Source organism: Vanessa cardui, chromosome 21 (assembly GCF_905220365.1).
Source record: "Vanessa cardui chromosome 21, ilVanCard2.1, whole genome shotgun sequence".
Lineage (NCBI taxonomy): Eukaryota > Metazoa > Arthropoda > Insecta > Lepidoptera > Nymphalidae > Vanessa > Vanessa cardui.
Window position 1 is genome coordinate 10,702,816 of NC_061143.1, and position 224,013 is coordinate 10,926,828.

Genomic DNA, 224,013 nt, shown 5'->3' on the forward strand with positions numbered 1-224,013 from the left:
AAGATAATTTAATTTTCCATGGAAATAAAGTTTAATTCGAAATGAGTATTTTTTTTTAATAACTTTTTAATTAACATATATAATTTAGTATTTGGCGAGAGCTCCCGGGCGATAAAGTTGTGTAACGCGACTTTTTGTTTCTTAAAATACGTAATAGTTTTTTGGACTATTAAAAGTAATTTCATATTGACATTTTGATTTTTATAGATTCGTGTAAACAGAAAGAATGGGATAAATGTTTGGAATGTCGCTTGCCTGTAAATTATGAATATTGAATCAGCATTCAATTAGAAAAATTAAGATAAATTTTTTCGATGTGATTCGAATATATTTTTGATTTTTTTACGTTGACCTTTGCTACCATAACAACAACAACAGTCTGTTAATGTCCCACTGCTGGGCTAAAACCTCCTCTTCCTTTGAAGAGAAGATTTGAGACATATTCCACCATGCTGTTCCAATGCTGCTTGGTGGAATACACATGTGGCATAATTTCTATTAAACTTGACACATGCAGGTTTCCTCACGATGTTTTCCTTCACCGCCAAGGTTACGATATGAATTATAAACACAAATTAAGCATATGAATATTCAGTGGTGCTTGCCTGGGTTTGAACCCGAAATCATCGGTTAAGATACACGCGTTCTAACCACAGGGCCATCTCGTCTCTTAACATTTTCTAAGCTGTAGTTAATGGAATTACTGTTTCATTTTTCAAATCAGTTTCACTTTTTCACGCTATGCCTAACAGCGTATTGAAAAATAAAAACAAATAAATTCAAATTTAAAACCATATTGGTAATTATATTGAAAAACAAATAGCAACATATTTATAAAATTAATTTTAAAACTCTACTTAAATAATTATGTCGTTAATCCATTATTGTATCACAATTAAGATTACTAATATTTTATTTTATTCTAAGACTGCTTTCATTCTATCGTCTCACTATTACTACGAAATGGCTATTGTCAATTATGTATCTAAATACAATCCGACAAATTTAAATAGTGTTATATTAATATGCTATTCTCTAGAACTACACGGACAATGAATATGTTTTGATAATACGCTAAAAGAATAACACACTATACTAGATAATATAATAGAAAAAATCTTGATCGTGAAGTTATCGGCTTGGAGTAAACTATCATACACGATATTGCTCCGTATATAGCAGTAATTTTTAACAAGAGTTTGGACAGGGTTCATTTCCTGACTTGTTAAAATGTAATAAAGTCTTACCACTTTTTAAGAATGGAAATAGGAGCGATCCCAGTAATTACAGGCCTATTTCAATACTCCCATCTTTAAGTAAAATTTTCGAAAAAAATATTTTAAATCAACTTCTTATGCATTTTGGTACAAATAAAATTTTTCATAGTGAGCAATTTGGTTTTACAAGAGGTCGATCAACAACTGATTCGGGAATTGCGCTTCTTAAGCATATTTACGATGCTTGGGAGAAATCACAGAATGCTATTGGAGTATTCTGTGATTTGTCTAAAGCATTTGATTGTGTAGAACACGAGACGCTTCTTTATAAGCTCAAATATTACGGCGTTAAAGGTAGGGCTCTTGATCTCATTGCTTCATACTTAAGTCAAAGAATCCAGCAAGTTTTCATTAATGGAATAAAGTCTACTGGATCTACGCTAAAAATGGGTGTTCCACAAGGTTCAATTTTGGGTCCCTTTCTATTCCTAGTATATATATTTATACCTTTACTTACCTTCCTTTCTTGGTTAAAGGTATTTGTGATATAGTATTGTTTGCTGACGATACTTCACTGATTTTTAAGGTTGATAGGAAAAAAACTGACTATGACGATGTAAACGGTGCCTTATCACAGATACAAGATTGGTTTAATGTAAATAATTTGGTTTTGAATACTCAAAAAACAAAATGTGTAGTTTTTACCCTACCCAATGTTAGGAAGCAAAATTATAATATATCTTTAAGCGGTAGCCCGCTAGATGTAGCCGATACTACCGTGTTCTTGGGAATAGAATTGGATTCCAGACTTCAGTGGAGTCCCCATTTGTCGTCCCTAACAGGGAGACTCAGCTCCGCAGCAAACGCGGTTAGAAAAGTTAGACAACTAACTGATATTGATACCGCTCGTTTAGTTTATTTTGGTTATTTTCACAGTATTATGTCATATGGCATATTACTTTGGGGTAACGCTGCAGACATTGAATCTGTCTTTATTTTTTAAAAGAGAGCAATTCGGTTAATTTACAATCTTGGAGCTAGAGACTCTCTTCGGGATGTTTTTAACAGAGTAGGAATACTCACTGTTGCGTCGCAATATATTTACAACAATATCATGTATATTCACAGTAACATTGATAACTTTGATAAAATCAGTGATAATCATTGTATATGCACTAGAAGTAAGGATAAGCTTATAACGCCAAGTTTCCGACTCCGCAAAGTCAATAAATCTTTCTTGGGGCAAGGTATCCATTTCTATAATAAAATTCCACAGATATTTTTAACTTTGCCGTCTCGTAAATTCAAATCGTTTATAAAAAATACATTGGTGAAAAAGGCGTATTATTCGATACAAGATTTTGTAGATGATAAAAAAGCGTGGAATTAATACCTGTTGACTTCCAGGCAGGATATATTAATTTAATAATTGTATTAACTTAAAAATTAACTAACATGACTGAATTTTTTTAAATGTTGAAAAAGAGTAACTACTGAGTTTCTTGCCGGTTCTTCTCGGTAGAATCTACTTTCCAAACCGGTGGTAGCTTCACTTAATTGTTAAATGACGATTCAAAAGTGCTTGTAAAAGCCCACTTGAATAAAGTATACTTTGATTTTGATTTTGATTTATCAAGATTATAGTCGCACTAGCTAGCGCCATCGGTTTCGCTCTTATTTGTGTTACAACATTAAAACAAGAACATGTAAATTTCCCACTGCTGGGCTAAGGCCTCTCTGCCTTTGAGGACAATGTTCGTAGCATATTCCACCACGCTGCTCCAATACGGGATACACATGTGACAGAATTTCGTTGAAATTAGACACGTACAGGTTTCCTCACGATGTTTTCAATTCCGAGCACGAGATGAATTATAAACACAAGTTAAGCACACGAAAAATCAGTGGTGTTTGCTTTTGAACCCGCAATCATCGGTTAAGATGCACGCGTCCTAACCACTGGGCTCTTCAGCTCTTCATCTCAGCTCAGTCTCAATCTTGTTTGTGTCAGGCTATGTATTTCGTACTCCCAACAAAGAGTTTGGAAAATTGTGTGGCGATAAACTTATGTTAATTACAACAATAGTAGTTAGTCCTGTTACCCGTCCATTATCTGAAATAAAATGGTAATTATAAATGGTACTGATCAATTCTAAGAACTTATCAACATTTCAGTTCTACGTATCCCTTGTAGAAAATCCAGTAATAAAAGGTTTTTATACTAGTAGACAGTCGTACACCAATATTCCAAAATATTATATAATCAAAGAGTACACCGGAAGTATAAGAACTTACGTGAAATAATTGATATTTTATCCGTATTTTAGCGAAATTCAAAGCGCCATGTTTTCGCAAATCCGTAATAAATATCATACGATATTCATTAAAGCTCCCGACCAATAACATATTTTTTGCTTTTAGCCTCTAGTGTTTGGAATAGATATAGAGAGCAAGTTACGTTATTCTCTTGTTCAGATCTATAATCAATCAATAAATTAATTAATCAAAATATACTATATTTAAGTAGGTTTTAACAAGCACTTTTGAATCGTCATTGAACAAACTAACATTATTAACGAAGCTACTACCGGTTCGGAATTCTAAAGAAGAACTACCGAAGAGAAGAACCGGTAAGAAACTCAGTAGTTATTCTTTTTTAATATCTGTATCAAGCATGTGACCTTATTACGACGACGACCTCCGTGATCGAGTATTTTGTACACCGGTTTGCATGAGTATGCCACTCCCAAAATCCCGGGTTCGATTACCGAGCGAGTCGATGTAGAATAAGTTCATTAATTTTATATGTTGTCTTGCGTCTGGGTGTTCGTGGTGCCGTCGTTCCTTCTCTTTTCCATAACACAAGTGCTTTAGCTACTTACATTGGGATCAGAGTAATGACTAATACATCATCATCATCATCATCATCAACAGCCTTTTTTCGTCCACTGCTAGACGCCACTCCAATAGCACGCCGCTGTGATCGATCTTCGGCTACTCGCATCCAGCTCCTACACCGTGCCCGAGAACCACTGGATAAGTAAGCTGAAGTGGCAGTGGGCTGGCCATATTTGTTGCAGAACCGATAACCGTTGGGGGAAACGTGTTCTAGAGTGGAGACTGCCTCTCGGCAAACGTAGTGTAGAACGTCAGTCGTTGTCCCATATTAATTTATTTATTTATTAAAGCTCCGCAGAAAAAGACCGAGTGTCGACGCTTAGCAACCTTCTCCCTCGCTGTAAGCGTCACGTAGTATTAGTAACAGTAGGAAGATTCTCTTTTTACCCTGGGAATCCCCGTAGCTTAGAAGCCAGTAAAAGAGGGCTGACGCGAGAGAAAGCCGTTGTTTTTAATGTGTATTCCAGTGTGGTAGGCATCTGGCATTTTAGGCACAGGCATGTCCTTCAACTCCCACGGTATTTCGGGGAAATGCGTAAGGGCGTTTTACAGTACGTGCAGATGGTGCCTACTTGTGAATTGAAAAGCGCTCAGCCTTGTCTTTATAAACAACTAACAATAAAAAGATGAATGAAAAAAAAAATTAAAACTTTATATACGATCCTTACACACACATACAAATTCCTATTCGTAACATAATACTATTGTTATGACTTATTACTCATAGTTTACATAAGTTCTAACAATGGAGTTTAAATATAAAATTAAACTCAATTTATATAAATGCAGGAAGTATGACTTGAACAGGCTATTGGCCTTCTGATCTTCGCAAGGAAAAGTGTTGAAAATGAATGGATTTGTGATAGTTTGGTTACTTGCATCTCTACATAGCTTGGTAAGTTTTTACTTATTTATTTAAATACTTTATTGATCACCACAAAGTTTATGGTACAAAGGGATTTAATATTATGGTATTTTACGTAGTATTAAGAATAGTACCGTTTGTAAGGACGTCAGACTAGCCTCCACTCACACATATTCTACTGGTTAAAAACAATACTCAATAATAATGTGTTTTGGTTTTAAGGGTGAGTTAGTTAGTTACAGACACAAGATATGTAACATCTTATTTCCCTAATTTGGTTGTATGTGTGGTAAGGAATAGTAAATATACCTTAAGTCAATATCTGTCAATAGCGATAACCTACCTTTAAGACTATTTAACAGTCTACTGCCGTATTTTAAAATGCACTCCAAATCTACCATAAAACATTCAACATATTTAAAAACTACACTACGTTTGCCGAGACGCGGTCTCCACTCTAGAACTCGTTTCCCCCAACGGTTATCGTTTCTGGCCAGCCCACTGCCACTTCAGCTTACTAATCCGGTGGGCTATGTCGATGACTTTGGTTCTCTGGCGGATCGCCTCATTTCTTATGCGATCCCGCAGAGAAACGCCGAGCATAACCCTTTCCATAGCACGCTGAGCGACTTTAAACTGGTAGACCAGCCTTGCCGTGAGTGTCCACGTTTCGGCTCCGTATATCATGACGGGTAGGACGCACTGGTTGAAGACTTGGCACTGTGGGATCGACGATGTAAAGATTCGACGTAATTTTCCAAACGCTGCCCAACCTAGCTGAATTCTTCTATTCACCTCGTCCTCAAGGTTAGACAATGACGCTGTAAGAAATATTAACTATTCCTTACATCGTCAATGTGACACCAACCTTGGGAACTAAGATGTTATGACCTTTGTGCCTGTAGTTACATTGGCTCACTCACCCTTCAAACCGGAACACAACAATATTGAGTACTGTTATTTGGCGGTAGAATAACTGATGAGTGGGTGGTACCTACCCAGACGGGCTTGCACAAAGCCCTACCACCAAGTTATGTTTTTTTCGCTCGTTCGTTTTCCATTTTTAATAGTAAGTTGCACATGTTGGAATAATACAATCAATACTTTATCTCTCCTAAACTGGTTCACAATTAAAACTGATACAAGATTGATTATTTTTCTCGATCCTTCCAATTCGACGATTAAAGTAGGAATGACCATTTCTAGGCATACTCCTAGTATTTAATGTTTACACGCCCCTCCTCCGACTGTAACAACATCCGGTTTTGGTTTATATAAAAAAACAATTTAGTATAGTCAAAACCGGATGTTGACAATCAACGTAAATTGTAACAACTATTTATATCGAATTATTTATGTTGATAATACTTTAATACATTAAAACAATAAAATATGATCATATTAAAATAAATATGCTAACACACGTGCCTAAATTTATATAGGGATTGTTTCTTTTTACATAAGGTACGTGGAGAAGATGAGACCACCCCAACCATCGCTAATGTTACCGTTGAACCATCTGAATTGTATCTGGAGCATTGTATCAATGAAAGTAAAGCGAACCGACTTGCTGTTATCAAGCTGAAATCTGGAGACAGGAGTGTGAGTCCATCTAGATGATAAAATAGCGTGGAATTAATACCTGTTGACTTCCAGGCAGGATATATTAATTTAAATAATTGTATTAACTAACATGACTGTATTTTTTTTAATGTTGAAAAAGAGTAACTATTGAGTTTCTTGCCGGTTCTTCTCGGTGGAATCTACTTTCCGAACCGGTGGTAGCTTTACTTAATTGTTATATGACGATTCAAAAGTGCTTGAAAAAGCCCACTTGAATAAAGTATATTTTGATTGATTGATTGATTGATATATAATATTATAATCAAATAAGTGCAGAACCTTATATGTACACATACTATGCGATTTAATAACAGCTCTCCTATGTTATGCACTATAAGCAGTTATTATTTGTATTCCGATGTTGTTGTCGCTTATTATATTTCAGTTACTTTCACATTATAATGTCATACGGTATTGTGCTGTGGGGCAACGCAGCAGCTATCCATACTTTTTTTTTGTGCTGCAGAAGAGGGCTATTCGCGCAATCTATAACCTAGGAGCATAGAATCGTTAAGGAATAAATTTAAAGAAATCAAGATATTGATTGTTGCTTCTCAATATATATTCTGCAATGTTAAGTATGTACGAAAAAATATTAATGATTTTATGAGAAAATGTGATACTCATAGCATTTGGTTCAAGGAACAAACACAAACTTGTTACTCCTTTGTGGAGCAATGTATACGGTTTTACAACAGGACCCCAGAAAGCGTTCAAAATGCCTCTGTTGCCAAATTAAAAAAAAATATATTAAGGAACGTTTGTGTGCAAAAGGTTATTATACAATTAATGAGTTTATGATCGATAGCACACCTTGGGAATGAAACGATCGCCTCCCGGCTATTTCATTTCATATTAAATTGTTTATATAATAATACATGAGACAAAAAAAACCCGCTGAGTTCCTTTCGCCGGTTCTTCTCAGGTCAGGTTATTTTCTTTTCCGAATAGGTGGTACTGTTTCAATTGACCATCAATAAGGAAGTGTAATACTTCTATACTGAATTAAGTTATTTGAGTTTGAGTTGAGTTTGTTAACATATATTTATTGATAACTAGCGATGTGCCCCGGTTTCGCTCGGGTGCAAAACTGATACTAAATGTACTACATGATTTATTTATTCATGACCTCTAAAATTACCAATTTCCTTAATTATATTGTTCAGTTATTATATACAAAAACCTTCCTCTCGAACCACCCTATCTATTAAAAAATACCGCATCAAAATCTGTTGCGAAGTTTTAAAGTTTAAAGTATACATACGGATAAAGAGACAGAGAAAGCGAATTTGTTTCATGCTATGTAGTGATTCAACAATGACACGACTAATTATGTTCAATTTAGTTTGGTTTTCAAAATTCGAATGGCAATTTCATGGACATTCAAAACGTGGAATCCACCAATCATATCACGTCATTTCAAGCTCAACGTTGTTTATTGGTCTCTATTACCTTGAAGTTGGAATAGTCTAACGACATAAAAAAAACTTTTATTGACATACACTTTATGTATTTAACCAACATAAAAAAAATAATTAAAAAAAATAGTAATAACCGAATTGGATATGATTTTCTTTTTGAAAGGACCCCCCCATTAGTTCCATTTAAATTTGACGACAAAATAAGGGTAAGAGAAAAAAAATATGAAGATATAAAATTTATTTATTTATAGAATTATTTAAAGCCATATTATGTTATAATTTTAGTTTTATTGCGTACTATTTGTGTGGGTACCCAATCGGTGCAGATATGGCCAGTTTCTTAACTGGAACATGTGCACAAGTGCTTTAGGTAAGTGCATAGGTACTAAAATTTAATTGGTTTTTATGTGCAATCTATTTACAGAATGCAAATGATGCGTTGAAGAAGTGGGCGCTTTGTTACCTCGCGAAGCAGGGCGTGATGTCATCAGCCGGTGTTCTAAGCCAGGACGTCGTTTTAAAGAATATTCCGAGCAAAGGTTCGTAATTGTTATTACTTTTTTTTTTTTAATTTATTTATTAGGAAAACATACAGCATATCGAATAGTACAACTAATATACTAATTATATTTTAACACTTATGCCAGTTAAGTTTCCACTACTGTTTTAACAGGGAAGTAGACTAAACGTAATTTAACGTAAATATGGTTATGGTTAATTACTAATAAGTATTTTTTACAAGATTATAAAATTTACTTAAACTATTTTGAAACAGATCAATGTGGTTGTAGTTTCTATTACGACTATTACAAGATCTTAGAATAAAAGAATTTTTTAAATAATTAGTTTTACAAAAATGTATTAAAAAAGTATCCTGAGAGCGAGCGTTAAAACGAGGACATTTAAATAAAATCTTATTGAGCAGATATGGAGAATCAATTAAATTATTTAATATTTTGTAAAGAAACATTTGGTCTCTTCGTTCTCTACGTTCTTCAAGTGGCATAACAACAGAGTCAGGAAAAGTAAATTTGTATCGCAACCTCCTGATAAATTACGACAGTAATCTTAATTTTGTGAAATAGGTATATAAATGGACCTGGTGGTAAGTGGTCACCACCGGCCATGGATAATGGCAAGATAAGAATCATTAACCATTTCTTAGATAACCAATGCCCCACTCACTTTGGGAACTAAGATGTTATGTCATCATATAGTATTATATTAATTGTGTTAACATTGTTTTTTTTTTAATTTTCAGATAAAGACAAAGTTGAAAAGATCATTGATAAGTGTCTGTACAAGACGGCACACGATCCTGTTGAAACCGCCTGGCACTATATAAATTGCTTCCATAGAAGAGGATCGAAGTACGCCAAAAAAGCGAATCGGCTGTAATGCTTAGATCATACATATACTTAAATAGATAATAATTTATTGGTAGTGATAACTACGTTTGGTAATCACCCAATGTCAAAAAAATTACTAATTGCTTTATTTTTTTTTTTTGCGATATGTAAACTTTGAAAGACCATCAATATAAATAATAATCAAAGGTATAATCATATACATCCCTAAAGTTCATCACCTTTTATATTTTGTTAAATTAATAAAATAGTAAATCATTTAGAATGACACGATAAGGCTAGAAACAAATATAAAAAAGACTGGTATTATTTATAATTATATCTTTTATTATTTTGAATTATTTAACATTATTTATTTATGAGTTTTACTACTGCCACCTTGTGGCCATCAAGGGAACTATGTTAAACTTCGACCTTCTAAGATGGCTTACTCGTTGTTCTTTAATATTTAAATAGATGGCAGCAGTAGCTATTACATGTAAAATTTATTTATTTTACTGAAAGAACAAAATAATTACTCTGTTATTGTATTTTATTCAGTTTTAATAAATAATGTAATATAAAATCATTCAAAAGAAGTTTTATTGTTAAAGTGATACTTGGGATTTAAATGGTGCTGATATTAGTTATATAATGTTTGTTTTTTTTTTATTTCAAAGTGCAAACGATATATTTGTTGTACTCGAGAAGTAACGGCCATTTTGTAAATTAATTGCTACTGACACTAACTTAACGACACTCATTAATTACTTTAATCGTTTCTTATATAATACATAAGACATATGTTTTGATGACAGAAAAGTATCTGTTTTATTACTTTATCAGAGATTACAAAATAATGTATAATTTATGGTCCGAAGAAAAGTCAGAAAAGTACGTAGTCAAATATTTATACATAATAGGTATCATAAATAGGAAAGTACCTAACTTCGTCTCTCTGTTAAGATATATCTAACGGTTATGAAATTTGTTTTGTTGTTTCAAAATGCTCGAATCACAAGGCTTTTTTTTATACGTAATTCCTAAACCGCGAACAAAGCTGTGGACGACAGTTAGTAGGTAACTAGTTGGCGTTAACATTCAAATATAGCGTTTTTCTTGCCTAATAAAACTTTTGCCCATATTTCGCTCCTGTTTCCTGACCGATTTAATGAGAATATACAAATAGCTTACGGCACATTAAAAGTTATTATACGAGTATGTAATAGTATTAAGTACATTCTGTTTATATCTATATCATAATCAAAATAGACTCCATTCAAGTATGCTTTTACAAGCAATTTTGAATCGTCATTTAACAATTATATTAAGTAAAGTTACCGGTTTGGAATGTATATTCTACCGAGAAGATATATATACATACGTCCTTCCTGGAAGTCAACGAGTATTATATAATTATTAGTCACTGATTTGACTTCAAATTATACCACAAATGGCAAGTGGAGCATTCGGAACATGATAGTGAAGCAACTAAAGCGAATACAAAATTAAAATTGAATGCATATTGCCGGTAGTGCAAAACGCCTTGTCTTTTTGTGAGTACGTGAAGTGTTGACACTTTAATTATTAATTATTGATGTATTAACAAATTGTTAATTACTACACACTACCGTTCGTTCCTTAGCGTACTTTTTGTTTTATAAATTGTGGATTACAATTTTTTGTTAGTATATTTTACTTGTACACACACTCGCACACAAAATTAATCTTCTAAGAACCGACTGTTAGGACAAAATTATTCATAAAAAGAAATTAAAATAAAAACTTTATCACAAGTATCTTATAATATCTATGAGTATTATTACTACATCGTATAAAACAAAGTCGCTTCCTGCTGTCTGTCTGTCCCTGCGTATGCTCAGATCTTTAAAATTGCGTAACAGATTTTGATGCGGTTTTTTTTAATAGATAGAGTGATTCGAATAGACGGTTTATATGTATAATGTATTACATAAAACTTGATAATTTTATATGTTTCTAATGTAAATCGTAAATAAACACATTTTTGTGCTTTCATTATAAACACAGGCTAAGCCCTACACGATAGATAAAAATAATGTACTACAGCATTTTACACTTTAAAACATACAAGTATGTGATGTTTATGTACATGTACCAGTTAGGAATAATCCACAATACCTAACCAATTTTTTTGCCAAGCCAAAACCAAGTTATGGCTTATTTACGGAGCGATTTTAACCAATACAGGATTAATCCTTATCCAATGAAGCACCATAATAGATTATTTAGTATTTTAGTATAGATCAATATGGATCATTACAGAGAATATTTTCGAAGAAATTAAAGATCCCACCAAAAACATTAAATGTAAAAAAATGCCAAGTCTCTCGATGCGGTCTTTCCATCGTAAAAAGTTTTGAGATCTCACATAAGCCAAGTCCTATTCAAATTATTATGTAGTTATAAATCAACATTTAGTAATTGTACCAATAGTTTTATTTATATAATAACTATAGTGAATTGGCAAAGATCTAAAATGCATCGATTTAGCGGTTTGTATCGTCAAATGACAAAAAAGCTGTGAACGTTGTATGTAAAGACATAATACTGTATAGTAGTAAGTAGTATATTTAATCCATAATATAATCATTGCATCCGTGGGAAGATTATATATATTAGATTATTATATAATAATGTTATATTGCCTCTGGAAAGATACATTAATTGCCAAATCAATGCTTGCGTGTCTAGGCCAATCTAGTCAAAATTCTCAGGGTTATTTAAATTGCTAATAACCTAATGGTCGATAGGTTACCGTGAAATAGTTTTGATTTCGATTTATAATAGCAAAATTTAAATGCGTTGAGAGTAGAGCTGAGATGACCCAGTAGTTAGAACGCGTGCATCTTAATCGATTTCGGGTTCAAACCCAGGCAAACACTACTATATATATGTATGTGCTTAATTTGTGTTTATAATTCATCTCGTGCTCGGCGGTGAAGGAAAACATCGTGAGGAAACCTACATGTGCGTAATTTAATCGAAATACTGCCATATGTGCATTCCACCAACCCGCATTGGAACAGCGTGGTGGAATATGTTGCAAACCCTCTCCTTAATGAAAGAGGAGGTCTTAGCCCAGCAGTGGGTAATTTAGAGGCTGTTACTTTACTACTTGACTTTACTTAAATGCGTTTTAAACGTATTATTTCCTTGTCTGGCAATAAATAATATATATTAAAATGTATATCTTTTGAGTGGACCTCCTTGTTTACATGATTCTTTATTTATCTTTATTCTATTCTATTCTCTCACGTTTCTTCTTTGTGATAGTGCGTTTAACTGTTGACGTATTAACAAAAAGGCTTCGTTTCAATAAAGTAACCCGGTGAGTTTCTTTGACTGTTTTTTCTCAAGTCAAGGAATATTTCTTACCCGAACCAATGGTAGCGTTTATTTGAAAATCAATAGATTATTATTAATAGTATTAGTATTAGTATTATTAATATTTAATACCCTTATTTGAGAAAAATAACATTTAGAAAACAAACACTGAAAAAATAATTTGATTTAATTTTGTATTCGCTTTTGTTGCTACGATTTGATGTTTCGGACGCTCTATCGAAATATATTTATAATAAACAGTTATAGCCATCATGTGTAAAACAATACAATACGCTTAATACCATTGAAACAAATGAAAGAGGCATATTATCAGTAACTTTAATTTTATCATAGATTAATATATAATTACAGACAATGGTAGGTAATATGATGCATTTAACTCAGAAATGTTGCATTAAAATGTTATTATTACCCTTTATCTCGTTTTTACGATGTCATATAACTTGTTCTTAATATTAATCGCCATTAATTCAAACGACGGCCGCTTAGCGAAGCGATAAAGTTTCAGAACGACTTTAAGATTAACTGTTCGCGATTTTATACCTGACAATTATGTAACTGGTGACTGCTGAGGGTTGTGGTTAAAATAAATTGTTATTTCTCATGGTAAGTGCTTCATTAATCACAAAGGTAACGAACTAGACGGACAGTTTAGTGGAATTTGTAAAGCGATATCTATATTTATGAGGCTAACTTATTTCTCAATATAACAGATAGCCTATTTATTGAGGAGAGTTAGGCTATTATATAACATTACACTATTTTAGACCGATTTGGGTAAATCTTTATATTAGATAGCCCAATTGTAGAAAAATCTTAGACTATAATAACAATATGACGCGCTGAAATGATCTCAAGATTTATCAATCCATTTTGTTGGGTGTTGTTTTTTTTATAAATAGCCCTTACATTGAGAAATATAATACATCGGCTTAATGCTTTATGAAATTTGTTATAGCATTAACATTGGTTGATATACGCATCTCTTTTACATTCATTTCATTTATTATATATATACCCCGGCGGTAAGATAAATGGTAGTTTTGATGGCTGACAATCAATAGAAATCTAAGTACCTTCATACAATAACCTCTTACAGCCCCAATGCGTCACCAACATTGGGAACTAAGATTTTATAACACTTGACCTGTAGTTACACTTGATAAGAACAAAACTGAGTAATCTTGTTAAAACTTGTGTAAGATATCTGATGTGTGGGTGGTACGTACCCTGACAGGCACAAGGCAACCAGTATATAAAGTCTTATTTAATGGTTTCATTTAATTATGAATTCTTGAAATATTCATCATTTTCGATGTTATACATCTGCCGGGTTACCCGTGACGGCTTTTTGTATTTGTTTTGGTTATTCGGTTGTTATTACATGTTTATTAACTAATTATATTTTATAATGATAATTGCTGATATATTCGGATTTTATTTACTATTTTAGTTTACGTATTATTCACATACTTCATTACATCTCTATACATACTTAATTTAAACAAGAAAAGGAAACATATTAGTTAGATATATCGGCTGTTTCAAATAAATGTCAATTGATGAAAATTTATATCAGGTACATACATATGTATATGTCTGACTACATATTTGTCCGATGTTCGTGGTCATTGTGGTCAAAGGCCTTCTAAATATAGAGAATTGACAATAATTTAATGAACTAATTTCAAATTAATTTAATTGTCACCATTAGCTATAATATAATGGCTATTAAACGTTCGTAAGAATATTATGAAATCTTATTTTAAAATTAAAATTAAAAAAAAATAGAAATATGGAATACTTGGACTTGGTGGTAGGGCTATGTGCAAGCCCGTCTGGGTAGGTACCACCCACTCAACAGTTATTCTACCGCCAAATAACAGTACTCAGTATTGTTGTGTTCCGGTTTGAAGGGTGAGTAACTACAGGCACAAGGGACATTACATCTTAGTTCCCAAGGTTGGCGGTACATTGACGATGTAAGGAATAGTTAATATGTCTTACAGCGTCATTCGACCAATTCAATCTGGTGGCCCATATGCTCGCCCGCCAACCTATATCATAAAGAACACTAACTAACAGAAAATTTAACATTTTAAGTAACCTACCTACCACATAGTGATAATTTTGGTTACGGCAGCAATACACAAACTAGAATAATTGCTTGTGAAACATTATAGAGGAAGTGTGTGTAAAAACTCAAACACACTCGATAATTCTTCAATAATCCGACAGGAGGCTTGAAACGTGAACTTTACGTGATTTACGGTTCATTAATTTTATCTTACATAGGCACTTATAGTTATATATTAACTTATTAACATAATTGAATATACATATAGGAATGTATAGGTATACCTATACTAAATATTAATAAAGTAATATTTTCCTTCCATCTCTAAAATTGTTTTTTTTTTTTTTTTAAAAAAAAGCAACGCAAAGTTTATTTAATTATATTAAATTAGGGTCAACATCGGTTGGTGAATCATAATTATCTAAGGACCATAATAGTGAACCCAAAAAGGCAGGTAGTTAATGCCTACAAAATTTATAGTAAATATAATCACAGCCCCACATAAGCGAAGCTATATTAGGTATATGTAACTATATAGGAGTAAAGCATACAATTACAAGAGTTTCATGACCTAGTATTAGCTTCAAAGAAATCTGGCACATAACATATCGAGTGAAAAAGGCCAATAGCCAACAAAATGTTACACAATTAAAGTCTTACACTGGCTTACTTACCTACCCTTGAATCAGAAACAGGACAATACAAAGTGGGTAGGTGGTACATACCAGACGGGTTGGCACAAAGATCTACCACCCAATAAAAATATTATGATATGTATATTTTTATGCATTTATTTGAAATAGTTTATGTGCTAAAATTGTGTACACAGTACAAAAATAAATCTTTGGGTTATTGGAAAATCTAACGTGATACTCAAATAAATTATACCCATAAACGTCATGATTAGGCATGTAATGGAATCCAATAACAACAACAACAACAGCCTGTAAATTCCCACTGTTGGGCTAAAGGTCTCCTCTCCCTTTGAGGAGAAGGTTGGGAACATATTCCACCACGCTGTTCTAATGCGGGTTGGTGGAATGCACATGTGGCAGAATTTCTATGAAATTTGTCACATGCAGGTTTCTTCACGAAGTTTTCCTTCACCGGTGAGCACGAGATGAATTATAAAGACAAATTAAGCACATGAAACAGCGGTGCTTGACTGGGTTTGAACCCGCACGTTCTAACCACTGGGCCATCTCGACTCTCTATATATAATGGAATAAATATATAAAAAAGAAATTAAGGATATAGTCACACTACCACCTAGACCAATTACCTTCAAACCTACCTAGTAATTTTATACCGATCATAATACCTAAGTATATGTTATATCAATCTAAATCACAACGAATCCCAACAAAGTAATTCCATACAGATATCAGTGTTAACGTTAAAATGGCATAATTATGAGATAACGCGGTAATATCACATAACAATATGGCGCATGTTCTGATGGTTTTATAGATAGCGTAATAACATCGACCTACATACAACACAGGGTTTTTCAATATGTAACAATAAAATGTATCTAGTAGACACCTATAGTACGACACAACTTAGATATAGCATCAGCACAATATGTAAAACCGATCACATCCGAATTAAGTACGCTATCCCAAATTAGCAATATTTATTTCTTATGTGAATATCTTTACACATACGTAATAACTTGTAATATCATATGACCTAATATATTCATAAATTTAACACGTCAACGACGCGATAATCTATTGCGACGAATAGCATCGAATGGCGTGATATATGATATAATGGGAGCTATTTCTATTGGTTGTATAAATCGGCAGGAATCGGTTTTATTGAGTTTGCCGATGCTACATCTAAGTTGTGTCGGATTATACTTATGTAGGTGTCATTATTGAAACTGGGTAGGTACCTATCATTGATCAGATGATGGTATGATTTTAAGCAAATAGTTCGTCTGATGGTAAGGGCTTCACAATAATTCGGTTTATCAATATTTGTTAATAAAACAAATAATTCTTTTAGATCTTATTTAACTTACAACAGTTGTTGTAATAATTATTGTTGTCGTATCTTTAATATTCATTGGGAATTTGAGCGAAATCGTGTTTGATATTTTCAGACCTTTTTTTTATTCACCTGTAATTGTTTTCGATTGAGTGATCAATGAAATGTAGTGTTTTTTTTATGGTATAGGTTGGCGGACGAGCAAATGGGCCACCTGATGGTAAGTCGTCACCATCACCCATAGACAATGATGCTGTAAGAAATATTAACCATTCCTTACATCGCCAATGCGCAACCAACTGTATGAACTAAGGTGTTATGTAGATACCACGTGTCTGTTACACTGGCTCAGTCTCCCTTCAAACCGGAACATAAAGATACTAAGTACCTATTGCTTAATTTTATCTCTTAACTTAATTCTTTAAAGTTCTAAAAAATATAAACTTACATTATCTTTAACTTTGAAGTTAGGAAAATGTTCAAAAACATTAACGAATTAGTAAAGAAGTAATGTTGTCTTAAATTTTCGCGATGATTACACCTTTAAATAAAACTATTTATAACGGATGAATCGCGTATATTAATTATTTTTAAACATCTAACAGACTAGTCTGCCCGTGACCACGAACACTGCAAAGTGCTCGAAACGTCGGGATGTTTAAAAATAATTAATATACGCGATTCATCCGTTATAAATAGTAAAGAAGTAGGTTTTAGATAGGTACCTATATCACGCCCTCTCACCTACCTATACAGGAACTATTCCTATTAGGTACCTACCTATAGTTATAAAAGAGGTCTCAAAATAAAGCTCCTTTAAACAAAAAGTGGCCTTCAAGTGAAGCTAAATCGTAACACATCGAAACCAATGATAATTACTAAAGTTTATTATAATGAAAGAAAATCAATAAATTTAAACATTTATTTAGGTAATATTATTTATAAAATAAGTATATTTTTCTTATTATTAATAAATGATAAATATATTTATATGATCACGGCATATCACGGCATACGAGACGGTTTTATATAATTTTTAATATTGAATTGTGAAAATTAAAATTATCAATTATACAAATTTTATGCCACGAATTTTACATTTAAGGTTGAACAGTTCAATATAAAAAATAATCAAATTAAATGTATAACTAAGTAGAGTACCTACTATTTAATTTTAATATGTCCAAAATTAGTCTAGGTAGGTGTCGACTACCGTTTTACAACATTTTTATCGGAATCTTTTACTTACAATTTTTGAAAATACAATTAGGTATCTACTGTTCTTACATAGTAGCTACGTATCTTCTTAAATTTTTCAATCTATAAAGAAAAACGTAATAGGTATAAAAGAGCTTTATAGATAATTATCTATAGATCTACCAAATACAAATTTTTGTTAGTACCTATATATTTCCTTTTAGTTAATGATTGCATTTCAATTAATTTTCAAAAAACGAACCGCAATCCGCCATTACAGTTTCCAATTTGGCCGTTCTTTTCGATAGCATCAAAACGTTTGAACCATTTTCAAACTTCGAATTCCAATTCCCTACACGCCACGCCCACATCGCCCCCGGATTGGCTACCGGTCACTACACGCTAAGCAATCTACGTAACATATCTATCTTTTTCACACCTACCCATTTTACACACTGCCTATATCTATCTCGCTTCCACGCATAGATTGCTACTATACAGATTACAGAAAGTTATTACTAACGCGGTTTTTCTACGTATTTTCGTTCATAATTTTTTTGAACTTCACTACGAATGTATACTTTGTAAATCATACTTTAATTTAAGTAGGTAGAGTCGTAATTTCTTTGAAGAGATATGTTAGTTACGTCGTTTCGTCTTGCGATTGATTGTATAATTTTAACACAGGGTTTTTTCGTCAAATGCCATAATCGTCATAGTAAGCTGTTAAAATGGCGTCGCGTTTTTAAACTTTTTAAATTTTCAACGTTTTGCCGTCGCCCGGTGTCGGTAATTAGAGTCTTATCAAGATTTTAGATAAAACCATTTTGAATTGTTTATTGGTAAGTGTCCTTCCGGCCCCATTCGTATTCATTTTTCATGACAAATATGCTAAGTGCTTATTTTTTTTACTAAAACCTTGAAATGACCAAGAGCTTTAAAATAATGAAATCTAGTAGGGAGAGCTTGTGAGACTATTTATATTATACCTACATATTTCTTAATTAAAAAATATGACCAGGAAATTAAACTTTGTAGTTCATTATGCTTTTAATTCTAGTTAATTTATGAGCTGGTTATCTGACTTAAGACCTTTTTACAGATTCATTAAAGAAATCAAAAAGGGGTGACTTTAAAAATAATCACGTGTTACAATCTTGGTCCAAATTTATGCCAGTTCATCTGAGTAGATACCTATCTATATACTCATAAAGGTAAAATCAACACTTACGATATACTTAGTTAGATTTCGTTATGTTCCGGTTTGGGTGGTGAGTGAGCCAGTGTAAGTACAGACGAAAGGCGATAATAATATTTCTTAGAGCCTCATCTACGGGCGCTGTTGATCTATCAAATCAGATTCGTCTGCTTATCTATACAAAATGGTGCATACCTACTTATACGAAATTTCAAACATCCAAAAACGTATTATTGTAAGTTACTTCATCAAGATCAAATTCGAAACTGGTTGAAATATCCGAAAGTGAAACGCGCAAGCAGATTTCAAGGCATATCGATCCTTGCATCTTTTAATTATGGTAATAATTGCAGTCAATATCGCTTGCTACGGACGGATCCCTTTAAACCTTGATAAATTTATATATTTTAATGTTTATAATAGAAGACGAAACGAGCGATTTCATTACCAATGTTAATACTAGTAATCGCCGGCGGCTTCATTCGCGTTTTACGGTATTTGTTGTCATGTGTCAAGCAAAAAAAAAAGTAGCCTATTTCCTTTCTCGGAATTCAAACTTGCTTCATACCAAAGTTCATCGAATTCGATTCAGCGTTTTGGTTGTGAAAGAGCGACAGACAGAGATACTTTCACATTTATAATATTAATATAGATTTTAAGAGGTATTAACACCGGATCGTTTTAACACAAATTGCCTATATGATAGAACACGCTTAAAAGGAAATCGCAGGTCTAATCCAAGCATTACTTTTCGAGTTCCTACTTAGTAGTTAAGTTTTTGTAATTGACCTGTTCGACGGTAAAATAATGGTCAGAAATCCTGCCACATGTGTATCCACCAACACGATGTACACGAAACCTTTTCCTTATTTATATTATGTGTCACTTAAATAAAACAAAATGAATTCAGTAAAAATCTTGACTAATAAATATGGCGAGTGTCCGCGCTACCGTTTGATCGTTATGCACGCGTTTAACTGCGCAAACCGGTTCGACATTTGGACAATTACGCGCGAATTACACGTGCAAATAACTGAACACAAAGTTTTACTCGTTTAGTCTACATTTGTTATGTTTTGTTTGTGTAGATAATATCTCGAAGAATTCAAAATCAAAATCAAAGTATACTTTATTCGAGTGGGCTTTTACTAGCACTTTTGAATCGTCATTTAACAATTAAGTGAAGCTACCACCGGTTCGGAAATTAGGTTCTACCGAGAAGAACCGGCAAGAAACTCAGTGGTTACTCTTTTTCAACATTTAAAGAAATACAGTCATTTTAGTTAATACAATTATTTAAGTTAATATATCCTGCCTGGAAGTCGACAGGTATTAACTCCACGCTTTTTTATCATCTACAAAATCTTGTATCGAATAATAAATTCTCTTAGATGTTCAATTCTTGTAATTGGTGTAATTTAACTAATCTACATAGGATAAGACAAGGTCGCTTCCCGCCGTCCGTACGATTATATCTTTTAAACTACGCAACGGATTTTAATGCGGTTCTTACCAATACACAGTGATTCAAGAATATACCTACCGACTTTGTGTGCATTATACCTACATCTGTAAATGATGTATTATACCTACATATATGTGTATTAAAGTAAATTAAAACCGTGAATTTTCATTTCCTTTGTTCTTCAATTTAAAGGTTATAATTAGATCCTTAGGCAAGTATTACTCGTTTTAATTCGGAATGGATAGTATTATAACAAAATAAGCCATTTGTTCCTATGTGGTCTTATCTGTAACAATCACTACTTAGGTAAAGTTTGTTTTTACCCAAATATATTGTGTTATATAAATGAATATTCTGTGGCGCTTGGCTGGATTGGAACCCACACGATTATTATTAAATCATTGTTAGCTACCTAGAATAACTTTTGTTACCTAGAATAACGTTTTTATTCACAACTGTTTTGAACGTAAGGCTACCACGGGTTAGGAAAGTAGATTCTACCGTGGTCCGTGAAGAAACCGCAAGAAGATCAGTAGTTATCTACGTACCTACTCTTTTTTAATATTTGAAGTAGGTACAACACTTGTGTTCCGATTTGAAGGGTGAGTAAGCCAGTTGGTGGCGCAATTGCAGTGTCAGGAATGGTGAAATTACACCGACAATGTCTACTACGGTGGTTATCACTTACCATCAGGTTGCCCAAAAAATGACTTATGTTATCAACAGCTAATTTTGGTCACGTGATACATTGCGTACAAGAACAATATTAATTTTTTTTTATGTTATAGGTTGGCGTGGTCGAGCATATGGGCCACCTTATGGTAAGTGGTCACCATCAACCATATACAATGACGCTGTAAGAAATAAATAATAATATAAGGAACAGTTATATTCCTTACATCGTCAATGTGCCACCAACCTTGCGAACTAAGATGTTATGTCCCTTATGCCTGTAGTTACACTGGCTCACTCAACTTTCAAACCGGAACACAACAATACTGAGTACTGTTATTTGGCGGTAGAATAACTGATGAGTGGGTGGTACCTACCCAGACGGGCTTGAACAAAGCCCTACCACCCAGTAAATGAAAAAGAACCGCCTAATTCCATCTTTGGTGGCAAAACGTTACCTCGTCACTTCGACCATTAATTTTTTGAACAAATATCTTCAGTTGAAAATATATATAAGAATAATTAATGATCGAATATAGCTAAACACTAGTTCGTCATATAAACGCGTCGTTAATAAGTCGTGTAATTCGAAGTTATTACTTATAAACCATTCATGATGAATTCGCACAAAAAAATATAGCGTTTCTAAGAAAAGTGTATTGTCAAGTAATCGAACTGAAGACCTTTATAAGGTATTAATATTCGCACGCCACCTAACGTGTGAATTTAAAATTTCAACGCGTCTTGGGTTCATAATTGGCAGGATGGCTATTTCTATATATATAAAAACATTACAATAACCAACGATAAATAATAGCTATGAAGTATCATTATCATTACATAGTATAAAACAGAGTCGCTTACCGCAGGCAGTCTCTATGTATGCTTAGATCTTTAAAATTATGCAATGGATTTTGAGCTGAGATGGCCCAGTGGTTAGAACGCGTGCATCTTAACCGATGATTGCGGGTTCAAACCCAGGCAAGCACCGCTATATATATGTGCTTAATTTGTGTTTATAATTCATCTCGTGCTCGGCGGTGAAGGAAAACATCGTGAGGAAACCTGCATTTGTCTTTTCATTTCTGCCACATGTGCATTCCATCAACCCGCATTGGAACAGCGTGGTGGAATTTGTTCCAAATCCTCTCCTTAATGGAAGAGGAGGCCTTATCTCAGCAGTGGGAAATTTACAGGCTGTTACTTTTACTTTTTACTAATGGATTTTGAAGTGATCTTTTTTAATTAGTAGATATATATTGATTCAAGAGGAAGGTTTACATGTATATGGTCACTTGGTGGTAGGGCTTTGTGCAAGCCCTTCTGGGTAGGTACCGCCAAATAACAGTATTCAGTATTGTTGTGTTTCGGTTTGAAGGATGAGTGACCCAGTGTAACTACAGGCACAAGGGACATAACATCTAACGTTCCCAAGGTTGGTAGCACATTGACGATGTAAGGAATAGTTAATATTTCTTACAGCGTCATTGTCTATAGGTGATGGTGACCACTTACCATCAGGTGGCCCATGTGCTCGTCCGCTTACGTACCTATACCATAAAAAAATGCGGTAGCGGATCGTTAGTATAATATATTAAGAAATGAGGATACGTTAATATGTAATAGGTACCTAACTTAAAACAGTAATAATTGCCATCAAACTAATATTAAGGATCCGCTTAAACCATTTAGATGAAATTTGAAATCGAGTACATAGTTTGAGTCTCGAGGACAGGGGTGTTTTAAGTGGAAGCTTCCCTAAGTTAGAGGGGTTTGTGTATAATAAATTTGCCACAAAAGACTTGCCGAGTTTCTTTTCCGAAATCAGGATATTTTCTTTCTCTCGAATAGGTGGTAGTTATTTATTTTAATATGAATAAATAAACGTAATACTTCCACTTAGAACAAATTTGATATTGATTTTAAGCTTATATTATGTTTGTGATTTTTTTTTAAGTCAATCAGGTTAATTAAATGTAAATTATACGCTTGTAAAGCCGCGGGTTCAGCTGGTATGGAAAACTGTTGATGTTACATTGCGTTTCGGAGGTTTAACTACCTAAAACATACATATTAGTACATGCAAACAGGGCCGTATTTAGGGGAGGGCAACCGGGGCAACTGCCCTGGGGCCTTTACACATTAGTGGGGGCCACAGTTTTCAGCAAGTTAACAAATACCGAGATATAGTCAAATTATAATAATGTTATTATTTAATATTTTAAAAGTTACCAATACAAGTTAATAAATCATAGCTTACTGCTTGAAATAAAAAAGTAATTAATTCATGATAATATAATTATTAGGTTGTTCACGCTTTTGTTTGTCTAGGGCCCCCACTGCTTTGTGGCCCGGGGGCCTCCAGACCTGTAAATCCGGCTCTGCATGCAAATCTCATTTTCATCCACTTTTAATACCCTAGTGAATAGTTAACAAGGCTGATGGTATGGTAAGGTGATGGAATAGTTAATGAGGCTGAGTTCATAGCTTTAAACTGCGGTTTAATATTTAAGCTACCATTCTGAATGGAGTCTTTAAAGAACTGTCAAGAAACTTAATTAATAAGCATTTCAAATATATTCGTTGAAGTTCATTATATAAACAGATAACTATATGTAATGGTACTTATGAATGTTTATTACATAAATTCTTATTAATAAATGCGAATGTAATGGTTTTTTTCATAATTTCATTCAACGACACGATAACGGAACTTCGTATTTTTTTGTATATTATTTATGAACCTTTAAATGATGTGGGACGCTTCTATCCCAGAGAACGAGGCCTTGGTAGCGACTGTGGTAGCTTCACTTAATTGTAAAATGACGATTCAAAAGCGCTTGTAAAAGCCTACTTGAATAAAGTTTATGTCGATTTGATTTGAATTATAATCATTATTTCATCTGCCATATTTAGTCTTGTGATATAGCGACTGTTTAAATCGGGGGAGACTCTACTAAAAATTGTCACTATTGATATCGAATTGAAAGGAAATTGTCATTATTGTCATTATTGAGTCGAGATGGCCCAGTGGTTAGAACGCGTGCATCTTAACCGATGATTGCGGGTTCAAGCCCAGGCAAGCACCACTGAATTTGATGTGCTTAATTTGTGTTTATAATTCATTTCGTGCTCGGCAGTGAAGGAAAACATCGTCAGGAAACCTGCATGTCTCTAATTTCATAGAAATTCTGCCACATGTGCATTCCAGCAACCCGCATTGGAACAGCGTGGTGGAATATTTTCCAAAACCTTCTCCTCAAAGGGAGAGGAGGCCTTTAGCCCAGCAGTGGGAATTTACAGGTTGTTGTTGTTGTTGTTGTCATTATCACAGTATTGAGAATATATCGTCATCCTCCTAAGTTAGTAGGATTCGTCTCCCGTACGATTCAATTGTGATCTAATCTGAACCAATCTGGTATGTATTCTATTTTTGTCTTCCCTTTCTTTAACTTTCGTTCTGTCTTTTTCTATTATGTAATACATTTGAACTTTTTTATAACTGTTTTAATTTACACGAGATTAATCGTCGTTCAATGATTTTCAAATTGTGTTATTTGATCATTATGAGTATTATTACACATATACAACGAAGGAATCAAATCAAAATACACTATATTTAATTAAGCTCTTGGGGTCATATTTAAATCATTTTACATGCTATGAATACTACTACTTGTACCGAATGTAGATTCTTACTAGAAGAACTGGCAAGAAACTGGTAGGGACTCGTTTTCAATCATTTAATTATTATGTCATCGTATGTAAAATATATCCTAATATAGACACAACATTTCCTATTCTATGTGATCTGAATTATATACCATAAATAAGATTAAAAACTTCATATGAAGGGCTAGTAACAGAGCCTGGAATAATAAAGTCATTATATTAAAACGAACCTACAATGTTGCGTATGTGTCACTAAACGCAAATATATCTATACCTACAGTAATTTTAGATAAGTGAGGGTAACTCTATCTGCATGGAACCAAATTTGATGAAATTTGCTATGAAGCAAGATTGAATCACAAAGAAGAATAACTAATAATTTTGTGCCTAATACCTAAAGAACGTACATTAAAAGGCGAGTAAAGCCGTGCACAACGACTAGTTTATAATCATTTTCAAATTCAAAGTTTAAAAAACTTCATACTTATACCATACCTAGGTAATGTTTTAAAAAAAAAACCTGACGTAAGCTTAAAAAAATTGAAAGCACTTTTTTTTAAAATTAATTTTAAAATAGAGTTTAAAAAAGGAAAAAGGTGTAAATATGTAAGTAGTATTGTTTGTTAATGAAGTCTTAGAACAAAAAATACAAATAATACTCAAACAAAAATATAAACAACGGGCGTACCTACTTATGACTAATAAGCAATTTCGTCCAGATAACCCAATCTGAGAGAGATTATTTTTTTAAACCCCTGCGTTGACACACCTGGGTTCATATACTTAATATTATACAGATAATAAAATGTTAATTTATATTTACTGAAATAATTATAATTTGCGTTATTAATGATACGATTTCGAAACGCAATACATTCAGGAGCAAATAACAACAAGAAACAAATGAATAGACATGACAAGAATAACATAAAAAAATAACCATTTGTCTGTCAGTATTATCCAGCGTATGAATTCTTAATAAACCATAGCATTTACTTATAAGGTAATGAGAATGTAAGTCTTTAATTATGGAATAGTAAAACTCGACGAGCGGTTTTTTATCGGTTGATTAAAATAGCCTTTGTTATTAAAATTAATATTAATAATTGATCTTGGTGTTTTTTGTTTTTTGTTTTTTGTAGAGTGTGATATGTGTCATAAGAGCTAAGAGCTGATATGGCCCAGTGGTTAGAACGCGTGCATCTTAACCGATGATTTCGGGTTCAAACCCAGGCAAGCATCACTATATATATGTGCTTAATTTGTGTTTATAATTCGTTTCGTGCTCGGCGGTGAAGGAAAACATCGTGAGGAAACCTGCATGTGTCTAACTTCATCGAAATTATGCCATATGTGCATTCCACCAACCCGCATTGGAACAGCGTGGTGGAACATGTTCCAAACCCACTCCTTAATGGAATACTCTTCCATTATTCAGCCTTATCTCAGCAGTTACTTTACTTTATTTTTATGTGTCATAATGGTTCTCCTGCATATTGGTCGCAATGAGTTTTTACACGTTTGAGATTTTCTCAAAAACACCCTCATTTTTATGATATGGGTTGGGATGAGCAGGTGAGCTGGTAAGTGGTCACCACCGCCAATAGATATAGCTGTAAAAAAGTATTAACAACTTGCCACCCGTCCCGGCTTCGCACAAGTGCCACTCTGAGTAAATATACTACAGAATGTGTTTTTTCATCATTGTATCTTTTCTATATTGTCTTTTTTTTAAATATTTTTTTTAAAACCGCATCAAAATCCGAGTAATGTTAAAGATATAAGCACAGATAGGGTGAGATAGCAATAAGACTTTATTTTTTAATATGTAATCATGATTAATTACTACGCCAATGTGCGGTCAACCTTGGGAATTAAGATGTCATGTCCCTTGTGTGTAGTTATACTGGCTCATTCACCTTTCAAATCGGTACACAACAAAATACTAATTAGGTACCTACTGCTTTTTGGCGGTGGAATATCTGATGTGTTGATTATACCTTACCTAGCGGGCTCGCACATAGCCCAATCACTAACAACGATGATATGTATCATACCACTCACAATACACTGAAACATTTTTGCAATTATTTTTTTGTTTAGCAATTTTATGACTCGCAGATTTTATGTGATCGTTATTGAAGAAACTCCATTGAACAGATACGACACAAGTAAAGAAAAAATCATTTTTATACATTTTCTCAGTTACATACATTTGCGTATAAACATTAATGTTATTTATACTTAATACTTCAAGAGATTATATCCAGCAAACCATAAAAGACAAAAACATATTGTCATACATAAATAGAACACGTACAATCATACAAAATCTAGACATTATATATCTCCTTTTTTTCTAATATACTTTGCCTGAAACTTGCGTCAAAGTTTTTTTTTTTATTTAGAAAATAAATACTAAGATACATCCTCATCATACATACGTATGTATATCTATGTATGTAGCTCATATAAATTAGTGACTATTGTAATCACTTTTATTTTCTTGTTATGTTTAAATGCATACTATGAATGATATCCATAAATATATTATACAATTTGGATATAGCTGTTTTTTTGTATTTGCTTTTTTTGAATTGCATATATTATATTATATGTATGTAATACTATAATAATACTATGTAAATCTATGGTTTGTTTATCTTTATTCTATTTCCGACGGGAACAAATGATAAATTAATCCACAGTGTTGATTCATTGTGGCTTATATATATTTTTTATGGTATAGGTTGGCGGACGAGCATATGGGCCACCTGATGGTGAGTGGTCACCATTACCCATAGACAATGACGCTGTAAGAAATATTAACTATTCCTTACATTGTCAATGTGCCACAAGCCTTGGGAACTAAGATGTTATGTCCCTTGTGTTGTCTGTAGTTACACTGGCTCTCTCATAGAGTTGGTTTTCTCTTGTTTCAATGTTGAGACCATTTCCTAAAATTAAAGAAATATAAAAAGCTATGGAGGTTTAGAGTTTCCTCCATCGCGTATCTCCAATACGTGTGGTACAATAATTACCGTCATGCAGATTTCATGATGATGTCTCCAATGATAACTAATTATACACATGGTAGTGCTTACCCAGATCTTGGCCTTGATATAAATATATATTTACATGAACTAGCTGTTATAATTATTGTTATAGCTGTTATTAAATTTACCGGTCTTATATATTGGCCAACGATAGCAAATCAAACACATAGTAATGCTCACCCAGATCTTGGTTTAGATTACATCAGAGAATTAATTTCACGACCGATGTCATTCTTTATTCCTTACCTAACATTTATTTAAATTAAGATTAAAGATCTTCTGGATTTGATTTAGTTGTTTACTGAATTCATATCGATTCATTGTCTATGGGTGATGGTCACCACTTACCATATATACATATATTATACCATAAAAAAAAACTCTGTCAGTTAATCTATATCTACATTATGAATATATAAAATAAGCCAATGAAAACACAGACAGGCAATATGTCAAATCATTTTGATATATTCAAATCAGAAGAAACATAAAGAATATTTATAGTTAGTTCTCATATAAATTAACATATACCTTGTTATCGCTTAGGAATATTTGTTGTACAGACACCATAACAGTTTCCTTATATGTACATATGGTCACCGTGAGGCGCTACAAGTGAACAGTAGGCATTGTGATATAAGAACGGCAAATTACCGGATGGCATGTGTTATTAGCATTAGTATAGTTATGCTTGCTGCCTTAAATGGTCGTTTGCTTAGAAATCGGGTTAAGTAACAACGTTTAATATGTACATTGGTTCCGTTTAATATTATTTTTTTAACCTTTAAAACAGTACACAAGAATGTATAGTAATACTTCCCGGTGGTACGGGCTTACACAAAGTCTTACCACCAGATATGTTCCATATTTGATGAAGCTTGATGCTATATTAGCTAGCTTGCTTAGTTACAGATGATATGGACACATAATTATGTGTTATTTTGTCTTCAAATTAAAAAGCGTTATATTCCGTTCTTGGGAAATGACGTAGTCATTGGTTCTGCGTCTGAACTTTCATCTCTTGTAGGGTTGTCAGGTAATTTATTTATTTATTTATTTATTGCTTTAATATAGATAGCTGTCATGTATATTATATGAAAACACTGAACATTACCTATAAAATTTTCGCACGTTTTTCAATCTACCCACTGAACCCTAAAACGTCACAATCGATGCATCGAAGCTGATTTTCTCTTCATTACACATAAATAGCCACAGCACGAGCTCCAATACTCGGAACGTATATAATTAGTTTGCATATGCCGTAATTATGGATGATTAATTATAAATTAATGTTTAATGTCGGCTAAGCGTATCCACGTTATTTATAACATCGTATATCGCTCTGTGAAAACTTGAGGCATCTCCAAGTATTATGTCGTCAAGTCGAATAGTCAGAAACGTTATATGGATAAGATACATCTATTATGTATCACTACAAATTAATTCGTCTAAAGTAAAGTAAAGTCTAACAGCCTGTAAATTTCCCACTGCTAGGATAAGACCTATTCTTCTATTAAGGAGAGGGTTTGGAACATATTCCACCACGCTGTTCCAATGCGGGTTGGTGGAATGTACATATGGCAGAATTTCGAAGAAATTAGACACATGCAGGTTTCCTCACGATATTTTCCTTCACCGCCGAGCACGAGATGAATTATAAACACAAATTAGGCGCATATATAATCACCGGTTAGAACGCGTTCTAACCTTATTTTGAAATCCTGAAACAAAATCTAGGGAAATCTTCCAAGTTAGTATAAAAGGAGAGGTAGAAATATACCACTATGATCATCAAATAAGTTCACCCAAACATCAATACACGCTATATCTTCGTTTTGGTTCGAAGGTCAAGTAAGCCAATACAACACAAGGGAGGTTTACAGATATATCTTAGTTCCCAAGGTTGATGTCAGGTATGGTTATTTGTTTTTGATTGGCAGTATCTATGGACGGTGGTGACCACTATATAAAGAGCATATGCTGGTGTAGATACGCGTGTGAGAAGTTCTTTTTCTTTAGAGTAATCCATAATAGTTTTTTATTGCTATTATTAAAACATTATTAAATATTGAAACTTGTGTATTGTCGAAATATACCTCTTACATATAACCTAACTGGCGAAAGAAAGTCAGCGAAAATAAACTACTTCTGGATACTTCTACTTCACTCATATACATTTGAAGGGTGAGTGAGCCAGTGTAACTACAGGCGCAAGGGATAGAACATCTTAGTTCCCAAGGTTGGTGGCACATTGTCGATTTAAGGAATAGTAAATATTTATAATATTTCTTACAGCGTCATTGTCTATGGGTGATGGTGACCACTTAACATCAGGTGACCCATTTGCTCTAACCTATACAATAATTAAAAAATCAGAGCGTCTCCTGTTTGACGAAACGATTTTAATAACTCCATCGAAATAACACACTAAACTCATACATAGGAAATTTATACTTTAAACTATTAGACGTGACTTAAATCACACACACATACAACATATATGTGAGCGTGTAGCTGTGTGTGTAACATGTATTAATAAGATAATTAGCCGGTATATCTTTGTGTATTTGACATCACACTCACCGACCTGACCTACCAGTTAGTAAAGCACATTGAATACATCTGTAAACTAGTGATGTGACTCGGTTTCTTATGTCACGTCGTTTGAAAGGACTCTACATAACTGCCTGGTTCGAATTTCTTGAGGTCAACCCATAGGACATATACAAAAATATTAAGAATTAAACCTTAGCACATTCGTTTTTTTTTTAATTCTTTATATTAAACTGGAGTAAGATAATAATCATCCTGCATTTTAAAATAAGCCCTATTACGGCGTTTGTCTAAATCACGATATCTTAATATAGGGTGGGTACACATAGATTAATTATCAATCCTATTATTGTTCAGTAAAATTACTTTTTATAACTATTCCTTGCTCTGAACTTTAAGGCTACAACTATCCCATCTCTTAAGATACTTAACGTATCATTGTAAGGATAAATAGTATCATTGCAAAACTTGTATACACGTTCTTACAAGCTATTAAGGTATGTAGGTGTTAAAAAATACGGTTTCTTTTAATATAGTTTAAGGCTTATAATACATCCCAACAAGATGGTATATTGGTTAGATTTTTTAGTAATATGTAAGTGGTCGCCACCGCCCATAGATCACGGTAATCCGCTATAAAAGTTGGGAGCTAAAGTGGTATGAGACATGTGTCTGTAGCCGAGTTGTTAAAACGCATCTATCTTAACAGATGACTGCGTCATTAAACATAATTTTAATTTGTAAATAATTTTAATTTTAATCTCGTGCTCGACTGAAGGCAAATATCGTGAAGGAATTTGCATGTGTAAATCTCCAAAGGGGAAGAAGCTTTGGCCAAGTAGTGGGATATACAACAACAACAACAACAGCCTGTAAATTCCCACTGCTGGGTTAAAGGCCTCCTCTCCTTTTAAGGAGAAGGTTTGGAACATATTCCACCACGCTGTTCCAATGCTGGTTAGTAGAATACGCATGTGGCAGAATTTCTATGAAATTTGTCACATCCAGGTTTCCTCTCGATGTTTTCCTTTACCGCTGTGCACGAAATGAATTGTAAAGACAAATTAAGCACATGAATCAGCGGTGCTTGCCTGGGTTTGAACCCGCAATCATCGGTTAAGATGCACGCGTTCTAACCACTGGGCCATCTCTGCTCTATATACAAACCCTTTTTTATACAATTTAACATTATTATATATTATAATGTAAGGAAATGAACTTATTGCGAAATACTGCGTTCGAAATAGAATAGGTCAAGTTATATTGGCTACGCTGTTGAACACTAAATAGTCGAAACGAATCGTTCAGGCGGTCTCTTTGATCGCGGTGGATCAAGAGCACGGGTTCTAATTGTTTGTTGCTGGGTTCAGTTTATTAACGATTGGTTCCGTATTTTTGAATAAATATATGAAATTTTAGTTGAACATTAATTAATATATGTATATAATACTCTTTATTGCACTGAGAAATTATACATGGTAATTTTACACATGAAATTATTCAAGCCACAGCTGTAAGAGATAGTGTTATATAGCAGGTATAATTTTAATATAATATGTATTACGCTTACATAAATATCTATAATATAATTAATACATATATACTAAATTATTATACTTATACTACATCTAAATACACAATATGAGTACTACTATAAGCGTATAAAATGTTTTTTATTTTTCGTAAATTATGCTAGTGGATGACCTAAGTCAATTGATAATAGTGGTCATCATCGACCATATTTCTGGCCATTCCTTACAACACCTTTGCATCACCAATCGTCCAAGTTTGGTAGTTCATAGGCATATAACTTAGATCACGTCTATTGCCTGTAGCTAAATATGACAATAATAATTGACAATAAATTAAAAACAAACCAAAGAGGTTTTATAAATGACACATTATATGACAATTTTAAATTGCCGTGTCGTAAATTCAAATCGTTTGTAAAAAATACATTGGTAGAAAAGCATATTATTCGATACAAGATTTTATAGTTGACAAAAAAGCGAGGAGTCAATACCTGTTGACTTCCAAGTGGGATATATTAATTTAAATAATTGTATATAACTAACATGACTTTATATTTTTTAAATGCTAAAAAAGAGTAACTACTGAGTTTCTTGTCGGTTTTTCTAGGTAGAATCTACTTTCCGAACTGGTGGTAGCTTCACTTAATTTTAAAATTACGATTCAAAGGTTCTTGTAAAAGTCTACTTGAATAAAGTTTATTTTGATTTTGATTTTTTTTTATATGTGCGTTAGGGTCAAAATCAAAAGTCCTATTCAATGTACAGTCAGAGTAAGAAAATCTTTGTCAGTTTTCAAATTCATTCCTTTGTCAAGTCGTAAACTCTTAGTACCTTTTGAAACATAAACAGTTAACAGACAGCTGCATACAAAATGAAAATTACAGTACTCTTTGATAGACGTGCTTATAATAACATTGCGACTCTATATATCATTGTCAATCGGTAAAACAGATTATCGCTCATGCTGAGCACACGAAAATAGATCTTAAGGACGAACCTTTTCTTATCCTGACCGTACATAAGTTTCTGTCAAAAAAATGTAACACACCTCCGGCTTAACTGAGAAGACCCGGCGATAAAACTCAGAGCGTTTTTTTGAATTGTTATTCACAGTGTGATTAATATTATTATTTTAAAAGCCTGGATATGAATATTAATTTTTATTTATGCTGTAAACATATGAGAACAATATAGGTATAACAATATAGAGTAATTACGATATCGTAAAGGGTTTCTAAGTATGACTCTAGAACTCCCCTAGATATGCCCTTCGAAACACCATATTACTGAGTTGAGAAAAATATCAACCATTATTTTGATACAAAAATTAAATTACAAATAAACGTTAAACGTAAAAGTTTTTAAAAATAGACATCATTAATGTGTACCACTATGTATGTATCTAAGAAAATGTGTCCTAAGAATTTATAGATAAAACAGTATACATACAATATAAATCATATATTTTGAAGGTACAGGTTATGTAAACAACCCATAAAGAATAATAGCTCTCACATTTTGTATTGTTCAAAAATATTAAGTATATGAAATTAATAGTAATATATTATTATTTTTAATAGTAATTTATCAAATTACTTTTGTGTTCCATTTGCTGTTAAAACGCTTGGCCCTTGGAGTGGTGCAAAAAGCTTCATCAAAAGTATAACGCCTCGCCTCCACTGGTGACAGGGCTGGTTCGTTTTTTGCCCAGAGGATCGGATTTGCGATTCAACGATAAATGCTGCTAGCATTCTTGCCACCATTCCACGCGGTTAAGATTTATACAGTAACTAGTTTGTAGTTCAGTTCATATTTGTATATATTTAAGCATTTAATGTTAGTAATACTTAATTACCTAATAGTATATGAAATGTAATAATGATTCTATTAAAGACTACTTAAAGACTTGGATGAGTAAACGTCCTAAGTAATTAAATGATTTAAGCTACATTAATAAAATATATTAAGGACAAATATATACTTCATATTATAGAAATAGTCTAACTACTTAATAGTGAAAAAATATATTAACATAAAAAATATCCAAATGGGACCACACATGAACTAAAATAACCTTAATTTGAAACTCAGGTCATATAAAAAATCATCAAACTAATAACCTCCTTTTCTTATTGAAGTCGGTTACAAATAAATAGCCCTACAGCTTCTAAGATATAAATTGAGGCAGTCATTTATGCAATGTATTGTTAGCGTGTACGATATTGATATGAAGTTCTTTATCTTGTGACGCGTTATCGGAAAATGATATGTTTTTGTCTGATGCCTACACGATGAAGTTGCTTGCTAAACCGACAATTATCTGTCAAGTCGTTCGTAACAACTTCACACCTTACCTTGTTTTAAAATATATTCTTGTAAACAAATTTAAAGTTTGTAAGTGATTATTATAGAAGAAGTGAAGGAAGAAATTATATTTATCACAATAATAACAATATTATTATTATTTTATTGTAATATAATTTGTATCCAATTAAACTTTTAATTGCACTAAAATTTTTAACAAAGTACCACACTTGTAGTCGGGGCAAGATAAGGTTCGTCACCTTAAGATCTATTTTCGTGTGCTCAGTATGAGCGATAATCTGCTTTACCGATCGAGAATTACATATTGCGTCGCAATGATGCGATGTTAAGATTCAAAAGGTACTAAGGGTTTAAGACTTCATGAAGGAATGAGTTTGAACATTGACGAAGGTTTTCTTACTCTCACTGTACAACGACTGGCAAGTTGTCTTAATAAGAAGTGGTCACTGTCCATAGACATTACAATTATCCCAATTTTGTTGTCTTAAATTTTCGCGATTATTACACATTTAAATATTTCATCGATTTCAATTGAGAAATCGTTGGCGGTAGTTGTTAATAATATTTCCTTTGTTCTTCAAATAGACAAATGTCATCTTAGTCTACCCGTGACCACGAACACTGCGAAGTGCTCGAAAGGTCAGGATGTTTAAAAATAATTAATATACGCGATTCATCCGTTATAATTAGTTTTATTTAAATATCCCAATTTTATTATTTTATGTCTTCTTCTATACGTCTCTGTCTGACGTCATTCACAAGTAACATAAGCATGTTACATGGATTGTGTGAAAGACGATATGGCTGGAGCTTTCCAGCCATATCGTTTCACAGAATCCATCCATCGTTTCTTTGGTCATCCCCTTCCTCTATATCCATCCACATCCATGCTCAAGACTCTGTAGAAAAAATTGACAATACCCAAAATTATCAAATCGCCATCAATCTTGGAAACTAAAATATTAGAGAAAAGAATTTTTTTTTTGTATAAAAATATTTTTATTAACATAAGAATTAAAAACATTAAATGCTTAATTTTATACAAATATTAATTAAAACTAGTTACTGTACAAATCTTGACCGCGTGGAATGGTGGCAAGAATGCTAGCAGCATTTCCCCGTTGAATCGCAATTCCGATACTCTGAGCCAAATATGAACAAGCCCTCCTGTCACCAGTGGAGGCAGGTGTTATACGTAATGTTGTCTTAAATTTTCGCGATTATTACACATTTAAATAAAACTAATTATAACGGATGAATCGCGTATATTAATTATTTTTAAACATCCCGACGTTTCGAGCACTTTGCATTGTTCGTGGTCACGGGTAGACTAAGATGACATTTGTCTATTTGAAGAACAAAGGAAATATTATTAACAACTACCGCCAACGATTTCTCAATTGATGTTTTGAGTAACGTTCCGGTTGCACGCAGAAGGCACTAACTGTATCTTTAGGTCTTGCAGTCTGTTGGATTTGGGATTTTAAATTTTTAATAAGTGGATCCCAGGTGTTAGAAAGTCTCCAACCATCTTCTCTATTGAAGTTCGGATGTTTTTGAATTTCAATAGCCTCGCGTATCATTCTAGGAATGAATCTGTGTTCTCTAGCGAGGATCTGTGGTTTATCAAATCGGATAAAATGGTTAGGTTTATCCAGAGCATGTTCACAGACTGCAGACTTTGAAGAACGCCTATTTTTGACATCTCCTATATGTTCCTTGACCCTGGTACCGATGCTTCTCTTTGTTTGGCCTATGTAAGATAAACCACACTCACATTCGAGTTTATATACTCCTGCAGTTTGTAAAGGGATATTACTCTTGATAGGTCTCAAGAACTGGCTCACTTTCTTATGAGGCTTGTAAACGGTTTTAATCGAAGCTCGCTTCAATATGTTGCCAATCCTGTCTGTAACTCCTTTCACATACGGTAGAAATGCAGGTTGTCGCTCAACTGTGGGTGGCTTGGTACGGCTTCTGCGATGCTGGCGAGGCACGGGCAGCTTGTTCTGGTGGAGTGCAAGCTTGACCTGACGTAGCTCGTCCTCTAGGTGTTCAGCATCGCAGAGATGGTGGGCTCTCTGAAACAAAGATTTGCCAACGGTAGCTAACTGACTAGGGTGGTGGTGCGAGTCACCATTGAGGTATTTGTTGGTGTGTGTGGGTTTCCTATAAACTGTGTGACTTAATGTATTATCAGGATTCTTGATAATAAGGATATCAAGGAAAGCTAAAGAATTATTTGCCTCTAATTCCATAGTAAATTGAATGTTTTTATTTATAGAATTAAGATGTACTAAAAATGCAGATGTCAGATCACTAGGTAAAATTGTGAAAGTGTCATCTACGTACCGTTTATAAAACCTAGGTGTTATTGGTCCGGAGCGAAGAGCCCTCTCCTCCAGGTCTTCCATGAATAAATCGGCGACCACGGGGGATACTGGAGAACCCATGGCTACCCCGTCAACTTGTACATAGAATTCATCACATAGACAAATGTCATCTTAGTCTACCCGTGACCACGAACACTGCAAAGTGCTCGAAACGTCGGGATGTTTAAAAATAATTAATATACGCGATTCATCCGTTATAATTAGTTTTATTTAAAGGTGTTATACGTTTGATGAAACTTTTGCAACACTACTCCAAGGGCCGAGCGTTTCGACAGCAAATGAGACAAAAAAGTAATTAATGAATTAACATTGATTTTTCTAAATCGTAAATATGATGAGTTGACATTTAATTCTCGTGTTTGAATACCATTTCTTACATTTTCAGTCAAAATAACGATTAGCTTCGTGTAACGAGATACTGTTCAATATATTATGACGCAACATTATTGTACTTTTTATTGTAACGCCCCGAAGGTCTAGCGCCGATATTATAAATATATCAAATGCCTTTAGTAAATAATCTTCTATGAATACGATATTACTTTTAAGTGTAAGACATTATAATGTTAAAAAAATACATGGCAATAGGGTTATGTGCATGCCTGTTGGGGTAGGTACCATTCCCTAATCAGATATTGTACCGCCAAACAACAATTCCCCCACATACTCTGTTCTTTGCTTTTTCCTCTTATCATTGAGGAAAAGAGAGGAAAAAGCCAAATAAACAACATTTGACAAATGTAAGCGATATCATTGGTCGAGAGTTTGATTAATAATTTATGATATTCATTATGGATTTGCAAAAACTTGCGTTTTGAAATTAGATGAAACTATTATTGGAATTTAGGAAGCGACGTTAAAGTGAAATAAGTAGTTAAGTGCGATAGTGTGGTATTTACATAAAGATATTTTAATCAGAAACTCTTAGTAGTGCACAATATACCTAAATAATTAGCACTTCAATTGGAATAGACTATAGTTGAAATAAAACTAGTTTTAACGTCTACCACAGTCTACCAGGGACCACGAACGCTGTAAAGTGCTCGAAACGTCGGGATGATAAAAATAATTAATATACGTGATTTAAATCCGTTAAAACTAGTTTTATTTCAATGTGTAATAATCGCGAAAATCTAGACTATAGTTGTGTTCCAGTTTGTAGTGACATAAGGGCAGTTACAAGCATAAGAGACAGAACATCATTCTCCCAAGGCTGACCGCACTGTCTATCTAAGGAATAATAATGACCATGCGCGTGGTGACCACTAATCATCAGGTTGCTCATTTGTAGATTGAGGCGTATATTATAAAAAAAAATTATATAGTATTCAAAGATAAATACATTGGATATACATACAGTTATTTGACTAAAACTATACCAGCCTTGAATGTAAGATAACAACAACTTTTTAATGCCGGTAATGCTTGATGGAACTTTCATTTCTAACAAGTGGCAGCTTCACTTTATATAGTTTAGCAAAAGTATGTTATGATTTTGTTCCTCAAATGAATAAGTATTTCTGATTTTCTGATCAAAATGTGAATCAGCCCTATCACAGGTGCAGGCAACATAAACACTTTTTTTTAAAAAACTTATCGACTTTATTGTAGTTGTTACAAACTTCGTATTTTATGCCAGAAGGCATTTTCTAATGGTTAACCTTAAGGCTAATTAGAAATAAATAAAGATTCAATTGAAATAAATTCCATAGACAAAACTAATATAAATGCCATACGAAATATGCAATGTTCACGCAGACATTATACGGACAGTCAGAGTAAGAAAACCTTCGTTAGTTTTCGAATTCATTCCTTTATCAAGTCTTAAACTCTTAGTACCTTTTGAGACTAAAGCTCTAAACTGACAACTGCATATAAAATTAAACCTACATACTATGATAACTAGGTTCAAAATAGTGCTACATCTTTGGACTACGTCTAGTTTTATGTACATGAAATCTTTTTACTGGCGTAATTAGACATTCCATATTTAAATTAGACATGATATCTTCTACTGAATTGTTAAAATATGTCTGTCAGTGTCACACATGGTCGATTGGTAAAGCAGATTATCGTTCACACTAACCACAGGAAAATAGATCTTAAGGTGACGAACCTTTTCTTACTCCGAATATACATATATAAGTGAGACAAAGCGTTTCTGATGTCTATATGACTGCGTCTTACTTCAAGACGATCTGAACAGATTAAGTAAATATTATAGTGATAATCGAATAACAGTAAACATCAATAAGTGTGTTCAAATTTCTTTCTCACGTAAAAATATCACTATTAGTAATACATATAATTTTGAAAATGTCCCAATCAAGCGAGTAAATTCTGTTACTGATCTAGGTATCACATTGGATTGTAAAATGACTTTTAGAGAACATTTCGAGCTTATTAGAAATAAAGGTTACAAGGCTTTAGGATTTGTACTACGAGTCGCGAAAGACTTCAATAATATAAATACCATAAAATTACTATACTTCTGTTACGTTCGAAGTATTTTGGAATATTGTTGCCCAGTATGGAACCCTCAATACTTTACATATGTTCACATGTTGGAGAAGATACAACAGAAATTTGTTCACTATCTAAATTTCCGCACTAGACAATTTACTCATACAGATTACCTTAACTCATGTGCTCGCCATAATCTCTTAACACTAGAAAATCGTCGCATTCTTGCCGATATAATGCTATTATATGACATTTGCACCAATTCTCTTAATTGTCCAAATTTAACAACAGAAATACTGCAGTTATATGTTCCTAACAAACGTACCAGGCATACAAATTTGTTTCATGTTCCTATCTCTCACTCGAATTATAGTAAGAACTCAGTAGCATCTCGATTGCCTCGGCAATACAACAAACGTTTTGAAAATATTGATCCTTTTTTCATCTCCAGACGATCCTTTAGAAAGACTGTGATACAGGAGCTTAGTACTTAAACACAACACACACACACACACATACACACAAACACACACACACACACACACACATACACACACACACACACACACGCACACACACATACACACATACTTTTATAGCAACCATGGGCTTTTTCAGCACTACGATTATTCTTTGAAATTTATTATAATATCTTATACTTATGTTCAAAATTTTGTTTAATAACGAATAAGTTTGTAAATGTACAATTCATATCAGTCTTGCTTCGTCAAAAATGTTCTGTATACCTACTGTATTTTTGCTGTGTATTTTTTCTTTTCTTCAGGAACTTACTTACTGTCCTTAGTTTACCATAACTGATAAGCATAAAAAATGTAAATCCGAAATTGGCTTCTGTTTGGACAATGTATTTTTCTTTTATTAATTACTTTTGTATAAGCTGTGGATTTTGTTACAAATAAATAAATAAATAAATAAATAAATAATAAGCTTAGTCCAAACTCTTATACCAATTTTATTAATAACAGTTTATTTTTTAAATGTTATGCTTACATAGGAGTTGAGTCTTAGAAATCTCATTTAAAAATCCAGATTTAGATAAAATGTTTTTTTTTTAGTAAAATATTTTGGCGAACGTGCAAATGAGACATCTGACTAAATATTCATATTTAATTTGTGAATGCTTATGCAGTTATACGACGGGAATGTCTCTTCTAGTGAAATCTATTAACTAAGGTTTCACCTTTACTAATATTTCGTTATGATTTAGCAGAAAGGTAGGAAACACTATAACAAAAAATTGTATTAGACAATACTAGATTATTATAAATGATTTAAAAGCATGGAGCTAATAGTAATTGATTTTCAGTCAGGATATATAGTATAACTATATACGTTTATTAACTGTCTTTGTATTTTAAATGTTGGTAAATGCTATTGAATTCCATGCCAGTTCTTCTCGGTGGAATCTACTTTCCAAATAGGTAGTTTCACTTAATATAGTATTGTAAAATGACGATTAAAAGTGCTTATTAAATCCTGCTTGAATAAAGTATGTTTTGATTTAGATTTTTTTGTATATTAAGTCAGTTACTACATAGTCTGTAACTGGTTTCTTCTCGCGAACCATTCAAACCGCAGAAAATTACTATTATTATTAAACATCTTGCGATCGTTTTTATCGCTTATCGCTTTTCCTCTATTAGTTATTTAAATAATATTTCGTTAAAACGATACACATAACTAATTGTTTATTGTGACTGGTTATCTTAAATAACTATCAATACACTTTATGATGTACGAAGTACATACACACAAACATATTTCCATTTAACAGTAAACAATTTATTATTGTAATAAAATTAAAAGTACATCAGTATAACTATCAGTAGGAGAAATAAATTTAATTTTAATAACAATTAATAAATGCTACCATTTCACGTGACCTTATAAAAGTTGAATTAGGTCGTAAACAGGAGGTTTGTGTGAAGTTAACTTTATAACGATACATTAATATATTGGAAGTAAATTACGCACATTGTACGTGTAACGAATAATCGTAAAATAAATCGATCGAATATCGATGTTCGAATGCACTCGGTAGTTCGTATTCGTTTTGTTTATTGTTATTATAAATATTAATACGATTTTCTGTAACAGAAACACGCGCCGTGTCATCTGGCTGTTGTGTGTCACGCTGTTTTATATATTGACTCGCTACCGGTCTCGTTTTTATGCGGGTTAATTAGGGTTGTGCTCCGAAACATACCTTCGGAATTATTATAAGTATTATGTATTTCTGAACGATTTCAGTGAACGATAAAGCCAAGATAACCCAGTTGTTAGGACGCGTGCATCTTAATCGATGTTTGCGGGTTCAAGCCCAGGCAATCACCACTGAATTGGATGTGCTTAATTTGTGTGTGTAATTCATTTCATGCTCGGCAGTAAAGGAAAACATCATGATATGTTTTGCATGTGTCTTATTTCATTGAAATTCTGCCACATGTGTATTCCACCGGCCCGCATTGGATGACTCCAAAGTGAATAACGTAGTGTGAAAATAAATAGCAGATTAATTATATATATGATTAAACATAAATGTTGAAAAAGTGTAATAACTGAGTTTCTTGACGGCTCTCCTTTGCGGTATCCATTCCGATTCGATAGCTTTGCCTTCAATAGAGTTCTGTAGAATATAACGATTCAAAGGTTTTTACAAGTGTAAAAGCCTATTAAAGTTATTAATTTCGGGACATTTACTTGAATCGTCTGTCGAAATCTTTGAATCGTCATTTAACAATTAAGTGAAGCTACCACCGGTTCGGAAAGCAGATTCAACCGAGAAGAACCGGCAAGAAACTCAGTAGTTACTCTTTTTCAAAATTTAATAAATGCTAATAATAATTTTATATGTATGTATGTAGTATGTAATATTCCTGCCTGGAAGTACTTTCATATGTCCCCTAAAATGTCTAACAAGATTTCTATAAGCCAATTATTTCTGGTATCTTCTAACCACTGAGCCACATCGATGCAAGTTAATATAATATTAAGTATGCGTCGGAATTGAATTCTATTACAGCAACTATTAATTATGTAACGGAAGTCAATAAAGATATATAAAAATATTTTATGTATTCGTTAATTAAAATAGAAATAGTAGCTCCTACTAAAGTCACGATAATAATTTACTTATTTACACTGCATTGTAAAACATGTTTAGAAATTATGTGATGTAATAAGTGTTAAATAAAAAAACATGGGCATGAAAGCGATTTTATTGCTTCTAGGCTTGTTACAAGCTACCGACAATATACTACTTTTCTAATATTAAGATGTTAGTACATATATATTAAATAAGTAAAGAAAAGTAAAGTAACAGCCTGTAAATTTCCCACTGCTGGGCTAAGGCCTCCTCATCCATTAAGGAGTGGGTTTGGAACATATGCCACCACGCTGTTCCAATGCGGGTTGGATAACCTCATCCGAAGAGACTCGTGTGATTCCGTCTATTGCGGGTGCTTGTAGAATTTGGCGGTCGAGCAAATTGACCATCTGATAGAAAGTGGTCACCACCGCCCACACACAATGTTGCTATAAGAAATATTAATCATTTCTTACAACGTCAAAGCGTCACCGATCTTGGGAACTAAGACGTAATGTTCTATGCAGTTACACTATCTTACTCACTCGTCAAACCGGAACAAAACAGTACTGACTCAGTACTCATAACAGTATCCTCAGAGGACTGCTGTTTGGCGGTAGAATGTCTTTATGAGTGTTAGTACCTACTTTGACGGGTTCGCAAAAAGCCCTACCATTAAGTTAATTGCAATATTATTCATAACTTGTTATACGAGTGTATGAACATTATTGGCTATGATTCTAATAATCGATAAAAAATAAACAACGTTACAGAAACTAAAGTGATGGGTACAAACTGCGGACATTAAAATTTACTTAGGTTTTTCCTTCAGGATATCCTTGGAACGCAGAAAAGACGTCAGTTTGGTAAGTGTCAATAGTGCAATGGTTGACGAGCTGATTAGCGATGTTAAAAGTCTCAGGTTCGGTCATGACCACGTGGGATGCTGTCATCCTCACTCCTAATAGCAGCTTAATTGTTAATGATTAAGAATAACAGTAATTCCTTATAATAGAGCATTGATTGAAAGCCGTGGGCCTTCCCCTGTACTATATCTGTTTTTTTTTTTATTATTATTCTTTATTGCACAAATACAAAATGTACAAAGGGCGGACTTAACGCTATAACAGCATTTTCTGCCAGCCAACCCAGAATAGTGTAGGAGAGTAGGTATTCAGTAAGGTGTGCACAGAAGTTAAAGAAAAATTTAAAAATCTTGTACCATTTAGTCCCACCGGATTATGTGACTGTGAGTTAGAGTTTGGGTGAGTGGGTACAAGTACCCTGTGAAGTTTAACAAGCAACGTTTCTCTTGAAAATGGTCTTCTTTGTCAAACTCGTTTAGGAGGTGTGTTGTAGAAGGTTCTATTAAGAGAAGTGGGGTACCTATGTAGTTTTTATCTGTAGTATTCGGTATTCGGTTATTCAGTCACCAGCTTCTTATTCAGTTTTTGACAATATTTACAAAAAAGAGTAACTACTGAGTTTCTTGCCGGTTCTTCTCGATAGAATCTACTTTCCGAAACGGTGGTAGCTTCACTTAATTGTAAAATGGCGATTGAAAAGTGCTTGAAAAAGCTTCTTGAATAAAGTTTATTTTGATTTTGATTTTACTGGAATATACAACCTTAATTCCATAGCATTTTCTTCGCAAAGGATGTAGAAAGTACCATGAGCGTTTCAAATTGTATTATAATTATAAGTATACAATTTAGCAATGACAACATAACAAACTATACACAGACTCAGATAGAGACTTACTTTCCCATACTATTTAATTAGTACAGATAACATTGTAAAGACGTAATTTTTATAACTTCATCATCATCATCATCATCAGCCCGTACCGTCCACTGCTGGACATAGGCCTCTCCAAGTGCACGCCACTGTGGTCTTTCTCTTTCTTTTTTATACCTTAATTTCGTAGTTTCTTATTGCGTATGTTTAATAACGAAATGATTTTGTATCAGGTGCAAAACGGTCGCCATTACGGTCGCGTGCGCGTGCAAGTTCCCTTCGCGGAATCCTCCGATTAAGATTGATATCGAACAACTGCTGTTATTATACGTGCTGCTATTAATATTGTATAATTCCTTAATATTGATAATTTCATACGAGTACAAGCATTCGAATCTAATTTGATTTTATTATACATTGTAGCTAGCTAGCTTCTTGTCTTGAAATGTTTTTATTCCAATTAGGTTCGCAGTCGAGTTTTTCCGAAGTATTTAATAATCTAAGCATAGTGAGATGGGTAGATGGGTAGATAAATAAAAAAAAAAGTTGGAAAAGACTGAATAACGTATGTACGGATAAGGAAAACTTGGAAACTGTTAATGTTGTCTTAGATTTTCGCGATTATTACACGTTGAAATAAAACTAGTTTTAACGGATTTAAATTACGTATATTAATTATTTTTATCATTCCGACGTTTCGAGTACTTTACAGCGTTCGTGGTCACGGGTAGACTGAGGTGACATTTGTCTATTTGAAGTACAAAAGAAATATTGGCGGTATAATTAAATCGTTGGCGTACGTTGTAAATAATATTACGCGATTTAAATCCGTTAAAACTAGTTTTATTTCAATTGGAAACTGTTATACAAGGAGAAGATACTCAAGAAGAAAGAAGAACGCCTATGTTTATTTTTTAATTTCTGAGTGCATGGAGGAAATGAGAATACTTTATTATTATTACTTTTATTTAATGACCATCGTCTTATTTCATCCAGCTCACTCAAAAGATTTCCTTTATTGCTGAGAATCCTATGAAAATGTAAGCGTTAGTTTTCGAGTTTCTTGTCTTAAAACAGACTGATGCGAAGAAATAAATTATTTTGTAATCCTTTATATACCGCATGAATATTTTCTTAATTCACAGCAGAAACTGTAAGTCTGATTTCACAGTGTTAATTATTTTACCAATTCACGTTATTTGTTCAGTTAAGATTAGTCTATATTGGCATACTGAGTAGTTTTACTTACAAACGTTTGCCTTGCAAAGACTTAAGATTAGTGAGTACATGAGGTATATTAAAATAAGGGGGGGGGGGGATACAAATGCAAGACATTACCTAGTGACGTTTTGGTTATATATCATATCTTGCAATTCTTTATTAAAATTTTTGTAAATGGCCTACTTTTGGAAGGTTTCGGCGGGCGTTTTTTGGGGATTTGGGGACGATTTTGGGGCGCCGATCCCAGGCCTGGTAAGAAATGTGTTTACCATTTAGGTCCACTTTCAGTGCATTTTTTGTGTTATGCGATAAAGTATTTTGTTAAAGTTGCCTGGTTAATTATTTTTGGGTTATGACAGTTAAAAAGAAAAACAATTGCATTTTTAAAATTATCTAAAAATGTTTTTTTGGTTATCTAATCAAATAATCTATTAAAAACGAAACATAAAACGTTGAATAATTAAATGTTTAATAAATAAAAAAAAAACAGAACCATTCCATTTCCATTAAACAATGATCATAAAATTTTAGTTATCGCATTTACATTTTTTACTTACGCAATTAACATTATATATAAATAGTGAGAAAACGATTTATAGCGTTTTAACATTAATTTTATATTTATAAAAGGCATAAATATAAAAATACGTTAGTCAAGATAATATATAAAATGTTGAACTTTCTGATTGTAAAATACAATTATTGAAATTAAATTAATGCATACTGAATTACACCGTCACAAGCTAAAGAATGAAGGCTTGTTGTCGCAAACATTTCTCGTTCGGGTAGAGTTAGAAGAACATGTACTGATTTATTAATCATATAATCATGTGTTTAAATACTTTATTGCAAACTTTTGTAAATTTAAGAGCTATATTTACGAACAAAATATGTTGTAGGGTTCGCAAAACAATGTTGTTGTTATTTTATGTTATATTGAGTGTTTTTAAATGATATAACTACACTGAAATACTACACACTCTGTTTGATTGAATTTCAAGTTTTTTTCAATAATATATCTTTAATTTTATCAACCTACTTCTAAAAGTAGGAGGTTATCAAATCATTTGTATTTTTTTTGGTGATAGTATATCTGATCGCATTATAATCAAGTTTATATTACTATACATGCACACATTTAATTTTACTATTTTATTTTCTTTATTCGAAATAAACATTAAAATAATTATTTTTTTAAACAAATGTTATACTTACATAAAGTATTTAACGAAGTCCTATGTAGATCCAATAAAAAAAAAACGATTATCACGTATTTAGAAAAACTATTTTTCTATCCGTACATTGAAATCGGTTACGAAACAATTTCTCGAGTTTTCAATGTTTTAACACTAATTTGCTTGCAAAATATCATTGATTAACCCTTAATTTTACCATTCGCTTCCGTATCACTCACCTTGCAAGGGCCATTTATGTAAACATAAGGCATGCAATTAGAGGACATTTTTCTTTTTAGCAATCGGACCATGATTAACTACTTATAATTCTAATATCGTATAATTTAACTTAATCGTACACCTTTATTCGTAAAAACGTTACTAAAACCAGTTCCGGTAATTGTCGAGTACAATCTTTGCATTCGATTTGAAAATGGAATTCTAAATGGAACATGTTCGTTTTTTTTTAATCGATTTGGCAAAGGTATTGTATTTATCAGCCAATAATTATTTCTTGCCAAATTTAACTTTTGGTATGAATATATAAATCAACAATGTTGCGCATATTGTTTATTGACCTTTCTATTGCTAGGTTGACTGTGACTTGGAGTCAGGTGGCTCTCGGTCTAATTTACATCTGACTGACTTGTATTTCATTAAAACACTTAAAAAAGATAAAAACTGTGTTTTAAAACAATATCATAAAAGCATTTTGTAATTTACACACATTTCTAGTGTATTTTTAATTTTGTATATTTATTTATGTTAATAAATAACTTTTACGTACAAATAGAAAGTTACTAATTGACACTGACGTATGTTTACACGGAAATCGAATACAGATAAAAAATTAAAAAAAAAGTTAGTCCTTACTAATGTTGAGAGCTTTATAATGGTTTGTTAGCCTTTCAGGGTATACCTCGGGCACAATTTGATAAATAAATTGATGTCTATACATTATTTATATTCTGTGTGTAGAAAACGAAATTATGTGCAAAAATAAACTGTACGTTCGAACATGGATTTTATTTTCAAGGTAGGTTAATAATTATTTTATTTAAATTATTATACTAAACTAGGGTTTCAAACTTAAATAAAATATGAGCTAAGATAAATTTTAAAATGATATAATTATGTTTAAAAATTAACATTTCGGGTAAATGACTCATTGCGACGCTTAATACAAAATATGATTCAAAATGAAGGGTTATATATACAAACCGATTTAATTTTAATATAATCAATAAAGTAAATTTTATATAACTTGATATTTTTGGCTATTCGCACGGGTGTAATGCTGATACTAAATATTTTATTACAGAATTTGGTTATTTACAGCATCACATTAGAAACTTCTAAAATTATTCCTCCAGGTATTATATACAAAAACCTGTCTCTGTGATTCACACACTATCTATTAAAAAAACCGCATCAAAATCCGTTGCGTAATTTTAAAGACCTAAGCATACATAGGGATAGACAGCGGTAAGCGACTTTATTTTATACTTTGTAATAATAATAAAGTACATAAATACATTTAAATATGTTTCAAAAATGTATTAAACAATTTAATTATTAAAAATGCTACTGCTAATGTTTTCAAAATTAATAATATTTATGTGTATATATGAATTAAAAAGGTTAACATTACAAATTCCATAAATATACATTATTAAACTACTTAAAATTATTTCAATAATTGAAATGAATTTAAATAAGCATGTCAATTGTGACAAATCGTAAATTTGTTCTAACCACAGGTTCTAACACATTCATAATCTTTATAAGGAGTATATATATCTTTTAAACATTTTCCATAAAACCTATTTTAACAGCGCCAGGTGCTGCGGTATCGATACAGATAAAAAAAAGTTGCAGACGGAGGCAGAATGCGCGCGCATTTTGTATTGAAGTGTCAAAATGACGGCGAGCGCAGATGCGGCGGCTCGTGCGATGAGGCGCGTTCGGAATTTAAAAACCGTTTTTGTATTAAGCGTAAGACGTTTAATAAAATATATTTATATTTTTTTATTTTTTTAATTAATTTGATGGATTACGAACTGTATTTATTTAGACGCTAATGGGTAATAATTTTTATTTTAACCTGGTAACTAGTCTTAAATAAATGTTAATAACATAGGTATTATACGCTTCGGAGAATGTGTTTTTGATATTTTTTACGTATAAACCACGTGATAATAATTAAAGAATCTATAAATTGCTTAGATACCTACGATAAATTTTTAGACCCCCCATCCTGGGCATTATTTAATGTTTAGTATATTTTAAGTTCCATAATAGGCTTTAGATTTCATTGTGATAGGTTTACGGCTTTGCTTTTGTCTATGATGGCAGTAAGCAATGGAATATTCTGGAACAAATTATATTACCAAGTGTATATATAGCATGTAATATTATTACCAATATAGTATTAACTTCATCATAGTGTGCGTTTAAATATTGTATTAGAATTTTAAACAAATTTCTCCAAAGCTTTGTCTTAATATCAGTGCGATAAAATATATTATATATAATTTATATTATCTGCATATTAAATAGAATGGGATTAAGACTCGATGGCCCACTGATTGAGGAGTCATTTATAATTAATACCTAGGAGAATAACTCACTAAAGGATTCGCTACGTGAAAGAGTAATTAGGTCATGTAAATGTATAACCAATGCGACTTCAAATAGCGTTGAAATAACACATCGTAAGGGAATCTGCGTGCATTTAATTTTGGATGTATACAATAAGGTTATACATACCGAAAAATCTTGTTTTTATCTACCTAGGAAGGTTCAAAGTCTTGGCTTATCTCTTGTATAAAATATAGGTAAATATATAAATATATTATAAATATATAAATATATTATAAATTTTAACCTTTATCATGAATTACTCTCTTTATTTATGAAAACTGTAGCAAAATCGGTTGCGTAGTATAAAAGACCTAAGCGTCAAGCGGCGATTAGCAACTTTTTTCTTTTGTACTATGTAGAGACTCGATAAAAGGTACCTGTGACATAATATTTTAGGTTCAATGGTTGCTGAATATGTTCCAAACCTTCTCCTCAAAGGGAGAGGAGGCCTTTAGCCCAGCAGTGGGAATTTACAGTCTGTTGTTGTTGTTGTTGGTTGCTGGAGTATTGAAGATGTACAGATAGTAAATATTTCTTATATTGGATACTTCGGTGTGTGGTGTTGATGTATCAGCCATTCGCCTAAAGATTAAAAAAAAACCACAGTTTTATTATGATGACATCGTACGTCACTAAGCTTAAATACAGGTGAAATTTTATGTTTTGACTTTCAACATAATATGTATATTTTATAACCATAATAAAATCTTATTAACTTTATTCACATAAGAATCATTAACATAAAGCCCTTAACTTAACAAATAGGAAATAAAAATAGTGCATAAATTATGACCGCGTGGAATGGTGGCAAGGATGCTTGCAGCATTTCCCCGTTGATACGCAAATCCTATCCTCTGGGCGAAAAAATTACCAGCACTTTATGACTGGCAGAACCAGTAAGGCAAGATGCTATACATTTATTTATTTTTTTAATATGAGACAACATCACATACATTAATCTGATCCCAATGTAAGTAGCTAAAGCACTTGTGTTATGGAAAATCAGAAGTAATGACGGTACCACAAATACCCAGGCCCAAGACAACATAGAAAACTAATGGTAATCTAAATCGACTCGGCCGGGAATCGAACCCGGGACCTCGGAGTGGCGTAACCATGAAACCAGTTTACACCCACTCGACGGAAGCACTGATATAGTAGCCTAAGGTTTCACGTCTCATTTCAAATATCTTAGACTATGTGATAATGTATGCATATAAGTATGTCATATATTTGAGTAACCAACAACTTATAACATTTGTACATGTGACCGTAAAATTGTAATTACCGAAAGATTTTAACCTATTTCGCGAGTCTAAAGATTGTGCACGTTTAATCAACTCAAAATAAAACATATACAATCTCGGTAGTTCATAATATTACGGTTGTGTTAGGTTTTTTTTATGGTATAGGTTGGCGGACGAGCATATGGGCCACCTGATGGTAAGTGGTCACCATCACCCACAGATAATGACGCTGTAAGAATATTAACTATTCCTTACATCGTCAATGCGCCACCAACCTTGAGAACTAAACTATGTCCCTTGTGCCTGTAGTTACACTGGCTCACCCTTCAAACCGGAACTCAACAATACTGCGTACTGTTGTTTAGCGGTAGAATATCTGATGAGTGGGTGGTACTTACCCAGGCGGGCTTGCGCAAAGCCCTACCACAAAGAAAGAGAAGAGGGGTTAGAGTTTTCACAATTTCACAGTGATATATGTATATGTCGAAGCATTCAAAAGTTTAATTAGGAAGACGGCCGAAAAGTATTTTTTCAGGGAATTTTGAATATTATACACGTGATAGATAAATAATAGACTTATATTTCGAATATTATTATATCTGATAACGAGTTGATGCCTAAGTCCTCGTTATATATATCTATGCCAGGTTTAAACTTGTAAAATCGAAATCTAAATCATAAGCTAATTATAGAAAAATACCGCAAGCGATAAGCATTTAAATAAATTAAACAACAAAATATAGGAATAGTTAGACGACCTCCGTAGTCGAGTAGTGTGTACACCGGTATTCATGGGTACGACACTCCGAGGTCCCGGGTTCGATTCCCGACTGAGTCGATGCAGAAAATTCATTAGTTTTCTATGTTGTCTTGGGTTTGGGTATTTGTGGTATCTTCGTTAGTTCTGATTTTCCATAGCACAAGTGATTGAGCTACTCACATTAGGATCACAATAATGTATGTGATGTTGTACAATATTTATTTATTGTAGTTGAAATGAAGTAACAGCAAAAATATAACATCATTTGAAATAACATAATACATATAATAAATAACGTTCTAACGATACGAATCGATGCGTTAACAAAAGCAAATGCTCCTTACACGATCGTCAGTAATTTAAATGCACTTAACATTTATATGTTTATATATTAATGCGTTCATTTGCGTGACGGTGGTTCACTTTTAATCATACAATTTATTATCGAAAAGTTAATTATGATATAAATAAATGTCAAAGATTATTGGAGGATTTGTAAGCGTCATATTTTCTACATTTAAATAAATACAAGCTCGTAATATCTATATTAATATGTTATTACAATTAATATTTGTAATGATGCGTTATTATAATTGGTAATAAATAAAAATGGATTGTATGATTATAACAACATTTAATATTATTAACCAATATGCTAGTGGGTCTACCGTGAATATTCGCGTTAATTAAAAATATTTTTAGGAATTTCCAAAATTATGACAGATTTTGTTTTTTTTTTTTTAAATTTTACTGTAATCTACAAGTCTGTGCATCAAAGTGATGAAACCTCTTTTAAATGAGTAATACAGCCAATGCACAGCTCTCTAACCGGCCAGTATTTTCGCTCCTAAATCTTTGTTTCATCTCAACAATTTAGTAAATTGCCATTAAGCCTTTATTATTCTCCACATCTTTGAGTGGAGCTCTTCACAGTGAGATCAGAACTGATCTTCTATGTGCAGCTATCGTCATATAAACAATGTAACAAAAATCGATTTACGCTATTAATATATGTATAACATGGCGGTACGTGTATTGAAAATCACTCTGAAACAATTTTAAATATGACATAGGTTAATCACGTCCCATTGTTCGTTAGCTTATTATCGCGAATATATATTATATTCTTTATACATATATTACGGATTGTTAACTTGACGACCTCCATGGTCAAGTGGTGTGTACACCCGTTTTCATGGGTACGCCACTCTGAGGTCCCGGATTCGATTCCCGGCCGAGTCGATGTAGATTACCATTAGTTTTCTATGTTGTCTTGGGTCTGGGTGTTTGTGGTCCGTCGTTACTTCTGATTTCCATAACACAAGTGCTTCAGCTACTTACATTGGGATCAGAGTAATGTATGTGATGTTGTCTCATATTTATTTATTTATATTTATTTAATAAAGATGTTGAACAAAGATTAATATAAAATAAAATTAATTAAATTAAAATAAAATCGTCATTCAATTCATCTTCTTAATTTTAACACAAATTAGCCTGATAATTAACAAATATATACACATATGTGCATTGTTTACATTATTTTGATAGCGTAGATTTTACTAGATCCTTATTACTATTATAAATGAGATGGTTAATTTGTTTATTTTTTACTTAGGACAAAGAGTACTCAATACTTGTCCCCTAATCGCAGGCCAAACCGGATGCTAACTAATGCAAGTCATATATTTTCATGTTTGCTGTTCAACTACTAAGTTTTAAGAGGTGATCTAGACAGGCGTCATTTTAATTTTTTGAAACTTAGTGTCACGCTGGAAACATACCGGGATAAATGTCTTTTAATTTACACGGTAACTTCGTTCTTAAGTTGTCTGTTAACATGGGGCTTTGAATAAACAATTTGTCGCAATAAATATAGCGCAGGCATTATAAACGACCTTGCGTTCTAAGCCCTTGCTTGCAAAGATAAATGTCAATTGTATACCCTATAGGGCAACACTGTCGATTCGAACATAAATATATTGATAGTTGGGATACCTATTATAGGGCAAACGCAGCACTAGGTCGAGAACATATTAAAATAAGAGGGTAATAATTAAAGGTAATATATTAAAACTAAATTTGAGGAAACTTTTTGAACAATGGGATATGTTTAAACCACCCATCATATTGTAATCTGTCTTTAAACTTAACATTAAAGTAATTCAAAATAATCTTTGTAAATATATCAACTAAATATACCGAACGTGAATTTTACTATCTATACTAACATTGGAAATGCGAAACTAAGTCTCTGAGAAAGTGTATCTATCCGTTGCTCTTTCACGATCTAACTACGGAACCAAATTTGATGGAATTTGGTACGAAGCAAGTATGAACTCCAAGACTTCTACTTTTTATGACCATCCCTAAAACCAGCGAGCACCAATATGTTATATATAAACAGACTAAAAAAATACTACCATTTAATTTAACAATGACATGACATTAGTTCGTATAACATTGATAACTTTAGGTACTTTTCAATTTCGTATGGTTATCTAAATCGACAATCAAATAGTTTTCACACATGTAAAAAAAGTATCGTCACAGTGTAGTGTGCAGCTGAATAAATATACTCGAGTTAAAGAAAAAAATTGAACGAATTATAATACGCTACATTAGTAAAGCTCATGACAACGTGGACAAACGAGGATATCCGTTGATGTCTGAGCAGGATATAAATTTTATTTAAATGAAATGAGAAAATAATATTTATTCAAAATGGTGGAATAGAGTAACTACTGAATTTCTCGATGGTTCTTCCTCGTAGAATATACTTTCCGAATCAGTGGTAGTTTTTATTCAAAAGTACATACGCCTACTTGAATAATGAATATTTTGATTTAGATTCCAAATCCAGACAGTACTTTTCATGTGCAACATATTGCGTTTATAAATGATGTATGATTCATCTGGACCAAGTAAAATATCGTAAGGAAACCTGCACGTATGAGATGAATGAAAAAAACACTTATGAATGCATTCACGTTAAATTATCAGTGTTCAAATATTCGAATTTGTGTTTTTGCTGTCTCTACACTTACGCACACTATGACAAATTGTAATCATACGTTACACATACTAATGCACGCTGATATTTTAGCGTAGAGGGGCGCGCCTTCGTTAATGAGTACATCTAAAAGTTCTTTGTGTTTCAACATACAAGGTAGGGTAAGGTTGCTCATTAACAGAACAAAACTTTAAATAGAAATAATGTTAATTAAAAAAAAAGAATAATGATTAACATAAGCTCGTTATCAAATTAAAATTGTTATTTTAACCTTTAATTTATATAAATGTAATATTTTTCAATGAAATAAATAAGATAAGATGAATTATCTTTTAAATAAGACACATGTTAACTAAGAGTGTTATTTAAGTATTTATAGTACAGCAACGGCAACGTTCGTTTGGTATCCATTAAAACGAATTTATACGTCACAAGGCTTCACCATAAGCGATGCAATCGCTCCATCGACACATGAGCAAGCGAACATATTAAAAGTAACTGTTCTCTATAAATAATCATAAAACCATAAGAGCATGCAAACGGGTCGTGTATGAAAATTACATTTGTAATTAGTTTGTATAATTTTGTTATTTTTTTTTTCTTTGTCTGTCATTCGGACGTATTTGTGTGTTTGTGTGTACGGTTAATAGTCTCTTAATTGATTTATTGATCCATCAATGTCAGTTTGTTTTTTGTTTTCAAACCTTGGGGCTGTTTTGGAGGTATTTTTTTTAATGCATAAATGAAAGTTTTAATTAAAGTGTAGTTGTAACTGGACGTGTGTGGTATCGCAATATTTTATAATGAATATGTTTTATTTAAATTTTAAATATTGCTTTTAGTATTACATATTATTGAAGGCTATTTGTTATTTATTTATATAAGTACAGAGCTTAATGAGTGGTATTGTTTATTTAAATATTTTATGTTAATAATTATATTATATGCTATCTTTTTGTTGTTATAACCTGACCACCCCCGACCTAACTTGCGGGTGATTCTTATTTCTATATTAAAAGTGAAGCTTGTAAACATCCCACTGCTGGGCTAAGGCCTCCTCCCTATAAGAAGTTTTAGAGCTTATAACACGCTGCATCAGAGTATTGGTGGAGACACATGTTTCAATATTTCATAGATATTATACATGCATTTCCTCTCCATGATTTCCTACACCGCTTTAGTTAGAATTTGTTTCCTAAGCAGGAAACAAATTCTAAACATGAAAGGCAAGAAAATTCAATGACTAACTCAGCACCTTTTATGATAAGTTTTATTGTATGTATGTTGTTATCCTATTTAAAATATAAATAAGATTTAAATTGTTAGGTGCTATATATATATATTTAGGTGCTCTACTTTAACCCTTCAGGTGCCTGGTGGGTCTGACAGACCCGTCACTTCAAAAAATCAAAGATAACTTTTAAATTTTTGGAGCAAACCCGCTGCACTCCTGAATAGCTTCGCGATACATACTAACGGCTATTGTGACTACTCTCCCGCTGTCCGCAACGTACACCCATCCGAAAAACATGCATTTTGTGTGATCTTGGGCCTCAGGGACCCGACCAGGCACGCGGCGTAACTTTTAATCTTGAAGCTATTATTTTTGTTTTGTCTCTTTAATTTATATTGGGTGGTAAATTATTTATGGAAAAAATATTGATACAGTTATAATGGCTGGGCGATTAATACATATTGAAATTCGCCAAGCTTTATAGAGAAATTTTGAACAAAATGAAGATGACTCAGACACATGATTCTGATGATGACAAGGAAGACGTAAAAGTCTATAACGAACCAAATAACAGTGATATCACATATGCAACTAAATAAAAGTGATTTATATGTCCCAGCCATTAAGTAATTTTGATCACAGATCAATATATAAAAGCTTTGATTATTATTTCTGGATTCCCAACACTACTAGCATAAACGCAAAAGTTATTCATATGTTAAACAATTCGAATTCTAGAAGGAACTTTATAAAAAAATGGGCGCACTGCTCTACATCAGACTGAACGACGTAAAAGTTGTAATATGCAAAATCTTATCTTGCTTTACGTAAGAGAATCAACTCTCATTTAGGGGAATCCTCAGAGCCACCACCCAAAAGACATAATGCTGGTATAAAAGGCGTTGTTTTGTATGTCCTAGCCAAAAAGATCGCAAGTCTAAATACATCTGTGTGTCTTGCACAAGTCATATTTGCTTGGACACGCAATTTCTGTTTGCGAATTGTCACATAAATACTGATTAGTTACAAGCAATACCTTTGTTACTTTTAGATCAAAATATAAAAGTTTATAAGTTATAGCGATATAGCGATATAGTGTTGACATTTACATAATACGTTAAGAAGCTTCTATAAAATTTAGGATAAAACATAACATAACACGTATATGTCAACAATAAATGAAACCTATGATTGTTGCTTATCCAGAATTTATATAATTATTTAGTGCTCATAATTCATCTCCAAAATCAGTATCACTTCTTCACTTTGACCACCTTTCCCTGGCCATCACTATTTTTAAACATTACTGACATCACCAATACCCTACCTTGGGAACTAAGGTGTTTTGTCTTTCACGCCTACAGTAAACACGCTCATTTACCTTTAAAACCGGAAAAAAGTGGTTCATTGAATGGAAATGATCTTATTTAATTTATTGGTCTAATATATTATGATGAATGGTATATAGTACCTAACAAGACCACCAAATCTCCAGCACGGTGGAATAACCTCATTTTTTAGTGGGATCTCTTGGTGTTTTCACACAACTTAAACTTTTACTTGGCGGTAAGGCTTTATGCAAGCCCGTCTGGGTATGTACCACCCACTCATCAGTTATTCTACCGCCAAATAACAATAGTCAGTATTGTTGTGTTATGCTTTGAAGGGTGAGTGAGCCAGTGTAACTATAGGCTAAAGGGACATAACATCTTAGTTCACAAGGTTGGAGGCAAATTGACGATGTAAGGAATAGTTAATATTTCTTACAGCTTCATTGTCTATGGGTGATGGTGACCACTTACAATCAAGTGGCTCATATGCTCGTCTGCCAAACTATACTACATAAAAAAACACTCAAAGATTATAATTAATTCATTACCGTTTAATTTATTACGATGCAAATACTTTCAAGCCGCGCCGTTTGTTTTTATTTAAATTATCCCACGAGAAACTCTATTCGAACTCAATTATTCATAGTTTATTTATAATCAAGTATTTCTTCACGTTTTTCTTTTAATTTCATATTTACAGTTCGTTAGTTATGGTTTGAAAAATAACAAATAATACACATTACTGGTATTTGAAACGCATTATTTACAATAATAGCATACAAATAAAAATAAAACATATATATAATCGTAATTAATTAAGTTTTTTATCATAATTACGATCAGATAAGTATATAATTTTTTTAATTGCTATTACATTTGCGTTTAGTCGTTAAATATTTTATGCTTTTATAACTAATATGCTCATAGAAATAATTTTATATGCATATTACAGGCCGCCCGGTTAGTTTCAGACAAGTTGAGTGTCACTTACATATGATTGGACGGTCAGCAAAACAATTAGCACGAGAATGTTACGATAGTTATTAATATTCATTAATGATTATTCAATTAAAATAGTTTGAATTTACATTGAAATTTATCAAGTTTAATTCCTCAAAACGAAACTATGGATTATATATAGGTATAGGTGTTATGATTGAGACTTGTACCGTTTGCAATGGATGATATGACGTCATCCGCATGTAATTACCGGCAGCGGTTAGCAGCGCCATCGATGTTATTTATTCTGCATTGTATTAATTTATGGTAAGTATATTTTTACCGAAATGAGTACAAATGTAACATGTACATATTGTAAACGATTATCCTTTTTAGTTTAGTTGTATTTGTTACCTTAATTTAGAAATGTGTTGTTATATATTGTATTGTATTGCTAGAAATTCTGTATTCACATGTTCTTTTAAATATAATTTTATTACTTATTTTGTTTTCTGACATACATAACAAGAAATACTTAATATTAAATTACTTAAAGCATTTACTCATGGCGGTAAGAACACGGTGGGAAAGAAAATCTCAGTTCAGATATTTGAAAACACTTCATTAACACTAATAAAAGCTCTTTCATAGAGAAGAGGTGGTAGTTTATGCAAGCCCTACCTACCAAGCCATGGTACTTACCGAGACCGGTAGGTACCATTCACTCATCAGATATTCTACATGTGAAATAGCAGTACTCAGTATTTGTTGTGTTCCGGTTTGAAAGGTGATCGAAGTATTACAGGCACAATGGAAATAATTTCCAAGATTGGTGGCGCAATAGATATGTAATGGAATGGCATATCCCGTCTTACAGCACAATTGTCTATGGGCAGTGGTGACCACTTACCATCAGGTGGCCCATCGATGACATAAAAAAGGAATCGAAGTCTGCAAAGAGTCTTGCATATCAGCACCACTATAGAGTTTGGTTTGATAGACTAGCTAGGCTAGGAGTGGGGGTGACAATAGCCAAGTGGTCAGAATCGAACCTGCGACTTTTTACATCACTACGGCAATAAACGATAACGTATATTATTTATTAATATATAATTAGCTTCGCTTAATGGTTCCACCAGTTTTTAATTGAAACCATTAACTTGACAAGCGTCAATTTAATGTTTTTGTATTACGTGCACTATTTACATAAAAATATGTGAAATTAATATATAATCTATGATATACTTTATTCAAACGAATATTTGTAGTGTTAATTCATACGGAACCTATCAAGGAAAATCGACTAGGAACTCAGATCTTACCAATTTTCATCATACATATCCTGCATTATAACGTACTCATGTGAGAATCGAGATGGCCCAGTATTTAGAACGCGTCTTGAGCACCACTGAATATTCATGTGCTTAATTTGTGTTTATAATTCATCTCGTGCTCGGCGGTGAAAGAAAACATCATGGGGAAACCTGTATATGTCTATGTGGAACAGCGTACTGGAATATGTTCCAAACCTTCTCATCAAAGGGAGAGGAGGCCTCTCAGCAGTGGTAAATTAACAGACTGTTGTTGTATATAGTCTTTATTGGGAGCATTGGTGAGACGTTAGCCACGTTATTTTAACGGTTTCTTGTCAATATCAATGGGAGATGAATTACAATCACGTAGTATTAAGACTACCTCCATATTCTGGCGCTCATATTATTTAGAGATCAAAGACCGAATCCCGGTATGAGGCTAGCCAACACTTAAAGACCAATGAAATAATATATTAAGATACGTCATAATTGTTTGTACCCTGACTGTTTCATACATTTTAAATAATTAATAATTCATACAGTAATTTTTGTGATTTTCCACCATGCCAAATATGAAGTACAATTGTGAATGTGATGTGCTAACAGCACAAACCTCGGAACTGCTAGCGACTCGCACCAGCTTCGCACGGATACAATACTTATACTAAGTACTAACTACTAATATTGCGTAATTTTATACGGGCAGACACCAGTAGGCGTGATTGTTTTATAGTATGTAATGATAATTATATGTGGTCAATACTGTAATGAATTACTTCTCGGTCGCCCGTTAAACTTCCAGATTATTCATAATATTTTTAGGTCTTTAAAATCCTATGACGGGTTTTATTTTGATTTCATTTCATTATAATCTGATAAAAGCTTTTTTAAATGAAATTTTAATTGTCAAAAACCAGTACCTTTTCCTCTCTCTGATGTTAATTCTTTATTAAATAGAATAAATACTCTTTAATTTTCTGCAAATCTATGACATGAGCTTTTTTTTAAAATGAGATAATAATCGCTCATTTTCGGGACAAAACTAGGCTTACGCTATTACAATATATAAAATTAAACTGGGTTTGAATAACAACAACAACAACAGCCTGTAAATTCCCACGGCTGGGCTAAAGGCCTCCTCTCCCTTTGAGAAGAATGTTTGGAATATATTCCACCACGCTGTTCCAATGCGAGTTGGTGGAATACACATGTGGCAGAATTTTATACTACAACTCTATTTGTATCTTCCTCGTTATCTGGAAAACGTTGTGATATTCCATTTTGATCCAAAATCTTTATTCAAAATAGAAGTGATTACACTTTCTTATTGATAGTCAAAAATTTACCACTGCTTCGGAATTTAACAACTCAGACCTGAGAAGAACCGGCGAAAGAAACACAGCGCGATAATTTTCTTTTTTCATTATTATTGTAGTCATTATCGCGTATCCTTTTTCACGGTCTTTTCTTTGATGAGTTTCGATTATTTTAAAGCTTAAAATAGATAAATAAAAAATATATGATTTTAATATACATCTTTATATTTACTTACCTTCCTATGCATTCGCTTTACGTTATTACATTAATTGTATATTATAACTATCTGTCCAGCCCCAATTCGATAAAATATAGATTATATCTGGAAAAATTAATTGACCAATAAAAAGATTAAGAGCTCATGAATAAAAAATAAAATTTGTAATAAAAAATAAAATTTAAAAATAAATGTTTCTTTTATACTTTTATTCTTTTATATATGGCCTCATATCACTGCGCCAACAACCAACCTAACCTTGGGAACGAAGGTGTTATGTCCCTTACTTCTGCAGCAAGTGTAATATATGTTAAACATACCCAGTTGATCTTAAAATCTTGACTTAGCAGTAGTACCTTCTACCGGGTTCAACAATCATGTAGATTCACCCATACTGAAAAAAAACAATATTTCATCAAAATCGATCAAGCCTCTACAACAGCTAATCAAACATTTAAAGACTTTTTATCTATTTTCCATTATCTTTCTTGGTGGTAGGGCTTTGTGCAAGCCCGTCTGGGCTACCACCACTCATCAGATATTCTACCGCCAAACAACAGTAGTTGGTATTCATGTTCCGGTTTGAAGGGTGTGTGAGCCAGTGTTACTACAGGCACAAGGGATATAACATCTAAGTTCCCAAGGTTGGTGGCACATTGGCGATGAAAGGATTGGTTCACGTTTCTTAGAGCGCCATTATATATGGGCGTTGGTGACCACTATAAATCAGGTGGCCCATATGCTTTTCCGCCAATCATAAAAAAAATTTTAACGGCTTTACAGGTCAAGGTTGTTGCGTTTAAGCTTTTAAAATAGTCGCAATTAATATATTTCGTAATCAAGCACTATCAATGTCGGCGTTCGTTCAATGAAATTTAAATCATCCTTAAATTAAACACACTATAAGGTTATAGTTCAAAGCCCTTGCGAATTGACGGGAAGTAATTATTTACCAATGGTTAACATTATATTTTAAATGTTGCTATATTAATAATTCTACTTTAACGACGCATGGTGTTTATATAAACTATATAATATATATAAAACGGTAGTATATAATTATACTGCCTATTACTATTAATGGATGTTGTATTTATCTTAGACGTTTTTTTATTTAACTTATTAATTGTTGTTACTTATTTTTTTTTTAATTACCTCGTTTGTCAAATTCTTAATTGATAGGACCGGAATCTATGTTCGAAAATAGTTCAGTAAGTTTGCGTTTTTCTATAATAGTGGATAGTTTTACTATCCTTTGTATTAGAAAGCTAGTTTATTTATAGTACCTTCATATGTGTTCGCGAACAAGTAAAGCTATTACTCATGTGTCTGATTCTGAGTGTATCGGATTCTTGTCCTATTAGACTATGTAAATGAGATGGATGACCTCGTACTACTGTATGCACTAGCGAGGAGTGTGGTGACTACGCCCCCTAAGGGGAGCTCTACCGAGCTACGACTGAAGAGGGTTACGGCTCATGACGGTTTGCGGATGTGTTATATTGATACGTCCCTATAACCTTTCCGAACCTTGCCGAAGACGATCATTACACTTGTTATAGTGGGAAGGAATCCCAAACAACACGGTACCTTGCATCAGATCGTTGAGTACGGATTATAAACAAGATTTAAGCATTTCAAAAAAGTTGAGGTTTGTGGGTTCAATCCCACGTACATGTAGTACGTAGGTTATAGTACGTAGGATTGAACCCAAAACCTTCGATTAAGATTCACGTATAACAAACCATTACCCGGCCCTATCGATGGATGGGAACAGGGTTATATGGGACTCTGAACCACTAAAAGCACTGTAAAGAGAAGAAAAGAAAGAGGTGGAGGTATTATAAACTTTCTATAGTCCTGGAACTACTCGTAAATAGATTGTAGACGGACAAAGTTAGGAAAGGGAAGTTAAACTATACAAAACATTTAAAAATGCTAGAATGATGAATTAATTTAATGTAGATAAATTCCTCTTGAAACTTTGCATATTGTGTGCAATAAAGTGTATAAATAAAAAATAAAATAAGGTCTTATCGAGCACATTGCAATTACGAAATGCTTTAACGATAAATTTTGTCTTTCGATACCTAAATATAAGGCAAATACCAATTGCGATTAATGTACATGAAATAAAAATAACGTGTAGTGACATACATACACCCTTTTTTATTGGACTCATTTCCATCTCTAGAAATACTTACTTTAAATTTATTTTTATGTGTTATATTATCTAATATGTATATCTATGTATATCTTATCTTAATGGTTTTTATTTAAAAAATATTTATGTAATACTTAAAAAAAGTAAAGTAAAGTAACAGCCTGTAAATTCCCCACTGCTGGGATAAGTCCTGCTCTGACAGAGAGGGTTTGGAACATATTCCACCACGCTGTTCCAATGCGGTTTGGTGGAATGCACATATGGCAGAATTTCGACGATGTTTTCGGTCACCGCTGAGCTCGAGATGAATTATAAACACAAATTAAGCACATATATATATAGTGGTGCTTGCCTGGAATTGAACCCGCAATCATTGGTTAAGATGCACGCGTTCTATCCACTGGGCCATCTCAGTTCTTAACTCTTACTTTACTGAAAATTTGTTTTCGATTAAATATATTTTAAAGGCCATTTCTGTAAGATGTTTTATTTGTATGTTGAAATTTAAAATGTATAACTATTAGTTTTGCTATCGAAAGTAACAGCCTGTAAATGTGCTAGAGTGATGAGCCTTAGCGTAGACAGATGGAGGTGTAGAAAACGACCTAAGAAGACAGGGATGGAAGGTGCGATATGAGAGAGACGGATATGAACGATCAAAAGACGAATAATACAGGAGAATAACAGGAAAACAAATGCTGCCCCCCCCCCTCCAATAATTTAAGTCAAGAGCGGGGAAAAGAAGTTTCCCTAGACTGAAGTATGAATATAGTGGAATGATATAAAGTGACATATCCTCAAGTTCAGATTTGAAAATCTCAAATCTAGCTGATAAACAAATATTGGATATTCAGTAGCAATTTAAATTCGGTAGTGGTATATATAATTATATCGGTTTTGGTACAACCGCTGGTAAAAGTGTGTCTGTCATATAATTAATAATAAGGTTATTTGTATTTGACTAGTCTTTCTTAAGATCGACAGCTTTTAAATCTATAAAAAGGAAAAATAATGTATTTCCTCGTTCTCATAATCAAATGGAATGACCTAATTTTACACGAACTGAAATAATTCATGTTTCCAGAGGCACAAAAGTGTATTTACTATTTGCAAATTCCATATTCTAAGCACTTACTAAAATTGTCTCAACACAACTCACTAAATATTTATAACCTAAGCCTGGGGTTTAAATCTAGGATGATAATAAGGCGTGTTCTTATACACAACTAGACCATCGATATAGTAAAAAAGAGTGCGATTATTGTGAGTACATTCAATCACTCCTAAATGGCTGTATCGACAAATACTAAACCAGCTTTATTGTGGTTAATTTTGAGCTTGTGTTACTACGAGCTGAGACGGCCCAGTGGTTAGAACGCGTAAATCTAAACCGATGAATGCGGGTTCATACCAAGCAAGCACCACTGAATTTTCATGTTATTAATTTTTCTCGAGCTCGACGGTGAAGGTAAATATCGTGAGGAAACCTGCATCTGTCTAATTTCATAGAAATTATGCAACATGCGAATCCATCAACCCGCATAGGAACAGCATTGTGGAATATACTCCTAACCATCACCTCGAGCCTTAGAGCAGATGAAATTTAAAGACTGTAATTATTTTTATTGTTATTTACTAGGGTTACAAGGAAAACAATATCCTAGATTCCATAGCTGGGAGCACCTAGACTCAATAATATCTATAGTAGAGGTGATATGTTACAGGTGAATAACACAGTCATTCGATTAACATACAAAAAAGTTAAGAGAAAAAAAAACAACAATAAATTGCGTAAAAAACACAACAACATATTAATGTGAAACGCTAATAAAAATTCCGAATTAAGTATAAAATTATCCTATAAAGAGTAAGAGCCGGGCAGAACGTTCCTTAGTTACATTACAAATAATAACAATTGTATCGTTCATCAAACGTCAAAATGAAATTGTAAAAAAGTTTGCAACATTGTAAAGAAATTGTCGAGGTAACTTTCTTTTATTCATATCGGAGTTCCGCGGTCGCATTCGTAAATCAGAGACAAAAATAATAACAAAAATACACCTGATTTCAAATTAAAACGATGAGACTTGTTTGTGTTTGTTTATTTTAATTAAAACAAGATGTTTCCGTGAATTCTTGCGCTATTGATTTCAAAAAATAGTTATTGTTGTAGTCTAAGTTACTCCTTATTACCTGAGCTATCTAAAAGTGAAAGTCGCATTAAAATCAGTCTAGACGTTTCAGTGATTAGCCAGAACAAATAGACAGATAGACATAAATTGAAAACAGTGTTTTTTATTACTACAAATATACACTCTAATTTTATAAATATAATACATAAAATCTAATTGTATAATATAAATATGTATATATAGGCATACTATCAAATGGGTCTAATAAATTTTAATCTAATTATACGTCATACTAATAGTTATAAGCCGATACGCATACAATATGTTTGAACTTAAGATTTTTCTATTGAAAAATTATCAGTGCCAGTAAGAAGCCTGCAAGTTGGAATTGTACATTATCGGGTCTTAGAAAGCACGTTCTATTGGTCCTATACTTAAACTCTCTCTGTTACACACACTCCTGGTCTCCCTTGAGATTAGCCGCTGTAACCGATATCAGTCGGGACGACATTATCAATTGCTTAATTGTCACATTACATCAAACTAAACAAAAGATTTGGGGTTCAAGCTAAGGCAGATAACAAATCTTGGGATGCAATTATATATCAAAATGTAATTTTATTAATTAAGCACTTAATTTTTACATACAACAACAGCAAAAACAACAGCCTGTAAATTTCCCACTGCTGGGCTAAGGCGAAGGTAATTTTGAATTGTTTTATTAAAATTTTCATGAAATATTTATTTATATTTTCTCATTAAGGCTAATTTATTGTATAATGCTGTTTATAAATTAATTGATTCTGTTCTTTAGTATTGTACCTTATAAAAAATACGAGTAAATACAGAACTTTCATGTACCTTATTTTTGTTCATATTTCATCTTAGTTTGGTGTTGAAAGAAAATATTGTGAGAAAACCTGACATGTTTTCACTTCCTCATCATCGTCGTCGATGAAACCGTTTTTCTAATGCGATGTCTTCATCGCATTAGAAAAACGGTTTGGAATGATCTTGAACATTTTCCATTTTTTTTATATGGGTTGACTTCTGGTTTATTCCCTACTCTTTCATGGTGTTGGCCATAAAAGAGTAACCAGTGTCCTTGAAGTTTATGGTTGCTCTATACCAAATGGCATAGAATTCGCTTTAGTAGTTCGGCTTTTAAGAAACAATTTACGGAGTTACTTTTTTATTTATAATGTAAATATAGATTTATGTAAATAATAATTACGACAGCCATATACTTAACAAAAAATATATAAATATACATATCATCCATATACGGAACACTAAAAAGATTCGTTCAACTCGAACTTAACAAGTACGATTATCATCAGAGCGTATTGCAGTTGCATGTTGCAGGGTTTTTCAATATTTCGCATCGAAATGCGCATGAGTCGAAAAATGATTCTATTTAAATTAGTTCATGTTATGTTTTTGAAATTAATTCAATTCAATTCTTTGTGTAACATATTCAAATGAAGTTTCAATGGTTCGAACTTCGAACTTACTTTGTTCTTATCAACCAATTATATTATAAATATATAGTTGTTGTTTCTTGTAAAAGAACATCAACCGTCGATGTGGCCCAGTGGTTAGAATGCTTACATCTTAGCCGATGGTTGTTTGTTCTAACCCATTTCAATAAACTTAATGAGTGCCTATTAATGTATTGCTCGGTGTTAAAAGTAAACATTACATTGTAAGGAAACCTGCATGTATCTTATTCAAAGAACAGCATTGGTTCGGCGTGGTGTTTTAATCTCCGAACTAACTACCACAGAGGAAAGGATGTCTCGACACAGTCTGTCTTCTTCTTTTGATCTGATTCTTGCAAATACATTACGCGATTTATTTGTGTAGGCTTCGATACTTCAGTACTACAGTGCGCAATGGAACAGGCACAAGGTTCATCTGAACCCCTTGGTTGGTAGTAACCATTGTCATATATACATAAAACATTTATGTTATTATTTACATCTGTTTAGTCGTCATATTTTATAAAAGTCCATTTATGCAAAATCTACAATAAAATCTACACCAAAAAGTTTTTGCAGATTTTAACCTTCTTCAAGAATTCATTAGTGAAAATCGTATAAAAACTTTTTTGTAAAATTTCAGTTTATCGCGTACAGATCCTCTATTGACTGGATGTAACAGCGATTGTTGTACAGTTATTTATTTATCAATGTATTTATGATTCAAGGATATAGATATATCTAGCATTTATGTTATAAAGTAATTTTATAAATTCCGTTTTCCTTTTAATATATTTCTTTGTAATATTATTCTCACTTAAATCGTGTTTAAAAAGGTGAATAATTATTTAAATAAATGCTACGTCTTAGTCTGGATGAAATAGATATTTTATTTAAGTATATAATGCTCACAGAGCCACCTGTTTAGTCCCACCAAAACCAACAAAAAAAATCAATCATACATACCTACCTAGAAGGTTAATTTATATATAAAGATTGTATATTCAAACTATGCAAGCATACTGTTCAACGTTTTCATAATTAGAGAACCATTGATCACGAGTTAATTTTATTATTTATAGTATTACGTGCGACCACTAAATGTATCATAGCGCTGGAGTTCTACAACATTTATTAATTAATCTTTCAAAATAACAACGATAAATTAACTAAGGAGCCGCTATGATGTATGATAACTTTTAAGAAATTGACTTTAACAAGTTGACAATTTAAATATTACTAATAGTCCATTAAAACTATCACATAGTCATATAAAAATATGTACATAATTGGTTATATTTAAATAAAAATTTCATCAATATCAAATGGTAACTGCTCATTAGATAATAAAGAATTTTAATTCGTTACGCCAGTATTTCGATAAAAATGAATATAATTACGATATTGATTGCGCGTAAACGTGCGCAAGCGCAGGTGGCGCGAACGCAGTTCGAATTTTAAAAGCGGCATTGCAAAAAAAGACACCGTCTTTCGAACCACCCGATGATTCCGTTTAAAATTTATTGAAATTTATCGAATATTATTATCGGACGTATGACGCGTGGAATAATAAATAATAATAAGTAATTGTGACCAGTGTATCACCGGCTTTAAACATGTATTTATTTAGTTTTGATAGTACTGCAGTTGAAGGTAAAATTTGCTATCTACACCTGCGATGTTTTAAGTGAAATTCGTTGGTTTATGTTGCTATATTTTTTTTATTGTTCTTGCGTCACTGGGCGCTTAAAAGCACCTGATGCTATGACCTCTGTCCACTATCAACAAATGAAACTAAGCTGTTTGAGCTATTACGCCATACATTTAGTTGATAGGGTATCGTTAAAATAAAAAATTAAATAAATTTAAAAAAGGAATTGGATTTCAACGGTATTCCTATTGCTGCTATTCCTGCCGCCATACCGCGCAATCATGATTTAATTTTTACTCCTATATTTCGGCTTTAGGATTATTTTTTTTAGTAAATTTAAAAAAGACGCAATTTTAGGGGTATATTAATGCGTTAGGATTTAATTCTCAATGTTAATAATATTTGTGTAAGTTAATTAAAAAAAAAATACAATAACATGAAATATAATATGAATACAATATAATGAATCATGAGTCACATCGATAACCATTAATTGGGTTTATTAGTCAATTAATTTTAGTTAGAATCTCGAAGTTTCATGATCCATAGTTTACGCTTTAGTAAAGCTGTTCGCCTGAACTCTATCCGATTCGATTTGCCAACCCGTCTCGTTTTGAGAGTTACGAGGAAACAATCAGCTCACGATCGCCACTACATACACAAGAAACGTATTTTAGATATAACGGTATACCTTATAACCTAACCATTAAAACAATGAGGCTTTAACACAAAAATATCAACTTTGTAAACGAATTAGCAGGATATCATATATCACATATAAAGAAAAATAAAACTCAAAACGAACTTCAATACACAACGTAACAAGATAATCGACCACATTAATAGATATATTGCTATAAATATAATTTATACGTATAGTACGACACAACTTAGATGTAGCATCGGCAAATTCAATAAAACCGATTAACGTCGATTTACACAACCAATTGTAATAGCTCCCTATAACGCCATTCGAAGCTATTCGTCGCTATAGATTCTCGCGTCAGTTCAACCCGGGAAAGCAAGTGCATGTAAATCGACGTGTCAAATTGACGAATATATTAGGTCAAATGATATTACAAGTTATAACTTTTGTCTAAAGATCGTAATCACATAAGCAATAAATATTGATAATTTTGGATAGCGTACTTAGCTCGGGTGTGATCGGTTTTACGAATTTTGCCGATGCTACATCTAAGTTGTGTCGTACTATATGTACGTTAAAGAGCGTCGTCGTAAAAACGGTACTATTCTGTAAATATGTATAAACGTCGGGAGGCGTCGTAAATCAGCCGCGGTTTGTGTAAGTGTCATATTGTCTCGGTAGAGTCAATTATAAATTGCACATGTTTCATAGTTATGTTTGCGTTACGGTAAAATTTATAAAACGGCTAAATTACGATGTAGACGAACGCAATTGCCGTTAGCGGAGGGCGGAACACGTTTTAAGTTTGTCGACGTGACTTATCGAATGCTATGATATATGGATACATTATTTTAATCAAGCTATCGAGTGATGATATATCGCTTACTTTTGTTTTATCGTAATATAGCGAATTTATTTTAGGTAGATGGACGATCAAATAGGTCCGCCTATTAGGATATACTTACTTATTTTAGATCGATTCCATATGGAACATCACTAATACGTTTGCTTTTAGGGAGAGGTCTAGGATCAACTTCTCCACTTTTCATTTGAAGCACGCCTCCAGCGAAGTCTGGGCGTTGTCCCATTCGGTGTCACATTTTGTAAGCAGTATAATACAAAGCAACATTATGATTAGACCAGCACTAATGTTTACGTAAGAAGTAAAACTTTTCTTCGTATCGAAATCGTAAAATATTGAATGCTTGTGATGATATTTTGTGTTTTCTTTCATTGTAATTCAACCCCTTATATTCAAAAGTTGCTTCCTCGACAACGTTCGCGTGTTAGGGGTCGGGTCGAGTGTTAAGTACAAAAAGTACCTTATATTCTTCTTTGCGGGTCAAGCTTGTTATACAGAGCTACTTTCGCATTTATATTATTAATATATATGTTGAATGTTACGTTCTGTTTTTCAGGTTTTGAGTTTCTCCATACAGATGACTATTACAGGAATTATCAGACGTAAACCCCTGACAACACAAATTAAAACTTAATTAACGAATAAATAATATGTAATAAGTAATTGGAAATATTAGATGTACTATTTTTTTTTTAAGTTTTGTATCAAACGCCAAACGTAGATTTAAATCAGTCAATAAGTGAAAATAAATATTTAGTGCGGACGCTAAATATGTCAAGATCTTGTGCTGTCCAGTACAATAATTATCTTAAATACTAACCCCAAATATAACAGCAATTTTAAAAGTAAGCTTCCCTTTACGAAAAAAAAATCCTTAACTATTTTGTCGTAAAGCTAAGTAATGGATACGCCATTTCGGAGTAATTAGCACATAATCTTCATTAATACTATGTCTCTAGTTAAATAAACTCATATTATATATTTCAATATTTTATTTCATAATATCAATATTTTATTAACATAAGAATTAATAACATTAAGTGCTTAAATATATATAAATATGAATTAAAAATTAATTACTGTATACATCTGAATGGTGGCAAGAATGCTATTAGCATTTCCCCGTTGAATCGCAATTCCGATCCAGCTTTCCTGTCACCAGTGGAGACAATAAGGCGAGTTGTTATACTTTTGATTATTGCTTTTTGCACCTCTAAAGGCCAAACGTTTTAATAATTATTGTTTTAATCTTAATTTCATCGATTAATTCATAAAAATCAAACTCAAAATAACTATAAATCTTATTACAAACGGGTGATATACTTAGTTGTCTAATTAACAATCATTTAAAATTAAAATACAGATAGTTCATATTTTAATAAAATTTGTTTGAATGTAAATGAATATATAAAAGAATTACACTTTTACTGCTTTAATATGATATATTTACTTCCATCTCCTTTGTATTGAATGATTTATTACAATTAGTTCATGTATAGTCAAAGTTACTACTAAAACAATATGCTTATGAAGAATATTTGTTGAAAAGTAAATTATTTTTAGGGATAATACCTAAATACATTAAATTTTAACTAGGTATAAGTACTTACAACCTAACCAAACCAATTAGGATGTGATCCTTGCGGCTTTAATTACACTGGCTCACTCAACCTTCAAAACCCAAGAACTCTTCAAAACACAAATATTCTAATGTTCTTTTGACTTCAAAATATAATACGGTTATGCCTACCCAAGCCACGATGCACACATCCCATTCATCACCCACCAGACCCCACGTACATCAGTAATTTTTAAAATAGCCCACCTACAAGACGTTTCATTAAATTCCCTTATTAGCATAATACTGTAACTCATCCCAGTCGAATAGCAACGAAGAAAGTAAGTTTGCGTTGTAATTAAACGCATTACTGAGTTTACAATGATATTTTAATATACAGTATCACGAAGCATGAAAATTAAATTCTTAATTAAGTACGATCGTTTTTATATATCTCGTTAGGATGAAATGTTTGTCTATTAACAATTTAGGACGTGGTCTTCACTTGATCCCTATCCGCATATACATACGGTTGATTTTTCTTTGTTTTTAAATGAAATGTTACGACATACAACGTAGTGTTATTTATAATAAAGTTAGATGGTTTAGAAATTTCATATAAAAAGCCTTGCTGTGATATTCGTTGATTTTTACATGAATATACGGAATTCAATTGGAAATAATTAATTAATTACAGTCCTAATCAAAGAGCCTGTTTCCGGCTGTTCTCGCTAGATATATTAATAACAAAAAATATGGTTTATACAATCTCTTATGTTTACTTTGTAGAAATATTCTAGAAATTATTTGAAAAATAAATGAAAATTGTAGATATATATTTTTTTAATTATAGAGTAATGTACGAACATTAAAATAAAATAAACAAAATATTCTATATTTAAGTATTCGGTTAATCACTTTTGAATTGAATGTAAATGTACTATTAAGGTAAGGTAAGGTAAGGTAAATGTATAGTAAGTACGACACCACTTTGATGTGGCATCGGCAAAATTCATAAAACCGATCACATCCGAATTAAGTATGCTCTCCCAAATTGCAATATTTATTTCTTCCATGAATATGACCTTTACACAAACGTAACAACTTGTAATAAATATCATATGACCTAATATATTCGTCAATTTGACACGTCGATTTACATGCAAACTGAAACTACTGGTACTGTTTCAATTGACTATCAATAAGAAAGTGTAATACTTCTATATTGAATAAAGCAATTTGAGTTTGAGTTTGATTCAATTGCTTTCTCGGGTTTAACTGACGCGAGAATATATAGCGACGAATAGCATCGAATGGCGCGATAAGCAGCTATTTCCATTGGTTGTTGTTGGTTGTAAATCGTCATCGTCGGCTGTAATCGGTTTAATTGAATTTGCCGATGCTATATCTATGTTGTGACGTACTATATATACATGTTCTGTGTAGAGAAACCAGTAAGATATTTAGTAGTTACACAAATTCAATTACAGAGTTTATGTGTATGAAAAACAAATATATGTACATGTTATACACTGCTTGGAGATTATTATTAGCTTAAAACTCATATTGAACGTATACCCAATATATCAAAGTTTTTTTTTTTATAAATATTAAAAAGAATTTATATGCCATTAATTTAATGACATGGTAAAGGGACGCTATAAAGCCTGGAAAAAATAGCTACCACCAAACAGACACACACTTATGACAAAATTTCACACAACATAAGATTATCTCACCATTTCTCCCCATAATAATTACATTGGCATAAATGAATCTCATCTGATACTTCAGAATTGAATAAGCTTCGGTTAATATTTTTATTCGACCACCTTAGTCGAGTGGTGTGTACATCGGTTTTCATGGGTAAGCTCTAAGGTCCCGGGTTCAATTCCCGGCGACTCGATGTAGAAAAAAGTTTATTTGAATTCTATGATGTCTTGGGTCTGGGTGTTCGTGGTACCGTCGTTATTTCTGATTTTCCATAACACAAGTACTTTAGCTACTTACATTGGGATCAGAGTAATGTATGTGATATTGTCTCATATTTATTTAATTGTTCCAATGTAATACAATTTCACGGTTTTGATACTGCATTACATACATACAAAACAAATAATTGATACGATTATATATGCCAAAGTATCTCTGTCTGTCTGTTGTTATTTGATGAAATTAGATATGACGCAAAGTCGTACTCCAAGAACTTATTATTTAAATGTCGAAAAAGAATTATTCCTAGTGTCGGTTCTACTCGGTAGAATCTACTTTCCGAACCCGTGGTAGCTTCACTTAATATAGTTGTATTTAACAATTCAAAAGTGCTTACATACTTGAATAAAGTATATAAGCACTTACTACTTATATAAATTTAATTAAAGTTTTCTTTAAATACTAAAAATGTGTATCTAATATTAATAGTAAGATGAATTTCATCTCAGATTTTTAAAATTACTTTAAATGATTTCCATAACACAAGTGCTTTAGCTACTTACATTGGGATCAGAGTAATGTATGTGATGTTGTCTCAATGATAATATACGCAATTATGAGCTGAGATGGATGGCCCAGTGGTTACAACACGTGCATCTTAACCGATGATTGCGGGTTCAAACCCAGGCAGGCACCACTATATACAATATATATATACATATGCTTAATTTGTGTTTATAATTCATCTCGTGCTCGGCGGTGAAGAAAAACATCGTGAGGAAACCTGTATGTGTCTAATTTCATCGAAATTCTGCCATGATGATGTTCCAAACCCTCTCCTTAATGGAAGAGGAGGCCTTATCTCAGAAGTGGGAAATGTACAGGCTGTTACTTTAATAAAAAAATCTATCAGTTACACTGTGTTTATAGAATAATTTTAAGTTTTTTTCTAACACGTTGGCTTCATATTAAATAAATAGTAATTCTTTACGTCACTCACGGTACGAGGGCATAGCTTCACAACAGATCCAAGCAGCTCATATTCAAAGTATATGCGTTGCGTGTTTGTTCGTCAATTTTCTTGTTTAGCTGATTAGTTTCACGGAACCAAATCCATCCGGTGGCTACAAGCGTCTATCGAGATCCGTGGAGCTGCCGTGGTAATAAAATATTTGTTTTTAGCGGCCCGGCCCGGCTTCGCACCGGTTTACTGATAATAAATACATATAATACAGAATTGGTTTGTTTACGACATCACATAAGAAACTTCTAAAATTATCAGTGTTTCTTTACTATACCATCTATGTGTTTGTTATATACAAAAACCTTCCTCTCGGAATATCTATATATTCCTCCTCTATATATTAAAAAAAAATGCATCAAAATCCGTTGCGTAATTTTAAAGATCTAAGCATACATAGGGATATAGGATCAGCGAAAGCGGCTTTGTTTTATACTATGTAGTGATGTATATAAAATACTTATTACACACTCAAACATACATTATCCTCGAAAATTGTTAGGATGCTTTAAGACAGTGAATATTTCCGCATATCATTCTCCGACTGTGAACACCGCTGTGCTATTGGTAACAGCCTGTAAATTTCCCACTGCTGGGCTAAGGCCTCCTATCCCATTATGGAGAGGGTTTGGAACATATTCCACCAACGCTGTTCCAATGCGGGTTGGTGAAATGCAATAACGACGAAATTAGCCACATGCAGGTTTCCTCACGATGTTTTCCTTCCCCGCCGAGCACGGGAACAAACACAAAACACATACATATATAAGGTGGTGCTTACGAGTACGTACGTACGAGTTCTAACCACAGGGCCATCTCTAGCTATACTATGAGCACAGATTATATTTGAGAGTAGATTGTGAAAAAGGACTTTTTCATATGACATGGTCTCTCTCGTCCAAGAAGTTTATATAGGCTTTTCCGCCACGGTTCTCTTTATTTGAAAACGTATTTAATATTATGGGACAGGTCTTAATACATCTCATACAATTGTGTCAATTGACAGCGAATGTGCTTTTGCTTGGTAGTCTGGAAACTACTGTTATGTTTATTGGAAGTTCTTTTATGTGACTTATTGTACAGAAAATTGGAAGAAATCATCACGTAAGGAAAGAGCGTTTTCCCCTTCTGACGACCTCAGTACAGCTCATTCGACTGCAATTAAAAAGTATATTAACTTATTCAACGTAAATTTTTCGAAACAAAATAATTTACTAAATATAGTACTTAAATATGTTTTATCCGAAAATCACATGTTAATTGGCGAAGGTAATAATAATATTTAATTATAGGCACAATTGTGTTATAGAACATCTGAAGTAACGACGGTACCACGATCACCCAGACCCAAGACAACATAGAAAACTAATGAACTTTTTCTCCATAAACTCGGACGGGAATCGAACCCAGGACCTCGGCGTGGCGTATCCACGAAAACCACATAATAAGTAATATTTAAAATTGTAGTAAAATATGATTAAATTTTTTTATTCGTCGCGGCGTCTCTATGGTTCCCGATGGGTTATTATCCGTACAATATTTCGGTCTCATTACGGTGTCAATAGAAGATTAGGGATAAATCTGAAATAAACAAAAAATGAAAGACCAGTATAAGTGCGTTTTTTACGTCGCCCGCCTAGCCGTGGACAATTACAGCCGCGAGACATAATACAATTAGAATAAATTGTGATCTGAACAAGATTTCACGAAAGGAGTTCCGTACATAAAAGACACAATATAATATTGAAATAGGTGTGATAGTTCAATGTTACATACATGTCTATATGACGTCATAACGTCAATACTTATAGAATATTCCATTAAAACAAAAGACTGTTTTATCAATAACAGAAAATGTATTGCTTTTTTGTTGGTTTAGCAGTTTTTTTGCAAGTGTACCTGCTGAATCGGAACGAATCCCATCCTTTCATACAATAATTTAATATTGCAAATGGAAAAAGGCGTAAACATCCTCCTTAATAAACTATGAAGCCTTCAAAGGTAACCGACTTTTTGCGCTGCATTTCTATACCCTGCCATCGGAATCCCAAAATCAACCTGTCGATGTCGAAATTTCGTTCATGTGATTACAAAACCCCAAATAATAATATGCACCGAGGTTGATTGACAGTTCTTTGTAGTAAACGGTCGCGGCGCCGGCGCAGGAGAAAAAAATTCGGACCAATTCCCGATTAAAATTCGAATCGAATTAGTCGACGATTATCGTGGAAATTCGTGGCATATGTTCGAATTTCGAATTGCGGTATTCGAAATACAATTTTGAAATAAAAAAAAAATGTATATATTTTTTTAAATTAGCTTCGGAATTCGGTATAATGACGACATTTAAATTTTTATTGGTGATTCAAAGCTGATATATATAACGAATTAATTTTATTTATAATTCCTTTGTCTCAAGTGATATGCAGAATGCAGAGCTTATCAGTTATTGATTTTTCCAAAGCAAGCCACATAGAGGTTCAAGACTTTGCCGTTGAGAAGGAAGTTCCAAGATAAATTCATAGATGGCGCTACGAGTCGCTTTGTGGGATACAAAGCGGCTCGTACAATACAGTGTGCAAATATTTAGTGTTTTAAACCTGATATAATTCGTAATTTGTTTTAAAATTAATTACGAACATTGTAGATTAGACAGACCATTATAAAACAATGGATAAGTATATATTTTTTCATATTTAACTAGCTACCCGCCCGGAATCGCAAGTCCGCAATACTGATAGTAAACATACTACTTAATGTAATTACATACAGAGTTCATAGCTGTTTGTCATTAGACAATACCTCTACGTCTCTACATACTTAATCTGTATTATTTTCGAAATTTTAATTACATGCTGTAAAGGAACAAATTGATCTATCTGAAATGCACAATGTATTTGAGGTACTTCATTGGAGAATGTCGTATTCCTTGAATTCTCTTCGAAGAGGTAAAGGATAAAAAACGTGGGTTACCCCTAAGAGATATAAAGTATACAATCCTGTACATTAATTTGATCTATCTTGTAGGGTTCACAGAACATTTACAATATAAACGTAAAAATGTGCTTATTTACTATATAACATTGGAAACCTCTAAAAATGTCAGTGTTTCTGTATGATTTTGTGCACGTATTATACATATCTTTAAAAAAATATACTTAACTTTATATTTATAATGATATACAGCTGCCTATTCTTGACGGCCTTATTTTGAAAAATGTATTTTATGTAATATTTTAATTTATTAATAAATGTTTAATTTTTCACATTTTCTATTACGTGCAATCACTATAGGTATATCTTTCCTGTAATATGTATAATTCAACTTATCTGTCCTTAATAACAAAACACCCAGAAGTGACTCGCACATCAGTTGTTCGACTAATCAAGAGAGTCATTTAACGAAAGCCATACAACTGAGTCAAAATTTTAGTAAAACTACCTTATTACTAAAAATTAAACACCATGTATAAGTACTAAGTCGCGACAAAAGTACTGTACACAAAATAGTTACAAAATTAATGAAATATTAATTAAAGTGAATTATAATATAAAACTGATGTTAAGGTAAGTTTGTTTACAGTTTCGCTTGCGGTCGGAGCTAACTGTATTAGATATAATTTTTATGCGACATTTAAACCGTAAAACAAAAATAAAAAGAGCTTTTATGAACACTTGTACCTAAAATTTTACCACTTCGTTAGCGGTTCGAGTTGTAGGATGACGCGGTTTTGATATTTGTTATTTTTTTATGGAGATATTTAATCCAATTCATCTTATAATTATTATATCTTTATACTTATTTAGTAGATATCAGTTTCCGTTTAAAATATGAGTGTTTTTTTTTAAATCGAACTATCTACCACGAAGACGTAAAAATAATATTTTTGAAATAACTACATATTAAGTTTTACGGAATCAGTTTTTTCTATTAATTTATGTTAAGTAAATATAATATACTTATTGAGTCTTTCTAATCTTTGTCATGGATCATCAAATACACAAATTAAGGTAAGGTAAAAATTTTAACATTATATGAATGTGGATAAAAATCTATGCTGTATAACATCATATGTAAATAACGCAAAATATAAAGTACATAACATGAAACAGGTCGAATGTTCCTCGACAAACAGTGAAACCGTTACATTTAAGAATAATGCTATTCTATATATTTTTAACTTGGTTTTAGGGTTTTCTCTGCTAGTATGGGTATACCAATACCGGATACTCTACCGCTGTACTTAGAATTTTTGTGTTTCGGTTTAAAGGGCGAATTAGCACATTAGATATTACTAAATAGTACTTAGTTTAGTTGCGTTCAGTTTTAAGGGTGAGTGAGTCAGTTACTCCCAAGGTTGATGGCGCATTGATGATGAAGGCATGATTAATATTAAAGATTATAACATGGTTATTTTTATTACTAAAGTTATTAATTGCGGAATATTTACTATTTTTTTAATTTTTAATTAGTGGAGCTCGATATTTCGACATTATCTACGAATGTCTTGTTCATGAAACTGAAGTTTGCGGAAAATGTTGATAATGTTAGAAGTGTCCATATCGAACCTCCTCCTTCACCGAATAAAAATTAAAAAACATGGTAAATATCCCACAATTAATAACATTAGTAATGATTAATATTTCTTATAATCAGTTAGTATACATATGTACTAAAATTTTTTTTAAATAAAAATAAAATGAAGCATTCTCTCATAACTTGTACCACAGCCATAATCGGAGTAGAAATTCATGAATGCGTGATTTTTGGCAATTCGTTTATGATTTACGTCGCGATGTCACTGCTAGTGGGTGGTTTATAAATCAGAGCGTTTATTGTTGACTAGTTGCACCCCCCGAATATTGCTCCAATCAATGTCGTTAAACTTTATTAACGTCGTTATAATGCGATAATCTGTTATATTTTCTTATGATTCTTAACAGCGATTATTACTTTCGGTTTTCGAATTTAGAATTGTTATTCGATTTTTGTTTTGTTTTTCAGTGTTTGTCAAAGTGTGATTCCCGAATATTAAATCTAGGTTTACATGATGGTATTATTTCTACTTATATTATAAATACGAAAGTAACTTTGTCTGTTGGCTTGTATAGCTGTGTTTCTGTTTCTCTTTCACGGCCAGCGGACTTAAGCAAATATGATGCTACGAAGGAAGATTGAACTCCAAGGAAGCAGCCATAAATACGTTTGAAAAATATTTTATTGTGCAATTTTTTTTCTAACAGTTTTGAAACCTGTGAGTTAATGATAAAATATAGACATTATACTTAAATCTATTGCTGTATCTTGGCCCGATTGTTAGACCAATTTCGGTAAAATTTGATATGAAGCAAAATAGAACATCAAGGAAAGGCTAAATCTAGGCTTCTTATACCTATAAATGTACGACCAACCCTTAGAACATAGACGCAAGCGATAACTAGTACATTTGAAAATCAACACAGCAAAACAAGTCACGAAGCAACACTTCCGCGGCAAACTTGCTAACGTAAACTAGTTAACAGATATAATCAAGACAACACAAACAACAAATATATTTAATGGTGCTAATGATTATGAAAATACTATTTTCCCGCTTAAATTTATAGGCAACACTACGATGGCAGTCCCACTGGTGGGCTAAAGAATGCTCTCCCTATGAGAGGAACGTTTGGAGCTTTTTTCTGTACGCACCAGAATTTTATCAGACCTGGTCACATGAAGGTGTCCTCACGATGTTTTTCTTCACGGCCGAGAACGAAGTGATGAATATAAATCAACTAAATCAAAACTAAGTGTTGTTCGCCTGGATTGAACTCACGATCACGAACAATTTACTTGGTGGCTTTGTGCAAGCCCGTCTGGGTAGGTACCACCCACTCATCAGTTATTCTACCGCCAAATAATAATACTCAGTATTGTTGTGTTCCGGTTTGGTGACCATTAACCATCAGGTGGCCCATATACTCGTCCGCCAAACTGAGCCATAAAAAAAACGATCTTCGGTTAAGATGCACGCGTTGTAACCACTGAGAATTCTAAGCTATAGGTATAAGATTTGTGTTTTCAATTCAGTTTCGTTTGTAATTGGTTAGATGACGAGATAAGAGCAAGTGAGATGAGAAGTCTCACTTGATGATATCTATGTCATCAGCTAGAAAAGAATTAGGTTCTGACAAAACATTCAAAGATTTTTGTCAATTACGTTTTAATATAAATACAAATATCAATCATCATATTACTCTCTTAATAAATGTACAAATGACAGATATACAGAACCATCTTGAATTCAACTGCAAGACCTAAATGGTCATAAATTGCCTTCTGGGTCTCCCTTAGATAAATCTACGTCATAGAGAAAGAAAGAGACAGATATATTTATGAAGAAGTCTACACAGGTATTAAAACTTTTTAAGAATTTTTTTTATGATTGTTGAGCAAATAGTCTTCCTGATAGAAGAAGAATGAAGTAAGTAACTGTTACACCGTTAATGAGATAGATAATGAATGAGAGAGAGATAAGCCCGTCTGGATAGGTACCACCCACTCGCCAGTTATTCTACCACCAAATAACAGTACTCAGTATTGTTGAGTTCCGGTTTGAAGGGTGAGTGAGCCAGTGTAACTACAGGCACAAGGGACATAACATATTAGTTTCCAAGGTTGGTAGCGCATTGACGATGTAAGGAATCGTTAATAATTCTTACAGCGTCATTGTCTATGGGTGATGGTGTCCACTTTCCATCAGGTGGACCATATGCTCGTCCGCCAACCTACATTATAAAAGAGCTCGCCCTTCAAGCTAGAACATAGATATTAGGAGTTGTTTCGAAATACTCTCTTTTAAGGTATCCTCACAATCACTCAGAATACTTATGAGTACCTACGTCTACTTTGACAAAGATACTTTTACTGTGGTTTCTTATTTTTGTTACATTCGAAAAAGCATTTTCATATTTCATATTGTTGCTATATTGACATTGACAGTCATAAAAAAAACATATTTAATCTTCATCTCTTAAATTATTCAAGATTTTTTTCTTAGCGTAAGATTAATTAAAAATTACAATAGCCGGGTTCGAACCCGTAACAATTATACTTGACTCCCCACTGAACCGTTCATGAACTCTACCTATATATACAAGACATATTCACCTAAGTTACTTGTATAACTTAAAAATAGTAAATAAATTAATTTACAAAAAAAGCTTAGTTGTAATTAAAATTATACAATCAATATTACTATATAAATATACACCTAAGTAAATAGTTACAATTGATACCTAACACAGTACTAAGTAGGTACTTTCCTAAATATATATACACATGTATTGATCTATATGTACCTAATTCTAAAGATAGAGCTAGGCTCAATAAAGCTTAGGTATTTTATTTAGTTAATGTAGATTTTTAGTATCTGAATTGCGAATCAAAGAAAATGCTGCTAGCATTCTTGCCGCCATTCCAAACGTTCATGATATACACAGTAACCATTCTTAATTCATATTTGTATATACTTCACTTAATGTTAATAATTCTTATGTAAATATAAGTACTGTATCTATATATTATAAGCTAATATATTAATCAATAGGTAATAATAAAATTGATATACTTAGTATGAACTTAATAATTTTGTATTGATTTTAAGTTCATTCTCACAACAGTTTGCGTGAGACTGTTAAAGATTTTGTTAAAAAATAATAATAATAATGATATATATTATATTAAGTATTAATAATTATGTATTTGATAAGAAATAAACAATAAATAGTAAAAATGTAAACAAACGCTCTGTTTGACGTCTATTCGTGCCGACGGTCGAGGGGAAAATGCGAAAACTCTCCCTTTACACGGCAGCCATTTTGTGACGTCATAGTATTTAACCGGGGACGGATTTGGGCGTAGCTTTTCGTTAAATTAGTTGATTTTATACTGTCTGTAATTTTTTTTTATTTCGCTATTATTTTTCAAATTTCGAAATTTAGGACTAATTTATATTTAGAGTGAATTTTGAGAAGTGTCTCTTAATAATACGTAAATTGTACAAAGGGGGCATTAAATAACGAAACAAAAACCACTCGAGATACACAGATTCGTAAACACCTCGCATAATTTGTGTTCATTAAATACCGCGCTCTATATCCTTATCGTAAACAAAACATGCCTCCCGGACCAATTAAATCACTCAAACGTCATATCATTTTGGTAGCCACCGAATAGAAGCGATACAATTTACTTTCAATACTTAACAACAAAAAAAAAAACAACAAAAAAAAGCGCAAAAGATCAGAGTATTCCTCTGAAAATAAAAACGTAAAGTACGTCCCAGTGTGCGCTTTGATGACGCCGAGTTCAAATCCGATTGGTAGTTCGAGATTGGTGGGCGTGGCCTGTTTTAACCCCGCCCACCGCTCATAGGGGTCTTTGAAATAAACCGTCCACATCATATCAGGCGCTTGGCGGTTGCGCCACGCGCAATTCAGCGGTCGCAGCCAGGTTTGAAAAAAAAACACGTGAAAAAAAAGGCTTCGTGGTTTTTGAACTAGTGATCTGTGTAATATAACTATATCGTGTTCAATTGAACGAATGTAATCAGTGACCTTTAGTGAATGAACGAATGGTGTTTTAAGAACGAAACAATTGTGTTGTGATAATTCGGTCCATGCTGTTTTAAGTTAAACAATTTCTTCCAAAAATAATTCCGTTTAAGAAGCTCAATATATCTTCCAAACGACAAATCTTATCGCGTGTAAATAAATTATGAAAACACATTAATATTTATTGACCTTTAAATCTAAAATAAATAATATGTACATATCGATATGAAAAAAAGATTTATTAACGAGAACAATCAAATTTATATAGCAATCATAACATAGTATATATTTGCAAGAAAAACACAATCATTAACCAATTAAAAACGATAAACAAATACATACATTTAAACCGGACGTTATAGTAATTAACGGTAAAATAATTTCAGATAAAATCGAGGTCAGATTTAATCAAATATCCTTATAAGTATTCAAAACTTCCAAGAACCTTTATCGTGTTAAACATTATCATTTAAAAAAATCTATAACCATTAACACGTTTCCGAATAACCAGTAAGTATTTACTTATTGACATATATTAACAGAAACACATTCCAATAATCCATTTCGACTAAACACTAATTCCAAAATCGTTAAAAACATCAAGAACACAGACAATAAAATGTATAATACAGTGATATTTAACAAAAAACAATGACAATACCGTTTAAAAAACAAAAATGTCAGATGTATCAACAATTTAAATTCCATTTCGATTAAAACGTTATAATATAAAGCCTAAAAGTGTCGCCAAACGTTTTCCAACAGTCGGTGTCGCGTGGATTAGTTGTGAGTTCAGAGGAAGTGACAGCCGGCAAAATAGCCACTGAATCGAAGTTACAATTGTGCGGCTGGGGTGGGCAAGGTGGCTACGCACTCGAAGGCTGCGTGGACACCAGCCTGCTTCGGCCGCCGCAACCACATACGAGCCAGCTTGGTACCGTGTACGCAACTAAGAGACGACGGAGGAATGGAAAGAGGTAAGTTATAGAACGCGGTTTTTAAATTTAGAACTGTGACAGTCGATGGATTTGCGAAACGTAGATTTTTGAATTTCGAATTGGAATGTTTGTTTTGTTTCCATTGGAATTAAATTTTGTATAGGAATATTGGAAAATTACTTATTATGGATTAAAATATATCACAGAAATATGTAATAGGTAGGAAATTTGTTCCCCATAGTTGTGATTAAATTAAACTTTAAAATGATTATTATTAATAAAAAATTAAATAAACCTACAGCAATTTAATAAGGCAAGATTGAATACTAATATTTCTTATAATAATAAGTACATTGATTACTACTACAAATCATTTATAATTCAGAAATAATAGCAAGAGAGAAATCCTTATCATTATATTAATATCATTATTATGTGCAATTTTTTTAGTTAATTTTTATTCACGATCATCTCTTCGTGCCTATCACGTTGTATCTCGAATCGTGTCAAATCGATTTTTGACATTTAAATAAAAACAACCATTAAACACAATCGCTAAATTAATGAAATAGTATAATAATCGATTTTGTACTTTATATCTTAATATTACGGCATAGAATTATTTAACGTATTTTATACTTGAAATTTGGTAATATAGCATTGCCTTATAGATACTGGAAGCGAATGTATCGATCATATTTATTAAAAATATAGCTAATAATCACATTATAATACTTAAAAAAAACGAATAAATAAATAAGTTAATTTTAAAAGTCGTTGTTACAGTGTTGAGTCGTTATGTACCTTTTAACTGACAACCATAAACAATAAATGCTTGCGATTTTCGATATTTAATTGAATACGAAATTACCATATCAATTGCATATAGAAAATTAAATAAAAATAACGATAACTTCAAACAGGGCACATCTAGAAATTTTTACAGCATCGAATCAAAGACCGTAACAAAAGTTGCGTTCAAAAATTAGTCTCGGCCTATTATATTGATTCGATTAGTAATTTATGGGGTGAGTAATGGGCGTTATATCGATACAGATAAATCGATTGCCGTGAGTTGTGACGATGGGTAATCGAATAATCGAGTAACGGATAGGAATTGGCACAGATTCGAAACACATTTAAATTGAATTCGATTTTCGATTAATCTTATTTAAACGTTTTTAAGATTAATATCTGACGAAATATATAAATATCAGATATATAGTTTTTTTTCTTTTTCTTGAATTCGAATTTTAAATTTTTCTTTTGATAGTTTATAAGTACATTATATTCTTGTACTAATACATTGTCTTTTAATTTTAAAAAGAAAGTAGAGTTACATCAAATCAGACTTCTATTAGGCAATACTTTTCATTTTATTCTTGTAACATATCAGTAATATTATAGATATCACTCCTACATACATATACGAGAATTTTTTTTAATAATAAAAACAATATAGTTGGCAAATTGTTTGGTGACAAGATGTACTTGATTTATTCTCTAACGCCGATTAAACAAATCAGAGTTATATTTTGTAATATAACTCTACATATAACATATATGGCATAAAAATACACATGTTTGCCGAAAATACCTTTCAGAAACATGAATAAACCCTTATAGGTTTACTAGATATATTTATTTTATAAACATAATACTGCGTGTCTGCGAATAAAATACCAAAAAAGATATTTATTATACTTTTCAAAGCATTTACATTCGTAAAAGCAACATTAAAAATCAATATGTATACAGACTGTATTCAAAAGTCTTAAAATAACTTTTTATTTTTTATATTATTTCTAATTTAAATTTAACACTGATTTGGAATTTAGAGTCTATCGAAGAATACATAAATAACGTTTTTACAAACTATATATATGATCTAAACTATTATATAATTCCGTTAATTAAATACAATTAAATGTGTTTATTAGTAATGTATTTCAAGGCTTCAGTGGTTTTTTGTTCTTTTATATATGTATCAATATTACTGAAGTTACTATTATTAAAGTATTTTGAAATCTCATAACTATTCTTATACTGCAGGGATTTGTAGTTTTAAAATGCCTTAAGAAAATTATATAAATTATCTTTAAATACCGATATTAAACTATAAAATAACTTCAAAACGTTTCTAAAACAATAATATTATCATATTATATATGTATATTATGAATAAACATTATGCTATCAAATTATATATGTTCCTTTACATCCTGCTTACTTAAAGTTGACGGTAAAGAATGCTTGTATGAAATATACTAAGAGCTTTAGAATTATATATATGTTTTACTATGTGTAGTCAAGTAATCAAAACCCACTTACCACTTATTATACCAATAAACACTAATTATTTGTATGACTGTGTTCCGCTTTGAATAATGAGTGAGCCACTGTACATTTTGGCGATGAATAAAAACAACATATATTAAATGTCAACCTTGCTATTTATTAAAATAAGGATTTCTCAACAAAACTGCTATTTTTATTAAGGTATATGTATTTAGTATAATATATAAATATTAAAACAATAAGTAAATCACGTAACGCCATAAGCCATGCTATTGAATTGTTATAATAGTGCTCTATCGAATTGTGAGTATGTGGAAATAGAGTCTTTCTATATTTAGAGACTTTATAAAACCTCTTGTTCTGTTTAGAAATCTAAAAGAATAGCCGTCACAAAATCTTACACATATATTTATTATTATAATAAATAAATTTCCAGTGAATATATGTAATATGTTTTGTACAAATTACTTGGCGGTAGGGTCTGGGTAGGTAGCACCCACTTATTAGTTATTCTACCGCCAAATAACAGTACTCAGTATTGTTGTTTTCCGGTTTGAAGGGTGAGTGAGCCAGTGTAAATACAGGCACAAGGGACATAACATCTTAGTTCCCAAGGTTGGTGGCACATTTCAAGATGTAAGGAATAGTTTTCTTACAGCGTCATTGTCTATGGGTGATGGTGACCACTTACCATCAGGTGGCCTACATGCTCGTCGGCCAACCTATACTTAAAAAAAAAAAACAAAATAGATTACTAAGTTCAGTGTTTTGTAAGATCTTTTAACGTTTTCTATGTTTCTGTATTTTGGTTATTATAATTTTCAAACAATTTATTTTATTATTTTGTACACCTGAAACACATATAAAGGAATATCTTATTTGTCATAGAGATGTGTGGACAAGTTGTGGACTTTTGATAGTGTTGTTTGAATAATCGTCCAACATCAGTTTGGAAAATTTTGCGACTACACACTAATGCTTTTAGTAAAAATTTTATATATTTTTTTCTCGCTTCCCCCACGTGATGGAAAGTGAGGGGGGGTGGGACCCCCCAGATCCCGTGTAGCCTAGTGCGCCCAAGTACAAAGGGCTTACCCACTAAAAATCCAGCGGTACCCTCTCCGTCTTTCGGCGGACGCCACGGGATCGCTTACGCATGCTACCGTGACGTTTATTAGAACTCCTAAAGATTCTTCTATAAAATGAAAAAGGATTTTTAAATAAATTAAGGGTATTGATAGATCGAGATCACCTATCAAACAGAATAAGATGATTAAAAACCTGTGACGAAAAGTTACGGAACTCTTTTGTCTGTTATTATATAGATATACATAGCATAATTGTTACAATTATGGTTGACAAACGATGGCCACAAAACTGATGGATTATTTACTCTTTTAACGCATTTTAATTCGAAATGATTGCTGCTAAAATAACATTACTAGAATATATGCATATAATATAAGTATTATAATACTAATATAGACACATTATATTACACTATAACATACGAATATAGCTACATATGAAAGTGTAATATAATTATATAAAAGTATACATTATATTTATGTAGAGTCAATTCGAGCAACTTTGTTAAATAAAAGTTTTGTTTTGAATTGGGGTTGATAAACAGTGGAAACAAAACTGATTAACTCTTTTGACGCATTCGAAATGATTGCTGCTAAAATACAACTAAATGTAATTAGAATATAGACATATAAGTATTATAATACTAATTAAACATTATATTATACTATGACATACGAATATCGCTACATATGAAAGTGTAATATAATTAATTAAAAGTATACATTACATTTATGTAGAGTCAATTCGAGCACTTTTGTTAAATAAAAGTTTTGTTTTGAATTTATATATTCACCGTTTAAGATTGAATATATTTTATATATATTATATGTATATTTATAAAGTCGTTAGGTGGACACATAAGCCACCAATGATAAAGCCACCTCTGCCCTGAAGGAAATTCTATCCATGCCTGGCATCTCCAATGCTTCACCTGAGTTAGAAACGAAGATGCTCCTTACCTTTCAAACTAGAATGCAACAATCCAACAAAATATTGTTGTTTATCGGTATAATAGCTGATGAATGTGATTCCGAAATCTATCAACAAGTAAAATAGTAATCTTATACTTTTATCTTATATATATAATGTAAGGAATGAAAACTCACTTAGTATTTGACAATTGATTACAAGGGTAAGTGAGCCAGTGTAATGTTAATCACAAGGAGCGTAATATTGGAATTCCAATGGGGTTTACATTGATTTCATAAGAAAAGTTTAGGAAACCAATTTGTCAATGTTTTTGAGTGGGTGACCAATTGCCATAAGCTTATTCAAACTTATTTCCACATATTAATAGTCATTTAATTATACGAACCACATAGTATATTCAGGATTTCTAACAAAGAATACACACTAACTATATACACATATTTTTATATTTATCACAAAATAAAGTATACCGTATAATCTTTATAAAATATTCATTTATATTATAATTTAAAAAATGTATATATTTCTACTATATATATAAAGAATTTCAAATATATATAATACCTAAGAAGGAGAAAAAAGCGTTATAAATAAAGTATTCTTATTTCAAATAAATCGCCGTCTCATTCACTCTATACAACTACTTAATTAGAAGCAAAAATATATTATATATTTATTTATTATATTTTAATAAACAAAGAAATATCTATAGTTGTATATATAAGTATATCAATAGCAAAAGGTTTTATTTGCAAGTAAGGTAAAGGTTACATTTGAATTACAATAAACTGCTAAATTACAGTAGCTGAGCTCGTTATAGAAACTTTTTAGTTGGTTTCTTATACTGTAAGGCCGCTAAACATTTTGTACTAAAGAGTTCTTATATATTTTAAAATAAATTTTAATCGTTAGGATAGTTTTAATTGGTGTATCTGTCCGTGAATGTATTTTACGAGAATAGATGGTTTATGAATCGGAGATTGATTGGTTGTATACAGCATTTTTTAAAGGCTTTACAGATTATAAAAGAAATAATTTCAATATTAACGCTCGCAGTTTCGGACGGTTTATACATGGGGGGCACCCTCCGACATAATCCAATCGAAAAATCACGTAGCAGGATTTTATGCAGAGCGGACCGATTTTTGGTGCTAAAATTCCTGGAATATTATTTATGTACATATTTCTAGTTCTAATAAGGTCATAAGTTATCATCACTTTTCAGACAGTAACGAGCTTTGTTGCATAAATAACACATTTTTCTCTCCATAACTGACGGATTCACAACAAACTATATATTAATCAATTAGTCTTGATCCATTGAAGGACTTAAAAAAATGTATAACGAGTAATTGTCACTTTAAACATATAATTTATTAAAAATTTACATTTTTTTTTTATTCACCTGACATAAATTTCATCATAATATCATGCCAGCAAAACTAATTGTCATGGAAATCGGTTGAACGGTATAAAAGTTGAATCGCTAAAGCGCCATCTAGCGGTGTAAGGAATAATAGTGCAAACATTAATATTAATCGGCCTTATGGTGCTCTATGTATGAATATTTAAATATATAAAGATTTTTACTGCTAATAAACACGTGTACTGTACAGTATATTAAGTAGTAGTATTATTAACAACATTTCCCCTGTTCGAAGTTAGTCAATGATATTAATTTGTCGTTGGATGTTGTAATGACACGATAATTGTATATAATGATCTAACGACGTACAGACGGCGTTAGTGACCGTGGCATTGTTCTTAGCGATAAGATACATTCATGTCACATATGTTAGTAACAACCTCATTTATATAAAACCTCTTTTGATATAAATTTGTCAATTTTACAAATGTATTATTTTTTGTTTCTTTAATCATCTCATAAATTAATAGTGTAAGATTTTGTCCCAGTTATTATGGGACAATAGCTGCATATGTAAGATCAGTTACGGTTTTATTTTGAAGAGCTTTAGATGTGCAGAAAATTAAAGAAAATTCTTGATTTCGATTTACTAAATTGTTACGATTTAACTAAGAATTAATGTTAGGGAGTGGAGAAAAGTTACTAGCCGGGTAGAGAAAGGCGCTATGCCTTAAAAAAATGCACAATGAACTTACAATGAAATTAAATCTTAACAAAACCTGTCATAGGTTTCGTTGTCAGGTTGTCTTCTGTTGAATAAACACGAAGATTCGCGGAGACCTAGTAATAAAATAAATAATTAAAATAAAACCCGTAAATGTGACTCTAGCATGAGTGAAAAGTGAAAAAAGTGTCATCTCATTTTCTGAGAGCCATGTCTGTCCCAAGTGGTAGAAATTTCTAAATAAATTCTTTCCTGGGTGAACTTCTGCTTCTCATAAAGAATAACTGTGTAAAATTTTAAAGCAATCGAAATAACAGTTTTGGAGATTTAGTAGATTAGATTTCGGTTATGCTTTATCGTTCTTTGAATCTTCGTAATAAAAGATTGCCTAACACCAACTCAATATGAAAATGTTGCAAAAATTCGCGAGAAACTTGGTAGTTACTCTTTTTCTTAAACGATTTAAATTTCAAGAACCATGTCCAATTAAATTTATTTACCCTTTGTGGAAATCAATGGACTCGAACTCCATGCCTTAACAGGACTAGTGCCCTGTGGGATTTTAACGAGCTATATTTAATAACATCCAGGAAAAGAGTTTTGGGGTAAAAAAAATAATAAATGCTTAAATTATACCAATTCGATCGTTAGATTGTTCCTTGATTAAATTGGTATAAAATTATACTATATTATATATATAAAGTATAATTACTTGCTGAAACACCTACCATCAGGTAGCCATTTGCCAAACTGCTAATCTATATCATAAAAAAGTCCTGTTTTGTAACCTAGTAGCTTATGTTAAGGTATAGTAACAGCCCGTAAATTTCCCACTGCTGGGCTAGGGCCTCTCCCTCTCCTCTCTCATTCAGGAGAGGGTTTGAAACATATTCCAAACCGCTGTTCCAATGCTGCTTGGTGGAATGCACATGTAGCAGAATTTAAAAGCAATATGCAGGCATTTTTAAGTTAAAACAATAATAGCAGTAGATACAACTGTATCTCAATGGTGAGCAAATATTTATCGTAAGGAAAAGGCTTATTTCAAGATGCTGTTCAAAAGCGGATTGACTCTACATGTTTTGCCATATCATTAGTCAAGTGCAGTTTTTCCCATATTATTATCCTCTATATCTGCACATGAGTTCCATAATACACACACATTGTTGTTGTGTGTGTATTATGGAACTCATGTGTCATTTAAATTTTCAGTTAAAATGTATTCTGTCTACGACGACCCATAGGCTATCTCAGCTGTTGCAATAGTGTAAGAGCGAGACGCAACATATACTATATTCAAATTATATATTAAAAAATTATTCATGTTTTGTCTATTTTAAATGATAATATTCTACGTTTTCCGCTAATTTGTTATTGACTCATAATTTTCATGGTTCATTTACTTGTCCATTCTATTTCATTTTTATTTCAACATCGGTAATATATTATGTGCTTATGTTGCGCAATTATATGTTAAACTGTTTAGTATATTTTAAAGCTTCTAGTTGTTGGTACGGCTTTGTGCAAACTCCTCTGGGTAGATACTCTCATAGTTACTATTGCACAGTAATGCTTAGTTTTTCGTGTTCCTGATTGACTCTCCCCCAAACTCATCCTGAGTGAGCCAGTGTGATTACAGGCAAGGGACAAACTATAGTAGCTTATCTTAATTTTAGAAAAAAAAATCAATGTTAGGGCAGTTCTTTTTTTCTTTTAAATCTTAATGACGTCATATTTCACCAAATATGATTCATATTTTAATCTCTATATAAACTAAAGATTTATATAGAAATCTTCATAAATCCCATCCAAAAATTTATTGAATAATAATTTTCCATTTCAAAAAATAAAACAAAGTATTCATTTCATGTACACATTGCTTAGGTTAGTTATAAACGAAACGTTAACATTCAGAAATATTGCAAAATAAAAATTACCTATTCAGGTGTTTGGACGAATTATATGATACTAAAATTATCATTTGTCAAACATTACGAGACCAATTCTTAACATTTCGAGATAGTTACAATAACTCACAACAATAAACAATACGTACACATAAAAATACAGCTATAAAATATAATTCAACATAATTTGCATAGACATTTAATTTGAATAAAATGTAAACATATAAAAATACCATTGCAAAAAACCATTCGAAATGTCCGCTCGGCATTTTAACCAGCGCAATGTATCAATGTGAAACGGCTAATAATTTTATATCAATAATAATTAAATACTGTGAAATCCCACAACACGTAGAGTTCAAATGGCACGGCTATTACTACAGCCATCTGCAGCAGGTGAGAACTTATCGTCTCTACAATAATTCTGTAAATAACTCTACAATAATCTTGCCTATTTTTATTAATACTGGTTTGTTAACTTTGAATGTTTATTTTTAACTTTGGACATTTGAATAGTAAGTTTAAATGACTGTTCGGATTTGATCATATGACCGGAGGTTTCCCATTGATTTTTATATGTATCTGATTGGAATTAGATGTATAATATGTAATAATGAAACAAGCTAAAACCACTGTGTCATCGTAGTATTTAATGCAATAATTTATGATGCTGTTATATCCTGTTCGTTAATTTTATTATATACTTTTTAACAGAAATAAAAGTCTCTAAATCAAAGTATCATTTCGAATTTAACAACCATATAAATATTATTTAATTAATAATTGATTTTAAAATATAACAAATTAGTTAACAAATATATTCTTCTTATTAATAGTGCTCTTATTAGTTATTGATAAGTGCTTTTAATGTGCTATTTTAATCCTCGAGAATCTGAAGGCGTTTTTGAGTAAATTAAGTTATTACACGTTTAATTCAAAACGATCACGATTCAATCTGCAAACAATGATTATCACAAAGTACAGTCCAATCAAAAATCAATCATATGCGTCGAAGCCTTCAGGCCTTGCCCGACGCGGGTCTTGAAGCGCGTGTCGCTTGCAATGCGAAGTAATCACACGAATCATGCTGCTATGTTTATCTTTTAATTTACTCACACACTCATATTGAATCGTAACTTATAAAGGGTGTTTAATTAAATACTGATCACTCGTTTCGATGGATGGAGATAGCCCAGTGGTTAGAACGCATATTAGCCGATGATTTAGGGTTCAAACCCAGACAAGCACAATTGAATGTTCATGTGCTTAAATTGAGCTTTATAATTCATCTCATAGTTGGATACCTGAATATGTCAAATTTAAAAGAAATCTGCCACATGTGTATCCACCAAGCCGTATTGGAGCAGCATGGTGGAATATAATTTAGTTGAATGACAGTGACAATTAGGTTAACGTTTTTATGATTTAATTGAATGCAAAGCGCTCCTTATGTTTAATATTTTGTAATCTAAGCCAAATATATAAAAAAAAGGAAATAAAGATTTATGAAAGACATTATTATCCAAAAAAAATTACACTTAAAAAAATGCAAAGTAATAAGACAAAGAAATCAATTAAAAAAAAAAATATTACCCTACCAAGAAGGCTTACCTTGAAAAATGAAAGAAAGCCAGTAATAAGCCGTCGTTATGATCTAAGTTGCATACTTCTACACAAGGTGTACTGTAATAACTGGTAATGTGTACATCCGATTACTTGGCATAATTAAAAAAGCTACCCCTTTATAAATTTTAACGAAAAACGACCGCTTAAAGATTTCGAGTAGGCCGTAACGAAGTCCGCTTAATTTGAAGCAGATGCAGCTTATATGCTGCGTTTGAATAGGCCAGTTACTTGAATAGTAAGTTAACTCAAACTATTCATAGAGATGTCGCTTAACTAAAGTTTTATGGTATGGTTTGAATAATAGCAAGTGGTTTGAATTAAGTGTTTCTTATTAACATACTAATATTTTATACTTGCATTAAATTTACTGTCAAAAATATTATTAACATGATATAAATCGAATGAAATCATTTACTCACAACTTACTATGTATTATTCTTTAATATACTTTAATTATATCCCACTTACTCTACCTAGAACTACGTAATGAGTAACTACCTTATTTTTCTTGAATACTAAAGCTAGGTAATATTATTCAACAATAAATATTTAGCATCGCTTCCTAGGACGGTCAAAAACTTTAAAAAACTAATTATGAACAAATAGCTCATTCCAATAGCCATATAAATCCAAATATTTAGTAATAAAATTATAAAATTAACATAAAAGTATCATTATCACTATTTGCATATGCAAGTGCATTGTATGAAACGAGCTAGCTTCCGCCATCGTCTAAACGAGGCATAGATTTTGCACGGCGCGTGCGCACGTGACCGCCATGCTGATTGTCTTAATTATATCAAAGGTGATGCTAAAAAGTATTTTATCGTTATTTTTCAGCGTTTTGATACAATATGCTGATTTAATTGCTACAATGTATCGTTATGTAAAGAATAATAAAATGAATTCGATTATACGTGAAACGTTTAGTGATAGGAGCGGAGATGGCCCATTGGATAGAACGCGTGCATCTTAAACATGATTGCGGGTTCAAACCCAGGCAAGCACCATTGAATATTCATGTGCTTAATTTGTGTTTATAATTCATCTCGTTCTTAGAGGTGAAGGAAAATATCGCTAGGAAACATGCATGTGTCTAATTACATAGAAATTCTGCCACATGTGTATTCCACCAACCCGCATTAAAGCTATTAGTGACAGTTTTCATTAGAAAAACACTATAAATTATATCATCCTAACCCAGACATTGAACCTTACGTTCAAATAATAGAGACAGCCATCTTTTATTTTCTTCGTTAAATCCCAAATACCTACTACAGTCCTACGTACAATTCTGTAATATGGAGATAAGTTTCAAAACCATTTCATTATCAGTAGAGTCACTCTCTGCAGTTTATTGTCTCAGATTTACAGATATAAAAACATTTAGATAGATCATTAATTAATTTATTATTCACACACAAATGTTACCACTATCTGTAGTATTGTATAACTGTCTGTATGTACGTTTTATGTTCTTATTTGAACTAAATGGCATAATAAAAACTGATGAGGCAGCAACCACAATCATTCAACGCTACGAACCGTGATCGGTAACCACAATAAATATGATCATATGAAACGAATATATATGTTAATTTTCTTTCACCCACCATGCCAAAAAACATTTATGATAGTATTAATAGCAGCTCAGTACATTGTTATCCTCAGATTTTCAACTGTTTTATTTTATTAACAGCTATTGAAGACTTAGTCGTAGGACATCCGGCTAGAATGAACTTGCTTTTTCTATATATTATGTATTAAATAACAGACACGATGAAATAAAGCAACAATGTTTTATAAAGATAGAAAGAGAGGGAGCATAACGCTTTTTCATTATGAGACGATATCTGCCAGTTACTGTAAGCCGTGGAAAAGAATATCTTTCCGAAGAAATGGAAATAAATTTAGAAGTAAATTATCTTATACAAAAAAACAAAACACTTTTATCTCTAAATTTTTAATAATCATTATCGTCAAATTTCGATAAAGGAACCAACACTAGTTTTTCTTATTGTACCACACATATATTCCGCCATCTTCATTTTTATATTAACAATTCAAACTGAAACATTAATAGAATAAATCATGGATCACCAATCCGGACCTTTGCCTATCACCATACAAAAAAAACAACTAAGCTGTTAGTGAATCTGTTGCACTAATTATTGATCAGTCAGCAACTATTAATTTAAAAAAAGAACACCAAAACATTAAAAGTCTAAGTAACAAAAACGTCTCGCGTTTCGATCCAATATATCTCATTACAAAATTCCCCATCACCTTGTACTGAACTTTTTACAAAAACGATATCAACATAGCATTAAAATTGTGTTATAATTGGTATTTTAATTATTTGTCACGGAACCCTAATTGGGCTGGCATTAAAAAAAGTATTAGTCAATTACAGTAAGAATACAGAAGTGGCAATTATTTTTTGTTAACTGTTTGTGTCTGTGATGTTTCTAGTGTTGAAAGGAAATTACAGTCAGATTTAAGATAAGCGTTATAATTTATAACTTAATTGAAAATTACATGTCAATTACGCGAATATAATTAAGGAGAAATATTTATATGTTATTTTTTTAATAGTAATTGTTTACACATTGTATTGAGAATTGAGATGGATGGGTTTGAAAATTTTGTTCTTAATTTAATTTTTAAATTTTAAATTTAGAAGGCTGTGACGTCATCTGTGGATAAGATAGCGTCCATAAGTATTGGTATTGTGAAACATATTGGGGATGGGCCCTTACATCGTTCAAGCATCACAATTGGGAACTAAGATAGAGTGATATGACCTTAAGTCTTGTGACCATATTAATACTGTATTGCTGTTTGGCAGTAAAATATGGACTGGATTGGGCTTTGTGTTAGTTAGGTTAGACAACCAGTGTGAGTGAATCAGTGTAACTAAATGCACAAGGAACATAACATCTTAGTTTCCAAGATGTATAGCGGATGGATATGGATTTAATGAATGGTTAACAGCTTTTACAGAGACATTGTATATGGTCGATGGTGACCACATACAGTCAGAAGTCCTATTATACGTAAGGTTTGGTAGTGGCTCAGATTAGCTTGGATTAAGTACCACCAAAGTAAAAGATTATTTGAAAGTACTACTTAATTTTCATATTGTTAGTTTTTATTTGCTATTCATCTCGTAAAAGCTTCAAATTGCCTCCGAACTTTTCATATTTTTATATAGGTATATTTTGTTTATACAATGATATATAATATTAATTATTATTTTTATAAAAGCGTAAATTAAGACCTCCTTCGACCTGGCATAAGCCTATTAAGCCGTAGCCTGAAAACAATTAAAAAAATAGATAAAGTTGTTTACAAACTAGACATTAATCTTATCTTGACATTTTTGTTTCAAAATTCGAACACGCGTCAGATCAACAGCCAGTTAAAGACTAGCCCACACTAAACAATGTTGTTTATTTAAAGGCCAGTACACATGATGCTATTGTTGTATATATGAATAAATTGCGTTTCACCGTAGCTATGGACGTCGTCACGGTGCTCGCGTCCGTTAGCGCGATCAATGCAAGAATGCGCTTAATTATTTTGAACCTAATCTTTAATAGTTGGATTTGATTATAATACAATATATGTACATTATTTTTTTTTTATAAATGAAACCAAATCGTTGTTTAAATGCATTATTAATTCGAATTTTAAATTTACATTGATTCTACAAAAAAACTGGTATGTGGCAATTGAAACTACAAATAAAAATTACGATTAAAATTATCCGATAGATTTTATACTATTATACCTACTCATTATGCTGCAGCGACATTTAGCGGCGTATTAAATCAAAGAATGAAAATCTATATAAGAAAATTACTTACAATGCAATCGGCCAAAGAAACATCGGATACACATAAAACATTATATAATATGCTATATTAAATTGTCTTTGATCATTTATTACATTAGAAATACTGTCAAAGAGGAAACCGAAATCATAGTTGCCAACATTTGGGCCTAATTACACGCACACTAATAAAGTAAAAACATCTGTCACTCACACCAAAATAATAAAGTTAATTCCTTTTGTGTAGTGATACTATAGATATATAAATAGTCTAAGAACCTCATCATTATCATTACATAGTATAAAACAAAGTCTATGTATGCTTAGATCTAATTTACGCAACGGATTTTGATGCGGTTTTTAAATAGATACAGTGGATTCGTGAGGAAGGTTATGTATAATATAGTAAAGAAACACTGATAATTTCAGAAGTTTCTGATGCGATGTCGTAAATAAACAAACTCTGTAGTATATTTATTATAAGTATTGAATCTGTGCGAAGCCGGGGCGAGTTGCTAGTTATATACATTTGCTGTACAAAAACCGTTGCTATTAAAATTGTAAACGCAGAACCCAATGCGCAATGCAGGTCTATGGCAGAAATGCGAATAAATACACTACAGTTTTTTTGATCCACAACTCCCTGTGAGGTTCGCCTTCGTTAAAATAACGACGCTTTTTAAGAACTTACCATACGGATAGAAACACAACATTTCAACCAATCAGAACTAAGAACGCTCTAATTAAATAACTAATTTATACAATCACGATACTGGAATAATTGATTATTTTTTTTTAATTTGTATTAAAACGATAATTCGCTTCCTCGTTTACGTTTACAAGAAGATAATCTGATTAACGACTTTAAATCCTTACATGTTTCATTTTATGACACTCACGCGAATACTTCGGAAATGTGTGATACGCTGCGTGCATAGATAAGTCATATAAAAACATATTCATTAATTATAGTCGTATTATAGTCATCACACGAGCGCGCTCGGTGCCGGTGTGTGCGTGGAAGATGGATTGTGTTAGGCTTTTGACTAAACTTTGGAAATTACTGAAAAAAAAAAACAAAGAAAAAAAATTGAAAAAAAAAATCAGTGTCTATGATAATGTCGAGAATCGATCGCTTAATCGAAAGAGTTTTTAATCGTTGGTTTAAAATTAGAATACGAGGAATTAAAAAAAAGAACTTTTGTTGATTTGATTCCTAGTTCTTTTTTTAAATTTTAATTCGTTTTAATTGTCTCATGTGTAATACATGTTGGTCTAATTAATTTAAATAGTGTGAACACATGTGTGAATAGTGTGAAACAGTGTGAAGCTTTATCCAAGTATTAAACTACGACACTATCAAATGTAAATATCCAAATAGCTTTAAATATATAATCTATATATTAAATCACATAAGCGTAGAATGAATACACAATTATTAAAGGACGAACAGCAATACATCTAATAATAAACACTATCTCTATACTATTTATGCTTCTAATTAATGTTTCCAACATATTATTGGGAGACCATATTAGTGAATGTTAGTTAACTTTGTCCATGAGGTGAGTCCAGTAGTACCAGCTTAATTACATTTAGTGTGCTGCAAGAATCGCGCTGCAATTCATCACCTGTTTCATGATGATAGGAATATCATTTACTTGATCACTTTTAGGTATCAAGTAGTATGAACTTTTTTTAATTCATAGTATACTATTATATAAAAATATTAAATAATTATACGTAATGTTTTGTCATTCTTACAGAGTCTATTTGAATTATTTTTGGACTTTTTACAAAAGCCGTAGAGCTCAGGTTAAGTAAAACTATTAAGCACCGTATCTCTTTGATCTTAAAGGCTATTTTCGTTTCACGTATAAACTACCATATCTCATGTATTGCACTAAAACTAATTTCGATATATTTAATTAATCATATCAATAGTCATATAATTTGAATAAATATTAACAATTCTCAATAGTTATCACATCTGATCGAGTAGTTATAAAACGCAAGAAATGTTTCACGGTCAGAAAGTTATTAAAACAATAAATAGAATTGCTGATAATAATCTACTTTACGTATGACTGGTCAAAGAAAAAGTGTTTTATGAACGCACACTCCAATATAAAGTGGTTTTGTCAAAGTTGCCAACAGAAAATACCGTAGGCGATACGTATTTACATAAAACACGATTTTTCTGTTGCATGAAATATTCGAATATCGAACGTTAGTTTTCTTTTCTTTTTTTTTTAAACGTTTTCGAACTCCAAGGAGTTTGCAAGCTGGATTAATGACTGCAATTGCAATTAAATGTTTACTTTCCGTTTGTCTCTTTTCCTTTTTTATATGTTAGAAAGAGATATTCGATTGTGTTCAATGTGGAAATGTTTTAATAAACAATGATGCTTCAACTAAAACTACTGTTGGGTTAATGACTGCAATTTTAATCATTTGTTACAATTATATAGTTGATGTTTTTATCTCTTTCTTTTTTCATATGTTGGAAAAAGATACAAAGTTGATTTTAAAATGTTTAAAAATTCAGAAACAGTTGTTGATTTTGAAGACGTACAATAATAGTACGAGTCTACACACGAAGACACACATACAAGATTCTGTCTATAGTTTTGTGAAGGCGGATGGGCCAATGGTCATTGTCCAAAAACATTGGCGCTGTAAGAAATTTGAACCATTCTTCAAATCGCCAATGCACCACCAACGTTGGTGCTGAGGTTATTATAACCTTTATACCTGTAGTTACACTGGCTCACCCTTCAAGCCGGAACACAACAATACTAAATATTTGTGATTGATATTTACGGTAGGTAGATTTTTTGATGAGTGGGTGTTACCTATCCAGACGGGCTTGCACGAAAGCCTATCACCAAATAAACATCATGCTTTTAATATTAATATAAACTATCAAAATCAAAATCAAGCACTTCTGAATCGTCATTTAACAAATATATTAAGAGCAGCTACCGAGAAGAACCGGCAAGAAACTCACTAGTTACTCTCTTCAATCAGGTCAATGACATATTCATATTTAACAAGACATTATAGCAATATTTTCATTAATAGAAGATATTGATGAGATTCTATTAACTGCTCCCTTTCTTTATATATGCATTAGAAAGAGATATAAGATAAACCTTATACACACAAGTCACATATCATAATAATTATATCGATGATGTTAAAATGTAAGATGTCTTACAACTTATGTAATATAATTAATAGCGATAATTAGGTACTTAATTCCCGTTCATTGTCTATCTTTATCTTCCTCTTTTCGTATATAATAGACAAAGACAGTCGTTTTAATTGTTTTGAAATCGTTGGAAAAATACTTATTCTACATTGTTGTTTATTGTTAACATTCATTACATTCAAATCAAAATGTTGCTTATTAAAGAAGAATCTTATTATTATTTTTTTATTTCTTACGTTCCTGGAATATATTTAATGTAATGGCGGTACGATGTATATTCTGAAAAGAAGCGTAAAATCAGTGAGTGTATTAATGGAAACCTATGAAATTAAAGTCCTCTACGAATAAATGAATATCCCCCATTCCTCATTTTGGGGCTTTGACGGTATAAGTAATCGTAAAGCAGTCACGAAAAGTAATATGATTTTTTAGAACAAATTTTTTTTCCTATATATTAATACAATAAATATAAATTTGAAATCTACATGTTCATAATTGTAAAATAATTTAAAAATGCAAAATAATTAATTCCATCCTTTTTCAAATATATATTTTTGTGAACGCCTGTATACACAACATGGGTAGGCTATTTGACTGGTTTTTAAAATCCATTTCATATAATTTAGTAGAAGGTAAGTAACCCAGTAAAAGTTGTTTTTATTTTTTATTTCTAGTACATATTTGCCGAAAAATATCATATTAAAAACGCTACTTGGACACTATGGCGCTGCAATGGGGTCGGTGACGTCACTTTCCTTTTTTTAATCTGTGGTACATATAGTAGAAAAGCAAGGTTTACAAGAAAGTGACTTCATCATAAGTCCGGCCAATCAGGAACGTTTTGTGCCACGTTACAAACGTTTGAAAACATGCATTTTAATTTATGGATTTTTTAATGAATTAAGTATTATTTTCAACTTTCGTTAGTAAATAACCATTTTTAAACTCATAATATGCTGATTACAATAATTCACAATTTATTTCTCGCAGTGTCAAATAGCCTATTAGGTTGAATTCAAATTCTTTCAGAAAGTTATTCATCAATTAGGTACCAGCAAAGCATTTTGGATGTTGTCCTTATAGATTCTTCTAACTTCTAACAGCGAACCTTTTATTAAGTAAATATATAGTTAAATAAACTATTTGATAATAATATATTCCCCTACAACTGACATTGACTGATTATATTTAATAATCTTCGCACGAAACAAAAGATAAATTTATTTAGAAAAGATAGATTGGACTTGTTAATGTTACTTACTTACGGTTCTTAGACGCATCTAGATTACACACATCAATGCAATCTTATATTATTTTTTATCAATTTCTTACAAAGCTTTCTAATTTCCACCTAAAGGATTATAAATTATTTATCCTAAAATCAACCATGTAACAAAAGAATAGAGTCCCAATTTCAATAGCAGATCGAAACCGATGTACAGAGAATAGAACTACATGCATTAATCATATGAAACCAAATTGTTAAACAACTATTTGTAACAATTGATTTTGAACTTTACATCACGGTAATTGAGCTCAAAGTTCAATGTGTTACGTGTTGTCTTAAGGCGAAGTATCATTCAGAGATTGACATTTAAATAGTTAAGTGGAAGTGAAAGGTGATATTTTTGATTAAAATTGGAAAATAATTGCGTCTCCCACGAGTAGACTGTTCGTAATCGTTTCTGATTTTTTTTTTTGTTTTGGGAATATTTCTATTGCGATTGTGTGAACCGGTTGTTTCCGGATGTATCCAGTTTTCAATTGTTATTTATTTGTAATAGAATTGAAACTGTGATAAGGAGAATTACTTGATCACTAAACTTTTCTTTTGTGATTAAAAAATAATCATTATTTTACCTAATATTCTGTAAAATGTAATTATTAATTAAATTATTTAATGTATGGCCATAAATAAAATCTGGATGAATACTAAGAGTGTCTTTAATAAAAGAGAATAAAAAAAAAGATAAAGCATAAATCGTTATCTGTATCTGAAGATGATCTCAAGAAAACAACGTTTTCATTTTTCTCGCTTCACTCGACCGACTGCATTTCCATTAATTAATAAGCAATAATAACTGTAGATAAAAATAGCAGTAATGATCATAGAATATATAGTACAATAGAAGTGGCATCATGATTATAAACTCGAGTATAAGTTGCTAGTAGATCATGTTGCAGGTCCGTCTAGGTATTATCAATTCATATGCTACACCACTAAATAGTGATTACATAGTATTATTGCCTAGGTTGAAAGGTGAGTAAGCCAGTTGAACTATTAGCAAAAAGTGTCCATAGTATGTTGTATAGATGTGAACATTTCTTGATATTAGATTCCAATGTTGACACATTGACGATATTAGGAATGGTTAACATTCCCCCCCACTATCGTCTATGTTAATTGGTGACAACTCACCTTCAAAAGATCTAATATAAAATAAAGAATTAAATAATAATGTATATAAATAACTTCACTCAAAAAAAGAACATGATACGTTTGTGCAAAATAATTAAAGATATAGAAACGAAAGGTAGAACTATTCGTATTCAAAATTATTTTTTCCCCTGTTAAATCAATTTAGGGGGGGGTTTAAAATTACTGTTATCTTAACTACCTAGTTACATAGTAAACTAAAACGTTACAAAAGTTCAAGTCTAAGTTGTTGTCTAAATGCAACTCTATTAGAATTCCTTAAAAAACATTGATGCCATTTCTAATTCACCTTATATCTATATCTCGAGAAATCCCGGAAGAGGAAAACGTACGCTGCAATCATTTTTACAAATTCATCTTGACCTGTAATTATTAGCGAGAAAAAATTACTACTCGTATAGTAGTACTATTTTTTTTAAATAAATAATACTGTTCTTTTTTTAAATCTGTTATTAAATTTTAAAATCGAAACAAAAAAGGTTTGATAGCTCGTATTGTACAACTTATTAAGTTAAATAACATTATGTTATACATAATATAAATTGTAATTAAGGAGCCGAGATGGCCCAGTGGTTAAAACGTGTGCATCTTAATCGATGATTTCTGGTTCAAAACCAGACAAGCACCACTGAATACACATGTTCTTAATTTGTGTTTATAATTCGTTTCGTGCTCGGCGGTGAAGGAAAATATCGTGAGGAAACCTGCATGTTCTAATTTTATAGAAATTCTGCCACATATGTATTCCACCAACTACCATTGGATCAGCGTGGTCGAATAAGTTCTAAACCTATTCCTCAAAAGGAGAGAAGGCCTTAGTCCAGCAGTGGCAAATTTAAAGGCTGTTGTTATTAATTACTATATCAACACGTGGGATATCTATATACGAGTATTTTGTAACCAATCAATCTTTCAATCAGTTTGAACGATAGTAGACCAGCTTACGAATAAGGGACTATAACCCGCTCCTAAGATTATCAATTCAGAAATAATATATATATATATATATATACACTTTAGTTTGGGTTTCTGGTAAATAAGTCCCTAGTTGACAACGTGGTGGAAATCTCCAGTGTGTCGAACAGGGTAGCGTACCTCATTATAAAGCTCACCGAGAGGTACAGCCTCAAGGTGGTGCAAGCGTACGCACCGACCTCGACACACTCGGACGATGAAGTGGAAGAATTATTCGATGACATATCGAGGGCCCTCCACTTCACCACGAAAACCCACTACAACGTTGTCATGGGGGACTTCAACGCTAAAGTGGGAGTACAGAACTGCAGCGAATCGGTAGTAGGACCCCATGGACTTGGAAGCAGGAATCATAGGGGGCAAATGCTTGTCAACTTCCTCGAACGGGAGGGGCTCTTCTTGATGAACTCCTTCTTCAAGAAGCAGCCGCAAAGGAAGTGGACGTGGCAAAGCCCCGACACTATGACGAAAAACGAGATCGACTTCATAATGACGGACAAGAGGCATATATTCAGAGACGTCTCAGTGATTAACAGGTTCAATACCGGCAGTGATCACCGACTCCTCCGAGGCTCTCTGAATATCAATTTTAAGGCCGAGCGCGCCCGTCTGGTGAAGTCCACGCTCCGACCAAAGCTGCTCCAAACCATTGCGGGATCTGAAACATTCCAGTCAATCCTGGAGAACCGATTCGCTGCCGTGGAAACCACAACGGACGTAAACCAGAACCTCGAAAATGTAGTTCGAATTCTCAGGGAAGAAGGCACGAGATATTGTGGCATGCAGCGTAAGGGCAGGAAGTCGAACCTTTCGGAAGAGACTTTGGGGCTCATGAAGAAACGACGTGAAAACCCACCTGTCACTTCGTCAGAGAAACGGCAATTAAACCAAGAGATCAGCAGGCGCGTACGACACGACCTCCGGTGCTCCAATACTCTTGCAATAAAAAGAGCTATTGAGCAGAATCGGGGGTCTAAGGTGTTCGTACAATCTCTTGGAAGGAGCCACCTGACGAAGTTGACCACAGCAAGTGGAGAAGTCGTTTCTTCTAAGCCGGCAGTACTTTCGGAAGTAGAGGACTTCTACGGCCGGTTATACGCATCGCATGCATCTCGACCTGATCCCGAAAATGAGGATCCTAGAGCTACATTAACACGCCATTTTTCCGAAGACCTGCCTGAAGTCAGTATTGGCGAAATCGAGACTGCTCTTGGACAGCTTAAAAATGGAAAAGCCCCTGGAGAGGACGGCGTTACCACAGAGCTATTAAAAGCGGGAGGTAAACCGGTACTTAGGGAACTTCAGACGCTTTTTAACTCTGTCCTCTTCGAAGGGAGAACTCCGGAGGCGTGGAGTAGGAGTGTGGTCGTCCTGTTCTTCAAAAAGGGAGACAAAACCCTGCTGAAGAACTATCGTCCCATATCCCTACTGAGCCATGTCTATAAGCTGTTTTCAAGAGTGATCACGAACCGTCTTGCGCGAAGATTCGACGAATTCCAACCCCCGGAGCAGGCCGGGTTTCGGACCGGATACGGCACCATAGACCACATCCATACAGTGCGGCAGATTATACAGAAGTCCCATGAGTATAATCGGCCCCTGTGTCTTGCATTCGTGGACTATGAGAAGGCCTTTGACTCGGTTGAAATCTGGGCTGTTCTGGAGTCCCTGCAGCGTTGCCAAGTTGATTGGCGATACATCCAAGTGATGAGATGTCTTTACGAAGCTGCCACCATGTCCGCCCGAGTACAAAATCAGCAAACAAATCCCATACCATTGCATCGAGGAGTGAGACAAGGGGACGTTATTTCCCCCAAATTGTTCACTAATGCAATGGAGGATATGTTCAAGACGCTGAACTGGAAAGGACGTGGCATTAACATCAATGGCGAATACATCTCTCACTTGAGATTCGCAGACGACATCGTCATCGTGGTAGAAACGCTGCAGGACCTACAACAAATGCTGAACGAGCTGGCTGATTCTTCTATGCGTATCGGCCTACGGATGAACTTGGATAAAACCAAGGTCATGTTCAATGAACATGTTCTACCGGAACCGACTACGATACACGGTACCGTTCTCGAAGTTGTTCAAAAATATGTCTACCTCGGGCAGACTCTGCGATTAGGTAGAAACAACCTTGAGGACGAGGTGAATAGAAGAATTCAGCTGGGTTGGGCAGCGTTTGGGAAGTTACGTCGAATCCTAACATCGTCGATCCCACAGTGCCTTAAGACGAAAGTCTTCAATCAGTGCGTCCTACCCGTCATGACATACGGAGCCGAAACGTGGACACTCACGACAAGGCTGGTCCACCAACTTAAAGTCGCTCAGCGTGCTATGGAAAGGGCTATGCTCGGCGTTTCTTTGAGGGATCGCATCAGAAATGAGGTTATCCGTCAAAGAACCAAAGTCATCGACATAGCCCACCGGATTAGTAAGCTGAAGGGGCAGTGGGCTGGTCATATTTGTCGTAGAACCGACAACCGTTGGGGAAAACGTGTTCTAGAGTGGAGACCGCGTCTCGGCAAACGTAGTGTAGGACGTCCTCAGGCACGGTGGAGTGACGATATACGCAAGGCGGCAGGCAGGAGCTGGATGCGAGTAGCCGGAGAAAGACCACAGTGGCGTGCACTGGGAGAGGCCTATGTCCAACAGTGGACAAAAATAGGCTGTTGATGATGATGATGATGATGATACACTTTAGACAAGAGAAGTACCGGTGTCTGGGCGGTGGTGATCACTTACATCATGTGTATACAATAAAGAATTAAATATTACCTTTCCAATTATTAATATAAATAGATTAAAGAAAATATCGCCGCAAATATCAACTTTAACAATATATTCTGTCATAATTATGTGTAACGCTCGTAATATTGTTTTTATTAAATAGAATAATAAAAATTTGCGGCAACCTCAAAGCGTACAATCGCACCTATACAGTTAAACAACAATTACATTCATAGGAAAATAGCATATACCATGTTTACATAAGAACTAATATCCCTTGTGATGACTGTGAATGTTTTGTGTGACCTTTAAGACGTGCCATCTGCGTATAATCAGTTACCCAGTCGTATCAGGTGTGGTCCGTCGGAGTTTAGAAGTCATTTACTTTGAGACTGTACGAATTAATACGTCCATTTTGAATTTTAATGCAATATTCAATATCAGTAATTATTTTGCGGGGTAGCGATGAAAAAATATGATTAATTATACTAGCAAGGCAAATACTGCAATGCATGTCGAATTTGTTTTGTTTTAATATTAAGTTAGGCTTAAGTAATTTAGTTTTGATAGTTGTTCTAAGTGAATTAAAAAATTGTTTATGTTTTTCTAGTGATGTGCTTTGTTGGTATTGATGTTGGTGTGACGTAATCTAACAGACTGTGAATATCTCACTGGTGATCAAAAGTCACCTATCCTGGACGTTTGGAGATTATACCACCAAGCTGATCCAATGCGGGTTGGTGGTTTTAAACAGCATACCATACGATGCAAATTTGTACGGTGAGAGGTTTATCTTTTACGTTGAACTATTTTGCATAAAAACTTAGTGTCGCTTGAACTTTAAACCCACAATCGGTTAAGTCATTAGCAATTGAAAAGTTTGTTTAATGAATAGGTAAAGTAATTACAATTGTTATAATTTTCCATTTTGTTATAAATCAATGTAATGATTTTACCTCGAAAAACTAAATGGCAATCGTGTTGAAGTTTTCCATTTCCCATTCTTAACAGGAAACCTTGATTTTTTTTAAATATTTTCTATACTGTAATGATTAAAGAAAATCTTGAAATTAGTAATCCGGTATTACAGTTGATTTATATCAACTCAACAGCAATTAAGAATTGGCACAGAAATATATTGTTTTTAGAAAAGCACAATTATTAAAAATGTTATTCCAAAAACGTTTCATATCAGTAATACAATTACTCCAGTTTTGATTTATATTTTCGACATTAAATTTAATGCATTTTAAAATATAGTAGAAAATATATATTTATATCATTCAAAAAAGTTGAATTATAACATAGCATATATAACGATATTTTTCCAAACATAAACTAAATATCCATAAATTAAAAAAACAAAACCAATACAAAATCAAAATGAACTCTGTATATTTATATTAAAGCACATATTCGTATAACAATAAAATATATTTATACGTCAGTACAAACGTAAGTTTTTCATAATTGATCCTTATTACACCGCATCAAACAAATGTTTTGGAATTCGTTCCACGAAATATATACGGGTAGCGTCAGCAAAATTATCCTATTCCTCGTTTTGGTAATAACTGTTATTATTTGTTATTATTCATAAATGACTTACATTTCTCGAGCGACCACTGGTGTTATCGGTTCGTACTATTTTAAAAGGTTTAATAAGGCGTGTGGAAATAAAGTATAATAGGTATATTTAAACCTTTTTTTTAATGAGCGTTAAAAATATGAGTCGATTATTCTGTATGGCCAATTAATGGGCTGATTTTCATATCAATGGATTTAGTAATCGATTTTTGAAAAATAAATTTAAATGCTTTGAGAATAATTGTAGATATTTGTATTCATCTGTGCTTTAAATATATCTTTAGCGTAATTTTATTTAGAAGAACATCATAGACACAATTCTTTGGTGCATGCTAATTTCGAGCGATCTGATTTTAAAGGGTAATACTATGATGAACAAAAATCCACTCCTAAATTGTACTCGTCTCCAATTGGTTAGTTTTCTATCTCTACCTATAGCATTATCTGTTTCTTAGGTTGGAAATGTTGCCAGTACCAAAAATATCCTAAAATATTAACTGTTAACTACTTGTAGCATTGTGTTTTATTTAATCATCATTATTATTGATTTATATATTGTGTTAAACTTATATCAGAAAAAGTGTAATGCTTTGAATTTTGATTTTGACATGAGAAGTTTTGTATATATTTTTATTCTTAATAAATTTTTGTCATCTTCCGTAAAACTTTATAAATGTTCACAAAATAATTAAAAAAAACATAAGATTATTTTTTCTGCTGACGCTATTTGAGTCATCCTTACTACACCCGCACCGCAGGCAACGTTTAAATGACTTATCATTATGTAATTACTATCATTGTTACCGCACACAAGCAAAACGTGTGCACACATCCACATATGGTGTCATCGTAGTTTCATGTACCACTAATGTCTTACTGAGTATCTTTTAGACTTTACAATTTATTACATTACATATTTTTGCTTTTATTAAACTGATTTTAGTATCCATAGCAAAGTTATACCCTCTTTAAAATGAATACTACAAAAATTTATGTACAGTAAAAGTAAGGCTACTAATCCAAATGTTGAACATACATAGGATATGAAGAAATTCTGCCACATGAGAATCCTGCAACCCATATTGGGATAGCATGGTGGAATGCATATTCCTACTAGGAGTATTCCTAAACTCCTCAAAGGGAAAGAGGGCCTTAGCTCAGCAGTAGGAAATTTACAAGCTGTTAGTATTATTGCCATTATATGTTTTTTCACGATTGGACCCACGAGATGAGTTATAGATATCACTATCTATCTTTATATATAAGGGCAAGACAGCTGGCAGGAGCTGGATGCGAGTAGCCCAAGAACGATCACAGTGGCCAGCAGTGGACGAACTGGGCTGTTGTTTGATTGATAAGTTGATACATAAGGGAGATACCATTCTAACTATAGGTTGAATTGACTTTAAAAAGCATAGTTGCTCCTTTCATGGAGTTTATTAATTTCAATTATTTTTTAATAATTTTTATCAATAGGAAGTTCAGACGCGCAGGTACCGGTACCTGTGTCGATTCAAATCGCTCATAGCTCATTTATACTTTTACATTTCTCTAGACGAATTGCAATTATCAAGTTTTTGATTGGAAAATGGTGTCGTATAGTAAACACAATAAGTACTCAATACATGTAGTCAAATTGATGCGGACGTCATGTTCGTTAGTCATGTTAAAACATCTAAATAAGACGTTGTTTTATTATATAATTTTTTTTTCTATTTTTCTTTGGTTTGGATAAGAATTAGACTTGGAGACCAGAACGAGTCGAGATGGCCCAACAAGTCGAGATGGCCCAGTGGTTAGAACTCGTGCATTTTAACCGATGATTGCGGGTTCAAACCCAGGCAAGCACCGCTGTTTCATGTGCTTAATTTGTCTTTATAATTCATCTCGTGCTCAGCGGTGAAGGAAAACATCGTAAGGAAACCTGCATGTGACAAATTTCATAGAAATTCTGCCACACGTGCATTCCACCAACCCGAATTGAAACAGCGTGGTAGAATATGTTCCAAACCTTCTCCTCAAAGGAAGAGGAGGCCTATTGCCCAGCAGTGGGAATTTACAGGCTGTTGTTGTTTGTTGTTGGAGACCATAACACTGCTATACAGATTGCGAGAATTATTTAAACAAATTTTTTACACGCCGGTGATAAATGCTATTCTCGCATTATATGACCCCTAAAGGATTTTATTGAGAGTTGATTCAACAACACGTCGAAAATGTATGCTGTAGCGAGCTCTAATATGCAGGATTTGGAAGAGCACTGACTGAAACCTAGAAATGCTTTCCGAGAGGTCGCAACCATCTATGGTAAAGTACATTCAGATTCGTAGATTAGTTTCATTATAGTAACGTAGTAAATGATGCAATAATGACATAATATCTTTAAAACTTTTTGTAGTTAACGATATATGCACCTGACATAAATGTGAAAACATTTATCTAAAATTATAAATGTAATATTTATTCGTGTTGTGCTATCTTTTAGTTAGTTTTTCTTTTTAAATGATCGAACATTTCACTTTTGGACAAAACACTTAACGAAATTTACACTTATTAGTAATTTAACAATTCCGCTAAACTAACACTTTAGAGAATGTTAGCGTTAATCCGAATAATCGGTTCAGTAGAAATTGTTCATTGTTCAAACGGGCCGCTTCGAGGAAGCCCGTGATTCGACTAATCAAACGAGTTAGTATTTTTTTAAATAAGCGAATAAGGACAATGACTTTGAAGAGGATTGATTAGATTACACATTTCTCATATATAACTCCATGCCCAGTGGAATATTTAAATACACAATTGCTTTATATAGTAATAATAATTATTGGTAAGGTCTTCACCATATTCAAATACTGTAGCCGTTTTTAAGACAGCAGATATCATAGTATACTGCATACACTAACGAATTAAAATCCAAAATAACCTAGTCCAAATAGGCTTTGATGAACAGTTTCGAAACATTTTACATTATTGTATTAAACGTAAGACTATTACAGAGAAGACCGGGAAGTTACTCTTTGCCAACTTTTGAAATACAGAGTCAGTATATATTATGTATTACGAAAGTCATCAAATCTACGTTTTTATACATAGATGATGAAGATGCACTCTTTTTATCTGATGGGATGGCTATCCAACATACTTAAGGAGAATTCAAGCGCCACGATGAAATTTACGTGCTGTCCAAGGCACGAGATTATATGCTTATTACAAACTTTGGACTGTTAGTTTTATAAATAGAACAATCTTTGAGTTTTCTTGATCTGGGATTTACCTTTAGTTCTTTTGGATCTGCAGACCAATAAGATAGATAAAGATAAATAAACAGCCTGGTAAATGGACCAATTGATGGTATGTGATCACTACCGATCTTACCTTACCCTAAAGAACTAAGATGTTACGTCTGTTATGCCAGCGGTTATCCTAGTTGACTTACTATCGAAACCAGCTGTTGTTTCTAAAATATGTCAAGAGTAGTAGATACCTACTCCCACTACGTTACCACAAATATTTTATAAAACGTCATTTCGAAAAAGTCTTGACTCCGTTTACATTTTAATTAAATTCCATGCAGAGTGCATGGATCATGGCGTCATTATAGTATATTATTTTGTAAACGGCAGAAAATAAACTAAAAGCATCTCTACAATGTTGCTAGCTGTACATATTTAATTTAATCTTAGTCTGACGGAAAGGATGTGCGTAGTTTTCTACGTGTGCTAGTAATTATACGTCATTTTGCGCGTTGGTGGCACCTTGCACGCAATTATACTTGGAGTATTTTTAGAGGGCGAAAAATTGTTATTTTTTTAAGCGGATATTGTGTTTGATTGTTTACTTTTGTATTCCACGTGTAATTAGAAACAAAAAGGTCAAGACGTTACTCGTTAATAATAAATTAACTGTATAACACAGGATAGCTTATGAAATGACCATGAACAAATATACTCAAAGCTATTAGCAATTTATGAAAAATTAGTAATAGTAGTAGTTGGGGTAGTAGTAGTGTTGTTTTTTGACTATATACCTACTAGTTGCCCAAACCTCCTTCGTATGGGACGAAGAATATGCAAACATCTCCCATTTCCACCATTACAGTTACAACAAACAACAACAACAGCCTGTAAATTCCCACTGTTGGTCTACAGGCCTCCTCTCCCAATTTGAGGAGAAGGTATGGAACATATTCCACCACGCTGTTCCAATGCGGGTTGGTGGGATACACATGTGGCAGAATTTCTATGAAATTTGCACATGCATTTCCTCACGATGTTTTCCTTCACCGCTGAGGACGAGATGAATTATAAAGACAAATTAAGCACATGAATCAGCGGTGCTTGCCTGGGTTTGAAACCGCAAACATCGGTTAAGATGCACGCGTTCTAACCACTGGGCCATCTCGAACCATTACAGTTGATTTATGCAAAAAATACTTTTGTTTAGAGAACATCATTACTATTCATTCAGTAAAATTTTTAACCGACTTCAAAAAAAGGAGGAGGTTCTCAATTCGTCGGGGCCTTTTTTTTTTATTTTTTATGTATGTTACCGAATTACTCGAAGATGGCTGGGCCGATTTTGACAATTCTTTTTTTGTTTGAAAGGGCATGTTTTACAGGTGGTCCCATTGTCAGGAAATCAGGATCTGATGATGGGATCCTGGAGAAATCGAGGGAACTCCTCAAATTTTATAGGCACACCTATAGTGATTTCGGTTTTATTCGAAGTGCCTTGGTCATATGCTCACGAAAAGTGACATTTGATGAAGTGGAACTGATGATGAAGACCACAACTGGTAATCAGAACCTATTAGTAAGTAACTATTTTACGGGTTTAGTTCTATTTCTTTAAGATAGTCTTCAAGCAATTGATGTTAGTAAACATGCCTATGATGAAGTCTAGCTATGGTGGATTACCAGGAGAATTCCTCAATGATTAACGGCATTGCATCGGGAAAAATGGTATTGTCTAATTGGCGATGAGCAGTTAACATTAGGCTATTGTAACTAAGGTAACGCTTAATTTGAGTTGCAGTCCACATCGTATTGAAACGGCGTTGAGTTATGTTTAGAGTCGAAAGCCGAAATGTACTGAGTATAATAAAGTGAATGACAAACACTACCAATTGTAATTATAAATAACAAAACAACACTGAAAAGCATTAAATAAATTTTTATAAATAAAAAAAAACCGCCTTCAAAAATGAACTAAAAAGAAAAAAATAATCAGTTACATCCATATCCAAGTTACGATTTTTTAATCACCTTTTGAAGTCGGTGCCAACAAAGTAAATAAATTCCTATATTGAAATAATTTAATTTGTGTCGATAGTAAGGTTTGTCTAATGGTGTCATCTATACAATAAAAAGATTTAGTTTTTGTATGTATGTATTATGTACATATATTAGCAATGTTGGCACCGACTTTGAGAGGTGATTAAAAAATCGTAACTTGGATATGGATGTAACTGATTATTTTTTTCTTTTTAGTTCATTTTTGAAGGCAGTTTTTTTTTATTTATAAAAATTTATGCTTATTTATATGTATATAAATGAGATGTCAATTGCATAAATACCAGCACATAAGGCATATAAGCGTGAGATACATGAAACAAAAGACGTACAATGACGTACGAATGTCTAATTTATCCAAAACATTACGGGCTCCATTTTACTTGTTAGGGCTTTGCCAGCCTTTCTCGACGACGACCTCCATGGTCGGGTGGTGTGTACACCGGTTTTCATGGGTACGCCACTCTGAGGTCCCGGGTTCGATTCCCGGCCTACTCGGTGTAGACTACCATTAGTTTTCTATGTTGTCTTGGGTCTGGGTGTTTGTGGTACCGTCGTTACTTCTGATTTCCACAACACAAGTGCTTCAGCTACTTACATTGGGATCAGAGTAATGTATGTGATGTTGTCTCATATTTATTTATTTATTTCTGAGAAGTATCATATATATATTCTACCGCTGAACAGTAATACTTACGAGTATCGTTTATTTTGGTTAAAAGGGATACTTCATAGTAATTTTCTATTTTGTTAGCGTAATGACGATGTAATTGTAGGTTAATATTTTTTACATTCACAAAGTCTGTTGGCGGTATTGATCACCATCACGTGACCTATTTGTAAGTCCTTACTAAAAATAATGGGGCCTTTTCTGCATTGATGCTTCTCAAATTCATGTCGTTACTATTTACAATTTTAAAATATTAAGGAAAAAATTAAAATATAGATATATTTATGGAACGACATAATTTTTAATAAGTACCTTATAAAATTGTCTTCGCGTAAAATTATTGACTAATCTTAGAATTCGGTACACGCCATCTCCAATAACCCAAATAAGATCTTCCAAAAATTCAAAATTGTTGAGGGTGTAATTCTAGTAACATATCCGATTATATTAATCATAATCAATTTGTGTACAAAATAATTGTCTAAAAGCTGGCTAGTCCAGCCGAAATGCCGTCTCAAAAAACGGTCAAACGCGTTTGACGTACAGATGGTAAATGTTTAATGATATGGAAAATACTTTGGTTTAGTAATCCTATACCATCAACTCACCCGTTACGGGAATATCGTCCTTTCTCCAATCATATACGTGTCATATTACCGCGCACACGTTCGGGTGATAATTTCGAGGGCATGTAGGCTTTATCTAGAGGTGTTAAAGGCGTTTATTGGTTAACATATGTCTGATATTTGAGTACTTTTAAGCCACTGTTTAGTGTCGGTTTACGTTAAGTTTCGATGTCCGAAATACCCTGTTCTTTGGATTATTTTTCGGGGAATAAGTTGTTTTATCAATATGCCAGCATTAGCTGGTGAGGACGATCGATCATTGACCCGGGATTGGTCAAGTGCGAATAAGTGAACTGAAAGACGTTTAGTTTTTAGAACGGGTCAAATTTCTGATGAATTTGATTCGAGGCTGAATTTCTTAGATCTTAATCTAAGCTCAAAATCTGAAGACGAACGAGTTCTTTAAAGCAATAAGAAAGTAAAGAGGAAAACTGATGTACTAAAATTGTTGTTATATATTGAAAAACTCAGAGTGTCTTAGACGCTTATTGGTACATAGTAACAATCTCTGATTGGCCCAATGATTGGCAAAGGCATGTCCTTTAAAGATATTTGGAGCTCATTCAATCACAGTACTCCAACGATGAACCTTGGGCAAATCATGGGCATACATTTGACAGATTTCCATCACGACTTAAGCAGATACAATATTCAATGATATTTTGATGTTATCATCACTCGATCGTTACAAATTCTTACAAAAATGAATAATTGATTTTCATAATGAAGTATGTTTTTTACAATTTATTTCACAAGTTAAGATTGCATTTATTCGATTTCAAAACGATACTATGTCCTTATAACCATATTATGAATATTTTAATATGATAATAATAAACCATTGGAAGCAGACGAACTCGAGCACATCTGCTTGTCTTTTTATACATGTACATGTATATGTATATTAAAAAAGTGCATGAATATGAATGGAATACAATATAAATAATTAAACGCGATACATCGAGTAATAATTTATCCGAAATATGTTATAATATAAAATATACAATACTGCAATAAAATCTAACGTCACCACCATATTGGATGCAATCCCCCACTGCGCGCGCGCATACCCGCTACGGTAATTGAGACATATATCAGAGCCCGGAGTCGCGGGCTGACTGGACTTAACGGCTCTCGGCAAAATAGGTTAACTATAGTTTTTAATAATTTAAACGGAAAGAATATATCAAGAGTTTTCTTTTAGAAATAATATATATGTGAGTATAGGATTTTAAATATAATTGCGTTTTCAATTCGACATGGCTGTGTAATGCCAACGTTATATGTTACATATTTTTAGTATATATTTGGCTCCCCTTAATTTAAATTTGCCTTTATGAAACAAAAGTCTTTTAGGTACAAAGTTCAATTCAGCGTCGTTAGTTAGTTAGACAGAATAATATTTTTAATACATATGCATGTATTTTGGAACCATTGCACATTAGTTTCGATAGGTATCCTATATTATTTTAAGTTAAAATAAAATATATGATTTTTCTATCACACAAAATCCCTATAATTATACATGTCTAAGACAACGCTTTTTATTGATATCCCTTAGGCAAGTAGAATTGTGTTTTATATATTTAAATGTAAATTTATACGTATGACATTTTGCTTAAGGCTGTATGAAGTTAATAAACACATCGGGCTCAAATTGAGATCCCTTCGAAGGACATAAATTACGACGTATTTATACATAGACAATAAAGAATCGATGAACATACATATAACTAATTATCTCTTCGACGCCACTCGTGCAAAGGTCTTATCATACTCATATAAATGTGAATGTATGACTGTTCGTTACTTCATCACAGTTAAATCTCTGAAGAGCTTGTATGGAGTTTCCACATTTCCACATGACTATAGGAGAAGGAGGGAAGAATAAAATTGATGCGATTGACGCCGAGAACAGCTGATTTAATATGATGGTAATTTTCGATCATACACGAACTTTATTGGATTAATTTCACGTAATAATAAAAGTATAGCTATATCTTTTCGCGAATCAAAAAATATATATCAATAAAAAGGTAGAAAATATTTAAACAATTGATAATAATCATAAATTTGTCTAGTTTCAAAGGATTCTGAACTTCTAACAAAATATTTATTATAATCAGGTATATATACCATACACTCTAAGAAAGACTATTCACACCAGTCAAAATGCTGCCAATCAGGGGATTTAAGATATCCTGTGCTTGTGATATTACTAGGTCACTCATAAGCTCGTGATTGGGTTGAACAAAAGCCATTGCAACCATTTCACAAAACCTTTTCACCAGCAAATATTAGTTTAAGTCAGGTCAGTTCACACTGATTCAACATATATAAATATATATAATAGTGCACAAGTGTATCCGCAATTTTCGGTTAAGACTTAAGATTCTAGCCACATGAATCTCATCACAACTTAACATGACTTTACCATAAAAGATACTACCATAACATCTTTCTCACAGCACAGATATGACCACTCCATGTTTACCAGAGATCAAAACGTTTCCACATACATATAATACAATTGTAAATCGAAATCCAGATTTAAATAAGTAACTTAAACGGCATCTACCATCACAAAATATGCCGAGTGGTCACAGCCACCACTGAAAACAGTAACAGTAACATTGAACGTGCACGCGCACCAACAAATCGCCTTCCGTGCAATAACTGCGTGTCTCGTATTGCGTGTGCTTCACACATAACGCTAGACGTCGCCACGTGCTCTGCTCACGCAATATTACTGTCAATGGATGGCGTGATGGCTGCTTAATCGGTACTCGCGTGACGCTGGGCCCGTAGAAGGTCGCTGGTTCTCGTTTCTGGTACGCTATGCTAGTACAAACGTACAAACGCTTCAGACATTCATGTCTCAATGTTACACTCTTGTTTTGAAATCGACGTTCGATTTTTCGATTTCAAATTAGGAACGACTTTTCGAAATTTGAAATTTGGAAACGTAATCAACGTTCTATATGTTATACGATCGGTTAACTTCATAGGTCTTTCAAAGTTTTTTTTTTTAATGAAAAAGGGTGTGAAGATTAGTATCACATTACTTAATCCACGATAAACAAGACGATTAAAGTAAGACCCCAAGCACTTACACTTTCGCTTCACGGAAAGTGAAAACATTAAAAAAAGTTTAACAAAATTTTAGCTCGCTGTTACAAAACCGGTATGCATCTTGCGAACATCACCAACTGTTTGACCTTCAAGAATTTGCCAAAATCTATAATAACCCGATTGTTTAGTTCTTAAGCAGCGTACGTAATAGTAGCCTGTTCGATCCTTCGGCGGAATTAGCATATCTCATTGTTAGTTGCGAGCAATAATTTTTGGGCTTTACGTAGCCTTAAGTTTCCGAACTGCTAATAATAAAAGGTTAGGAAATATTTTTAAACCTGTTATTTTTATATTATCTGTGCTTTCTAAATTGTTGCAAATCTTTATAATATTTTTTTTTTTTGCTGACGGTACGTGTTGCTTGACACATATGTTTACTTGTAATTCACACTTTGATCCGAGCTTGACAAGCTCAGCGTAGAGCTGACCTACTCAATAATTTCAAACGGCAAACCACAGTGTACTGCGGTATTCTCGTGTACAGTGAGCCAGTGTAATTATAAGTGATTGTAGTCACGGAATGGGTTACACTTCTTACGGTATAATGTACTCATATGGGTAACTATACATTTATTTTAATCTTGTAATATGACGATTCTATAATGATTAAAAGAACGTGTTTTAATAATAAATGAATAAATAAATATTAGAAAACATCACATACATTACTCTAATCCCAATTTAAGTAGCTAAAGCTATTGTGTTATGGAAAATTAGAAGTAACGATGGTAGCACACCCAAGGCAATATAGAAAACTAATGAACTTCATTTACATCGACTCCACAGGGAATCGAACCCGGGACCGCGGAGTGTATACATACCCATGAAAACCCATGTACGAGTACACACTACTCGACCACGGAGGCATTTGAAGTATATTTTAATTTGATTTAATTACATTGATTAAATATGAATTAACATTGAATTTATAACGCCACCTTAAGATATATTTTCGTGTGCTCAGTATGAGCGATAATCTGCCTTTATCGATCGCGTCGCAATTATTTGATGTTTAGATTCAAAAAGTGTTTTCATTTTCAATTCATTCCTTTATTAAGTGTTTAACACTTAATAAAGGAATGAATTTGAAAATAGACACAGGTTTTCTTATTCAGACTGTACATACATTTAAATAGTTTTTTTTTTTATGAAGTCAAATAGTTCATTCCATATTAGTAGCGACAGCAACCTTTAAACAATTAATAATGCAAGATCCGTCAACGATGGCGCCACGTTGCTTTAACGTCTTTGAATGCAGACTGCATTCGATCTAACAAAGAAAAACTTTATCAATGACAAAATTAATAATTGCAGACATTTTTTATATTTACTTAAATGCTAACATGTTCATTCGTATGGCTTTACATTCGTGATGGCATAATTTTATGTGCTTACGATCCAAATAAATTTAAAATAAAACTTTCAGCTATACGACTTTGATGAAATACAATTTTAAAATCAAAAAACACGTGCTTATATTTAGGAGAGAATAGGAATCTAATGATATAGTATGATAATATATATATAGTCAATACACCGTAGTGATAGTGTATGTTACTAGTGGGTGGTACCTACGCAGAATAGACGGTTAGTTAATTATCACTGACTTGAGCCGAGATGGCCCAATGGTTTGAACGCTTGCATCTTAACCGATGATTGCGGATTCAAACCCAGGTAAGCACCACTGAATTTTCATTTGTGTTTCGGCGGTGAAGGAAAACCTCGCTAGGAAACCTACATGTATCTAATTTCAATGAAATTCTGCCACATGTGTATCTAACAACCTAAACTGGCGCGTGGTGGAATATGCTTTAAACTTTCTTCTCCCAGCTTTAGCCCAGTAGTGGGAAATTTACAGGCTGTTACTCTACTACTGCTACACTGATCATTATTTCAAACAATAAATTCTGTTACTGCAAGTAAGCAGGAAACTCGGCCGTTATGTTAAACGTATATTTTTCTTCACTAAGGATGTATCTCATTTAATTGTTATGGTGAAAGAAACAGGACAGTTTCCTCCTGACGAAATAATAGTGTTCTAACATTTAACTATTCGATTCCGGGAAAAGGACAGTTTTCTATTAATTAATGGTGTGTAGATTTAAAGTTAATTAAACTTCCTATGGCTCAAGGTACTGCCTCTTCGTTTTCCTTCAAGAAATTGTAATAAATATATTTGTGATGGTGTAATTTGTTAACCTTAGTGTAATAACGAGCTATTATAAAGTAGCTTGACTTGACTGTCGCTTAGGGTTAGAACTAACAGACAGATATACGTTTTCATATATTATATACTAAAGACCCACCCCGACTTCTCACGGGTAAATACCCGTGTATTTGTATCGTAATAATATGGCCAAATTACATAAATATGTAATAAATTGTAGCCCATGTGTTATTCTGATGTATATTCTATATTACTGTAAAATTTCACATAAATTCGTCAAGTAGTTTTTACGTGAAAGGATAACAAACATACACACATACATCCTCCCAAACTTTCTCATTCATAATGTTAGTAGGATTAGGATGAATTTGGATATACCAATTATTCGAAATATGTTTGAGAATCTTCTATTTCTTATTACACGTTATAACTAAAGCTATTTATAAGAGGTCTAAGAATCAGCAAAACTGGTTTGTACCAGTTTACTAATCAAAAGACTAAGTTAATCTTAATTACAAGTATCAATAGAAAAAATAAAAGCTAATTTTAATTTACAAACGGACAATGTAGTATAATGTTTGCATAGTTAACAAAACGAATAAACATAATAGCAGCTAAATGACACGTATAAAGTCTGCAGGGGTGAACACCCTAGCTATCTGCCCATCTCGGGAGTCGAACCCGTCAGCTGACGCCAGCGTACCGTGACGTTCGTGAGCGCAGAACATTTGGTTTCATTTCACTCTACTAGAGTTTGTACTTATACGCTAGCTGATTGAAGGATTAATATAATAATATATATGTAGGTATAAGACCAGTTATTATCTGCGGTTTTGCTTAAATTTTTGGACTTGGTGGTCACGTGCTAGGCATATAAAAGACTATATACCTACTTCATTATAGTTCAAACGAACTTCGTATTTAATTTCATCAAATTTGGTTTAGTGGTTTGGCCAACAGGTATAGAGATATAAGGCAGATATATAACACTTACACGCACGCGCGTTTTACTATTATCTATTATATATATCTTTGTAATTCTTAGCTTGTGTCATCTTATAACTTTGAATTAAATTATGAGTGTTTTGAGGAAGAGCGACCTCTTCTGGCACGGGAGCTCACGGCACTCAAAAGAGGAAATCAACCTTTGAGATGTTATTGTACTGTCTTGGTTATTGATGAAAGATACATTTATTATTATTATTATCTATAGTTACTTTCACATTTATAATATTAGTATATACATTTAAGGCATTTAATCAAATTAAATATATATAACAAAGCCAGAACATTTGAGCTACTAACAAAGTCATTTTTTAAGAATCTCACTTCGTACCTCACTTGTGAAATATTCTACATCGTCTTACGGTGATACGCTATAGGTATTTATGTGACAATTTGTTTAGGTCGTTGCTTCAATCCAGTTATAACTGGTATTAACTAGTGTTAATTTATGAGTCGTTAATAAGAACGCTTTGTATTTTAATTTGTTTAAAACCTACAAACATTTTTTGTCGATGGTAAGTGAGGATGACCAAATATGACTACATGATGACTGACTAACTGGTTTATGAGATATTTATGTATGTATTATGTATATAATTTACATAAATTTGTACTAATCGTAATATTGCGTACCTATTGCTAACCTATGGGTAGTTGCATAATACAACCCTACCAAAATACATTCTATTATGAGTATCTAATTTATAATACAATATACATATATATAATAAATATTTACGTTCGATTTTCAAAAGTCATGTTATATAATCTGTAATTATTTAAATAAAATAAAGAACCCATTCATTACTTTAAGTTTTTGTTAAGAATTGTTTACTAGTATATTAACACGATGCAACAATGTAACACAAGTGAATACTTGGTGGTAGCACTTTGTGCAAGACTGTCTGGGCAGATACAATCTACTCCTAACGTATTCTATTGCCGAGTAGCATTGCTGAGTATTCTTGTTTCCTGGTATGGGAGTGAGCCTGGGTATCTACAGGTACAAGCGACATAAAGTCTTAGGTCCTTACGTTAGAACTGATAATTTCTTACAGTACCAATAAGGTACCACCAGGTAGCATTTGACAGTACACCTATAAAAAAATGGTTACATTATATTTTAAATGATATCGGTCTTACTTATAAATGTTGTTTACCTAAAAATAATTAAATACTTATGTCTCTTTTGTTTTAAGGAGATTCGACATTCGAAAGAGGGAAACAAAACATTTCAAACCAATCACCCTTAATCAATACTATGATAGATATATTACATTAAACATACTTAATACAGATTCTAAAGAATGATATCCCAATATGAGCTTAGCTATATTTTAAATGACGATAGTAGTAAATAAAACATAGGTACATTTCGCATCAATATAGCCCAACAGCAAAGAAAAATCGAATACTGTATCTTGAAAACCGAGTGAGACAAAAGTTAAACTGTTCGAGTTAGAAAGAAACAGAAGATCGAATCCGAAGATGCCACGCCCCCTTCTTCTTGCCGATTCTCTAGGGTATGGATTTATAAGGCTATAGCTAGGGGTGAATGTACCGGGAATTATATATTTGGACAAATTAAAGCAAGCGATTTTGATGCTTAACATAACGTGTTAAAGTCTAAAATTGAGGAATGATTTGTAATTTTTGGGTATTTGGTTTTCAGTTTTAATTTGAGTGAATTCTGGTAGTTCAATTAGTGTTGGCAAATTTTGTAGAAAGTTTTAACAGAATTGGATTTAAAATGGGGCTGTATTACCGCAGTGGTAGCTGTCATTTATATTATTATATAGATATGTACGTTAATATGACATAGTAACGTTCTGACTACAAAACATTGATATGATTATTGGTAGGTATTTATTTGAAACTAGTAATCAGCCGCGTATGATTGGTGGTTAGATTTTGAGTATAAAACTATGTCGGTAAGGGTTCGAGTTTGCGTCATAACAGATTTCATCAAATTCGGTTCAGTGTTTAGCCGTGAAAACAAAACAGACAAAGCTACTTTCGCATTCATAATATTATAGTTAAAGGTTAAAAAGATCTAAGTGTGCAGTCAGCGGGTTGCGATTTGCTTGTATGTGTTGCTATGTAGCCTCTTTGAAGCACTCTGGAGACATAATTTATCAAGATTAACTTTGCTATAAGCTACCGCCTGAGCTGAGATGGCCCAGTGGTAAGAACGCGTGCATCTTAAACGATGATTGCGGGTTCAAACCCAGGCAAGCACCACTATATATATATGTGTTAATTTGTGTTTATAATTAATCTCGTGCTCGGCGGTGAAGGAAAACACCGTGACGAAAACCTGCCTGCCTGTCTAATTTCATCGAAAATCTGCCACATGCGTATTTCACCAAACCGCATTGGAACAGCTTGGTGGAATATGTTCCAAACCCTCTCCTTAATGGAAGAGGAGGCCTTATCTCAACATTGGAAATGTATAGGCTGTTACTTTACTTTTTTACTTTAATTTAAGCTACCGCCTGTTTAGAATATATCTCATAAATATATACCCTTTTCATTTTATAAAAATAACATTGATATCGTAATATATAGTGTTGTTTTTCAGGTGGTAGGTGTAAAAAAGTAGACTATGCTTTCCTTGCAGTTCAAGCTTGCTTTGAAAAAATCATCAAATTCGGTGCAGCGGTTTGGCTTGAAAGAGCATGAGAGACATACAGTCGAGTATACACTGTAGGTACTGATTACAGTATAAATATATATATTAAACGTTCATTACATGTATCGTTATATGGTCTCTGTAGCCTAAAATATGTTCAAAACGCATTCATAAGAATAACACTATTATTTATTGTAAATCACAGAAATATTCATACAATATGGTATGGGCTTGAAAAAACGTTAATTTACTATGCTGATCTGATGAGGTTTGGTGGATCCAGATGGAAACACAGGGGGAAGAATTTCCTCAGGATGTTTTCCTTTACAGCTAAGTAGGTGGTAAAAGGCATAAACACAAATGGAACACGAAATTTTTGGGGATTTTTGGGCTTTTCAATTATAAGAAAGTCAAACATATACATCCAATAACCTGTCAAAGAATATTGTATTGAAAGTCCCGAAACTCTAAAACGTGGATAGACTTTCGCCCAAAACTTGAACAATACCGGGTTACTTTATTCAATTAATTTTTAATTTCAACAATTCTGAATCGAAGTAGCCTTGAATGTCCAAGTAATTCTGAACTAAAGTAAATATAATATGTTTACCAAGACAAAGAAATATATTCATTGTTTCACCACATAATCCCCTACAAACCGCCCCTGTGAATGGACACTGAAGGGTTATTGCGTGACCAGTAATTATCTACCCATCACGTGACGGGACACATCGTCGAAAGTATCGTTGTAACACAATTACGTTTAGAAATTGCTTAGTTACTTATTTCGGGGTGATTTTAAAAATTTTCTATTACACTTTGGGTTTCTCCATGAACCATAAAATTGATCTACGTTTTAACATATTTATCTGTGTGTGAAAAAAAGTTCAACGATACATTGATCCTACTTCAGCGTTTATACTAATTTTGTTAAGAATAACTTTGTTTAGCGTTTCGTTATTGCTTTTTCTTATTTGTTAATAAAGTCAGTAATGTAGGGGTTTATTTAAAATAATTCTTAATTTTTAATTCAATCCACATTTTTAGGCTTTAATACAACTAAGCTTAATTGCTTAATTTAACTAAGCTGCAATGTGGATTTTATTATTTTATCTGTATTTATGAAATCTTTGCCTCAATTGACATTGACAGTTGAAAAAAAATTATGTCAAAATATTTTCACACTTCAAATTGATTGAAAATAGAACATCTTCTTTCTCTCTCTAGCATTCAAGTGTCTTTCCTTACATGTAAATGTAGTTAAAATTGCTAACAATAATTCCGTAACGAACGTAATGAGCCGTGACATTTATCTGATATTCAAGATCATAAATTACAATAGAAAATCTTCCACAGGTGCGATATTAATTATGGTAGAAAAACCTGAGCTGTCAAACCGATTTCCTTTATGCTATAATTCCCTTGGTTTTGTTAAGAAGTATTTATTAATTAACCGATATATTCTGCGTCGAGTACGCCTGGCTCAACAATGGCCGGGTGAGAAATCAGTTGACTTGATGTGAAAACGTTTAGATATCAATTGATAAAAAGCTAAATATCCGGTTAATCTGTCTATAAACGTATTATAATATTACTTTCATACATATTCAGTAGAATTATAATTCTAGATTATTCTCGGCGTTTCGCAAAGCCTTATTGCAGATTCTATATTTAATTTGATTTACGAAATGATCAATTTTGTTAAAATTAGACACATGCAAACCTGCATCGTAAGGAAACCTCCTTGCGATGTTTTCCTCACCTCCGAGCTTGCGCTACAAAACATTAAATTTTTTTGGTGCTTGCCAGGGTTTGAAATCGTTGATTAACTACGTGTTCTAACCACCATATCGGCCCATTTCAAATTTGGACTTTTTTTATACCAACTAATTAATAGGTATAATATTTTTCCAATTCTATACATTACGAGCACGTCACTTTAATATACTCGTATATACGTTGCGAACTATTTTAATCACATAATATAATTAGAAGTGTAATTAACTATATTATTTATATTTTTTTTTTGACCGCCTTTTGCTTGGCCCAATTTTGTTTTAAATCAAAATATATTTGTATCTTTATGTACATTTGGTGTGCAATAAAGAGTTAAATAAATAAATATATTGTAAATATTGTTACTTTCATTGGATGAATAAACACACATACAAGTACATATATATATGAAAATTATTAATAAATAACATGATAAATGACACCCACAAGTTCATAGGACTTTGTTCATTATCCTAATAACTATAAAGTATTATTTTGCTAATATTGATTGAATACAATCAAAATTATTCAGCTTTCGCAATAAATCAAATATAAAATGGCATTTACTGAACAAATAAGTGAATAACGTACAATCTCTGCTCTGCTCAGCAATAAGCTCGAAACATAAAAGAAAGCAAGCTTAAAAGCTTTCCGTAAACGTATAATTATTTGATATTATAAGTATATAAAAATAATTATATGAAACAAAATGTATTTAATGTTTCTAGTTAAAAGATAATTTAAAAAAAATATTTAACAACGGTGTTGCAGTAAATTATTCATTGTAAGTAATTATTTATTATGAAAGGCGTGGGGTCGTATTTGTTTGTTGTATGAGGGGGTTGGGCCCTTGGCGTTTTGTTATATACATGTAATTTGTTTTTTAATATTTCTGTACAAGCTAAAAACTTTTTTTTTAATATTTTAATCTTATTTAGAAGACTGTGGAATTATTTTATAAAGCCATTAAAGTTCGAAATTTAAATTATGAATTTTATGACGATATATTACGAAAAATAGTCTTGATACTTATTAAATTAACGACTGTGAAATATTTTAATCGTAGTTGTGTTTACGATCAACGATGAGCGAATATAAAGAAAGTTCAAGCAAATCGTTAATTAAGGAATCCAATAATTGCATACGAAGAACAAATACTTTCTGAATTCAGCCATTTAATAATCCACGCGAAATTGCCCAATTTCTTTGAAAACATTTTTCATTGACGACGAGTGTAATTTGAAGTAATAAATATAATTAAGTATCATCATTCGATTGTGACGAATTGTAGACATATCACGACACCACAACTTAAAACACTATAATTTTAATTGGAATCCATTGGAATCTAGACGGTTGCTGGAATCCAACTTTCTAAAGCGAATATTCCAAGTCCCACACTGTTATTATGTTGACTGTAATTTTTTTTTCTTCACATTAATTAGTATATTAATTATGCAAATTTGTATGCGAATTCACAATGCTTTATTGCGTTTAATCGGATCGAGATTGTTTGAGCGATAATGTACTCCGCTGCGAGGCATAGGCGGTAGCGGTTATACGTTCCATGAGAATTAGCCACATCAGAGGTAGCGGTTAATTTTTGGGCACATTCCATGAAAATTAGATAGAGTCTTTTGTATAATATCATCTTTAGTACCTTCTTAATAAAGTAAATAATTTGTATATTTATACTTATATTATATATGTAGTGTAAAAGTTGGTTTGTTCAATCGTAAATCTCAATTAACTTTCTGATTATGATGACGTTTGATTTGCATTATAGTCCATTTTTAACAAAGAGTACATTAAATTTGATCTTTTGAGATCGAAGCGGTAACTTTTGACACGCGTAATGCCCGAATCTCCAGCAAGACTAACAAATTACAAATAATATAGTACTTGTGTGTGTATGTGTGTGTGTAGATTCCAAATTTTTACATATTTTTCGATGCACGGTAATTTTTATACTTGCAACTCCAATACCAACGTAACGTCAGGATATTTCGTACAATTTCTTCGTAATACTTGATACTTTACATAAATACTTCATGGTATACACCCGAAGACTACATTTTAGCCGTTTATATAAAACACAAATAAATTTACGACTCGTTTTATATATTTATAGCATCAATAATCCTTATAAAGGCTGTAAATCGCTTGCTCTTTTACTTTAAGGCACATTGTATTTTGGTGTTTGCTTCTACAGCCGATTATTACTTTACCGCTAGGGTGGTTTTAGTACGTCTGAGTATCCGCTTCGTCTGTTTGTTACTAAGCTAGCTTTTGTTTTAAAATAGAATGGAATTTGCATCTTATTTCTGCGCCAATGACTCGATTTGATTTTCGATTCATATAAACAATATAAATATAAATTTAATTGTACTCTAATCACATACTCCATCATGACAGTGACGAAAAACAGTAACTGAATGTCTACAGGCACATAACAGGGGATAGGTTTTTTAAAATAAATATTTAAAGGTAGATCCTCCGTCGTTATTAGTAAACCGTTCCATACCCCAAGAGCTTATAAACCCGTTGATCTAACTTGAAATTTCTCTCCGACTATATTTAATAATCAGTGATAAACCCAGTGTTTATTTGCTTGCACATATTTGTGCATCATTAATTGTGTTTTTTACTTACTGAAAGTAACCTTAAATACATAAGTAATATTGAAATATTTTTTGCATCATCAACCTGTATCGTAAGATACATTTCTTGAAGTTTTGGATGAAATCCGGCTTTGGGCAATACATAATTACCCGGAAAGAACTTATAACTTTTTCCAGCTCTTGAGCTCTTGCTAATCGTGGAAACATCCTATTAGGTTATGAGAATGAGGCAGTGGAGGAGACCGCTGTAGTTGCGTATAAAATTGTACGCCATACATTCTGTGTGACTAAGATCGTTGATCATCATTAATACTTTTTAAACCGAATTTTATTTGGTTGTAAAATAAGCCAAGGACGGCAGAAACTAGTTATATATAATTATTGGTGGAAAACGTCAAACCAGTGTTAACGTGATAATTCGAAATACATCTTAATGTAATTATTGATCGATTAGTTCGTTTAATAAAAGCGCACTATGTCACTTAAAATGTTTTCATATAGAAAAGCCATGTATTTTAAAGTAAACAAACATAAAACATACTCACTAAGATCTACTACAAATAACTTTTCATTGAACTAACACGAATGATACGTTAACATAGAAACTCAGCTTGTTTAGTTTTTTCTAATTACTTTATCAGATTTATATAAATCGTAATATTACAAAGAAAATATATGTATGATTAACATCGCTATCTACTAGCGAAAAGCTGGGCGTAACGCTGTATCATACCTCGCAATTTATACCTAATATTATACATACATTTATACAAGAAGCCGTAACAATGGCAATTTTACGAGCGTTTTGTCCTCCTTGGAGAATTAACTATTGATTCTTGATTACAACATTGTTTTTTAATTCTAGGACGTTTTTTTTCTTAACTCTAGACAAAGGTATAATTCTGTTTATTGTATATAAGCTACGAGCAACTGTGTCAGTAATTAAAATGATTAGAATTTAACGTGGGGTCCGAGTGACAGCGTGTTTACGTGTTCAGGAAATTAAATAGATATTATCAAATTTAATATTTATAGTCACTTAATTGTTTAGCGTTTTAATATCATAATAAATATTTATGTTTTCCATATTAATTTTTAATTAAAAATGTATTACATTACATTTATATTTAAATACCACTCCATTATTTAACCCTATTATTATTGGCACAGTATTAACGAATATAATTTATGTTGTAGCAACTCCGTTTAATACTATAGCAGCTAATCTTCATACGAAAACGTAGTCACATAGGCTTTTCTAAAAAATTTGGTATCGTTTCCTGTTTTTTTTTTAATTCATAATGTCACAAGAGTAACATTGAATAGATCTCATATGACGTCACATATGTTGAAAAAGTAAGGTTTTTATGTCAAATAAATAATTAAATTAAACTAAAATTGACATTATACCCGCTGTCACTGCGACCACACCACCTCTTGTAGTGATTATGAATTATGTAAATTGTAAACGTTGTACCGACTAAGAGGTTGTTGAGGCGATGTTATGAAAAAAAAACTACTTCCACGCTCCGTCTGCGCTCATTAAAATAATTGATTCAACTCTGTTATCTTTTGTCAGTTCGCAATCGGAGAAATGAATTCCTATGAAACAGATATTACAATACTACAACTTATAATAATTATATTATACGTAATGACTACGTAAGTTTAACGTTGCACTTTTTAAGTTAAATGATCCTAGCTATTTAAAAAAACAAAAGAAAACGCAGCACGTTTAGTGATTCGAGATATGTGAAATCGCAGCTTGAAACGTCGTTTTTTCACATTTTAATAATAAGCGAACTTCAAATAAGCCACGTGCTAAATGGTCAATATACATTGGTACTTATTAAATGGCAGAGTCTTCTGTGACTTGCCCAGCCGCACGGTGACGCTGTAGAGGCTACTCTGGCCAACAGTAACTAACCATTCGAAAAATGGTACTTAAATATAAATTATCCAATTATCGATTGACCAATACACAATGACCCTCGGGAACTAAGATGTTATATGATTTGTACATCCTTTAAACTGGATCACAACAAATATTGATGTTTGACGCTAGAATATGTAATGGTTCCTACCAAGATGAACTTTAGCTCTACAATAAAGTGGGTTGAATACCCACTTTATTGTTTGAAGTATCTCAAAAATCTAGTTTAATCTAGTTTGATAGGATCGTCGGGCATATGTTACGTTTTCAGTTTATTGTTCAGACTAGTAGCTCAGCTTGCGCATCAGCTGACAACGAAACGAAACAAGTTGAAAATTTCATAAAAATGAATCCTTTGTTAATTGTGTTTATATATTCCAAGAAACAGTTATTTTGCTTAAATAATCCATTATTTACTTCATTAATTTCCACGTATATGTATTCTATTTTGCCGATCGCTAAAAGACATTTAAAAGCGAGCATTAGTACGTTAATATTATGTAATGATCGACCGCATTGGGCTAATGTCGAGCTAAACATGCTGCAAAATGGTGCTGGAATTGCTACTTAGTCAAATATTTTCCAAGAAACAGTTATTTTGCTTAAATAATCCATTATTTACTTCATTAATTTCCACGTATATGTATTCTATTTTGCCGATCGCTACAAGACATTTAAAAGCGAGCATTAGTACGTTAATATTATGTAATGATCGACCGCATTGGGCTAATGTCGAGCTAAATATGCTGCAAAATGGTGCTGGAATTGCTAAAATGGTGCTGGAATTGCTAAAAAAAGCAAATGATTTACCCTGGTAATGAATTTTAAATTCGGTGCCAGAACCTTAATGGTACCTTGAAATAGAAGACAATTATTTATTTAAAAGCAGCATTGACATTTTTAATATCATGAAATTTGAGTATATACTTGTAGAATTTAATTAAGTTCTATGCTAACTTTTCCAAATTTACGTTTGCTTCATCATATTTTACATAGCTAAGTAACAGCCTGTAAATTTCCCACTGCTGGGCTAACGCCTTCTGTTCCATTAAGGAGAGGCTTTCATCTTTTACATTATAATGGAATCGTTATAGTGCCCAGTCTAATTATTTGAAATTCTCCACAATTGCATCTTAGTAAAGTAAGTAAAGTAACAGCCTGATTATTTCCCACTGCTGAGATAAGGCCTCCTCTTCCATTACGGAGAGGGCTTGGAACATATCCACCACGCCGTTCCAATGCGGGTTAGTGGAATGCACATGTGACAGAATTTCGATGAAATTAGACACATGCAGGTTTCCTCATGATGTTTTCCTTCACCGCCGAGCACGAGATGAATTATAAACCCAAATTAAGCACATATATATAGCAGTGCTTGCCTGGGTTTGAACCCGAAATCAACGGTTAAGATGCACGCGTTATAACCACTGGGCCATCTCAGCTTGCATTTTAAATTTTATAATAATTACTATCGAGCAAACTCATCCGGGTAGCTATCACTAATTCATCAGATTCTAAAGTTAAACAGTTATACTTAGTATTATTGTGTTTCGTTTTCACTTGAGTCAGTTTACAAACACAAGGGACTATCTTAAGTAAGAAATCATTTTTTTTTCAGAGTGACGTCATTTTTAGCTGTGATGCCTACCATAGTGAGTCATTCACCGTTAAACGTTCCGTCTACAACATAAAAAAACCCGATAAGCCATAGAAACAATCGCTTTAAAATCACAACATTGTAATGAATTACGAGATATATTATTTAATTAAAGTATAAAAGTAATCAAACCCTATGAAAACTAAAACCCTTACGTACGTTCGCCTTAATTCAATAAACGCTCTTTACTAATCAAATAAGCTGCGTTTAGCTCAGCGAATGTTTGACTTACAGTGCGCTAGAAAAACGCTGATTCACGATCGGCGGTTTCATACAATCAACTAACGATCAAAGTCATTCAACGATATTTAAAATTGTAAAGCTTTTTGATTGAGTAATGAAAATGCGTTTCATTAAAAATTTACCCCAATTTATAATCATATAAAACAAATTTTATTTATCGTTTATTTATTTTATGATCTTGCTAAATGTTCTATTGAATCAAATTAAATACATTCATTAAATTTGTATGTGTTATTGGATGGACGACGTGATGTCTTCTTATGAATTTTGAGTTTGAATTTTAATTGAATGTTTGATAATGATATACTTTGATTAGTTATATATCGTGTAATATCAGTACATTTAAGTGTAATTTCCTATATGTTATTAAAAAAATAATGAATTATTATATGTATTGTTGAATTTTTAGCAAAATAAATCGGCGTTATATCCCGTCACTGTACGTCGCTCACCATCGATACAAAATGCATCGACGTCGGGTCGCCACCGAGAATCCAATAGGTTTTCATTTAATAAAACCCTTTTATTGGTTTAACTTGGATTTAGCCTTATACTCCGCTAAGCGCTTTATACGGCCTTTATACTTTCATTACTTGTAATAAGCTAGAAAAAAAGCCATAATAGAAACCTCCGTGAACAAACTTAAACAATCACGTTAACCTGACAATATGATGTCATATTAAAATGACATTATTTAGCTATTGATTTCTTTGTATGCGTCGCTCTTTACACTTGGGCGTATTTTACAGGGCTTGGCGCAATTCATATACGAAACAACCAATTGCTATAACGCCGATATGAGTACGTTTTTTTAATTTAAAACCGTAGGGCACCGTATTAAAATTGATTATCGCTTGAATTATACATGCGTAAATCTAATAAAGCCTGTAGTTTATTCGACAAATGCTAGAACATTGTAATAAAAAAGAATTACCATTGGTCGTAAGGCGTGGTCCTGAACTATATCTGTAAGGAGCTAATGAGATAATAGGACTTTAGTATGAAGCAAGAGTCACGTTTCAGTTGAATAATTGCGGTACACAGTGGATTAGTGCTCAAATCGTGTTTACACTGACTTACATATATTATACACAAACACATACGAAGTAACATGGGGTATGGTCCCAGTTACAGCGTGGCGCGCAATTTTTATTTTAATTCAAATTCAAACGATGTTTTTTTTATATGGTCGGTTTATTGTTGCATTATTGTGTCTCGTAGTGTTTCAAAACAATCGCTGTTAAACCACTACAGTGTTGCAATCGAAACCCTACGACGGCTAGGTTCGATTACCGCCAGAAGAAAATATCGTTCAGACAAATAGCAAAATTATAAACAGTAATGACATTTCCATTCCAAAAAGTTTGTATATATTTTTTTATTCCAATACTCTAATATTACATACTGCACCTTAATCATCCATACAACTAATTTAACAATTATTAGCGACTAACTGTCAAAATGAAAATACTATTAAAAACCTACTTGAAGTAGGCTTCTTATGAGCACTTTATTTTTGTATCGATATAACTGTAAAGCTGTAGTGGTACATTTGGTACCACTGCACATCGATCCAGAAAGAGCCTCAGCTTTTACACTTATTATTTGTGAAAAAAATATTCGTGTGATCATTAGTGTGTGTGTGTGGCTCTGAATATATGTGTATGTGTGTGTGATACAACTAAAGTATAAAAATATTGTAACTGTAAATAATAAGAAAGTGAGAAATAACGGTTTCGATCGTATAATTCATATTTTTATATAGGTATAAGCTTATTCTACAAAAGAATGTGCAAAGTAAAAAGAATACAGTTGAAACTGCATTAAACTAAATACGCACATATTACATTTTGATTCTGACATAGCAATGAAAATTCGACCTAGCTCAGTAGTTCTGGTTCATATCTAAAGAATTATCTATGAGTAATAATATGCCCAACTATATACAAATATGAACTACAACTAGTTACTGTATAAATCTTGACTGCGTGAAATGGTGGCAAGAATGCTAGCAGCATTTCCCCGTTGAATCGCAATTCGGATCCTCTGGGCAAAAAACGAACCAGCCCTGCCACCAGTGGAGGCAATGAGGCGAAGTGTTATACTTTTGATGAAGCTTTTTGCACCACTACTCCAAGGGCCAAGCGTTTCGACACAAAATGGAATAAAAAGCAAAGCAATCTGCCTAAACTAAATTATGAGCTATGAGCAAAGAAAATATATAAATACATGTCACTTATCGATAATGAGACCATAAAATAATTTCCAAAACTAATCAAGATATCAAAAAAATGGCAAATACATGAAATGATAATATTTTTATTTTTAATATGCGATCAAAAGTTTGCAGTTGGGAATCGATCAGATGTCACATAACAGTATTTTGGTTATACACGACAGTATTTAAAATCTCATGCGACGAAAAGTCCTGCCGAGTTCCATAGTAGCAAAATATATAACTAAGTTCAACGGCACATACGACTTTTAAAACAACAAACGACCTACCTCAACAAGGTTTCTACTCCAGCGCTATCGAGTCTCCAAACCGTAACAATACAAGGAATCTTTCCCGAAGTGTTTATACAAAACAAACACATGTCAAATACAAGGACCGATGTCGGCCTATCAAATGCTGCATCAGCTGTGATTGGGGACGAAAGGTTTATTCGCGCGTATTTTTTTCGCGGAACCACAATTGCTTAAGAGGGCGTATACATCTACATTGAACTTTAAATTATGTTTTAAATTTAGAATACTTTGCCTAAACTAGCTCAAATACAATATGTATATTAAAAATTTAATTAGTTTCATAACTTTCATCTGTAAAATGTATATATATAAAAAAGACTTAGTATTTTATTTTATTTTATTTTCAACAAAAAAAAAAACAGCATCAGCCTGTAAATTTCCCACTGATGGGTTAAGGCCCCTCCCTTTGTGGAGAAGGTTTTGGAACATATTTCACCACGCTGTTCCAATGCGGGTTGGTGGAATACACATGTAGCTGAATTTCTATAAAATTAGACACATGCAGGTTTCCTCACGATGTTTTCCTTCATCGCCGAGCACGAGATTCATTATAAACACAAATTATTCACATGAATATTCAGTGGTGCCTGAATTTGAACCCGCGATCGTCTGTTAACCTGCTATCTAACCACTGGGCCATCTCAGCTATTTCTTTTTTATCTTCATTTACACCTAGTGTAAAACAATTAGGTAAAACAATTATGATATTATACAATCACCTAAATAAAGAGTTCTAATAACGAAAACCTTGAATGTTTCCTTGAAACAAATGACAATTATATTTATTTTATTCCGCCATAAAACAATTCTTAATTGCCTCTGAAAACCTATATCCCAGTTAATTGTACAGAAATGTTAACTAATTCGTTCTCATTTACAAATAATTAATGAGAAATACAATTAATTAAGCCTTTAGTGTTATTAATAAATTGTGTTTTAAAAAAATACATTTTTTCTGTGACTGGTATTTGGTTACAATATGTATATGTTGTAACCGTCTTAGCTTATCCCCCAGCATCACCAATAACGGAACATTAATGGAATGAACCAATTAACAATTCGCAATTCCATAACAATTACAAATTGATATTAAGATTGTTATAACCATAACGGCGCGGCTTGTTTTTTTTTTTTAAATTTAAATCCGTATTTTAACAGAACACTTGATGTATATATATATTTTTTTATTATTTAAATAGACGAGCATATTCCATAAGATAGTAAATAATCAGTGCTGCTATTAATATTTACTTCGCCATTCTCCAATGTCGCACCAACCTTTGATCCAACTTATTATGTCCCTTGTGCCTCTGCTTACCCAGATAGGCTTAACCAAATTCCAACCAGCAAATCAATCGTGAGTGTTTATTTAAATAAAGATTTATCTCTTATTGACATAAGTGATTTGACATTTGAAAGTAGAAGACAGCATTATTTTCTATATTAAAAAATCACATCTGAAGAAAATTTATGTCATAAATTGCCTCCTTTTAAAAAAAAATTGTCGAATTTTGAAAATCGAACATAAAATTTCGGAATTCTAAAATTATTCGAATTGATGACGTCATACTTAAATAAGTTTATTCAAAATAACGCCCATTGTAAAATCACCTCAATAAAGATATCGGATTGCATCGTTTAACTACTGTTTAACCGCGTCTCCTCTTGAATGCGGTCCAATTTTTTTTTTGCGGGCAGATCGTTAATCGAGCGAGACGAATTTTTATTTTTTTTTTTAATTTTGTCGCCATCTTTTTTTACAGCGTTTAGAAGAATTAATTAAGGAATTGTGGTCTGATATTTTATCAGTTTGTTTTAGGGCCTCGGCAATGTAGGGCCTTGGATTAATTACTTATGGTCGGCGAGTTGACAGAATTTATATGTTGAAATTAATGTTTTATTGTATTTAAGTAGCGTTGTTTTTGCGAGAAGGCCACATATAGGTCAAATGTTATTTGTCGCTAAGTGGACATTTTTTAATTTAAATTATTTTAAGTGGTTCAGTCGGTTGAGATATAACGATGCGATGCCAAAGTTTTTTTTTACTGGTCAACTGTTTGGTACTGGTTTTACAATCATGCTGAGTTTCTTTCTACGGTTCTTCTCAGGTCAGGGTATTTTACAAACCGATGTCAGTATATAATTTGACAATCTATTATTACATGTACTGCTTCTTTATTGAATAAATAATTCGATTTGATTTGTATTGAATCCATAAGTACTCTTCATGCGAACTATGGCTAAGTATCAATTTTATTTAAAATTTGCTGCGGAAAACAATGTTTGGTTACAATGGCAAACACATGTAGGTCGTAAGGAATAAATACAATTATCGGACGGAACAATTTGTACCTGTGTAATCTTCCTAGATTAAAAAAAAATCTACATACCTACATCTATCTTGCAAACAGTTAAAAAATCGAACACTTTTATGTTGGTAGTACTATATTTTTATTAACTGTCAAGCAAAGGTCCATCATTATACATCCTAATATTTATTGCAGTACAAACACAGTATTAACCCTATAAAATCTCTGTTAATAATTTAATTACCGGATCGATATATTCGGTCAATTAAAATTCTATTGGCATTTTTGAAATCACTGAATTGGAAATATCTAATGATTATATTTACATAAGGATTAGGTATTTAAGACCTCATATGGAAACTTGTTTAAAAAGTGATCCAATTACCAAGCATTATTGATTTAATGAATAATTAATAAGTATTTTTTAACCCTGTTTGTGCCATATACAGTACATGCCTTGTAAATTTTTGTACAGTTTTTAAATCGTTAATTGGTTGCATCTAGAATGTAATTATATCTTCGTTAATTGTTAATTATCAACCGGTAGTGCGAAGTTAATTAAATAAACTCCTGTTTCACAAGTTACAGGTTAAGCTACATTATCTTTGGTCGGTAAGTGGATGGGTGACCGAGGGCTACAAAGTATATCGATAATATTGTCTCGGCCGATAAATACAGATTCTTCATTTTAAAATACTATTATATATTGAAATCTTTCAAAAATGTTTAATTTAGACGCGAAGCTAATGCAGCTGAATAATTAATTATATTAATGTATTTTACTTGTATGTGTATTTACTTTAAAAAAACGAAATGATCGTTTCGGTAAAGGAAAAAAAAACAATGTGATGATGTACAAGAGCACACTACACCAAGCGGAATTGATGTAGCGTGCCTGAGTTAGCTCCAAATCCTCAATCTGAGTATCATATCATTCTTAGCGTCCTTAAAAGAATATCGAAAGGCTTATTACTTTCTTAAAATTTTACATACAAAATTTCATATCTAAGCTATAAAACGTTGAAGTCGAAAAACTTCTCCCGTAGCCAATCTTACGTTAGTTATATATGCTATTAAAATTAAAAACCATTCTAAATCTTAACTGAGACAAAATATTAAGTTTTAATTTAATATAATAAGAGGAAGTTGCTCTATAAAGTCTTTAAAAACTTTGCAAGTAATTTAATTTCCCATAGCTCGTAATGAAGAATATTTTTATTCGATTAATTTGCTCGCTGTATTGACTGGTTAATAGTTCGTTTATTTAAGGCTGCAGAACAAAAGCTTTAATAACCTTTGTCTACATAGATTGTCAAAGAGGATGCATCATTACTTGGTGGTAGGGCTTTGTGCAAGCCCGTCTGGGTAGGTACCACCCACTCATCAGTTATTCTACCGCCAAATAACAGTACTCAGTATTGTTGTGTTCCGGTTTGAAGGGTGAGTGAGCCAGTGTAACTGCAGACACAAGGGACATAACAACTTAGTTCCCAAGGTTGATGGCACATTGACTATGTAAGGAATAGTTAATATTTCTTACAGCGTCATTGTCTATGGGTAATAGTGACCACTTACCATCAGGTGGCTCATCTGCTCGTCCACCAACCTAAACCATAAAAAAAAAAAAACGACAAAACTCGACCACTAAGCACCTGTACTCTTTGAAAGCAATATGACGTTTGACGATTATCAATCGTAGCTGTCACCCTCATCACAATAAAGTTGAATACTTCGTATTAATTCTGTTCAGTTCTACTCTTTTAAGATAAACACATAAATCTAGGTTCCAAATTTGAATAGATAGGATTAATAAAAGTTTTTTAAATAGGTACATGCCTCAGTCGAAGTTGCAATGACGCTCTCCGATTGAATGTAAAAAACCGGTGACAAAACCATAAATAATCTCTCACCGCTGTAACCCTTGACACATAAATGTCACTTATGTACAAAATAATTGAATATAATTGATCAATAATCACTTAAAAATAATCACAGAACGATGTTCCCACAAATAACGGGGCAAGGACGCAAAAACCACACAATACTTTTTATCAATTCATTGATTGCCAACAATGATGATAATAAGGTGTTTAATTATCGTAGTAAAAAACAATATAAGATATTCAAGTAACAAAATAACATTAATATACAGACTATTCATCTTCTAATTACGTAATATTAGTTGGGTTTTTTTGTAACGCTTTGTTTGTGATTAATTAGCTCTTGACACATATCTATTGACAATTGTAGGATTTCTTGGAAACGCGGTCATCACAAACGTATTACGTCATTTGTCTAGTTGAAAAAACAAGGTCTTAAGGTTCGCTGAAGGAAAACATCGTGAGGAAACCTTCATGTGTCTAATTTCATCGAAATTCTGCCACATGTGCATTTAACCAACCCGCATTGAATATGTTTATGAATATGTTCCAAACTCTCTCCTTAATGGAAAAGGAGGCCTTATCCCAGCCGTGGGAAATTTACAGGCTGTTATGTTTTTTTTAAGGTTCCAGCATCCATCCCAAAGTGGAGCAGATAAAAGTTATTAATATTTTCTATAAAAGAGTTTTCATTAACAACCCGGAGTCTGAAAGTTAGACGTGTGTAGTCTCTTAAAGCCTTGGATCCTGCTCCTGAAATAGGACAGGATGACAACATCAGCTTCACTATCGCAAATTTCTCCCTGAGTCTGGAAGAAGAAACTTTGTGTAAACTTCTGTAAAGCGAATATAGTTGATGGTTTTGCATCTGAACTCTTTCCACTCCTATTGTAGTTCCCTTTAAGCCCTCTGATTATAAGAAGAAGGGGATAAAGATTTCACTAGTGTATTTATGTCCCTCAAACATGTAGTTACTCGGTTGGCTTACCTTTCAAACCGAAACAAAAATATACTGAGTTTGGTGGTAGAATATGTGATGATTGGGTGGTATCTAACCGAACGTGCAAGCCTAAAGCCCCACCAGTAAGTGATCTACATCGCCATATAAATAAGTCTGCCTGTTTTAATTTTGATTTTTTTCAAATTAATAAAATGTTTATAATGATACCATTAAAATAAATACTAAAACATTCTTAGTCAACCTAATATATGTTTAATCTCAATCAAATAATTGCAAGGTATCCATTACAATAGCTAAAGTAACGTCGAATAAACTTTAATCCCCAATTTCTTCTATATTAAATAATAGCAGTTCCAATCCATTACCAAAGCGGTCAACCCTCAAACGCTGCGGTACTTAAAACGCATTAAGCACGCGCGTGTACCTCCATTGTCCGCTAATACCTGGGTACCCAACACCCCATGTCGTACTGTATCGATCCCTTAGGTGCACCATATGCTTTCTGAATTAAAACTGCTCATAATGTCATTAATGTTTATTGTTATTTAAATTACGAATAGTTACCGTAATATGTTAAATAATTGTATTAAAATAATAGCTCGTAAATGTTCCTACTGCAGTACTACTGAATATACGTTAATCATCCGAGTATTAAAAATGCGGTTCTAGTGAAGAATCTTGAACGGGTCAGGTTTTCATTCAACACATATAGGGTCCCTTACGTGGTTTTCCTTCACCGAGATGTTTTATAAACATAAATATATATGTATACTAAAAAAATATATAGTATAACTATTCATATTTGGAAATTGATAATATTATTTTAATAATTTTTAAACATGATGTCATGAACGTATTTGTGTTTTTGATAATTAATTAACTTAATTTATTAATTTAGTTATACTTGAATTTTCTTAAACTCCTTTTTAATAATGTAAATTTCATGTATTGTCATAGTATAGAACATTACAGCACAAAATTTTATTAATATTAAACTGCTTAGTTAAATAGAAGTAGATTATTGAGACACAATTATTTCTCTGTGAATTATAATATAATTGATTGCATTAGAATAAGATTAACACAACGCTCTTTATTACGACATCGTTAAGTAAAAACCAAAAAAGGCAACGTTCGAATTTTAAAAATTACCGTCTAATTTGTAGGAAGCCCCTAATTAATAATAATTCAGGAACACATTCGAATTTCGAAAAAATATCTGTTTAAAAAATCAGTAGCAAAAGAAAAAAAGTAAGAGATCAATCTCGAAGAAATTTCGGGTCATTTACAATGCTGACTAGACTTTGGAATACAAAATAAAAGTCGACTCGAGACGAACTCGGCTATTAAAATAGTATTAAGCCCGCTTCGGGCTATGATCTGTAATGACGAGTTATCTAAACGGAGAACAGAATATGTATATTATAAATAGATTGAAGATGATACAAACTTAATCTTAGAGAAATGTTGATTTAATTATTGAGACATACGTTATTTGTCTGGCCTGCGATGATATTAATGTAAGGATATTAATCAAAATGTATTTATTGACACTCATATCGAGATTCCAATATTAATACTAATTGATCAACTGTTTGATAGACAAAGTACAGATGAAATAAATCAACTCAACCACTTAAAAATTACAAGTAATTATAAAGTAATGTTATTGTGCTGTATAATATTAGAGAATTTACACTTTTGAAAAACCGCGAGTTGCTTCCAATTCAACAAAGTTTTGTGCCTAATGATTATGGTTTTAATTGAGATAAATTAAAATAAATATTCTAGAAATACAATGTACGTTGCAAGGGTTAAGATCGATTCGTTGTAAGTAAATCGAGTCCGGCCGAGTCGATATAGCTTATCATTAGTTTCCTATGTTGTCTTGGGTCTGGGTGCTACTTTCATTGTGATCAGAGTAATGTATGTGATGTTGTCTCATATTTATTTATATCTTGAACTGTCAGAAAACTCTATATTGCAGAGACATACAAATTTAATATCAATTAATTAAATAAACGTTATATATAATTGTAATGAATAAATTTTAATAACATCAATAAGAAAATAACAATTAATGCACCCTTAGTTCTGCAAGTAATCCAATTTCCACGGCCAACCCTAGTATTCCGAACAATACGACCCTGATCGCTTTCATGGTACAAATATACACGCTTTGTGTTTTGACAGGAGTTAATACTGTGGGGTCTGACATCTCTACCTGTCCATTGTATTGTGTACGGTCAGCAAAAAAAGAAATGAGAAGTATCGTAACTATTATCTATTTAAAAATTTTACACATGCATTGTAGTGATTTTGTCTATGGATCCTACACCCAAATGAAATCCTAACAGGCTGTTTTAATGTTTATTAAAATAAATTTAAATCTGTAAACAAAGATATTAATAATATATTTACCTCAAAATTTAAAGTTACATTATATTTTCTGAATTAAATATAAAGTCATTTTTTATTCTTAATATAAATTGCACAATTATACATACATATAATCTATGTATATAATATAATCCAAATATAATTTAAAGGTATTCTATCTTCGTTACCTTCGATTTCTCTCAACCAGTTTATCAGGCATTAAATATTTGTTAACGTTCTAGAAAATATAATAAAAAAACATCCACGCTAACAAAATACACGGTAGCTCTTATCTTAATATACCTTTCGTTTGCGACTATATCGTTTTGTAATTTGACAGCGCCATATATTCGTAACAGGGGTCTGTTCTCAACCTGTATCCATCATGACCCCCGTCGAGGCTTGTCTCGTATTGAGTGTACAATCAACGCAACATTTACTCTGGATAATAGGGTATAAAGGATAATATACCTAGCCATTGCTTTATTGTAAGGGGATGTTAACATTAACCAAATTGACTCTATACTTCTACTGATACTCTAATTCTTCTTCTATCTCATTAATTTGTCTCTTTTCTTACATCATCTCTCTACTTGGTTATACTCATCTTCTCTTACATTTATGTTATCCTAGTCATTATATTACTTTTTGGATTTTCTTTAAGAGAAAATTATCAATGTAATAAATTGTTGGAAAAAAGTCTTTCGCCAGTTCTTCTCAGAGTATTTTCTTTTCAACCTAGTTTTTAACTAGATAATCAATATATAAATATGCTTGCATATTCATTAAAGGTTTTTCCCAAGGTTTGTGGCACATTGACGATGTAAAGAACCGTAAATATTTCTTACAGCGTCATTGTCTATGGATGATAGTGACCACTTACCATCAGGTGGCCCAAGTGCTCGTCTGCCCACCTATACCACAAAAAAACAATGATTTGAGTTAATATTTTGCTTAAGGATTAATGTTTAAAACAATGATTTAAGTTATTATTTTGCTGATAGTACTCTAAGCATATTAGCATAAATTCCCATCAAATAGCTATAATAGCGAAGATCGCCACCAGTTACCCCATAATCATGAAACAGCGCAATTGTTGACAATTGCAATGATTTGTGGTAATCAGCAACTGTTACACAATCTATGACCTAGACCAGAGCTAGGGTATTGGGTGTAATGGGATGAGCGATGTTTGGACACTTTCGTTTTTTGACTACCAAAATATTATAACTTATATTGAAATCTCATACTTTATTGGAGTATGTTCATGTATCCTTCTTGATATTTATATTATTTTAAAGGTAACGAAACTAAATGTAATTAAATTATCCCTCTCCTTCATCTTCTGTTTAATTCAAGTCTTATGTTAGGCCAAGCAGCAATACTTAGTATTGATATATTTAAATTTGAAGAGTGAGTGAGCCAGTGTAACTACAGGTTTAAGGGACAGAATCTCTTTTCCTCATTTAACGGGGATTGACGGTGGAGTATTGACTATATAAGAAGTAGTTCAAATTATCTACAGCGTCAATTTCTATGGGTATCAATTTCTATAGTAGTAACCACTTACCATAAGGCTATTTTTTCCTCAGCCTACCAATGACAGAATTTTTTTATAAATGTCCAAATTAATTCCTTTGATAGATTTACTAAGATACTGTATTTAACAATATATTTCATAAATTTAATTCATCAAATATATTATCTATGATTTGGCTTCCCATATAAAAACCTTGATTAAAATAGAAATGTGCGTAAATTATAAGAGAAAAATCGACGGAAAACAGTTATTCCGACGAAGGCTACGCGCGATGAAGCGAGAACGCTTATGATATTGGCACACTTAATTTTGCTTGGCACACATGCCCAGCCATGTATGAAAATAATTCTTCTAATTTAAACAACAACAGATCCTATTTATCCTCGTCTAAAGTACATTTTCAAATAAAAACGATACATCGCTTACGATGATTTGATGCAATTAAGTTTTTACAGAATGTCCTATCTGATGTTGGTATTTTTGCAATTTGAATTTCAAATGTATTGCATTAAAGTCTTTTTTCATTTGTCGATTTCGTATTGAGGTAGTATGAGCATCTTTGTCCTAAATTCTCATATTTGATTATTCAACTCGGCACCGGTAGCGAAGGTTATGTATCTATTGTCTGTGAATTGTTATTTTTTTGCAATTTTCCGATAGGTCGCTGACAATGACGGGGAAGTTGATAATGTTCCCAGAATTTCATGCACAAGGACAAAATCATTAAATCCACCTTCCCTTGAACTAGAAACTGTACGTTCTGAAATTACTTTTCAATGTTATTTGATTACTTAAACCTATGTAATTTTACATGTCGAAAATGTTCTGCCTGTTTTAACAAGCGATGCGAAAAAGTGGATCAGAAAATGGATTATAGAGATTATTTTGAGAAATTAACACCAAATGGCTTTTTTTATTTCGGGAAGGCTAAGAGGTAATGAATTTTTATTGTATTCCATAGGCCATGAAATCTCTGCTTAAGACGTCAGTTTGTTTCCACGTGATCTGATATGTCTTGTTACACTGCACTGGCTTCAATCAACCAAAACACCACCAATACTTTACATTTCTCTTTGGGGTAGAATAATTACTGTTACATAGACTTAAACGGAATAACCTACACGAAGATCTTTCCAGTAAGTACAGATCGTTACTCTAATCATTTGGGAATTTTAGTAAAAAAATACTTTAAATTAGTTACGATTTCCGACTCTATAATTTTAGAAAGTGATTCGCAAAACCTATTCTAATATAATACAGGAGAAAATAACTCTGCGTCTGTCTGTTGCTCTTTCACAGTCACACCAGTGAATTGAATTTGATGATATTTAGTATTAAGAAAAGCAATAAGAACATAGGCAACTTCTTTATGTCTGTGTTATCTATCCTAATACTGAAATAAGTCACCCACATCAATTAGTTTACTATAATTGAAACTTCTAAACGATACAACTTAGATGTAGCATCGGCAACTTTCGTAAAACCGATCACTTCCGAATTAAGATACTTCAAATCATCAATCTTCATTTATTTGTTATGCCAAAATTATATTTATGCAAACGTAATAATTTTTATTGTCATATAACCAAATACATTCGCCAAACTGACGTTTGATTGCTATTTTTTTTAATTTGTCGATTCTACGTTTAAATTGTCTCGTTACTATAACCGCTGTCCTTCGCTCGTCTTCATGAATGATATAAACAAAGTAAGTTTTTATATAATAGCACTACAGTTAAGTCTTTGTCAACTTAAGAACTTGAATTTATTGTTTTTTTGTCTTTTATAAACGTATAATTGGTTTGAATTAAACATTATAATCGTTTTTGTTAGTAGCAGCCAATTTCCCTTCAATATAATTGATTACGTAACTAATTGCATCAACAACTTGTTATTAACTAATACTTGCGATTTTATTCTAATTGATTGTGGAACGTTTAAGCTGTCTTATTAAATTACGACTAAATTATTGTACGTGAAAATTGTTTTCGCAGTTTTTAACGTTTTCAAAGTGTTAATTTAATTAACGTTTATATGTATTACATCACTATCGTTTATTGTAATGATTTCTCTGATTGTTATTATTTATAATTATGTCAATTGTCAATTTAATGACATATTAATAAAACAGGTCCTAAAATTTACCCCAAAATACTCCTCTTCGGAACCATCGATCTGGTTTCTATTCAATAAATAATGTTTTTCTATAATAATGTTTTCCGAACCGACGGTAGCTTCTCTTAAAATACTTGGATACTATATATACTACTACTTGAATGAAATATTGTTTTCATTTTGATTTTGTATAAGTTGATGTAAAGATTGATGCTGTTTGCAACAACGTAAGCAAGATGCCTTAGATATAATTAACACATATTTTTAAAGCTATTGACACGGACTGGTGTTTCTATTTTCCTTCAATCGAGTTTTCCATCATTGTTATATAATGATTAATGTGATTGTGCCAGTAACCATAATTATTTATTTGATTATTGTATTCAAATTTTACGCCAACAATATTATTTCATAATTTAGCATTTCTTTGAAATATTTTTAGTAGAACCACTGCCACTTCATTAAAAACATCTGAAGCTATATAAGCAATACCTACGATGCTTTGCTTCCAGGCTGCTTTATTTTTGATGATTTCCATTTTTAAAAACGTGTCTAAGAACAGACTATGATATGACACTATGATTTAAAAACGAATAATGGTGAAAACAAATATTTATTGGAAAATTAAAAATTTTAGTTTTCTAATTTTTCTCAAAATTGTCTTAGAACATTATAACAAAATTTAAGTGTCGGTATGATGCAATGTTGATCCAAAATATTGGACGTTTCGACCTTAACCCTTGGTTCATTGACCTGACTAATACATTTATAATTATACCACACAGGACGCGTACATTTGTAAACATAGGGTGTGTGACGTAACTTGTTTTTTGCCTCCTCTCCGAGCGAGGTTCCGTATACAAAAACAACAACATTATTATGTAACATTCTATATTTGGTTTGCGTTAGAATTTAGTGATCGCTACGTTACTTATTCTCAATGGTTTATGAAATTTATTAAAACTGTAATTAAGACCTGAAATTATATATTTATACTTATCATAATACAAAAAAGGTGGAACGCGCGTAACGGTACAGTCGCAACCGAGCAAGTACAAAACTACAGGTACTACAAACGACGAGTTTTTTTGTTGAAGCCTAAAAAGTGTCTTCATTTTAATCATTCATCATGATATATATCATTTTATTAACTTTTACTCAAAGAAATTGCGATTAGAAAAGGATATTTTCCTAGCATTCTAGTCACCATTCCACGCGGCCATGATTTTTGCAGTAATCTTTTTAATTTTCGTATTTGTATATAATTAAGAATTACATTTCTTTTTAAGACAATATATCTAAAAAGTGCATAAAACAATTTATATTTTTAACTCAATCATGCTTGTTAACAAGTCGCAAGCCATGGTTGAGATTATTAAAAACATTAATGATCGATAAACCTTTTTATTAACCTTACGATGTAATTTAAAATAAGAAGTCTCGTGTACGCTAAATAGTACACTAAAAAGTACTTTTACTTAACTTAAATCTGACCAAAGCAAAGCGTAAGAGAACATTCGTGACCAGTAAAATTTAACAATGGAATGCTACACCGAAATTTTCGTTCAGACACATGCACGGACCTTTTGCTAGCACGGCAGGAGCCCTTGACTCGTGACGTGTCAGCAACAAGATTCGTTTTCGTTGGCGAGCTCGCATGTCAGCACGACTCTCATTCACGTCTTGGTCGATGACTCTTGCACCTATAATTGTTATGACTGCTGATAACGACGGCTTGAGATAGCGAGCACGCGATATCTGTATGGGTTCCGTCAGCTTCTGACGCTAGTTTTCACTCGTTGACACTTTTTTCTTATCAGCATTCGTAATTTGAATCTTGATTTTTAATTGTTCCAAAAAGTTTTTATATGTCAATAAAATATATCAAAGTTTTTACATGAGTGAAGTGAAGCGAACACGATTGTTATGTTTGTAGCTATACTGTAGTAGTTTTGTATGTATGTTTGTATGTTACAACAAACAAGTTCTAAGCTATATATTTTGATAAATGTCATGTCGTTAGGTGTGTAAGATACCCGCGTGTTCAAGAATATGACGTCATATTAAATTCGACACGGTGGATTATTGACTAGGACATACAAAGGAAGATAAATAAATACAACAAATGTGTTCAATATATCAAAAGAAATCTAGATTCATGCATTTATGATACATAATCAATCAAATCAATTTTATTCAAGTAAACTTCACAATGAAGCGTTTTTGAATCGTCAATAATTAAATACTACCAACTTTTCGGTAAGAAGCTTCTAGCGAGAGGAAACGGCAAGAATCTCGGAAATGTGATCTTTTCATATAAATAGATTTACAATGCCGTTATTTACAGTAATTAGTGTCCTATTATGGAACCCGAGCCTAACTCCAGGCGTTTCTTTCTAAAAAGGACTCTTTTATGAATCATATGATTTATTTATTAATTTAGTCTTAATAATCTTTTTAAATTTTTATAATAGTAAATTGATTATATTATATATAGTGTTCACCCACCGTTTAGCCTTCGCCTTAGAGTGGTGAGGTGGTCTGTATGCCACACGTTGTATTCTAGATATAAAACAGTAGCTTAAGTCATTCCTTGTAATTTAAGCTTGCTTCATATAATTGCAGGACATTCTGTTCAATGGTATAGCCGTGAACTTGTTACAAACATTAGGCAATTTTGGAATTTATATTAGTACATATAAATATATAAATAAGAAACTATATGGCTGTTTAGTAAAACATATCACTTTATGAAATTATAATTATCAACTTTGCGCAGGAGATATTGTAATACTACTGTTTAAGTAAGCAGACATTCGTCATACGATCGGCTGACATTATTTATTATTTGTGTAAATAAATTAAGTAATAATTGTTTTAATCTTTCATTCGTTTAAATAGTACTTTCAGTACCTAATGCCTATTAAACTAATGCTTTATATTGAAGCTTATATTTGCAAGTTACGTCTTACTGGAATAATAAAGTATCTTTGTTATAACTTACAATATTTCTTGTGTAAGTAATGATAAGATTATATTATAGTAATATAAATAAAACTTACTACCTGCGATACGTTATAACTTTTTTTTTATATAGGCGACTAAGTGCAACAAAATAATTATATACACATACAATTACTCAATTTTTTTAAATACATCTTATAATCTTTTTAACTTTTTAATTATGATGCCGGGCTTATGATGAAGTCACTTTCTTGAAAACTTTGCTTTTCTACTGTATGTACCACAGATTAAAATACAGGAAAGTGATGTCACCGACTTCATTGCAGCGCCATATGGAATTTTTAATATGATATTTTTCGGCAAATATGTACTAGAAATAAAAAACACAACTTTTACTAGGTTCCTTAACTTCTACAAAATAATATAAAATGGATTTTAAAAACCAGTCAAATAGCCTATTGTATTATTTAAAAATATTCAATATCAAAAGGAACAGCCGTGATGCGATCGTTTCATTCCCAAGGTAAGTTTATTTCTAAAAGTCGTCACAATCAATGTAAGTGTGACTCAGAAAACTGAGAACATTTTTATATTAAATAGCACCGTTTACGTAACAGTTGGATTTAAGATAAGTTCGGGCGTCGATTAAATGCTCATTAGATAGAAGAAATTATACTTAAATATGAGAAATCTCTTGTTTCGACTGCCCCCAATCGGTCTAATGGTTTTATTTTTAAAACGTTCAAGCACTTAAGTACGTTGACCTTTAGGTTTTTGTTAAGGTCAGAAATTTTAACATTATGAATTTTAATGTCTTATACCCAAATAGTTACGTGAATGTATTTTTATAATATTAATATTACATAAAATATATACATGTAAATAAATTTGTAGGGAGACCGTTTTAATTTTAATTTCTTTTTTTTTAGACGCGTGAATTTTGACCGATGATCGCGGGTTCAAACCCAGGCAAGCACCACTATATATATGTGCTCAATTTGTGTTTATAATTCATCTCGTGCTCGGCGGTGAAGGAAAACATCATGAGGAAATCTGCATGTGTCTAATTTAATTGAAATTCTGCCACATGTGCGTTCCACCAACCCGCATTGAACAGCGTGGTGGAATATGTTCCACACCCTCTCCTTAATGGAAGAGGCTTAAATTTACAAGCTGTTACTTTGCTTTTTACTTTTACTTTTTATTATGAAGTAATATTCCATACTTATCGTTCTTTTTTTAATGAGTCAATTTTAAAAAAAACTGTGGAATATTATTATAGAATTGAATACCGTGTCCGTACAACATATGTATATGTTGTAACCGTCTACGCTTACAGTTCAATTCCAGAATCATCAATAACGGAATATTAATGGAATGAACCAATTAACAATTCGCAATTCCATAACAATTACAAATCGATATTAAGATTGTTATAGCCGTAACGGCGCGGCGTTGTTTTTTTAATTAAAAACCGATTTTTAACAGATTCACAATTGATATATAAAAACTTTTATTTATCCTTAATTAGGGATAGACAACTTAGCCACCTGATAGAAAATGTTTCCCCCTATATACCACCAATTATAAACATTGGCGATCAAGAATTGCTAATAATTTCTCGCATCGCCAATGCGCTACCAACCTTGGGACCAAGATGTTGAATCTCTTGTGCCTATATATACTCATTTTTGAAACCGTGACATAACAATACTAAGTATTGTAGTTTGCCAGTACAATATCTGAGGCTTGTTATTTTCAGCTTGGATAAGTGTGAATCAACTACATATATTATATTAAGCTTAAACCTTATTATGTGTTTATAGGGAATAATTCAATTTATCATTACCTACATAGTATAATACATACATATATGAAATTGTATTTAACTAATATGATTGTATTTTTTAAATGTTGAAAAAGAGTAACTACTGAGTTTCTTGCCGGTTCTTCTCGATATAATCTACTTTCCGAACCGGTGGTAGCTTCACTTAATTGTTAAATGACTATTAAAAAGTGCTTGTAAAAGCCCACTTGAATAAAGTTTATTTTGATTTTGATAAAACAGTAGTAAACTTACCGCTGTCTGTCCCTATGTATATAGGGACAGACAGCGGTAAGCGACGCTTAGATCTTTCAAATTATGCAACGGATTTTTATGTGGTTTTTTAATAGATAGAGAGATGAACAATATGGTAAAGAAACGCTGATAAAATTTTAGAAGTTTCTAATGTGATGTTGTAACTCTGTAGTATATTTAGTATAAGTATCGCACCCTTCCGAGGCCAGGGCGGGTTAACGTGATTGGTGTTTTTTGGAAAAGTGTTTAATAATTTATTTAAATAACACACACATTTGCTAAAATATTTATTTATGAAATTGTTTTAATATATCTCTGTTTAACAAATTAAATTTATAAAAAAATAAAAATTAAAAAAAAAAGACTTTTTTTCGATAGTGAAATAAAACAATACATATTTGAAATCCCGACGGTACTATTACAAGAACTATTACATGTTTAACAAACAGCTAATGTCACGGTTCAGAACCGCTTTAAGTATTTCGAAGTAACTATTCATTTATGTACATAAGATATATGTAAATAAGTCGATTGAAATTTAAATTACTAGCTCATTTATTCTTGTATAGTTGTCTATGTTATAACCTGTTAGCGATAGATGGCGCTGTTCGATTTTGTGACAAATTTGTTAAATCGCTCTAAAGCGTTCCAACATCTGAACCTACTCATATCTAATTCGAGTTACTAACACATAGGGTTACCTCTCCGTGTGTACTCCAAGGCACCCATACGATTCCGTCAATAGATTTTTTTTATGGTATACGTTGGCGGACGAGCATATGGGCCACCTGATTGTAAGTTGTTACCATCGCCCATAGACAATGACGCTGGAAGAAATATTAACTATTCCTTACATCGTCAATGTGCCACCAACCTTGGAAACTAAGATGTTATGTCCATTGTGCCTGTAGTTACACTGGCTCACTCACCCTTCAGACCGGAACACAACAATACTGAGTACTGTTATTTGGCGGTAGAATAACTGATGAGTGTGTGGTACCTACCCAGACGGGCTTGCACAAAGCCCTACCACCAAGTAAATTTACTGCTGAAACACACACAAGAGACAACGACCGCGTGTTTGAGTTGTCTTACTCCTTAACTCTTAGGCGTAAGATGATGTATATGCACACCTCACTCCTTCTCAACTTCGCCGGCGTCCTTAGCCGAGATCCAGCCTCAAAAAGGGCGTCCTTTCGTGCACTCTGAGCCCTTGCCCTTCTTAAATAATCTTCAAACATCTGGACTAAGTATTGTAGCTAGTCTTTAGCGTCCAGTGCCACTATAGAGTTTTGACCTCAGTTATACAAATTTAAAAAAAAGAAAATAACTGAAGTAAATCGTTTTTGTATGAACAGTAGTATAGAAATGTGCTATATTAATTTGTAATATGGCCCGGCTTTGTACATTTTTATAGCATTCAGGAACAATGTAACTTTCCCGTGTTTTTTTTAGAAGTGTATCATAAGTTCTACAAATAAATAATCAAACATACCTCTCCATAATAGTAATAGTATTGATATATTAATTGTTGTTATATAACATCTATTACCGGAAAGGGCGTAGCGTTATTACATTTTGCAACAAGGAATAATTGTAATAAAAATATGCATACATTATGATGCCTATACAGTAACTTAAAAAAATCGAAACAATCATTTGATAGATCGTAGTAGCTTATTCAATATATTTAGTATTTTTTTATTCAATATACATTTTTTAACAACTTAATTTGCAGCATATCTGGAACTTACAGCAGAATTTAAAGCCAATTCCATACAACCGTTTGAACTGAAATATAAAACACGCTTCCGACAAAAAATCACAGTTTTATTATATTCTAAAATTATTGTTATTAATATAAATATAAATGAAACTATTTATGTATTTTCCTGTAATCATTACTAAACGATTCATCCGATTTTGATGAAACTTTGTTAAGTTAATCTTCAAATATCCCATCCCATATAAAATCTAATAATATATAATTTTCAGTTGGCTACCCACGTAGTTGCAATGTACATACTTATCTTTATAATAAAATTGCAGTTTCTGTTAACTATTGTAATATTAAAATAACAAAAACACCACTACTAAATACGTTTGTTTACTCGGTACATGTATCGTGTCTGTCTGTCTGTTTGTTTGTTCCGGCTAATCTCTTGACGAGACTTTCACTGGCTGATTGCTGATGTAATAATTAGTAACTTAAGCTACAATAATAACTATTTTTCTTAAATACAAACGCGCACAGAGTCGAGAGCACAGCTAGTGTATAATAAATGACACTTACATTGTATGTGTTGATTGCGTACGCATAACTATAAAACATAGTAATTATTAAAATGACCGTTTCATTTCTGAGAAAAAATAATAAATTCTGCATGTTTTTGCTCGTAATAACGGTGAAACAAATGGTTTTACTATATTACGTTCGCTTAATAAAATCATTGGAACGTAGCGACGCAACACATCGACTTACTTCGAGAAAACTTTCTTATCAAACACCGGATATATACTCATATGGATTTTGATATTGCCATATGTATATACTATTTGTTACCCGCGGATTCGCTTGCGTTTTAGGGTGTTTGTTGTCGTGTGGTAGCCAAAATTAGTCAATGTCCTTCCTTTGGAGTTCAAATTTGCTTTATACCAAATTCCATCAAATTCGGTTCAATCGTTTGGTCGTGAAATAGCGAATATTAGGATAGATTTATTTTTGTCTTCTATTTACTACTATATATAGAACGTTTAAGAGTTAACGTTTTTTTCTTTTGAAAGATATTTTAAAGAGAGGTATGATATTTTTTGATATAATTATTTAGAGCTAATGATTGCTCACAACTGATCTCACTTTTTACGGACTGGACAGTAGGTCTCCTTGTAGTTCAAGCTTTCATATCAAGTCTCATCAAATTTGGTTCAGATATCTAGCAGTAAAAGAATAACAGGGAAAAGACACACGATTAATCCCTTCGTGTAATTGGTACTTTAAGATATATTAATAATTCTTTCATCATCATCATTGCGCTAACCGTGGTCACTAAGATATATGTAATACTCCCTGTGCCTGTACACTGAGTCACTCACCCTTGACAGCGGAACACAGCACTGCACTGGCGTTTGGGGGTAAAATAAGTTATTTATAGGTGTTACCTACGACTCACGGTTTCAAAGGGTAATATGTGCGATATACTGTACACTACTGTAAATATTATGTATATAGCATTCGATATGTTTATGGCTCGAAATTGGCTCGAAATATACATAATTCACGCTGGATATACTTTTAAATACACGGATAATTAAAAACAGGACTTGACTAACGAATCTATCTAGATCAATTTTATTTGGCTTAAACTCCAATCGTTTGGAAACCTGCCTGTGTTGAAAAAAATCTACCATGAGATATCCACCAAACCAGGCTGGATCAGCCTAATGGTATAATCTCCAAATCAACCTCCCAAACAGATAGATTAAGGCAGCTACAGAGATATTAAATTTGTATAAATCGTTACAAAATATTTTTTTTAAATAATAAGCTTTATCTAATGAGTTATATAGTATATTTCCATGAATAAAGTAACGATTTCTCTTCAGGAATAATAAATAGTATAGTAGGTATTCATATATGTAATCAGTAATGTATATACAATATATAGTAATAGACAATACCTATTCACATCCAAATAAAACTTAGTCAACCGACCATCGATTATAACTTAATCGAGTTACAATTTATAGAAATAATCGGTCATTGATTTATCGATATCCATCGCTTGTAATGTCAAAGAAAATTCAACTTTAAATCATGAAAATAAGGTTCATTTTCAAATGTCAATGTAATGTTGGATGAATATAATTTGTATCGGAAAGATATCAAAGGAGAGCTCGCGTTTGATACCACCTTTGAATAAATCAACAAAAACGACGGGCGGCAATGAGTAATACCCGAATATATGCAGTAATTTTAATAGTGAAAACTGTGGAGTGTCGCTTGTTTTATTTTAATTTAAATTATTGTTTTTTTGAGATAAATATGTAAATAAAGTTTTGTAAACAGTGGTAGGTGATATCATATTTAGAAACGGATGGAAACACATGTATTTAGTTACTTTAAGAGTTACACCATCAAATTATTATTAAATAGATAATAATAATATATAATATAGGTAACATTCAAGGTGATACATCTTAATTATAAACAAAATTTGCGTTCTAAAAACAAACTAACCTATATAAAATATAAAATCAAATTTTAAACCATATTATATAACAAATCGAATTTATATCTTAATTCGATTAAGACAAAACATAAAAGCAAATTATAAAATTAAAAAAAAAAAAAATTAAATTGTATTTCGAATTAAATTTGTCAATATTGAAGCTAATATCACACCGCAAATAGTACCTAAAATGTATTAAAATTATGTTATAATATATCTTAATAGTATACAGTGTATATTAAATTATTGAAAGTGTATGTTTATTAATAGGTAAATTCTCAAAATATACGTAATTAATTTTATCTACCTATTTTTATGTCTATTAACATTATCTACTCCACGGTTTCTTTGACCAAATATCATCTATGCAAGCGAGTTGTGAACACAAATTAAGAAAAACAAATAAGTTTTTATACGATGATTGTAATTTAGCGTTAACAAATGTTAATTAAAATAGATCACTTTATGAGTTAGAGAGTATGTTTAATGCTTTTTTATTGAAAGTCTTTTAAAGAGAACTTTCTAGACGTTTTGAGGTTATTTTTGAAGGATATTTCGTTGAGAGGTAAGAACGTCAATTTAAATGTATATAATTATTATTTTATTATAATTATGTATAAATAGTTATTGTCCTTGACTCATCATGTTTTAGGGATTGTACTGTAGGCTTTCTTGGAGTTCAATATTCATATCAAATTTCATCAAATTTGGTTCAGACATTTAAAGCAATGACAGAGAGCATAGACATGTGGACCCACAGACATACATACAGACAAAGCTGCTTACGCATTTATAATATTAGTATGCATAAGGAAATATCAAAATATATTCAATACAGTGTCGAGATGGCCCAGTGGTTAGAACGCGTGCATCTTAACCGATGATTGCGGATTCATGTGCTTAATTTGTCCTTATAATTTATCTCGTATTCGGCGGTGAAGGAAAACATCGTAAGGAAACCTGCATGTGACAAATTTCATAGAAATTCTGCCACATGAAATACACATTCCACCAACCCGCATTGGAACAGCGTGGTGGAATATGTTCCAAACCTTCTCCTCTAAAGGAAAGGAGGCCTTTAGCCCAGCAGTGGGAATTTACAGGCTATTGTTGTTGTTGTTGTATTCTATACATGTATACGTAACTGTCTCTCCCTACAATAAATAAAGAAAATTATACGTAGTAAGTAAGTACAAGGCATGTAATATATATATATTATAATATGTAATGTATTGAAATATCTTCAATACAATGGATAGAAATTATGATGTATCTCGAGTTTCTTTATATCTTCAGCTTACTCATCCTTCTATCCTAACTTAGCAATAAAAGTGATTGTTATTTGGTGGTAAGAAGGTGGCAGAACGGCACGCCTCTCTACAATCAATTATTATAAGTCTACTTTAGTATGAGTGAGTGACGCTCGTAGGTACTTACGAGGTGTCTTAGTGTGCGTGAGATAATTAAGATATTAAAAAAGGACAAATTAGTTTATAGTTGTTAAGAAAAATTCATTAAAATGCTGTTAATTTAAGATAAATATGCGCATTGAGTTAATAAATCTATATGAACTGTATTCTTATTTTCATTAAGTAGTAAAAGATAGTTCCGAATTAAGAAGGTCGTTAATAATTAAACAAATCGCTATCCAAGTGCGTGAACACTAAAATCTCTACAAAGTGTTAAAACAAAATCGCTTCCCGCCGTACTGTACGCTTAGATACATCTTTTAAAAATACGCAACGGATTTTAATGCAGTTTTTATCAATAAACAGTGATTCGAAAAGATAATCCATGACAATTCATATTATAGTATTGAAATTAATCGAAAATTTCCTCTTTTTATGTTAATTCTTTTATCTAAAAGTTGTATATACTCTTATTGAATTGAAATAAAGCCGTGTGAACAAATAGCTACTTATTTTAAAAATAGAATGTTGTGTTAACACAAAATGGCATACGTATAAACGCTTAATATATTATTAAACGTAATAAACAAAAAAAATTGAATTTAGTGTTGATGATGATTGATGAGCTTGTAACTACATACACAAAGTTAGTTTTCGTTTAAAGTATTCACGTACATATGTTAACAGTATTACCACCTACTTTCAAGTTCAAAGGTCATATATTTCTCATAAAGGCATAAATTAAAAATACATAAAAAAATTACTAAATATTAGTAGCAATTAAAAGTACACGTATGAAGACATACATCTCCAATTATAAAAAAAGGTACAATAACAATCAAAAGTTAAATACACGAGTTACATTACAACAGTATAATGACAGGTATTAGAAATTTCTCATACTAATGGCTCAGTGGCTAGAACGCGTGCATCTTAACCCATGATTTCGGGTTCAAACCCAGAGAAGCACCACTATATGTGCTTAAGCTGTGTTTATAATTCATCTCGTGCTCGGCGGTGAAGGAAAACATCGCGAGGAAACCTGCATGTGTCTAATTTCATCGAAATTCTGCCGCATGTGCATTTCACTAACTCGCATTGGAACAGCGTGGTGCAATATGTTTCAAACCCTCTCCTTAATCGAAGAGGAGGCCTTATCTCAGCAGTGAGAAATGTACAGACTGACGACTGACTGACTCACTTTACTTTACTTTACTAGTAGCAATTAAAACTAAATTCTGCCACATGTGCAGTTCACCAACCCGCATTGGAACAGCGTGGTGGAATATGCCCCTAACCTTTTTCTCAATGGAAAAGGAGGCCTCAGCCCAGCAGTGAAATTTACAGGCTGTTACTTTTTTTACAAGAGTGTATTTTAAAAATATATTATTGGTTAAGCCTTTATTCATAACGTTCCCATGATTAAACTGCACACCACGACATATTAGCTGTGTGTGTGTGTTTACATATTTATTGATTTCCATATGAGAAGGAGAACAAAATCTTTGGTTTCAAAGTTTTCATATAATGAATAAAAACAAACAGCTCTATATTATACTCTGCTTTGTTTTGCCTCCTCGCAAAAATCAAGTCGTATTCAAATCACATCAAATCAGAATATACCTTATTCAAGTGGATTTTTACATACACTTTTGAATCGTCATTAAACATAACTACAATCGGTTCGGAATGCACTGACTACCGAGAAGAACCGGCGAGAAACTCTTTTTTTTTATCGTATCGGTTGGCGGACGAGCATATGGGCCACCTGATGGTAAGTGGTCACCATCACCAATAGACAATGACGCTGTAAGAAATATTAACTATTCCTTATATCGTCAATGTGCCACCAACCATGGGAACTAAGATTTTATTTCCCTTGTGCCTGTAGTTACACTGACTCACTCTTTTTCAACATTGAAAAGTACAAAGTCATGTTAGTTAAACACAATTATATATGTAAGTAATATATTATCAAAGTCAAAAAGTAAAACGATAAATTATTTTTTTCCGAAATTCTTGCAGTAATTAAAATAATAACGATTTAAAAGATATATAATTATAAATGCGTAAGCAGTTTTCACACGGACTCGATTCGCGCGGCTACATAAATAATCGATACAAGAATAAATTAGTTAAATAAATACGATTATGAGTTTTCACTGGTCCAGTGTTTATGACATGTCCCTATAGTCCAGTAGCACACTCTAACGAGGTTTGAGTCACGCGAACACACTTGTTAGCATAACTTATACGGTAAGGGCGAGCTTGCATATCGCTAGCTTTTTATAACGCTCCGTTATAATGTATTATAACGGATTTTTTTGTATGACGAACAAACAAATTGATGTTTAAAATAAGAACTAAGGCTTACAAATGAGTATTAACTATATTTAAATTTCGAATGACGATTTTCGCGCCGGTTTTTTTTCGATTTTCTTGACGTAATCATTTTTATTGTACTTATTCTTAAATGTATGCGTATGATAATCGATTTTTTATTCATTTCGTTACGTATGCGTCGATATATCATTCGTCGATTAAGTTGGAACTCTGCACTGTCAACGTTTGCCTTCGCGGGAAGTTTCTTAGTTTAATAATAGTACAATTAACGTAGAATGAATTAGCGGCAATAATTTTATATAATTTCTTATAAATGTAAATTTTCTTGGTGGTAGGCTGTACCCTTTAAGTTAGAACAGTAAAATATAGTTGCAATATGAGTTTGGAGTGCAGACGTCAAAATACTTATAAGTTAGGAGTTATTTAATTACAAAAGTTACAGTATATCTTTGACGATTCTAAGGGCCATGTTTGTATGTCACGGAGCTTTTTAATTTACTATAGCTACGTATAGGCTCAAAACGCTAACTCAAAGTAAGCATAAGAAAAAAAAAAAGTTTGTGAAACTGAAAACTCATTAGAAATTTTACCAACAAGCATGCAATATGTGTGTACTGTTGTATTCCGGTTTGAATAGTGAGTGAGTCTGTGTAGCAAAAGTAAATAACTTCATACTTTTATCCCGAGGTGCATGGTGCATTGCTGATGTAAGGAATGCAATTTAAAAGTTACAATGTTTGCCCATAGATAACAGATTGAGGTATCCACTTACAACCATGAGTCCCCTTTTCTTGTCCGCCTAACAGTATAAAAAAAATCAGACAGTTTTCGCATATAAATGTCCGTAATATTCATAAATGTATTTTTCTGCAATAGTAACACAGTTCAAAACATAAACAGTTATCAAGTAAAACGTTAATTGTTAAAATCAGTCAGATGTTCAAACATTTTCTTATAAATCGTATCTAAGATAAGACTTTAATGACTTTAGTTTTAATATGTGTCTTCTCTAAACAGTATCAAGCCACCATCAAAAGACGGCGTCACAAAGAGCAACCCGAGCAAGAGGCACCGCGAGCGTCTCAACGCAGAGCTGGACACGCTGGCATCTCTGCTGCCCTTCGAACAAAACATCCTCAGCAAACTCGACAGGCTGTCCATACTGCGGCTCTCCGTCAGCTATTTACGGACCAAGAGCTATTTTCAAGGTCAGTCATAGAGCTAAGAAGTGTTTTGTTGTGTAAAGTTTTCTTGATCATCAACGCCATCTAGCGAACTTCATATAAATATATAGTGACGAAGTTTCATCCTTTACTTCTTTAGAGAAAATAGGGGTAACCTTCTTTCTCTATTTACACACAAGCCTGAACGAACTTAAATGGTCAGTACCAAATCCCATCACGCGTAACGCTGAACTCTTTCAGAAAGACATTATATATATATTTTTAAGATACCTTTAAACCTTTCTAGTATTATTGACATCTTTGTCAATGTGTCTAGTCGTCTTATAGATCTTGTAGTTTGTTAAAATATCATAAGAATTTATTCTCCATCAGGCAACTTACTTTCGGTGAAATCTCTTTTTATACTTCAAGAAAGACCATTATTTTAATACTATTAAGTAACACTGATTCATTAATGTATAAAATAAAAAAATCTAGTAAAAACTATATTGATATTAACTTTTTAAATATGATGATGTCGTCTTTACCGATATCTGTCATAGCGACCAATCTAACCAGAGAGACCAGCACGGGCTCTATTATGATGCACAAGATTATACACAAACACAGGTCCGTCCTATTCCCTAAATCCAATAATCTTATATGATAAGAAATCTAACACGACAGGAAAGAGAAAATACAAGACTAACTTACCATGGCTTTATGTGCTTTCCAAGGCACGGAAGACATACACTTCCAACTTTTAGACTACGGACTGTTACTGAGAATTTTATGCCTAAAAACCTATGGCTTAGCCATTATAGCAACTAAGCAGCTAGACTTTTTAAGTAACGAAAAAGTACATAATCAATACATCATATCAAAGAACATAATAAACTTCAAAAAATATTCGCTCTGCATCATTTCGTCAGATATTTATACATACAAAGTTATGTATAAGTATTTGAGGTCGAGCCGCTTGCTTGATCAAGGAACTTCAGGTATTTGGCCTCCTCGACCATTTATTCTCTCCTTTTTAATATATATATATGTCATCATTTTTACCATCATTAAACAGTAAATAAAAATAAAAGTATTTCTAATGATATAATTCTAAATACAGAACTACTATATAATTATAGTATCCATACACACTTTTGCGTTTGGCAAAAAATATGTAAATTGCAAAATACGAGGAGCATATTAGTGGCAAAGTTAATTTAACTAAATATCATTAGTATGAATAGCAACATTGAGTCATACCTTTATTTCTGAAAATCTTTAGACTAGTTGTTAGGGGATTCTCTCATGCTTTAGGGGTTGGTGGCCAAATATAAGACATAAAGACTGTGTCCTAACATGGAAATCAAGCTTGCTTCATACAAAATTTACCGTGGAAGAGAAACTTATTAGTATGTATTACAATATATTAGAAAAAATGACCTACTTTAATAAAATATCATAAGACGAGTCAAACTTCATCCAATTACCAATAAGCGACCGATTACCGTCGAAATAAAATACCACAATATCAAGGTCATCGACCGACCATTAAAATATCATCAGCAAACATTACACAAACAATTTATACCGCGATTAAAACTAAAGCATATTAAATCATTTCGACCCCGGACCGATTTGCAAAACAAAAACTCGACTTAGAATCGAATACCGATGTATCGATTACTTATAAATGTGTTCCATGACACGTATTTAACGTTGTCAGGCAATTTTATTATGCTACACCCTTTATTAATAAATGAGTCGTGTTCTCTCGATTACGATTCAGAAGAACGTAATCGATACAAACCGATTCGATTTCGTTATTTCATCGATATTCTACTATTTTTTTTTTTTTTTTTTTTTATTATTCTTTATTGCACAAAAACAAGTACAAAGGGCGGACTTAACGCTATAACAGCATTTTCTGCCAGCCAACCCAGAATATTGTAGGAGAGTAGTCAGTAGGGTGTGCACAGAAGTAAAAGAAAATTTCAAAATATATACATAGCAATAGATGCTTGTAATAATAATAAATATATATATTAATAATACAATACATTGCGATGTTATACATAAATATACATATACATAATATACATAAATATACACAAACAGATACATAATATATAAGTACATAATTATTTAACATATATACATAAATATATATATATACATATATATATATATGAATCCAATTATGATAAAAATATTGATGAAAATACACAGACGACAGATAAAATAGTTTTACTTGGCGCTTGAAGGAATCGCGCGATGGAGCTCTACGAATATAATCAGGCAAAGTGTTCCAAAGCCGGGCTGCAACTAGAGAGAAAGAGTTGGAAACAAAGCCAGATTTATGGGAAGGTATGAAAAGGGTAAGAAATTGAGAGGATCGTAGGGGCTTATTATGAGTAGAGGAAAGAAGAGAAAATTTAGAGGATAAGTAAGTGGGAGCATTAGGGTCAGTAAGAATAGAGTAGAGAAGACATAGAAGCCGAGTATATCTACGTTCTCGTATAGGAAGCCAGTGTAACTGTTTCCTAAAACGAGAAACGTGGTCGAATTTGTGTAAGCTAAAGATAAACCGAATGCCAGAGTTAAGGAGACGATTAAGTTTATGTAGGTGTTCTTCCGACAGATCTAGATAACAGGAGTCACCGTAATCAAGAATTGGGACCAAGAGGGTAGTAACAAGCTGGATTTTAGTTTCCATAGGCAAAAAGTTTTTTAAACGCATCATGGAATGCATAGTGGCGTAAAACCTACGAGAAACTTCTTTAACATGTTCCCCCCAACTGAGTTTACTGTCAATGATAATGCCGAGGTCTTTAACACTGCTGCTGAACTCTATTGGTATATTATTATATCGTAGGTTGGGCAGAGTCAGAACATCTAATTTAGCTAACTGTCTCCCGCTGCCTATAATGATGGCTTGACACTTGGATGGATTGACAGTGATACCATATTTAGCGGACCAAAGAGAAATGCGGTGGAGATTGTCATTTAGGGAGTTAATGGCCGCAGCAAGATCATTGACAGTAGAGTGTTCGTAGAGCTGCAAGTCATCGGCATACAGGTGGTAGTGCGAAGTTAAAATTTTAGTGATGGCGTTTATAAAAACAGAAAATAACAGAGGAGATAATATGCCGCCTTGAGGAACGCCGGCGCTCACTTCGCACCAATCAGATTGTAGCTGACCAATGCGTGTGGATTGCCGGCGCCCTCGAAGATAAGAAGAAAACCATTCAACGGTAGAGTCTGACAAGTTAGCATGGGAAAGAAATGCAAGAAGGAGGTCATGGTCTACTGCATTGAAAGCATTGCTAAAGTCAATTAGCACGAGCACTGTGAGTTGCTGGTTTTCCATGGCGATACGAATATCGTCCGTGACCTTTAACAATGCTGTTGTTGTGCTGTGACCTGGGCGAAAGCCCGATTGGAGTGGATTGAATAAGTCGCATTTATGAAGGTAGCAAGAGATTTGTTGGTGTGCAATGGACTCCAGGATTTTGGATAAAAAGGGGAGAATTGTTATAGGACGAAAATGAGAAGGCAGCGAAGGATTTGATATTTTAGGGAGTGGGAGAACAAAAGCCTTGCGCCACATCTCAGGAAATGTACTCGTGGTAAAGGAGAAGTTGACGATATGAGTTATGGAGGGAATTAGAAAATTAAGGATGAGGGTAATCATAATTCGACTTACTCCATCGCAACCAACCGCCTTAGATTTGATCGAAAGAATGGTTTTCTTAACATCATTCTCCGTTATAGGAGAAAAGCTGAAAGGTGGGGAAGTGATTCTAGGCAAGCCATGTATTTCAGAAAGCGTTGAAAGTTTAGTTTGCAAGTCGAGGACTGGAGGTGAAGAGAAGTGAAGATTGAGATTGTTTAAATCGAATTGAGATTGATCAGGGAAAGCTTGAGACTTGCCAATACCGAGGGTATTTAAAAATTTTAAAGCTTCCTCGGGAGAAGATTCACGTATTTTGTCAAAGATATATCGGCGTTTGAGCTTCCTACACAACTGATTGCAGCGATTCCTTGCAGCTTTATAAGCTGACCAGTTGAGAGCGCAACGGTCCCTCTTATACTTACGGAAGGCTTTATCCCTCTTGGCTCTCGCTTTTCTTAAATCGTCATTAAACCAAAGGTTTGAAAAATTTTTTATTTTAACAAGGCGTAGAGGCGAGTGTCGGTCGAATAATTCAATCAATTTAGAGCACAGAAAATGCAACTTCTCGTCAATTGACGACAACACCTCTATCTGCGTCCAAGGAATAAGAGTGGCATCGTCAAATAGCCTGTCGAGATCTAGATGACAATAGCTTCGCAGCAGCAGCATCTTGGGTTTGGGCTTAGGTGGTCTGAATTTAAAGGAAGCGAATATTAGATCGTGGTGGGAGAATTCAGGCGCTGAAAACTGACCAAATTTAGAGACCAAGTCACCTTTGGACGTTATAATTAAGTCTAAGAGACTATCGGGTCCGTCAATTGGGTGGTGTGTTGCAGCGAGCGGTAAAACCTGGAGGTTTATGAAAAAAGGAGGTTTTTAAAAGAGTCTAGTATAAATCTGAGCTTTGACGACCGATAATTACTCTTGATCAGACAAGTGTTGATATCCCCCATTACAATAAGATTAGTATACTTAGGCATCAGATTCTCGAAGAGGGACTCAAGAGAAGAAAAATAATTGATATTGGGGGGACAATAGACCACTCCAAGGGCTATTTTGGTGCCTACATCTATCTCGATGAATAAATATTCAGAAGATGCGTTATACTGGGAAGTAGATTGACAAATAAGTTTGTAAGGGATGTGACTTTTTAAATATATTGCAACACCCCCACCAGTTTTTCCGATTCGATCATTCCTGATTAAGATATAATTAGGTATAGAAAAAGAAGTAGAATGAAGAGAAGGTTTTAACCAGGTCTCGGAAATAAAAACAGCATGAATGGATGCCTGGTTAAATGTAGAATAGAGATCGGAAAAATGACTTGGAACACTTTGCGCATTGATGTGACAAATATTTAAATTCTTACGAAAATGTGAGAATTCATTAGACAGTAAATCTCCTAGTAATTGAAAATTTTCATCAGTACTGAGAAAAGAAATGTCGTCATCATCATCTCTTGCAGAATAAAATGATTCGGAGCTTGAATTCATAATGCATATACGAAAAAAATATAATATACTAAATAAAATATATATTTATACAATAATATATTTATATATAACAAATATATTTTAATATAATTATACGAAATCCAAGAATTAAAAAATCTAAAATAATTCAAGTAAATTGACTAGACTAATCATACACATTCTGCTGGCTCACAACAATTCACTTAAAATACGTAACTAAAAAGAAATACTAAAATACATAAGCAAAAAAAAAAAAAAATACAATGCATGTTAAGGTCGAGAAGCCATGTATCTAAGTGAATTACAAAAAAAGTTTGCTTATCCCAAAAAACACAAAAGTTAAAATGGGTTACTAATAATAATAGTTGATTAATAATGATAAAAAAGAAACAGATGTAAATAAAACTTTGTAAATAAAAAATTTCCTAATAAAGGTAAAAGTAGATATTAAAAAGAAAAAAAAAATAGTAATCTATCAAGCACATGAAAGTTAAAATACAATCGTTTACCATAATGACATGACTATATAAAAAAAAAAAAATTAATTTTATCCATTTAAATGTAGCTAACGAATACAGGTTGAGAAACATGTATATAATATAAAATAAAAAAAATGTAGAAAGAAACACTTCTAATAAAGTTCGTTATCTATATCTATAGAGTAAGTGCGGCACATTTGGAATACATGTTAGTTTTTTGCGAATATCTTTAAAAAGAAACAGTATAGTTCGACCAAAAATGTGTTAAATAATTTTTAATTTTCTAGATATCGATCTATTCCATATTACCTGCAGTATCTCAAATATATCGACCTTCCTCTATATATTAGACATAAAAAAAAAGTGTGCCAAAACACAATCATCCAAGTCACTAGCGATTGACTATATCTAATAGTCTTCAAAACGCGCCTCAGGTGTCAACTTGTCAAGTGTCAACAGTATGGAATTGATAAACAAATATACCCACTATTAACATGTAACTTGGATAAAAAATAAAAAATATTGTAATTGCTACGGGTACACTAATAATTAAAAGAAAAGAAAATATAGAATCATAATTACCCACAAGAAATGACAATTGTGGGACAACATCAATATCATTGTGATGGTAAAAAACAATTAAGTAAGTGTAAGTGAACTGTAACTTAAGATAAGCATTGTGTAGATTTTAAATAAATTTCACACATATGCATATTAATCGCAAATAATACGAACTATTATCGAAAGAATAGAGGGACTTCAGTATGTACTATGGGATGATTATAAGTAAAATAAATGAAAGTAAAACCAAAACAAGATATAGAATACATATGATAACTATTGCTACTTGTCTATTTTTTTCTTGACTATACTCGTTTATCCTTACACTAGCGACCCGCCAGGCTTCGCACTGACACTAAATTTACTACAGACTTGCTTCTTAACTACATATATTGTCCATGTATTATATGCAAAAACCTTCCTCTAGAATCACTCTATCTATTAAAAAAGCACATCAAAATCTGTTGCGTAATTTAAAAGCATATATAGGGCCATACAGCAGTAACCGACTTTGTTTTATGCTATGCAATGTAAGAAAGTGAGTCTTTTTGTATGTTACACTTTCACTTCTCACCTTCGTAAGATCATTATGCAATTTTGTCTACACATTACCAGGGAAACAGGAAATTACATAGAAATTCTGCCACATATGTATTTCACCAACCCACATTGGAACAGCATGGTTGAATATTTTCCAAACCTCTTCTCAAAGGGAGAGGAGGCCCTAGCCCAACAGTGGGAAATTTACGCTGCTGTAAGTAAAATTTGTTGTTGCTGTGAAAGTTTTTGACAATATCATCAACGGACATCGCAAGAATAGGGGTTGTACTGTATTACTGTATAACGTATAACGACGAAAATAGAAGTGATATTAAAACTCATTGCCTAGTTAAATATGTAGTACATAAATGGCTTTACGTATTTGTATTTGTCCTTTTTAGGAAAGAAGAGCTGAAGCGTCTTTGTTTTAAATTAAATCTTATATTTTAGAGCTTACATTTTGGCTGACTTTAATTTTTTGGTAACTTAGCTTAGTCAATGTTAGTTTAATTATAGTTAAAATTTCTTGGTGATAGGGCTCTGTGTAAGCCCCCTTGTGTAGGTACCACCCTCACATCACATTCTACCTTTAAAAATCAATACTGTATCATTTATTTTTACAATATCATATTTTTAATATTTTTTATTAGTGTCAATGTAAGTGGCCCCTTTGCCACTCTGTGTAGAATACAATATAAGCTTGAAAACGATCATAAATGACGTAATGCAATGTTAATTTACGATAAACGATAAAAAAATTAAATATTCAAATTCAAAAATAGAACTAGAATTGACCAAGCCCTAATCGAATTTTAAACAAACAAACTCGATTCTATGCCAAACGATACAATCGAATAAATACATCAATATCCAATTAATCGATAATTGGAACAATAAATACTAAGAAAAACTTACCACTTTGCATACGCTACCAAGACGCATGCGCGTATATCATTTACTGAGTTATTAATGCTCTTTATAATTTTATTCTGAACGAGTTTTCGAATATAAAAATCAGTAGGGGGCGATTGGTATATGCTTTATTGTGTACAGACGGACTTTTGGGCCGACGACGTGAATTGTAATGTGTACTGGCGAGGGGAAAAGCGTTTTAAATCTACCATGTTTAATAAAACTATAAATTAAATATTATTTATTCTAAAAAAAATACTAAATTATATTTGTCATTTATCACAAATCGGTTTGTATCAAAAAATACATTTCGTCTATGAATTATGTTCTTCACTGTATTTACATTACTATAAGGAATAAATATTAATTCCTTTTTTTAATAAATCTGCTCAATATTTGAAGTGAATATTTAGGATCGAAATTGATACCGTTTATATCTTTGAATACATAATTAAATAAGGATCTTTTCACTCCAGTGTACATTCAAAATATCGATAATTCTAATTAAATCGATTGTTGAAGCATCGATTACACGGTCTCTCTCGATTCGTAAAGATTTCGCCGCGCCGCGGGTAGCAAGATAGTTTAAACTTAAAATATACAGGAATATTATATCCAGTACCTAGTAATTATTAGTATTTCTCAGTATTTCTGTCGGACGCTGAATATATTTAAGTATAATTGTATTTTGCATAGCTTAAATACTTAAGTCCATAAGACATACTATATGTATTTAGTTACTGTGTAATTCATTTGAGAAAGACAATGCTATTGATTTTATTGCCAATTAATTTATAAAATCTACATTTCAATCAAAAACGTCGTGTACTGGAATAAAGACTATTTTGATTCTGTTTGAGATATGACTTATTACTTTCTTGATATAAACAGACTTAAATTCAAGAAATCGTATTCTTTATTCAATTATTGGTTAAATAAAAACAAAAAATGACGTCATCGTATTAATTGTAAAAATAACAAGGAAGGAGTATTTACTACATAAATTACTTTTTCGATATAAACAGACTTAAATTCAAATAATTATAATTCTTTATTCAAATATTAGTTCAATAAAAATAAAAATATGTCGTCATCCAGTTGGTTGCAAAAATAGCAAGAAAGGAGTATTTACTACATAAATTACTTTCTCGATATAAACAGATTGAAATTCAACAAATCGTAGTTCTTTATTCAAATGACATTAAATAAAAACAAAAAAATAACATCATCGAATCGTCAACAAATTGTAGTTCTTATTTTAAATTACATAATAAATAAAATTTTAACAAAAAGAAAAACCGACTTCAAACAAAACACTATTTTAAAACAAATGAATATGCACGAAAAAGTAATAAAAATAATTGCCTATTCAACATATTTTTCAGAGTCTTCCTAAGTTAAATGAAATGAAAAATATTAGACTACTTAAAAGTCGATTAACGATTATATCATGTAGTTATAGTTATTGGTATATTTGGAGCCGGTGTCAGCCACGGTGCCCTTGCCCCAACAATCAAAAGAAAAAAGCGATACGAGCCCCTTGATTGATCCAGTATATTATTGTGTAAAAGGTAATTTGTAAAAAACATATTTGTTAAAGTATTCTCGTATTGTTTTTTGATAGATATACTGTAGGGTTTTATTGGCTGACACCGACTCCAAATATAACAATAATTATAACTAATTACCCTTGAAGTATATATTTTATAATAAAAAAAGAATTATCAAAATTGGTTAACGTGATTTTCAGTTATTCACCTAATTGTCGCGCATATACATAATGCAAATTTAAGACTTATGTCGTTTTCACATGGATACCATCATCGGGAAGCACTACCTTTCAAACAAAAAAAAAATTATCAAAATCGGTCCACCCAGTAAAAAGTTATGAGGTAACAAACATACAAAAAAAAAAAATACAGACGAATTGATAACCTCCTCCTTTTGGAAGTCGGTTGAAAAGAAAACAAAAACAATGACGTCATCGAGTCGGTTGTAAAAATAACAAGCAAGGAGTATTTAATACATACTTTATTCAAATTACATTAAATAAAAACAAAAAAAACTTCATAGAATTGTCAACAACAAATCGTAGTTCTTAATTCAAACTACTTAAAAAGAAAACAAAAAAAAATGACGTCATCGAGTCGGTTGTAAAAATAACAAGCAAGGAGTATTTACTACATAAATGTTACATAATGTTTACACCGTGCCTGCCGCGGCGGGGCACGGTCCGGAAGAGCTGTATCGATCCGAACTAATTCAGTGCCTCCACTGAATTTATTGATGTTGCTACGAAGTACCGAAATGCTATAAAAATTTGCTATTCGTATCAGTTTATTATGAAAGATTTATGTTTAGCATTATGAAATAACGATTCTTAATAGGGATTTGCTAATAAGAATTTGTCACAACCGTATTACTTTAGCAAATTAGGTAGGTAAGTTACTAATACAAAGATTCGTACACTTTTGATACTAGACTGCATAGAATAGGTAACTCTTTTGTTGGGTAATGTAATTTGTATTGCTTGTTCGATACCGAAAGTTAGAATTCAATTAGTGAGTTCTTAAATGATACTAAACCTTGGAAATGTAACGATGCCTCTCAGCTTTGTTCTTATTCACTATAACTATTCAGGTTATATTTTGTTCGTTATTTTTCAAAAAAAAATACAGACGAATTGATAACCTCCTCCTTTTTGAAGTCGGTTGAAAAAGAGTAAAGGTTAATAAAAATATTACAAGATTAACAGCCTGTTCATTGAATATATATTCTACTAGTCGCGTTTTAGCGTGTTGATTGTAATGTGTTAGGCAAAAAAGTAGCCTAAATCCTTTCGTGGAGTTCAAATTAGCTTCATACCAAATTCCATCAAAATCGTTTTAGCGGTTTGGTCGTGAAAGAACGACAGACAAAGTTACTTTCACATTTATAATTTTAAATATAGAATATAAATAACAATCAAGCAATCAATCAAATCAATTATTCAAGTAAACTTGACAATGAAGCGTTTTTGAATCGTCAATAATTAAATACTACCACCGTTTCGGAAAGCAGCTTCTAGCGAGAAGAAACGTCAAGAAACTCGCATAGTTGCTCTTTTCATATAAACAGATTTACAGTGCTGTTATATATAGTAATTAGTGTCCTATCATGGAACATATTCTAAGTACGACTTCAATATTTATGTAGAAAGCTTGGATAAGCTGCTTGCATTAGGTTTAACTGTCTTGACTGCCGTGGCGTTGTTTAATCACAACATCAAATTAAGCTGAGGTAAAAACGCTTCAAGTAGCATGATTGATTACGGTGCCTTATCAGACGTTATTGTTTTCCATAAACTACGAAAAAAAAGACTAATTTGTCACATCGAAGGCTCGCCTTATCGCCCGTAATTGTTTTTGAAATCTAAATGCATCTGATAACATTTTCTTTTCGAGTTAAAATTCCTAAGTTCAACAATGTATTTGAAAAAATACCATTTAATAACTTAATCTAAATGTTTTATTAATATATATGAAATTAAATCGTCATTGTGTACGTTGGGAGGAAAGTTTTAACGTTCGATGTTTAATTGAACGTTTTTAAAATATGCATAACTCACCTTTAGATTATTCGTATATTTGAATTACAAAAAAAAATTCAATTTCAATTTGTTTGTTATAGAAACATAACTAAGTATATTTAATAATATGATTATTAGTAGTTAATATATAGGGTATATAAAATGTTTGTTAATTAGTCACTGTAAAAGTGTGAAGACTTAGTCCTCAAGATAGATTGTGAGCTTAGATACTAGGTAAGGCTTTGTGGAAGCCCGTCTGTGTGCCATCCACTCTTTATATTATATTCCATTACAAAACATCAATATTTAGTACCGTTTTTTTTCTAATTTAAAGGATGAGTGAGACAGTGTACCAGGCCCAAAGGATATAACATCTTAGTTCTCAAGTGGTGATATGAAAATGATTAATATTTCTGACAGTATCAACTGAACTATTTACTAGACCTGTACAAAAATTATGGGACATTTCTTAATTTGTCTAGGTTTGTAATATGCTCTTTACAATTAACCAGTAACATACATAACAACCTTATTATGAGTTGGTTAAAATTTTATATAAAATAAGTAAGTTAAAAGGTGTTTTAGTACAGTCCTTATCAGATCAATTATTATTCGTCGACGGATCACGTGCACACGCGAAATTAACTTTTAATATGCTTTTTATAAATACGTTAATTCTGTAAAATGTTTATTCATGCTTTGACGTGGTTTACATTCGAAAAGGGTTGTGTTCCACGATACATTTTCTATTCGGTTGCACATTATACTTGTAACTTGAAAATTATTAAAATTATGTTCAGCTTAAAAATAAATAAATATACCGTCTGTTATTTTATTACTTTCAAATTAAAGAAAATATGAACTTTGTGTGACTTTGTTTAGGGACCATCAGATATTGTACCGTCAAACAGTAAAACTCATTATTTCACAGTTGGTGGTGCAATGGCGTTGTAACACCAATATTTCTAACTAAAAGTCTAGCGATGATCTGCTGATATTTTAAGTTATGTAAAAAAAGGCACTCTTACCTGTGAACCCGCGGATCTTATAAGACAATAAAAAAAAGCAAGTAATATTTCGCACAGTGTCAATTTATAGGTGGTTGTGATAAGATAATCAAATACAGGTAGGCCCTCTCTACACCCTACCTTTCTCAATCTCATGGAAAGAAAATCTCAAGTTCTGGATTAACTGTACGGGTGTACTGTGCTGTTTACTGTAATGGTGTTACTACTGTCCTACATACTTTGGATAGATACTGAAATTCTTGCCAAAAAATTATGTTTCTTTTAACTCGAATTCTATGATTTGATCATTCAAGTAGACTTTTACAAGTACTTTTGAAGCGTCATTTTAGAGACACTTTTGAATCATCATATGACAATTATATTAATACCACTACCAGTGAAAGTAGATTCTACCGAGAAGAACCGTGAAGAAACTCAGTAGTTACTCTTTTTCAACATTTAAAATAGAGCCATTTTAGTTAAATATATATGCATGTAATATATAATTATTAAGCATTAGCCTCTTTAGTAGCCTTAGTCGGTTATAAATACATTTCAAATCGTAGTTGAAACGTTTTTCACCTGCTTAAGCTTACTTAAATCCTTTTATATCTTCATTAAAGAAAAGTCCCAGGTTCAGTCGTAACAATTAACGTTATATTTTACGGGGCTATTTATAGAGGTATTAAAGGCCGATTATAACGAGTGCTTCGAATTGGTTAATGAGTTAAGCTGGAACTGATCGTAAACTAAGTAAGACGCACGCGTACCGGCAGTTGATATAGCGTGTTTGAGTTTGCCTTTTTTTAGTTAATTTATATGTTATGTCGAATTGTCAAGTGAAGTAGGATTTAAACGAATATGTTTAGCAGAAATAATAATAATCAAATGACATAAACGATAAATTGTATATCATTCATCAGAAATCGAATATAAATTGGAATTCTAAAAGCTTGAGCAACTTTAAATATACCAAATTTCTTTTTTTTAGTGGCTTTTACTTGTGCCAAAAATACACACATTATTTCGCACATTATCACGTGATACCAAAATTTCAATTGAAACGAGGGAAAGAGATAGCTTAATTTTTATCGCATTAAGATGACGTCATTATTTTAGTATGAAAAGTTTTCTATTAGTTTTAGTAATGAATTAAGTAATTAATGGATTTACCATTACTAAAACTGATATAAGTAAAAAATAATTCGATAGTACAATAAATTTCTTACTTTACAGACATATTATAAATATTTGTAATGTTTTTCAATAGCTGTTTTATCATTCCATTATTATTATGTTACAAAATCTTTTCAGCTTATATTATTAATGTTTTATTGAGTCCCCTGTATATAATAGGGCGTGGACGGCGCCCGCCCGCTATGCTCTTCGCACTTTTAATATATAAACACTGTTTCTTGTCAATAAATGCCTACGTGTAAAATATATAACACACTCAGTGCCGCGGTTTCGCTTGCATTAGGGCGGTGCCTCACTGGCAAACCTTACCTGTAATGTTACAATATTATGCATTTCGGTCCCTCACTGGCAACACTTTTGGATACCCAAACAAAATCTTTCTATTTCAAAATAATCACAAAGAAATTGAATTTAAATAAACGAAGAATTAAAAAAACATGGAAAATTCAAAAATTGTTTAGTAAAAGTCTCGTGAACAAGACATTTTATTTTATTTTCATTAGGACAACCAACAGTAGATACAATATCACATGCAAAATAAAAAATAAAAATTACTTTTCAAAATTATATAGGCAAAAGTTACTGAGATAAGTACTTAGTGAGTAGATACCAACTACTCACTAAGTAAGTAGTCAAATGTTCCACCGCCAGACAATAACTAATATTGTTGTGTTCCGATATGGAAAGTGTTGTATAAGGAACCTAATATATTAGCTCCCATGTTTGGTGACACATTGGCGATATAAGAAATGGTTAATATTTCTTAACGCGCTAATGTCTATGGATAGTGGTGACCACTTAGCATCAGGTGATTTATTTTCCAACTGAAAAGTTTGAAAAGAAAATCACAAATACTTTCCGTGTTTATATCAATACAACATACTAAAAATATAATACTTACGCTTGGTCATTATTATTATGTAATTAATAAGTCAAAGTAATTAGTCAACCATGGGACCAAAAAATTAATATAGATAAAGACAAAACAGTGCAGTACTGTACCTTCTTTGTTAAACGATATTTTTGTTGATTATGACGATGCTATATAAAATATAATTAATATTTATGCGATATAAAATGTAAAAGATTTCCATAAGTGTTCACCAGGATTATGAATTAATATTAACATTGGGGAAATACTAGTAGTTATACATTCATCGAGACTGTCACTGTATTATAAGATATTGCTAAATAATTTTCTTAAATCTACAATATCTATTAACTTAACAAAGGTTTTGATTATTTAAAGAGCTATACGAAACATAAGTACAAGTATTTCTTTCTCTTGCTTGAGGAGGCCTAAGAGATAATTGTATCACTCTGCTTCAATGACAATTTGTTGGAATACCATACAGAATAGCACTGCGATATTCCTCGTGTTCTTACCGTTGGATCAACTTGTCGTAAAATATACAGGTTTTGTATTAAATGGTAGGCCTGAAACGCAATAAATAATCCACCCCCTAAATACATCAATACCGGTACCGGTAACTATTATGAAAAATCAGGGCTATAAAATTGCATCATAAAATATCCTTTGAAAGTGAACAGCCAATGGCATAAAAAAGTTACCCTCGAAGGGGCGCTTATATACGGGGCTCAGAATAACGGAGGGTTTGTAAAATTCGCCGACTCCTTGGAGGGGGAGGGGGGTGGAACAACCCTTAATGGCTGGATCGCGTGACTAAATTTCGGCAGTGACCCGACTTGGCTGTGAAAGTGAAAATAATTTCATTGAGCTGATACAACGCTGAAAAAACTGATATTATATCGCGCGTTTAATTTTTTTTTAATCAGATATTTATGATTATATTTCTTCTTTACATTCTAAGCAGCGTATACATATTTATATACTCTGGTAGTTAAAAGTCGATAACACAAAAATGTTAAGCAAAGAAATGACGAGCAAAATTCATACCGCCTAATTCAATGTGTCACAGATAATCATATGTATCATATGTTGATAAGAGAACGATTAAATACATTCAAAGTTAAAAAAACAATTGTTAAAGTTATATATATCAAATACCAAAACCATTCCATACGCCTACACCACTTGGTTCTGTCAAAAATATCCTATATCAATAAGCTATACTAGGGTTTAATTTGACACATAAAGTGTTGTCACATTTCTTTATCTACTGAGAACGATATTCAACGAAACTAAGTATGTCAAGAAAAGGCAGTATAAAGTTAATGTAAATTTCCCACTGCTGGGCTATGGCCTCCTTTTCTACTAAGGAGAGGGTTTGGAACATATTATACTATAACTCATTATTAAAATAGCGTTAAAAATTATACAAGTGGAGGTAATATCAGCTCCTATGATTCCTCGCGTACCGACGTCGCTAGGTAAATTTCGTTATAACCAAATTGTGAGCATTATTTCGTAAATATTTTCGAATGAAACTTGTTTGTGTAGCTCCTTTCAATGACAAACGCATCGTGTTGCTTTTAATAAATAAGTAACTAGTTATTTCTTACACGTTATAAATAATACTGGAAAACTTTCGCGATGATAATTTTATTTCTGAAGATTACACACATTATTGCATGCGTCATGTAAAAATTTTAGGCTATCTAGATGTATGTTATATTGAATTTCGATATATAGACGGTGTAAAATAATTTGCACTGCGATTTGTTTTGTGGACAGTACTTATTTTGGACATATGTATTCCATATTTAAAAATTAGTTAGTTTTGGATCTAGCTTATAACGCTAGAGTATCTGGGCTATAAAAAGTAATGATTCGTTGTTAATACATATCCATCATCCAATTTAAGCCACATTAGAACAGCGCAATGGAGTAGACTCCTAACCTTCTCCTCATAACTGTGAAGAGTCCTTAGCTAATATTTGGAAAATTTACGAGCTGCTTTTATGTGTACACTAGTAGTCAACAGCGGCTTCGCTAGGTTGTTGGCTGTCATGTGTTAGGCAAAAAGAGCAGCATATGTCCTTTCTTGGAGTAAAAGTTTCCTTCATACCAAATTTCATCAAATTCATTGCAGCGGTTTGGTCGTGAGAGAGCGACAGATATACTCTAGAATCAAAATCAAAATCAAAGTATACTTTATTCAAGTGGGCTTTTACAAGCACTTTTGAATGAGATGGACATATTAATATATAATGTCAAGAAATTCAGTCCACAGCTTAAAAGTTGGTGAAGTTGGTGAAACAATTGTTCCTTCATCTGAACTCCTCTACTCGCTTGAGTTCTTAAGTATCTCCCATGGAATTGGCTGTTGGATGTTGGCCTTAGAATGGCCGCCACAACTGATATAGGTCAGGAGGCCAATATACCATATATATTTGTATAAACACAAAATAGGTTGATGTTATTGGCTACCAATTATGTATTTACTAACATTCATGTCTATTATGGATATAAGTCAAAGGTATATCTTTTACGTTTCTTCTCTACGGGCTCTGAGGATCAGCATACAATATATTATGCAGATGTATAACCCGAATATCTTTCAGTATACAGAGAAAACTCTTATAATCGAGTTCAATGTACTCACAAGTTACCTACAACAATTCAATACCATTTCATTACATTAAAATTCACACGTACTATCCACTGAGCCATCGACAAACAGCCTGTTTTCCGTAAAAATATATAAAAACTTTTTCGTCATTAACTTTACATATGAAACAAATTAATTATGTTTTATAAAAAAAATATATTCTCTTTATTAAAAAATACACGGTGTAGTTTTCAGACTAATTAACGTAGACTCATTAAATGTGTTGCCTCCGACATAAATTAACTTAATACCTCATAATAAAAATATTATCTAGGCATGTAGGCAGCGCCCTCTGGGGTGCGTTACTGCCTTTTGTTTACTGAACAAGTAATTCGACACATACAATAACTATATACTGTATTTCCTACTGTTGTTTATACTGGTCAGTAATAGGTTTACAGCTTATTACAGAACAGAGTTAGAAGTAGCAAATACAGCAGATTTGTTGTCTCTTTCTACATTTGAAATGTCATCTTAATTATGATTGTGTGAAAAAACAGCCCTAATTCTATCTGCTATGGTTAAATTCTGAAACTTTTCCGTCGTGCCTGAAATCCGTCAACATACTATGAAGATGCTATTACATAACAAACGCTAAAATATAAAATAAAATCTTATATTTCTTGTAAATAAAATAATGATTAATATTATTATCGTAATTGTTTAAAGCGATATATTAAACAGCATTACCTATTGGTATTGAAAATAACCGAAAATATTACATATCAATATATAGATATATAAAAAGTTTTAAATCACACATTTTCAGTGAAATTCATTTAATCGTGTTGGGCGCAATATCCGCCATGTTGGATTTATTAATAGTTCCATAGTGCCATTAATTTAATTTAAAAAAAATCCTTCCGATGACCATATAATCATGTAAAAACATTTCGGTTTATTCTATGAGGACATCAAAAATGATAAGCAGAAACATGACTGATGCGTGGCTGATATATTTTAACGAGCTATTATATTTCTTTTCAAGATTACGTTGAAACATTGTTATAATGTCTTAATTAACGAAGATACAGAGCTGATATAACCTAATCAATTACCGCTAATGTAAATAGCGTAGCTTATAATATATGAGAAGTACGAGTATGGCTTGTTTTTCCGTATTCTATGCGATACGCATCAATCATTAGGTTGATTGATATTTAGTGCTCTTGTATTGGTGTTAACGTACAATATATGTCACTTCACTCGGAAAAATAATCAATATTTTAAAAAAATAATGCAAATAATAACGTAAATTATTTGCAAAAATTGTTTCTAAAGTAATGTATGTGCTCTTTGAAGGAGGAATATTTATAATTCACCCCTTGAAGGAGCTAAATTAGGGGGTGATAGTTTGTGTACTATAGGAAAAGTTGTAGAAGAAATTCTGCAATTAAAGTCGCAAGTAAAATACCGCTTGTTTAATAAAAGTGGCGTCAAATTTCCTCCTCTCTACGAATATCTGTCTGCTCACAAGAACAAGACATTCGTAGATAATGTCGAAATATCGAGCTCCACCGAATAAAAATAAAAATAAAAATGATAAATATCCCGAAATTAATAACTGTAATAATAAAAATAACCATGGTTATTTAAAATCTTTTGTAAAACATTATAGTATTGTATTAACACATCTGATACAAATATGCCATTAATGTATAATGCAATTGCAGTCTATACATACTTTCATTAGCTCTCTCGTTTATTAAGACCGTCAGGTGCGCAAGCGTGAACGTCCCACATCCCGCTGATCCTATCTTGTAACATAGTTTTTGCTATAAACATCAGAAAAATGGTAGAATTATCTAGTTATCGTCTTAATCTGGATCGAGATGAGGTAGAAAGTGAAATAAACTCTATTATTAAATTTTCATTTAATTTCATGTGAATGTAGGTTTAAGATATGATATATGTGAGATTATCCGAGTTACCGGCATTGCTTGCAAGATTAGCAGATAGATAGATAAATGACTAATCATGGATGTATATTAAAGATATCTTATCCTGTTAAAATATTTAAAACTAATGTCAAAGAAACAATTACAAATAAAGCATATTAATTACTCAATACAAGATTGCGTTGAAGATAAAAAAAAATGTATTAAGTATTTATTGATTTCTAGGGAATGTTGGAAAAAAGTTACTACTGAGTTTCATGATGGTTCTTTGAGTAGAATTTACTTTCTGAACCGGTGTGAGTTTTACATTTAATTCAACACTGTAACGTGATTTTTCAAAGGTGCTTATAGGACCTACTGGAATTGAATATAATTTGATTTTGATAGTATCTCTAGTCAGTGGCAAATGATTTTCAACCTAGAGAGAACAAAATTTCATGTGTAAAATTACCATGTAAAATTTCTCAGTGCAATAAAGAGTATTAAAAAAAAAAACATGTACTGAACCTATGCTGCACGAATACCCGATATGAGTGGGTTGAAATCACCTCATGCTAGGAAATTAAATCGACATCAACAAAAGCAAGTCTTAGATAGAAATAGCAAGACTAAAGAAGAGTAAAAATTTGAAACAGCCTCAGTATAATCTAATGTTAGGCGAAGGTCTCCGTTAATTTCAATAGTTTTGAAGCATATTACATTCATACTTACTCTCTGTGAATTTTACTATAAATACAATTTCAGTCAACGAGATTCCGATAACTTCTGAGTTGAATATGCAAACTTTAGTATAGTAAAGTATAAATAGAGCATATTCAATGGGTTATAACATGTTACTTCTTAAAATTGGAGACGCATGATTAATATAGATTATGTTTAATATTTCCTACCATGCCAATGTCTATTATCGGTTATCACTACTCACTACCTAGTTGCCCACTTAACAGTTTTCCTATCCCAAAGCCACCATCACTACTGGGCTACATCCTCTCCTAGCCTTATTCCACAGCACTGTTCTAATCCTTGAACACCGAGCATGAAATTAATTATAAACACAAGTTACGCTCATGAATTTGGTGGTTTTGAACTCAGAATCATCAGTAAAGATTTATGTAACCACTGAGCTATCACGGTTCATTAAAAGGTTCATTAAATATAAGTTAATTCACGATAAGAACCAGTATAAAGTATACCGAAAATATCTCAATACGAATTGTAAGACTCTACTTAATTGAATAATTACTCATCTCGTTGATTTTCTCTCCGCTTTCTCGCATAACAACCGTGGCGGTGCCAGATGTGGTGATCGTTCTGCGAAAAAAAATGAAAGTACGAATTCTCCAATTACACGGTCGTTGTGGAATCGAAGTTATTCTAAATTTAAATCGAGATGTTATAGATTATTGACGTTTCATATATCGCGTACCTACGTGTTCACTTCAGTTAAAACGGTTATTTTTATGGATTATTTTTTGAAGTAATAAAAATGAAACATATTTTAATGTATTTTTAAATATAAATTTATTGTAACCTTGATAATTAATAAATTTCTTATTAAAAATGATTTATGACAGACAGAAAAAAATAGTGTTTTTAAAGGATAACAAAATAAAATATTTATTTGTATCTTCTTACTTTCCCATCGGTTTTTCTTATTACTCGTAAATGCCTTTATTTTAAGTTTATATTAATTAAACTGACAATATTCAAATACGAATCTTGTAATAGAATCTATTAACTTTTAATAATTAATTTTTTGTTTTTGTAAATATAGGTAATTAAAATTTAGTATAGTTTCACAACAACAACAGCCTGTAAATTCCCACTGCTGGGCTAAAGGCCTCCCCTACCTTTGAGGAGAAGGTTTGGAACATATTCCACCACGCTGTTCCAATGCGGGTTGGTGGAATACACATGTGGCAGAATTTCTATGAAATTTGTCACATGCAGGTTTCCTCACGATGTTTTCCTTCACCGCTGAGCACGAGATGAATTATAAAGACAAATTAAGCACATGGACCAGCGGTGCTTGCCTGGGTTTGAACCCGCAATCATCGGTTAAGATGCACGCGTTCTAACCACTGGGCCATCTCAGAATAGTTTCAAGATTATCAATAATTTCGATTGACCTTTCCAACGATACATTTTTTTTTTCTCTTTCGAAGCAAATAAACTGATTTACACAAACAAGTATACAACCGAATACTTAAACATTGTAGCTTTACTGCGCAAGCGCAGTGGATCACAATCGGTCGCATTCAAATGAGCCCCGGATTTATGACTCCGTGAGCCAATGAGTGAGACATTGACTATAGACCTTTAAAATAATAGACATGTCAGCAGTTATAAAACAAAATTTAAAAAAAAAACACGAAATTAAAGTGTTTTATTAAAATTATTGTATGAGCGATTTTAGTAGTATTAAAAACATTATTAATATGTTTGATTAAATCTGTAAACGTTTCCCACAAATTTACGGTTGTTTAAAAAAATAAATTAAAAGCCTTATCAATAAATATATTTACAAAACATTAAACTACTGGATAGCAATTGTACTAACAAATTGACACTGTATCACAAGTTAGATCGCAATTTAACTACATCAAATAATTTATAAATTAGTAGAATAACCCTGTATTATCTATAGCATTCTATGTCCTTCGTAACCATCACTTCTCAAGTAAACCTCTAAGTGCAAGATAAGTCAGTAACTACAATATGTAGAACTTCAAGATCTTTTGTTGATTCGACACTGAACTAGTAATCAGGTTTTATACCAGCTTTTCTGGGTACTACCCACCCACGATCAATTCTATCATTAATGGAATAATTTACATTTATTTGTTTGGTTGATGAGTCAGTGGAAAGAATAGTTACATATTCTTATAATGCCAATGTATGTATAATTAATTAATATAGATTTAATTTACAAGAAATATAGTATTATAAGAATCAGATGTGATTTAAAAAAATAAAAGAGACAGGAAGATGAGAAAGAAAGGGAAAGATAGCTTAGAGGGCGCAGAACGCTTTTTCCTTGCGAGACGGTTTCTCCTAATTCATTGCACTAAGTCGTGCCATAGAACTCCATTCCAAAACGAAATACTATTTATTTAAGTAGGTTAAGTAATGCATATGTATCCTGAGTTTGATCTCTTTGTTTGCTACAAAAAAGTAGATTCGTTCTTTCCTATAACTTCGAACTAGCTCCACGCCAAATATGTACATCAAATTTTGTATCTGTGGTTTGACTGGGACAGACATACAGACTTACTTTTGTTTTTGTTTTAATAATATTTGTATAGATAATATCAATCAATTTTACACTTACATGACTAACAATTTGTGATTTGTAATTAATTTAATATTGAAAACTAATTTTATACATATTAACTCAGTGCATACCACTCCATGACTTGTACGCTATTTCCATGCAAACGAAATAAGTCGATATGTTTTTTTAAAAACTTACCAAATAAGTTCAAATAAACATATTACTCATTCACAAATATTAGTTCAAAATGAATGACAAATTATCAATTATTTTTGTTTTGACTTTATACGAAATATTTAATTTAACTTACAACAAAGAAAAAGCGAAAATGAGCTTAGACCGAGTTATTATTCTGACTTTTGGTATTCATCCATTCTACTAAACTAGATGAGATTGACTAAATTATTTTTGCAAAACAAAGTGATCCTAAAAGAAACTTGTTGAATCAACTGACTAGTAGACTCCTTAATATTTTGACAACTTTTATATTTCTAAAATAAATAATAAATAAAACCTTTAACTTGAATACTATAATACATTAAATTTAAATTAAAAATAATTAAAGAAATTTTATATTTTTTATAATATTCATAGACCGTATAAACGAATACCTTTGCTTAAACGAAATCAATTAAAAAATAATCAAACAAACGATTTAAACGATGCAAAAACGTTTAAAACCATCTGAAATATATTCAATACGGCTTTAAAACATATATCTCATTACAGAATCAAGAATTTAGGCAATTAACGGAATGTGTTTATTTGATATTTATCACGAACCGACTCGGACCACTAGTCATTGATAAAGTTAAACAAAAACAAGTCGAAATGAACGCGGCCAGTCACGACTCAGGCGACAAACCGATATAGGTGACAAAATGATTTTACGCCTTGAATACACTTTATTTGCTTGTTTTTATCTTATACGATTTTTAGTTTAAACATTATGGAGTTTTAATTAAGACTTAATTTTATCTCACGGCTCCCGTTTAATTGAGTTCGGACGAAATCTGAACGATCGGACGTCAAAGAGAAATATGGTGTTTAAAGGACGGTTTTAATTGTTTGTTTTAAAACAAAAAAACGTTTTAAAGGTCATTGACTTTGATGAAATTTTAATTGGTTTCAACGTGGTGGGGAGTGCTACTATGTATGGCTTATTTGTGTATTTCTAAGTATACGTTTGATAGTTATCTATTTCTTACAATTATATTCAACAAATCGACATTTTTTTTTATTAAATTTTATAAAGTATAATATATTCTTCTTCATCCATATTATAAAACAATCGACATATGATATAAACTATAAGATAAGTAAACAAGTTAATTAGGACCTTTTTTTGTAGTTTTCGATAATGATTATTGAATTTCGACGCCTATAGCTCTTAAACAATCCTTAGTTGAATTTGTATAGTAACAGTGTAGTTATAAATATTCGATATAAAATTAGCATGTACTGTATTTCATACATAAATAAAATATATAAATGTCATAAAATAATGAAATTCCATATGTAATTTAAACGTTTCCTTAAAAGATATCGATCATAATTAACACTTCCAAAAATAACAAACAGTTTTGTAATTAAGAAAAATTAAAAAAAAAAGTTTAATTAAAATTATGACACCTGTATGAAATGTTCGTCACTTAAAACGAAATACAACAATTAATGGTTAAATATTAAATACGAAAATTGGTAATTAACGTATATATAGCGAGTCGTTAATCAACACGTCATTTCTGAAAACAGATAATATTCAGAGTGTGCATACTTGGAAGCTCTTTACGACTCATGCGCTCCTAGTAATCGAATTGCTAAAATTTTATATGAAATGGTAAAAATTCCATTAAAATTCTATTATACACATACATAGAAAATATTTATAATAAAAAAAACACATTAAAAACATAACTGTCTGGTTTTCTTTTCTTTTGTATATAACGCTGTCTATGATAAATAGCTCGTAGATATGGTTCTATACTGGAGCGTCGTGTCTATGGTAGCCAGCCACAAAGCATTCTAATTTAGTTGTCGCGGCCAGCATATGGAGTATCTGGATTAAGAATTAAAATAGAGCTCATATTCTTTATTTTCTTTGTTATTTTAGTTAGCGAGTAAAACTAAGTTCTAACCCAATTAAATATATTCACAATGAATGATTCTTATTATACCTATATCAATAAAATCAGTGATACGGAATTGAAGAGCCAATTTTTTTATATAAACTATTTAATTCCTATTTTATCGTACATAGCTTTTCCAATCGTGTATCGATTTTCCAAAAAAAAAGGTTGTATATGTAATACGACCTCACGAATTCCATTCAATATTTTTCCATATTCGGAAAGTGAGGCTTAGAGTCCCGTCATACTTTAACGTATAAAACATGAATATTATATTACTTGACGAAATTTTGTATGAAGCTAACTTGAACTCAAAGGAAAGGCATAGGCTCCTTTTTTGGTGAACACATGAGAACTAACCCCTAAAACGTGAGCAAAGTCGCGCGCGACTACTAGCTTTTTTTATGGAATAGCTCGGCGGACGAGCATATGGGCCTGACGGTAATTGATCACCATCAGACATTGTCGTTGTAAGAAATATTAACTACTCTTTACATCGTCAATGCGCCACCAACCTTGGGAATTAAGCTGCTATGTCCCTTGTGCCTGTAGTTCTGGCTCACTCACCCTTCAAACCGGAACACAAAAATACTGCGTACTGTTGTTTAGCGGTAGAATATCTGATGAGTGTGTGGTATCTACCTAGGCGGGTTTGCACAAAGCCCTACCACCAAGTAGTAGTAGTTATAGTATATACTTGTACATAATAAATATGTAAAATAAGTGACCCTAATTCTATTGCACAATAAGATATATTAATCATTTATAAACAACGCATTACTCATTAATCACATTTATAAAATTAATTAATAAAATAAATCAATCTCAGTTTTATTTATAACTAACAGTTTAATACTATATATTCGTTGAGAGAATACCATGCGTAACATACAGTATGATATATGTTTTATGGATATATCTTGAAGTTTAATTTAATATACTTCCAAACTATATTCATAGTTAGTAGAAAATTCTCGTGAAACAATATTTCGTTTTTTTTTTTTTTTTTAATTTTCTAATAAAGTATTATTTATCTACAATCACAACAGAACCATTGTCATTATGAGCTATTAAAACTATCGATGCGCATCGCATCCTTGAACAGCTATAAAATAGTGCGGTGCTTTTATTAACATCAATTATATCGATAATTACTCAAAAAATGCGGTAGCAACGCGTTTTAAGACTATTTTTATTATGTTATACAAACGAATTACAAATAGAAATTTTTAGATATCTTTTATAGATACAACTTTATTTTTTTTAAATATTTAATAGCGACCATGCTGGCTTTGCGCGAGTGGATTTAAGTTTATTTTTATATTTTTACCCTAAATTAATATAAGTTATCAAGAACATACAAACAGACAAACGAGGTCGGGGTCTTTTTATAGTGATGATGATATGTGAATTAACTGTTATACTAGAGTAAGTAATATTTTAATAATGATTTTCTTATCATTATATGAACACTTACAGTTTAATACTGGTTAAAGTATTTGATTATAATGTCCTGTGTGCCGAACTTTAGTTAAGGAATCATTAGTATAGCGCGCATGTGTCAAATACACATTGCTGCAAGGTTAAACGTCCAACAGCTTGACCCTGATGAACCACTTTAGTTGGCCCCAACACAGTACCAACGTATAACCAAACTAACAGCCTGGTTCTGATGAACCAATTTAATTGGCCCCAACACAGTACCAACGTATAACCAAACCAACAGCCTGGTTCTGATGAACCAATTTAGTTGGTTCCAACACAATACCAACGTATAACCAACCCAACAGCTGTAGTAGCCTAACTACCAGATCAACAAGGCAGTTCCAGTGTGTCATTAACCTATTGACGGCTATTATTACCTTCCATGATCAATATTATGCTTCACTTGCAATGGCAATATACTTCGTATACCAGGTTATTTGGATTATAATCCTGTTATTTCACTAATATTTATTTGATTTGTAATAATATTAACAGCATTATCTAACTCTGACACAGAAATGTCATATTTAAACCAACATGTTTTAATAATTAATTTGGCACAACTAAAAGCCATTAAACTAAGAATTGAATTGAATAATTAATTTGCTTTATTAATTAATTTTATATTATGAAGATGTACAATTTGTTTATATGTATATAGGGGGTAATCTCTGGAACTACTGAACCTATTCTATATTTCTTTCACTGGTAGGAAGTAACATTATTCCTGAGTGGTACAATATCGCTTAAATTGAACAAACAACAACAAGCAACAAAATACGTTTAAGGCTTAGAATTATAGACTTATAATTTGTTATATTTCGCCCTCAAATTTAAACATAGAAAGCTTTATAATATTTATTTATATTTGTTGAAAATCTTGCTTGATTGTAACAGACAATATATTTGTATACATTATACGTAAATGTACATTAGTAGCTAGGACTTTTTTTCTTTTTTTGAACTCCATAAGTGTTAATAATTAAAGTACGCAATTCATTGCGTAAGGTTTTTATACGTAACGTTTTAAAATAAACCGTTTTTGCTAAAACAGAATTTATCTTCTGCCAGGTGTTGCTAGCGCTTTATTTTTAAAATTCTTATTACATCAAAACTACATGGCAAGCTTGAAAAAAAAATTCAATGAAACCTACTTTGGCAATTCTGAGACACTGAATGACCATCTGACGTACGATGCCCATCAATATTCAGTAGCAGCGTGGTGGGTTAAGCACCGAATCAATCTTCTTAATAAGACAGCCATTGTCCAGCAATGAGACATTGTGTTTTTACATTTATTTATAATTTTATACATCATACCAAAACCTCATTCTATATTACTAATAAAGAATAATATAGTAATCAATTCCATTTTATATAAATAAATAAATAATTCTATCGATTATCGACATTTCGACAACTCATTTTTAATGCAATATGCACATCCCTTTCTATCAGTATTTCTATACGTAAAATGTTGAATAAAAAAAGAATCGCAAATTAAACCTTATTTCAAAATATTAAAGATCAAAGAAACGCAAGCTTTTAATAAAATTACAAGAAAGTAGCCTAAGTAACGAATAGGAATAAATCATACAATACAAATTGCATCTTATATACATGATAATATTGTTCAAAATGACTTACACAAATCAAGCAGATGATTTTTGAATTGCAAGTTATCGAAGTTATGCGAATATTTAAAAGTAATTATCGCACTCGATATCAAATAATCATTTCAGAAACACATTTACAAGTCAATATTTTTTATTCAACACCTTGCTAAGAAACGAATGCTTTTTGTATCCTTAAGTGTGTCTTGTCGTGTGTCTAACACGTCAGTATTGTCTTAAGACAGACGGATCGACATCTCTTTGACAGTAATTAATTTATCTCAAACATGGACAACAGACGCTGCCACCACGTAAGCCATAAATATATTGTATTAAACATTGTATTTTATATTATTGTTTAAAAAAAAACATCGAATAATCCACATGATGATATGTCATCTATACACATAGACTCTAGTCGACATAAAAAGTTTCCCTTAAAAATATTCTAAATGTAAAAGTAACTCAGTATTTCTGTCCGTCTGTAGCTGTTTCACGAATTTGATAAAATTTAGTACTACTTTTTTACCTAACACATGTCAACTAGCAACCTAAAACGCGGGTGACTAGTAGTATTACATAAATACATAATTGTATTTAAATGACATGAGTTCGTAATTTTAAAAGTAGACAAAGAGTAAACTACTGAGTTTCTGTCTGTTCTTTTCGGTAGAATATACATCAGTGGTAGCTTCACTTAATATAGTTGTTAAGTGATGTTTCAAAAGTGCTTATACAAGCTTGCTTGAATAAAGTATATTTTCATTTCACTATATTTCATGTTCTCCAGGTTGATGTTCTGTGATGTTATGTTACAAGGGACCATTTTTACTATTTATGATGTTTGGTGATAGAAAAATTGATGATTCGATGGTACCTCTCTAAGGGGACGTGTACAAGCATACAACAAGATAATCACATTTTATTAGTTGAGAGTAATGCCTAATAATATGTGTATCTTTTTTTCATCGTCTATTTTCTGTTATAAACCGACGAAAAAAGAGGGAATTATCAATTCAATTGTAGAAAAACTCACTCAATATTTTATGAAACGAATGCTTTTTTTTCTTTATTAGATTATCTTCTTTACATTGGTTCAATTTAAATTTAAAGATAAATAAATAAATTTTGTATTTTTAGCTTATGTATTTCGAAAGTAAACAATACAGTTAATACAAAATTAAATATCACTAACTGACCGTTTCGGTGAAACATTGCTGTGTTTTATGTATTAAATCTATATTTACAATTCATTTCATACTAATTAGTGACAAGGACAAATATCGTAAGGAAACCTGCGTGTGTCGTTTGAGAATTCCATAGCCTCTGCAACTGTTTCTTTTACCGTACCGCACAGAAAAGCTCAGTAACAATCAAGGAGTAAGCTCCAAATATTCTTTCTAATGATATATTAATTACTGAAATATAATGAACTACACATATTAATAAAAATTGATGTGTTTTATGTTTTATTTTACTTCAGAGCCTTTAGTCTGCAGACGCACTGTTTATTCCTTTCATAATCATTCGTAATTATAACGTAGCTCGCTATGATACTAACTACAGATTTACGTTTCACATGCATAATTATGTTCTTGTATATGTAAACAAAATCACTCAAATACAGAGTAATAAAATTGAAATAAATTTTAAGAAAAAATATCAGATAGAAGAGAAAATTAAAGCTATAAATAGGATTTCGACGGTTTACTTAATTACTTTGGCACTCTACGGCAAAACAGCAATAGTATTGTTAGTATTGTTGTGTTCCGCATTCAGGGATAAGTCAGTGTCAAAATGGACGTAAGGAACACAACATCGTACTTCGAAAAGTCGCCTTTATGTTCTAAATAATGGTTAATATTTATTGTGGTAATGACCACTTACTATTATTAGACCTCCCAATTTATATATTATATAAATAAAGATAAATATGATCTGAAGTAGACGAAAATTTGCAAATTCTCAGGTCTCGTTCATTTGGTTCAGTAGTCATCTTGGTCGTTATTTGCAGTTGCAGCATTAGATAAGCTCTTCCCAACTGACCTTAGCAAAGCCAGATTCAGCCATCATGTATTTCTCCATACCCAGGCAATTCCTCACCAGCATATCATTATTTCCAGAAGAGGCCAGTATCAATCTTTGTCCAGTGATTGTTAAATTTGGTTCATACACCTAATCTTGGTTTTCAGTTACGTGAAGGTTTACGCGAATGGACAACGCATGAGTAACGAATATTTTTTTCCATTGAAAAATAACGAGGTATGTTAACGCTTGTCAAGAATTACCATTTTTGTATATCTTAAATATGTCCTGCCGACTTGTATATTAATTTTCGTTCAATTAAATTCCTTTTTGTCACTTTCTCTTGAATTATTTAAAAGCGGAAACTTTTCTGGCCTCTGGCAAACAAACAAAAGTATTATAACTGTCCTTTGCTATTATGGCATAAATTAATAAATTAATTAGTAAATAACTAAAGTGAAAAGCAGTTGACTTCTACAGCTATCTGATCTATGATAACTGATCTTCAAAAGTCACGTAATAGTTTTATTGGGTTTTTCTGTGTCGTGAAAATCTGCACAAATTTTTAATAAGTATCCTGCACAAATATTTTCCTCAATATAATTCGTTAAATAAATATATATTTCATGATAAAGACAAACAAACTCTCATAGTTCAACGTTTAATAAATTGGATTATTTTCTTTACAATACTTATGATCACATTAAACTAATTTTATATATTGATATAAGTTAATTTCAGTAGAATTGTGGCGACAATTTAAATAATTATTATCTTTATGAAGGAATTACATCAGCCATAGAGTCTAATTTCTTTAATGGATTAATAACAACAACAACATCAGCCTGTAAATTTCCCACTGCTGGGTTAAGGCCTCCTCTCCTCGGGAAGGTTCGGAACACATTCCACCACGCTGTTCCAATGCGGGCTGGTGAAATACACACGTGGCAGAATTTCTTTGAAATTAGACACGTACAGGTGTCCTGACGATGTGATTTCCTTCACCACCGAGCATAAGATGAATTATAAACACAAATGAAGCACATGAATATGCAGTGGTGCCGCTTGTGTCCGAACCCGCGATCATTGGTTAAGATACACGCGATCTTACTATTGGGCCATCTCTGACTCAGGATCAGTTATCTACAAAGTTCAAGAAATCGTCATATGCTTACTTTAATGTCATAGTCTATCTTGGTCTCTCAAATAAATGTTCTATTTTTAAACGATCAGAATTCTCGAACGACCAATCTGATTTGAAAACATATTTTATCTGTGTACAGCACGAATAAGGTATTAATAGACAGATAATAATAACACATCGAACCTCTGGCAACATCAAAACAGAGAAGTATTATCATTCGAACTCTACGCGCCAATTACATCCAAATTGGGAATACAAAATATATTTAATACGAACATTGACTTTTTCAAAACAATACGTCTGTTTATATTATTCCACCTGTTGAAAGTGAAATTCGTGGCACCTTTATTAATTTCACTATTTTATGTATTTGAAGAGTCTAATAACCTCTTACAACAGCTGTGTTGTTCGTGTGTTTTGTGTTGATGATTTGTCTGACGAATGTACATAGCTCTTTATTTTTTCATAACTTAACATTACCAAACACAACCAACATTTTAAAAAGCCTTTTTTTTAAGAATATTATTAACGTTCCTTTTTAAGGAATTGCTAATATTCCTATTTAGACCTCCGATCAAGCTTGAAGCTTGTACTAGGAGTGGAGACAGCCCAAGAGGTCAGACATCGCTAGGTGTCCCGTAAATCATTGCACTGAAAGATATCGTTGCTTGATTTCTATTTTCTGAAAATTGATGATTTTTCTCTTTATTAAATTATGTATGCAACCAAACCAAACAATTTATTTACATAAGAATATACAAAAAATATTATTTAAAAACAGTATGAATATTATTAATTCGTACTTTATGTATACTGTAATATCTTGTCAACAGATTTCTAGATTGGTTGGCTCTTACGCTGTTATTAGTCGTAGAGTGAAGTTATAGACTTCTTATAGGCGGATAATCTAACGTAAACATCACTATTCAAATGACAATACTCACTATGACAAATATTACACATACAAATAATCTCCAGCTTTATATAACCTAACACACACTTATACGTAATATGCTTAAGATTTTATTATTTCATGTTAAACTTTACTGAAAGATATCTATTAATTTCACCTTAGGCAGTATGCAATTTAAAAAAAAAACCTTTTCAACCGACTTCAAAAAGGAGGAGGCTATCAATTAGTCTGTATTTTTTTTTTATTTATATTATTCCAAATATAAAAAAATCTTTTTGGATATTGTTTTTTATTACTAATGATTACTTATAAACTCCAGATCTTATAACTTTCAGAAAAATTTCGACGTCTATATAAATTTTACGGTCGTGCAAGTAAGATAGCATTTTGACAAGTTTTTACATTATAACGTCGGAACGAAAGTTTTTAACAAAATATTCGGTAATAAGCATTAACGTGGTAGGTATTATGTCAAAATTATACTTGTTTAAATGTTAAAAATGTAATGGAATGACGAATAGCCGAGATAATTGATTCGTTTAAAATATGATTATACCCGGGGGGTCTTGCTAATGAGCAAGAAAACATTGCCCAAGTTTACATATTAAATACATTAAAATAATTATTTTCTATAATATATAAAGCTCGCTATCGTCTTTGACAAAAAAGCGCTTACATCGCTTTAAAGATGAATATGTATAAAAATTTCAAGCCAGACAAATTATAAATATACCTAAGACTTCTTACTATGTCAAATACTATATAATATTTAAAAAAAAAAATTTAATTTGCCACTATAATAATGTTCGTAAGAAATTCATAATACAATCACACAGATAAATAATATATATGATGATAACGAAATGACAGCTGACATTCGGTGACATTTCGAAATGGCGGTAAATCGAAAAAGTACGAATGTCAGTAGTATTTAAGAACAGGTGGTGAAGAATTAAAAAAAAAAATTAAAATTTATAACACTGAGTATCCTTTCGAGATTTGATTAACGTAAAATAATCTTAATGTTACATGCAATACGATTCAATTTTGAATATTTAATGTGGTGTCTGTAAATTAAATTTTGCAATAAGGATTTTCTACACCGGGCCTTTTGACATTGATAGTAGAAACAAACTTAAACCGGAAATAAGCAAGCTGTTTGTTAAACGTTAAAAATGCAAATGTCAGCGTATAATTGCTTGTAAGCCTTATTAATATAATTAATGTGCAATGTCCAGATAACTTGTGTATCTGTTTTATCGTCCATAGCTCAAGAATACGCGTTAACAGTAGGAACGTTGTAATATATGAAGTAACAGTTATAATATTATTTGGACTTCTCATAATTTTGAGGTCATAATATTTACAAACATAATGTTACTTGTTTAAGCTTCAAGTTAAATACTTATTTAAGCTTGATTGACGTGACCTGAAATCACAGATTTGAATAAAAGCACAAACATTCATAATTTAACATTTATTTTAATTAACCTACAATATTCAAGCTACTAAAAGCAAAAAGGGTACCACGAAAAATAAAATAATGTTTATTCTGATCTCCGCATATAACAGATACACAAAAGCTGTCAGAACCATAGACAAACTCAACCGAAGGTAGAGCATAAACAAGTACAATCAGCATGATTTAAGCAACCCTAAAGGGTACAACGATTTACGGGCAGCGCAATCAATGAGTATATTTTGACGTTCCATTATGTAGTTTGACATCTTCATATCTCAGTTATTTATGGTGCCGACTGTACCTCGAGGTGTTGTTTACATTTTAGCCGTTTTCGTACCAATGTACTATTTCAAATCTGACGTGTATTTTAATGGGTGTTTAAATGTTCTGCCTCTACTTTTCTTTTAAGCTATGTTGTGTTTAACACATCAGGGAAATACTTTGTTGAAATTTTATGCTTGAGTGTGTTTTTCTTTAACAATATATAACAGATTAAACTTAAAATTGACTAAATTCATCTTTAATACTAAAGTATATTGCAAATGAAAGCATATATATACTATACTAGACTATACTGGAAAGTGGAAGAATACTTGAGTCGTCATAGATAAATAAAGATATCAATTTCATCAATTCTCTATATCCTTTTAAGCAAAATACATTAATTTATAAAACCAATTAATTAATTAGTAAATGACAACTGACGTATCTGTAATGAACGCAGTAGTACAAGACAATTTAATTCACCTAAAACGAAAAAGATACTTGAAACATAAGAAAAGGTGGAATTTTTCCTAATTAAAACTTATAGCACAACAACGGCCAGCGACACACTTTTGGCGTTAAGAGAGAGAAAAAAAATAACATTTATAAGCCATTTAAAGTCATTCCACGTTTTATGCGAAACTCCAATGACAATTACCCCCGAAAGAAATTACAGCTGCCGCACGTAATTATCGATTAAAATCATCGAATCGATTTCGATCATAATTGATTGAGCGCACGAGCCGTTTTTTTTTCGGAACACACCGTATCTGTATCGATACCTAAATACCATTACGTGCCTTACCGTTCTGGATATATGAATCAAAATCGTTAATATATTTTTGCATCCCAATTCCAATCTATCAATATTTTAATCGAACAATGGAAGCAATTCGAAACCTTTTCATGCTATATAATAGCAACTAAATTTGCTTGAATGTATTAAATTTATATTAGAAGAGTATTCTCAGTACAAACGATTTTAGATCTTCTCGGTGTTATGTTTTAGGGCTATATTTTTCTGTATCATTTATATTGTTACATGAAATTCGAAATCGATTGATAGTTTCGGAATTCGACATTCAAATTTAATAGCCGAAAGTTATGATAAGCAATCGAAACCGTATCACACTTAAGCCAATAAATCGATTTTTTTTGTATCGTTTATTTTAATTAAAACCTTTTTTTTTACGTTCCACAACGCTAGTTGATTTTTATGTATATTTGAATTTTCATGAGCCCGAATAAGGCGTATAAAGTTGAAAGGTTATTTCTTGCTGTGTTTTAAAGGCTAATCAAAACAAATAGTTTCAATATATGAGCATTGTGCTTTTAAACGGATGTATTTGCTTTGTTTTAATTTCGAAAAAAAATCTTGCTGGTCCATTTGTCAGAAGACGTGAATCTTTTTTTCTATAATAGGTAGGTGACGGTAAGTGGTCACCACGGCGATTTTAAACGTTGGTATCGTAAATTTAATCATTCCTTACATCACCAATGCGCCACCGAACTTGGGAAAATCGTTGTTATGTCCCTTGAGCCTGTAGTTACACTAAGCTACTGCATATTAGGTAGAATAGATCTTAGCGTCTAGAAATACAGTATTCATTCTAATATTTGCAACTTATAGTGAGTATATTATAGTGAGAAGATCACATATGCTTTCTTAATATAAAAGAGTCAAAAACGCAACATTAAATTATAAGAAAATTTCTTAAATCTCCTACCAAAAAGTCACTATATAAACTCTTTACAAATCAATTGACAATAAAAGCCTTATTAATATGCAATAAAAACTAAAACCTCGGAGAATATATTATAAATTAGTCGTACCTTAGTAAAACTTTCCAAACATTAAATCAAAAAAGTATAACGAGAGAATGATTCACGTTCCGAAATAAACAGTTGACAAAGAGCATTTAAAAAGGTCCGATGTATCTTTAAAAATAAAGGTAAGGAGCCTTCTGAAACAGGAGTACATCAGATAGTGGGTTTTAATTGAGCTACACTCGTGTTTCTGATTTATAACCTGGTCCCGCCAAAAGTTATTTTCATTTCGCGCCTGACAATTTCGACACACGGTTCGGACAAAACAGATAACAAATAATACAGATTAAAAATAATTATTGTTTTCACTTTATTGATATAATTTATTGGTAATGTTAATATGTATTTATTGAAATTGTAATTTACATATATTAGAAGATGTATATGCAATTTTTTATTTGAAAAAAAATGCTCTATATTTAGGTATATGTATGATTATGTATAATACAGTTCGCAAGCTTGTCTTTGCCCGTTTATAAAACAGGTGTTAGGTACTTTTTTTCCGGAATAAAAAGATACCTATTTGCTTTTTATTCTGATGTATTTTTATCATATAATAACAAACCAATCACCCAAAACTTTCGGATTTATTATATGAAGATAACAAGTCTTTTAACAAAAAATCCATGATTTAATACATTTAAATACATATACAATGTTCTATAGGAATGTTAATACTCCACCGATTTCTTTCAAATTATATCAATGAATTGCTTTATCATAACTATCACAAACAATACATGCCTGAGCCGGAATTGAATAGAAAAATAAATGAAATCTCGCTCCACTTTCTGCACAGCCATGTGTGTCATTTCAAAGATCTTCACAGCTGATACAAGGCTGGCACATCCAGTCTCGATTTGTTTTGTTTCGTTCGATGCGGTAAAATATTGTTCCATCTCGATTGAATTTCATCACCCTCAGGCTTAGGCGTGATGGTACAAGGCCAATTAATGAACAATTATTATTATTAAAAATAACAAAATACATTAACGAGATGAAACAACAGAAGGCTTTTATAAAATTTAATGAGAACCAGTTTAATATTTAATTCGACTATGATACAGTTCTTACTTAAAATATATATACTAATATTATAAATGTGAAAGTAATTCTGTCTGTCTGTTTGTTTGTTGCTAGTTCGTGACCAAACCAAGAAAGCGAATTTGATGAAATTTGGTATGGAGCAAACTTGAATTCTTAGGAAGGACATAGGCTAGTTTTCCTGCCTAAATGAAAACCAACCGCTTAAGACGCAAATGAAGCCGCGGGCGACAACTAACATTTACATAAATACAAAAATTTATTATTGTTTAATTGTCGAGAATGTGTTTCTAAACGATTTATTCTATTATAATAAAAAGACAATACTTTATCGTATTCAATGGTTCAGACATTTAATTTGAAGTAGAGTTATTTAAACGTATTTCCTTCCTTCCTTTTCCTATATTTATAAAAGAACTAGCGTTCTGCCTCGGCGTCACACGGGTTACTTGATATGTATTATTATATTATAAAGAAAATGTGTTATTCTATCGTATAACCTATATTTCTGTGAAATTTCATCAAAATCCGTTTAATAGTTTTTTCATTAAAGAGTAATGTATGTTACATATATCCATCTTCACAAACGTTCACGTTTATAATATTAGTAGGATATTCTTAAATTGACATGACTTTTTTTTTATTTTATAGTGGATACTCGAAATAGAAATGTCTACTTCCAACATTACATTTTTAATATTCAAATAAGTGAAACTAAAGTAAAAATGCCAAAATTCACATAGTTAGGACTCTCTGTATTGAATTAAATAAATAGATTGCGCACGAGTCGAATATAACACTGAAAGCTTTAAAGAGACATTGGAGGTTGCAACGCATGGGTCTTCGTTATTGGCGCAAAAGGTCGTATGTAAAATTATGTGTGTTTTAGAACAGAGCAAAATAACTTATCTCCTGACATTTTAGAAATGTGATATTCATTTAACACATTATATACTCTCCTATTTGGTAGATTGTTCTTTGGAAGTATAAAATATGACAATATATGACCTTTTGGAGTTTATAATTGCTAATTAATTTTCACAAACGACATTTAAATAACGAATAATATTCTTATATACGATGACGGTTAATATGAAGTGAAAATAGTCTATACTCATATTACAAATGTAAAAGTAGCTCTATCTGTCTGTCTGTCGGTCTTTCACGAAAGAACCAATGAAGCGAATTTGATGAAATTTGGTATGAAGCAAACTTGAAGTCCAAGGAAGGCCTACTTTTTATGCCTAACACACGACACCCAGCCCTCTAAAACGTGAGCGAAGCTGCGACGAATACTTGGTACTAAATAAGTTATTAGGAGTCTGAAAATTGTCAATATTATCAGAGATATAAAAAGCAACAGTAAACCTGAATAACTTCACATACAATAAATATGTTGTGTATGATTTAAATAACATTCAAATTATGTGTGAACATATTTATATAATAAACACAGTAAAACTTTAAAAAATACTGAGTGAGTCTTCTAGGTCCACTTTTCTTTCCTGCCTTTGTTTCCTTCCATCATAACTATTTAAAGGATTTAATAATAAAATACGTTTCAAGCTAAACATATTTATGTATGCTGCAAAAAATCAAGCCATTAACACAGGCATACAGCTAATCAGTCTATATTCGTTAACATAAAGCAAACACAAGGTTTTATTTGTGTTAATGTAACTTTTTTTTATTTGCGAAGCGTGACCTGACGGAGACTTCTGTGGTATGGTCGGTTTATATGGCGCTGGTTTGGTTTTGGTATACATATTTTGTTTATTGAATTTATAAGAGATTATATAATAGATATGTATAATAAGTTTTACATTTAAATTTTGTTCATATTCATGTTCTATATTATTTTATACATTATATTTTGATACACAAAATATACTGATATACAAAAACCACGCAAAAGATGCTCTATCATACAATATGCATCAAATAATATGAATATCTCAATGTTGTATATTTATTTCTTATTGAATTATATTTAAATAGAAATTTGTTAAATATAACAGCGAAAAAGAATAAAATTTATTTTTATTTTTTTAAATCTTGAAAAATAAATTAAAAAACAAAATTTCGTCTCATTTTAAATGTCAACACCATGTAATCCCGGCGTGTGGCTGCGGTGTGAAATCAGTATAGTGATAAGCTAACGACCGTTTCTTCACTCGGATTCCTCCGCCCGTATCAATTAAATGGCTGGTCCAATCTTGCAGAGCAAAATATTTCTCTCGACTTTTTTAATTAATGGACTTGTATTTTGAGTATTGTTCGTCAAAGTTTATTTAAAAATCGAATAAGTAACCATTTTTAATGTCATGATTATATTTACGCATAAGCATAAAAATATGGGTGTACCGCAAGGAATTATTTTCGGTCCTTTTCTATTTTTGGTTTATATAAATGATGTTTTATGATAATAGCATTACTTTATTATAAAATATATTTTCTTAAATATTTAGTTGTTGGTTGTTGATTGTTAGTGGTGAGTGGTGACCATAGAGATTGGTGCTGAAAGTAGTATTTAAGTATTCAGTGAAACTAAGACGTTATGTCCTTTGCGCCTGCGACTAACTCACTCGGCCTTAAAACTAGAGCACAACAATATTACCAACTGATGTTTGGTGAGATCAGATGAGAGTGTACCATCAGGTACTACCAAATAATATTGTTACTTCAATGAATCATAATTATAACGTAATATACATCTAATAAATTTTAGTCATTACATAATTATTTGGTATCAAACGCCTAAAAATAAGACGTGTAATGTTTAACTTAATCAGAGCAGTAAAATTAGGCTATATTAATAACATAGTAAGTGATATAACTTTTATGAATTCTGAATGCAAGCTTGATAATAAATTTACATTTTTCCAAATGTTGATTCATTCGATAGAGACAGTGTTACTAAAAACAATTTTCCGCCTCATTGGATCGACCCCACTGAGAATTTAACATTTGCTAATTACTTAAAACTATATTGATATGTTGTTTAAAAATAAATGTATAATACTTTTTATAGCAACAGTCAACGGTTTCTTTAAACGTATTTGCAATTTTACCATAATTTCGTATTAGTGTCCACTTCCCCACGTCCGTACTCCGTGACAGTCGCCTATCAAGTGAGTCAATCTCGATTAGCGCGCCCATGACGTTTCGTTTCACGCAACTGACGCTCCGTGACAGTTGGCGCGGATAGATAATCTGTTTTGACGAACGGAACGTATGACGTGTGTAATTATTAATTATCTGTTTTTACAAAACTACTAATTCATGAAGTGTTTATAATTATATCATTATATGATTATGTAACGAATTTAACCTAAATATATTATCATAAATACACTCTTTGGTGATTTTACTGTAGAGCTACTTCAACAGGCTTAAAATTCGTAAGGTTAAGGCTTCTTTAAACATTACCAGCTATGTGTCTTACCATCTGTTGGCTGCATTTTCTCGTTTTTCTACCAAGAGAGTTAAATAAGCATACAAATGATACTATTACTTCGTATTTATTTAAATTATATGGTAATTTCGCTGTCTACGTTTACACAAGTGTAAACAAATATTTTTGGAATTTCCAACGAACAAATAAAAGCCCGAGAGACCGATACAACTAAATTCAAATTTAAAATATTCCGAACACTTACAAAATTGTAATTGTAAATTTAGAATAAAGGCACCTATAACTCTCGAGGATTCCCACAGGGAGCGCCGACAGCCAATGATTTATCTGCTATCCGCTCCTTAATTAATACGAAACGAGAAAATAATACCATCTCCCTCCAACCTATATAACTACCGATACCTCTATTCCCGTCTTTGTCACTTTAACCGTAAAATGCTGGTATTGAGACATCCTTTTGTCGTGATTTATGGAATCATCGAGAAATACCCATTTGTTTACTTTAGAAATTAGTGGTTCACACAGAGCTCCACCGATTTATGTCGCCCTGGTAATTCGATATGTAAATCGGCTGTATTTCATACTTACATGTGTAATAGGATTATGACTTGTAGAACAAAATGAAGCATTAGACCCTTGGACGGTCATAATTTAAGAATATGGTCACAATAAATTAAATGCCCATCTATAGAAAGAGTTTTATTTAAGCCTTAACTATATTTATTGAGTATTATTTATTTTTGTTGACAGTTAAAAAAATAGACAAACCAATGTCAAATAGGATGGTTTGGTATGTGGAGAACTCTACATTAAACTGCAAAAACTTGACCCTTTATGTTACTGCGACTGTATTAAAAAATATCTTATAACAAACAAAATAGGTGTGACGCAAAATTACTCAGTAATATCTAAGTAATTTTGCGTCACACCTATTTCCCATTACTCATTTATAAAATTACATTAAAAAAAAACAATTTAAAATTGGAATATATTTTCATTAAAACTCTTGAAAGTTTTCTTATCAGCAACCAAAACTTCCCCGTACGGAGGGCCGAAGTGACCCCAACGTCTAATTAGTTGAAAGCCTTTGTCCGTAACCGTTGAGCGTTAAACCGATGTTGACATGGCGCGAACTGTGTCGCGTGTCGAGAACAGATTATATATGATTTAAGCAGCGTCTTTTTTTTAAAGACTGAAACAAAAGTCTTATATTTTGCCTTTTTGTTTTCATTCGTTCATAAGTTAAAATGAAAATAAAAGCGAATGCGTTTTACGTCTATTTCAAATATTTATTTATTTCTTATTTTTCATTAGAAATAACTCTAAAACACAAAATTATTAATTCTTAAGTGTAAAAATAATTAAATTAAAAACTAACAAAAATAAATATGTATTATTTTTTGAATTTAGAATACATTCTGTTCTCTAGACAAGTTACAGTCAATATTAGTAATACCACTAATAACATTTTTTTTACGTTTTTTAACTTATCTATATTATTTTGTCTGTATATGACTCATTTAAAAGTGCTTGTAAAAGCCCACTTAAATAAAGTAAATTTTGATTTAGTTTTTTTTTTTTTTTTGATAACACAACGTTTTTTTTTTCGTTGTAAACAAATTTGACAGCTCGTATAGTCTGTGAACATGGCTGCGTTCGAATCGCGCGCGAACGTGTCGCGTGTCGTGATAAAGATTAGAAACAGTCACGATGACTTACTACGGAGTATGTAAGGAAAGAGGTTGAATTGTTTTGTGATTGATCACATTAACTGAGTGCGTAACTATTATTTTAATTGATAACCAAAAAGTATGCATATAATATGGAATATCGTTTTTATTAAAGGCGTTGATATTATAAAACAGAAAAACTATAACAAGTTTATTAGGTTTCATACCTAATAACTTACCTACTGGTATAATACTCAGCCAAATTGTATTAGTTCAACCTGTATACTTATAAGTTTTTAGCATGTAAGCGTACTTGAAAATACTATAAATTTATAATGTATATACTTACATAATATAAAAAAATACAATACTATTGTCGAGAAAAATTAAAGAGGTCCTTCATAAAACTAATTTATAGGGTACTTAAGTGTAAACTAAAATTTGTACTCGATTTTATTTATTTAATAAAAAGGTCTAGATTTAATCTGTACCTATAGCGACACTGTATGGGGTCGTTGCTTTGCACGAAAAAAAAAAACTATGAACAATCAACTACTGGATAGTTTATAATAGTTGGTACTTAAAGTAATGACTCCGTATCCTGGATCGAAACATAGCATAGAGTAAGTAATAAATGTGTTATTTCACTAGCGACTAGAACCAGGAACGTTTTATTGAAAACTTCAACTAATACGTCATCTCTTGCTAGATTGTGACAAATTATTGTGAAGAAAAACAGTCATATGTCTCATTCAACAGACGCACCTATTAATGGAATTAGTTACAAACCTAATCCACAAAAGAAGACTCATTACATGCTGTTAATAAATTTTCAGGCTAGCCACCACTGAATATTCATGTGATTAATTTATAATTCATCTCGTACTCGTGCGTAGTGGAATATGTTCCAAACATTATCCTCAAAGAAAGAAGAGGCCTTAGACCAGTAGTGGGGAATTCATAGGCTGTTGATAAATATTTTTTCTATAACAGTTCCGTTAACACTTGCTAATTTTACATCCCTATATTCGCAGTCCAAATAACTACGTGAAACAGATTTGAAACAAACCGAATGATTACAAAAACAATAGCTCAAACAGAAAGGTGCGAACCCATTACTGGTCCACAAAAAGGCTAATAATTCCAAAAACAAAAACAATTAAAAACGGACAAACATCTGGCCCAACCGTTTCACAATATGGCACGCGTCACGGTATATCACCATGGCCACCCCATAAAGAGCAACAGTGCGGAGAAAAAACACCGCATATTATTCTTTAGCTCGTTAGATCATTGTTATTGATGAGAATATCGATTAACGCTGTTTACCAACTTCAATGATACTAAGAAGTATAGTGTATTTTACTTCAAATGTTTAAAAAAATGCTCCTAACTAAAAATAATAGTAATGGTGTGTAATTATTAATTCTTATAAAAGAAGAAATATTCCTCTGAAAGAAGAGTACCTATGTACTGAAATATAAAGAGAACAAGAAGAATAGTAAACAAACACATTTAAGAAGATTTACAAATGCCGAATATAATTAATTTGTAATGCTGAAATACACTAAATATATCTCTAACTTAAGAATCTTCCCCACGAAAAAATAAAATAATTAAGTCAATTTATTTCTACTTACTGTATTAAGCAGTCTTAAGTTATGAAATTAGCTGGTTATATTAACCGAACGAGCAAACAAGCCATTCGTGATAATAACTCGTAAAATGAACTAAATTCAACGGTAGAGACTTAAAAACTTTGGTATTTTAACTTGGAGGCTAACTTTAACTTTTAACTTAATTTGAATTACGTTCAACGAAAAAAATAATATATCAACACATTGAAAAATTTGAACTACATATCGTATTAAAGGTAAAATGATCTTTCAAATTTAATTAAATATCACTTAAAATGAAAATAATCACTCCATAAAATGTTATAGTAAATATTAAAATGGTATAAATTTATAAAAAAAACTTATAATATTATTGTGTTACAAGCTATAATGGTCCTTAATGCACAAAATATGCAACAGGGTGGTCCTTGGAACACGGTATAATAAATAATACTATAAACGTGTCACGTAAGGCTGTAATCGCTTGAGGTACGTTGTTTTATAAAAATAGCGGTTAGCCGTCAACTTCATATATTTTTAATTTATACCCTTAATGTTTTTTTATAGCGAGATCTATAAGGAATATTACATTTGAACTAAATGTTAGTGAAACTTTAATTAATTTACAATCGCCTATAGTCTTATTGTAACATTATTTTTATATTAAAATTTCGCTATTTTACCTGTAATCGCTTGCTAAGTAGTAATTATGCAGTACGAACTAATAGTTACTCTAGGCACAAATTGAAAAGGTATGACATATAATATTACAGAATTGTAAAAAAATATGCCTAATGATAATTTTACATACTTCACACCGATATTTAGAAATAATAAACGGAACCACACTTGTGTACTCTTAATAAATGTAACTGTATAGCATTTTAACGTTTGTAGGTTTGATGGAATATAGAAATTACTGAATTTCTTGTCGGATTTTTGGTCAAAATCCGACTATTTTATTCAATATGGAAGCATTACACTTTAATTGTCAAGTCGAACACTATTGTAATTAAACACCGCAAGAAAAGCTCCAACAAAAAAAATGCTATACAACACACGTCATACTCACCATTCGCACTGGAATACTCTAAGAAATTTCTCAACATACACAAGGATCTAAGTCGAGCAGTGACAATAAGCTGTTATTCTACTGTAGTGTCAAGATGTATGTAGCAATATAACTCTTTCGACTATGGTATAAGATGTCATCCCATATATCAATAGAGTATATCGATTTTTGTCCTAGTGATCATGGGACGATACATAGAAAATTGGTTGTAGTCTAAATTATTATTAAATAATAACAATGTAAAATTACAAAGATTTTGTATTACAGAGCGTCTAGGCCGGCTAGAGAGCAGTACTGGCTGCATATGAAATAAAATGGAATATTAAAAAAAATTAAAGAAAGAAAGGAATTGGAGTAAATCAATATAAAATTGATTTACTCCAATTCCTTCGAATAACGTTAAGTTTATTAACAAAATGAGACAGAAATTTGACATAAAACCTGAAACTCCGTGCAGCTAACAAAGATTACAAACATATCATATCAAATGTAATATCATGATTCAATACAGACGATGTAGTTCCGGATAGTCATAATGTAATAATAACAATGATTTTCCCAAATAAGCCGTCCAATAAACTCCAAACATATCAATATTCATGAGCCTTTGCGTGTCATATAATCCACTATTTCAATAATAATTGCCCATCAATACAACAAGTCACCGTGACGTACTGAGAATCATAGAAATAATCACTAATTGATTGATTCTGTTCATTATTCTTATTAGTCGAGTGTTGTGGACACCGGTTTTCATGGGTACACCACTCCGAGGTCCCGGGTTCGATTCCCGGCTGAGTCAATGTAGATTATCATTAGTTTTCTATGTTGTCTTGGGTCTGGGTGTTTGTGGTACCGTCATTACTTCTGATTTTCCATAACACAAGTGCTTTAGCTACTTACATTGGGATCAGAGTAATGTATGTGATGTTGTCTCATATTGTCTCATATATTATTAATTACACTCTGAACATGTAAATCGTTTGAAAACTGTGAAAGTTTTTATCTTGTACTTTATATTGACTAATTACAGCTTACAATAGCCTGAGGCCCAACCTTATATCAAGTATAGTCTCGAATCGATGAGCTCCTTAGTGTTTCGTAGCTATCTTCAATCCTGAGTCACATACATGCTGACGATATCCATGGTCAAGTAGAGTGTACACCGGATTTCATGGGTACGTCACTCGAAGGTCCCGGGTTCGATTCCTGATATGTTGTCTTGGCTCTGGTTGTAGTAGCGTTGTTATTTCTGATTTTCCATCTCACAAGTGCTTTAGCTACTTACATTGGGGATATTAAAAAAAAGATGTATACTGTTCCTTTATTTCCTACTTTGCAAAGAATTGAGTTACTACCCTCATTATTATGAAAATCAGCTAAGTAAGGATTAACAGAAGTAATATCAAGGTATACAATAAAAGTTCTACCTTTAACATAGCATTTGGAAAAGTTCAAAACCTCAAAGGTCAATACTGAGATCTATAAATGAAAATGCAGAAATCTTATCAGCAAGGTTGGGTGTATTAGATAAATATCTGCTGAAAATATTTTCCATGAGAAGACTCTTGGAAAGATAAAAATAGCTATATGAAAATCAGCCAATAATAATCTTATTCTATAATCGATGTTATCGCATATAAAATAATATTTATTAATGTGCGCACCACTAATATAACCAAATATATCAATTTTAAAAATTCTGTTCGTTATTGAAACGAATATCTTTAATTTCTAATCATTGTATATCAAAAAGGCAATACATGAACATATGTAGATGCTTTGGCATATTATAAGCACTTTTATAACACCCTTTCAAAATTAATTATAAACAAAACGAAATAACACAACACATAATTACAGATAACTCACCTGTGTCCTGTAAAAAGACAAGGAATGTTACAAGACAATAATTTATTAAAACTCCTATTTGAAAATGAAAAAAGCGTAAAACTTAATCAATAATCATTCCTTATATCATTAATACAAAAAGTTTACACGAATTTTATAGCAAATAAAGCGCTTTAAAGCACATAAGCCGTTAAAGAGATAAACAGAATAGGTAGATAAATTTTCATATTCAATTCCATGTAAAAAAAATCACTCTCCGATACTCCGCGGTAATGACGATCATAATGGGTGATAAAACCCACTGAGGTCGATTAGTGACGTATCTGAGGACATTATCGATAAATCGAGTCGATAGCCAACGTTATCTTGATCACAGCGCGCAAAACGATAAATCCTATACTATTCTACAAAAAGTTAAAAGTTCCTCTAAATGAAAATTTCGATAAATGAATTTTGTTTTTATTTAATCGTTTCTCTGTATCTGTTTATTTATTGCTGTGGCAGTTGGTGTCTCGTGTCCAGGTGTATTAATTAAAATATTATCGATAGAATACATTCGAAATAGATAATAAAACAGCGTCGATAGCTACATTACAATTATATTCACTGAATAAATAATACATCGGCATGCTTAAGTGCAAATATCAATTGTGGCATGTTTATGTGATATAAATGAACTATTTTTAATTATCGTTGTCAAAACATCATACGCTTACTAACGGATATATTAATTTAATTGAAATAATATGTTAATGTCTTTAATAATAATTAATTATTTGAACTTTAATTAACGGCGAATTATATTGTATCGTATCGACTGTATCTTTGCCGGGTCAATTGACAACTTAATAATTAAAAGTTATTCGTATATAATTATTGTATTTCATACGATTAATTTAAGGATTCAATTAAAAATATATAATTTCGTTTATCGATATCGATAACAGTTGTGTCATCACATCTCTCAGCACATGGCGAATCCCACGTACGGCAGTAATTGGCCATTTGCAACGGCTTGTGTTTGTTTGTTTTTGAAAGCAAAATCGAAATTACTCTGAAACTATTAACGATTTGAAATTCATTATATTATAAAATATTGTATTATTTAATGAATAACGAAATATAACTGTTATGGAATTATTAACCTAATAACAGTTATGCTTAAGGTTTTGCGAAATTAAAATGACTAGCTTGAAATATCCATACACACAATCTATACCTACTTAAATTATAGTGCGAAAGTAACTCTGTCTGTTTGTGTTGGCGGACGAGCATATGGGCCACCTGATGGTAAGTAGTCACCATCACCCATAGACAATGACGCTGTAAGAAATATTAACTATTCCTTACATCGTCAATGCGCCACCAACCTTAGAAACTAAGATGCCTTGTCCCTTGTGCCTGTACACTGGCTCACTCATCCTTCAAACCGGAACACAACAATACTGCGTACTGTTGTTTAGCGGTAGAATATCTGATGAGTGGGTGGCTAACCTAACCTAACCTAACCTACCCAGGCGGGCTTGCACAAAGCCCTACCACCAAGTGAAAGTGCACCAAATTTTATGAAATTTGTTATGAAGCAACTTGAACTCCGAGAAGAGAAGGACATAGATCACTGTTCCCTAGAACGCTAGCGAAGCCGCGGGTAACAACTAGTCACAAATAATAATTCAATTCAAATGATTAAAACAAGAAGAGTTTACTTTTAATTGAATAAAAGTAAAAAAGTAAAGCCTGTAAATATCCCACTGCTAAGCTAATGGCCTCCTCTACCATTAAGGAGAGGGCTTGGAACATATGCCACCACGCTGTTCCAATGCGTGTTGGTGGAATGCACATGTGGCAGAATTTCAGTGAAATTAGATACATGCAGCTCTCTTCACGATGTCTTCCTTCACCGCCGAGCACGACATGAATTATGAATTAAAAATGAACACAAATTAAGCACAAATAATCGGTTAAGTAGCACGTGTTCTAACCACTGGGCCATCTCGGCTCAATTTTTTGATTGAATGGCTCCAACTATTTTATACTTGGAGCCATTCAATCAAAAAATTACTATTTTATACTTACTAGCAAACTGACGGGGCAATCACAAATTCCACGTATGATTTTACTATAACATGTTAAATAGGTGTGACATCTTTGATTTTATGTCTAGACAGACAAGATAGCAATCCACATCGTTGTGAAATAATATAGGATATATTATTTCACGAGAAAAGCCTTAGGCTAGTATTCGGATAGTGACAGGGTTTTATTTGATAGAAAAATATATCCTACACGACTACAAGATAATAAAGTTGGCGCGTCTGTTTGAGTACTTTTACCAATGATATTTCATCTTTTACAGGCTTTAATAAAATTTGATAATAAATAATAATCAAAATCTATGAATACTTTATTCAATTAGAGCCCTCACGATTCTACAAAACTTCTAAATCTTCATTATATAAGATTTATTTTTGCACCAGTTGTAATAATATGTTACCGAGAAGAAACGGCAAGATAATTAAATACCAATTCCTCATTTCCGACAATTAAATGCTAAAGTTAACAAAATATAATTTCATAATTTACCCCGCATCAAATAAAACGTATGTACATAAAATCGTGTACCAACTTAGTTTAAATATTTTTAATTTAATTGGTCTTTCAATGAGTACAAAATAATTTGTATATAACCACAGATGATCACTAAAGCTATAATAGAATTACTTGTCAAATTAAAAAAAAAAACAACAATAACATAAGTTTTCCATTGGCCCACGTTATAATACAATTACTAGAATAAATTCAATCAATAATATGTTCTATCAACAATCACATAAAGTCTATATGCGTACAATCAATTTCACCCTCACAGCATCCCTAACTGAATTACGCGAAATGTGATTTGTCCCCAACAACCCCGCCTATCCAAAGATTATATTTTAAACATTATATACTAACAGGACGTCCAATGCCTACGTTTCATTTGTTTGGAATAATTGAATTTAGAATGACAATTTTTTAAATGAATCACGTTAAACAATATTTTGTTCTTTTAAATATCAATAAAATGTTTAATACACAAAAACGCCATGTGGTGGTGAGCGGTCACCACTGATCGTAGATATTCGCACTGGAAGAAATATTAACCAAGGGCAATGCGTCGATGCCTTGGGAATTAAGACGTTTTGTTTCTTGAGCCTGTAATTACTGACTACAACAAAAACAATAATACTAAGTTTTGTATCTACATATCTAGGCGGGCTTGCCCAACGTCCTAGTGAAGTTTATGTTGTCATGTAACTTATACACACTTTATTTTTTTCATTTTTTGTTTCAGTGGTCATGCACAAAGAGAAAGAGGACCTTCACGCACACAGACGAGATCACACACACTACGAGCATATCATGCCTGATGGGGAAATGTTTCTACAGGTAAATATTGATTACAAATATTTAAACTTTTGTTAGTGTGAGTTTGTTTGTTGATCTTACTTTAAATTATACTTTGTTAGTGTGTGTACGAGTGTATGTTGACGAATAAATAGGCACACAAGCACGATTAAATAACGTCTTATTAAGATTATGTATACTAATATTATAAATGCGAAAGTAACTATGTCTATAATATTTTCATGGCTAGATCATTGAACCGAAGGTAAGAACTTATTATATTCTTTATTGTACTAAAATATGTGCATACAATGATTGTACAGTAAAATAAGTACAGGCAAAGGTGGACTTATCTGTAATAGAGATACTTAAGGAAATGCATGGTCTAATTTATTCATAATTAAAGGGTAAGGCTAAAGTTGAAGGGTTGTATGGGAGGAGGAGGAGAGAGAGTAAAGAATTATGTACTTAAGTGAATACCATATAGGCGAAAGCGCGATCTTAGCTTACGTATACTTTATACAATAATAAAAAAAGAAACATTTCAATTTTTGTGTTTTTCGAAGTATTTAATGAATAATTGGAAATTTAATAAGAAATCTTATACAAAAGTTATAACCTAGTTACATAATATCTATTATTAAACTTATTGAGAACAGATTTTTAATAATAATAAATGTCAAATTTTGATTAATTTTGAAATTAATGAAGAATGTCTAAAGTTCTATTAAAAATTGTCACAAGATAAATTCAATAAAAAAAAATTAATGAGTAATATTGTAAGAACTCATTTTATAAAAAAGTATATTTCGTTACAATTGGACCACTAAAGAGCCCAGTAGCACAATTCCAAGGGTATTTATATACGCGGCTCATTGGCTCATAATCACATAAATCTTTCAATAGTTCGTTAATAAATCAATAGCGCTATAAATAAGCGCCGTATTCCACTCTGTAATCAATAATTCACGTTCTCGACTTACAGCCCATCTCCATTGCTGTACGAGATTAAATTTTATCTTAAAACGATCTGTAGAGCAAGAGCTCTATATAAAATCTAATACTTCTTATATGTAATTATATGTAATTTTTTGGTGGTAGGGCTTTATGCAAGCTCGTCTGAGTAGGTACCATCCACTCACTCAGTATTATTGTGTTCCGGCTTGAAGAGTGAATGAGCCAGTGTAGGCACGATGGACATAAAACCTTAGTTCCCAAGGTTGTCTAATTTATATGGGCGGTAGTGACCACTTACTCTCAACTGGTCCATTTAATCATCCGCCGACCTATACCATAAAAAACTGAATATTGTAAAAACAAAATACTAGAATATAATCTACTTCGCGAGATTATGAACTTTTGAAAGGTCGTATACGTTTATTCATCCTTTTTAACTTAACCTAAGCCTATATCTCTCGTAGCTTTAATAAAATATGCTAACTCTTCTATAACACAACAAAATTAATTAGTGTTATGATAAGACTCTTATATATTTATCAAGTAGGCTTTTACAAGCACTTTTGAATAGTCGTATTATAGAACGTATTAATCGAGCTAACGTATTAAAAGAAAGGCTCTCATCGGCTCGGAATGTAGACTCTAAAGAAAAGAACTGGCATGGCATGAACGTACTAGCTAAAATTAGTAGTAAATTGCTCTCTAAGTAACAGTTCCTAGGTGCTAAAACAATGTATTTCACAATAAAGTTGAATTAGGCCTTACTAATGGTCTAGGTGACCAGCCAAGAGATGCAATCTTCATGAAATGTATTTATCATACATAATATCGTGTCGGTCGTGTATGGATCTCTTCCACGCATTCTACTTTGTAGGCGGTTACGTCTAAGTAATTACGCGTAACTTTTTAGCACGTAATCGCTGAAACTTTACAATAACTTGTCGGGGTAACTACAATAACCTTGTTGGGGTAACCTTTATTTCTTTTTTAAGTATATTTAAAATCCATCTACAGAGCTGAGATGGCCCAGTGGTTAGAACGCGTGCATCTTACCCGATAATTGCGGGTTCAAAACCAGGCAAGCACCACTATATATATATATGTGCTTAATTGTGTTTATAATTCATCTGGTGCTCGGCGGTGAAGGAAAACATCGTGAGGAAACCTGCATGTGTCTAATTTCATCGAAATTCTGCCACATGTGCATTCCACCAACCCGCATTGGAACAGCGTGGTGGAATATGTTCCAAAACCCTCTCCTTAATGGAACAGGAGGCCTTATCTCAGCAGTGGGAAATTTACAGGCTGTTACTTTACTTTACTTTACTTTAAAATCCACATTCTATAAATTAAGTATTATAATATTTAAGACGTAAAATACAGTAATTATTTAATGGTTTCCAACCGCGACTTCAGCTTTGCTTGTGTTGTCGTTAGCGTATGGGTTTTAGTTCTACAAAGGCCTATGTCTTACCTTAGTTTTGAAGCTTGCTTCATAAAGAATTCAGTACAGTGGTATAGCCATGACAACGACAGACAAAGTAACTTTCGCGATTTATAATATTGGTATGGATATTTTCTTATAGCTTCACTTAATATAATTGTTATATGACGATTTAAAATTGATTTTAAATTAACATGGTTATTTGTATTACTAAAGTTATTCATTTCGGGATATTTAGCATGTTTTTTTCTACGAATGTCTTGTTCACGAGACATAGTTCTCGGTGAACAAGACATTCGTTGATAATGTCGAAATATCGAGCTCCACTGAACAAAAATAAAAAAAACATGGTAAATATCCCGAAATGAATAACTTTAATAATGATTCAAAAGTATTTGTAAAAGCTTACTTGAACAAAGTATATTTTGATTTGATTTTGGTTTATCTGCAGGCTCTCAACGGTTTCCTGATGATCTTGACCTGCGAAGGAGAAGTGTTCTTCGCTACTCACAGCATCGAGAGTTATCTGGGCTTCCATCAGGTTTGTGCATTTTCGAAAATAACAATAATTATTGTTTGGGTCAAATTTTCATAAACATTTATGTGGGACTGACCGGTATCACTAATAATAAGAAGTAATACACCGGAAAACCCACTAAAATCAACCAACTCTCCGTTTTTTCAGCGCCACGAGATCGCTTTTGTATACTAACCTGAAGTCCTTACGAGTAATCTAATCTAATGTATTGACTATAACATTATATAGTCAATACATTAGATTAGATTACATATCAGATCATAATAAACTACCCCATAGGTAAAATAAAAGTACAAAATACTTTAATAGTCTGACCACTGTGTAAAATGATTTATTATAACTACATTCATACGAAATATATATAGTATATAAGGAACTTTGTATATATAAAAATATTATGTAATGTAATTAATCATACTAATTATAAAATTAATCATGTATTATCACAAACTAACCTATATTAAAACTGCATACTTTACCGGTTTTTATCGTTATTCCCGCAATTAATTACCGCCATTATGAAAAAAAAAAAAACTAATTTTCCATTCCAACGCAAACTGTACTTTAATATTAATCAAATAAAATATATGATACGATTCGTAGGCCAAAATTTTCCAACGTTATGTGACTCCATAAAAGTATTAATTATACCGATACAGCCGCCATTAATTTTTTTTTTATTAAACCCATTTATACGCGCCTTATCGCGTTATGAAGTAAATACTAAAGATTATAAATTATATGTTTCGCGACTTAATTATAATTTAAACGGCAAATAGATATCTTGCAGCGTTTATAGATAGAATATCTTTTAATGTTTTTCCAAATAAACTTTTCAAGTTGAAAATACATTAATCAATCCCGTTTAATTTATTACTTATTTTTCTTCTTTATAAAATTGTAGTGATGTTATATGCAAGCTATATAATGATCGACTTAAATGTGCTTTGAAGTCGGAGTATAAATATACGTTATTAAAAAAAAACGTTTTATCTGTATTTGACACCTTGTTATAAATGTATCTTTCATATATATTTTTTAAATCAATTCTAAATTATTTTATATGGCAACATCATCTTATAATCGACTCATCGACTTAATCGTGCTCTGACGACTTCTATGTATCAATAATATATTTACGTTATTAAAAAAATCTTTTTTAATCTGTATTTGCCAAATACGTATCTTTCATATTATTTATTTAACATGAATTAATAATTATTTTATATGGCAACTCAGCCGCATATATTAAAGGGTCTAGTTAAATATATCCCTCAGTAATATAAGCTAATAAAGCTTTGATGAATTATTGCTATCAAGACAAAAACGCTTTTTCGTCACAAGCCACCCTTGGCCTATAAAACTTTCACAATCGTATATAAATTCAAGTCACCCCCTCATTGTTCGAAATCGAATAATTTCGCTACCTGCGCATAGATTACTTTATTATTTCGTTGATATTATCTGTATATAAGTTACTAGCTGTTACCCGTGGCTTTGCTCTCGTAAAATATAAATATGTATATTTACAAATTGAAACACTAATAGCTAGAAACAATCCTTAGTGGGTGTCATGATAGATATGTTATTTTATAAGTGTAGATCAACAGCCTGAAATATAAGTTTATGCTTTTAGTTCTAAAACAATACTTTCATATAAAGACATCCCCCTTTTCAACCCTTTACAGCAATTTTTTTCCAATTAAAAAGTAGCCTATGTCCTTTCTCAGGCTCTAGTCTAGATGTGTACCAAATTTCATTTAAGACGGTCTAGTAATTTGGGCGTGTAAGTGAGACAGATAGACAACCAGAGTTACATTCGCATTTATAATACGAATATGGTAATATGATGCTAAAATGTCGAAAACAATTATACCAATAGAACTAACATTCGCCACGTAAACCAATAATTACGAGTGTCGGTATGTATTACAATATTGAACGTTATGCATATATATAAAACCTTTTTTTACCCGTGCGAAGCCAGGACGGGTAGCTAGTTGTGGTGAGTAATCAACCTGCTAGCATATCTGTGATAGATCTCCAATAGTCATAAGGGTTCATTGATTAAAGGGAATCAATTTGAAAACATTAAATCCAGTACCCGCTGTCGTGCCAGCCACGTGCCACTAAACGGTTTATTGATTAAAGCAAACATTGCATTTGTGATTGGTTTGTGTTAAAATTATATGTCATTCTAAAGGTAACCAATAATTAATACAATAGGAATGATTCCAATGAAATAATTGATTTTATATCAAATAAAATAAAAATTAAATAATGGTTTGAAACTTAAATTAAGCTTACTGTAAATCTTGCTATCGATATCAAATACGATTGATATCAAATACGGATGGTAAAATTCTCATCCATCTAAAAATTTAAATGATATACCTTTACTCTGTTCTATGATATTTCTGAAAAATATCGAAAAATATTCGGACATATAATGATACTTCTATCTGTTAAAACTGTTATCTAGTATTAGTCTTAATAACGCCTCGTAAATAATTCTACCTTAAAAAAAGGTGAAAATTTGAATATAGTAATCGTGCATAGTTGAAGGGTACAATTAAATTCATTATAACTGACACAAAATTCATGATTATTAAAAAAACACATTCGGTGACTAATAAATTAAACAAATCACAATCGTAATACAAAACTTCCAAAATCTAAAAACAGTGAGTCAACCAAACGCAGACGTTTGCCCTCCGGCTAATAAAAGTTTGATTTAAAAATTACAATAATGCACACCCCTCCGTTGAACGTTAAGGGTCGTGTAGATTAACTTCGAGCCGTCTCACCAGGTGGCTGGCCATCGATCCGTACCACATTGCCCTCCTAATGGACGAGCATGTGGCTCCCTAAATATCTATGAAATTCCAGGTGAAATAATTCAATTGTGTTGTTTACGTTCAGATATTTAAAATTCAAATTTTGTTAATCATTAATCAACATAATAATCTTTAAAGCAACTTGCAAACATTACATTACTATGATATAGAATATTGTTTTAATGTTTCTAAAATAAACGTAAGGAATCATAAATGTTTTATAAACGAAATAGACACGCACAACGCGCTACATCAATCACCAAAAACAAAACGCAATATAAAGGAAAAAATCTTACCAAAATAACATATCAACAAAACATTACAGTTCTCCATAGCAACAACCTAAACAAGGAAACAAAAAGTAATTACCAAACAAATCATCCTCTGACATTTAATGCCATCGCAATATGTTCGAACCCCCATTTCGAAGGTTCGCAAGACCCCATTTTTACTTACATAAAACTTAGGGTATGTTTTCCTATGCGTATGATTCATTAACATGTCATATCAAAAACTGGGGACCCAGTGTTGCGCCTTGCACAACCCCCATTGATTATCAATTAGTTTTCTGCTTGCATCGTTATTGTCGACGCATTATCCACACTATTTACACGACGTGTTAAAATTCATAATTCATTTGGTTGCAATGAAAAATCATCTTTAATCTAAGGGAATAAGATGGATTTTGAGTTTTCATGAGAGCAAAATTAACATGTCCATCTTCGTAACAGATGATTCTTTAATGATCGGGCTCGAATCGATTTTTAGGGTCATCGATGGTTTATTGATTTACGGTTCAGTTGTGACTTGCTTTTTTACACTGATGAATAGATTTCCGTTAGCTAGTTATCAAATTATTATCTTGTTTAATTGATTGATTAAATTAATTGGAACCTCCTTGGGAATATTGTCTACAGCGTTTTATATTAGTTTTATTTCTTACACATAATGCAAAGCTGTTATAAATATAATGATTATAACTATAACAGCTTTCGCAAACATCAACTATTGCAGAATTGTATTATTTTAATATTTTTTAGTTTGTATAATAACAAATTATTAAATCATCTACTCCACTCTGTTGCATAAATGTGACGTTAAATTTATTTACTTATTAAGTATAGCAATTAGTACGTAAAATAGGAGGGAAGAAAATCTAAAAGGTCCAAAAAAATATTTAGTTAAAACTAAGGTTCTAGGTACTAAGGTATCATCTATAAATAGAAATGAACTTAAGTTTTTCTCATTTAAAAAAAAATTAAAAATCTTACAAACCGATTTTAATTCAGTCGACTAACAGTAAATATTTCTTTCAGTCAGATATAGTCCATCAATCAGTCTACGAACTCGTCCATTCAGAAGACAGAGAAGAATTACAGAGGCAGCTGTTATGGAACTCCTTCTTACCTCCCGAAGTCAACAATTTATCCTTACAAGACGTCTTAAGATCAGAGAGGGCACATCTACTGGAAAGAAGCTTTACAGTTCGGTTTAGGTGTTTACTTGATAACACTTCGGGATTTCTGGTAAGTGAACACATATTACCATTTGGAATTGTCTGAAATTTACATGTATATTCATAATTACATAGTATAAAACAAAGTCGCTTACCTCTATGTATGCTTAGATCTTTGAAATTACACAACGAATTTTGATGTTTTCTTTAATAGAGTGATTCGAGAGAAAGGTTTTTATGTACTATGCATGGATAATAGTAAAGAAACACTGACAGAATAGTTTCCAATGTGATGTCCTAAATAAACGCATTTTTTGCGCTTACCGCAAACTATGTATTGTCTAATGATTGAAAAGCTATAATATATTAAGCTAAGCTATCATTAAGCTAAGCTAGAAATTGTATACGATCTTTTTATGTAAATAGAATACATAATAATAATAGATTTATTCTAATGGCTCACCTGGAAACCAAACATCTAATCCGTAAAAAAGGTTTGAGAAATGTTTGATAATTAAGAGAGGGTGGAAGTAAATAGACTGTTTCTATTACAGAGGTTGGACATCAGAGGTCGAATAAAAGTGCTCCACGGTCAAAATAAAAAAACCGAGGATCCTCCACTAGCGTTATTTGCAATTTGTGCGCCTTTCGGTCCTCCAAGCCTCTTGGAAATACCACAAAAGGAAGTCATGTTCAAGAGTAAACACAAGCTCGATCTTTCTCTAGTCTCGATGGACCAAAGGTAAGTAAGATTTTGTACATATAATAAAATTGGAGTTTGTAATAATTAAATAACCGTTTTAAACTTAATGCATATACAAGGTACCTATACCAAAATAACATTTTATGTACTTTTTGCCTATCTGCCTGTTTCTTCTTTCCGGTTGATTTCTGGAACTAGCTGTTCCAAGACTTCTGACCAATTTTATGGGACTTTTACTAACATAGTTGATGTCATAAGGAGTAACTTAGACTACTTATATTTTATAAAATAATAATAAGGTCACGCTTTATTATCAAACCACTTAATATCACAATAGCTTTTTACAGTATATACGGCATTAGTTACATTGAAATTTCTTTGTGCATAAATTATGTATAAATATGTCTTCACAAGATAATTAATGAATATTTTGTTGCACAAACTTCGACATAAAATTGTACAGTTATTAGACGGTAAGCGTTTGCAAGGAACTAATAATTCTCATACGTGCTTAATTACGGTATGGATTATCAGAATTAAAGAGATTTTTTTTTTATCTTTAAAACAATGCGGATGTTGAAGAATTGGAAAAAAGAACATGTGCCATACAAAATGTATAATTGATAGAGATACGGCGTAGCAAATGGATTTACTGATAGTTATCGACCAAAATGGCTGCTCTAAAAGGGATAAACACACCGACACGGGAATATTTTAAGGCTATTAAACAATTGATATAAGAAAAAAATATATTTGAAGCTAAAATAGTTCAAACTTTTTGTGGTGCAACTGATTCGATTTCTAACGACAAATATTTTCCTACGGAACTTTATTTAGAAGATTCCTTGTGTTTTTGAATATAGAAACCAAAAATATAACCAAAATATAATTGTAAATTGCATTATTTTCTTTGCAAAAACCTACGTCGAATATTGTAGGTCCAAACTCTTCCAAGCACGCGTTAGTATTTTCGTATATAATTCATCTTTTTTAGTAAACTATTTGACACTAGAGGAGCGTGGTATAATAAGCGCCAAAACTTTTCTATCAATGAAAAAGCATTAGCTCTGGAGTTGGACATATAGAGGATGTTACTTAATTCCTTGTTACTATTATTTTCAGGGGTAAAATGTTGCTGGGCTACACAGACGCAGAGCTGGCTAACATGGGTGGCTATGACCTTGTGCACTATGATGACCTAGCTTACGTGGCTAGTGCTCATCAAGAATGTAAGTATTGAAAGGTACTGTCCTGTCTTGAGTGAATAACAAAAAACACATATATTTTCATGGATTTGAGTACCAATTTTGTATCTTTTTCATTTTAATTGTTGTGTTATGACACAATTCTTTCTTTAATCTCACATCGAAATTTTAATGCATACTGTTTCTGGTTTCCTTTGTACTTTTTTTAAATATATCAAGTCTTTAGTAATAATTTTATTTCAAATGTAACTTATCCAAGCTATTGAGTCGTCTTAATAGAATAGTCTAGTGATTGTGTGTTTTTAGTTGGAATTCATCACTTTTTTATGTGATTATGTGTCGCGATGTGTTGCAATTATTATGAAATATTTTTCAGTGCTAAAAACCGGGGCGTCAGGAATGATCGCGTACCGCTTCCAGACCAAGGACGGCCAATGGCAGTGGCTGCAGACCTCATCACGACTCGTCTATAAAAACTCAAAACCAGACTTCGTAATCAGCACGCACAGGCCTCTTATGTAAGACTTTTATTCAATATGTATATTTATGTCCCTGAAAAAACCAGGTATTAAATTCGCTTTACAATTTCAGGGAGGAGGAAGGTCGAGATCTTCTCGGGAAGCGGACAATGGACTTCAAAGTCAGTTACTTAGACACCGGCCTAACCAGTCTTTATTTCTCTGAGTCAGAACAGTTATCCGGTTGCGAATCCACCGTCACCACTCCGCCCAGAGCGGCGAGGCGATACAAAACCCAATTAAGGGACTTCCTGTCGACTTGCCGCAATAAGAGACGAGTACCCCCCACTCCGGCACCCCCTCCAGTCGACTATCTGGCTGCTGACGCCGTCGCCGCGGCATACACTAACTTAAATGGCGCATACCCGGCACCTTACGGCGAATACCCCCCGGCACCAACCTTGCATTACGCCCCGCCACCCCTCGACGACAGATTCCTTGCCGCGGACAACCTCTTCCATCAATACAAACCCCTGTCATACCACTACCCGTACGCGCCCAACGGCTTCCTGGAACCGGCGCCGCCCGGGTACGAGGTGCCGCCGGCGTACCACCGGCCGCCGTCGCGCGAGTACGCGTACGTGGACGGCGGCGGGCGGTACGTGAGCCCGGCGGGCGAGCGGCGGTCGCCGGGCGCGGTGGCGGGCCCGAGCCCGGGCGGCTCCAGTGGCTCGGCGGAGCACGAGCGGCTGCAGGAGGCGCCGCGGCAGACGGTGCTGATGTGGGGCGCGGGCGGCGCGCCGCAGGACGTGCCGCCGGAGTACTCCCCGCCGCAGGTGTGGCGCTACCCCTCGCACTACCACACGGCCGAGGCGACGCAGTGACGGCCGTCGGTCGATACGTCCTGCGAGACGGCGAACGGGCGCTAGATTTCGAAGTCACCAAAGATTCGCCCTTCCAATCCGAATTTTTTTAGTATTTTACTATTATTGACGTTGAAAATAAGAATAGTGTGAACCGTTCCTATGTCGCACGTGTCTGAAAATTCTGCACCCTTTCGATGCGGCTTCTCTTGAATAGTTTTTGTGTTACTCTTTTATTATTAACGGTACCTCGCTCAATTATTCAAACATATCACGTGAATAGTTTTTGTGGAAACCGATCTATTTCTCATGTCCTACGATGATCACGACTCGTTATTTTAGCGTTTCCTATTTATAATTCGAAACACAAAACCCTTACAAGATCGACGAGCAATCAGTTAAAGTAATAGGTTAAATATTTTGGCATTATGCATCTTAGAAAATGATTTGCATTTAAAAGCAGAATGAATACGGCTATCTATAAAAACTATTTAAAATAAATCATACCATACGTTGAACTTCCATTACGAACTGTATATAATTTCGTGTGTATTATAAGTATGTCCGCGAGAAGGTTCGAACACTCCGATATACGAATATCATGTCAAAAGTTGCAGTCACTCTTGCGTAATTAAACGACTGTTAAAACTATGTTGTAATTATCTTGCTTTGTCGCAAAAATGTGTCCGTAGCTTAACAGATTTCGTAGCTCGGTGTGTTCGATGCCTTAGGATTTAAATATAAAGTAGATTAATATTAGCTTACCATAATTTCATCGCGAATTAGTGACGCTCGTGTGATGTAAATATTTATTTTATATGATTTTGTGAGCTTCAGCTTGGTTATCGATGTGTCTGGTTCTTGAGTATTCGCTTTTTATATTTTTATATTTAAAGCAAAACGAAGGAAAACAAATGTTTACAAACTATATTTCAATATATAGTCGCCCGCGATTTCGTTTGCGTTTTAGGATGTTTTTTGTTATGTGTTAGGCAAAAACAAGTAGCCTATGTCCTTTCTTGGACAATGTTAGTTCAATTTTGCTTCATACCAAATTTCACCAAATTTGGATCAGCGGTTTGCCCGTGACAGAGCTACAGACAGACGGACAGCGTTACTTTCACATTTATAATATTAATATAGATTTAAGTTTATATTGAATTGGCTGTCTGAATACTTTGGTGCTGCGATATATTCTAGATGGTAGATCTGAATATAATCTGGCACCAGACCAAGTTTACTTATAATCGAACTTATAGTTACCAAATAATTCTCAAAACGATATACAGACATTTTCAATTTACCCATTAATCTTTCCGAATTACAGAGTAGGTATATCAAGTAATTTCACCCACGATTATCATCAATAAATAAAAACTTTAATTATAATTATTTTTATTCTATGACTTTTTATATTTATGATAAAATGATGATTATTTTTTTAAAGTTTGACTTCGTTTTGCTTTATTAAAAAGTGAATACATTTTAAAGTTAGTGTGAAGAGTAAACATATCAATATTGTAATAGCATGCATTATATATAAATCACTATCAATTTATACATCCCTGTAAATATATAAAATAATTCGAATTCATTTTTCCATTTAAACGACCGAACAATCGATTAAAAAAATTTTAAATGTCAAAATACAGACAAAATGTAGACTAAAAAACTTAATGTCATTTTTGTTTTTTTTTTTTTTAATTTATTCAAATTACTTTACATATTTATGGGGACTTAAACACTGCCATGCCAACGTGATGCACTTGTACATACACTCAGCGTGCCTTCCCATTGGTTTAAACATCAAACTAACCTTAAATTCGTTGTGCAGTGATCGGCGTTGGCAGGGCAAGACGCGTCGAACGATCTTCCGACGTCTAGATGTAAGATTAGTTTTAAATTGAATTTCGAAGAGCACTTACTATTGGCAAAGCAAAGGGAAAAGGGTATTCATCCAAAAATCCCTGAAAATGGATTCATTCAGCTATTTGCATTAGCTGTACTATTATTTATACAAAAATGTAAGCGTATATTTTATTATTTCATTTCTATGTTACTGAAATCTTTATAAAATGTAATTCATTAGAATTTTAACTAATATTGAAACTGTGCTGATATTTTAACTGACCAAATACGAAAAGCGAATAAAGAAAAAAAAATACAGACGAATTGATAACCTCCTCCTTTTGGAAGTCGCTTGAAAAAATATCATTATTGTGCCGTGTAAAATTTTATTAAAAGCAGTTACGATTAAGCTTTATTTTGTTTATATTTGTACAAATTCTAATGAAATAAATAAACATATTCAAATTCTTCTTATCTAGAACATATTGTATGAAACTTGACAGTGTTTTTAATTAATCGAATCCAATAAAGTCACCGTGCTCTTCGTTATAAAAAAAAGTCTTCTCATTGTATATTCTTAAACGAAAATTGTATTGTCCATACATACGGGTCAACCGACATTAGTTTTGTATAAAAAAATCGAGTCACTATAAGCGAAATTATCTTCCAATAAAAGTTCCAATTTGTTATATATTAACAAATTCGACATTAAATTATTATTATTATTCTCTATAGCAATAAGATGCAAAATAAACGAAACACTTTTCACACCTACAATTAATTATTAAAATTAAAACAAATTTATTATTTACGTCTAGGCCACAAATAAATTTAAAAAAGATAAATTCATTGTTCCACATAATTATTGTTGTTACCCACGTGTGGGCCTAGCTTTATAATAATGACAACACAGAGTATAAATAAAAAAATGTACTAACCACGTTTTTGTATTAAAAAATCAAACACATTTTTTATATTTGACTCTCACTTATAAATCAATTTGAATTGTAAATAAATAATTAGGTTAGACGCTTTAATGATTATGTATCGATTGATTATTCTTAATTATTTAATTGAATATATAGTTAAGATGAAGATAAGGAGACAGTCTCTGTATTTATTTTAGTATAGCATAATTATGTAATTAAAAGAAAATCAAATAAATTTTTTCATGCCACTGATATTTTTGAGTTTCTTTTTACTCTTTAAAATACAGTATAATCCCTTTCAAATTATTAATAAACTTCACCTTCTTATACTGGTATAACTACTTGAGCAAATTAATTAAAAAATATAAGCTATTACTTATTGGAAATAAATAATTATACCAAACCATTTATCTATTTTATCTAAATATATTTCAATTAATTTTGATATGAATATTTTTCAGCTTCTACAAACGTCAAGCATTGATGTTATGTTTGTTATTCCAATATCGAATTAAAAAATAAATAAATTGTAATACCATTAAAAAAAAGAATCACTTATACTAAATTTGAAGACGCGATGCAGGCCATTCTCGATAGAATTATTTTGTACCGATTGTAGCTTTAACATTCAAATCGATTCAATTCTATTCAGTAAATGTAATTATGCCGAAGACTATACCCGAATAAAGTATAAAAAAGTTCATTTTTGTCTACTTTGATTTATTAGTTTTTTTCACTAATTAATACTATACAAATAATTATGCAATGGCGCCATCTATTGAGTAACGTGTATAACATCTAAAGATTTAAGGCAATTTAAAGTCGTGGACATAGATTACTCTAAAAGTTAGTAGTGTTCGTCGCTAGATGGCGTTATTAACAATAAATCATGAAATTAAAACAAATATGATGTAGTTGTAAAAAAATCTATATTATCGGTATTTCTTTACCGACGTCGAAAAATAAGGTTATTGATTTTTTTACCTTTGTTACTAAAATTAAAATATTCAAATTATTTAATAATATATTTGATATGGTCTTCACGCCTCTAATTGCCCTAAGATTTCTACTATTTTGTGGCGCCAGGGGCCTTGTTTAATTCCGACTCTGAGTTAGTATAACCACAGTCTTGCTTGAAGATTTCCAGCGTATTAGTAACATAAGATTAAAGTCTGTTAATTCCTGCGATCCCTTTATCTTCCAATAAGTAAGCTTGTCACTGTCATACCTTTACGGCTACGTCAATTATTGCAAACGACCACAGATCGTAAAAACCCGTTGGGTCCAATAGGTCCTTAGGTTGCCGAGATATGATATTCTACTTGTGTCACACATTCGTTTAGCAAATTGTATTTTTGTTGTTTTGTGGGTTGTTGACCGAGATGGCCCAGTGGTTAGAACGCGTGCATCTTAACCGATGACTGCGGGTTCAAACCCAGGCAAGCACCGCTGATTCATGTGCTCAATTTGTCTTTATAATTCATCTCGTGCTCAGCGATGAAGAAAAACATCGTGAGGAAGTCTGCATGTGACAAATTTCATAGAAATTCTGCCACATTTGTATTCCACCAACCCGCATTGGAACAGCGTGGTGGAATATGTTCCAAACCTTCTTTTTAAAGGGAGAAGAGGTCTTTAGCCCAGCAGTGGGAATTTACAGGCTGTGGTTGTTGTTGTTGTTGTTGTGGGTTGTTAGCAGTATTCGTGCCGAAACAACATTCTGTAAATCACTTCTCATCTAATTTGTAAAATGTTGAGAACTATTGTCA

General features: G+C 32.2%; 1 protein-coding gene and 1 long non-coding RNA gene across 2 annotated transcripts; both read left to right on the forward strand.

Annotated features, from left to right (window-relative positions):
- Nucleotides 1-6,451: 6,451 nt before the first annotated feature.
- LOC124539032 lies at nucleotides 6,452-9,429 on the forward strand. Its single transcript, XR_006967001.1, has 3 exons — nucleotides 6,452-6,582; nucleotides 8,449-8,563; nucleotides 9,286-9,429. It is a non-coding gene; the product is annotated as an uncharacterized LOC124539032 (long non-coding RNA).
- Nucleotides 9,430-83,392: 73,963 nt separating this feature from the next.
- LOC124538939 (aryl hydrocarbon receptor) lies at nucleotides 83,393-220,772 on the forward strand. The gene is made up of 9 exons (XM_047116213.1): nucleotides 83,393-83,633; nucleotides 159,827-160,017; nucleotides 208,954-209,048; nucleotides 211,859-211,948; nucleotides 216,099-216,308; nucleotides 216,793-216,980; nucleotides 218,064-218,170; nucleotides 218,523-218,664; nucleotides 218,738-220,772. Exons 3-9 carry the CDS (start codon nucleotides 208,959-208,961, stop codon nucleotides 219,486-219,488), a joined length of 1,578 nt encoding a protein of 525 aa, XP_046972169.1. The 5' UTR covers nucleotides 83,393-83,633; nucleotides 159,827-160,017; nucleotides 208,954-208,958; the 3' UTR covers nucleotides 219,489-220,772.
- Nucleotides 220,773-224,013: the final 3,241 nt, after the last annotated feature.

Excerpts from the sequence above, each read along its gene's own strand:
- LOC124538939 (XM_047116213.1), top strand. The coding sequence starts at position 208,959 with ATGCACAAAGAGAAAGAGGACCTTCACGCACACAGACGAGATCACACA. Across the intron at positions 211,949-216,098 it reads GTTATCTGGGCTTCCATCAG|TCAGATATAGTCCATCAATC; the intron begins GTTTGTGCATTT and ends TATTTCTTTCAG. Across the intron at positions 218,171-218,522 it reads GGCTAGTGCTCATCAAGAAT|TGCTAAAAACCGGGGCGTCA; the intron begins GTAAGTATTGAA and ends AATATTTTTCAG.